Source organism: Podarcis filfolensis (genome assembly GCF_964270895.1).
Source record: "Podarcis filfolensis genome assembly, chromosome: 1".
NCBI classification, from domain to species: domain Eukaryota; kingdom Metazoa; phylum Chordata; class Lepidosauria; order Squamata; family Lacertidae; genus Podarcis; species Podarcis filfolensis.
This window is the reverse complement of record NC_139604.1, coordinates 94,890,781-95,179,138: the sequence shown is the minus strand read 5'-3', so window position 1 is coordinate 95,179,138 and position 288,358 is coordinate 94,890,781. Positions and strand designations below refer to the sequence as shown.

Below are 288,358 nucleotides of genomic sequence, written 5' to 3'. Positions count from 1 at the left end.
TGAATAAGGTCTAGTAGCAAATAGGCAGCCAGTGCAGATTTTGAAGAACCAGTGCTATGTGGTTTCTTCACAGTTTCTGTGTGCTGGGTGTTAATATTTAATCCTCTTTCAACATATTCCTCAACTTTTCCATGAAGCCTTTGGCTACATCTCATCCTCAGTTGAAACGATATCTAAATATGTTTGCACCTGCTCATCTTAATCCCCTGTTACCCTCGCATTTCTTTTTCTTCCCTTCTGTTCTCTGTCGTCTAAATCACTGAGCCTCTTGGGCTTGCCAATCAGAAGTTAAGTGGTTCAAATCTGCACGACGGGGTGAGCTACCGTTACTCTGTCCCTGCTCCTGCCAACCTAGCAGTTCAAAAGCACACCAGTGCAAGTAGATAAATAGGTGGCAGGAAGGTAAACAGCATTTCCATGCGCTCTGGCTTCCGTTATGGTGTTCCGTACGCCAGAAGCGGTTTAATCATGCTGGCCACATGACCCAGAAAGCTGTCTGTGGGGAAACGCCGGCTCCCTTGGCCTGAAAGCGAGATGAGCACCACAATCCCATAGTCGCCTTTGACTGGACTTAACCGCCCAGGGTTCCTTTACCTTTTACCTTACATTTATATTGCAGGCTCCTTGGAACAGGGACTTTTCTCATTTTTGTTGTGGTTCACACTAAAGCACAATATCCAGCAACTGTACTATGTAAAATCACCACTGTTGTCTAGTCTGGTTTGTGATAGCCTATGTAGAAAACAGATGTATATGTATTAGTTACCAAATGACCTTTGGAACTGGGAGGACTTTAGAAGGAAGAGGACTTTAGAAGCTCAGGCTTACATGGGCCATCTGTTCTGAATTCAGCTGGTTATCAGAGGCAGAGGGAAATGCCATTGTCTCCAGTCAGGAGGATAAAGGGGGCACTGGGGTAGCAGAGTTGAAGGAACTGGCAATTCACCAAGTCCCTTATTCTAGAATAGATTTCTAAACTTATTCAGAGCCATACCTGTGGAACAAGCTCGTGCTTGTATTCTCAGAAGCATTTAACGTATTGTGAATGGTATCGACATATGGTACAATAATCCTGCTTTTTAGGCACTGGGCATTTTTAACAGTCCTTAGGACAGAACTTTATCTCTCCATGCCTGGCTTAGCTGTATCTCTGAATAAGATGGTGAAAACATCATTTATTCCCCCCCCCAAAAAAAAATCTGGTATCATGCTGCATCCCACTGCCAGCTTAACCCATGATAAAAACAATGGCAGCCAGAAGGGCTCGCTCCAAGACAACACGATCACGCTGTGTCTGGTATAGTGTAGAAAGATAATAGGGGCAGTCAGGCCCGTCAGAGTCTTCTCCATCTGTTACTATTTAAGCCCAAGGTCCCAGCTTCATTCGAGGTTGATTAGCCAAATATCTCCCCCTATTACGTTGCCTAGAGCAAAGCCTGCACAAAAATCTGATAACCTAATGATATATGCATGGGTTGATTTATTTATCATTTCCATTATGCACATGCACACTGTCAGATATGTTTCCTATAAGGGGCTAACTACACTTCACATGAAAACTCATGTAACAGAACTCGGATGCCATTTGAAAAAGAAAAAGAACAGTCATTTCAGGAAGAGGAGATGTGGAGCACAGAAAAGGCGGGGGGGGGGGTATGTTTAAGCCTTTTCCTGCCCGGTTCTTCTGTATTCCTAATGGCCTCCCCAGTTGAATTTCTTCCTTGGGACCAGTGGCATCGCAATGGGGAGGCGGGGGGGCAGTGCACCCCGGGTTCCACATCTGGGAGGGTGACAAGGTGGCACCCCGCGGGGTGCTTGCCCTGCCGCCCCAGCCCGGACACGGCGGCGCAAGCAGCCATCACGCCGCTGCAGCCGCATGTGGAGGATCCTCCGTTCACGGCTGCAGCCAAGAGCAGAGGATCCCAGCACTGGCAGCAAACCGCTACGTACAGCGCATGTGCAGCGTCACATGCATGAGCTGTACGTAGCGACACCGCACATCCGCTGTACATAGCGATTTGCCGCCGGCGCCGCTCGAGCACTATATGGATGGCGGTGGGATCCCTCTGTCACCGCTACATCTGCGAACGGAGGATCCCGGCATCGTCCGTACAGCACTGGACCGGCGGCACCGGCAAACCACTATGTACAGCGCATGTGCTGCATCGCTACATACAGCACATGCATCGTACGTAGCGATGCAGCACATGCACCCTACGTGGCAACGCCCCACCTCGGGTGTCACGACGCCTTCGTTTGCCCCTGCTTGGGACTCAGTATATAGGGAGGTGATTTAAAACAGAGAAGTGGCAGACAGGGAAAGGATTAAGAACACATACCCCAACCCTTCTCTGTTTCTAACACACAAACAAACAAACAAACAACAGCTGTTTTTCTTTTCTTTTTTAATTGTGCCAATGCTCAGTTTAACACTAATTTATGTAGAATGTATGCTGAAGACACTTGGAATGGTTTGTACAAGGCAATGATTTTTCTGTGTGATGGCAATGTGGTGCTTTCGCCCACTGTGGCTCCTAATACAGTTGGGATGTGTGACACTTGATCACATCATATCATTCACCCAGCGGGCAGGCTGCTTTTCAAAATGATAATCAGATATTGTCAGGGAATCAGGAGCAGGAGCACTGGGGAGAGAGGAATTGGAGAGCGAAGGGGAAGAATCCGAGGGAAGCGTAGGGGACTATGACAGTGACCCGAGAGATTCCATGAGCTTCTCCAGCGAATCAGAAGATTCCCAGAAGGGGGCTCCGATGGTCAGGGCAAGGGGGGTCCCAGGGGGGACGCACCAGAAACAAGGAGCCAGAGGGGAACCCCAAAGCAGAAGTGGAGGATCAGGACCAGTTTCCCCACCAGAGCGTAGTGGGGCGGAAGAGTCACATGTGTCAGGGCCAGCGTCTCCTCCAGCGGGGAGAGAGAGTGAGTCAGGGCTGACCACGCCTCCAACGGAGGGGAGGTCAGTTGCAGCTAGCCCCCCCAGAGGGGGAAGCAGTGACAGCAGCAGTGAAACGGTTAGGAGGAAAACTGCTGGCTGGGCGCGCGTGCCAAGTTCAAATGTACAGGCGCGCGGGACAGCAGGAGACCCGGATGGGGAACCAGCTCCTAAAGCCCGCCAGAGGGAGGGAGAAGGCTCAGGGGAATCAGCGTCAGAAGAGGCTAGGAAGGGCGAGACCCCGGCGGGCAGGCGGACCCAGAGGAGAAAGGAGCAGCGGAAAAGGTGGAGCAAGGCGAGGGTCTTAAATTGGTGTACAGGGGGAGGAGATTCAGAAGGGTCATCAGCGGTCTGACAGTTGAGACGTGGGGCTGCGCGCTGCGGCTCTGGAAGTGAAACTGAACTTCAATAAAGCCTTTTGTATTTAACAACAAAGCAGCGTTGGTCCTTTGTGAGCTGGGACCTTGGGCAGCCTTGACAGTTATACTTACAAAGAAGCTGTTGGAGAAGTTTTCCTGTGGTAAACACAGCAAATGTGAAACTGCTAGAAGAAGATCCCATTGCTGTGCGGTCTGCGTCCTAGCATGTACTGTGTGTTATCTTCTTGTTCAGTAGTCACAGAAGACGTTGGCAGCAGCAGTACATTTCAAAACTCCTCTGAAACCTCGGGTACTTCACATGTTGGGAGATTCGTAGCAGAAATCAGTTCCAGCCAAATCAGATTTGGGTCTGTAGCTTGATTAGCCTGGTAAGAACCAATAATGGGTCATTTAGTTGCTTCCAGCAAAGGATTCCCAAGTGGCATAGGGATGAGAAACTTTAAACACTAGAGGCATGTTAATTCCAATCCTTTCCCAACGACTGGTTTCTTTAAGGATATATGCTTTCCCAAGGTGTCTCAGGATCAATAAAGATAAAGATGAAAGGTTATGTCATTGCTCCTTTGATTAAGCAATGGCTGGATCCTTTTGAATGATATATTGCAATCCAGGGAGAAGCTTCAAGTTCAGCCATAACTTTATCACTGCCAGTTTCAAAAACAAAACATTATCTATGGAAATTTGCCATGGAAACTCAGTGGCCCCAATCCAGAGAGAGTTAGTCATTCTTAGATGCCATTGAAATAATTGCAAGCATTGGGACAAGCTTATCACAGTTAGCTGAGTGATTTCAAAAAATATACACACAAATAACTTTCTCTGTATTGGTGGATGGGATGTGGGGGGAGAGAGAGAGAGACTGTGTTTACAATATTCTGAATTACAGCCTTTGAATGCAAAGCAATGGTGTGTGCAGGAGGACACTGTTTGTATATTTACAAAGAACTTACTTTGCTGTTTCTTTACCAGTATCTTATGCCACTGAGGATGTAAGGCACTTTTTAATCTGAATAGAAATTTGCTCCTTTGGCAGCAGGAATAGCAAATTAAATTCTAGCTGCATCCACCCTATACATTTAATCCACGTTCAAAGAACATTCTTTCCCTCAAAAAATTATGAGAGCTGTAGTTTACCCTCCACAGAGTTAAAATTCCCATCAGCCCTTAACCAACTACAGTGCCTAGAATTCTTTCAGGTAAATAATGTGTTGCGAATGTGCTTTAAAGGTAAAGTGTACACATGTGTCTTCTTCACATACATATCACTTCGAATCTCAGCCAATGAATTGAACGTGGGACATCATTACAGGTAATACAATACACCAAGTGTTGAACTTAAAGACTTGATTTCAAATCTACCTCTGCCATTGTCGCACTGAGTGGCCTTTGAAAAGTACGCAGGGTGGTATGCAGGCTGAGACCCTACCTGCCCACAGACTGTCTCACCAGAGTGGTCCATGCTCTTGGACTCCTGCAATGCACTCTACATGGGACTACCTTTGAAGGTGACCCAACTAATCTACAACTAAACCACAACTAATCCAGAATGTGGCAGCTAGACTAGTGACTGGGAGCAGCTGCCAGGACCATATAACACTGGTCCTATTTTTTATTTTTTTAAAAAAATATATTTATTGAAATTTTACAGACAAAAGAGAGTTACAGAATAAGAAAAGAAAAAGAAAAATAAAAAGATACAAAAATGCAAAGAAAAATACAAAATACATGAGGAAATAAAAAACAATTAAAAAATAAATCAATCTTTTCGTATCTTATATTTCAATTACTTGTTTCCTGACCTCACACCTCCCGTTTTTGTATTCCAATTCACATGGTTAATTCTCATGGAACTTTGAAGTGTCAGGCATAGCTCTAATGGCTTTAGCCCAAACGTAGCAGAGTTTTCCTGCACAGCGAAGAAGCTAGTTGAGGTGGAAATGACTAGTCAGCTAGACTCAGAATAACTATTTACAGGATTTATTAAAAGGAAAAATAAAACCAGCAGAGTTTCTGCATACAAAGCAAAGCAAAATAAATCCTTTCTTTCTCTCTCTCTCTTAACCATACACAGCACTCCTACTCCTAACACACCCCTAACACACCAAACTGTGCTAGCAATCCCTAGATAACAGAGTTGAGTGCTGGTCGTTAACCAATCAGAGTAAGTAGTTTCTAGGTCAAGCTGACCTTGGCTTTCTGCCAAGAGTAAATTGACACGGCCTTGAGTTAATTGTGTGAAGCCAGAATCTGTAAGTTTCCCATGAGAACCAATTAACAGAAACTGAACACCCCCTCACAGATTCTGCTGGACAATTAACATCAAATACACCTATGTAGGAGATTATTTTTCCAGCAAACCTAAACCCTTGCACATTTGCTTGTTCTTTACCTTTGCCAATGGTTTAGTTAACACATCTGCTACATTTTCTTCACTTGATACATAAGTACAGGTGATTACATTGTCTTGTACACAGCAACGCACATTTTGGTATTTTACAGAGATATGTTTGGAACGCGATTTGAAACCCTCTGTTTTACTTAAGGTTATACAAGCTTGATTATCAATGTAAACTTGTACTGGTTCTCCACAATTTACATTTAAATCTGTTAACAAATGCTTGAAATAAATCACCTCGTTGCACAATTCACTCAACGCGGCGTACTCTGATTCCGTTGATGACACACTTACAACGTCTTGCTTGCGTGACCGCCAGCTGATTAAAGCTCCACCGACCATTATGACTAGTCCTGTGACAGATTTTCTATCCGGCAAATTTCCCCAGTCACTATCACAGTAGCAACTCAACATTTCATCCTCTGAAGAATTTAATTGTAACATATAGCCAATTGTCTGTTTGAGGTATCTCAGAACTTGTTTTACCCCTTTCCAGGCATTTAGTGTGGGTTTTGAGACCAATCTACTTAATATGCCTACTGCATAGCTAATATCAGGTCTGGACCACTGTGCTAGATACAATAAACTTCCAATTACAGAATGATATACATCAGGATGTTCAAATTCAGGACTCTCATCTGTATGAAGTGTTTTTATGAAACCTGGATCCATAGGCACCACTGCCCCTTTGCAATCCTGCATCCTGTATGTAGTCAGTAGTTGTTTAACTTTGTTCTGCTGACTAATTAGGCAGCTGCCATCTTGGGCCCAGCACACTTCCAACCCTAGATATGTCCTAACCGGGCCTAAGTCCTTCATTTTGAACTTACTGGACAATTGCTTGGCAAACCTTTTAGTTTGTTTATCTGTTTTGCAAGCATACAATACATCATCTACATAAATCAGACAAAACTCTTGATCACTGCCTGTACCACGTACATAAACACAATTGTCAGCTGTACTCTGCTTGAAACCAAATGACACTAAGGCCTCATGGAAACATCTGTTCCAAGATCTTGCAGCCTGTTTGAGACCATATAGAGCTTTATTTAATTTCAACACTCTATTGGAACCTGTCTCATAACCAGGCGGTTCGGCTAGATACAGGTCTTCTGATATTGATGCATGTAAATATGCAGTCTGGATATCAAAATGGTTTAACAGGAGTTTTCTCTTTGCTCCAAGCGTTAGAATCAGCCTTACACTGTCCCCCTTAGCAGTAGGGGAAAAAATCTCGTCATAATCTTTTCCAGGCCTCTGAGAGTATCCTTGAGCCACTAAACGAGCTTTGTATTTGTACTCTCCTGTCACCAGAGGTTTAAGTTTGTACACCCACCTGCAGCCTACAATCTTTGCCCCCTCAGGCGCTGCTACTGGTGTAAAAACCTTGTGCTCATTCAGAGAGGACATCTCTTCCTCCATTGCCTGCTTCCAGAGCTCTGCCTCCTCTTTTGGTAACTTTAACACCTCCTGAAAACTCTTGGGCTCTGCAATTACACTAAACACATTTGCAGTATCTGGAGAAAAACGCACCGGAGGCACTCCTTTGTTTTGTCTTTTAGATCTTCTGGGAGAAAATTTTTCTTCTGACCCACTTTCCTCCTCAGAACTACGACCTCTCTTTTGTTGCTTAGCAACTGGTCTCTGGCTAATTCCACTTTCTTGAGAGCTCTTATCTGAACTTTCCTCCCCCTCAGACTCTGATTCTCTATGTTTACCTTCAGAGTCATGAAGCTCCTGGGAAGGTTCAAACCAAACCTCAGTATTGGCATGTAGTCTCTCCCAGCCACTATGTTCACAAAAACTGGCATTCCTGGAGATCACAATGCCATTTGTCCCTTCAGCAAAGCGGAAACCTTTTCCCAGCTCCTGGTAACCTACAAACACTAACTGTTTGGTCTTAGGATCTCCCTTCTTTCTCATTTGTTTTGGAATTAATACCCAGGCTTTTGATCCAAACACATGCAAATGGTCAATTTTGGGTTTTTTCTGAAACAATTTAAAGTATGGAGTTGTACCTATTGTTTGATGAAAGAGCCTATTTTGGAGATAACACGCGGTGAGCATGCTCTCCCCCCAATAAGACATGGGCAAATCAGCATCATCAAGCATGGCAAACATCATGTCTTGTAAAGATCTGTTTTTTCGCTCTGCAACGCCATTCTCCTCTGGGGAAAAAGCGTTCGTTTTTCTATGCCCAATGCCACGCTTTTGTAACCAATCTCTAAAAGCATTTGACATAAATTCGCCACCTCTGTCCGTCTGAATCCTTTTGAGTTTAATGGACAGAAATCTTTCCACAGATGCCACCCAGCCTTTAAACTTAGTGAACACGTCACCCTTATTCTTCATGGGAAAAACCCAAGAATAACGCGTGGCGTCATCCACAATTGTTAATGAAAAACGCGATCCACCCCTGCTTACAGCAAACGGACCAATTACGTCCATGTGAACCAGCTGTAGCGGTGACTCACTAACTCTGTCACTTCTGGGGTAAGAGACTCTGTGGGTTTTAACCTTTTTACAAACATTACAATCAAGGTACTTGTTACAACTCTTTAAATTACCCCCATCAGCCAATTCAGACATTTTTAGTACACTTTTCCAGCCAGCATGCCCCATTTTCCTATGCAATAAGTGCACACAGTTGTCATGTATAGCTTTGTTATTCACTGCAGGCTGAGATTTACTGACTACTGCTGCAACTTGAGATCCTGCTTTAAGCCAAAACAAGCCTCCCTCTGACTTAGCAGTGCCTAAAATCTCACCAGCCTTCTTAATAATGCAACTGTCTCCTTCAAAATACACTTTAAACCCAGCTTTTAGCAAACAATCTACAGACATCAGATTGCTCCTTAATGAAGGCACACAAAGTACATTTTGCAGGCATTCATGAAGACAAGGAACAAAAACTGCACCCCCCGAAATCACTTCGGAAGTACTTCCGTCTGCTAGAGCCACCTGGCTGCGCTGTGCTGAGTTCTTGGAAACAAACAATTCATCTGAATTTACGATATGCCGAGACGCTCCCGAATCGACCACCCAGACAGCTTGTTTCTCATCAGCAATCTTGACCTCGGCGGTCACCAGCTGAGCCGACTGTTTTTGTTTGAAGAACTTCTTTTTCCGCTGCTGCTGCTGCTGCTGATCTCGTCTCTGCTCCTGCACCGGCAACTGAGACTTGACCAACTCAGGACATTGTCGTTTTAGATGCGCTGAAGACCCACATCGGAAACAACGCCTAACAGCAAACGCAGACTCCTCACCAGCACGCTGCTCTTGCTTCACCCCTGGCACGGCATGAGAACTCCTTCCAAACCGCCCGCCTGTAGAAGCCTCTGCAGCCAACGACCTTTCTTGCCTCTTCTGCCACTCTTCAATCAAACGCCCAGTAACGTAACTGATTGATAAATCACGCTCCTGTATGCCTTCTAGAGACAAAACTAAATTATCCCAGCTTTCCGGGAGAGAACTCAAAATAATAGCCACCTTCTCCTGTTGGTCTAATGCACAGTCTCTTTCCTGTAGCGCAGCAAACTTTAACTGTAAACTGTGTAGGTGTTCCTGCATTGTAACCCCAGGCTGTAACATTGCCTTGTACAATGCCTTGCGAATGAACAGCTTGGAAACCGCTGTCTCACGCACATGGAGTTCTTTAAGTGCTTGCCACACACCTCTAGCTGTCTTGATTCCCCTCACATACGGCAACTGGGAATCTTCCAGCCCCAAGACAATTGTGGCCCTTGCTCTTTGGTCTTTATCGAGGTCTTCATCATCAGGCTTCACAGGAAACTTACTCACCACTTGCCAGAGACGATCCCTCTGCAGCACTGCCTGCATGCGTTCCGACCACAGCAAGTAATTGGAGTCATTCAGACGCTCAAAAGCCATCTGAACTGGTTGTGAGGCCATCTTGAGAGCGATGTCCCTGGAACCCGGAACCAGCTACTCACGACCACCGAGAGAGAAAACAGGAACCACAGCACCCAGCACTCACACGCTGCAGCTGTTGTCCTTGTGTCCACTGCGTCACCAGCTCACCACAGTCAGGAACCAGCCAGTGTCCATCTGCTGCACCAACAGGAACAACAACTTCTGGAACTACTGGAACCAACGCCGTTGATGCTGACACCACCACAACTCAGGCTGGCAGCACAATGCCCATAACCTCATGGAACTTTGAAGTGTCAGGCATAGCTCTAATGGCTTTAGCCCAAACGTAGCAGAGTTTTCCTGCACAGCGAAGAAGCTAGTTGAGGTGGAAATGACTAGTCAGCTAGACTCAGAATAACTATTTACAGGATTTATTAAAAGGAAAAATAAAACCAGCAGAGTTTCTGCATACAAAGCAAAGCAAAATAAATCCTTTCTTTCTCTCTCTCTCTTAACCATACACAGCACTCCTACTCCTAACACACCCCTAACACACCAAACTGTGCTAGCAATCCCTAGATAACAGAGTTGAGTGCTGGTCGTTAACCAATCAGAGTAAGTAGTTTCTAGGTCAAGCTGACCTTGGCTTTCTGCCAAGAGTAAATTGACACGGCCTTGAGTTAATTGTGTGAAGCCAGAATCTGTAAGTTTCCCATGAGAACCAATTAACAGAAACTGAACAAATTCAGCAAATCCTTTCCCTCTTTGTATTTATCTTAATTCTATATCTTAACATATTATAACTTTATATTTTCATCTAATTATCAGTCCATTTTTACATATTCTTTTTAACCTTATTGCTAAAGCCACTTCATTTCAATCCAACATCATTTTAGCATTCATTAATTTTACAATGTTTCTGCAAATAGTCTTTAAACTTCTTCCAATCTTCTTCCACCAACTCTTCTCCCTGGTCTCGGATTCTGCCAGTCATTTCCGCCAATTCCATATAGTCTATCACTTTCATCTGCCATTCTTCCAAGGTGGGTAGATCTTGTGTCTTCCAATACTTTGCGATGAGAATTCTTGCTGCTGTTGTTGCATACATAAAGAAAGTTCTGTCCTTCTTTGGCACCAATTGGCCGACCATGCCCAGGAGAAAGGCCTCTGGTTTCTTCAGGAAGGTATATTTAAATACCTTTTTCATTTCATTATAGATCATCTCCCAGAAAGCCTTAATCCTTGGGCACGTCCACCAAAGGTGAAAGAATGTACCTTCATTTTCTTTACATTTCCAACACTTATTATCAGGCAAATGATATATTTTTGCAAACTTGACTGGTGTCATGTACCACCTATATATCATTTTCATAATATTTTCTCTTAAGGCATTACATGCCGTAAATTTCATACCGGTGGTCCACAACTGTTCCCAGTCAGCAAACATAATGTTATGACCAATATCTTGTGCCCATTTAATCATTGCAGATTTAACCATTTCATCCTGCGTGTTCCATTTTAACAGCAAGTTATACATTCTTGAAAGTATCTTAGTTTTCATATAACACTGGTCCTAAAGGATCTTCATTGGCTCCCAGTACGTTTCCGAGCACAATTCAAAGTGTTGGTGCTGACCTTTAAAGCCCCAAATGGCCTCGGCCCTGTATACCTGAAGGAGCATCTCCACCCCCATTGTTCAGCCCAGACACTGAGGTCCAGCTCCAAGGGCCTTTGGTGGTTCCCTTACTGTGAGAAGTGAGGTTACAGGGAACCCGGCAGAGGGCCTTATCGGTAGTGGCGCCTGCCCTGTGGAACACCCTCCCATCAGCTGTCAAGGAAATAAACAACTATCTGCCTTTTAGAAGACATTGAAGGCAGCCCTGTTTAGGGAAGTTTTAAATGTTTGATGTTTGATCATGCTTTTAATATTATGTTGGGAGCTGCCCAGAGTGGCTGGGGAAACCCAGCCAGATGAGCAGGGTATAAATAATAAAAAGATGGGTGGTGTATAAATAAAAAAATTGTTGTTGTTGTTGTTGAAAAATAATTACTTCACAGCCTCAGTTTTCCTTCTGTAAAATAGGGTAGGGGGCTGAATAGCGAACTGCCATTTAGAGCTGTTGCAAATACGACCAAAATAAAAAATTGCTGTTACCAGCTGGACAGTTTGAGGGACAAGATTAAGATTCGAAAGTGAAATGTATATGTAATTAGCTTAATCCATAAGATAAAAGGTTGAGGATGGCTAGTTAAACCTAACCCACTTATACAAAATAAACAATGTTCCAGAGAATGTATTCTACTATCCCTGGCATTTTAGCCATTTCTCTGGTATGCCATATATAACTCTATAAAGGTCCGTATTCCTAACCCTTCTCACTTGTAAATGAGGTTTTATGTATGTTTGTGTTGCCATGGGATCAGAATCTCAATATTTGGAGGTGATGTTTACCATGGAATTACGGCTCCGTTTACAAACGTGATGTTGCATGTAATAAAAGAGGCAGTCATGAGCCTCTGCTAAGGGAATTGAATTGACGCATTCAACTGATGCAGGTGTCTGATGGGGGAGAAACTAAAGGAGTGAAAACGAAAGTAGCTTCTGGGAGGGGGGAGCCCCATAATCAAAGGGCTAATGATATGGGAAACTCTGTGAAGGAAAAGTCACCCAACAGAAACATCTCCTGCTGTAGTAACTTTGCCCTACACGTATCACTGAGGATCAGAAAATAAGAGTTATTCGAGTTTGACCTCATCTGTTTTTAACAAACAAACCCTAAAAGCCAGTGGTTGTGCAACATCAGAAGATTGGTAGAGTTTTATTATGATGTTCTTTCTGGCCTGCATTGTTGCAACAGCATGCTTCCACCTGTTTTACAGTCAGAAGGTGCCAGTTTCAATCCCTTGAAATCTGAGGAAGAAGGAACTTAGGTAGATCATTAATTGGCATCTAGTTAGAGTAGATTTCAGGCTAGATGGGTCAAAGATCTGATCCAGCATAAGGCAATTCAGTGTGTGTCTCCTGGAAATCATCTGGGTTAATAGATCAACTGTAGAAATGTAGGTCAATCTGATTCTATTCCTTATTGTGCTTTGCGTGTTTCTGGGCATGCTTGGTGGATCACAAGTTGTACATGGTTCTATTAGAATTGCCTTAGGTTGAAGACCAAGCACTGTGCTTCTGTATGTGTGATAACACAGCAAAACATAGGAAGCTTGGAAGACAGGAGTCAAATCATTGGTCCATCTAGTTCAGTATTGTCTATACTGGCTGACGACAACTCTCCAGGGTGTCAGACAGGAAACAGTCCTAGCCCTACCTGAAAATGCCAGGGATTTGATTTGGGACCTTCTTTGCCACTGAACTTTGGCCCCTCCCCAAAGAGAAAAGTTTTGTACTCTATTTGTCACTGAGAGCCAGTGTGGTGTAGTGGTTAAGAGCGGTAGTCATGTAATCTGGGGAACCGGGTTCGCGTCTCCGCTCCTCCACATGCAGCTGCTGGGTGACCTTGGGCCAGTCACACTTCTTTGAAGTCTCTCAGCCCCACTCACCTCACAGAGTGTTTGTTGTGGGGGAGGAAGGGAAAGGAGAATGTTAGCCGCTTTGAGACTCCTGAAGGGGAGTGAAAGGCGGGATATCAAATCCAAACTCTTCTTCACTTCTTGAGGGATGCAAACTGAAACTCGTGGGTGAAAACTATGAAGAAAGTGCATTTCTGACGCAGCCTGAGAGTGGGGTGTCTAGAATGTCATCAGAAAAAATGTGTGTCTCATCAGAAAAAATGTGTGCTTCTCACATTTTGGTGTTCCATCATTTGGCTTTATTATAGTGGTACACAACTACGGAACTGTCTCTCTCAGAGGTACCAGGTTGCCCCCAAGATTGGGGGGGTTGTCACACACATCACACATGTGTGATGTCTCACAAAATCACACACTATGCACAACATCACACGTGTCTCCTGACACCAGGAGGGGCTGGGCTCCCTTCAAACTAATATTGAGGGGGCTGAAGACACATACACCCCCTACAGTTGGCATGCCTGGTCTCTCTAAACATTCCCCTGGTGCCTTCTTATGTTTTAGACACCAGGAAAACTGCAAGTTTCCTCACCATGCTTTTAATAGAATTTAGGTTCATTGCTATTGTTTTCAGCTGCTGTCCCCCCTGCCCCAACAATTTATTTTCTGCTATTTTTTATGTTCTACCCATATGTGCAACTCTTGAAAGTTAAAGGAAGGCTAATATGATATTCCACTGCAGTCTGCTGTAAGAAATCATTTCCTTTTGGAGAGCTTTAGAATTTAGGACTCGGTCCAGACAGGCTTGTAGCACTACAAAGCAATACTTTATTCTGGTGCATGGATGTATAGAATATACCACTAACTAGGGTCAATAGCGTTCCATATTCAGCATTATTCTTCCAAATTTAAATGCTTCCTGTATTTATTTGTTTTTCAGGTCCATTAATGATTCAAAACACATTTTCTCCCGAGGTGATGATTTAAAAGTACAGAAATTGCAGCAAGCCTAAATGATTGCATAAGGGCTGCCTTCATTTATACCTGATCTGTGCAAAACCAAACCAACAAATAGGAAATAAAGTGATGTAGCTTTTATTAGTCCCAGCTCCATTATCAGCTCTGCATTGTTTCTAAGCTTAGCAACTTAAAACACTTGTCATTTGTAAAACAGCTGTTAGAACAGCATGGCAGTTCAAGTTGGAGATGCACAAAACCATTCACTATTCTTGCTGGAGATGCTGGAGATTGAGTCTGAGACATTCTGCATGCAAACTGAGCTACAGCCCTCCCCCAAATTAATATAATTAAAACACACTATTGCTAAATTTTATCAAGCTGTGTTGTATGAAACTCCGAAGAAGAAGAAATACTCAAACTGCATGTGGAAAGAGATGAAGATATTAATGAAAGTAACATACAGAAATGAATTATATTAGAAGGGATTGCTTTCAAAAATGTGTACCTTAGTCTAAACTGCATATAAAAATGTGTTTATTTGCACAAATATGCTGATCAATTTTCATGTGGATTTTTCTCTATTTGCTGCAAATTGTACAGAACTAAATTTAAAATTACAAACATGAGAAATCTGAGGGGACCGAAACTGGCAGACCCTATTTTTTTCTTGGGTCTGTTAACCTCTGGTCCTATTGCATTTACTTCTGGTCAAGTCACACAGAAAAGAAAGACACAGCAGAGCCCTAATTTTAAAGCACAGTCAGCAGACTGAAATATTGATAACATTTTTCAATGACTAGATGTTATGCATGTTCCAAAGTGAAATGCTAGGCCAGGAGGAGAATCCCTGTTGTCCCAAAGGGTGAGGGATGGAATGGGACACATTGTGTTCATTACACCCAATCTTATGGAAGAGACCCAGAGTTCACGAGACAAAACTAAAAACACAGGCCAGACAACCGTGAGCCAGTTCAGTGGTTAAAACTCGAGACTATTTTGGGATAGAAGAAGAAGGTCTCTGATAAGCAAAGGAAAGTGGGAAAATGGAAGGACAAAGCTGAGAGCAAAGATCTGACACTAGTTGTATGCTTTTCAGTCAAGGTTTTTCTCTCACACACAACGGCAAGGTGGTGCTGAACTGCCAGTCAAAGACTTTTGTGGGAGGGGGGAGCGCTTCTCAGGGCCTCGAGGGATAAAGGAATGCATACCTGCTTCCTAGTGGCCAGTCTCCCTTGACAACCAGCTCCCCCCAGGAGCTAGGATGCCTTAGGATGCCTTTTGGCAGCTGTGCTTTGCTTAGTCACTACTTTGCAGCTAAATTGTTGGCCACTACACAAGGTGACACCTAATTGTCACAGGTTTATTTCTTGTTTTACACCATGAAAAGCACAGAAAACCCACGATCATACTCTCTCTTTCATGTGATTAAAAAACAATACACCGCTGCTTAAGAAGCCACCTTCTGTGCACCCTAAATACAGAACAGATGGTTGGTTTTGTTCTGTTTGCAGTGAATCCTATGTACTGCTGGCATTCTATGGAGGATTTTTGAGTTTGGGTGATTTTATTATTTGAATTTTGAATTTTAAAAATGTTTCGTTTTATCATAATCCTTGTACACTGCCCTAAGCTTTGGTTGAAGGGTAGTCTAAAAATATTTTGTCTTCCTTTTTACCTCCATTCACTGGTTGCTTTGACTATTCTCTTTTGAACTACCTCCCTCCTATTCTCCAGTTATGCCTCTATAACACATGAGTTCCAGGGTCTCCTAGTGGCTTCATATAGATGTTAAAAAGCAGAGGAAAGGCAAGATGTAAACTTGTAGGGTCCCACAACACAAATGCCAACGGGCTGAACTGAATTCCTCCAATGCTGTTTTCTGGTAGCAATCCAGCAGGTATGAGTAAAAACACCGTATTCACTGTGCTTCCTACTACTGTCCCACAGACCCCTCCAAGCATATTACCCACATCATCAGGCCACAAAAAACTGAAACCCATCTTACATAATTTGACCAGATGATGTTCTGAACATTCTTCAGACCTGTATCAACTGTCCATTGAGTTCAGAGTGAATGTGATTGACTTTGCTCTCAAATGTTGCACATTCAGACTAAGAATGGATGTATTGGTCAATCTTAAATTTCAGTTTCTCATTTTCCATACCATAAGTTCAGTTTGCCCCATTTCTGCATCAATTAGTGATTTTCCTCACATTAACAAAGTCTTCATATACATTTTCATGTACATCTCCTAATATATGCATTTTGTACACTATTTCCCTAATATATTATTTCTGTCAGCACTTCCCTGTAATACTATAAATGTAGTTTTGTACATCGTTTTCACTAATATATGCATTTTGAGCACACTGTTTGGCTGGAGAATGGCATCACAAAATCAGGAAAAGTACATTTTTTAATCGCTTATGAGTTCAGAAAGTGTGAATTAGCTAGTTAAGGAGCTGCTCCACATCAATGCTTCAGAAAGCCCAATATGTTTGAATCTCTTTCTGTATGAGGATGGAAGACTCTATTTTTTAGCTCATTCTGTGATAATCTTTTTTTCTATTTACATTGTACCTAATAGCAAAATCTTGTGCCAACCAGCTCAGCAAGTGTTTCCATTTATATCTGCATATTCTCCTGACCTGGATTCATTACCTAGGCTTTACCAACGTGCTTGATGATGGAAAGCCAGCCTTCAAAGCACTTTCTGAAAACAATGAAGATGTAATCAATACATACACACCCACTTCTCACTTGCTGCTTCCCCTTCCCCACTAGGCACTTTTCACCAGCTGGAATTCCCTGACACTTAAAAATCAAACAAATCATACACACACATGTAAGGCGCTAAGGAACGTACACATAGAAACTATCAGAATACCCCAGTGTTCCTTTTGCAGATGTATCCTATTGGCTTTTGATAGATTCCTAGCATCAGAGGATTCCTAACCTATGTTTATAAAAAGCCAAGGAGAGGAGCAAAGAGAAGGGCCCTTCATCAAGAACAGTGAGAGCCTGTAGAAATGTCACAAGTCAGAGGTTATTTATAACAACGTTTTTAAAGATAAAGGCTAGAAATGAGCCACAGTGACACAGCAGGATGGAATTTAGCCCAGCTGTTTGTCCAACGTGACTACCCCAGATAAGCAACAATGGAGAAATAAATTAGAAAATCCAGATGGCAACAAATACCGCTATATCATCTACAAAAGCCAGATCCTGACAGGTTTTTGTGTACTGCCTTCCTTCCCTAGCTGACATAGTAAAGAATGTTTCACGGTGTCTTTTCATGTGATTAATTTTATACTTTGAATAGAAAAACTGGAGCAGGCATGTCTTTCTTGATTGTCCAGGAAGGATTGTTAAGTATAATTGTCTAATTGACACTAGAATGGAAAATGCCTAAATGTGTATTGGTAACTCTGGGGAAATTCCACTGCAGTTTTCTAAGGGACTCAGAGCTTCAAATGAGTTGATAATTAACTATTGTTGTTCTCTGCTAGCTAACACGCGAGTGTTTAACCTTAAATCACATGAGAGGTATTGAACTGGAAATTCCCCATCTTGGAAGGGCAGTGGCTGGAGGTTCTTTGTTCTCAGACTTTGTGAGAGTGAGGATGTAAATGAAGCTCTCCAGGTAAACAGCCTTAGGTTGGAACACAGACTGTGTGGACAGACAGACCTCTGCTTCTAGGTCTGTTTGAATTATTTCATATTTTGTTAGATGCTGAGCCTGTGCCTTGGACTGGCATGTCCCTAATGGAACTGTTTGGATGTATCATTTGATGTTTTTTTGTTTTGTTCTGAAGAAAGTTCTGCAAGTAAAGTTTTCATTAAATTTGAGGGCCTTGACAATGTTTTATTTCCAAAAGGGGTCCATTTCCATGCATCCTGTCTCTTCAAAGCACACAATATTAATATCTGTAATCAGGATGAGGTTTGATTGTGTTTTGCTCTTTCCTAGCTCCTGAATACAATTTAGCTGAAGTGTAACTCTGAAGGTGGAGTGACTTCTGCTAGTGCAATAGCACTTCCCCTCCCTTTCTTCCAACTATGCATCTCCCACAGCCACCTCAAACCTGTTCCAAAGGGTTGGGGGAACACTTAGAACAGATTTAGGGGGCGCAAGGGGAGGAGAAGTGAAGAGCGTGCCATTGTGCAAGGAGAAATCCTTGAGCTGATGGCATGTTTGCCTTTGCATTACTCTGTGTGTGTGCGCGCACGCACACACTGGCAGAGGAAGGGAGTGCGGTGGGTGCGGTCCGCCCCAGGTGTCATCCCTGAGGGGGGTGACATCGCTGCGCCACCCCCCTGGGGTGCTCGCCCCGCCCCCGGGTGCACAGCATGTGTGCCACTCCAGGTGCCGGAGCAGCTAGCTCCGCCTGTGTGTGTGTGTGTGTTATATAATATAACTGTTTTATCACTTGTTTGCTGCCCTGGACTCCTTTGCGAGGAAGGACAGGATATAAATGTTGTTGTTGATAATAACAATAATAATAATTAATAACGCACACTTCAAAATTACAGGGGACATAACTTGGCCTTTTCTTTTTTCCAAAGCTGAGACACACAGTTGGAGATGACCAGCTAATGATGGCAACACCTAGCCTCGCAAGAAGGATTGTAATACGTATAATGTTTGCTGCTACTACATCTGAAAAAGTAATAAATATTTCTTTTTATTAGAAATAGGGAATGTGCTGTGGGTATTAGAAATATAGGAGCCAACTCCTAGGGACTAAGGTCCACCCCAATAAAATATTTGAGGGGGCTGTCCCCCCCCCCGTTAATGGGCATTGCCATCCAAATAGTGTGCATGCACCACATCATGTGCTTGATTTTGCAGGGCAGGGCTTATCTGGGCCCCTCAATATTTTAGTCAAGTTTGCACCCCTGATGTGAGAAACCTTCATAGGCATTCAAATGGTGTGCGTCTATCTCATGAGATGGGTAACAGGGGAATAATAAAGTAATCTGCAGTTTTCTGAAATATAAGGTTGTGAATATGCAACATTTGACAGTTTCTGGCTGCCTGTACAACTCAATAACTACGAAAATAAAAAGCATCTGTGTGCAGCTGGATTCTGAGTGTGGTAGAGTCGATCCAGCTGTAGAATGTGTCATATGTGATCCACTTAGGGCAGAATTTGAAAGAAAGCCTCTTTTCCCAATAAGTAATAAAAAGAAAAAGAGATTAACCAAAGCATTCAAAAGTTGTTTTCTTTCCTTGTTTTGGAACACAGGAAATTCTTATACCAAGTCAGACTACAATGATCGACAGAGGCTCTCCAAGGCTACAGACAAGGGACATTCTCATCTGAATCTGGGACTTGCTGCATCCAAACATATTGACTGCTGCTGATCTACATTTGCCCGTTTGTTTGTTTGCTGGCTGGCTGGCTTAGAATATTTCTGTTCTGTTTCTCTGGTACTTGAGGTGGCTAACCATGTTGAAACCAATCAAACGATCAGTTTTGGGAAGAAAAAGAAACATACATCGGGGGAAATCCAGAATCATTCCATTTTTGAAAAAGGCATATTCTAGAGATTAGTAGGGTTTATGCTCTGGGGCACTTCCTGTGGGAAGTTGTTCTACAACCCTAGGCAGCCACAAATATAGTCCTGCTTGTTACTGAGGTATCTGACCTCACAGTCAACTATTTGCTGAAAATATGTTGAATAACAGAGCTGGGGTATACTTTAAAAGTCCAATGGTTTGGCTGAAATACAGTGGGCAGCAACAAAAGAGGGTGTGAAAATACCTCCGCTAGTAGTTTTTGAAGCTGTAGGTTGATTCCCCTTTTTTACCACAGTTCTTCAACACTCCTTAGAGCTGGTGGCTGCCATTTTAGGTTTCTCAGAATTACACATTCCAAGAGGCACCTGTATGTGTGGCTGCTACACAAAAATGGAGCAGTAAAATTGGAGGAAGGGCCTTTGAGCCAGCCATAATAACTAATACCTGTGTGTGTAAAAAAAAAAAAATCTCCCTTTTTTGGCTCATGGTCTTACTTCACACACACACACCATGCTGTGGAGAACACTCAGCAGAGACCAAAGAAGTCCAGGGATGGATGTAATTTATTTGAGAAATTATTGTAAACAACAAAATTCATTAGCAGGATTAACTTAAAACTCATAGCTGAAATTTTGCATTAAGAAAAACTGGGGGAGTAAATAATAATTGGAATTAAAAAGGAGATGCAGTATGAAAATCATAATATATGGAACCACAAAAGGAGGGGAAGGGAAGTCAAATGGCATATTTGTATTGGACATTTCTATGATGTAAACAGAAAAAACGGGGGAATTTTTTTTAAGGAATGTATGTGTGAAGCATGAGCTGATTCATCATCCTGCCAGAAGAAGATAGCCTTTCATTTGGGAGAGGGGCAGGCAACTTTATGGAGTTCTGACCAGATTTCTCTAGCAATAATTTTACAGGAATAAGTATAGACAGACTGAATCAGAGGTCTGCACTGTACACTTATTGTGGTCACATAACTATCTGGCCCATCTGTCAACAGAGTAATGATGCGCTTTATCTCTGTGTTCATATTTCTTAAGTATGTGTATGTAATTACGTTATGCCTAGAGATTGATTCTAATGTCCTTATTCTCTTTTAACCCTGGGGTGATGTGGGAAATCACCAGGATTACTGTTGAGAGAATAGGACAGGTGGTTCCAGAAAACATCCTTATATGTTATGAGATATACTATGCTACTCAATAGTATTAATTTTCAGAGACAGCAGAAAGCAAAGTTGGGGGGGTGTAATTTGGACATGCTTTCCTTTAAAGATTATAAACGTACTTTAGAATTCTGAAGAAACATTGGGCCCATATTATTATTACCTAGTGCGAATCACTATTCCTGTGCAGATAGGAGATTTGTTTCAATATTTCATGCAGAGGATATTTTGAAACCAGGCAAACAAAAGGTTTGAATACAAGGAGTGCAGAGGATACAACAGCTGACAGTCTCCCAGGCCACTGACAAAAGGAAAACCTTTCAACATTCCTTCCCCTCATAGCTCTAGAACTTTGATGGATTATCCTTTGCTTGTGTTGCTAAGTGACAAATGGTATTCATTCTTCTCAGATTGTGGTGTCACAGAGGGGGTTATGATGTCACACCGTCTTTCTCTATGCATCGCTCCAGTATTCTGACAAGGGCACATGCAAGCTCTCCTCTTGAGAATTCAGAGCAGATTCAGTAATTGGCCTCTCAACCTGGTTTGCAAAAATGATATAAAAGTAGTTTATAAAACAAAAACTATCATTGAGTATCTTTTGTTTCTGAAGACAGAAACATTGAGGCTGTAATCCTATACCCTCTTAGCTTGGAGTAAGTAAGCCTCACTGAATTCAGTTGGACTTGCTTCTGAGTAAGATTGTACTGTTGTACTAATGCGGTTCTTAATAATAAATAATAATAATAATAATAATAATAATAATAATAATAATAATAAATTTTAATTATATCCCGCCCTCCCCAGCCGAAGCCGAGCTCAGGGCGGCTAACAACAATTAAATAATCAAACAATCAAATAATCCAACACTCTAAAAACATTTCATTATAAAAATTAATTAAAATCAAATTAATGGCAACTGTTAAGCAAAATTCTGTGCAGGTTGCCAGAGGAGGGAGTCAGGCTGCGCCCTGACCAAAGGCCTGGTGGAACAACTCTGTCTTGCAGGCCCTGCGGAAAGATGTCAGGTCCCGCAGGGCCCTAGTCTTTTGTGACAGAGAGTTCCACCAGATTGGAGCCGCAGCCGAGAAAGCCCTGTCTCTAGTTGAGGCCAGCCTAACCTCTCTGTGGCCTGGGACCTTCAGGATGTTTTTATTTGCAGACCGTAGGTTCCTCTGTGGGGCATACCAGGAGAGGCGGTCCCATAGGTACGAGGGTCCTAGGCCGTATAGGGCTTTAAAGGTTAAAACCAGCACCTTAAACCTGATCCTGTACTCCACCGGGAGCCAGTGCAGCTGGTATAGTACCGGATGAATGTGATCTCGCAGCGAAGACCCCATAAGGAGTCTCGCCGCAGCATTCTGCACCCGCTGGAGTTTCTGGGTCAGTCTCAAGGGCAGCCCCACGTAGAGCGAGTTACAATAATCCAGTCTGGAGGTGACCGTTGCGTGGATCACAGTGGCTAGGTCAGGGCGAGAGAGATAAGGGGCCAACTGCTTAGCTTGGCAGAGATGAAAAAATGTCGCCTTTGTTATAGCTGTAATCTGCGCCTCCGTAGAGAGGGAGGTATCGAAGATTACACCCAAACTCTTAACGGACGGTGCTGGCACTAATTGCACCCCCGCAAGAGATGGGAGTTGCCCCCTCAATCCCATATCGTCCCGTCCCAGCCAGAGGACCTCTGTCTTCGAAGGATTTAACTTCAACCGGCTCCCACGTAACCATCCAGCCACAGCTTCCAGACATCTGGTCAGTGTGTCTGGGGCCGAGTCAGGATGGCCATCCATCAACAGATAGAGTTGGGTGTCATTGGCATACTGATGGCAACCCAGCCCAAAACTCCGGACAAGCTGGGCGAGGGGGCGCATAAAGATGTTAAAAAGCATCGGGGAGAGTATTGCACCCTGAGGCACTCCACACACCAAGGAGTGGCGCAATGACAATTCCCCCCCAAGCGCCACCCTCTGTCCCCAACCAGAGAGAAACGAGCGCAGCCACTGAAGGACTGTGCCCTGGATCCCCACGTCGGCAAGGCGGTGGTCCAAGAGTTTGTGATCGACCATGTCGAAGGCTGCTGACAGGTCTAGAAGAATCAGCAGCCCCGACCCACCTCAATCCAGCTGCCTGCGGAGATCATCTGTTAGGGCGACCAGAGCCGTCTCGGTCCCATGACCAGCACGGAAGCCGGACTGGAATGGATCCAGAGCCGATGTTTCATCCAGAAATCTACCAAGCTGTTCAGCAACCGCTCTCTCAATCACCTTACCCAGGAATGGAAGATTCGAAACCGGGCGGTAATTGGATAGATCTAAGGGATCTAATGATGTTTTCTTTAAGAGCAGGCACACCACTGCCTCCTTCAGTTCCCCTGGGAATATCCCAGTGCCAAGGGACAAATTGATGATATCCCCCAGGGGCCCCCGCACCTCGTCTGGACACACTCTAATCAGCCAAGACGGGCACGGGTCAAGAGGACAGGTGGTGGGCTTTCCAGCTCGGAGGAGTCTGTCCACATCGGCTGGGAATATCCAGTCAAAGTGGTCCAATACTGGACCCGAGGACAGTCGAGGGGCCTCCAGTTCCTTTATTGTATCCAAATTGGCAGGGAGGTCATGGCGGAGCAACAGGACCTTCTCTGCAAAAAAGCTCACAAATGCCTCACAGCTGTGTGTCAGATTGATATTTAAATTTGGCTCTCCTTCAAGGGACGTTAAATACCTAATTATACTAAATAATTGCGCCGGGCGAGAGCTAGCGGATGCAATGGAGGCCGAGAAGTAAGACTTCTTAGCGGCCTTCACTGCCATCTCATAGGTTTTCATAAAAACCCTATAAGATGTTCTTGAGGCTCCGTCACAGGCACCCCGCCATACTCGCTCTAGCCGTCTGAGGTCCCGCTTCATTTTCCGAAGCTCCTCGGTAAACCAGGGAGCCCGGTTTCTGCGGGGTCGCAGAGGGCGCTTAGGTGCGATCTCATCAATGGCTGCCAGGAGCTGGATATTCCAGCCCTCAACAAGCTCAGTCAATGAGTCGCCAGGGGGAGCAAGGTCCCTCAAGGCTTGACGGAATCTATCAGGGTCCATCAGCCTCTGCGGGCGAGCCCAAATCGGCTTGCCACCTAAGCAGGGTGGGGGTGGAAAGTCAATCCTGGCTTTCAGAGCGTAGTGATCAGACCATGGCACCTTCATCGAAGGAGACATGATCACATCTATACCGGCGCCAAAGATCAAATCCAGCGTGTGGGCTGCTTGATGTGTGGGGCCCAAAACAAACTGGGAGGGCCCTAGTGTCGCCATGGAAGACACCAGGTCCAGAGCCTGTGAGGAGGGAGTGGCATCAGCATGGATGTTGAAGTCCCCAATACCAATAGGTTAGGGAACTCCAAGGCCCAGCCGGCCACCGCCTCCAGCAGGCCTGACAGGGTGGCTGCTGGTGCGCTAGGTGGCTGGTACACCAGCCAGACAGCCAAGCTCACCACAGAGCCCCACGCTAGGCCAACACATTCAATGCCGGAGATCAATGGCGATGGTAGAGCCCTGAAAGAACAATCTTCCCGGATTAATAATGCCACCCCTCCGCCCCCCGGCCCACAGTCCGTGACTGGTGGAGGACGGAGAAACACGGGGGCGCCATCTCTCATAAGGTAACAGTTTCCCCTTCGTGCACACAGGTCTCCATCACACAAGCCAGGTCGACCCCCTGCGAGGTAAAGAAATCTCGCAGGGTGGCAGTTTTGTTGCCTATAGACCTGGCATTGCACAACACCAGTGACGGAGGTGAGTAATCCTTGCTCACCCTACCCTCGTCCCTCGGAATGGGGTGCAGATTGGAAGGGGTACGAGCATATCCGTATCTTGATCCCCTTCGCCTATAACATCTGCCCCCACCGCCATACCTCCCTCGCCCCTCCACGGTAGCAATCCCAAGCATCATACTAGCCTCCATTTACAAAATAGAAAAATAAACCAAACCAAAAACAATTATACCTAAACAAAACCAATCCCCACCCCAAACCACAATAAAACAGAACAAAAAAAATACATAGATAAAAACCACTATTCACGGTGGTACAACAAAGTAAAAAGTAAAAACACCTTTAAAACACTTTAAAATAGGTCGGAGCGAAACAATATAAACTTAAAGCTTTTGCAGATGACCTAGTTCTGACATTACAGGAGCCGGAGTCTAGTTTGAAAAGAGTACTACAACTGATTCAAAACTTTGGTCGAGTGGCAGGATTTAAGTTAAATAAGCAAAAAACTAAAGTTTTGGGGAAAAACGTGACAGATATTGAGTTGGAACAGCTTCAGAAAGAGACAGAACTAAATGTGGTTAAAAAAGTTAAATACCTAGGGGTAAACATAACAGCAAAAAATCTGAGTTTATTTAAAGATAATTATGAAAAATGTTGGTCAGAGATTAAGAGAGACTTGGATAGTTGGTCAAGACTAAAACTTTCTTTGTTAGGCCGAATAGCTGCCATCAAGATGAATGTATTGCCAAAAATGTTATTTTTGTTTCAGACACTGCAGATTGTAGACAAGACAGAGTGCTTCCGGAAGTGGCAGAAAGATATTTCTAAATTTGTCTGGCAGGGCAAAAAGCCCAGAATCAAATTTAAAATATTAACAGATGCGAAAGAAAGAGGGGGCTTTGCCCTGCCAGATTTAAAGTTGTATTATGAAGCTGCAGCTTTCTGCTGGTTAAAAGATTGGTTACTTCTTGAAGATACGGATGTCTTGGATTTGGAAGGTTTTAATAATGCGTTTGGATGGCATGCATATTTATGGTATGATAAAGCTAAGATAAATAAGGCCTTCAAGAACCATATTGTCAGAAAATCAGTCTTTAATGTCTGGACAAAATATAAAGACTTACTGGAGAATAAAACTCCGAGGTGGCTGTCACCCCTGGAGGCTAAGGCTCGGAAAAGAGCCAATATGGAGGCCAACTGGCCAAAATATTGGGAGATAATAGAAAAGGATGGTGACAACTGGAAATTGCAGAGTTTAGAAAAGATGAGAGACAAAGTGCGAGACTGGTTACACTATGCTCAGATTAAAGAAGTGTTTAAAAATGACAAAAAGCTAGGATTCCAAGTGGAAAAGTCAAAGTTAGAAACTGAACTGTTAGAACCTAAGACTAAGGTACTTTCAAGAATGTATAACTTGCTGCTGAAATGGAACACACATGACGAAATGGTAAAATCAACAATGATAAAATGGGCGCAGGATATTGGGTATAATATTATGTTTGAAGATTGGGAAAGGTTGTGGACCTCTGGGCTGAACTTCACTGCATGTAATGCGTTGAAGGAAAATGTGATGAAAATGATGTATAGATGGTACATGACCCCTGTTAAACTGGCTAAAATATACCATTCGTCTGATAGCAAATGTTGGAAATGTAAGGAAAATGAAGGAACATTTTTTCACCTCTGGTGGACCTGCCCTAGAGTGAAGGCCTTTTGGGAGAAGATATATAATGAATTAAAAAAGGTGTTTAAATACACCTTCACTAAGAAATCAGAGGCCTTTCTCCTGGGTATTGTCGGCCAGAGTGTGTTAAAAGAGGACAGAACATTCTTTTTGTACGCAACAACAGCAGCAAGAATATTAATTGCCAAGAATTGGAAAACTCAGGAGCTACCCACTGTGGAAGAATGGCAGATGCAACTGATGGACTATATGCAATTAGCCGAGATGACCGGCAGAATTCGAGACCAGGGAGAAGAAAGGATGGAAGAAGACTGGAGGAAATTTAAGATTTATTTACAAAAATATTGTAATTTGGCTGAGTGCTGAATTGGATGCCAGTGCAGACAATTGTCTACCATTAAATTAGATTTAAGGTTGAATTATATGTCAAACCAAATTAAGATTATTAATTAAGATGAATTAAATGATAATTTGTTTGAAACTAATTTAATAATGATGTAAGTGTATGCGGGAGGTGTGGGGGAGTCCCATGTAACAATTGAGAGATGTTAAATGGACAATGATAAGTGCTTATCTAATATATGCTTTATTTGAAAACTTTAATAAATATATTATAAAAAAAAAAAAAAAAAAAAACACTTTAAAATATATAAAAATATTTTTAACATTTGCTGCAGCAGCACCAGTGTCCTTAAAACTGTAGTGGAGGTAAGTCTGGGCCCCGCCCCCCAGGCCTGGTGGAATTAGCCTGAGGAGGGAGCGGCCTTCCCCCACACTCACGGTAAATAAGATTACCTTATAATATAGGCTGGGGACAATGTTGTTTCTGACAAGCAGAAATCTTGGGATATGGGAGTGCCAGTAAGGAAAGGAAAGATAAGAACAGGCCATTTCAGTCTACACTGTTTCCCCAAATAGGGTATTGCTACAGTTTTGTATATAAGTGTGGTATTCTTTGCTACAGTGTCCACACGCATGAAGAAGCCATATAATTGCTCTCACAGTAAAATGCACAGTTCAATTAGTTCTACACACTGAAGACCACTGTGGTGCAGTAGATAGCAAGTTAGCCTAGGACCAAGGAGATGCAGGTTCTAATCTTCACAGAGCCATGAAGATTACTGAGTGGCTTGTTGGGCCAGTCATTATATTTCACCCTCATCTACCTCATTGTTGTGACAATAAAATGGGAGGGAAAATAACTATGAGTGCCTCAGATAGAGTGAAAAACCAGTGGACAACAAGAGGTTTAAAGACTCTCTCAAGGCAAATCTTTAAAAATGTAGTATAAACACAGACAACTGGGAAACACTGGCCTGAAAGTGCTCCAATTGGAGAGCAGCCTTTTACCAAAGGTGTCATGGACTTTGAAGAAGCACAAACTCGGGGCAAAAAGGAGAAACGAGCTAAGAGGAAGGCACGTTTGGCAAACCCTCACTGTGATCAACTCCCATCCAGAAACCTATGTTCCCACTGTGGAAGGATGTGTGGATCCAGAATTGGCCTCCACAGTCACTTAGGGACTCACTGTTAAGACTGTGTTCATGGAAGACAATCTTACTCGGCTACAAGTCATTGCCAAAGAAGAAGACCAAAATGTAATAAATAAACATTGCATTGCATTGCATTGCATTGCATTTTCTTGACATACTGAGGTTTTAAAATAAAGAAATGAAAGGCGGGGGCGGGGGGAATGCCATGTATCTATAATGAAGAAGAAGAAGAAGAGGAAGAGGAAGAAGAAGATGAAGATGAAGAGGAGGAGTAGGAGTATCCCAGCAAAGAGATGGAATAAATCAATTGTTAATTGAGTTACTTCCAGACATGGTGCTCCCTAAGAAGCTTGTGAAATTGACCCATTATTCTGGATGTTGTTCAGCTCTGATACATATGAAAGTTGCTGCCACTAAAATAGCTGGATGTGTTCCAAAACACAATGGGGGGTGGGGGTTTATTTGTTATATATGGAACACTTGCTAGCAACAATAAAATCCATAAAAAGATAACATAATAAGGAATAATACAATGGTAGATTTGGAAGGGACCATGAGGGTCACCTAGTCCAACCTCCTGCAATGCTGGAATCCTGTGCTCAGTGTGGGGCTTGAGAGTCTCATGCTCTGCCAATTGAGCTACCCCATATCAGAATCAAATAAAGACCTATTGAAATATGATGAATGAGTAGTACAGCCAGGTTTGGTCTGTAGCCCTAATGTAAAAAATTGGCAAACCAAGTTAAAGAGAGAGAAAATAGAAATGTTCGAGACATAGGCTTTGAATGCTGTTTTAGCTTTATTTCATATTTACCTCAGAGAAAACATGACTGGAGTTCACCCTCACCCTCAACACATGGAACTTTATGAAGGGATCTCCTAGGGTAAATTTATACCAATTTTGTTATCTTATGAGCCTATGCCTAACTTATTTATCTTGCAATTGGCATTTTATTTTTATTCTTCTGCATGATTGAATTAACAAAATACGTAGTTGGTATTAATGCAAATTGTACAGCTGCTATGTATCTTACTGTTGATTTTTGTGCCATTATTTAATGCTATTATAAAAACTGAAATAATATTATTATTATTATTTAAACTCAACTATATTAAAAATACAAATTAAAACAGACTAGCTGAGTGTATGCATGAGGAAGGCACCATAGCTGGTATCCCTCAGAGACTAACTTAAGTCTCTGCAGTTCTTCTTCCATATTCAGTTTTTCTTCTATTTCAATAGCATCTCCCCACCCCCTCCTTTCCCCCCACATAATCTTTGTATTTCTGACCTTCAGTGTGTCTTTCCTGACAGTAAAAATTGAGCAAACAACATGGTGAGTCACCGTGGTCATTGACCTTCTCTTGCCATCATCTCTTCACTGTTGGATGATGTTGATTTGTTGTTTTGCTTTTTAGGATGTCTGCAAACCTGGAAGAGAAAAGGACTGTGTCCTGGCCAACAGAATCAGCTACACACAGTGGCCCTTGTAGATTATATAAATATATTTTCAGTAAACCAAAGCAACTAAAAATTACCTCACCTCCCAGTGGGCTGTGGTAAATAGAGCATGCAGAACAATTCTTAGAATAGTAAGAAATTACTACTGTCCCGCTTTTTGTCATATTAGATCTACTTTTCAAATGAAAAATGTTACTGTGAATTTGCAAGGCCGGAACTACCAAGTATATTTCAGCGCTACGTGTGCTTATTGAGAAGTTTCACAGGTGGAACCTCTGAAGAACTTGCTGCAAAAGTTACCACAATATTCTACAGGTTTTTTTAATTAAAAAAAAAATGTGTGGGGGATCTAGTGAGACGTGGGGAAGCAGAATACTGGGCAGTTGCATCTGTGTCAAAAGCATGAATGCAGCACACAAACACATTAACACCAGCAGCAAGTTGTGAGTTGAGGCATCTGAGACGGAGGAGTTGGAAGAGGCACATAGACTGACATGTTGAGGACGAGGTCACCTGCCTCTGTAGTGAATGATGTCTCAGCTGATGCTGCTCCAAGTGAGGCTTTGCACAAAGTGTTTGTGCTTTTGCAGCCTGATGATATGAACAAGCTGCTTACAGGTATGCACCCAACCACATGCCCTCTTGACCCTTGCCCATCATGGCTGATTAAAGCTAGATTCAGGGGCAGGAGCCAGGACATGGTAAATGTGCCTTTGTGCGAGACAGTGAAGCCTGTCCACCACTTTGAGGGAGGCAGTAGTGCATCCACTCCACCTCCCACCCCTGTACCAGATGGTGTTTAATAACTACCACCCAGGCACAAAAACACACTTTTTGGCAAGGTACTCAAGAGGGTCATGGCAGTGCAGTTAGAAGGCGTTCCTGGATGAAACCAATGATCAACTTCCAATACAGTCTGTATTCAGACCTGGATTCAGAACTGGGTTGCCCTTGGTTGCCCTAAAAGGTGGCAACTGGGTTGAGTGAGACTGTTCTAGGTTAAGTGACCACCATTTTGTTTTCACAAAAGGAAGTCCTTTGTTAGGAGTCCCAGTTCCCCACTTGATAACACAGTAAGCGTGGATAATTAAAAGGAGGATTTATTACAAAGACAAACAGATAACTCCGGATGGCTCTAACAAAGTCTCTGGCATCATTACTCAAGATGACCCTTCTGAAGACTTCTTCCGGTGTCTACAGGATATATTGAACTTACGAACCTTACGCCTCTTGTTTTGCTTCCTGTCTAACAGCCCTCCCATTCACCAACTCCATGGACTTATTGGCTCATCCCCAGCCCCTTCTTTTTCCAAGAGACTCTCTGTGTGTCCTTTCGCTTCTGCTTGTGCTCCCTGAGAGCTTTGGCTGTGTTCTAGCCTACTTATCAGCAGGCCCGTGAAGGTCAGGAAGAGTCGAAGTCTGCAGCTGCCAGCTCTCCCCTTCCTGACTCACACCTAAGCCTCTTTGTTCCTGGCTGCTTTCTACCATTGTCTGCAACCCTTTGCTTGGAGCTGGCTCATTCCTGACACCCTTCTTCACTGTAGAATTCACTCCTACAAGATGTAGTGGTGGCCACCAAATTGGATGCCTTTGCAAGAGAATTAGTCATATCCTCCAGGAATTTGGCTACCCACAACAACAAGCCCTGATTTTAACCAAACTGACAAAGGCAGTTTACATTTGAATACTAGCTTCTGGGAATCACAGGTGCTCTTGTGCTCGTTTCCTGCTTGCAGACTTCTCATAGACACCTGGCTGGCAAGGTGCTGGACTTAGATAGGCCTTTGACACTCATGGTTTTAATCCAACATTAACTCCGTGAGGTGAAAAGATAAGACCAGACAGGAAAGTGATAGACTTTCCTTGTAAATAAATGGTCTTTGACTTTTTAATTGCCTTGAAATAATAGAATTACAGTGGTACCTCAAGTTAAGTACTTAATTCGTTCTGGAGGTCCGTTATTAACCTGAAACTGTTCTTAACCTGAAGCACCACTTTAGCTAATGGGGCCTCCCGCTGCTACCACACCACCGGAGCACAATTTCTGTTCTCATCCTGAAGCAAAGTTCTTAACCTGAAGCACTATTTCTGGGTTAGCGGAGTCTGTAACCTGAAGCGTATGTAACCTGAAGCGTATGTAACCCGAGGTACCACTGTACTTTAATTATATAAATAATTATATACTTATATATACTTATACATTGTATATAATTATATAGTTTCCATTTAAAGACTTTTCCAGTTCCAGGGTAATGTGCAGTGTCCTGTACTGGCATTAAAGAAACTCCTGTGAGCTTGGCTGTTAAGTTTATATCAGAGGGACAGGAGTCTGAGTTTACAGCCAACCCAGGAATAACAGCTGAAAAGCCAGCTTTGAATTCCAAGGCCACCAACCCCTTTACAGTAAGTAGCAAAGAGTTAGGTCACAGCTGCCAACAATTCCATATGGTGGTAACTCTTCACAGATGAAAGAATGTGAAAAAAGATAAGCCATTTTCCTTTTCTTGGATTTTGTTCTGTGCACAAGAGAAACAAAAACAAAATTGCCTTATTTAGTTCAAAACAAAGAACGTCTCCAAAAGTACACATCTTGCCAGTTGCAGTAACTCTGCACTAAGTTCAAAACAATTTGATCATAGCTTTTGGAAACCGTTTCTAAAAGAGGACATGTGGGAGGAGTCTTCAGGAACATCTGCTGTTAGTCTTTTTCCAGAAACTAACCTTGACATCATTATATTTACCAATGCATTTGAGGCCCATTTGAATAAAATAAAAGAAGGTTATATATTGGGGCATCTAGTTTCTTTTGAATTTCAAGGTCCTTCATCCCTGAAATCACTTGAATTAAAATCTGTGCAGCTTTAAGATAATTCCACATGCTGAGATTGCAGTTCCATTCATTTTATTTCTGCTCAAGACCATGAAAAATGCCAGATAAGTTCATATAAGTGCATAAGGGTTGCCATATTTTGAAGAGCAAAAAAGAGGACACATTCGCCAACTTCTGCTTTTAACCATTCCCCCCTCCACCTCTTTCCCCCGTTCTTCCTAATGTAACACTAATGTCTCACAACAAATGATACTGATCTGTAGAAAACGCAACTTGAAAAAAGAGACATTGTGCATCCTTTTGCAAACCAATAAATCATATACACACACACACACACACACACACACACACACACACACACACTATGGATCGCTATGACGACTCTACCAATGAAAAAGAGGATATGTCCTGGAAAAAGAGGACATATGGCAAGGAATCCTTCTTCTCCAAATAGCTAAATAAGAATGAAGAGCTATGCTCAGTCTGGTATCAATGGTAAAGCTTCCCCAGCTTTCAATTGTATTGAATTGCACCTGACCTTTGTGTATGGAAAAGCACATGCAATAAGATTTAGGTTAGTTCCAAAGTGGTGAAAGTTTCTATGGTAGACTGAAGGAAACAATAGAGGAGATTATCTTCCCTCCGCTGACCCTCAAAGTCCAGCTGAGTGATAAAAATTTAACTACATATCTACAGCTCATAGATATATGTGGAAAGCAGGTGTGTGGGATATTTATACCCTCCTGGGTGCTCAAGTCAATAGCTGAAGCCCCACTTTAGAGTACCCTGGGCACCATTTTGGAGCCTATCTTTCCTACACTTGTCCCTGCTTTCTATAAACCAATTAGGTAATTTATCACTCGGATTGCAATATCCCTTGCAGGCCACAGTGCCAGTGGCCACACAGGCAGGGAAATGACAGTGTGAAGTAATAAGTTAGACAAGACACCTGCTTGGAACTGAAATGGCCACATCCTTGCAGATTTTGGCATAGGCATTGGGTTTGTGTCCTGAATCAGCTAACCCACTTGCTGGCTGATACCTCCAACAGGGTTGATCCTGGCAAAGGAATAACCCCCATTGATGCAACTCTAATGATGGAATCCCACCAGGATGCTTTATGGTCCATTGGCCTCCATTTTGGACAGAACCCGACCTTTGGACTCCTTTAATAGGATACCCTGAAATTTGTCCCAGATATTGGGATTGGGGTTGGTGCACCTACCCACCCACCCTTGATGTTAGATTGAGGATCCAACCCAACGCCTTTTTCTGCCACACAAGTTGGCCCCTCCCTGCCAACTTGCCGCCAAACCACTCATACCTGCAACCAATCCCACAAATTCCAGTAGAGTTGTCATTTCAATTCCAAGCCGGTGCCCTGTCTTACTGATTACTTCAAACTGTCATTCCCCAGCCTCTGTGGCCTCCAGCCTGCTGCTCTGGGGCCTGAAAAAGGTGTCTATGGTATTGTGGTGGTGTGGCTGTTGGTGTTTTCATCTGGGGTGGTGCGACTGGGGTGCTTTCAGCTCTGCACAGTTGCCTGGTGTCATTTTTGGCCTTGGCCAATCACAGGCTGGCGGGATAGCCCACCAGAGTTTGAATTTAAGTGGGTCAATGGAAGGCACAGTTTCCCATGAGATTCTCCTCTGTTTCCCAGTGTCGCACCAGTCCACCACTGCAATACGGTAGTGAGTCTTTAGCAACCTTCCTTCTGTTAGCTTCCCAGCAAAATGACCTTCTGCACAGAAATCTTTTAATCTCCAACTCTAGCAAAACTACCCGTGTTTTTACACCTATCCTCCCCTCCACCAATACTTGCCAGGAACAAATTTTTTTAGTAGATTTATTGAAATAAGATATAATAGATTAGCTGCCAAGGATAAAAAAATAATACTAATCCCATGCCAGAGATGGGCATTTTTAGCACCAAATAGCCAAGACATGAATCAGGCTAGTTACATATGAGGTCACAAAAGGGCAGGAAAATACAGGATTTTTTTTTATTCTCTTTGGTTAAGCTGCCCCCTCCCCTAAGGGATTAATGTTAAAACCCACGGCTTTAAAATTCCATATTCTGTAACAGTTGCTCAGAAAAGAACTGAAAACTCAACAGTGTAACCCTATAGTCTTTGTAACTTTTCTTGCCTTGGTCTTTTATAAACACTTTGGCTGTGTTCCATTATTTAGAAGCTTGCCAGACGTACAAATCTCCCAGCATGGATTCCCTCACTCTAGGCTTTAAACTTGCTCTCCAATAAATAGTAGGCAGGGGTAAGGAAAAGCATAAAAAACAAGTCAAGCATCAGTAAACAAGCACCCTGCTAAGGTTGTATAAAATCATTGCAAAACAGTAAGATGCTGGTATAAATACAGTTTTTAAAAGGACTGAATGTGAAGTGGTATGAGCACATTTTTTATTTTATTTCAGCACAATGTACTCCTTTGCAATGAACTCTACATATTGCCTATTTTAACATTCCTAGGCTTTGATCCTCTAGCTCGTTACTTTCATAGTAGCCTACAGTGGATCTGTTCCAGAATAAGCAGTTAGCAGTCTTGAATCCATTAGCAAATAAACAGCGGTGATGGTGGTCAACTGAATCTTTTATCCATCTATCCCAGTGGAGTGTGTGACAGCTAAAATGTAGCTTCAAAATTCAGACCTTGAAAATCCACCACCCATTTGCATTGCAGTTTGGATTTCAGTGACCATCTAACAGTCACGGAAATTTGTTTAGATGGAAGAGCTATACTCTGCTAGTATAACACATTTCTGGCTAAAATATCACAAAGGATCTGAGAGTCATTGGAAAGACCCAGATAATCATTAAGTTAATGATTATGAGTGCCATAAAAGATCCAGCAGCAATGACAATTCATTCTGTCCCAAAACATTACGTATCTCAGGAATAAAGACCACTTCGTTCATTTGCTTATCCATTTCCTATCACGATGATTATAACAAATCTTTCAAGTTGCTGGTATGCAATTGTTACATTGGCTGACAGATTGAGGTTGAATCCTGACAAGACAGAAGTACTGTTTTGGGGGGACAGGGGGCGAGCAGGTGTGGGGGACTCCCTGGTCCTGAATGGGGTAACTGTGCCCCTGAAGGACCAGGTGTGCAGCCTGGGAGTCATTTTGAACTCACAGCTGTCCATGGAGGTGCAGGTCAATTCTGTGTCCAGAGCAGCTGTCTACCAGCTCCATCTGGTATGCAGGCTGAGATCCTACCTGCCCGCAGACTGTCTCGCCAGAGTTGTGCATACTCTATTTATCTTCTGCTTGAACTACTGCAATGCGCTCTACATGGGACTACCTTTGAAGGTGACCCAGGAACTACAACTAATCCAGAATGCAGCAGCCAGACTGATGACTGGGAGTGGCCACCGAGACCATATTACTCCGGTCCTGAAAGACATACATTGGCTCCCAGTATGTTTCCGAGCACAATTAAAAGTGTTGGTGCTCACCTTTAAAGCCCTAACAGCCTCAGCCCAGTTTATCTGAAGGAGCATCTCCACCCCAATCGATCAGCCCAGACACTGAGGCCCAGCTCCGAGGCCTTTCTGGTGGTTCCCTCACTATGAGAAGCGAGGTTACAGGGAACCAGGCAGAGGGCCTTCTTGGTAGTAGTGCCCGCCCTGTGGAACATCCTCCCATCAGATGTCAAGGAAATAAACAACTACAGTGGTACCTCTAGTTACGGACTCAGTCCACTCCAGGGTGCCGTTCGCACCCCAAAAAGTCTGCAACTAGAGTGCACTTCTGCGCACTTGCACAGCGCAATAGAGTGCTTGTGCGCACTGTGAAACCTGGAAGTATACACTTCCAGGTTTGCTGCATTCATATCCTGAAAAAACACAACCAGAGACTGATGTAACAAAAGGTATGACTGTATCCGACTTTTAGAAGACATCTGAAGGCAGCACTGTTTGGGGAAGTTTTTAATGTTTGAGGTTTTATTCTGTTTTTAGTGTTCTGATGGGAGCTGCCCAGAGAGGCTGGGGAAACCCAGCCAGATGGGCAGGGTAGAAATAATAAAATTATTATTATTATTATTCAGTGGATTCAGATAATATGACTTAAATACCAGCATAACAAATATGTATATCATATGTATATGAAATCGGGAGGCAGAAGAAACAGTGAAAGGCACCAGATATTTGTCCAGTTATCCAAACACTGAAGAAGATATATGGTCACCACATTTTGTTTATCCATTTTATCAGTGAATGGGATAGCATATCTGTTCCCCATTACCCATAGTGATGCTCACTTGCTCATTTGAACCAGCCATTAGATGTGCAAGTAGATATACAATCGTGACGTTGAGGAAGCAGACAGCTACTCTCTCCTGTATATATATATTTTTTAAATGAATATCTCAGAGAGTGTATAGAAACAATTCATCCTGGGAGCCCTTGGTATAAAGATCAAATTAAGGGAGAGGCCTTTGAAGAACCATATTTTAAACTGCATCAAACAGTGGAGCCTTGGATGCCCCTGGCGCAAAATCTTGGGGGTGGGGCACGAACCAGCCCCCCCGGCCCCTGCAGAGATTCCCCACACCCTGCTCTAGTGAGAGCGGAGGGTGAAGAGTGCCCTGTGCACCCTGCCCCCACCTGGCACATGAGCGCCCACCCAGTGGCAGTGGCAAGGGCTGAGCAAGCATGCTCTGTCCTCACCTGACAGGAGCACTCTGCCTACGCCAGACACGCGCGCACACATGCACATCCATCCCAGGCACCAACGGACAGTGCAACGCCCCTGCTGATGGGTTTCAAACCCTTGGTGAGTTAGGGACTTCCTCTTCATGCAAAGACAGACTCCAGCGGATTGAGCGGATGAGACCAATAGTAGGTCTAAAGGTCAAGAAGGCAGTTTCTGAACATGCTATAGAGCAGGGGTGGCCAGCTCCCAAGAGACTCACAGAGTTAAAAACTGGCAGTGATCTACCCCCTTGAGAGCCAGTGTGGTGTAGTCGTTAAGAGCGATAGATTCGTAATCTGGGGAACTGGGTTCGCGTCCCCGCTCCTCCACATGCAGCTGCTGGGTGACTTTGGGCTAGTCACACTTCTTTGAAGTCTCTCAGCCTCACTCACCTCACAGAGTGTTTGTTGTGGGGGAGGAAGGGAAAGGAGAATGTTAGCTGCTTTGAGACTCCTTCGGGTAGTGATAAAGCGGGATATCAAATCCAAACTACTCCTCCTCCTCCTCCTCCTCCTCCTCCTCCTCTTCTTCTTCTTCTTCTGGGGGGTTCAGGTCAAAGTTGTTGAGCTGTTTTTTAGGGGGGAGGAAAGGCCCAGTTTTTGGATGTGCCTGCTATAGAGGGAAGTGAGAAATAGCTCATCTAGGAGAAGGAAAACTATGATCCTATACCTTCCATGCTTTGTGAGATATATTCATTAGAAGAAAAGGATGTATTAATCTTCTTGTATCTTATAGTGTGGTGGTTTGTTTGATTTTTCTGTTATTTGTTTGTTTGATTGTATGTTTGTTTACTTGTATGTACGTCTGTTTTCTCATAAATGTATTTCTTTTAAATTAATAAAGATATATTTTTAAAAGAAGAAGAAGAAGAAGAAGAAAAGGCTAAGGAGTGAACCCCACACAAATCCAGAGTGAAGTCCCTAAGATGGTTGGATAGTACCTTGTGCACCTCCTTCTGGCAACTCCTACAGCCAAGTTGGTACCAAATGTATTGCTCTGCTTTCCTTTGGACCACATCAGCGAGGTGGGGGGGGCAGGTCTTCCATAAACACCCCAGGTTTGCACCCTGTGGAGGTCACTTTGGTGCTGCTAACACAGCAGTTTGACTTCACCCCCAGAGACTCACTCTATTGTCTCTTAAGACAGATGGATGCCAACAACAAGTCCCATAACACAATTATTACACAACACAACTAGCCCATATCATAGTATAGTATACTGCTGCCTCTGTCACATGCCATGGTTTCACCATGATTCCTTTGAGAGGTCACAAGTCTCTACTACAACAGCTAATAAGGCAGAAATTTTGGAAATTTTGGTAACACTGGTATGTGTTTTCCAATTCTTTGTATGTCCTTTTTACACAATAGTTCTATTTGTTTCATTCCACACACCCCTTGACTTTGTTCCCCTGTTATTTTTTTCATTGTTCACATAGTTTGGGTTTCAATTGCTTCACAGCTTTTCCTTGGAATGGTAAATTGGATTATAAGGCTATTAAAAACAAACCATATTAGTCTTAATAAATTTCATGCTTGAGTGGCTTATTTTAGGGGAAAGAGCAACAGCTTAGGCATCTCAACAAACAGATAATTGTCAGGAAAGTCTAATAGCACCTACAGACTGTGTTATCGTTATCTCTCAAATGCTGAGGGTCTTTAGAAATGAGCTGGTTTGCTGAAGCAAGAGCTAAATGAACATTCTTTTCAGGTGTATGAAGAGCATTGAAATGGCTGTGGGTAAATGGACTTGGTTACACTCAATGTGCACCTATCGCATTTTCAGCCTGTGCCACACTTTAGCCACACTTTGTGGCTTTAGACAGTCAACATGCAGAGCAATGACACTCAACCAGGTCTGTGCAGATCATGTTCTTGCTAATAAACTCCAACTTGAACAGTGTGATTTACTACTGATTTGCTCCTGACACTGTCTGTCTTGACTGTCTTTTTAAAAGTTTTGCTCCTATTTGCTTTGTGCTGCAATATGACCCACAGGACTGAACAGTTTGTTCCAACCAAATGTTTGTCTAGAATGTCCCTTCAGAAAAATCCAGAATGTGTTTTCATAGGTGAAGACGTTCTTGCAAAGTCTCCAACATTACCATAATGGGTCAACTGCCAAATACTAAATATCAAAGTATGAACTGAATAAAACACCCAGACAGATCTATAGAAGACACTGGCAGATGCCTACATGAATGCGCTTTTAATTTCTCTCAAAAAGGCTCACCACAAGATTGTTGGCACTGAAATCCAAATAAACCAACCCTCTATTGGGCTGTGACATTTTCTGTGAACAATTAATTAAACGGAATTTGAGTTCATGAAAGGCATTGCATTGCTGTCCCATTTCGGCTTACATGGCAACATCAGAACAGAAGCACAATTGCCCTTCTGTCTACTTACCTTTAACAGAAACAGGCTGTCGTCTTCGACCTACCATAAAAAATACATTAATTGCAATGAGATTTAATTCCCTGTAGTTTTTGGAGAATCGGCTCATCAGGAAAGAAGGAGAATGTTGACGTCTTATAGGGAACAACCAATGGATAGAGTATCTGTATGTCGGTTCCAGTCATATAAACATCTGTCTTTGCATTTTAAGAATCAGGTGGGAGTACATAGACACCTTCTCTAAAACCCGGCATTATGAAGAAATTAAAGTATGCTTCTGTTTGACACTCAGGAACTGGACAAAGAGATCTCTGTATGCATGAATAGATTTTTTTGGTCCAGCCTGCCATTTCCATTGGTACTTAACTATGATTCAATCGAAGGAAGAAATGGTTCATTGTGTCCAATGTCTTCCATGTTATGTCTTTTAATTAGGTGATATAAAGTAAAGGGATGGTGTTGCTGAAAATAGCCATTCATATCACTAGCAGAATGTAAACAAACCTGAATCAATGATTCAAAATGTGTGTGTTGGGAAAACTTCTATTAGCTCTCTGGTTTTGGCTGACAGTTGGATAGCCTGAAATCTCATGGTTCTTCTACAGCAGTTTAACCAAGGCCATGAGGCTTCATCAGTGCTGCCCTTCTCACTATGGGTTCTCTTCAGAAGGAAAAGCACTGCATGGAAGTACTGTAATACAGTGGCGTAGCGTGGGTTGTCAGAACCCGGGGCAAGGCAAGTAATTTGCACCCCTAACCCGTGGATTTGCGCCCCCTAACCCTAACCCCCAGATGTTGCGCCCGGTGCGGCCGGGCCCCCCTGCACCCCCCACGCTACGCCACTGCTGTAATAGTATCTTCCAGGAGGGCTGGGGTCATTTCCCTTTAAGAGCCATTTGGAGGCCAGCTAACCAAAGCTCAGGGAAGAGGTTGTCCCTGCAGGAGGTCTCCCCTGTGTTAGTTCTATTAATAATCAAGCAGGAGTAATATAAAGCAAAGAACTTCATTTAAACAAGCTTGCATTTGTGGGATAACCAGCTTCATATAAACAACATGCTTAAGTCTAATTAATGCATGAAGGGGTTAATACCACAGAGTAAGATGTCCTGCCAGGTTTAGCTATGTCACTTCCCTTACCTTGGATGGGTATAGGTAATCAAGCCTATTGCCCCCTTCCCCGTCTACCTGAGAAGCTCAGTATGTGAAGAGGTTTGTGCTGGTTGCTCCAGCTCAACTGCACAGCTCTCACAAGTCCCTCTTGAGTTCCTATACCAATAATACAGGAACTTTCAACACTTTGTAGCTAAACTAATGAATGTGCCTAGGTTTGGAATCTCTGCAAGGTAATAATAATAATGATAAACACTGTTTAGAATATGATTTAGAAGAACACTAGTTTGTGGAAAAAACAGAGCTGATAAAGATTTTGCTTTATGTACAAAAAGCAGCCACTTGTTTACGTTAACAAATGCATGGGTTAGAACTACCTGCCTGAGGTGGGAAGGTATGACGTTCATTGCAGCATTCTTTCCATTATCCATCTTTAGATACTGTCACTACAAGTTTCAACAGCTAAGGGAAAGTTTAAGGGCAGGCTCATAATGGCTCAGATTCCAGGTGATTGAAGAGCAGGTGGCTTTTTAATATTTGATTTGTGATGTGCATTAGGCTGAAATGTTATGGTGCCCTAGAAAACAGAATGTATGCTAGAATTATCCCTATTTTTGATGCAAATCCTACCCTGCCTGAAATGCTTACATGATTCTTAGATTATACAAACCAGCCAACAATATCTATTTGACCAGTTGCATTCTGTTTTATAGCTATCCACCCACCCATTTACTCTGAAAAGCAATCCCTCAACTTTGTCCTTGCCCTGGCCTGTTTTATTAAGCAATGCTTTTAACAAAGTAAATTGCCCAAGATAGCTGAGCTAAGTTAAAGCAAGAAAAGAAAAGGTGCATGAGAGGATGCCATGATTATCATTTACAAAGGCCAGTCTGAGGTTTAAATCCCTTGTTTAGTAACACACACACACACACACATTGTTGTTGGCTGATATTTGTGTGTGTGTGTGTGTGTGTGTGTGTGTGTGTGTGTAAGCACATTTCATTAGTCACCCTTCACACCAAGGTTTCAGGGTGGGTTACAATATTAAAACACAATGTTACAACAACACAACATTAAAAACTATTTGAAACAACTTACATTGAATATATGAATATATTTCAAATGCAACTAAATGCATTTATTTTTATTCAAAATACTGAATAGTCCAAACAATGCCTATCCAAGCTGACTTACAGCAATAAAAATTACAAAATATCAGCACATCAAACTTTGTATTGAAGCAGGTCTGGCTGATTAAATATCACTACAGTTCACAACATAGTGTCCTTTCCAGAGCCACTGTTGGGCGGAAGGAGAAATTGAAACCACTGTATTCCTTGCTCCCCCTGCAAAAAAAAAAAAAAAAATGTACTTGGAAATAGCTATATGTAGTGATGTCCCTGTCACAGGGGGCATTGTTGGGGGAAATTGCTGTGCCAGCCCAGTTTAGGTTCTGTTGTCACCTGAGGTGGCAGGAAAATTTCTTCTCTGTGACGCAAATTCTCCTTCATGGACATTTGTCTCTAGCCACTTTAGCAGTCCTAATGCTGTTATATGCTACAAAAAATGATATTGTACCTATACTGCCAAACTAATTATCTACATAATATGCTGCAAGGAAATATTATAGGAAGAGGGGAAAGCTTGGAGCGGATTCTAAAAGATTATATAGGGGAAAGCAGGAAACTGAAAATTTCATCAGGTTTGAAATATAATCTTTGGTGAAAGATTACAATTTTGTGGCATAAATGTGAGGTTGGAAGTTCCATTCTTTAATCATATAAAGATGACAATATAAATACTGTATTATTGCAATGTTTGTGAACTGGGTCCTTCCAAAATTTGTTCAGCTGAGTATTTCATTTTCAAATGCAACACTTTTTTTTTTTTTGCTTGATGGTGTGACTTCAGCAGCCAACCATCACAGCAATAAAATAATAAAATAAAATAAAATAAAATAAAGTAACCCCAAGCCTCTGTGGTTCTGTTTCCTCCCTCAAAGTGAAATAAACATTTGCCTTCTCTGTAAACCTGTCCACATCTGCAACAGTTATTTAGACAGTGTCTTGCTACTGTGTTGAATTGCTCTTAACATAAATTAAGTGAAAATTGCCTGTAGCCAATTATGTTTTCATCTTGATCTGGTGCTCTGCTTGTCAGGCTTTACGTAAAAGATTTCCTTCCTATATTATAAGACCCATAGTTCTAAAACCCCAGCTCTAAAATTATGAGATTCTGTGCAACTGAGGCACTAAACCAGAGTGAGATATTATCAGAACTAATCCTATATATTTTCCTGGGTTAAAATTGACCTCCTCCCCCCAAAAAAGTTATTGTTATAAAACTTCAAAGAGATTGACATTGACTTTGTCAATGGAATGTAGCCTTTTCTTCTTTGTTTTTGTTTCTTTTATAAAATATTTATTGGGGTTTTACAGAAAACAAAGATTTACAGAATAAAAAGAAAGCAAAAAAAAAGGAAATGAATAAAGAAAAATACAAAAAATACAAAAATACATAGAAAAGAAAGAAAATACAAGATACAAAAAACAAATAGATAAGAAAAATTAAAAGCAAATCCTTTTTTTATATCTTTAAACTCATTTGCTTGTTTCCTTGACCTCCTCACACCTCCCCTTTTTGTATTCCCATTTACATAATCAATTCAGCAAATCCTTACCCTCTTTCATTTATCTTAACTCTATATCTTAACATATTATAGCTATATATTTTCATCCATTATCAATCCATTTTTGCATATTCTTATTAACTTTGTTGCTAATGCCCCTTAATTTCAATCCAGCATCATTTTAACATTCATTAATTTTACAATATTTCTGCAAATAGTCTTTAAATTTCTTCCAATCTTCTTCCACCAACTCTTCTCCCTGGTCTCGGATTCTGCCAGTCATTTCCGCCAATTCCATATAGTCCATCACCTTCATCTGCCACTCTTCCAGGGTGGGTAAATCTTGTGTCTTCCAATACTTTGCAATAAGTATTCTTGCTGCTGTTGTTGCATACATAAAGAAAGTTCTATCCTTCTTTGGCACCAATTGGCCGACTATGCCCAGGAGAAAGGCCTCTGGTTTCTTCAGGAAGGTATATTTAAATACCTTTTTCATTTCATTATAGATCATCTCCCAGAAAGCCTTAATCTTTGGGCACATCCACCAAAGGTGAAAGAATGTACCTTCATTTTCTTTACATTTCCAACATTTATTATCAGGCTGCCCAATTTCCCCATTGCTCTTCATTTCGGTCCTGGAGGTTCTGCTAAATATGATTAGAAGGGACCGTCTGATTAAAGGTATACAGGTCGGAGCCAAACAATACAAACTGAAAGCTTTCGCAGATGACTTAGTATTGACGTTACAGGAGCCAGAATCTAGTACTAAAAGAGTATTAGAACTGATTCGAGAATTTGGTCATGTGGCAGGATTTAAGTTGAACAAGTTAAAAACTAAAGTTCTTGAGAAAAATTTAACACCGATTGAGGAAGAGAGGTTTAGAAGGAGACAGGTTTAACATTGGTTAAGAAAGTAAAATACCTGGGGGTTAATATGACTGCTAAGAACTTAAACTTATTCAAAGATAACTATGAGAAAAGTTGGTCAGAAGTGAAAAAGGACTTATAAATATGGTCAAATTTGAAGCTTTCCTTGTTGGGTTGAATTGCTGTTATAAAGATGAATGTATTGCCAATAATGTTATTTTTGTTTCAATCACTGTAAATTTTGGACAAAATGGAATGTTTCAAGAAGTGGCAGAGAGACATTTCTAGATTTGTCTGGCAGGGCAAGAAGCCCAGAATAAAATTTAAAATACTAACTGATGCAAAGGAAAGAGGTGGATTTGCCCTGCCGGACCTTAAACTTTATTATGAATCAGCAGCATTCTGCTGGTTGAAAGAATGGCTGCTTCTTGAGAACACAGACATTTTGGATCTAGAAGGTTTTAATAATGTTTTTGGGTGGCATGCATATTTGTGGTACGACAAGGTTAAAGCACATAAAGCATTTAAAAACCATATTGTCAGGAAAGCATTGTTCAATGTCTGGATAAGATACAAAGACTTACTTGAAAATAAAACCCCAAGGTGGTTGTCACCGATGGAAGCAAAGGCTCAGAAAAAGCTCAATATGGAGGCCAAGTGGCCGAAATATTGGGAAATTTTGGAGCAAGAAGGAGACAAATTGAAATTGCAGAGTTTTGAGAAATTAAAAGACAAAGTGCGAGACTGGCTTCACTATTATCAAATAAGAGAAGATTATAATTTGGACAAAAAAATTGGCTTCCAGGTGGAAAAATCAAAATTGGAAACAGAACTGCTAGATCCCAAAATTAAGATACTTTCAAGAATGTATAACTTGCTGTTCAAATGGAATACGGAGGATGAAACGGTTAAATCTGCTATGATTAAATGGGCACAAGATGTTGGACATAACATTATGTTTGCTGACTGGGAACAGTTGTGGACCACAGGTATGAAATTTACGGCATGTAATGCCTTAAGAGAGAATATTATGAAAATCATATACAGGTGGTACATGACACCAGTCAAGCTTGCAAAAATCTATCATCTGCCCTGTAGCCTTTTCTTCTTTGAAGACCAGGCTCTCATGGGATATCACAAATTATCCTTGAAACTCCCCCCCCCCCATTTCAGAAAGGAGGTGCCACCACACAGAGGAAGCATCTTGTGACAAAGAAGAAAGGGAAATTAATCACCTGTGTGTACAACCAAGTTCTCCTGCAGCTCTGCTTACTCTTTGAACTAAATATACTTAGAAGAGCTTGAAATAATGGCAAACTGTATACAGAAGGAATCTGCATTCTGTTTTGAAAGGGAATCAACTTTGTGAAAACTTTCCACCCCCCAAATGCACAACAACATGAGACTGAAACCAATTATAACAAAGCTTTTAAAATCTCAACAACAAATCTCAAAATCAAGTTGGATAAGTTATGGCAATTGAAGAGAAGATGGTTACAAGCTGCACTGCATTTTTGTTTCAAAGGACTGTCTTACTTTGTTGTTGCTGTTTTAAGATTGATGTCGCAGCTTACAATTCACTCCAAGAAGTAGGCTGTCCTATTATTTTTCATAGGAACACAATGGAGTCAAATAGTTTGTGGTTTGCAAGAATAGCCTTGCTTATGCGTGCTGTAGCATTGGGCACACGGGAAAAAATCTTTTCCATAAATATTTAGGATGAGATCCAGCCTCGCACAAGTGAGTGTCTGTGCAATCTTCCCTTTCCTCTCCTTCCCATCCTGATGTGCAAGTGAATTTTTGTTGCACAAGTGGGTAGACATCATTGGATGCCATATATCATATTTTAAATTGTTGTGCTGCTTCAGTTAGTCCTATGAAAAACAGGGGAGTGGGTGGCGCTGTGGTCTAAACCACTGAGCCTCTTGGGCTTGCTGATCAGAAGGTTGGCGGTTCGAATCCCCGCGATGGGGTGAGCTCCTCTTGTTCTGTCCTAGCTCCTGCCAACCTACAAGTTTGAAAGCATACCAGTGCAATAAATAGGTATAGCTGCAGCAGGAAGGTAAATTGCATTTCCATGCACTCTGGTTTCCTTCATGGTTTCTGTTGTGCCAGAAGCAGTTTAGTTGTGCTGGCCACATGACCTGTGAACAAACGCCGGCTCCTTCAACCTAAGGTGAGATGAGCGCCGCAACCCCATAGTCGCCTTTGAGTGGACTTAACTGTCCAGGGGTCCTTTACCTTTACCTTTTATGAAAAACAAAAGTTTAGCATCAAGAAGAAGAAAAAGCAATTTCCCCAAGGGCAGTAGGAGATATAACTACTGAAATACCAGATATACAGTGGTACTTGTGTGGTACTATTTTCTTGCTTTAAATTACTTGTTATGGGGTACTCTCTTCTTTAAACACGAGTAATGTGAGTCAGGGGTCCCTTTACATTTAATGTGAGTGCTTTATATATTACATTCACTTATTAGATATATTAATTCACTAGCAACTTTAAGTGTTTTACTCCTATTTTAAAGTTCTCTTGCAGGACTATGCAACTTTCTCTGCACTTACGGTAGTAGTCTTGCTTCTTTCCTTATGTGAGGGCCTGTTCTCTCCCCTCCCCTACCTGCATGTAGGCACCCCTAAATCATCATCATGCTCCCACCCCTTGTCCCATCTCCTTGCAGTGCAGTGCAGGGGCAGGGAAATGCTGGATGCACTAGGAGAAACCAGGGAAGATACATGGGTGACATTATTACTGATTGATGGACGGATGGATAGATGGATTGCCTGCCCTTCATAAGGTCCCAAAGCAGGTTGCAGCATTAAAACATAATATGAAAAATGCAACATACATCCTCACTTAATATCTAAATAGGCCCTGGGGAAGTTTGTAAAACACTGCTTTCCTTCTTTTGAATGATCCTTGACTTCTTTGAGGGACGAATATAAACCGAAAATCTTGCATATCTATATTCAGTTCCAAATACAAACTTTGTTGAAAATCTCTTTTTCAAAAGAACAATCCCCTATTTTTGAAAAATTCAAAGTCTTTCCCCTGATTTGCCTTCACTTGCCCTGAAAGCCCTACTGTAATGTGACCTTTGTTTACATTCCAATTAGGGTAATTGACTATTGCATATTTGTTTTGTCGCAATCACTCCATTAACTAATTAAAGCTAACAAGGAAAGCGACACAGAGGAGACCTGTTCCAAAGCTGGCCGGCTTCTTGCTTCTTCTGACTTCCACATAGACAAAATCGTTTACCTCATGGGAAAAGCTTTTGAATGTCCTTCAGAATGCAACAGACATTCCTAGATTATTTACACAAAAGTAACTGGCCATTGGCTCCAGAACCTTTTCACAGCAGAGAGAGCGAGAGAGAGAGCGCTGATTAAAACTCCGCATGTGGGCAGTTTGATTGGTCGCCAGCCATCGATCGATTAATCATTCCGATTAATCAATTGCGCTTTCAGACTGGGTCTCCCAGAGGGTCTGGGAAGGAAGGAAGTCGCAGGCTGGGCTAGATGGCTGGATGCGGGTTTGAGCCCGAGGCGGCGGAGTCGAGAGGGTGGGCGGAAGGCATTCTCCCTTGCGCCCTTGTATGGAGGAGGGTTGCCTGTTTGCTTAGCAGCAGCAGCAACAACAAGGCGGCGGAGCGCAGACGTCGTCAGCCGCCCACCCGGGGCTGCCTCTAGCTCCACGTCAGAGGCGGAGGGCATGAATGGGATTCCAGGCAGCCCGAGTCACGCTGGCAATCCGGCACAGGTTGGCGCTGCCAATGCGCGCGGCGCAGATATGCCAGATCGGGGGGGGGGGGAGGATTCGAGCAACGCCCCGCGGCGCTGAGATCTCACCGACGAGGGCCGGGAGTGCCCGGAGAGGGGGGGGGGGAGGCCGGGAGAAGGGAGAGCAGTCATTCCGCGTGAGCTGCTGGAGAGGCGCGGAGCTTTGGGTGGCATTGTTGTCTGAGCTGATGTCCAAACAGGAGCGAGCGCGCCGCGGAAAAGCACGGGAGGAAAGACGTGCTGGTGTTTGGAAAGGGGGGGGGGGCGATCATCGCCGCTCGGCTTTTCCTGATCTTCTATAAAAGGGAAAAAGGCAACCTCCCTCCCGTCCGAGGTGAGGAATGCCCGGCTCGAAAAGTTGGCTTCCTAGGTCTAACCCGCCTGATAAAGAATACGCATAGCGCCCCCAAGCGGGCGTAGAGGGCGCCATCAGGCGCAAGCCAACAAACGGAAGAGCGCGCGGCTCAGAAAGAGAAGGCGCGCAGTGATGTGTGTGAACTTGAAGGCAAACATTTCACTTCGTGTCTCCCTGCTGCCGCCTTCTCCGGGTTGCCTGAGCTGCCCCTCTGGCCATCGTGGGCCCACTGGGGAGCAGACACAGCAACCGCCCCCGCCTCCCCACCCTAAGATTGTATGTAGCTCAGTGGTAGAGCATGAGCTTCGCCTTTGCCTGCAAAAGGTAGTCCTGGATCAACCCCTGTGTTGTCTCCTGGGGATGTTCCCTGCCTGAACTACCGGAGAGCTGCTGCCAGCCCGTGTAGACAATACTGAACTAGATGGGCCGATGGCCTGGCTCGATATAAGGCTACTTCCTTTGTTCCTATCTATGTTCAAAGGGCGAGTGGGGTGAGCAGCCTCTGTCTCCTCTTGCTCCTTTACCTTCTAGGGTGTGAGAGCATTTGAGGAGCCGGCGCTGCTTGCCTGTCCTCTCCCTCGGGGCGGCCCCATCACCTGCTCACCTGGCCCCTCTCTTGGGCAAAACGGGCACCAGGGAGAGGAGGGCGTACAGTGGGGCCACGGCTGTTCACTACAGGAACCATCTCTGCTGGTTTGCCTTCCCTCGCTAGTGCCCCACCGAGAGGGAACAGTGCAGGTGAACGAGGGAGGGAGGGAGGGAGGATGAGGCCGCAGCTAACTTGTCTGAGCAGCTGCCTCTGCTAACTGGCATGCCTGAAGTCTCCCACTGGGCACCGGCGGGGGTGGGGAGATTGGACCAAGCGGGTGACAAATTCTCCCTGTTCTGCCGTTCAGAGAGAAGGGAGGAAATGAGCAGAGGTGGCCTCTGGTGCTTCCTTAGATACTACCCCTGGGCCCAATCCCCACCCCAAAAGAAGGACCCGATCTGCCCTTCTTGCTCACCCCGCCTTTCGTTGCCCACAAGAAAGAGAGAGATGCCCAACAGCCCGCAGCGAGGATTAGCAGGTCTCTAACTGTGCCTGCGCTCCGCATCTTGCATAAATGTGGGAATCCCCGCTCCAAGGCAATCAGCATCCCATTGATGGCAGGGACAAAACGCCTCATTGATCCGGGCAAGATCTTTCCCACCCACCCACCTTCCTCGCGCGTATCTCCCCCACTTCCTTTTGCATTTTTGCGAGGGGGGAGTGTGTGTGTGTGTGTGTGTCTTGTTGTGAGGTAACTGGATAAACACCAGCCCGCTTCCTGCCCGGCGGCTGCTGATTGGCTCTTGGGATTCTCAGGAATGCGAGCGACCCCTTAAAGGCGAGCGAAGCTCCTGCAGCAGCTCCAGTGCAAGCTGCCAGGAGTGAGAGCCAAGGGGAACCTGCGAGGGCTGCAGGCAACTGATCACCCGTTACAATCCAAGGATCCCTCGTTCTCTCTCGGACTGCTCCAGGGCCGGGGAGAGAGAGACCTGGGCTGAGGGGCATTGCTCGCTTGGGCTCCACACAGCCAGAGGCGCTAACGAAACCCAACTAAGGGCCATATCGGAAAGTCCGAGAGCTTCGCAAGGATATTTATCTCTCTCGGCTGGGTTACTACAAGAGATATTTACTCTTAGGGCTGGTTACTTCTTCGGATTCCTTACTTCTAAAAAGGTAAGTGCTGAAGAGCCAGCTTTCCTCTTGCAAGTTTGCAGTAATATTTCGAATGCGCAAAGGCGAATATTATACTACGGATGATCTTGTTTTGAAGCATGCATCTTTCCCGCTCTCTTTTCCTTCACTTTTCATCCTCCCTTCGTCTCCCCCCCCCCCTGTATTTTTGGTTTCTCTCCCGCCTTTGTATATCGTCTCCATCCCCCTCCCATCTTTTGCACACCTTTCCTCCCAGCCCGATTTCTTTTTGTCTGCCTCTAAGCTAACGCGGGTGTTTGGCCCGAGACCTTTGGAGTGACCAGGCTGCGGTTTCCCTTTCTTGTTTCAAGGTCGCTCCTTTGGGTCCAGATCCGTACCATGGAGTTACCGGGCGGCCTCTTTCTCCTCCTGATGCTGGGGGTCTGCGCAACGAACCGAATCCCAGGTAATCCGAATTTCGGGGTCGCGGAGCGGGAGGGCGGGGGAATGGCAGCCACTTCAGCCTAGATTTGGCGGGGAGAAGTCACTCGTGCCTTGTTAATAATATTTAAAGGTCAGGCTGGGACCGTTATAGTGGCGTTGGTTTTCGAAGAGTAGCCCGGCTACTTCTCTAGGGCGAGCGGGACTTCGGATTGGTGACTGTGGGCAGCGATCCCTTGCGTCCTATTGGGTGGATTCGCGGCTTCTGGGGCGGTTATCGCACTGGAGCAGTTGTGTTGCGAGGATAGCAAGCGTTGGGATTTCACAGAGCTCTTCTCCGGGTAGTAGGCAATGTCCTTGGTAGAGCCTATGCCCTGCACGCAGCAGGTCCCGGGTTTGGTTGCTGACAGGGGTGCCTGAAACTCTGGAGCGTAGAGCCCCTGCCAGTCAGTGTAGACAACGCTGGACTCTTGACTCGATTTAAGGCAGCTTCCTAGGTCCTTAGGCTGCGTTGACTGACGTGACTAAACTTCGGAAGAAACTCCGAAGGAGCCTTGCGCGAGCCCCTCACCTTTCCCCCCTCGGGCGCCCGAAAGGAGGAGTTTTGTTTCCCCTTGCCGCCACTTGTGGCTGCTGGGCGCGGAGTCTCGTGAGGCCGGCCACTAGCGCGGCGGACGTGGCTCCGGAGAGCGCTTGGGTGCCCTCTGCTCCCTCCCCCCGGGCCGCTTCTTCTCTGAGGGCTCGCAGCTTGGCGGGCTCGCTCCTGTGCGTCGAGCAGAGTGAGGCGGTTTGGCGCCCGGAGGGAGGGAGGCGCTTTCCCTCAGCGCTCGCTTTCCTGTAGGTGGCTCACACAAGCCCTTGTGGGACGCTCCAGACCAGACACACGAGCGGGGCTGGGAGGGCTGGGCAGGGGGTGGAAGCCGCAGACGTGCGGAGAGCGGGGTGAATTGATTTCAAAGAAGAGAGGCACCTTCGGCTCCCTGGACGTCTTCTCTCCACGTACATGTGTGTGTTAAGGCAAAGCACGCAGGACTTTTTAATGATTATTACTTCACCTCTTCCAAGGCTTAGTCCTGGCACTGGGCCCGGGTTCTGAGCTGAGCACTGCACTGTTCAAATGCCTTGCCTGAGGGCATGCCCGACCCCTTTCCCCAAGTTGCTTTGTAGCTTCTGTGAGTCAGCCCAACTCAGCTGCCTCTCTGTACCTGGAAGCCTGCACAACTGCCTTCCCACCTCCCAATATAGCCCAGAGCTCATTCCTTCTTCGGTTCTTCCCCTCACACAGTCTCCTGGCATTTGCCCTCTTCTCTCGACAGGCTCCCATTGTATATCTCTTTCCAGTTTGCCTCAGCCAGAGCCCCTTGAGAGGGCAAGGAAGGCAAGGAGAATTCCTGGAACCTACCTCACCAGGAAACTCCTGGTTTTCCAGGGTAGCTGGTCATGGATTGAAAGAGCTCTTTGCTCCCTTAGACCCTGAAGTTCAGCCAGTGAGGCAAAAGTGTGTGAGAAACTGGCTGGAACCATTGCAGCCTCTCCTCCATCACTGCTAACCTCCTGCAGAGCCTGGAGACTGTGACAGGGAGTTGCTCTGAGACTGGGGATGGTATAGATACTGAGAAGCAGATCACAGCTATTTGTTTCCTGGGAGCTGAATATTTTCTCTGGAAAGTCTGGCCATGATAAGTTCCTTTGAGTCACTTCCATACAATCCTGCTCCCGGCTTGTGATATTCAGTCCACGCTTCCACTTTCTCTCTCAACCTTTTGACAGAAGCCGATAATCAGTGTTTTCTGTTTCTTTCTTTCTCCTGCCAGAAAATGGTGATGATGACAGTGTTTTCGATCTCTTTGAGTTGATTGGTTTTACTCGCAAGGGAGCTCGCAAGGCACTAGGGGTGCATCCAGTCAAGGGACCCGAGACATCCAGCCCTGCCTACCGCATTGATGATGCCAACCGTATCCCTGCTGTTCCTGACTACAAATTCCAAGACATTCTTGATGCCATCCAAGCTGAGAAGGGCTTCATCCTGTTAGCAAACCTTCGCCCAATGAAGAAGATCCCTGGCACGCTGCTGGCTGTGGAGCGCAAAGACAGCTCTGGCTATGTCTTCAAGTTGGTGTTGAATGGCAAGGCTAAAACCTTGGACCTGAGTGTCTTCCCCAAGGAGGGCAACCAGAGTCTGGTGTCAGTGGAGGAAGTTGAGTTGCCCAATGCACAGTGGAACAACATCACCCTCCTAGTCCAGGAAGATCAGGCTCAGCTCTACGTGGGGTGTGTGAAGCTGATGAATGTTGAGCTGGAAATCCCTATTCAGAACATCCTCACCAGGGACCTGGCCAGCAGCGCCAGACTCCGCATTGCCAAAGGGGGAGTCAATGACAACTTCCAGGTAAGATGCCTTTATTGTGGTAGCAGGTTTGTGAGTTTATCTCAGGGATCTGACTTTATTCTGCTAGGAAGCAAAAGTGAAGCAACAGGTTTCAAAGACGGAGATATTTCTTTCCCCTGGTTTTTATCTGTCATTAAAAAAGAAGCATCTGCCCTTAGGGTTAGAGAAAAAGAGAGGGTTTTTTAACTTTTTCTGCCCCAGATGCAAAAATATCTACCATTCCTTTCAAATGTGAGGTTTAAATCACCTGCAAGTCTCATATTTACATTAACAATTGATCCTTGTCCATGACAAAGACAATGTGAAGGAGAGGAATTTTATAGTTAGCTACCATTCTGACTATATGGGTGTTTCTTTACATTTGCATTACAAATCTAGCTTCTTTTAGCTTCATGTGCAAAAATCTCCTCATTTTTAGCACATAGAACAAGTCTTTATTCAATAATCACTCCACTTAAATTGGGAAATTTGTATCAAATGTGAATAGAATATTTTGAAAATGTATTTTTTTTGCAATGGTACCCTTTCATTTTTCATCAAAAGCTGACAATAAATGCATTGTTTTTAAGGGAATGCTGCAGAACGTGCGGTTTGTGTTTGGAACCACAGTGGAAGCCATCCTGAGAAACAAAGGCTGCGAAAGCTGTAAGTCTGCAATATGTCTCCATATTTGCTGACTTACTAAAGATATGTATTTGATGTATGTGAAAGAACAGTGAGAGAAGTTTCATCACACAGTAAACTGCAAAGCATTGTAAACTAAGAAACTTCTGTTACAAAGTGCTATGTATTTTTTAGTCTACTCTCTAATTCTGTGAGATTATATATCTCTATAATATGTATGCCCCTTTCCCTTTTGTTTTAGCCACCAGAAGAGTTATTATATTGGACAATCCCATGAATGGCTCCCGTCCAGCCATCCGTACTAACTACATTGGCCATAAAACAAAAGACATCCAGGCAATCTGTGGATTCTCCTGTGATGAACTAAACAATGTGTTTATAGAATTGCAAAGTCTGCGTGCCCTGGTTACAACACTTAAAGATTCAGTCAGCAAAATGGTAAGTGGCTGTTAAATACACAATAATGAAACAGGGACAATGGGTTTCTAAGGGCTCCTTGACACATACAAGCCACCAGCTGCTTATATTCTGCAAACAAACAATTGCATGTAATAGAAGGCAGGCTTGTAAACAGACACTCCCCTGTGGTGATTAAGAATCTCCCTCAGGGGACCAGGCAGGGAACTTCATCACCCAAGCTGTTTGTATGTCACAGACTGACTAACGTAAGTGTGGACCGACATAAGTAGATACTACCGACAGCAATCAGCAGCCATTTCTAGCATGGAGGTGACTGTTTCTACAGTGACCAAAGTCACAGGAATGGCAGATGCAGGCAGCATTCATGAGTAGACTATTTTACCTTGAAAACCTCCCTTATGGTCCCACACATGGGACCCAACTGAGAAAATAAATGGCTAACTTGCATGTATGAACTGATCCATGCAGCATGATCTTGTCCCATGTTTCTTTGAAGCGAGCCATGCACTATTCAAGTGTAAGTGCTTATGGTTTCCACCTAAGTGCCCTTACTTGGAAGCAGGATTCATTAAAATTAATGCGGTTGAGTATAATTTGTTGAAGTAATTTCTTTACTCTTTAAGTGTGAAATTCAGATTGATCTAAATCCACTTTAAAACTTTCTTTTTCAGGATGGTATTTTTCAGGAAGTGGGTGCTACTCGGTATAGGACAAGTCCTGGAGTATGCATCCATAATGATGTTATGTATCAAAACACAGCTGAGTGGACAACAGATAGTTGTACTACATGTACTTGCCAGGTAAAGACTCCTTACTGTTAATATAATTTGTGAGTATTTGATTTGCCATGGAGAAGGCTGCAGTGTGTTTTTGGATGGCTGATATGTGCAAGGACACTCTGAAGGCTGCATCTGCACACACTTTGAGCATTCACGTGTCCAGGTAAACACCTGAACATACCTGGGAACATTAGTCCATTGAATTCTGAGTTAAAAGAACCTCAGGCTGAAAAGGTGCTGATTCTCTGGCAAGAGGAGGGGCTGTTTAATTTTTTCTCTCTCATAGGGATTATTTCTTTAATGTGAATTGAACTGTGGTTCTTTATATATTGCTGGCACCTGATACGATCTTAAGATTTTGTTAGCCTCTAAAATTACTTTAAAGAACAGGGTGGGAAGGTGGGGTTGTGAGTCTGTTTCACAGAATTAGAATTAATATCCAGATTGGTCCAAAATATCTTTGAGAAACATCTCTGATGTAATTCTAGCATTAAGCAATTCTGAGGTGAAAGAGTAAATTTTCATACATGTTTGTCAATATTGTCTTTCCTTATTTAGAACTCCGTTGTTATGTGCCATAAAGTATCTTGCCCTCTCATGCCTTGTTCCAATGCCACCGTTCCTGATGGAGAATGCTGCCCACGATGTTGGCGTAAGTAGTTTAGGCTCCTTAACATTTTCAACTACATGGTTCCACTAGAAGCTGTGTTGTAAAATATACTGCTATGGCAGCAAATATACCATAGTTAAGTTGCTGGGCAGGGTTTGCACATAACACTACACTATGGTTTAATAAACCATAGTTTAATATGTCATTACTTTGGGTTGTGGTGCAGACTAGACCATTGTTTTCATGAAGTTTGATGAACAAGAAATAGAGATAGGTTTGAAGCTATTTGATTAAAAAAATGTTTCAGTGCAGAACAGTGTGTTTTAATGAGATAAATGGAGTGAAAAATTATGAGTCATGGGAGTGTGTAGAGTGTGTGTCTGAACTTAACAATACCTAGCTTATCTTTTGGTTACAATTTTATTAATGTTGTTAATATTGTTTTATAGAATAACAAATCAACCCAGCATTTATAATCATATAATATGACTTTTGCTTCAATGTTGATGTTTATTTTATTTTTTAGTTGTTGCTTTGTTAACGTTTTATAGATTGTAATTGTTTTACTGATGCTCTGTTAATTATTATTTATGATGTATGCTGTATTTGTGGTCTATTATGTTCTATCATGTTATTGTTTTTTATTGTTTGTAAGCTGCTTTGGAATTCATTTGAATGAAAAGCGGCATAGAAATATAATAAATCAAACACATGATAGAAAATTTATTGCATAGGATTTAAATAGGGAATTGCTTCTTTTTACAGCCAGTGACTATGCAGACGACATTTGGTCTCCTTGGTCTGAATGGACTACCTGCTCTGTGACCTGTGGCAATGGCATTCAACAGAGAGGTCGCTCTTGTGATAGAATCAACCATCGCTGTGAAGGCTCTTCTGTACAAACACGAATTTGCAATATGCAGGAATGTGATAAGAGATGTAAGCATTTCATTTCTTTACTTTGAAAACAATGCAACCTGTTCTTGTCCTGAGCTTTCAATATGTTGAGAAATTCTGATTAATACTTCATGCTAGCACTATTAAGTTGCTTGCAAATTGCCAATTGCTGACAAAAGGAGCTGAGATAAGATAGTTGACTACTGTAATTAATTACTGTGTAAATCATTGTTCAATTACTGTGTAAATTATTGCTTATCTTGACATGCACAGCATCAAGTGTAATGACTCTCAGTACCAAGTGTGTACCATTGCCATCTTTCTATTATTGCAATATGTTGGTTTCTTACTTGAATTGAATTTCAGCAATTCTATATTGCCGCTAGTGCCAGAAGAAAGCGACAAATTGCTTAAAAGAGCTTTAATCCTCATAGTTGGTAACAGCTGTGTCTGTTTATAGTCAAACAGGATGGTGCCTGGAGCCACTGGTCCCCTTGGTCTTCCTGCTCTGTTACTTGTGGAACTGGAGTGATCACTAGAATCCGGCTGTGCAACTCTCCACTACCTCAGATGAATGGCAGAGAGTGTGAGGGAGAGGCAAGAGAAAACAAACCATGCCAGAAAGATCCTTGCCCAAGTAAGTTTAGTCTTAAAAGATGAGTGTTCTGTGCAATAATTAATGTTTCCAATACTCCATTGCTTGTTATGTAGGTGAATAGTGTATAGCTAAGGTATGGCATTGGATGCCATAAGATAAGTGGTACCCACCAACCTGGATGGCTTTGGAAGAGTTTAGACTAATTAACAGAGTATAAGGCTTTCAATGACTATTAGTCATGATGCTTGGGTTCTGCTTCCACTGTTGCCGGCAGTATGCCCCTTAATACTAGTTGCTGGGAATCACAAGTGTGGAGGGTGCTGTTGCAGTTAGATCTGGCTCATGGCCTATCTACAGCAATTGGCTGGCCACTGTGAGACCAGGATTCTTAACTACATTGCTTTGGCCTGATCCAGAGATGGCACTTCCCCACCCCACCCCACCTTTTTTTAAAGGAACATCACAGCCTGAATTTTTCAACATCTAGATTTGTTTGTGATTAGGCATATGAAGGTACCAAGGGCAGTTGTGCTCTGTTCCCTGGATGCTAATAGTTGTGGTTTTTTTAAAATCCTTTTTTCTTTAGTAAATGGTAACTGGGGACCATGGTCACCATGGGACACCTGTCCAGTCACCTGCGGAGGGGGCCTTCAGCAGCGCGGTCGTCTCTGCAACAATCCTGCGCCCCAGTATGGAGGGAAGGATTGTATTGGTGATGCTAAGGACACCCAGATCTGCAACAAGCAGGATTGCCCAATTGGTGAGTAATGACCTATTTTGAAGTATAAAATGGTGTTTGGTAGCTCTGCTCTGTCATCTTCAGAAGGATGTAACTATTTGTCTAAGTTTTCCCATTGGAAAAAATATATATCGAGATACAGCCACATCTTGGCTGTATGCTGGACAAAGCTGTTCATATTTCTTAATTGTGTAATTTAGAGTAGAAAATGATAAGAACAACCAGTGCAAAGAAAGTCAAATTAAAACTGAGCTGATTTATAAAAACACAGAAGAGTATTTGTTAAATTTATCTACCTTGCTCGCCACCATTGCCCTGCACGAGGCTAATAACCTTCTGGAATGTCACCTTTATCTTCTCTCAGATGGGTGCCTGTCTAACCCTTGCTTTGCGGGAGCTACATGTACTAGTTTTCCTGATGGTTCCTGGAAATGTGGTGCCTGTCCTGCTGGCTATCGTGGAAATGGAATTAAATGCAAAGATATTGATGAGGTAAGGCGACTGGAATTGCTTATTTATATAAAATGTAGGACTGAACTGTAAGTAAAACTACAGCTAATTTTCCCTCCGTCACCTTCTTTCATACTCCAGTGTCAAGAGGTCCCAGATGCCTGCTTTGTCCTTGGTGGAGTCCACAGGTGTGAGAATACTGAGCCTGGATACCATTGCCTACCTTGCCCACCACGCTTTTCTGGACCACAGCCCTTTGGTCGAGGTGTGGAGAATGCAATAGCAAACAAGCAGGTACTGCCAAAATATGAAAAGGTCCCTGCTCCTAAAACCTCGCCCCTCCCCTTTTTCATTTATGAGACATGCCCAGGAGGGGGAAAAGAACAAGTTCAATACATTATTCTAGAAATTCAAGTTGCTCTGAAAGGAGAGTATGCATATATTTAACATCTGAAAAGAATTCTAGGGTGAATTCACACTATTGCATTCCGCCACATGATTTTGCTCACAGATCTGCATGGATAATGGCTAACGTGAATCAGGGGGGAAACATCATTACCATGATCATAGCTGTACTTTCCTAGCAGCCACAACAATGAAAGAAATGAGGCCTGGCCTGTACAGCCTAGTTCATGCCAGTTTTTATGCATAGCATAGACTGGCTCCAAGGACAACGTATCTATACTATGTGCTTCAATTAAATTAGTTTAGAATGAATGCTTCTAAAATCTTGAAAGCAATAGCATCATGACATGGTAGCTTTAAGCATATTCTTCCACACTTCCATCTTCAGATATTGCTATAATTAAAGGCTTGGATCCTAGCTTTTCCACCTCTTCCCTCTGCAGTCCTCCATAACGCTTGCAAAATTGCTCATGGGGGCAATGGACCTTGGGAATGGTGTGGAATGTGGTCTGGGGCCCTGTAGATGGATGGATTTGAAATAAATAAACATTCTCTGTATGTGAGCACATCCAAGCCTAAGCTAGTAACTAACATATTATATAGGATGCCTTGTTCTTTTAAAACAAAAGCCATACTTGGCTACTGTATTCATGGAGAAGTATTCTCTTTTTTTAAAAGGCTTCCATGTGTTGCTATCTCAAAATAACAAAATGATAGACACATTTCTTGCATGTAATCTTAATTTTCTTGTGTCCATTTGGTCTCTTAGATCTGTAAACCACGTGACCCATGTAAGGATGGAACTCATGACTGCAATAAGAATGCCAAGTGCACTTACCTTGGCCACTTCAGTGACCCTATGTATCGCTGTGAATGTAAGCCAGGCTATGCTGGTAATGGCATTATCTGTGGAGAAGACACAGACTTAGATGGATGGCCAAATACAAACCTGCCCTGCGTTGCCAATGCTACCTACCACTGCAGTAAAGTAAGCCAATTTCTACATATTCATATTCTCTCTCTCTCTCTCTCTCTCTCTCTCTCTCTCTCTCTCTCACACACACACACACACACACACACACACACACACACACACTCACACTCACACTGAATGAATGTACGCACCACGAACATTTGAACAATAATATCCATACCTTAAAAGAAATAAAAAAACTGTCAGTTAGTGTACCTGAGTAAAATGCTTATGCATAAATTTGTTGAAATAACACCTGTGTCAGATTATGGCTCATACATAGCTTTTACAGTTGCCTACTTTGGACAATATTTGAATGGTACTATGGACTGACACCATCAAAAACAAAATCTAGGAAATATAATCTTACAATCTGAGCACCTGGATGTGTGGTATTTAAAGGTGGATAGTAAATAATTGTTTCTTTTTCTGCAGGATAACTGTCCCAACCTTCCCAATTCTGGGCAAGAAGACTATGATAAGGATGGAATTGGTGATGCTTGTGATAATGATGATGACAATGACAACATTGTAGATGACAGAGTAAGTCTCGTGGAAACAGTCCTGTTCTGTCTGTGGTTTAGATAATATACATTTTTGCCCCATACCTGGGGGCTATTTGCAGAACTTCAGCTTGGCAGTCACTGTAGGAAATTGCAGGCACTGATATTTTGGAATGCATTTAAAGAGAAGCACAGTAAAGTATTATCAGAGTTTTGTATTTTCAACAGCTGCAGGGATCCCATGCTTAAAAAGGTTTACTTGGTACTTCAAATTATAGCATCATTCTGCTTCAGCAAGTAGATAGGAAAATTCCAGAGCACAGGGGACTGGCCTTAGCTTCTCTTTCAGCTCCCTCTGTCACACTGTCCATATGGATGTCATCCTATCAATGCCTTTGCTTACTGCCTTTATTCAAATAAATAGTCAACAAATTTCTTATAAATCTAAAAGTGCATGCATGCTTGTATGTTTATGTTTTTTTAACATGGCTTCTTTATTTTCTTTCTTCTACAGGACAACTGCCCATTCATCTACAACCCACAACAATATGACTATGATAGGGATGACGTTGGTGATCGCTGTGATAATTGCCCATACAATCACAACCCAGATCAGATAGACACTGATAACAACGGAGAAGGAGACGCGTGTGCTGTGGATATTGATGGAGATGGTACAGTTTTGTTGTTTTTCTTTTTCTACCCCCCCCCCCAATCACCACACAATTTCTTAGTCATCTACAAGTTGCCCAAATTCAACTGGTTTCCTTTAGTTATTTCCTTTTAGTTACTAGCTTCATTTGGTCCCACTATATGTGTGTACTATTTAGACATGTTACCAAGGTCACTAAAATATCTAAACTATTTGTATTTTTAGGCATTCTTAATGAAAGAGACAACTGCCAGTATGTATATAATGTGGACCAGAAGGATACAGATTTGGATGGTGTTGGAGATCAGTGTGACAACTGTCCTATGGAACACAATCCAGATCAGGTCAGCTTAATTCTTTGGCCTATAAATGTACATGGACATTCAGTTTTTATTAACTCTTTGATATCTGCTATTTATCACACACACCCCTGCAATATATGCCAGTTGGCAGCCTAATGAGGAATACAAAATTGTTTATAACTGGGACGTGTGTGGAAAACCTTGATTTCTTTTTTAAAAAAATGCATGAGGCATCCAAGTGCATAAATCATTTCTGTATGTCATGTTAGATGCAGTATATTCTACTAATAGAAAAACCACATGGATAACCATGAGTAGCTTAAGTTCATTAATTTCAGAGGTTCTACTCTGAGTAGAATACCACCCATTATGGTTTGGAATCACTGTAGAAAGCATACATTCTGTATTGGAGCCACATCAGCTAGTAGCATAACTACCAAATGGGGGAAAAGATCTCTGGTATCATCACAGTGATATTTTATTAAATACAGGCTGGTTAAGATAAAGGAACCTGCACAGTGCTACAGCATGACACTCTCATGTTTCAGATATTTAGCATTAAAGCAGAACATGTGCTGAACAATGAAGGGTGTGTTTGCAAGGAATGTATATCCATGACACAAGATGTCCTGAGGCCAAGAGGGCAGTGAATTTAGATTCACATAAACAATCACACGCAAAATGCTTTGCTAAGGACAAAAGTTAAAGCTATATAGAATGCTAACATCACAAAGTTGTTTTCTCCACTATTAGAAAAGCTGAAAGGCACATCCCACCATAAATATATATAACCTAATTAAACTTTGCCTGTTTAAAGGCTTGGAAATAAGAGGGAAGCCCAACCCATCCCATTTAATTTGCTAGATCTAATGCAGCAATGGGTGAAGCTTGTGCAGTCATGTCATGTACAAGGCAGTAGGATTAATAGCTTCAGGGGCATACCTTGGATGCTTGAGTGGTCTCGGCAAAATTGGAGGAATCTAGATCTGTTTTTCATGTTACCCTGTGGGCAGTGTTGGCTAAAAGGATGCTTACAATAAAAGAATCTGTTTTTAATGCCCCTGTACTTCTGCTAGACTATTTTTTTAATGAAAGGGTTCTCTCCAAAGTAGTGTATAGCAGACCACAGTGACAATGGACTGCAAGTATTCCTGAAGTGCTGAGTGTCTCAGGCGACTCGTTTTAAGTTGCAGAAAATGCCCCTCTTCAGCTAGCAGTTAATGTGATCAGTTGATTTTTGGGTGACTATATTTCTCAATGGACCATCAGCAGTAACACGAAGCTGGATAACTTAGGGCAATCTGATTAATATTGTAGTCTGCATCTAGAGGTCTTAGGGCCATATTTTAGAAAGTAAGCAGCCTGATGTACTATTTGCAGTTTGTATGTACTTTTATATCATGACACTTCTAAAAGAATGTTCTAGCATTTAATCAGTATGTGGCAAAAAACATTATGGTTGGTATTACCTTAAAAGTGGGTCATTACTGTACAGCAGTAGCCTTAACACAGGCATAGCAGTGAGGTAAATAGAAAATATTCATCCAGTTATACAGCATTTGTGCCCAGAAGGTACAAAGTGCACAATAAAGCAGAAAGTGGCGCTTTTATCTCATCTGAAAAAGTAAACAAACAAGAGATTAACACATTCTGGCATGGAAATTACATGGAAATTCCTGCCAAGTAAAGGCAGAAACCACACCATTCTCTCAGGCCCTGGTGCTTTGAGGAATACATTTAAGCAATAAGATGTCTGAAGACAACCCAAAACAAGTTGGGACAGGTGGTTTTCTTTCTTTTTTTGTCTGTGGACATTAACATTAGCAAATTACAAGTGTGCAATAGCTGTCATACCACCATACAAAGAGAACTCCTATGCCTGCCAACCTGTTAGTTCACTTCAATAAAGCTCCATGCATGCGAGGACTGCCTATGCAGAGCTGTTCCCTCAAATGGCATGACCAGCTGGAGTCCTGACCATTGGAACTTCACTAGCAAGAAGCCACTGGATGGGCCAAGACAGTCTAAATTATTAGGAATCTTTTTAAGATAGTTCTAGTTGGTACCCTTTTTAAAATGCTTTACTTGAACATGTTCGTCCATTTTCCTTTCAGACGGATTCTGACTCTGACCGCATAGGAGACAAATGCGATAGCAACCAGGACATTGACGAAGATGGCCATCAAAATAATCTTGATAACTGTCCCTATGTGCCCAATGCAAACCAAGCTGACCATGACAAGGATGGAAAAGGTGACGCCTGTGATCACGATGACGATAATGATGGCATCCCTGATGACAAAGACAATTGCAGACTGGTTGCCAACCCAGACCAACTTGACTCTGATGGTAAGAAAAATTATTCACTGTCAACTTCTCTAACTATACTAGGAGGGATTGTCTAGCATTAAATTAAACACACAGTGTAGTGTTTAATCATCCTTTTAAGGGGGAGAAAATCCTTAATGGCAACAAAACATATTCTGCTTGTTCAGATGGAGCAGCTCCATGTGAATGGGTCTACACATTTCACTGAAATGCTGTAAGAGGGTGTTTATCACGCAGACTGGGGAGCCTTTGGAGATTTGGGCCTGGAACTGTATTTTAAAAGGGATATAGGTGGAGAGAGAAAAGAAGTTTAAGGAAATTATCAAATGTGCACTTTGGATGCTATTTGTTAGTGTAACTAGTATAATAGTTATTGATGTCAAGTAATGGTGGTTTCGGTAGCACAGTTAAATTCTTGGATTAATTACATTAGATATTTTAGTATAACATCATACTGCCAATCTGAAATGCACATTTCCTTTTTAAACTCTCACATATTTTTTATTTCTCTCCCACTCCTCCACCATTTCCTTTCTTTCTCTTGGACTAGGTGATGGACGTGGAGATGCATGCAAAGATGACTTTGACCAAGACAAGGTGCTGGACATTCACGACATCTGCCCCGAGAATGTTGACATCAGTGAGACAGATTTCCGCCGATTTCAGATGGTTCCCCTGGATCCTAAGGGCACATCTCAGAACGATCCTAATTGGGTTGTTCGTCACCAAGGCAAAGAACTGGTTCAGACTGTCAACTGTGATCCTGGACTTGCAGTTGGTGAGCAGGCGATTTGGGGTTTTCCTTTCTGTGTTTATTGTAGAAAGTGTCATTTGTCTCTGGATGATAACTATTCACTTAAAGGCTCGGCTGAAAGTACACACAATACTTGCCTGCATAATATAATTTAGCAAGTGGTTCACTTATATTCAGATTCTAAGGTCTCCATCCCTCCATAGTGGTGTAGCCCTAAGCCAGCCTGTCTGCCTGCCTCTGTGACAGCAGAGCAGCAAAGGCAATAGGTTGTGGTCCTACCTATCTGCTACGTCCACTATGACTTCAAAGCAAATCTTTCCATATCCCAAAGAGTCACATGAAAACCTGTGGCCAAAGGAAAATAAATCAAAGAAGTCTTGTGGTAGAATCTCTAAATACAGTACTTCACACCAGTGAGCCTTTGGAAGAGGCTGAGGCCTTAATTAATCATAAGGGGAACTGACCATTCTTGCAGTTTAAGAAAGACTAAAAATCTCTCCTTTTTTCTCCCTTTCACTCAGGCTACGATGAATTTAATGCTGTTGATTTCAGCGGCACATTCTTCATTAATACAGAAAGGGATGATGATTATGCTGGCTTTGTGTTTGGTTATCAGTCCAGCAGCCGTTTTTACGTAGTCATGTGGAAGCAAATCACCCAGTCTTACTGGGATCCAACACCAACCAAAGCTCAGGGATATTCCGGTCTTGCTATCAAAGTAGTGAACTCCACCACAGGTCCTGGAGAACACCTCCGTAATGCACTGTGGCACACTGGAAATACTCCTGGACAGGTAAGAGATTGTTTCTGTTAATAAATAAAACCTTCCTTTCTGCAATCCTTGGACTATTACTATTGTAGAAAGAAAAATCAGATTTGAAGGATATTAAATAACAATATAAGATAAGAACGCACAAGTCTCTTTCAAAAGTCTTGTGCACAACAGGATTAATGTAAATAACTTTCTGCATTCAATTCAGTAGAGGAGGGTTGTACCCAACTAAGCCATTCTCTGAGCAGGCCCACTAAACTCAATGAACTTTAGTTAGTTATGTCCATTTGTTTCAGTGATATGACTTAATTGGATTCAGACCTTGGTGTTTACATCTGTCACTGCTTATTCACACATTATGTTTGTCCACAAGAGAATGCTCATTTTGACACAAATATGTACCGTATGAATAAGCTCTCAGAATTCCATTTAGTACCGTGCTCGCTTCGGCAGCACATATACTAAAATTGGAACGATACAGAGAAGATTAGCATGGCCCCTGCGCAGAATTCCATTTAGTACCAACGGGATTTTCTTCGAACAATTCAATTAACAGCATCATACATTCACTTAAGGCTATTTCAAATGTGGTAGGTGGGTGGAACAGGAAGAGCAATGTTTGTGTTTCCTGTATCTTTAGCTTCAGGCACCTCCCTCAGAGGACAAAATGCACAACCTGCCCACAGAGAAACAGAAAGAATAGGAAGCCCGAGGCCATTGGGCACGCTGTTCATCCCCTTTTGCCATGTCAATTCAATCTTTATTATGGTCAAAGACCAGACAACAGAAATCACAACACGTACCACTACACCATCCATGTCTGAAATGACATTCCAAGCATAGTTGATTTCAAAGACTTGTACCAGCATAATGTCATGTGTAATTTAACTACGTATTTGCTTTTCAGGTGCGGACTCTGTGGCATGACCCTCATCATATAGGCTGGAAAGATTTCACTGCCTACAGATGGCGTCTGAGTCACAGACCAAAGACTGGTTACATTAGGTAAGCTTTGCAAAGTTTCTAAAGCAACTTTAGAAGGACAAATACAATTTGGCAATAGCTAATTTTATAGTTGCAAAATAAGCATTCTATATCATGGCTGAGGTTAATTACTGTTTCTCTTTACTGCAGAGTTGTAATGTTTGAAGGAAAGAAGATCATGGCTGATTCTGGACCAATCTATGACAAAACCTATGCTGGTGGTCGTTTAGGATTATTTGTCTTCTCTCAAGAAATGGTGTTCTTCTCAGATCTTAAATATGAGTGCAAAGGTAAGAATCCATATTTCCGAAGCTAAGTTTGTTTTCCTGAAATTGTTGGTGAAATATCACCATACTTTAGCTTTACACATTCAAAAGGTTTTGATGAAAAAGTAAAGAAATCTGTAACTCTTTGGCTACAACGCTTGGAAAAGAGGAAAAATTATATTTAATATCAAGAGTGATGTAAAAATATTTACGGCACACAAGGTTTGCCATTGAAAATAGAACTGTTGAATTTGAATCTATATTCAACAGCCTCTAGGTAAAGGTAAAGGTACCCCTGACCATTAGGTCCAGTCGTGGACAGTTCTGGAGTTGCGGGCTCATCTCGCTCTATAGGCCAAGGGAGCCGGCGCTTGTCCATAGACAGCTTCTGGGTCATGTGGCCAATATGACTAAACCGCTTCTGGTGAACCAGAGCAGCGCACGGAAACGCTGTTTACCTTCCCACCGGAGCGGTACCTATTTATCTACTTGCATTTGACGTGCTTTCAAACTGCTAGGTTGTCAGGAGCAGGGACCAAGCAACGGGAGCTCACCCCATCACAGGGATTCGAACCGCCGACCTTCTGATTGGCAAGCCCTAGGCTCAGTGGTTTAGACCACAGCGCCACCTGTGTCCCTTTCAACAGCCTCTAGTGATATGCAAAAATTAAGTCACTCTATCAGAGCTAGATAGCTGTGTTGCATAGGTGGCCACTTCATAAAAAAGCTTGGAGCAATTCAGCTACACATCTGACATTTTGAAAGGGAAACGTGCAATTACTATTTAAGATGCAAAACAGACAATTGAGAAGCTAATTGTAGCTGCTTGATTACTAATGTATCAGTGTAAACAGAGTGACAAATTACTATTTTTCCTTTCTTCTTGCAGATCCGTGATCACAAAGGCAGTTGATACAGAAATTATTTTGAAATGCTGTATTGTACCTTCTGAGAAGTTTAGTTTCTACAAACCCGGGGACCATTTTTTTTAATTGCTCTTCACTTTCTTCTGCCTTTACAAAATAGACTCAAAATACATGATCTGCCTCAAGAGAATGCTTTTGAGAGAGAAAAAACAGCAAAGTACACTTCATTTCTGACCTCTGTTGGCACAGAAGAAAACAAATGTATTTTGTGAATAAGAACATTCCTTGCCTCAGGAGCAAATAGTCACTTCTGTAAGAAAGGCATTTGTGTAGCTGGGCATTGTCACTGCCTCTCTTTAACTGGAGGTCCAACGGAGTAGCACTTTTGTAATAAGACTATCTTTATGCTGTGTTGTGGACTACTTAAAAATGAAATATATACTTCAGCTTGTGGGAGATGAGGGGGACAGGAAAGAGACTAGCAGAAGTTGGAGGCAAATGCCTCACTCTCTGAAAGGGGACTATTCTCCCTGGGGTTTACATCTTAATTGGAGGGACTGTTACATATCTGACTAATAGCCTGATCCTCTGCATGTTTGCTCCTATGCAAGTCCCAATCAGAGTTACTCCCACATAAGAATGCATAGGATTACAGCCTAAATCTCTTTCAATTAATAAGGAACTACTTTGCTTGATTACATCGGAAAACTAGCTGGCTAGCCCCAGGCATCATTAACAAATGTTAAAAATTCAGTTGTGGGGTAAGAGGGGTAACAATATTGGCACACTGGATTACACCAGTTTAGTGAGAAAGGGGATGCAGAGGAACAGAGGGGGAAAGCAAGTTTACATGTGCCAATGCATGATAACAAACATGCACAGGTTTGATACCAGCAACAGGCAGTGCAGATGTAGCAAGAACACTGAAGTGCCAAAGAGCACTTTCAGCTCAACTTAGCACTTGTATTGGCCTTCAAGGAACAATGTTTTTTTCTTATATTATGGTTACAAAGGCACAAAAGATGACAAACACAATTAAAATACAAAATTCTTTTCTACAAAATGCAATGGACTTTTTTTTAAACAAACAAACGTGTTTTTAAAGCATTGATTTTTGTAGAATTGTAGATAAAGAAAATGTAAAATATTTATTTTTACCTATCCTGTCTGTTATGAATAAGAAAGGACTCTAGATTAAAACAGTAAAACAATGCGTCAAGACTATCCACATAATTTTTGCAATGTCTCCATGACTGTAAGATTGTAAATACAGGTTATTTATTGTTCTATAGTGAATCTAGACAGTAGTGTGTGAAGATATTTTAGCTGTAAAGAGCAGGTTTTCCAGAAGCAATGTGGGGCACAGCAAAATAAAAAATAAAAAAAAGCAGTGGGAGAGGGGGAGGTTGGCTTTTTGTTTTGTTATCAGTGTGTTCTTCTTTCTTCCTCTGTACAAGACAACTGGCAAAGTAGCCTAGTAGGGCTACCCTACTGCTGCATTGCCAAACCACAAAAATGTTTAAATATTGATTGCCCAGATCTCTCCTGTCGGAGAGGTAATAGCTTTCTATTAACACTGGCCATAATCCTCTGTCAGTCCGTACTCTTCTCATTTCAGAGGGATTTGCATGAGAGATGCTATCAATGGATTGTTGCCTTTATCACCTTTGTTATACTTGTATGTTGCTAGTGCATTCTATCGGTCCATGTGTCAGACAAAGAAGAAAATCCCTGTCCTAGGGAGGAGGCAGACTAAAGGAAGAAGTGGCATAAGAATGTTTGATTTTGCAGATCGCACACCTCAGATACCAGCGTGTGGTTGCTGGAGCATAAGTGCCTCACTGGTGGGATTTCAGGAGCAATTTTTTAAATTAAGAAAGACTGCTCGTGGTATAAGGGGCAGTAAAACTTTTATCTACGAGCCTCTTCTTACTAAGAAAAAAAAGAATGTCAAAGGTGAAAGTTTATGTACAAATATTACCTCATTGTTGTGTGACTGAGAAAAGGAAGAGAGAGAAAAACCTTTGGATCAAGCAGAGTTTAAATATCTAACGAAATTTAAAGCTACTGTAGTATTAAGGAGAAACAAAAGATTGCAAGCTGTATATAGTCAAGATTGTTTTTTGGTTTTTTTTGCAGAATTACATATTCCCAGTAAGAAAACAGCATTGAAGCAATGCTGAGAACAATTTGTGATACTGTGTTCGATGGTTTCACCCCCTGTCATCTTGCATACCATTCCTTGTATTTGTATAAATTATTGTTTTCATTACTGTTGGAATAGTTAATCTTCTGTTTGTGTAGATATGCTATTTAAATAATTTATCGTGAAATGCTACCTGTAGAGCTAGTGTTTCTATTTTTATAAAACATTTGCACACTGAATTGAAGAATTGTTTGTTTCCCATCCCCAGTGTTGTTGCTCTTAGTATGTTTTTTTTTCTAAAAATGAGCATATTTTGTACACACGTTTAACCATTTTACAACTTAAAAGCTGTGTAAATTGTACAATAATGTTTCTTACATACAAGAAACAATAAACAGATACAAAAATCTATATTTACAACCTCTGGGGTTAGTTTCATATGTTCCTTCCTCCTACTGATGTTATAAAACCTGCCACTCAGTTCTCCCTGCCTTTGATCCATTTCAATCAGCTATCCTCTTGGCAAGAAAGCTGTGTATTTTTTTACCTTCCATTCCAATAAACTGTTAGTGAAAAATGTCATAAAGAAAGCATACCTTTACCTTCTAATACGTAAGGGACTCCACAAAGTTGTACTCATAGCAGTCCCTACCCTTTGCAGAGTTTCATTAACACAATGTTCAATCTTGTCCACCTGTAACTCACCCCCCTTAGCCTTCCCACATGGGCACCACTTTTTTAAAAAGTTATTTCCGAATTCTCACTGCTGCATCCCCCTCTGTTCACAATGCACTTGCATAGCTTTGACTCGAGACTGAGAAGCAAAACCATCTTTTTAGAAACAAACAAAATGGCTGCAACTTACCCTCTTGAGGATGGTTTGTGACACATCAGCAGAAGGCATTTACAGTGGTGCCCCGCAAGACGAATGCCTCGCAAGACGGAAAAATCGCTAGACGAAAGGGTTTTCTGTTTTTTGAGCTGCTTCGCAAGACGAATTTCCCTATGGGCTTGCTTCGCAAGACGAAAACGTCTTGCAAGTTTGTTTCCTTTTTCTTAACACCGTTAATACAGTTGCGACTTGACTTCGAGGAGCAACTCATAGAACGCAGTGTACATAGTAGCCTTTTTTGAGGTTTTTAAAGACTTTGGTGATTTTTGAAGCTTCTCCAAAACTTCTTTTGCAGCCATTTGGTAAGTTAAGCTTTTAAAACTTTTCTGGGGGGTTTTGGATTTTGGGTTGGGGTGTTTGGAATTCAAGGACTTGGTGTTGGGGAGGGGTTTGCAAGAATCTGGAAGCTTGTGTGTGCTTTTTCTGCATTTTTATGATTTTTTGTGACCATTGGGCCACTCTGCTGTTTTTTTAAAAAAATTCTGGGTTTGAATTTTGAAATGCTCTCTACAGTATGTGTGACTTTATTTTTTTTATAAGATATTTATTAAGATTTTATAAACAGACAAAAGTTACAAAATAAAGAATAAAAAAACAAGAAATAAGAAAAATACAAGAATACAAATGAAGAATACAAAATACATAAACAATAAATGATAAATAAAAAAGCACAATTAAAAACAAATCAATCTTTTCATGTCTTAAGTTTCGTTTACATATTTTCCTGACCTCCTCACGCCTCCCTTTTTTGTATTCCATTTTACATAGTTAATTCAGCAAATCCTTACCCTCTTTGTTTTTATCTTAATTATATATCTTAACATATTGAACTTCATATTTTCATCTAATTATCAATCCTTTTTTACATATTCTTTTAACTTTGTTACTAAAGCCATCTCATTTCAATCCTACATCATTTTAACATTCATTAATTTTACAGTGTTTCTGCAAATAGTCTTTAAATTTCTTCCAATCTTCTTCCACCAACTCTTCTCCCTGGTCTCGGATTCTGCCAGTCATTTCCGCCAATTCCATATAGTCTATCACTTTCATCTGCCATTCTTCCTAGGTAGTCAACCATTGTTTCTTGCTCTTTAACTCTGTGTAAATCATGTTCATTTGTGATTGTTTCCAAATAGTGCTAGATATTCTACAAACTTCAAAAAAAAGTCCATTGCTAGCACTATGCAGCTTTTCTGTTGTACCATGGAATTAAATAATTAAATTAAATTAAATTAATCCAATCAAACTAGTTGTCAGAATCTGGCCATTTTAACCATATCCATCGCACGGAATATTGACCCAAGGGAAACTGAACATGGTGTAGCCTGTTTTGTTACCAGTTAAACATCAGTCCTTTGGCAATTGTGTTAATCCTGACTTGTGCAACAGTGACTGGAGTCCTAGACCAGAAAGCTGCTTGCATAAGGAAATGCTCTATGCTGGTGCAGCAGAAGTCGTCAGAACAGTGAGGTCAGTCATAGGCCATAGATACTGTGACACATGCACATGCGGGGCTCTTGCAAGAGTGCACAGAGAGCAGGGCCAGGAAGGAGGGAGGAACTAAGGATAAGCTGAGTGGTTCTAATGCATGTAACCTTATGTCAGCAAAGCACAGCAGCAACACATCTTTTAAAAGCCAAGTGTAGAGCAAAAAAAAAAAGTATTTATTAAGAGTTTCACATTTTTAGATTCAAACTTTTGAATTTGGGCACATGATGGTTGACTACTTTTTCTGCTATCGACTTTGAGGGAAGCTTATCATTTATTTAAACAGTTTATATACTGCTTAACTGCAGTCATTTAATCAGTGCCCAATAAATGCAAAATGGTAAAAATCAGGTAAAACTATAAAATCAGACTCCAGTTTAAATAAATAAATAAATCTTAAATCAGATTGATAATGACCGCTCCCCGCTTAAAACGGGGGGCGCCCTTTGCGTGGACGCGTGCAGCCCCTAGGTCTGGAGCGGCTCCATCAGCATAGGCTTGGCTTTGCCTTCCCTCAGGTGGGATACCTGGAGGTCTCCGCCTACCTCAGTCAGTTGTCCAATCCCACCTGGGGGAAGCGTTGCCAAGGAGACCAGGCCAGGTAGGGGAGGGATTACCTGCCCACACAATAGAGCGTGCTGAAATTCAGTACTATTGCACCTTTCCCTGATTTCTAGAAATCCCCCAAATCCAACAGCATCTATTATTAGGAATGTTGAAACCATACCTTCGAATTGTAGGAATTGAATTTGCTTGAGAATTCCACCCCCACCCCCCGCTCTTGGCTGCCCCAAATACTTGCATAAAGTGCAGCTTTCCTACTTTGACACAAATATGTTCTTGGACCCAATACTTTATGGGCACCATAACCTGGGGCTGCCCGGAGAATCTCATTATTATCCTAATTATAATATTAATTCCCAAACAGCATTTTCAACCTGATCTCTCTTTACCTGCAGACTGTTATTTCTGTTGGTTGACCTACATAAAGGAAACCTGTGTTGAATAGGTAAAGATTTACTCCAAGGGTCCAAATAAATAAATAAAGGATGGCAATGCCAAGAAGAAGCAGCAGAAAGGAATGCTCTTGGAACACAGTTCCTTTCAATGACTTCTTTTTGTTTTAAGCTCATATTGTATTTCTGCCTGGTTTATGTGTTTGGAAAAGTGCTCCCTCTTTGACAAGGATAGATCACTTAAAGCTCTAAGCCACAGTTATCCATTACACTGGGCCACTGGATACAGTCCCGGTGAAGCTGGCCAAATGCCTTGCTGAATTAAATGAGACTCCACAACATGGTTTACAGCTTACAACTGATTCCATTATATATCAGGCAGCTTCTCTGCAATAATATATTAGAGGTATAAAACAATGCTGAATCTTGCACACTGTTTATTAGCAAGGGTGTGTGTGTGTGTGTCTGTGCAGAATGAAAAACATTGGCAGGTACTGGGAATCTTTCATATCTGGAGTGTTATCTTGTGTCACTATTTTGATTTCTTATTCAGAAAGGAATACTATCGTGTCTTGTAGTGCTCATGGCTAGCAGCAGTTAATGGAAGACTGCAGTATGATGGAGCTGCATTTTGTTGGAAGCTGCCCAGAGTGGCTGGGGAAACCCAGCCAGATGGGTGGGATATAAATAATAAATATATTATGATGATGATGATGATGATTACTACTACTACTACTACTCAAATGTTATGGTAGACAGAAGAATAATTCCCCACTTGGATGGTGTGTTTGGCATCGTATCCATGGAATCCTTAATGCGTAGACTGACCTTAAGCTGTCTCAGCTGTCCAACTCTGCATCAGCTAAAGCATCAGAACCATCAGTCTGATTCACAGCGCAATATAGGAGTCTCAAAATTATCTTGCTGCTGGCATCTCTCTGTCTCGAGAGACAATGGAGTGCTCCTCCAGGGGTGAAGTCAAACCACTGGAGAATCGCAGTGCCTGTTGTGGCTGCAGAGACCGTTAACTCATAACTTCTGCCTCCCACGCTGCTTTTGTTGCATTAGCGGCACTGAAGTCTCCTCTCTGGGGTGCAAGCCTGGGTGGTATGTACGGAAGTGCTGAGCTGCCAAGATGACAAGACCCCCCTCTTGGCCTCACTGATTTGGGACAAAGCAAAGAAGAGCAATACATTTGGTACCTGCTTGGTTGCATGCAGGAGTAGCTGGAAGGAGGCATACAAGATGCCATCCAACTACCTTAGGGACTGCACTCTGGATTTATGTAGGGCTTGGTCCTTAGCCTATTCTTCTCCCAAAGGTGTCCCGCAAGGCAGCGGGTATGTATTTTTCCTCAGGGTTTACTCCCGAAGCATTTCTCACAAATGAGTATGGCCGCAAGGCAGCGGAGGTTTAGCATCAGTTTTCCTTCTCCTAGATGGGCTACCTTCCCAGGTTGGCAAGTCCCATCTGCCCCTCACATCCCTCTACAGGACATGCACAAACCACCTTCATGCTCTCATCTGCTCAATCTGCTTGAACCTGTCTTTGCATACAGGGGAAATCCCTAACTCACCAAGGGTTTGAGGCCAATCGGCTACCCTCACCTAGTTTAGCCACACCCCATGAAACAGCTTCAAAGACATTAAAGGTAAAGGTACCCCTGACCATTAGGTCCAGTTGCAGACGACTCTGGGGTTGCGGCACTCATCTCGCTCTATAAGCCGAGGGAGCCGGCGTTTGTCCACAGACAGCTTCCAGGTCATGTGGCCAGCATGACTAAGCCGCTTCTGGTGAAACCAGAGCAGCGCACGGAAACACCATTTTCCTTCCCTCTGGAGTGGTACCTATTTATCTACTTGCACTTTGACGTGCTTTTAAACTGCTAGGTGGGCAGGAGCTGGGACCGAACAACGGGAGCACACTCTGTCGCAGGGATTCGAGCCGCCGACCTTCTGATCGGCAAGCCCTAGGCTCAGTGGTTTAGACTACAATGCCACCTGCGTCCCTCTTCAAAGACATTAGGCCTGCATTTGAGAGAAATCTTCTTCCAGGCTCAACAATTAATCCAGCAGTGCATCTAAGTTACAAGTCAGAGTGATGAGATGAGGTGGATCAGTAATAGAAGGTCGAGTTTCCCCCTTTTTCACTCAAAGGGCCTGCTGATATTTAGCAACTCTACAGAAAATATGCTACACATTTGAAAGCCTTTTTAACTATTCACAGAACCCTTCAGAAGCAAAGAAGCTGATAAAATAGAACCATATTTATCCCTTCCCAAATCTCTGACTAAGCCTTACAAACCATCTAAAGGTAGGTCCTAGTAAAAGTAGCTCACTCCAATGTACATGCAGTTCCCTTGATGCATCCTAGAGATATTAATGAGCTTTTGGGCATTAATGGAGATCACAGAATCCTATTAAGGTACAGTGGTGCCTCGCAAGACGAAATTAATTCGTTCCACGAATTTTTTCGTCTAGCGAATTTTTCGTCTTGCGAAGCACGAAATCCCATAGGAATGCATTGAAAATCAATTAATGCGTTCCTATGGTCAAAAAAAGTCCAAACAAAGCCAAATTTGGTACAACAAGAGTTTATTAAGTGCTCTTTAAAGTCAAGGGTGACAAACGGAAACTGCAGAGTTTTGAGAAACTAAAAGATAAAGTGCGAGATTGGCTTCATTATTATCAAATAAGGGAGGCTTATAACTTGGACAAAAAAATTGGCTTCCAGGTGGAAAAATCAAAATTGGAAACAGAACTGTTAGATCCCAAAACTAAGACATTATCAAGAATGTATAACTTGCTGTTGAAATGGAATACTCAGGATGAAACGGTTAAATCTGCTATGATAAAATGGGCACAAGATGTTGGACATAACATAATGTTTGCTGACTGGGAACAGTTGTGGATCACAGGTATGAAATTCAGGATGTGAACAGAAATCGTGTGGCGGCAGCACAACGGCAGCAGGAGGCCCCATTAGCTAAAGTGGTGCCTCAGGTTAAGAGTGGTTTCAGGTTAAGAAAGGACCTCCAGAACGAATTAAGTTCTTAACCCCAGGTACTCCTGTCATTATTTCGATTCATCAACTCCACATTGGCAAATTCTAACTAGCTATGTATCAGATTTAGGCATACCTGTTAAGCTACTTAGTGAAACACAATGGAAGAGTTGGATCAATGCTTTGAAACCAATGAGATATCATCTTTAATACAGTAGAGATCTCTGATGACACGAGTCTGAGAGGTTTCTTTGGAAATACTTCCCAAACTGATGCTAAGGCCCTTGCTGATGCTGTTTCTAAGTTCAAGCTTGTGGTATTCCTTGCTACATGGTACAACATCATTTTTGAAATCAATCTTACAAGCAATCTACTACAAAATAAGAAAGCTGATTTAAATTGAGCTACAAGCCAATTGCAAGTGACCAAGAAGTACCTTGCGGGCTGCAAGTGTGATGAGGGTTTTCAACATGCTTTGATAGATGCTACTGAGATTGCAAAGGAGCTAGAAATACTGCCACAAAGCAAGTTAGAAAAGGGAGAGAGACATGGCAGCTTGAGATATAGGCTCAAGAAGAAGCCACAAGATTCAAAGCAGAAATCCAAAGTAGCTTTCTACTATGATATCTTAGACATGACCATATAATCTGCTGAAGAGATATTCCAACAGCTACAACAGTATAACTCCCTATTTGGCTTCCTGTATGATATACTGTATCAACAACAAACAAACAAAAAATCTACTGAAGCTGTACTTAAGACCTGTAAGAATTTGGAAAAATCTTTGATGCACAATGGAACGAAAGATAGTGGCTTGGCAACTATATCAGTTGAACATGCCCAAGCATCAGCACTTGACCTGAATTGGTGACAAAATTTGCAAAAGAAAAGGCACACAAAGTGAGATGTTGGTGTGCCTGAAATTGAAACTTTTAGAAGACTTAAATGTTAGCATCACAATGTGTGCTGAAAGATTTCCATTCGTATTTGAAAAAGATTGTTCTTGCAATTTAAAATAAATTTATTTTAGCAGTTTTGTGCTTTTTGTTGTTTTCTACAAGACACCCGTTTTTGAAAATTGAAATTAGCAATTTGGGTTGCGGGTGTGGGTGCAGGTAGTTAGCCTTGCCTAGGGTGCAAGAGAGCCTGGCACCGCTGGCACCAGGCAAAAGCCCTGGTAGGCCTCAAAGCTCTGCCCAGTACAAAGGAAGAATGAGAGAATATTAGAGATTTGAAATCCAGCACGAGCAGTTCAAAAGCAGTAATCTTCTGGTTGCTCAGAGTGGAACTTACAAACTCTGTATAAACATTGAGTTTGAAGCTGTTTTACAAGGTGGTATGAAGTGTCAGGAAGAAATTTCTGACAGTAAGAGCTGTTTGACAGGGGAACAAACTCCCTTTGCAGGTTATGGACTCTCCTTCCTTGGTGGTTTTCCTTGGGTGACTATCTGTCTTGAATGCTTTAGTTGAGATTCCTGAATAGCAAAGAGTTGGACTAGATGACCCTTGTGATCCCTTTTGACTCTACACTTCTACGATTCTATGATTCTAAGCGTGTTTTGCCTACAGCACCTGAAGATAGCCATCCTGGTTCAGGAGGGAAAGGAACGATGGTGACATTAGTTCAAGACCTATAGTGGACACAGAAGAAGCAACTCATAGGGAGGAGAAATATCCATAGTCCAGCTGAAACACACCCAAGTACTATCATACATTTTGTTATTGTACACTAAAAACAATTTACAATAATCTGCTACTCTAAAATAACGCAAGTTCACCTATCATACTGCAGTCTTCTTTATTTGAACAGCCAGATTATAATCCAACCCAGAGTTATGAATATATAAGGCCACTGGTTTCAAAAGGCCTAAGCGTGACTTACGGTATGTTTCATTTATGGAGCAGGCCTAGCTGCAAGTTATCATTTTCGCCTTTGTACAATGTCATTGCTCTGTTTATAAAGCAGCCAGTAATACAAATTGACCATGGTCCATCACTAACATTCAATATCACATCTGAACATTTGCCAGCACAGGAAAAATAATACTCCACACAATCTACCTCACTGAAGAGTTTTCAGTGACAATGGTGGGTTGGATTGCTCATTTCCTGCGCAGAATACAAATAGCTCTGATGCCAAATTGTTTCTTATCAGGTGCTGGAGTGTTGATGTAAAACGCTCTGAAAATTTTCAGCAAATTTTGTTACTTTCTACAAACCACCACAACTTCATCTTTAGATAACAAGAAATAACAAGAAATAGGAGCTAAACAGATGAAACAGAGCTCTTTATAGTTCTTACAGAGCACTTCGAATGTTCATCTGCCCTCTTTTATAAGCAGGACTTTGAATTCTGGGAAGGGCAGAAATACCTGCTTAACCGAATTTTTTGCCATAAATGTAAAAGGTAACTCACTCTGGAAGACAGCTTTCCATATTACACATTCCATTTGTAGGCTTCTCCTCTGATCTATCCTATCACTGTTTCTTCTGTGAGTTCAGGGTGGTATACATTTACTCTCACAATCACCCTGTGATGTAGCTGAAGTGGAGAGACAGTGAAGGACACAAGATCACCCTGTGAGTCCAATAACATGAGTAGAGATTTGCAGCCAGTGTGGTGTAGTGGTTAAGAGCGGTAGACTCGTAATCTGGGGAACCGGGTTCATGTCTCCGCGTCTTCGCGTCTCTGCTCCTCCACATGCAGCTGCTGGGTGACCTTGGGCCAGTCACACTTCTCTGAAGTCTCTCAGCCCCACTCACCTCACAAAGTGTTTGTTGTGGGGGAAGAAGGGAAAGGAGAATATTAGCCGCTTTGAGACTCCTTAAAGGGAGTGAAAGGCAGGGTATCAAATCCAAACTCCTCCTCCTCTTCTTCTTCTTCTTCTTCTTCTTTTGTAATGATAGGGTTTATAATTTAGAGAGACGCCCTTAGAATTGAGAAATTGATAATTTGAGGGTTGCCCTCAGGTCATGTGATCCAGGCAGTTCCAAAGGCTTAGAAGTCTCTGGACAAGTTGGTCTTAGAGGCTCTGAGGAATAACATTGTTTCAAGCCATTCCTCATTCCTCTAGTTTGCCTGTGCACCCAGAATCATTACATCTTTGGGCCACGTCCAGTACCCTCTAACACACCACACTGCCGTAAGCAAATACAGTGGTATCTTGGTTGTTGAACAGCTTGTCTCCTGAACAAATTGGCTCCTGAACGCCACAAACCCAGAAGTATGTGTTCCAGCTTACGAACGTTTTTGGGAAGCTGAACGTCCGACGCAGCTTCCGATTGAGTGCAGGAAGCTCCTGCAGCCAATCGGAAGCCGCGCGGCTTGGTTTTCAAACAGTTCTGGGAGTCAAACAGACTCCCAGAATGGATTGGCAACCAAGGTACCACTGTATAAGAATGCAGACACTTAATAATCTATAAAGAAGCACAGAACACAGTTTTGCTGGAAACATACAGCTTTATAAAAAGGTAAAGGGACCCCTGACCGTCTAAATCAGGTTCAAATATAGGAGACGCAAGAGGTTTCTGGCAAATTATAACAATATACTCAATCTACTGTGCTTCTGGCATATGAAGACCAAGTATATTATTTTCCTACTGTGCTTTTCCAGCTGTCTTCTTGTGTTGCGCTTTTTTAAAGGCACTTTTAGGTTCTTCCTCTGGATTCACTAAGATCATCGCTAGAGGTTATTACAGAAAGCATAGCAATACTTGGCACTCGGTCCCCACTTTCCCATTACTAGCAGTTATTTTAGAAAACCTAACACATACCTTTCAGCTTTCCTCCCCTACAGCAGTTAAAATACACCTTGATGCCAAGTTTATGACAGCAGAGGATTTAGGCTGTTGCTTCAACAGTACTTCAGTTGTTATCTCTGAGTAGTAAAACTGTGTCACCAGTGAGGGGCACGGATGTAATAAACCCAGGTCTACCTCCCATTCAGAGGTGCTTGCATTTTATTAAGCATAGGAGTACATTTTGAGCAGTATGTGTACAATGAACGTAGCCAGAGGTTTTTGCTTTCCTTGAAAGAAAAGGTAGAAGTTAGCTGAACAAACTGATAATCTTTCTTTGGCTGCTTCTGGGCAAAGAATGAAGCCCCAGTATCATAGATGACGAAAAACAGAGCTTCATCCAGGTAAAACATTATGCAACTGAGAATGCCCATTCTCACCTGCATAGTTTTGTGGGTAGAAATGTAGAAGGACTGGATGTCCAAATGTACATCACAATTCAGCAGTGCACCTTGATAAACATCTGCCTCTAATCTGCACCCGCAGTTACCATTCCACGAAGGACATTAGCATATGAAAGTTGCTTTTGCATGCATAACTCCCTTGCAGAATTGGGGCAAAGAACTTCAAGAAGGAGAGAGAAATAACAGTGATATATATGTTTTTATGCTACCTTTCCAGGCACAAATGTCTTTCTCAAGTCGGCTCAAAGAAATAACATAAAAACATTTTTAAAATATAGTGCACACATTTAAAATATTAAAGCGAAAACAGCTAAAGCTCGTATGGTGGCATACAAGTCAAAGCTAGAAGTAGTATCAGCGAACACTTAGTAAAAAAAAAAAAGCCAATCACATTATATTAACTCATACTAAATATTACTACTTGGAAACACTTCTTAAAGTTAGGCTGAGAAAAAATGGCTCTCTCTAGATCTCAACCGGGATTATTTTTTAAAATATAAATTTCCCCTCCATAGCTGTGTCACCCTCTTTAAACTGAGAGATTACCAACAGTAATGTGCCCACAAAGGCCATATCTGAAGAACTGTAATAATATTATACAAAAACTCTGTAAATAAATGAGAAACTTGAAATGTTCAAGAACAAACATGAATGTAACACTCTCACGAGAAAGGAAGGAAGGAAGAAAATACTTTTGAGTACCATAACAATCAGAACTACTTAAAAAAAATTAAGTACACAAAATGAATTAGAACAGAGATTTACAGTTTCAGTTTAAAGAAACCCTTTAAGAATAAGTTTGAATAGATTTTCAGAGCTCAGGGAAATCTGCTTAAAGTAATCCTTTTATCCAGAAAATACGTGTATGGAAGATGTCCAAATCTTTGGGTTATTTCATTCCTAAATGGTTCAAAAATTGGACATTATGGCCACATTCCTACATGTTTTAAGTACAGCAACTTACACTGTGTGCAAATAATCAGTTCAATATATAAATATAAGGAACAAATTTTCCAACCTAGCTTGCCAAAAGCTTCCTGAAGCTTCAGCAGGAACAAATATCAGGCCATGCACAAGCATAACCTGTGCGTTGATCGCCCAACATGCATATGCAAACACAGGCTTGCAAAGCCCAGAGTTTATTAGGCAGGGCTTAGGCGTTCTTACTAGAAATTAGCCACACAATTCCCTTTTGTTAAAAGTACATCCCCTCACATTTCTCAATATTAAGAAGTACTCAGCTATAATCCTTATACAAAAGCTCAACATCATCTACCAAAAATCAACTGGAAATCCTCTAATCCTCTATTTGTTTCCCCTGAATAAAAATGTTTGACATGAAAAAGACAAGCAGTTGAATCTTTTGGTGACATACGATTGGTCCCCTAAAAATGGGAGCCTTCTCTGAGGCTGCAATCTCAAACTTGCTTATTAGTGAGTGATTCCCATTGAATGTGGCGTGACGTACTTTTGAATAAATATCTGCACAGGATGGGGCTGCGCATCTATCTCTCACAGTCTTTCCTGCCAAATCCAAACTGTGATGCACAGAGCTGCCAAGAAATACCATTATACATTGTACAATTCAGATTGTACAATTCAGGGTCTACAGCCAAAGCCATCTTGTAGCACATAGTAGGAACACAGGAAGCTCCCTTAGAGTGAGTCAGACCACAGGTCAATCAAGCTCAGTACTGTCTACACTGACCGACAGTGGCTTTCCAGGCATTCAGACACAGAGTCTCTCCCAGACCTACCTGGGATGCAGGGAACTTAACCCAGGGTCTTCTGCCTTGGCCCAGTATACCTGAAGGAGTGTCTCCACCCCCATCGTTCAGCCTCCCGGACACTGAGGTCCAGCACCGAGGGCCTTCTGGCAGTTCCCTCACTGCAAGAAGTGAGGTTACAGAGAACCAGGCAGAGGGCTCTGTGGAATCCCCTCCCATCAGATGTCAAAGAAAGAAATAATTACCTGACTTTTAGAAAACATATGAAGGCAGCCCTGTTTAGGGAAGTTTTTAATGTTTGAAGTTTTATCGTATTCTAATGCTCTGTATGTTTTAATATCACATATATATTCTATTAATATTTAATTTTCTTTAATGATCGCTCTTTTTCTATGTTTGTTTCCATTTTAGCTGTCAGACACCTTGAGTTCCCATCAGGGAAAAAGGTGTGGTGGTGGTGATGATGATGATGATGATTTCAAGATTGAGACTATTACCCAATTACTTGACTGTATGTCCAGAGGGCTGGATTGAACTCAGATTGAATACCTTTTGCCCAGGTTGGCTACTATTTCTCTGTAGCAAGTAATCCCATGTTTTAAGGTTTGGTGTGACGGTGGCCTCATGTGCTTATAAGAGTAACAGGTTATGGGCAGCGAAGGAGGCAAAAGTGAAGGAAAGGGAAATAATGAAATGCGCTTGACATGCTAAGCTGCTTCCTCCCATGGCCTAGAACAAGACAAGAAAACAGGAACTTGAGGCACTGGTCTGGATTAATGGGAAGATGTTGCCTTGTGGCAGGCTTCTGCGGTTAGACAAAACATATGGCATTTATGAATAACGTCTTACATATAAAAAATGCTGTCGTTGTAAAGTTCTCTTGTGATGGAAGCAATGTGAAGAAAGGTTGCAACATCTGGGATTTTTGAGTTTAATATGAACTGGTGGTGACTGACTAGGAGCGAGACCTTGGGGTCACAGTAGGGGTCATAGGAGAACAGGATGATAGACTAGATAGGCCATTGGCCTGATCCAGCAGGCCCAACTTGAGTTCTTGAGTCCATTTGTTTATTTCTACATGCTTAGCAATTTTGCACACGTGCATATCCAGCTAAAATTCAAGCAATATACCCATGGCACATTCACCCTAGCAAATTTCAATGCCCTGCCTCTCTGTTGACCACCCTGGGACCAAGAACGAGAGGTGCGTGGTTACGGTGCCTTGTGTGCTAAGAGGACCACCATCGTGGTACAAGCAGAGCCAGTCAGTACCATGGTTTGACCCAATGTTATCCAACTACGTTTTTTGCCTGCATCTTGGTGCCTATATCAGGGACAGTGGAAAACACACATTGCCAGAGAGGCTATAGGCTATTCCGGGCAACTCAGTCAAAATAAGAATGGAGATCTCATGTGGTCTGCAGGGGACATTTGTATGTGGAAGGCAGAGTCGTTTCAAGAACAAGAGGACAATGATCGTCTGCAAAGTGTTTCAAACATATTATAGGCAGGGACCATTTCGCAGGGGCCTCTGTTCCCAGTCCCCTGCCCCTATTCTGCCCTCTACTGGGTCAAAAAGGACCTGGGCATTGGAGTTCACATGTCAACTTAATGAGCCTAAAATGGTCAGGTCACTGCCTGTATAACGCTACAAAGTTGAGAAAGTTAGAGTAAGGGCAAATGTTGCTCAGTGGAGACCATGCCCCCATGCTGTAAGCAGAAGGAAAAACAAAGCATGAGCAGAACAGAACCACCATTGGAAGTCCAATGGTGCGAGATTGGGAGAATAAGGGGGATGAGAAAGGATTTCATACCCACAGGACCATGCTTCTGTCTGAGCAACATGCGAGTTGTGATCCGGGGCGTTATCCTACAGGAGGTGGACACCTTTGGCCAGCATACCATGCCTGAAACAGCCAAAGCAGACTGAGGAAGCAGCCAGAGAAATCAGAAAAAGAAATATGCAACAGACAGCAAGGTGCTTCAGGGAAGTACAGGAGCAGAAAGTGAGGGGTGGGGTGGGAATTTTACTCAAAACGTGGTTTTTCTCATGAAAGCATGAAGAGACGTTTCTCAGGGGGGAAACTGAACCCTCTCACTTTCAGTCAGCATTAAAAATGTGCAAACTCACTGGGGAGAAAACAATCAAATTTGCCTATTCATTTCCGGAGGACTTGATCACCCCTACATGAGACACGGCAGCTGAATAGACAAAGAAAAAAGAAAAGTGCAGGCGAGTTGAAAGCAGAGCACACTTGAGAAATCTGATTTTGCGTCTCGCTCTAGAATGGCGTCTGTATGCTTTTGAAAAGTGTGATAAAGGAAATTAGGAAAATTGTGGGGGTGATGGGAAGACTACCCTCCTTACAAAAGAAACTGCGGTCCTGGGCATAATTGCTGGGAATTGGGAGCAACAGACACAAGAGATTGCTTCAGAGTGAATGCCCCTGCTGCCTATAAGTTGGCCTGCACAGAGAGTGTGCTTGTACCATAAAAGAAAAATCAATAGCAATTACCGTAGTGGCCCAAATATAAGCCGCACCCGAATATAAGCTGCGCCTTTAAAATTCAAAGAAAAAAGACAATACCCGAATATAAGCCGCTCCCTTAAAATTTTGCAGGCATTCACACCCATTCCGTTTTACCATATGTCTGTTTCAGCAGCGTAAAAGCCAATTTTTGTAAGGGCACAAATTTAAGCCACACTTTAACTTTTCACGGTCAAAAAACAGTGTTTCCATGTGCTACTCTGGTTTTGCCAGAAGCAGCTTAGTCATGCTGGCCACATGACCCAGAAAAACTGTCTGCGGACAAATGTCGGCTCCCTCGGCCAGTAAAGCAAGATGGGTGCCGCAACCCCAGAGTCGTTCGCAACTGGACTTAACTGTCAGGGGTCCCTTTACCCTTTACCTTTACCTATAATTCTGAACATCAGTTGTCCTTGCTGAGGACCTAGATGCTGAATTTTAGGTCCTTAGTAAGTATGATCATGTCATAAGTAAGTGGTAAAATTCATCAAAGGAGGGATTATATGACAATGCAAAGACATCTGAACAGGTATGGGTAGAAGAAGAGGGGGACGTATTGAAAGGGTATATAGTGATACCTGCTTCACTTGTTTCAGCAGCCTAGTGCTAACCCTAACATCGAGGAATCCAAAACTGGGTCAATAAGATGTTGCTTTGCGGTAGCCTCTTGTAGTTACAGTCAGAACTTCTGACAGTAATGTCACTGTATGCAGAGTTATCTAACCACAGCAAAGTTGTCTTGTCTAACCAGGTGTAATATTAGGCAAATGAATATTGGCATGCAGTGATTTGTGATTTAAGGAAAGGAATGTGTTTATTTTGGCTTGCTTAGCAGCTTTGCAGATGCTCAAAAATGGGACAGTGAAAGAAAAGCCTATGCTGCACATAATCCTATTACAGCTAAAAAGGATATAAAAGACCACCAGAGAAAGAGGAAGTTTGGCAGGATTAGACAGCTACAAAGGTGCCCACATTACTAGAAACCATGGCAAGCTTCTAGGCTCTGCCCCCATGTTGATCGGGCTGCAGCAGGGCCTGAGCGGCACGGGGTTACTGCAAACTGTGGGCTAAGAGATTGTACCAGATGCAACTGACCTCTACCCTCCACTGTCATCTAAACAGAATCAGTCTGTTCAACTAATAGTATTTGGCCACTTCTGGATTTACAGTTGCTGCTGTTTAAACAGACATTAGTTCTGCATAGCAGCTTCTGCAGCCCGCTCTGCTGATTGCCTGCCAGGCTTCTGCTTCTATTATTAAAACGAGACAAGTTGGTGTCTGCTTCTTGCTCTTTTACTTAGTCAGACCGCCACGTGCGCTTCTGCTGATCCGCCAGAACCAATCCCTGCTCTTGGGACATCCTGTACCAACAGGTTTAAACCTGTTCCTTTGCACTTGTGCCCGATGCCTGTTATATCAGCTCCTTCACCTGGCATCTCTCCTCTTTGGTTGTGTTCCTTATGCCAACCTCGCTTGTTAAGCAGAGAGACTTAAGGCCGCCCACCCCTCACCATTCTTAAAATTAAACCTCAGTTGCCTTAATTATCAGTGGTGGTCAAATGCCACCACTTCTGTTGGAAAACCCACAGCAAGGGTCAAGGTTTAGAAAGATGTGCCATGGGAGTGGGCTCGCCTACATATTAGAAGTATGTATAACCAGACTCTCCGATCTCCAGAGCAAATGGCTACAACCATGGCACTGCTGCAGCACTACTGCTCCTCTTTTATCAGGGACATCTTGCTGCTAGGTGGTTCCTTCCAAGGCAATGCCCACTCAGCTGCAGGCGGAGGCACAGATCAGCAAGATAAAGGTAAAGGGACCCCTGACCATTAGGTCCAGTCGTGGACCATTAGGACCAACTCTGGGGTTGTGGCGCTCATCTTGCTTTATTGGCCGAGGGAGCCGGCGTACAGCTTCCGGGTCATGTGGCCAGCATGACTAAGCTGCTTCTGGAGAACCAGAGCAGCGCACGGAAACACCGTTTACCTTCCCGCTGGAGCGGTACCTATTTATCTACTTGCACTTGACATGCTTTCGAACTGCTAGGTGGGCAGGAGGATCATCAAGATATTTCAGTGCAAGTACCCTTCATAGGACGCGGGTGGCGCTGTGGGTAAAACCTCAGCGCCTAGGACTTGCCGATCACATGGTTGGCGGTTCGAATCCCCGCGGCGGGGTGAGCTCCCGTTGCTCGGTCCCAGCGCCTGCCAACCTAGCAGTTCGAAAGCACGTCAAAGTGCAAGTAGATAAATAGGGACCGCTTTATAGCGGGAAGGTAAACAGCGTTCCATGTGCTGCACTGGCTCGCCAGATGCAGCTTGTCACGCTGGCCACGTGACCCGGAAGTGTCTGCGGACAGCGCTGGCTCCCGGCCTCTTGAGCGAGATGAGCGCACAACCCTAGAGTCTGTCAAGACTGGCCCGTACGGGCAGGGGTACCTTTACCTTTACTTTACCCTTCATAGGGGACCCACTGTGCTCTTCTCACACAATCGCCTTTGAGGACGAGGCACAATCTATTATAATCCTATTGCTATTCAACAACCGCTTGCTCATATTCTCCCCTTTACTCCCTTGTTTGTAATTTGCATATTGTAAACCTACAGGCAGGGGGCTCGGGTTACTAATTATTGTTGAACAATGCAGTATGGATGATTAGTAATGATTAATGAATGCTAAATAAATCCCTATCTTCTTTTTTACTCAGTGCTGAAAGGAAAGAGCAATTCCCTACAAGATTTGCCAGACTAACAGGCTTTCACACATTGGTGTCGGCATAAATGGAATGTGCATCTGAGTAGCAGACTATTTTTTTACTTCTAACAGAATGTATGTTACAATGTGCAATTTAATATGACTCCCTGTCCACAGTTTTGCACAGCTGCCTGTACATTGACACTATGCTAATGCATGACTAGAGCTAATCTTTGATGATAAACCTGTGGACAGGGCCCATGCCTTTGTGGTGGTGGTGTAGTTTTGCACAGTGACTAGTCACTGTAGATGTTTTTAAAGTAATAAATAAATAAATAAACCACAAAAGCAAACATAAAAGTAATGGTAGCATTTTGCAGTTCTTCCCCGCTCAGATTTTTTTTATAAATCATCATCACATAACACACAAGAATGAACATGTCCAGATTCATATAAGTAGCAGGGAATCAAGTTTCAAACAGAAAACAGAGCTACATTTGAGCATCCCATTCTCTGCATGCCTCCTGTTTAGATGAATCTGCCAAAGACTTATTCTGTTGATATTTAAATATGGCTCACTGTAAGGAATGCGGACTTATGTCTCAGTTACATAAAAGCTGTTGCTATACTGCACGCATCGTGAGAACCTAGGCATACAGTGTCATGTAGTTTATTTCCTAAGACTCTTCAAGATTTCATAATTAGAAATCAGGTAGAGGAGCCTTAAACTACATCTTTAGGATTATTATTATTATTTAAAACGAACATTAACATGCATGCAAGTTATTGATGCTGTTTCCAGAAATCAAGTAAACAGAGAATTTTTTATTTAGAAGTCCAATTGCCACAGGAAAGTAAGACAAAAAGCATTTACTATGGGAAAAACATTTTCACAGAATAATAAGCTTTTATGGCTCAGATCTGGATGATTTCTGAAATGATCTTAACTAAGTAAATCAATAACCAACGAAATAGACTTTACCAATGCAGTGAAGGTGGCAGCATATTACTCTTCAGTCATGTCTTCGTCTTTCAGTTTATCTGTACAGAAATAAAACCATTCTCGGCTTATTGAAAGGCCTACAGTATTCAGAAGTATAGATGAAAAAAGCAGCTGGATGTTATTGCCGCCATCAGTCCACTCTGGGCATTGCTGGCCACAGACTAGGCCACAGGTAATCAATATGGTGCCCTCCCAATGTTGATAGAATACAACTCCCATCATCCCTGAACACTGAGAATACTGGCTATACTGATGGAAGTTTGAGTCCAACACCTTGAGGACATCGCATTGACTATTCCTGGCCTAGGGTATTTGCCAACCAGATGCCAGTGGGAAACCAGGAAACAAGATCAGAGCACACTTTGGGATTCTAAGCAACAGGTGTCCAAAGGCATCCTGCCTCCAAAAGAGGTGGTAGAACATTGTGGCTAGTGAAAGCCTTGTTTTTTGATAATTGGCCTGATCTTCTTTTAAAGCCATCGAAGTGATCATCACTACTGCCTGGATAAGCAAATAATTTAACTATGCATTCTGTGAAGAAGTGCTTTCTTTTGCCTATCCTCAATCTTCCAACATCCAGCTTCCTTGGATGGCCCCAAGTTCAAGTATTAAGAGAAAGGAAGAAAAACTTATCTCCATCCACTTATTCCATACCATATATTATGCACAATTCATCTGCTTTCTAGCTTGTATGTCTGGGTCGCTGTCACATAATTCCTTACAGTCTACTAAAAATGGCATATCCCAAACATTTAATCATGATGACCACTAGATGGGTACAAAGATACTACACCATGAAAATGTGGCATGCCTAGCTAAGCAATATTGCTGTATTCCAAGTAAATGTTTCATTTGCTAGAATACTGGAGTTTGACCTAGGAAATCCTTGCTCGGCCATATTCTAACTTGGGAAAGTCAACTGCTGCTATATGAATAACCATAGCACAGGAGATGTTTCAGTCATCCTCTCATCATCCCTGACCATTGGTCATGCTGGTCCAACACCATCCCTAGATATACTAGAGACATTAGGGAAGCAGAAGGGGTGCTAGATACTGATTTTTATTTTTATTTTTTATTTTTTATTTTTTTGCAGTAACTACATATTTACTGTAGCATCTAATCTGCCTGTTGCTCTATAGGGGCTTTGCCAAGATCTTGTGAGAATTCTATGTCTTGCATTTATTCTACTTTTCTTTACCTGGATAGTTCAAGGTGGTACATAAAGTTAAAAAGACTCAACAACAAAATATGTTTAAATGCATTCTTCATTCAAGTGTCATTCAGCAGCAGAGGCTTCTGTTAGAAAAGTCAAAATGACTGATGAGTACTTAGAACACTTTGTCACAACTGAAGAGCAGCCTGGCCAATTTATACACATTAATTGACTTCTAAGGACTCCTGTGCATTACAGTGGTATGCTCAGGCAATGTATTCCCACCCTTTGTTAATATTATTGGGCAACACAGGAAAACTTCCAGACACTAAACCAATAAAATTTTAAAATGATCTCTAACTAGAAATATCCATCACCTCTGTATTATTATTGAGCAATGCTACCAGTTCCTTTTTTAAAAAATGCAATCAGCTGACCTTTTCTGCAACCTTTTACACATTTTATCGACACAATGAACAAAAGAAACAGGTTTACATATTATTAAAGAGATAATTCATCTGTGTATATCCAACTTTATTGCCAGCTGACATAATCAATCATTATTTTTAGTGCTTTTCCTGAGAACTAATCTCACAGCTATTTATGTCAGTTCAAGAATGTCAGAAAACATTTTGAAATTTTGTGTTATTTCTGGCATCGTTTTGTGCCTTATGAAAGGGCTTTTTTGCCCTACCAGTGTAATCATAATACATTAGTGCATACCTTCGATGAGAACCTGCTTGGGTTTTTAAAATCACAATCAAAAGCCTATTCCAACGGTTTATTAAGAACCTCACCTCCTCTGGTTTTCAATGGTATGCTAGGAATGTTGACATCTGTGGATGGCTCATTGTTCGTGCTGACACAATAAAAAGGTTCATCAAGAAAAGAAGGTTTTTTCAGCCTCTCTGTGCTAAGGGCTATTGACATGAAGTAGTCCTCAGAGCTACTGGCATGCACAATCTCCTCCTCTTGGCTTTCTTGATTCTCATTTTCTTTTTTCTCTAACAGGTGAGATTCATCCAGTGCTCTGCTGAGATTACAGTCAGAGGTTTCCATCATTTCCTTTGAACATGTATCTTGAGCATCCATCATTTCTGGGTTTGCCAGCTTTTCCACACTTTGGGCATCATCTGATGGAATGATGTCTTTAGCTGTGTTGCAACAGAGACTTGTTCGTTCAAGAAAGGATCCCTGAGATTTTGGCAAGGTAAGACTGTTTACTCTTCTTGGGGTTTGCATACATTCTTCCAGAAGGGCATTAAGCTGCTCTTCTGAGAGACAAGGCAGTACATCTGGCTGGAAAAACAAGGGAAAAATTCTCCCTGTCAAAATATAACTATAAATAATGCCTTCATAAAACAGCATGACGACACACAGAAATAATGGAAGCATTGATCTCTGATGCCAAAGAGCATAAACCAGGCTCCAAAATGAAGGAAAAGTACCAGACAATGAACCAAGAATGTTTTAATATGATCTATAACTGGAAATACACCTCCCACCTGTGGATTAAAAAAATAATAATACCTGCAGCAACTTGCTACCAGCCTGAGCTGAAGAGCTTTTGGGAAGCAACTGGTCACAGAATTAGACACAAATGTCCTATTGATAGTGTGAGGACATGACTGGTCTAATTGTAACAGCATTAATACCTTAGCCACAATGGAGCCAATGTTTCCTAGTCTACCACACTGCAGCACTCACAATAGTCCTTAAGTGACATTTTAGAGGCCTAGTGAGAGCAGTGGCAATGTAAGCTGCTATTCACCCAATCATACACTTGGGTACACGGCCACATGAAGTGAGGTCAATTTTTGATGCTGCTACTTACAAAGGGGCCACCGCAGCCATTTCCAACTGCTACATTGAAAAAGGAAAGTCATGGTAGCAGAAATGGCTGACCCTGTGCACTTGTAGTATGTAGCTCCTTCCTATTAAAGTTTCCAAATGTGGTTGCGAAGGATTGCATGTTTGTGCAAAGATCCTAATATGAATGCTGAACATTGTAAGAATGGCCAGTGCAGAGATGCCTGCATATGTGAGTGGAAAATATAGGGTCAAAACAAATACAATACCTTGTTACGCAGATGCAATAGTCACAACATATAGAGCGCAACAGGCTGAATGGTAATGTTCATAACAAATTTTTTACTGGTTACTTCCTAACATAAGAATCAAGTCCAGGATGTACACCATATACTATCCTTAAGCAAGGTATATAACCTATTTAATTAAATCCAGTGCAGATATATTTCTTCCTTTCATAGTACAATCTTGTTTGAATTCATATATTACACAGTCCTTGAATGTGAAACAAGGAAATATCCGGAAACCTTGTTCTGCCCAACCCAGCTGCCTGAGCCAGCCTGCCTGTGTCTGCCACCAAAGCTAGCCAACCTCATCAGCTGTATCATCCATGACATTCCATGGACCTTTCCTTAATCACATTCGAGGACTGTGTAATAGTCACACATACCATCTTGGGACTATTTAATTGCTCATCGTCTAACACTGTATATGCCATCAAATGCCAACAGTGTCCTTCAGCTCTCTATATTGGACAAACAGGCCAAACCTTACGCCAAAGAATAAACGGACATAAATCGGACATCAAGAATCACAAGACAGAGAAACCAGTAGGAGAACACTTCAATCTCCCAGGACATTCTATACAAGATCTCAAAGTAGCTGTATTACTACAAAGGAATTTCAGAAATAGACTGGAAAGAGAAGCTGCTGAATTGCAACTCATTACCAAACTTAAAACCATGGAGAGACCTGGTCTGAACAAAGACATTGGATTCTTATCTCATTATACATGACAAAGCCATTTTTCACCTTCTCACCCCTTGCTTTTTCCTGTAAGACCTATTGCAGTCGTTAAGAGTCGTCAACAGGCTCATCACAGCTATCTGCCAATCACCCATTCCCACCACCCTTCTGAGTAATACCCCTCCCACCTTCTCACTATATAGAAGGATCTGGCAACTTCTGTTTCAGTGTATCTGAAGAAGTGTGCATGCACACGAAAGCTCATACCAAGAACTAACTTAGTTGGTATTTAAGGTGCTTCTGGAAGAAAAAAATTTTTTTTTTGTTTTGACTATGGCAGACCAACACGGCTACCTATCTGTAACTATGTGTAATATATGAATTCAAACAAGAATGTATAAAGAAAGGAAGAAATATATCTACATTGGCTTTAATTAAATAGGTTATATCCCTTGCTTAAGGATGGTGTACATGCTGCACTTGATTCGTATGTTAGGAAGGAACCAGTAAAAAATTTGTTACAAACATTACCATTCAGCCTGTTGCACTCTATATGTTGTAGAAAATATAGAGGACAATAATGTGACTTTGTCAGGCAGAAAGCATCCGGAAGCCCAACCACAGCTTCAGTCACCCTTTCATATGGTCTACTGAAGAGATGATTAAAGCTATGGTAGATCTATTGGCTGTGCCTTTATCTGCCTAGGTACCCACTTTATTCTTTATGTTCAAAGTGGCTAACAATCTGGCTTAAAAAGGAATAAACGCATATGCTTTAATAAAATCCACGAAGTCTTACAATATAAGCAATATATAAAAGCATCAATAAATCAACTAAACAATCCAACATAGCAATGATCAAAACTCAATGGCTGGTCAATTTACAGGTGGTTAATTTAATCACTGTTTTGGGATCAGCCTGCAACTTGAATTTGTTATCAGATGTAAAGCTTTTAAAAAAGTTAACTAATAACAATAATACAGGCAAATAGGTGGGTTTGAAGTACCTGCTTAAACACCAGAAGATATGGAGTCTGACAGATCTCCCCATTTAGGACATTCCACAAGTCAGGCATCACGCAGAAAAGGCCCTGTTTCTGACTAAGGTACCAAAAGGAGGAAATACGTATTTCATGCGCCAATCAGATATTCCCTCTTGCCAGTGCTAAGAAGCAGCAGTCTGAGTTTTATAGATTTGTAACTAATTCTTACGGCAAGCCAAAAGGGACACAATCCAGCCAAACATTTTAATTTCCTTGGCTTCAATGGAAGACATTTATGCACATAGTGAACCATCACACTGAAATTGAGTCTTAACTTTAAGTTGGGCCATGCTCTCAGTAAGCGATGGACACATTTTAGTATACATTTGACCAATTAACTTATGGATCGACAGAAAGCTCACACAGAAATAATGACTGCTCTTAAAGAGAGCAGAGGGCCTTCTCGGTAGTGGCACCCACCCTGTGGAATGCCCTCCCATCAGATGTCAAGGAAATAAACAACTGTCTGACTTTTAGAAGACATCTGAAGGCAGTCCTGCTTAGGGAAATTTTTAATATTTGATGTTTTATTCTCTTTTTAATCTGTTGGGAGCAGTCCAGAGTAGCTGGGGAAACCCAGTCAGATGGGCGGGGCATGTATGTATGTATAAATAAATTTACTATTATTATTATTATTATTATTATTATTATTATTATTAGTCACAAAAATAAATATGTTAAACAAACAAAAAAGCCACTACTCATTAATATACAGAAGTATTCACTTCTTGAAATACCAGTATAAACATTGACCTCGTGTTTTATTGTGAAAATAATACGATAAATTACTGTACATCTAGGGTTGCGACTTTTGAGTGTGAAGGCCTTCAAAACCTTTGGATGGGCAAAAATTTAACAATATATTTTCCTTTCATGAAAATATTGAACTGCCAAGTACCTGTGAATTCCTTCTAGTAGCGCCAAGTAGGATGGCTTTAAGTTACTGGTTCTTCCCATCATTTGTTCACTTTTCCAATAAAAAATAAAATTCCAGTTTTGCAAGAGTGTAGTGGCAATAGAGTCCATCACCAATTTAAGTTACCATATCCATCTTTACTCCAAGCAAATGTGCTTACGATTCGTATGTAATTCTCCAAAGTATAGTGTGTGGATTTTTTTTTAAAGTAATATTTATTAAAATTTTAAAGGTTACAAAAAGAAAAAAAAGAAAACACCAAATTAAACAAAAACAGTACAATACATCTTAATAAGAAAAAAGAAAAAAAAACAAAAAAGAAAAAAAACAGAAAAATAGAAACAATTAAAAAACACAACGAACCTTCCCATAACTTATCTTTCATTTGCTTGTTTCCTTGACCTCCTCACACCTCCCTTTTTTGTATTCTAGTTCAGTTAGCTATTTCAGCAAATCCTTTCCCTCTTTTCCAATTTTTGTCCTGTAATTTATCTTAATATAATATAACTTAACTTTCCCTCCTTTCACCAATTAACAGTCTGTTTTTTCCTAAACCTTTATAACCTTTCTGCTAAAACCACATAGTTTCATTCCAACATCCTTCTAACATTCATTAATTTTACAATGTTTCTGTAGATAGTCTTTAAATTTCTTCCAATCTTCTTCCACCGACTCTTCTCCCTGGTCTCGGATTCTGCCAGTCATTTCCGCCGGTTCCATCTAGTCCATCACCTTCATCTGCCATTCTTTCCGGGTGGGTAGATGTTGTGTCTTCCAGTACTTTGCAATAAGTATTCTTGCTGCTGTTGTAGCATACATAAAGAAAGTTCTATCCTTCTTTGGCACCAATTGGCCGACCATGCCCAGGAGAAAGGCCTCTGGCTTCTTCAGAAAGGTATATTTAAATACCTTTTTCATTTCATTATAGATCATCTCCCAGAAAGCCTTAATCCTTGGGCATGTCCACCAAAGGTGAAAGAATGTACCTTCAGTCTCTTTGCATTTCCAACATTTATTATCGGGCAAATGATAAATTTTTGCAAGCTTGACTGGTGTCATGTACCACCTGTAGATCATTTTCATTATATTTTCTCTTAAGGCATTACATGCCGTAAACTTCATACCTGTGGTCCATAACTGTTCCCAGTCAGCCATCATAATATTATGTCCAACATCTTGTGCCCATTTAATCATAGCTGATTCACCATTTCATCCTGAGTGTTCCATTTCAACAGCAAGTTATACATTCTTGACAAGTTCTTAATTTTGGGATCTAACAGTTCTGTTTCCAATTTTGATTTTTCCACCTGGAAGCCAATTTTTTTATCCAAATTATATGCTTCCATTATTTGGTAATAATGAAGCCAATCTCACACTCTATTTTTTAGTTTTTCAAAACTCTGCAGTTTTAATCTGTCTCCCTCTTGTTCCAGAATTTCCCAATATTTCGGCCATTTGGCCTCCATATTGAGCTTTTTCTGAGCCTTCGCTTCCATTGGTGACAACCACGTTGGGGTTTTATTTTCAAGCAAATCCTTATATTTTTCTGACAATATGGTTTTTAAACGCTTTATGAGCTTTGACCTTATCATACCACAAATATGCATGCCACCCAAATACATTATTGAAACCTTCCAGGTCCAACACGTCAGTATTTTCAAGAAGCAGCCATTCTCTCAGCCAGCAAAAAGCGGCTGATTCATAATAAAGTTTTAAGTCTGGCAGGGCAAATCCACCTCTTTCTTTAGCATCGGTTAATATCTTAAATTTTATTCAAGGCTTCTTGCCCTGCCAGACAAATCTAGAGATATCTCTCTGCCACTTCTTGAAGCAATCCATTTTATCCAAAATTTGCAATGTTTGGAACAAAAACAGCATCCTTGGCAATACATTCATTTTTATCGCAGCAATTCGGCCTAGCAATGATAACTTCAAATTTGACCATATTTCTAAATCCTTTTTCACTTCCATCCAGCATTTTTCATAATTATCCTTAAATAAATTCACATTCTTGGGAGTCATATTAACCCCTAGATATTTCACTTTCTTAACCAGTGTTAATCCTGTCTCCTTCTGAAACCTCTCTCTCTCAGTCACTGTTAGATTTTTCTCTACCACCTTAGTTTTCATCTTATTCAACTTGAAACCCGCTACCTGACCAAATTCTTGAATCAGTTCCAGTACTCTTTTAGTACTAGATTCTGGCTCCTGTAATGTCAATACCAAATCATCGGCAAATGCTTTCAATTTGTACTGTTTAGCTCCGACTTGTATACCTTTAACCAATTGGTCCCTTCTAATCATGTTTAAAAGAACCTCCAGGACCGATATAAAAAGCAATGGAGAGATTGGGCAACCTTGTCGTGTTCCTTTCTCTATCTTAAATTCTTCCATCACTACATTATTCACAATTAATTTAGCCTTTTGTTCTGAGTAAATTGCACCTATACCGTTTCCAAAACCTTGACCAACCCCCAGCCCCTGTAAATTCTTCTTCATAAAACTCCAAGAAATATTGTCAAAGGCTTTCTCCGCGTCCACATATATCAGAACTGCTTTAGTGTTAATGTTCACTTGTAGTTTTTCTAAGATGTTAATTATGTTCCTCGTATTGTCAGACAAGTGTCTACCCGGGAGAAAGCCCGCTTGATCTTTGTGAATTTCTTCTACTAGTACCTTTTTTAATCTTTTAGCCAAAATATCTGCAAAAATTTTGTAATCCAGTGTGTGGATTTTTCTCCTCTGTGTCCAGCTACAATTGCTTATTCAGTAGATTTAGCCGTAAAAGAACTCTTCAAACCTCCCTAAGGGCTTTCCTTTCTTCTCATATTTCTTGCTGGCGTCCTTATACAAACATTTCTTGTCAAGAAGTAAATCAGCTGAGGCAATCAGCACACAGGCTGACATTTGCACAAATAATTAAAAGATTGAGTTACGCTTGTGAGGGAATCTCTCTTTTTTTCATTTTAAACACTTGATAGTAGAAATGTATTGCAGCTATCCTAATGTTCAAGGGTTTAAGGGATGCTAAGGACCTGCTTAAATAATGTACCTGCTGTAGCATCAATATTGTTACTGAGGTGATGGATTCTTAGGTAAAGGTAAAGGTAAAGGTAAAGGGACCTCTGACCATTAGGTCCAGTCGTGGCCGACTCTGGGGTTGCGGTGCTCATCTCGCTTTATTGGCCGAGGAAGCCGGCCGAGGGAGCTTAGTCATGTGGCCAGCATGACTAAGCCGCTTCTGGCAAACCAGAGCAGCGCACGGAAACACTGTTTACCTTCCTGCCGGAGCAGTACCTATTTATCTACTTGCACTCTGACGTGCTTTCAAACTGGTAGGTTGGCAGGAGCTGGGACCGAGCAACGGGAGCTCACCACTCACTTCTCCTCACTTCTCCTGATGTCTGCCATATATACCTCCTGTGCTGTTCCAAATGGTTCCTCAACCCTCTTGAGCTGACTGGGAAGTAAGAACAAGCTAAAATCACATCTCCTTTTCTTTCCACTCTCAGAAGCCTTGGTTGGGTCTAAGAGCTTTCCTTTTTACTTATTTTATTACATTTTTTCTTATGGCATACATGTTTCTCTGCCACCCATTTAATACTCGTAACAGCCCTTTGAGATAGGTTAGGCTGAGTCACAGTGATGGGCCAATGATCACCCAGCAGCATAGCTTAGAGAACATTTGACCCTGAGTTTCCCTAGTCCTAGTTTGACACTACACAAAACATCTGTCATTTCAGTGCCAAGCACAGGCCTATCTGTTTGCCCATACTTTTTTACAGGGTTAGAGCTGAATGTGTTTGTACATGGCTTGGTTTAAAGCTGTGGCTTTGGCTTTAGTTGTTCCTATTGTTTCAATGAACTTATATTTTATTGTGTTGTTATATGATTAATTATATTTTCTTGTGTGCCCAACTTTGGGAAGAAGCCTTAATAAATAAACTGAAATATTTAGTAAAACATATGTGCCTGCTGTAAACATTACTGTTGCGGGGGGTGGGGGACTTGTTCAGTAGTCTGAGTCCTATTAGAATAATGTGCTCCTTATTCTTCCTAATTTTTAACAGGACAATGTCCCTATGTGTGCTACACTTTTTAATGCTGAGAGTGAGAGAGAGAAAATATCATTCATTGTCAGCTGTGTTGGGTGCTTCCTAATGATCTTTCCGGCAGGGTTCTCTTTATGTAAGTTGCAGCCAACTAGCATGGTATTTCCCTGACCCCAGATGCCTTTTTCTACCTGAGGGTCTTTAAAGCTTAGCTGAATTCCTCAGCTGCATGAGTCTATAGGATAAATCCTGCTGCATGTGGTAGGAATGTGTACTTGTAATTACTTTCTGCACAAACCCTGTTGTGACTCCAAGCTTTCGGGCTCAAACGTTTAGGGATTGTTTTCAGTGTCAGTACTGAAAAAGAGACAGGCAACCAGCAAAAATTAATATTTGTAGCTTTCTCATGGCCCAGAACATTAGTATGATAGTTAGACATGCTCCAAAAACAGATTCTGTCAAAAGTCCAGTCCTCAAAATGTGCCACCAAACTGGTGTCTAATTTTAAAAGTCATATTGATTTACAATATACAGTCAATGAGATATATGTGTATTCTTCACATAAGAAGAAAAATGAACCAGAGGAATAGTTCAGGCATGTTGCTTCTACATTTCACAACTTTGGCTCAGAGAAACATTAATCCACTCTAATTACTCATTCTTTATTCCAGTTCCTTCTCACCCTTAAACTGCTGAGATGTATTAAACATATGTTATGTTATAAATATGGCTTTTAATCTCTTTTGCGGCAACTTGCTCCTTCCTTGCTGAAATAAATCTACTGTGAGCATTCAATAATTTCTTGAAACTGTTTTTAATTTGTTTGATTGTTGTTGCTGTTGTTGTTGTTTTGGGGGAGGGGAGATGGGTCTGGGAAAGGAGCTGGGGAACCAGGAGGGGCCAATCACAGTGGTTGAGGGTAGGGGGTGGTACGGTGTTTAAGGTGGGGCAGGCCAGGTAAGGGGGACACAGCACAGGCAGTTGGGGACTGTGCCACATGCCAGGCCCCACCCCAAACCTGGGGAATTGTGAAACACTACAAAAAAAATCAGAACAATATTTTACAATTTTACAAGTGAAGAGAACTGACACTAATCCATCCTGCAAAGTATAAAGTTATCAAAATCAGATGGCAACTAGGACATTCTGCAGCTCAGACCAGAACTAGATCTCACAAAAGGTACACTTTGAGCAGGCAGTGAGGAGAAGCTAGTCTCTTAGCCTCATCCCCTACTACCTGACATTCTCAGCCAGCTCATTTATATACAAATATATACATAGCCTCCCTTTAATTATTTAGCACTGTAGGCAAACAGATTTTATAAGAGTAAAATATGAATATTGTTTCACCACAGCTATGGCTCCAAACTTCAGTGAAACCAACACAGAGAGCCAAGAATGCTTAGATGTGGTTTTGTCTGCTTTCAATTACAAAAAGCCAATATGCTTATCAAGTTTGCACATGTTTGCTTTCATGTTTCGCAGAGTATGATATGAAGTGGCGTCAGTGCCCACTATCTCAGTGTTTATATTCTGGCACAAACTACTGAAAGATGTTAGGAAAATGCAGGAATAAAACCCACTCCTCTTGTAGCTTTCTTTAAAGTGTTTGTTAATCGATGATGCCGATGATGCCGTGCTTAACAAGGAATTTTGAATAATGCTCACCCAGAGAGGTACTTAAAGTTTAACAAATGCGCATTAAACCTCAGAGTTATTTCATTCATATGCTGGTGGTCACAGTTGGAGAAACTAGAAGAGCAACAGCAGTAGGAGCTTCTCTTTGCAGCGGAAATATATCATAACATTTACAGTGCTCGTGCAGACACTAAAGATATGGGGTCTACTCTTCCCCCTTTTGATTCTAACTGACAACATCCCAAAAGAAAGAGTAAAACTATTTTTCTATGCAGTGACGGTGGCTAGGGTACTAAGAGCAAAGTACAGTGGTACCTCGGGTTAAGTACTTAATTCATTCTGGAGGTCCGTTCTTAACCTGAAACTGTTCTTAACCTGAAGCATCACTTTAGCTAATGGGGCCTCCTGCTGCTGCTGTGCCACTGGAGCACAATTTCTGTTCTCATCCTGAAGCAAAGTTCTTAACTCGAGGTACTATTTCTGGGTTAGCGGAGACTGTAACCTGAAGCGTATGTAATCTGAAGCATCTGTAACGCTTCACTGTACTGGAAGGGTGACCATATACCAACTAGAGAGGAATGGCTACAAAAGCTGAGTGAGTATTTGGAACTCACTAAGTTGACTGAAGCCTTAAGGAACAAGTCAATTAAAATATTCCAGAAGGAATGGGAATGCTTAAATACCTACCTATCGAGTCAAGGTTCAACAACCAAGATTTGCTTGTGTTTAGAATAAAACCGTAAGTAGGAAAATGTCTCCTTATACCAAGATGAGGAATATATTGAAATACAGAGAAATTGCTATAGTTATAAGAAATGAACCACCGTGCGGTCGATGGAAGTCAAAAAACCAAAAGTATATAAAAAAAGAGATTCACCCACAGAAGGGTCAGCATCTCGGTAGAGAAATGACATTCTGGACTGTCTATTATTGCATTATACTTGTATTATACTTATGTTCTTACTTTTTGCGTTTGCTCTGTTTTCTTTTTTGTTTTCTTTTTTGTTTCTTTGTCTTTCTTTCTTTTCTTTTTTCTTTTTTGTATTCAATTGAAATGTTTTTATACTTTGCTTTATTTGTATTTGCATAACAATTCAATAAAAAATATTTTTAAAAAATACTCTTACCCCTTGTAATCCTATACAATATAGTAATTATTATTTATACAGTGCCTTTTAAGAGATGAGTTTCTGCCAACGAGTGTAGCAATACTGAGTTAGACAGACTAATACACTGGCTCACTATAAAGCAGATTTCTATGCTCAAAGCACATTGAAATGAACAAAATAATCCAGGGGTGGGGAATACGGCATAAAAGATGTAGGTTTACGGTACAATCCTCTTTACGTTTGCGTAGAAGTAAATCCCACTGGGTCTTACTCCCAGCTAGGCAACCCTGGCTAAAGATACACATAGGGTTGCAGCCTTAGAAACCACTACATAGAAAAGAGCAATTGCTCAAATATTCGAGTATATGTTGGAGACAAAGAAAAATGAGACTGAACACTGGATCATTGTTTTCCCCTTTCTTAAATTTATGCCAGATGTACAAATAATCACTGTCAGCACCTCTATCATCAGCTGCATAATTAAATTCAAAGTGTCAGCTATCTCCCATCTCCTCAAGAGTACAGGCGCATAATGTATACATCCCGCCAATGTGAACAATTTAGTGTCATCTTGCCAACTTGGAAGATGGGCTCACCATTTCTACACCGTTCACCTTAAGAGGAGGATTGATTGCAAGCCATTAGCATGAGCTTTTGTATGGATTTACAGCCAAACCTGCATCTGAGAAAGGGTTAACCAAGGCACAGCACAGGACTTATTTTCGGGGCTAGGATTTAGCCCTGGGATTTTGTAAAGTAAGAATGAAGAAGATAGTGCCTCAGAGCTTGTACCATACGTAGAGCTTTATCAGGTTGCAACTAGAAATCAAGGGCATTAAGATGAAACAGGAGACACAGAAGTCACAGTTTTTCCTACATGTTTTTCCCGATCTACTGTGTGCAATGCACCTGAAGCCCTGCTTGCTGTAGGAGAGTGATAGGTGACCTGTGGCTCTTCAGACCTCCCATCAGCCTCAGCTACCATGGCCAATGGTCAGGTATGGTGGGGACTATAGCTCAGCAACTTCCAGAAGGCTGTATGTTGCCCACCCACGCCCCACTACAGGAAGTGTGGGAAGAGCACAAACAAAATAGGTGTGTGTGTGTGTGTGTGTGTGTGTGTGTGTAGGGCTAATAACCATGGCTAATGAGCCTTCCACACCATATTGTGATTCACAGCACAATTCTAAACATATCAACTAAGATTTCAATGGAATTGCAGGATCGGCTAAAAATGTGACAACCCTGACTAAAGCATTACCTAACCATACTATTTTTGAGGGTTACTGCTATGCAACGACTACATAGCTTGGTGCTAGTGCAAAGTAAGAAACTAAACTCGATGACCTGGGCCAGAGGAACCCATGATATCTGAAGGAATGATTCAAGTACAACCCATAAACGATGAGGACAGTAAGGATATAATACTGGAGGCTGCAGGTTGTAACCTAAGCTCTTCACCACTCAGGAAGTAACCAAGACACTTTTGTTAATGTTAAACTTCAATCCAATTGATGAAGGGTAGGCAGTGGTGCGGGAGGCAGTGGAAGACAGGAGTGCCTGGCGTGCTCTGGTCCATGGGGTCACGAAGAGTCGGACACAACTAAACGACTAAACAACAACAAGCATTCATTCATTCATTCATTCATTCATTCATTCATTCTGCATACTGCCCTTCATCCAAATATCTCACGGTGGTTCACAGCATAAAAATACAAAATGACTCTACCCTAGCTTTTCAGCTAAAAGCAGCTGTGAGGCGTCTGAGAAGACAAGTCCGCTCACGCCCTTTGGTGCGGTGGCATTGCAGGAAGGCAGAGGCTTCACCAGGGCCCCGACAAGGGAACTTGAACTTGTTCCTTCATCAGGTTTTCCCCCCTACCCACCCTTGGTTTAAGCTGATAGTCAATGACTTTGCTGTGGTTACGGTGGTCGCCATCCTTTATGGGCCGGGTAGGAATTTGCCCACCCGGCTAATTGGCACTGACCCAGTGGTTTTGCCTACCTCATAGCAATCGTCACAACTGGTTGGGCATCGGGGCAATCCTTTGTTTTGGATGGAGGGGAGGTTGTAGTCTTCGCCTGCCCCTCCAAATGCTGGAGTATCCCGTTAAAGGGGTCCGGAGGGAATGGCCATGTCCGTGTGCCCAAGTGGGGGCCAGTGCCAAAGGCACTCCCACAGACCCTATTGGATGTAAGCCTTAGGAACCCCCTGTCTGGATTGACCACGCGTCACTTCCAGCGAGAGGACAGTAAATATTTTGATTGCCCCATGCCAAACCTCTTTCATCTGTATTCAAAAAAGTTGTGGCCTGTTTTGACCCAAAAAAGCAGCCTCATTGATCTCTTATTTGCATGAGTTGGGGGATGGGAACCCGACATCTGGCCCTGCAGGTGCACAGCTCTGGAGCCCTATGTCCTTCTCACTGACCCCATTTGCCTGCCTCTCACGCATTTCACCATGCAGCCGATTACAGCACCTTTCACTAAGCATAATCCCAAATGTCCCGGCTACAGTTCCCACTGCCACAAAGCTCCAATCCGACAAACCATGAGCGCATTCTTGTCTTGACGAGCTCTGTTCCGCAAAGGCACAAAGAAACGCAGCCGCTGTAGCACGGCACTGAAACGCAGGCTTATCTGCATGTATTAAAAGTGTCAAAGAAATATCCAGGCCAAAACTACAGCAGAAGGAATATTATTGCTGAATGTTTCGGTCGGCTCGTAGCTTTTTCTGATGAAGGCATATTGTCTCCCTGCTTTTCAGAGTAGCTCAGAAATGTAAAGGAACAATAAAAGGAAAGTGCCACAGTAAGTCTCCCGGCCCCTGGGATTGCTAAAGGTAAGACTCTCAGGGAGGACGAATCTCAGCATTTCAGAGCAATCCTATGGATGCCTATTTCAGAAGTAAACCCTGCTGAATGCAGCTGCCATCCTATATATACTTGGGTACACATATGGGCAGACCTCTCCATTTAATTTTCCAGTTTCCCAGTCTTAAGTTCATCTCCTGATGAAAATTTATCATTTTAGTGTGAATTTCTCCCAATAAACATATGGCTGTATGCAATTTTACCTAATGAACAATTCTTTGCGCAGCAGTTCCCCTAACATAATGCACTTTGGCATGTTATCTTCAGTAAGATACACATTTATGCACACTCTCCCTCAATGCAGATAAACATTACTTGGCCAGAGACCTACATGACAAAATCTGGAGAATTCTGAATTTCAAAGGACAGCTGTGTTTCAGTTTGGATATTGTTTTGGAAAGTGAGAACTAGGTTGGTTTTCCTTGAAAGGTGAACTGAATCAAATTTCTCCCCCATCCCTACTTAGAAGCAAGTCCCACTAAACTCAGTGAGATTTAATTCTGAGCACGCAGCCATATGATTGTGCTATTAGATATTTAGCATTAAGTGGGTCCTGGTGAAATGAAATATAGAACTCATGAAGGACTTAAAGAAGACAGAGAGAGGAAAAGCAGTAATTTTCCACATAGATAATTCTTTGTTATATGATTGTGTAGGGCACATGTTTTTCATAGGTAAAAGGGTAAAGGTAAAGGACCCCCTGGGCATTTTTTCATGTCCCCGTGTTAAATAGCGAATAATTTTACCGGAAAGGCTGCAAATATTTTTTTTAGACTTAAAATGAGCACAAGCATCTCAAAATCATGATACAATCGAGCATAAAATTCATTTCATACGGATTATACACATACTAAATATTTATTATTTCATACGCATCTTCAAAGCAATTCAGATAACATATTAGTAAAACTTTGAGTGCCCAGATTGCAATGGAACATTTTTGGGGGGTGGGGCTAAAACAGGATTTCAACAGTAGAAATACAACAAGTGCAGCATAACAATGCAATGACGGGGAAACTTTGACTTTAGTCTGTTGATTTTCTGCCAGTTATGTAACTAATAAAGGAACAAGAATTTTTTTCTTTGCCTTTTTAAAGGACAAAATGAACTCAATTACCTTAGTACACTTGCTCTATGGAAGAATGCCAAGAGTCAACTTGCAAGAATCAACTGGCTGCATTTTCATTTAATTGTGTAAATTATTAATAGAACATATGGACAGATAATAATCTACTTAACACAGATTATTATTACCATTATGTTATCATTATTTATTCAGAGCCAAAAATTACAGTCATTTCATATACCTCATGGCAAAAAAACCCAGTTTGCTGCATTCACAATGTATTTTTTAAAAATAATAATAATTAAAAATCCCGTTCTATTATGAAAAAGCCTTTCAGCTTACATAGAACTTTAAAATATATGCATAAACTATGCATAAAAACACAACTAGGAAAAAACAGAGCAGAAAATGAGTCAACTTTAAAACAACAATTAAAAAATCACAGCAACTAAATGGCAAAGGGGCAGGTTATTTGCTTGTTAGTGGTAAGACATCATACAGTGCCTGGCAAGCCTCCCTCAATAAAGAGGTCTGAAATTTGGGGCACAATAGCTGAAAAGACCCTTAATAGTTCCGACTAACCTAACCTCTGGTTGTGGAGAGATCTCAAAACTTAATAAGCTAGGCAGGTTTAGTATGAAGGAAGTGATCTTTAAGGCAGTGTGGTTCCAAACTGCTTAGAGTTTTGAAGGATAAAACCAGCTCTTTAAATGGGAGCCAACAGAGTTCCTTTAAATTGATATGATGTGTTCCTTACGCCTTGTCCCAATTAGTAATCTAGCTGCCGTATTTTGTACGTTTTCTGGGCCCTCAGCAAGGGCAGCCCACAGGCAACAAAACTGCAGTAGACACGGTGTGAATAATTGTAGCCAAACTATCCCTGTCTATATGGCAGGCTGTACAAAAAGCACTGTTCAATGCAGAATTCAATGTGGCCTAGTGCTTAAAGAATACTCACCTTGCTTTCAATTCAAAGATCCTACTCAAACAATTTTAAAAATCCAAAGAGTTTTCCCAAAAGTAAGCACCATTTTCATTACACATCTCTTTCTCTCTTTCTGCCTGATTTTTTGTTGTTGTTTTGTTTTGCAGTGACGTAAGAGATGGCTGTAAAACTCCTATGTTAAAGGTTAAATATGATTTTGGTAAGATAGATATTTGGGGATTTCTATCCTCGTTCTTTCAGTTGGAATTCTGAAAGATTTTACACACCTTGCTGAGCACAACTGCAATCTGACATTCCCCCCAGTAGCTTACCAATACCTTCGCTGGAGCCCTGGAGGAAACATTCTCACGGAGCTTGCAAAAGAATTCGCATTCCTTGTTAACTCTGTCCTTGACCTCTCATAAACTGAGCTCTTCAGTTCTGCCAAACTACACTCACATCTACACACATCCACAAAGCCTTTTGGGAACTGCAACCACATTACGGCTTTCTGCAAAGTAATTCCTGCAGCTGCAGGCTTTGAAACAGCACCTTCTTCCAGATTTAAGGACTAGATGAATTTAATGATCAGCAAATGAAATCCAATCCAGGTTTCCAAAATATTATCAATTTTCTTTTTTTAAAAAAAGTATAAACACAATTATGACACCAGTGAATGTGAATCTTCTTTTTGACTAAATATCCAGAAGTGGGAATAACAAGTGCAAGCTTATTCTGTGAACCGCCTTGAAACCTGAGGGTATAGGGTGGTATATTATTTATTATTATTATATTATATTATTGTTGAAATTAAAAACCAGAGGGTTATAGTCAATGTAGCACTAAGCAAACCATTCCATCAAGTATTTCTGCTTGCCAGCCAGAACAACCTCCCCTCCTTGCACTGTTTTGGAGTTTTTCCTGACCTTCCAGAGCAAATTTGGGGAGATGGGTGTTTGGGCTCCAGTTCTCATCCTCCCCAACCACTGCCCATGTTGGCTGGGGCTGATGGGAGCTGGAAACCAATAGCAGCTGGAGGGCCACAGGTTACTCACCCCGCTACACAGGATTCAGAAATGCCAGAGCTGCCTGTTTCCCAAAGACTCAAAAGGGTGAAGGGCCCTGAACAACCAAAAATGTTAATAGCATTTTGGGGGGGGGGATCTCTTGCACGCTCCCTTCAACTCAGCCTTTTGGACACAGGAATAGCAAATTCAGTTATCATTGCTTCGAACTCTTGCAAGTTTTCTCTGTGCGCAGAAAGTCACCTGTGTAGGTCACTGATAGCTTGATTTGGCTTCTAAGGTCCTCTAAGGACACAGCCATATGGGACTCGCCAGCAGCAAACTGCACAAGCAGTACATCTGCATCAATATTTCCCCCACCCCCCACGTATAAACAAAAGGGAAGTGCTCCAGGCATGATCAATGCAGAACATTAATCAGGGTATGATTCTAAAACCTGTACAAATCTTTTCTCCTCCCCTCCCCTCTCCCCCCATCAACCAAAAAACAACAGGTGGCTGCAACATACACCCAGGAGAAATCCAAGCAACAGGATGGAGTCAGGCAAGGTTTCCCCAGGTAGCCCATGCAGGGGACCACATCCAATTAGCTACACATAAATTTGGGGAGAGTACAGGGGCACGTGGGAGGAGGGGAAGCCCCTTTGCAATTGCAGGACTCATTGCGCAATGTGCTAGCATGACTATTTAGTTTAGGTCCCGCTAGCACCACTGTTTAGTGCAGTTCCATTCTATTTTCAATAGCTCTTATTTATTCCTTCATGGGGGGGGGGTCTTCTGGTTACTCTTGCTTCCCTCCTTATTATATTTGTTTTCACAAAATTTAACAGTATTGTCCAGGTAATTCTGCCAGTTCCTGAAGCTGGGTAAATCAATTGCTCAGTATTTCAAAGGGACCGGGGGGAGGGGCTTTATTTATGTCAACCAATGGTGGTTTAGAACAGATATCCCAGCTGAACTGGAAAGAGGAGCAAATTCCAAGTCACCCTCTCCCTTGCTTTCTGCTGCTCCATGAGGCAGGACTAGAACCAATGGATAGAAACGGTAGAGAAGCAGGTTTTGGCAAAACGTAAGAAAAAACTTCCTAATACTAAGAGGTGGATAATGAAATAGGCTGCCTCAGGAAGGACTGCTCTCTTATTTGCTAGAGGGATTTAAGAAGAGGCTGGATGGCAAACTGTCAATGCCCTCTTTTGGGGGGGGAATGTTGGCACCATTCCAGGGCCCCCCTGAAGTCTGGCCATGGCCCTGTGCTCCACTGTCTCCCATCTCAGCCATGACTGATGGGACATTCTCACAAAATTAGTTATTTTCCATATCCACACTGATCCTTCTGTCCAAGTTCTGATGAAAGAAAGAACTATCAAAGTCCAATTACATTAATGGACACAAAACCTTCATGAAAAGGGACAGCCCAATCAACAAAAAGCCAGCAGGAGCTAGCGGGGGCGGGATTGCTTCTGGATCCTCAGAGGCCGATGCGTTCCTCAGCCCAGTAGGGGCCAGTGCGTAAACTGCACTGCTTCCAACTGGTTGCCCAGGTGGGAAACAGGTTTTTATGAGTCTCACCTCTTGCTCTTGCTCACAACCAGGCAAGACCCTGGGCAAACACAGCCCAAAGTGTCACCTGCTGCCGCTGCCCTCTTCAGCCCCAGCCATCTTCTCCCACAGTTTGCTGCAGCTGTGAGGGACTCTTTTGACAGGTGTACAGTCTGTGCTTTGTTCCACCCGAAGATATCCACAGAATTTATTTTGCCATGCTATGGCATTCAAAACTTGCAGAGTTTTATATTACAAATGACACTTTGATACACTTTGCAGTGTTTTATTTATCCAGCCAGATTGAGGTTCCCTGTTCTTTCATGCCACTGATGTTGCTTTAGTTTTCTTATAATTCTCTGGGCCTTGTTTTTATTAAAGATATTCTGTTCTTCAAGTCCCAGAATAGAAGTCAACTGAAAAAAAAATGGAGAAACAAATTCCTTTAATTCTTACAGTGGCAGTTATCTGCAAACCATTTGGAATTGGTCACCTTGCCCTTAAACCAATGTTTTTATATTGACTGCAACAAAACGAAAGCAAGTGCAAGCATGCCGTTTTGCATCATTTCCATTTGAAAGCAATTTCTAACATAATTGTTTTTCAGCATGAAGGAAGATGCCTGGAAGCCTTGCATAGATAGTCATAGTGTATCACTAGTGCATCTATTTTGGAAGCACGTAGACACAGGCCACAATCCAGCACAGCACATTGTGAACAGAATGTGCAATGGGTTGTAAGAGTTCAATGGGACTTACTTTTGGGCAAGGCTATAAAGGATTGCGTCCTGCAATCTTACGTACGTTCACTAAGCAGTGAGTTCCTTCAGTGTGATTTATTTCCAACTCTACAATTCTATGATTCTACATTGAGATTCTTGCATCACAGGGGTTTCGACTACATGACCCCTAGGGTCCCTTTCAACTCTATAATGCTATGATTCTAAACATCCCATAGTTCTAGAATATCTGCATCACCACATCCATTTGATTTGCCTTCAGTCCAGATTTATTGGATAGACCCAGATTTGAACAATGGGAACACTGGAGAAGTGCATTTTTGTTGTTCCTGCCAGACCTCTTAGTGGCTTTCAGTACCATCAACCCTGATATTCTCCTGGGCTGCTTGGTGGAATTACGTAGTAAGTGTTATTATTATTTGCAGTAGTTCCGGTTCTTCCTGGAGGGATGGTCTAATTCAGATGTAGCCAAAGTGAGTCCCTCCAGAGGTTGCTGGACCATAATTCCCATCAGCCAGCATGGTCAATGCTACCATATTAACACAAACACTGGTGGAGGTTGTCTGGGGTTTTGCACCGCTCTACTGACACCCATCTCTTCCACTATTTTTTTCCGCAGCAGTTGGCTTTTTCTAGGCCACAGGGTTTCAAGCTGTGGAGACTGCTTTGGGGGAAGCTCTTTGAGGCTCTCTGGATCCTTTGAAGAGTCTGTGGATCTAGTTCTTGGAGTCCAGGGGCAGAAGTGTCTCCTTGGAGCTCAGGGGATGAGATGGGTACTCCGATGCTGGTGGATTCACAAGACGGACCAATGACTAGATGCAATTCCTCCTTGGGCTGCTATTGTAGGAGGGCTCTGAATCTAAGGAGTTCTGGTCCAGGGTCATGACAAGGGAATATGTGACTTCCAGGTTACAACAACTAGCTTGGCTACTGATACCTTTCTGGGAATTCTTCAAAGTCCTGGTTATTATCATCATAGCTCTGAAGACATTGGGATCTTCTCTTCTCTGTCCTGCCAAAACCTGATATGCATTTGGCAGAAATCTGAGGGCATGCTTAGTGGCTGCATCCAGATTTTGTAAGTCCCTACCAATAGATGTTGTTCTGCTATTAGGTAAAAGGCTTTTTACTTAAATAGATGTTTGGTCACAGAGCTGCGCTGTACTTCAATATGTAACTTACCCCATTGTCTGACATTTTATTTACTCCCCCCCCCTCTCTCTATATATACATATATATAAACTAGGACACTGGGTAGTATGTTTATTGTATTTTATTATAAAATTTATTGTTAACGACCTTGGGGGTTTTATGTGCAAGTACAGGGTAAACATACATACATACATACATACATACATACATTTGTATGTATGTATGTATGTTAAAGAGATCAGAGAAAATTTACTGTACTTAAGCCCACTGGCTGGGAAATCAAACTGGAAGTTCATTAGTTTAAATGGAAAACAATATGTTTTTCCAAACTCTTGGCAAAACCATCAGTACTTAGTGGAATTTTCTTCTACACTTAGAAGTAATAAGAATCCTTTAACATACACAGCTGGATTTCTGAACTGAATTAACTTTTACATAGCTTGGTCTAGCAAAGAGCTGCACTTCTCTCAAATTCAAGAGGAATTTTTATTATCATGGTTACTTAATCGGCAGGCAATGTAAGTGTCAAATATTTCGGATATGTCTTCCAAGGATTTAACAGAAGGCTGCTTTGTTTCATAACAGAGGGCTCTTATGGAAAAATTATTGGTAATATTTCTCAAACATTATTATAGTAGCTTAAGGGTGGATGAAAGTCATTTAACTGTCATAATTCATTCTGCCAAGAGCACTGATGAATTTAATGAAACTATTTATTGAAGTTGGTTGAGAAAAGATTTTCAAAATTCTCAGGCAAACTATTCAAGATGAATAGGCTGATATATGAGACATTTATTTATTTGGATTTGTAGTGTGCCAATATCCTTGGGGAGCCGGGGGGGGGGGATGTGTATACAAACAATTACAAGAGAAATTATCAAGGACCTCAGTCCTCGAAAGCCTCAAAAACTCTTTGATCACGTGCATGAAGGAACTTTAAGAGTGGAATTTTAAAATTATTCCAAGGACCCATCTGAATGGGCATTGTGTTCATGCTACCCTATTGCCAGTGTGATATAGTAGATGGAAAGGAGTCACGAAGGGTGATGAAATCCTTCTCAGCCATGAAGTTTGGGGGGTTGCATTTGCTCAATCTTTATCTTGAGTAAAAAAGAAACAAAAGCCTGAATTCAATTAACCCAGTGTGCTAGCTAAAGCCGGTGCAAGGGCTTCCACTAGCATAATGCAGCCTTCTCCCCTTCTCCTGACCCTCCAAAATTTGCTCTGAAGGTTCAGGAGAAACCACAGAACCATGCAGGAGGAGGAGAGGGGCTTTGTTCCCTCTAGCAAGGAGAAATGCCCCCACTGATGAAACGATCAAGATAGTAAACACTGAATTCCACCCAAAGATTTGTATACACTGAAAAGTGCCATAGCAGGCCTACACAATTTGTGATTCACTAAAGCAAATTCAGACCACATACCAGGTATTGTGGCCTGTCAAGTGTTTGTGACTCCTCTTATTTCGCTGTTCCAGACACATGCAAAATTAGATTGTTCACAGAGCCTTTTGTGGGCTGCCACACATGCGTGGCGAGTGGCATTCAATTTAGTTGATCACAAGTTGTACAAGCTTGCAGCACTGCAATGCACAGCAATAATAATAATATTGTGACAACTGTGAGTAGAGTCTGCTGAAAAATACTCTGGTATTTTATTAGAAGATTTGTGTGTTTCCAACACAAGAAGCTCTTGGAGAACCTTATGCTTCTCACCCCAATTTATGTAATTCGTGAGCATTCTTTGTTAATTTATGTAGAGTTTAACAGCATTTATTTCTGTTTATGTTTTCTTCTTCAAGCTTTTGCAGAATACAGTGGTACCTCGGGTTAAGTACTTAATTCGTTCCGGAGGTCCGTTCTTAACCTGAAACTATTCTTAACCTGAAGCACCACTTTAGCTAATGGGGCCTCCTGCTGCCGCTGCACCGCTGGAGCATGATTTCTGTTCTCATCCTGAAGCAAAGTTCTTAACCCGAGGTACTATTTCTGGGTTAGCGGAGTCTGTAACCTGAAGCGTATGTAACCTGAAGCGTATGTAACCCAAGGTACCACTGTAACCCTTAACAGTGTTAGTGTACCAATCCTTGTATACAAATGAAAATGTATTTTGAATAGCTGTTTGGCATGTCCTTGTAAAATGGTGTCACACATCGACTAACAAATAGTTTTATTTTTAATTGTACATAAAAGGTTCTAAGTCCAACAAATCCCAAAAACCTGCTTCTCAGAGCTGGGCAGCACTGAAAACACATCTATTTGGAATTCACTGATTCAAACTGTGCCTTTCTTGAAAATTATAAAATACTTTATTAATATTATTACTTTGCAACATTTCTGAAGTAAACAGAATGAATTAATAATTAAGAAACAGTAATTGGTGACACTGGCGGAGGAAGAGGGGGGCGGGGGGAGCGCACCACCCCCGGCACCACGATCCCGGTGGGGTGCCATCACGGCTGTCCCCCCGTGCACTGGGCACCATGCCCCCACAGGCAGTGCGCCGCCCCCCGAATGTGCACCACGCCCCTGCAGGCAGCACGCCACACCCATGCCTGCTCTCCACCCCCATGCTGGAGCATGAAGCTCCGCCACTGATTGGTGATAAAGCATTATGTTATCACCAATTGACTGCAGACTGTGAACATGGAAGGTTCATTTTTCATTCTTTTAGCTTTCAGTCCTATACACACGTTGCTGGAAGTAAGCGCCATTGAACTCATTGGGGCTTGCTTCTGTGCAAACTTGCACAGGTTACTGTCAATTTAATGTAAGAGACAATTAACTCCAAACTTTTCCATTTTTTTCTCTACACTAATATATACCTGACAAGTGAGAACCACACTTCCTGTGCTGATGACATAATAAAAAACTGTTGATCTTTAAGATTCTTCATTGGTTTTGCTGCAACAGACTAACATGGCAACCACTCTGGTAATTTTAAAAAGATTTCCAGAATATAACACAATTTAATTCTATAATAAAAATAGTAAACTTTTGAAGATCCGTATGGCGTGGTCCCAATTTCAAGTAACGTTAGTTATATCAGTCCACAGGAAAGCACTAAGGCTTCAGATGATCATGACTAACTTGTTCTGCCACCTGTCCCCTTTATGTATAATTACATGTTTGTCCACATATGGTTTTGTTTTTATATACAGTGGTACCTCAGGTTAAGTACTTAATTCGTTCCGTAGGTCTGTACTTAACCTGAAACTGTTCTTAACCTGAAGCACCACTTTAGCTAATGGGGCCTCCTGCTGCCGCCATGCCGCCAGAGCATGATTTCTGTTCTCATCCTGAAGCAAAGTTCTTAACCTGAAGCACTATTTCTGGGTTAGCGGAATCTGTAACCTGAAGCGTATGTAACCTGAAGCGTATGTAACCTGAGGTACCATTGTATTTGTCTATTGCAACTGCTCAAAAATAAATAAAAGCCTTTTTTTTAAAATGACTAACTTGTTGCATTCATTTCAACAACACATGGCAATGAGTAACTTTTGCTGAATAGTGCTCTAAAGTACAGCATTTCTGTTTTCCAACACTGCCTAGCCAAATGCTCCTGGGATGCAGGGCATGAAAGCAACAGCTTCTCTACCTGTAGTTTTCCATCCACAATTTAGTATTTACCTCCAGTAGAAGAAGCAGAATGTCTCTAACACATCAGTCCAAATATATGTTGACATCTGTGGCCACACAAAAAAGGTATCTCCTAAAGATGCTCAGGATTTGGCAAGACTGGGAGAAAGAAAATTCTACAGACAGAACACAGTAATGTCTAATCCCACACCAACAGTTTAAAAAGATAGGCTAGGAAAAGCTTGATTCTGCTAGTTGCATAAACTAGCCCTGACAACACCTAGAAATCCTGGTGTTAGTAGGTATCTGTCCTGGTCACTGCAAGCGACTCAGCAGTCCCACGCCTGCATGGGGCTGAAATAGCAGCCCTCAAGCCTTCAGCCCTACCTTACAATAGGCCTTCCAGCAAACTGTATCACGTCACCTGCTATAAATCTTTTTTTAAAAAACACAGAGCACCTGGTAGCTACAGTATATAGCTGGCACATTGGGGCTTCTAAGCTGACTAGGCTATTGAAGTTTGTATAGCTTCAGTTACAGCAATACATCGTAGTAATAACAGCAAAATCAACTTGCATTTACATCAACTAGTGAGAAGAGGCAAAACACTCTGCCAGATACTTGCTTGCAGTCACTGCTTAGCCAGCGGAAAATGTCGGGTTTTGACTCCAAGTCCCTATTGTCTCTGAATAATATACTATCCAGTGCCTTTAGACAGGATTACGAAGAACAGATATTACACATTTGTTTTAGATATCACACATTTGCTTTGAAAGGTAATGTGACTACAGGGATATTGCCCTTTGCTAGAAAGATACTTGACCTCCATTGCACTGCCTTATTTAACACGCAGCAGAAGGAAAATAGAAAGTCTGCTCTGCTTAGCTTTCGGGAAGGTGGGGTAGAAACCTTGGTAGAGACCCCCCCCCTTTTTTTAAGGCATCTGAAAATCACACATAAATTACACGCTTGAATAGAATTAGGTCACAGATAGAGATATTTATGTCTAGACTAGTTTCCACACGTTTAATTTTCTGATCTGCCCCTTAGCCTGACCTTACCTAAATGTGGCAAAAGTCACAGATTGTATTTATCGGGAGTTTGCATGATGTCGTTTGTAAAAATACGATGTGATGAAGTACACTGCCCATGTGCAAATACCTCTGAGAGTCATGCTCTTACTTCACATTTATCAAGATGTATGGAAATACTTTGAGTTTGCTGGCTTTGTCTGTTTTTAATCAGACTGATAAAGCATAGTGTGCCATTCTAAGTGTCAAGAGAGAGACAGAGAGAGAGAGAGAAAGACAGAGAGAGAGAATAAACTGCTTGGCACTTGAAGGGAAAGAAGATAATGGTTATTCTAGATACATTAAAGAAAGACCAAAATTTAAACTTAAAAATATAAATAAATATAGCTTAGCGTTTTCTCTGATTGGGATGGATAAACATAAGTTTTTAATAATACTGTGGAAATGTTAAATATACTGAAATCTATCCCTCAAAATTTGTTGAGATTTTGAAGTTTGTTGGAGAGAGGAACTCAATGGAACTTCCTTCGGAGTAGACTTGCATAGGACTGCACTGTTATTGTGTTACAGAAAGGAAATCTATTTTGATACAATTTTTCTTTCAAAGTGTAATGAGAATTTTTGATCGCACTGCTACATTTTTCTATTTATTTGTTACATTTATGTTTTCTTCTATGGAACTCCAGGCAGCATATTTGATGGGATGTTTCAGGTGGTACCATCCAGACACTTACCAGATCCTGACCTGCTTAACTTCAGTTAAGTTTGCCATATACCATACTAGTGTTCAGAGAACCCTGTGGGTTTTCTTTCCAATATACTGCCAATGTAAATAAAGTAAATTTAAACTGCTTGTCAAAGCTGACAAGCATAATCAGTTCAATATTTTGTCTAGTGTCTCACAAGTTAGAATTGAGAAAGCTGTACTGAGTTATAGATGCATAATCACAGATATGGGGATGCGGGTGGCGCTGTGGGTAAAACCTCAGCACCTAGGACTTGCCAATCGCATGGTCGGCTGTTCGAATCCCTGCAGCGGGGTGAGCTCCCGTCGTTCGGTCCCAGCTCCTGCCCACCTAGCAGTTCGAAAGCACCCTTAAGTGCAAGCAGATAAATAGGTACCGCGGTATAGCGGGGAGGTAAACGGCGTTTCCGTGTGCTGCTCTGGTGCCGGTTCGCCGGAACAGCTTCGTCACGCTGGCCACGTGACCCGGAAGTGTCTGCGGACAGTGCTGGCTCCCGGCCTCTAGAGTGAGATGAGTGCACAACCCTAGAGTCTGTCAAGACTGGCCCGTACGGGCAGGGGTACCTTTACCTTTAATCACAGATATGCTCCAGAGGTTTTTGTGCCTTCCTGTCACAATATGCTTCAACATATACTAGAACCAATTATATATTTCTTAGCCTACTAGTAGGGATGGCTAAACCATGGCACCACAATACCTTTTTTTGCGGGGGGGGGGGCGCAATACCATTCAACATTTGTCAAGGTAGTTAGATTTATTCTTATTTTTTAAAAAATAATTGACTGTTCCTATCAATTGTCCACTATGGTGTCATGGCATGCAAATGGGTGTGGGGTTTTTTTGTCCAATACACAAACAGGTACCTCACTGTAATACTGCAATGCCAAAATATTTTTGTGACCACCCCCTCCCACATGACCACCATGTGGTTTTGTAATTATTATTTTTAAATAGCCACAACCACTTTTATGCTTCTGAACACTTGAAAAACAAAGGTCGCTAACTCCATTAGAATATTCTATGAACTGAATTTTTACTGTAGCATTCATTCTAACATACTATTCGACACCACTACAACTTAAGAAAGTTCATTCCTTGCCCAACTCTTCCATTGTGAATGTATCTGAAAATGTGATTTGTATTTTGGAGTCTTTTTTCTACATGCTAACATTCAAAAGAGAACTGTAAGCAGTCCTGCCGCTCTGATTAGTTTACCTGTATAATTAACATATTCCCAAATGCCAGTTCCCCTAATTCACATATCACAATTTAATGAGTACATATTAACATAATGTTTGAATTGGCTCACACTGCCTTTTCTCTGTTGAAAACAAGGCTTCCTCAGATTCTTTTTGGATAAACACTTTTGTTAAGGAGTTTTCCTTTAAAAAGAATATACAGCTGTCTCCTGCTGTAATCTCAGTGGAGAACTGCAAAAAATGACTGCAAAATAAAAATGATTACAAAATAGAAACGGCCACGTGAAGTTGTTGAAGATGTTTTCTGCGCTCTCTTTAATGATTTCTTTTGCAAAATTGAAAACATTATATTTTGAAAGATTATCTCACAGCTGTCAGTCGCCAACGAACTGGGAGGGGAGGAAGGGACCTTGTTTATTTTCTATGACTGATAATGAAAGCAACCTTGCATTTAATAACCTGCTTGGTAGCGTTATGAGACCATGCAGGTGAATAAGTGTCTATGTGAAGAAGGGATGCTTGCAATCAACAAGAAAGCAGGTGGCTCATAACTCAGGCACAAACGCATCAACACTTAGAAGGCATTGCACACTATCTTTAAATTAGCAAACTGGAGTGGAAGGAGGGTAGGCCACATAACAATTACCCCCTTCTCTTCCCCACCCCCGAAGACCTCAAATAACCCACATGGCTATGTTAGAAAATTGGACTAGACTTGTAACGAAGCCAGTTATAAAGAGATGGGAAAATAAACTTGTGGTTGGGTAGACAGCTGTCTTGAAAACCACCTTCCTACTGAAGCTATTGTTTCTCTTTCAGACACTTCCTAGTCATATATCTCTTAGTTCAGGGCTGTGAAATGGGGTCCAGGATCTTTACCTCCCCAACCCCCCATGGGCCAACTCGGACAGGTACGCAGGGCCGCCCAACTGTCAGTTGAACAGGCAACTTCAAAGGGACTCACTCTCAGCGCCAGTCAGTTGACTGGCACTGAAAGTGAGATCCTTTGAAGGGCAACTGTCAGTCACCCTCTTCTTTTTAGCTGGATGCCTGAACCCATGGACATTATATATAAATAGCCTCAAACAGCCCATGGTGATTTTTCCTCAACTTGGATTGTGACTCCTGCCCTGAAAAAAAGCTGTCACTCATCCAAACCCCTGTTATCATTCTACCATGCTTTGGTTCATTCTATTTCCCTCCCATACACATTCCTTCCCCCCACCCCCACTTTTCTGCTATAAAGCAATATTTTCAGTGCAGGTGTTGAAAGCAATCTAGGTTTAATGATTTGCAAGCTGCATTCATTGAAATAAGCAAAACTACAGGTAAAGATTGCATAACTATTGAGGCAAAAATAATTCATCAACTGTCATCCCAGTTGCATAAGATTTCACTGGAAATGCTTATATTACAGGTTGCAGCATTTGTAGCCTAGATTAACTCCTCGCAGGGGGTATCCATTTATTAAGTTTGTGTTAATGTTTAATTGCACTGTCTTTTAAAATGTGGTGGCTCCTGTAGGCAATTTCTAGCTAATTCACCCTGTTACAATAATTAACTTTTTAAATTCAACAATTTCAACTAGCTACCAAAAAAGGGGGGAAGTGGGGGAGAAGAGAGAGTTTTGCAGTCTACACTCTTTGTTTCTTCTTCATTTTCACTGAAGGATTGTCTAAAGGCTGTTTCTGCTGTTGAATGAGTAGTTGTGCATAATCCGTTCTCCAAGACAGCATAGAAAGTGTAGTCAAAGTAATAGAGAAATTCTACTCATTATATAAAAACAAGCTGAACTAATAAAAGATCACAGAGATCCATTTCCCCACCACAGAACACCCCAAAGACCTCTGAAACTGGGTCACATAGCCCAATGCCAACAGCTGGCAAGGAAAGAGAGGGGCAATGTTCCCTAGAGAAATTGCTCACAGAAAGGACATGGCCCAATGGGTCATTCAACAGGTTGATCCTATTGGTGCGCAGAATTTTCTTATACTCATTTTGTTTTCAAAGTTCTTCCTCAGCAATGTTGATTTAAAAGAACAATTTAGTATAGAATTGTAGGTATGTTCTATAATAGTTAGTCAACTAGCAAATTATAGCTTGAGGGCGTCTTTACTAAAACCACACCAGTTGGAAGGGACACAATGAAATGTGTGAGGATAGAGAATGCTTTGTGTACATTCTGTTCCAGAAGTTATACGATTAGTGAAAATAATAAGATTATGGTAAATTAAAAATCAAAAACAAAACTGCATATTTAGTTTTAACACTATAGGTTCTTCTTGTTAATACTCGTGCTCAAAAATTACGAAGCAAGAATAGCTCAGAAACCATTACCAGAAAGCCTGGTCAAATTATTTCTCTACCTTTTGGAGCAGTATTCCACAGTTTACAAAGGCTGGCTTCCATATTGATTTCAGTTGGAGGAATATCTATGCAGAGGTAACAGGATATGTGCATCTACCCCCCACTATGAGTGTGTGCATGTGCATATGATATATATTACAGAGAGATAAGATTGGATACAGATGTTACTTGAACTTAAAAGTCATTACTAAATGCAACTAATTTGAGTTCAATATATGTCTACTCAGAGAAGTCCTCCTGAGTTCAGTGAACTTACTCCCAAGTAAGTACACACAGGACTGTCTGGGTTTAACCTGAAATAGACCATTTTGTGGCAAACAACACTGAAATACTCAAGAACACAACTGAAAAGCACAACTCTCCCAGTAAACATGAGCATTGATGTTACGTCTTAAAATATTATTTTTATTTATTATATTTATATACCACCTTTCTCTTCACAACAACCCTGTAAGGTAGGTTAGGCTAAAGGATGGTGGCTGGCCAAGGTCACCCAGTAAGCTTCATGGCTGAGTGTGGATTTGAACCTGCTCTCCCAGGTCCAAGTCCCACACTCTAACCATTATGTCACACCCGCATTCAAAACTTCAATAAATACATGGAGCATGCTCTTCCCATGAGCAAAGCCGGTCTTACTAAAAGCCTCCTATAGTAGTTAACAGTACAGCATGGCATATATGTTAAGTCTGGCAGGGAAGATGGGAAGGAGAGAAAAGACCTCAATTGAGCTGCACACAATGGAGGTTGGATTATAATATGTACACTAAACAAAAGCCATGGGCTATGATCATTCTTATGTAACATGGCATTTTTTTAAAAGGCACAAAAGGGATTTCATATCATCAATAGCATGCAGCTGATTAAATCATTCGTAGGGTACACTAGTGTTTTGTATATGGGAGGCCACTGTTTGATGAAACAGAAAAGCAGAAAAAAGGGGCAGCAACAAGGAAACAGGATGCCCTTCAAAAGAAGGCAAAATCTCATCTGAAAACAATACTGAAAAATAGGGGGGAATACCAGTGAACACTGCCCTTGAAATATCACCCACTCAAGTACCATCATGATAAAGAGCCTATTCATATGCCCATCTCAGTACATGGCAACTGTTTTCTGTAATGATGTGCTAAAACCCAAGCCTTGTTTGGTCTTACACCGAGTGGCAGCTTCTCATTACCATCCAACCACAAATCCCTGAAGGCTGGACTCCATCCACCTCTTTCTACAATTTCCAGAATCTTTGTCATTGGGGCAGATATGCCTTTATTGTCACATCCAGTATGGCCCGAAGGATAATCATCTCTGCAGAAATACTTTCAATACACTTTCAAGGGTGAAAGATGAAAAGATGGCAATGTGTGATTATCCCTGCTATGAAATACTTTTTCACTGTGACCATTGCTAACAATTGACATTCCCCACCCCCATAAGACTAATGTTCTGATGAGAGGTCAAGCATGAAAGTACAGCCCTGGTTTCAGAAAAACATTCTGTACCTGGCTAAATGCCAAGTTTCAAGTTGGATGGTATAATGAGCACTGTAACTGTGAGATTAAGATTTTTGTTTTGTTTTGTTTATTTGTATATCAAACTTCAATAGAAATATTTAAATGCCTGACAACCGCTTCCTCATGCACTATTAATACTCATTAAAAGTTCACACTCATTCTCAACATTGGAAAGTCACGCTGCAGTTCAAGCCTTGAGTCTGCTGTTCCAAAATGATTCTAATGATTGCAACAGAACCAACACTGTGCACTTTGGAAATGGCTGAACTACATCTCCCATCAACCCCAGCCAACATGGCCAATGGTCAGGCATGATGATGATGGTTAATTACACTTATTAGTTGCTTACTAAAACAAACATTAAAAACCAAACAAAATACACACCAATAATATGTATAAAAGAACAGATCCAACTGAACCCCACTCCACTGAAAGACTGGGGGGGGGGGAATAAGCTCCAAAGGCCAGGGCAAATAAATATGTTTTTCAGGAAGCCTAAAAACAGATTGTGATGGTGCCAGACATGACTCCCAGGGGAGAGCATTCCACAGCTGAGAAGGCCCATTCTCACATTGCCACCCTCCATCCCTCTCTCAGAGGGGTCACACAGACTAGGGTATCAGATGAACACATTTGCTTCATTTTGGGAAAGGCAGTCCTTGATGTGACTTGCAATGGACCAACACCTGGTGGGCACCATGCAGTCTATCCATGCAATAGGGACTTAATAATTCTACCCACAAAATTGAAGAAAACAACCTCTCTTTCCTTCCCCCATGTTCAAATTTTGGCCGTTCAAGTGATCAGATGTAATCAGACTTGATTAGTGCTCAGATAAATGGACTGACATGCTAAATAGATCCCCTAAGTTTAATTCTGGAAATATGAATGAAGGCACAGAAGTTACATATTGCCTATCAGAAATGAATAATAGACTACCTGGGAAACAATTTTTTTAGAATTAAATTTGGGGTTTGCCAAGAGTGCAGAAACTGGCAGTTATGGTACTAGAACCTTCTTTTAGATGAACTTTACCCTCTTATCATTGAAAAGTAACTACTTTTGTAAAATAATTCAGGAACTTTTTAGCGAAAGGTGTTGTGTTGATCCTAGGCACTAAAGTCGAACATACAACTTTTTTGCTGTAAATTCCTAACGTTTTATGGTTTGAAATACAATACAGTTTATTTATTTTCCTTTACACAAGATAGTATAGCCTAGAAACCTAAAATCCAAAATGTGTTTGATTTGACTCTGGTTTTGCTCAGAATGCTCTAATCAAACTCTGCTGGTGAAGACAAAAATAAGTATCAATTGTGTCTTGAACTACAACAAAAAGCTTAATCCCATCAAATATTACAAAGCCTGTTAAGAATAAAAAGAAGAAAGTCCCCCCTCCCCTCCCCAGTTTAAGAACTAGTTACAATTCACTAAAGTAAAGACATACATAGTTTAAAGCATAAGAATGTATGCTGAAATATAATTAGCAGCTATGAATTAAACCTGGGCGGATTAAACCCATTCTTGGAATGCTATTATGGACAGTGTGTTGTGCAGAAATAATGATCCTTCTGTTTGCACTGCAGCTAAACAGCTTCAATTTACTTTTGACCAGTTTGAATGGAACGAAAGGTCCAGCATTTCAAATTCTGGCCTTCTAAACATAATTAGCCTGAATTATGCCTGTTTCACAGCACCGTATTGGCAATCTGGTTAGTGGCAGAAGGGATAAGGCTGTACCAGCCTCATTTAACTGCTTAATTTATATGGTAATTACAACACTACACCCAGAATAGTGTGCATCTGCCAAAACTGAAGGCCCCACAATAATAAAACTGACATGTGCTGTGATATTGTTGAAGTGCTGACTAAGAAACTTCTTTTATCTCCTCTTGCAGCTATAAAATGGTGTGCATGTTATTACTAGCAGGGTATTTTAACAGCCTTGCATATACAGCAATTATGTAACACATGCACAAAACAACAAGAGTTTCACATCACTTAATAAATCCTTGAGCTCCCCTTAGTTTCAACTCTCTCGCTGGCTGGATTTTATGGTCTGGTAGCTCCATCTGACCATCAGAATACTGGAGTACACACACCACAAAAGCAGTAGAAAAATCGCTAGAAACAATTGATTTGTATTTGCATTCGATCTAGTTGATGAATGGGACATGGTGAATATTTATGGGTTAACAAAAAGAACCTGCTCAGTGACTTTATCCTCTGTGCACCTGTGGCAAGTCACTACTCAAATGCATTAATTTATGTATTTTTAGAGTAGCTTTTAAAGCACCCCCAATCTAATAATTCTTGCAGAAGCCCTGAGATGGAATTAACTGCTGACAGCGAGGCCTTTCTCATTCACTTAAATGAAGGTGAGCTTCTTTGTTGTGCATTGAGTTTTCACTCTACTGAAGTGAACCAGGATGCTCATTTACACATGCATTTAAAAACTGCATCCAAACAGAGTTTCAAATGAGTACTATGTGAAAACATCACAATAAATATTATCAGACTAGAGTAATACAGTGGTACCTCGGGTTACATACGCTTCAGGTTACATACGCTTCAGGTTACACACTCCGCTAACCCAGAAATAGTGCTTCAGGTTAAGAACTTTGCTTCAGGATAAGAACAGAAATCTGGCTCCGGCAGCGCGGCAGCAGCAGGAGGCCCCATTAGCTAAAGTGGTCTTCAGGTTAAGAACAGTTTCAGGTTAAGTATGGACCTCTGGAACGAATTAAGTACTTAACCCAAGGTACCACTGTAAAATGAAATGGGCTAGAGGAAAGTGAAAGGAACTGAGCATCCTCAAAGGGTTTCAGTGTTTGATTGGACCATTCACAAGGTCCAGTTAATTTTCAGGATAAGAAGAAGGCTGCTTGCCCATCCCCAATGCTGAGAGCTTGCATAAGTAAACCTTGTATACTACCACTGAGTTATAAATATGTAGGTAGTTATCATTAACAACCTAATATACTGCATTGTTATATGTGAATTAGTATGGAGAACCCCAGGAGTCTTGGCACAATAAGGGATTACCGTTTGTGTCTGTAAGTTGCTTTGAGTTATTTCCATGAGTAAAGCAACTTAATAATAATAATAATAATAATATTCTGAGAAACCAGAGCTAATAAGTACTAGAGATGATCTGAAGCCTTTACCATATTTACTGATGGCAGGGTCAAAAATTGTGAATTTTACAATGTTAAAAGAATAGCTCAAGTTAGGCCTAATGTGGGAGCTACATGTTTAAAACGTATTTGAAATTAATGCCTGGAATCCCAAGGAATATAATTGTCCCAGCTTTGCATGATAAATTGAGGCTGTTCTAAAATTCTTTTGGGAGCCTGCTTAGGACGCACCAGTTCCAGGCTCAGAACCCAATTAATAAAGGGGAAGTGTGTAAGAGTTCTAGAAATCAATCCAATTTAATTGACCTACCAGGTTGAAAGAACCTGTTTTTATGCACTGCAGCATAAAGGCTCTGTTCAGACATTTACAGAGTATGCATCCCTCCACTGAATAAAAATCTGATTTGCATTCTTCCCTGCCCCGTGCCTTGTGGAGGAGGTGGTAGAGGAAAAATAACAGCATCTTCCTTGTACAACATGACTTAAGGTGCATATTAGAAAAGAGAGACCAGTGCCTCAACTTCCTCTATGTGGAGATTGTTTCTGCCTGTTAAAAAGCCAAAGACAGACTAACATGGACATTGAATGACTTCCTTTCAAGACCAATTTCATTGGGGGGGGGATGTTACTTGCTGAACATCTATTGCATATCTTCATCAATGATACGGAAAGAAAAAAAGTCAACGGCCCAGTTAAACAACAACAAATTATAGCTTTTCCCTCCACTTTACTTGAGAGGAAAAGATTTAAAGCTTCAATTCCTGTTTAGGAACAAACCACAATTGGTTGCACCTAAACTTGACAAACAGTGGTTTGCTCACTAAGTCAGGATATTTCCTGGGTTGATATATTGGGTGTTAAATAATGGATAACTAAATAAATTACTTGCCAAGTTCACACAAATTGCTGTTTACTCCAAACCTAGAATGAAGCCTTTAAATATTGTATCTTCATATACAAAAGTTAGGGTGGAAGCATAAACTTGTGCCTAGTCAATGTACTAAACAAATCATGTTTTAATTTTCATATGTCTGAAGTGGGCCAACATGTAGAATATGATGACTGTAAGTAGCTTCAAAGTATCTGAATAAAATAATTGCTCAGAAGTTAACTTTTCTTTTCCCCTGATGCATATTGTTTGTGGCAAAAAGGTATGTGTGGAATGTTTGGTTTTCATCCTAATAATTACTTCCAGGAGCAATGTGCCACCAATTTTATTCTCACATGGTTCTGGGTTCTACATAAAAAGAAAACACAGTACAGACTTACATAAGCAATTCTTGTTTATCACAGCTTTCTTACTAAAAACACATGGGATGACTCACACAACTCATCCTCCCAGCTCTGGCATATTCATGTTCATCATAAGAAACTCTACAGTGTCTTCACTAAGTCACCAAAAAAATGATTAAATTTGTATTTAATGTTAAGAAAATAGTTGTGAGAAAGGGTTAGGTCCTGGAATGCAGAAATACCAAATAATAAATTTAAAAATTAAAGGTACAAAACATGTTGTGATCTTATGGCCGATGCTACAGAACTGCTACTGCCAAAAATCAGCCAAGAAGAAAAGGTCTGTGCATACCTGCTGATGTGGAACAGGTAAAAGGTAAAGGAGCCCTGGACAGTTCTGTCCAGTCAAAGGCGACAATAGGGTGTAGCCCTAATTTCGCTTCAGACCGAGGGAGCCGACATTTGTCCACAGACAGCTTTCCGGGTTATGTGGCCAGCATGACTAAACTGCTATTGGCGTATGCTACCGTGATGAGTGCCAGAACACACAAAAACGCTGTTTACCTTCCCGCCACAGCGCTACCTATTTATCTACTTGCTTTCAAACTGCTAGGTTGGCTGTGGAACAATGACCACAATTCAGGCATTATGCTATTAGCCTGCATAAGCCAATAACATATGAGGCAAAAGAGATACATTGCATAGTCTATTAGGCTAGCTGGAAAGGAGCAAAATTACAGTTGAAGAATGGTATAATCATTGTTATTATTCCCAACGACATAATGAAGAGCTTCACCAACGGACAGATAGCCTTCTAACTACCACAAAACAACAAATTTACAGGGAGGCTGTTAACTTTCCAAATAAAAGCACCATGTAAAACCCACAATGATGTCTGGAATGCTCAGTGACTGTCAACCGGGTGGTGGGAAACTGCCTCGGCTGTGAGGCACGGCATGTTTGGCAAGGAAGCATCAGCTTCACAAGAGTTATAATTTAAGTAGGCCCAGCTGTGCCTTCTCTCCCTCTCTTTTTCCCTCCCACCGTCCCCAAACTCAGTTGGTAGCAATGGCAGCACAGCTTTCAGGCTGCACTCAGGGCCTGAGGCAGTTGCAGTGCGGTGACAGCAGGGCTTTGGAGCTTGGCTCAGGCCTGAAACTGCTGCGAGTGGCAGACAGCAGGAGAGGCATCTCAGCTTTCCAGGATGGCCTGGGTGTGAACTTGCTACCAGCCTCTTGGTTTTTCGCCTACCTCGTAGCAATTCGTCACAACTTTCCCAGTATTGGTGCTTAGTCATTGGGATATGTGTCGTGTGTTGGTGGGCGGGGTTTGGTCATCACCTACCCCGCCCCTTGTAGGGTATTCCATTAAAGGAATCCAGCAGTCGTGGATCCTGTCCGATGCCCTGCCGGTGGCTAGGGCCATGGCACGATCCCCGGTGACATAAGGGGAAGCTTCCAGTTGTATTTGCATCAACAAGCTCCTCCCACTGTTTGTTAACCTTCAAGGACCCCCGCTGCGCTGGTGGGGTCATGTATAGGTTGTTTTATCCAATGGTGTTATGTACTGAGTTGAATAGGATCCAAACTGCAGCAGTCTGATTGGTCCTAGAACAATAGGATCCAAAATGCAGCAGTCTGATTGGTCCTAGAACAATAGGATTCAGAATGCAGCAGTCTGATTGGTCCTAGAACAATGCAGCAGTATGATTGGTTGGCAGGAACCACCCAGTCATGCTCCAGATAGAAGTGAATCCACAACCTGATTGGCTTACAGTAGAATTCCGGAATTAGCCAATCATGTGCAGCCCATTGTGTAAATAATGTATATAAAGCAGATACTTTGAGGGGACTTTCATTCATTCCTCCTCACCACTATGAGCTGAATAAAGAGCATGAAATCACTTTGCGACTCTGAGTATATTTCAAATGCCTAAGCCAATACTTCTCACATGCTGTAACCAATAAAGTTGTGGCCTTTTCAGCATATTAACCTAATATACTTGTGTCCTTGTCCCATGTGGGTTCAGGTCATCGACTCACAATTAGCAGACTAGCGGGCCACAATGGGGTTGCTTTCAAGCTCTGGGCAGCTGAGGAAGTTGAAGCTGTGCAGAGCTGCTGCTGATGCGGCTGCTTGGTGATGAAAGTTGGCTGCAGCACCGCAGAGGTGATGGTTAGCATTGGTAAGTTACACCAGGATAGGGAAAGGGAGTGTTTGCTACTTACTGTGTGTTTGCTGTCACACATCTATTGTCAGTTGTGGCTGTTACCTGCATGTGCACCAGTATGCACTGCATAGTATGTCCCATTGTATGTCCCACCATGGCTAGACTTCCTTTGAGTTATCTGTTCTGCATTTACTTGAGTATTTCTTGCTTTCTGAATAGCTTGAGGCGTGGTTCGGACTTAAGGAGTCTATGGAGGCTCTGACAGCCTTAGGCAAGTCATCTCACGGGCTTGGTGTTCCTCCCTTACACTTACTTGGGAGTAACCCCCACTGAATATTTATTTCATTTTTTTCAATTTGTACACTGCCCTTCATCTGTAGCTCTCAGGGCAGTTAACAGAATAAAAATACAAATAAACACACGAAAATATAGTTAATATAGTGTAACTTTCTTTTTGATATGAATTCACTGTTAGAATCTTAGTAGCTCCAGTTGTGTAGTAGAATGTGGTAGTATGATTACTGACAGGAGTGAGCTCCTGTCAGCATACTATACCTCCGATTAAATATCAGCACAGGCTGCCTATTTGTTACCGGGCCAAGTTCAGTGTGTTATTATAGTAATATATAAACCCTTAACAGCTTTGCACAAGTTTACTTGAGGGATCGCCTTGCATCAAATGTGCCAATTTGCCGCCTTCAATCTGCCATATAATGTTTGCTTCACATCTGTGAAGAATCGATCTTTGGCAGCAGCTCTGCTTTGGAACTCCCTGTCTTTAACATTAAGCAGGCACCTTTATTATGAAATTTTAGGCACCTGCAAAAGAACTTTATTTTAGCAAGCCTGCCCAGATACATAATTTAGTCATATATACTTGTTTTTAAAACTCTGTTGGTTTCTTCTGTATTTTATTGATAATTATTTTATGTCTGGGTATACCACTTAGGTTTTTTGATGAAGCCATTAATAACATTTCTTAAAATAAATAGTGTAGGGCTGGTTTCAGTTGGTGAACTTAATCTTGCAAGCACAGCCCCATGGACCTAACCCTGCAAGGCAAGGTCAGTTCAGCCATTTCAGTTCAGCTGACCTGAGTGACCCAATTAAAATATTTGCAACAATTTCCATAGTATTTTTGGTATTTAAATTTTTTAGACATTCTTTGTAAGGAAATTCCTTTTCAACCATGTTCACCAACAAGCCCTTAGAAGCCAATTATATTTTAAGCCCCTGACCCACCATCTATTGCCGCATGCGTCCCTCTGGACCAAAGTGCTTGTCCACCCCAGATCTAACCAATGGATTCTGCCAACGTATCCTGCACTTCCATGTATTCTATCTCTGTTTATCAGAGAGAGCCATTTTTTTCTAGTAACTCTCCTTGCTAAATCACTATTCCTATTTTGCTTTATTAAAATGCTGTTGAATTGCTAGGGCTGCCAAACTTCAGGGTTAAACCCCTACATCATTATCTCTAGAAGTTACATATCGGAGTGGATAGTGGATGCATCTTGTTTCTATCTAAGTAACTCTAGATGTATTAACATCAAGGTATGTGAACATTCAAGTTTTGAAATGAATAGCCTTAATGTTTTGGCACACTAGGAAGACTAATTTTGGGGGGAAAGTAAGAAAAATAAAGCCATATCCAATATAAAGAAAAACAAAAAAAGTCAACCCCAAAGGTGCTCTGTTTGAATACTATTAAATAGGTTGCAATATTATAGTAAGATGGGACGTACTTAATCGTATTAGCACACATTTTTGTGCATCCAGCAGGTCATTCTGAACGGTTGATAAGAAGTTTTAGAACAATTATGTTTTTGTAGCACTTATTTAATATAAAGATCAAACACCATATTAGCTATATAAAAGAGCATTAAAGCTAACAATAAATTAATATAGCATGCGGGAAAAGGAATCAAACCTTTAGTAACATGTACAGAGCTGATCAGAAGGTGAAAACCAGGCCAAATGAGAAATGGCTTTTACAAGCATTTTCATCTGTGCAATGTTGGTGGATATGCATTAGAGCCCTACAGGTTGCGACTGACTTTCCATCTGGTTGATCCTGCAATTTATCCCCTTTTCTCACAATACAAACAAATGCCAACCTGACAATGGGTTATGCATTAGTACAGGTGGCTTATTCATTTACCATTTAATAAGTGAAGAATAGTTTCTGCCCCTGTAAGGTCTTGTGGGCATCCTCTTAAGAGAAAAAATGTCTGGTATGCACAAGAGGGGGTATATACCATAGCAGATTCCAAGGAACTGTTTTGTACTAATCAGACCTCGGAACTGACCTGTTAACATTCATTGTATTTTAATGAACCAGTAGCCCAGTGCATTCCAAAGTCATTGCTTATTGTAGACCCAGCCACCAAACTGCAGATCCCCGTCCAGACTTGTATTCCCATAAATAGCAAGGGTCAGTGACCAAAAGGCAAAGGTCAATGGCAGAAAGGGATGTTGTAGACTGAGTTTATTTTCTTGAGCAGCTTACCAACTAACTTATTAAACTGAAGCTATAAAACTGACGTACGTTATTTTAACACCATCATTCCATTGACAAGGACAGTCATTTAAGTGAAGAGGCATCTTAGTCTTGGAGCCTGCAAGTGAAAAGTCTTGTAGCATGTTACAAGTCTATTTTTTATTAAAACCTATGCTTTCATAGATTGAAGCCTATTTCATCAGATACATGGTGGAACTACTGACAAGAAAGCATTTGAAATATGTTCCCATCATATTTACAACATTTCCGGATTAGCTCTTCATGAGAACTCTGTGTGTTGAATCATATATTTTTGGGTATAATATCCACATGGATTTTCAGCTCCAACATATTTTCTGCATCTGTGCCTTCACAGGAATTGTTCTAGGCAAAAGCATGGGTTGTGGGAGGGAAATAGTGCATCAGAAGAGGAACCAGGTTCATATGGATCATAACATGTACTTACTAGGAATATGAAAAGGCAATTTGTCAGAAATTGTTTGAACTAAATTAAAACTGACTATTGGAGTAGTAAAGAAACCAAATTTGCACATATGTATAGGGGAAGGTTTGATTAGCCTCGTCTCTTTTAGTGCTTCAAGAAATGTTTAAATGAAGCACACAATGCAGGTGCAATACTACACTACTGTTAAACTATGGAAGGGAGGCAACGTTTCAGTTCACTGCTTTCTGCTGAGAAGAAAAGGATATTAAAGCATTTAAAACATACTAGTGATACCTTGCTACATAATGTTGGGGCAGGACGAGGTGTTTCTACCAACTGGCTTCTTCTACACTGGAGGAGTGAGGGAGCCCTTGAAGGCTAAGTCTGCAATCATATTCATTCTTACCTGGGACTAAGTCCCTTTGAATTCAGTGGGGCTTACTTCTAAGTAGACGTGTACAGAATTGCATTGTAAACCTCTTTTATTGCTGTGCAGGTTTACACTATGTGGGATTGGTTGGTTTAGTTGCAGTTATTTTTATACAGGGAGCGGAACCATCGGTAGAATGAACATCTTCAGTCTGCATAATGTGCAAACACACAAACCAAAGGCTACTACAGCTCTAAGCTCCATAAAACATCTTCCCTAAGGGAGTATTAACAAAAAAATCCTGTTCCTCTCTTTTAAAGGGTCAATAAGTGATGGGGGCATGGGGGCATTATAAGTGGCCAATTGGTGGTCCTCTGGCCTGCTTTCTCCCTCACAGCCCTTTCCTTGCACAATTGCAAGGCAGCTACTGCATTATTGAAAACTCACATGTTTACAATTGGTGAAGCAGCCAAGAGGAAGCAGTTTGTTTAATTTTTTGACAGCAGGTGGGGACACAGACGAAGTCAAAGCAGCATTTAGAATAGATGCTGCATGTGCTGTTACTCCCCCCCCCCCATGTGCCCTCCAAGAAAAGTAGAAAGTGATCAAGTACAAACATGCGCAGTCTGGTTTCCACTTTTGAGGTGGCTCCACCCCTTTATTTTTCCTTTTATTTGCCCATATTTTGTTTTTATTTGTACTTCTGCATACTTTGGGGTTCCCCTGAGCCTGCCTCTTGTGGGTGGGTGGTGCCATTTTGGCTATGTCAGCATCAGCACACCGTGAACAAGGGAAATAGAGGGAGTGATTTCTCTGTTTATTTGGAAAGCTGTCTTTTAGCATTAGACTTCATGGTATAATATAATTCAACCTGCACTCGTTTTATATTAACATAACGCAAGTTATGTAAAATCCCACCAGTTTATATAAGCAGTGAGAAAGTACTTGATCTTCATACAGATATTGTAATTGAGAAGCATCACTGTAATTTATCTATTTTGTAACACAGAATAATATTACCAAGAACACAAAACAAAACCTTTTGTCATTCTCTTCTTCTTCTTGGTATCTACTGACTTTAGCAAACTAGGGAACTTTAGAAGACTTACAGTCCCTTCCAGGTTTTTCAGCTGCTGGTCAATCTCCTTAAGCCGGTTATGCTGATCTCGTTCTTCTTTCGTGTCTCTTAAAACCTTTTCACCTGGAATTGTTTCCAGCTTTCTATTTGCATAAGCCAAAGAATCCTAACAGAAGCAAATAATAATGGAATCATTGACATGTAAAGCTGAAAAAGAAAGGGAGACCATCTAGACCAATCTACTAGGGCTCCCTCCATGTTAAATGTCGCTTACAGATTAATCTGTATCAAACAGATTATAGGATGTCATCAACAGTAGATTGTAGTAGTGACTGTTGAGCTGAACGATATGCTTAATAAAACATAGGCAGCTGGTCTCAAACAAATGAGTTGTGCTATGTATTCCTGTAAAAAGGAAAATTTACAAAGGTAAATTTGGCCTATGGGGAAACTCCAAATATAGCTATCAATAAGACCTTCAGAAAGATAGGGAATGTGAACCATGTTTTCATCCTCAGATAATAATACCCCACCTGATAGTCCTTCTCTAGTTGTGATTCTTATGTAGAAAAATTTAACATATCTGAAGAAGGGGGTGGGGACTCTATCATACCCCAATAGATCACCAATAGACACTTCTATCTACACCTAGGCTCTTCATAGGCTTTGCATACTGAAAAGCAGAATTAGACAGCCAGAATATAAATTCAGGAACTGTTCCTTTTCACTGTTTTCCAGAGGAGAAATAGAAATGTTATGACATTTCTTAACTGAAAACACTTTAGTAGGGAAACTTTTCTGTAACAAAGGCTCCCTATAGCATGTGTACCCATAATGATATATATGCATGCAGGATTAATCATGCTACAATTGATACACTGTATGTTAAACAGCTAAAATCCCCACATGTAATATATTTAATGTAGCAAATCTCTGACAATTAAAACTGAATGTAGGCATGTTAGATTATCTGGAAGAGTAACAAAAATTATTAATGAAAATAACATCGATAAACTGCTGGTCATTTACTGTAGAATATTGTTTAATATACTATACCAGTGGTTTTCAACCAGTGTGCCTTGAATGATGCTCAGGGGTGCCACAGACAATACTGGCCTCTGTCCCTCTTTCCTTCCCTCCTTCCTCTGATGCCCTATCGTGTCTCAGCCTCCCAAAGGCTTGCACAGCTGTTTGTGTGCGAATGGTTCCTCTGGGGCTGGCCAGGGGGTGCTTCCCAGACCCCTGTGGGCCAGTGTGAGGAGCCATCCCTCTTTGGGGCAGGGGGGCAAGTCAGAAACCGGGGGCGGCAGCTATGGCTGCATAGAGGACTCCCAAGGAGAGGGGAGAGGAGAGGAGGCTGAGGGAACAATCCACAAGGGAGGGTGTTTGAAAAGGGGAATGGGGCTGCCAGCTCTGCAGGCAAGGGGTGACCTAACTGGGCTCCTGAGCCCCACAGGGGTGCAGCAGAAAGAATGTAGTTGGTCAAGGGAGCCATGGACCCAAAATGCTTGAAAACCTCTGCATTAGACCAAGGTTTACTTTTAACAATGGGCTCTCAACTTCTATGAGCATTCCTGCATTTAACATCATCTGTACTGCATGCTGCATACAAACCACCAATTCAATTTAAATCTTTTCAATATATTATATAGCATGAGAAAATCAACTTATTTTTATCTGTTAGATGATCAGGAATGGAAACAGGAAGAAGAGACAAAGGATAGTATTATTCACCACTGGAATGAAAGTTCCTACAAAGTCCAGCTTCTTATTTTCCACCCTGCTCACTTGCTGCTATGACATCACTTACTTACTGAGCCTAAAGCAACTGAGTTAATATTTGGCAAATACGAATGATCAAAAAGTTACATTTGGCTACACATAATAAGAAACGAGATGTCTTTTTAAAAATTGCCAAAATAAAACCGTCCAGGTTTTAATTAAAGCCACATACTTATGACATAAAGCAAACTTCTTCCCCAAAATATAGTGCATGTTAAGCCAAAATATCAACTGGAATTAAAAGTGGCTAGATTTAATGAACAACAGAATAGAAGCCATTGGTAGACTTTTCTCTGTAGCTCAAGTAAAGGCTCTGTCAACAGATATGCCAGTGAGGTCACTGCTTTCCACAAACCTCTGGGGAGCCACCATTCCTTTGACAAAACAAATACTTGCTTATCTAACTAATCAGTCAGCCCTGCAGATGCCTTCTGCTAAAAATAAATGCATATATAATAGCCTACATCCTAAGAACTGCAGATGGCGTTCTCATCATGGAATGAAGCTCTCCTGCTACCACCACTACAACACCTCTGTTCCCCCAAAAGCCAAGCCTAAAGACTGGAGGGCCCTCAGAAATGGAGTGGAATGTAGGATGTCATCTGTAGATGGAGGGAATTGCCAAAAATCACATGTCCCCTTCAGCAAGCAGAAGTGTCTTTCTGTTCAAACTAGACACCTTTGGATCCAAGCAGAATTCTGCCCTCAAAAATACTTCTGCACAACCTGATCCTATGCAAGCCCAGTAAGAATTAAGTCTAATTGGATTCAGTTGAGCTTACTCCCATGGAAATGTGCATAAGGTTGCATGGCTACTCTGTTCGCAGACATCTGGGATTTCGTTTAAGGATACCATACAGTGATGGAAAATAAAACCGGACAGAGAACACACGGAGAGAAAAAACTAAGCTGTTACCCAATATTTTTGAGCTTGCTCTTCTGTTTGATAGATGTCACATTTTCTAAGCTTTGGTTGCACTATATTTTGTTTATCTGGGAAAATGCAACCACTGTTATAGTAATTATGGTGCAAATTGTGGTTACACAAGTGCCATAGGCACCTATGAGATGTAATTAAAGGCTTCCTCACCATGCATCATTGTAGAGTATTAAAACACTTTTTAAGTTCAAAGAGCAGCATGCATTGAACAGCCATTTCAGAAACATTTGCTTAAATATTTATTTTCAGGTTGCGGAGATCCACTATTCATCCAGACCCTATAAAATAAATTGTGGACAGCATTGTCGCTATTCCCACCACCACCAGACTCTCTCCTACCCATTACTCACAGACATGATATCACTCCTCTGGCACAAGATACAAGCCTGTGAGAGTAGCACACTAATCGTTAAATGCAGTCGGGGCACCCATTTTATCATGTGGAAAAGCTCAGACTTACAGATAGCTGTCTGGTTGCGCAGAGCTGGCATTAGCTCTATGTAGTTCCTTTTAAATCCTTATTTTAATCTGCTTGTTAACATCTAACATCTACTACTGTAATGCAAACCATGTGGCAATGCCAGTAATGGCAGTTTTTCTAAGAGCCAAATGTCATGCCAAAAGGTTTAGCTCAACCGCCCTCAAGTCAAATGTAGCATGATGGCATCTGAAAGCACTGATTAATCACACATACAGGTTGTTTTAATGTTGTAAAAAAAAAAAAAAAAGACATTTAGATAAAACCATAATACCAATCAAGAACGTTTCCTGGTGTACCCACTCTCTGTTACAAAGGGATGGGTTTCACAATAGCATTTATCAGTACAGTGGTACCTCAGGTTAAGAACTTAATTCGTTCTGGAGGTCCATTCTTAACCTGAAACTGTTATTAACCTGAGACACCACTTTAGCTAATGGGGCCTCCCGCTGCCACCACACCATTTCTGTTCTCATCCTGAAGCAAAGTTCTTAACCTGAGGTACTATTTCTGGGTTAGCAGAGTCTGTAAGCTGAAGCGTCTGTAACCTGAAGCATCTGTAACCCGAGGTACCACTGTAGTAGTACATGCAGCTTGAAAAGCTGAGCACCAGATTTTTGAATCATATTTTAAGATAAACCCTAAACACTGGCATGCCCATTATAGTACTATAAAACACATGCATTGTAATACATTATTATATATCATCATATATATTAGTAGCAAATTCATTATCTGAGTGTCCTTATGTTGCCAGATCAACACCACCTAGATACAAGAGATAGTATCCGCAAGCTTGGAGAAACACCAATGTTTGCAGAAATACCAAAATTAATAATAATATTAATAATAATAGTAATAGTAATAGTAATAGTAATAATAATAGAGGGAGGGACATAAAATAGGGGACAGGGGTGGAGGACCAAAACAACCCAATGAAAACTGAGCATGTTAATTATTGGAAGAAGGAAATATAAATCGACTATTGGAGGCATCAGGGGATAGAAAAATCAATAACATACATGAGAGGGGAAACCTCCAACCCTCAGACCAAATCTTGGCCTGCCAGGAGGTAAAATTTGGCCTGCAAGGCATTAAAAAAATAAAATAAAATATGGCCACCTGCCAATCAACTGACAGCACTCTGATGGGAGGGTGACATCAGCTAATGGGCAGGGGGCAGGGTTTAATTTTGTGTTGGTAGTGCATGCCAGTTCCCCTGCTGGGAGCTGGTACATGCAGCCAAAGCAGTAGGATTTAACCCCTGTTCATCAGCTGATGAGGGCTTTTAATCCCTCCTCATCAGCTAGGGAGTGGGGGTTAGATCCCACTGCTTTGTCTATGCATGCCTGTTCCCCTGCTGGGAGCAGGTGTGCTCAGCCAAAGCACAATGCAGGGTTTTTGAAAGTCTGGCTTCCACAGGCATCCACAGGAATAGAGAGGCTTAACCTAACCTTCAACTTCCTCCTGTTAAGAATGGAAACCATCTTCATGAAGGGATTCTGCATCACAGATTACTCGTCCTTCCACAGCAGTGCCAGTCATTCACAAAACTCTGCATTGCCAAGTGTTCAGTATAGGGCACTCCTTAGCATTGAAACAGAACTCCTAAGTCTGCAATTCTATCGTGCATAACCTTTCTCCTTAAAAAAGAAAGGAATTCAACTGAGCTAATACTTAAAAGCTCAAACTAAATAAATAATTAAACCAAATTAAGAGACAAGCATAACTATAATGATTTAATTAAATCTGGCATACGGGGGGGGGGGGAATGCTTGAGAGAGAAAGACGGCTTTGATTACGCCAATTTCCTAAATGAAAAACAATACAATCATGGAAAAGAGTTGTGGATCCAACTTTCCTGTAACAGCCAAGATGAAATACTCCTATACAAACTTATTAAAACCATTTGTGAAGGATTAAGGACACACAAATATAGAATTCCTATATTCTTCAAATATAGTAACAAGTGGTAGGAACCAAATCTCTAAGCTGTTGATAATTACATTTTTGCACATAATGAAACATTAGCTTGGGAATTTGCTTTGAAATTATCATTAAACACAGTCCTTGGCAGACAAAAATCTGGAGCAAATAACATGAGAATAAATAACTGAAGTTCATTCCGGCTAAGTGGAAATACAAACAGATGGTTAAGTCTACAACTATTTCAGATTACTCACCAAATCTTTAGGGGGGGCCAACCACAACAAACTAGTTTTGAAGGAAGTCCATTGAAACAATTGGCCCAATTGTGCACTTTATAAGTGTTGCAGCTCAGTCTGATACATGCTAGGTGTAAGCTACCATGCACTCGTTTTGCTTGGTAGGTAACTAGTCACGGGTTTCATATGCAGCATAAATTATATAGAAAATTACATTTTAGGTTTGGACCACAACTGAGCAGAAAATGAGCTTAGTAAACATCAGAAGTATTACTACTTCCTTGTGCCAACCGATATCAGAGCAAAATAGGGCCACTGAAAAACAAGCATGCTTGAGAGATCCCTCAGAATTAAAACAAAAAGGTTGAGGGGCTCACCAAAAGGGGACCCCCCCAAAAAAATACCCATGAGGCTAAATTATACTCAATGAGATGCCCAGAGGTCACACAATGCTCAGCGTTAGCTGGAAGAGAAAGCAAGAAAACAGGGTAGAACGTGAATTGGCCTGCTTTAGTTCCTATGATAGTTATGATAGCACAGTGCTTCAGAATAGATTGGGGGTAGGGGGCTACACTGCACAGCTACAAGTCATGCTAGCATAACTGTTTAGTTGAATACCTCCCAGAAGTAGGTGTGGCTGGCTGACTAGTACTCTGAATAGAATAGCTGCTACTGGGAATGGGGGACCAGGGTATACTGCAACATTTTGTTTTGGGTCCGAAGTTTTTCCACACTACTACTACTAAAATCAATTAAAATTGACTGCTATTTTTAGTAGCATCAGTATATACGGTGGTACCTCGGGTTACATACGCTTCAGGTTACAGACTCCACTAACCTAGAAATATTACCTCGGGTTAAGAACTTTGCTTCTGGATGAGAACAGAAATCGTGCTCCAGCGGCGCGGCAGCAGCAGGAGTCCCCATTAGCTAAAGTGGTTAAGAACAGTTTCAGGTTAAGTACGGACCTCCGGAACGAATTAAGTACTTAACCCGAGGTACCACTGTACAATGCTTTACAGAGTAACATGGAGACAAGTATCTGCCAAGATGCTTAAAATGTTGACAGTAAGCAAGAAAACAGAAGGAAGTGTGGCAACAGAGGTTAAGTGTAATAATTGATTCCTGTGAGAAACTGCAGCACATACGCTTTATTTCAGTGAGGAATAGGCTTCACAGTAAAGGTTGGTTTTGAAGAAGCATTTCAAGAGATAGCGAGAAGTGGCATCATGTAGGCGTTCTCCAAGTTTCAAACTATTAAGGGCAGCAGTAATTGAACAAGGCAGTTGAAGGGAACAGAAGACTTCTGGGAAATAAGGTCAGAAAGACAGAGTAGGGCAAGGCTATGAAGAACTTTGAAAGTAAATGCAACTAGTTTGTGTTAGATGCAAAGGAAAGCATTGCAAGGAAGGATCTGAGAAGATGCATCACATAAACCAGTTAAGAGAGGTAAATATGAATGCAGAGTGCTGCACAGAAATGAGAAAATTCACTGTGAAGAAAAATAATGAAGAAGATATGGGAAAAAATATGAGAGAGCTAAGGAAGAAGTGTGATAACAACCGTGTTTTGCTCAAGGATGATCTTTCTTTTTTTAAAAAAAAACTGCCTGTAGTAGGGTGCTTTAGGTCAGCCTTAATATTACGAAGAAGCAGGTAAAGGAGTACAAGTCACTTGCACCAATTCTTTCTCAATTTATTTTAAATATTTCTTAGCCACTTTCCTGTTAAAACAATATCCAAAATGAGTCTGCATTCCAATTCTTTGGAATGTATGAACTGGCCCTTAGTCATAAGATAGTATTTCTCTCTGCTTCTTGATAAATGCTTGCCAGGAAACAAAACACTGGGAGTATCGCACCATTTCACAAGTTGTCCAGTAACAACAGTTAAGTGGAGGCAGTGCTAGAGCTGCCGATTTTTTCACTCTCATCTTCTTCCTATTCCTCTCTCCATGGTTGAGGAGTTCCATACTTAAGATTCTCCGATTATCCTTGCCAATGCCATCCTGAGATATCAAGGTATTGTGCAAGGTGTTCGTTAAGATTGTTTCCATGATACTTTTAGGCCAATATTCCCAATGCAGCAAAGAAAGGTTTAAAATATGAAGACCAATAAAAGAACACTCTACAACAGTAAAGTATTCTTATTGCAGTTAATTAAGATGGATGAAGGTTTCTACACAAAGTTGGCACAGCTATATAAAAGCTAGTTATCAGAATAAAGATACTATTTCTGACAATTTAAAAAAACCAGACTGTCAGGTGCAAAAGAAAAGAGGGATTCTGCACCTTTCACATTTGTTTAGAAAGACTGGATTTCTAAAAGTTGTCCCATCCTTTTATAAAAAGCTGCACATGCTCTAATTCCCTTTTCTACACAACTCTTGAAAGACAAGGACCCTCTCCTCCTTTGCATTTGGTGGCATATTCCCCAAGCATATGTTCCAGAGTGCCAGCTACATAATCTCTGTTGCAGTAAAAACAAGAGCCTTGTGGCACTTTAAAGGCTAACCAATTTATTATGGCATGAGCTTAAGCTTCTGCGTTCACTTCAACACATGCATGAAATGTTATCTTCAGTTGACAGGGATAACCACAAATACAAAAATAAGTAGAGAGAGAAAATAAGATGGTGAGACTATCATGACAAAGAAAAGTGAAGCTGCATCCAGCCTGTGTGGCTTTTCCTCTGATAATGGCCTTGTCTATACTCCTACAGGAAATGTATTTTCCATCACTAGTTCTGAGCAGCAAAAGCATTCAACACACGCACTCTATGGACTGTAATTTACGCTAAAAAGATCGGCTAAAGTTTACAGATTGCTGGCAAATGTTTACTTCTTCTGCAACCTACCTGTTTCACCAGAAAACATAGTTTGCACTGATGTATCTAATGACAACATTGTATTTCACTGTGCACATAATGATATGAACACACTCATAAGCTATGAAGGACTACAGCTCTGACAATCCTAAACACATTATTGCAAATACCTCCTTTTCTGACATTTGAAACCTACTCTGAACTGCGTTCCTTTAATTAGCCTTCTAAACTAATGTCTCCTGTTTCTCCAAAAATAAGGCATTTTCCCATAAAACTGATCTGGCTCAATGCCCAGGAAGGATAATAATCAGTCCTGGGCCAGTGACAGCTTTGAGGTCCACAGGCTCCCTGGGAGCACAGCAGAATTAGGCTCTTGCTTTCAGGCCTATTCCAAGACATTAGAATAATATGAGGAAACTTCCTTTGATTATTGTTCTGCTGTTTTTCTGCCAAATGATGATAGTGTGTGAAAGTCAAGCACCCTAGAAGTTTGCATTAACCTTTTGTTCATTTTATACTCCCTCAGAAGTCTTACTGACCTTGATGGTTTCACAAAACAGTTTTCTGTTATATTACAAAGAGAACATAATTTTACATAAACATTGCATAGATGCTCCAGAGCTCAATAGCTTGCAGAGAGAAATATAGGCATGGGAGCTAAGCATTGCTTTCCAAATATGACCCAGTGCACTGCTGGTTCACACAAAACGCTAAATCATTGTTTAACACTACATGCACAGCTTCAGGTGAACTAAAACTAACTTACTGGAAGCCTGCAGTTATGCTCATACTAGGTTTGGTACAAGGAACTGAGAATAAATGTCACCAACCGTCACAATTTCTATGATAAGAACACAAACCTCAGCAGCTGTGAGATAAGCATTTCAACCTCTTGAATTCTTCTGCTGCTCAGATTTTAATCTCCTCCCTTTCACTCAATGGTCTGCCTTTACCACTCTCCTGACCTTGCTGTAGTAGTAGCAACAGCAGCAGCAGAACAGAGGTATCTCCCCTCAGTTACAGCAATGACCACGGTGCCAGAAAAACTGAGAAATGTTAAACAACAGCACTGGGGAAGGAGCAGAAAGATCCGTCCTTCACTTCAGCCCAAACAGCAAGGTGAATATGCAGATAGATGGGTGGTAGCAAGAGGAGTTTCAGTACAGTGGGTGGGATGGAATTGGTTTGGGAGTCTCACAAACATTCGGAAAACAGCTGGGTCTGACTGCATGTCCCAATTGGGAATGTAATGGGTTCAATATATCTTAGATTGCCTCAAGAAGGATAAGCTGACAGGGATTCAAGGAAAACAGGAAGCAATTCACTAGAATTAAAGCATCTCCAAATTCCCATGTTAAAAAATGGCTACTGAGCATTTAAAGGTATATTCCAAGTCGCACTGTACCTGATAAATATCTTTAGAGACTATTGAACAGGAATTCTGATCTGCAGATAAATTTCCATCAGAGATTACTAGTTTGAGTTTGGCATTGATTTCAGTGAGGTGATGGTATTCCAATGGCTCAGGTGTGTAACCTTCACCTGGTGCTAGCATTGTAGTTGCTTCTTCCTAGAAAAAGGAATAACGAATTAGTCACACTATCTGAGCATATAAACTAGGACCGAAAAAACCCTGCCATGTTATTTTTAAGAGAAACAGATTCTCCTCAGCACAAATAAATGCAGATCTGATATGAAACCATGTGTGTTAAAATTTTAGTTCATCAAGCAACATCTCATAACTTTTCATAAAAATAGTGATTATACATAACTTGCATAAAGGATGGAGCAGTGCTTTTTTTCTAGGGAAAGAAGGTACTGGTACTGCTCGGCAGCAAGGGGGTTGGAGGGGATGCACTCTGCACCTGTTCAGAGGCACGCTGCATCGCCGCTTAGGTGCCGACAAACAGGCCGACCATAAGAGGTCCACAAGTTTTGAGAACGGTTTTGCAAGGTCACCAGAAGAATGCTGATTACTGGCAGGCTAGAGGCTCTTATTCCTAAGAGTGCTTGGGAAAATACTAATTATTTTAAATTTCATTATAAAGCAAAGAGGAGACAAATCCCAAACTATTAGGTACTTATCTACAAGTAAGATAAAGAAAATTACTTTCTTCTTGTAGCCACTTTTGTAGCAAAAAAACCAAACGAACAAATCACTATTTAACTCTCACTACCCAGTACTCAGAAAATGTCAGTGTACACTCGGGCAAAGCAGTTGTGCTCGCATGTTACCAATAAGCATCCACACAGATGCAAGGTTCCACTCCATGTAAAATTTTATGTCACCACTGAAAACCAAAGAAGATTCCAGCACTGCACTAATCCTCTGAAATGGAGAGTACACACTACTGTTTTGGATCAACCTGGATGAATATCTGTGTACCTGAGTTACTTGAAGTTCACTGCTCTCATCTTCAGTATCTTTCAGCAATTCTGATAGTCTCTTCTTATCTTCCTCTGGCATAACTACTTGGTTAACTGAATCCTTGGCCAGCTGAATAAAGAAAGTAATTTGGAAGCCTGAAGCCATTGAAGACTGATGATGGAATGATGAGATTTTAACCTCCATTATGGTATTATAGTCTTTTATTATGTTTACATATTTTATATTTCCATTTTTATTATTACACTTATGAATGAAAATAAAATAAAATAAAATAAAAATAATTTTAAAAATAAAATAAAGTCCAGCTGCTGCTAGCAAGCCACCCGCTGCAATACTGTATATGATAACAAATGTGGTGGCTTATGGAGAATACTTTGAAATCTTCACATTTTTTTATACAGAAGGATATGTATCAACAAATCCACCTGATAGGACAAATGGGTTTCAGATAATTTTATCAGAAGGTGAAAAATTTTGCACAAATAATGACTGACCTCAATGCTCAAACAACCTATGCCATTCACAGCACAAGCAGAAGAAGAGTTTGGATTTGATATCCTGCTTTATCACTACTCGATGGACTCTCAAAGCAGCTAACATTCTCCTTTCCCTTCCTCCCCCACAACAAACACTCTGTGAGGTGAGTGAAGCTGAGAGACTTCAAGAAGTGTGACTGGCCCAAGGTCACCCAGCAGCTGCATGTGGAGGAGCAGAGACGCGAACTCGATTCCCCAGATTACGAGTCTACCGCTCTTAACCACTACACCACACTGGCAGTAGCCGAGGGCCAGAGTACACATGACTGTAGCAAGCCAGTGACAGATCAAAGGGTTATGTGGGTGGAGACTATTCAACCCAATCCGTATCTGCTGATCTCTTCCCCGCAAACATATGCACAGAGCTGCTTTTGATCCAGGATCATTCCTAGTCCTGCAGTGCAGTTATGGGGGGAAATGTCTCCATGGACACAATAGGACAGGAAAGGGAGAGGTAGGGTAAGGGCTTCAAGGATAAGTCTACTACCATCTCATGTAATTAAGCCCTTAATGACACCACAGATCCACGATGACATAGAATGAAGAAGGTGTAGAGAGAGAGTTTTTTCTCCTTCTCCCATCCAATGAAATGGAAAGGCGGGAGAATCAGAGAGACAAGAAGTACATTTTAACACAGCATATAATTAAACTACAAGCTTCATGTGGAACCACCAACTTAAGACAGCTTGAAAAGGTGATTAGACAAATCGGTGAAAGATAAGGCTATCAATAGCTTCTAGTAACAGTAACCATATGATACTACCAGAATCAAAGGCAATATATCTGATTATCAGTTGCCCTGCTTCTAGGCTTCCTCAATGATCTGGCTGGCCCCTTTGGGAAACAGGAAGCTAGACTAGGCAGGTTTTGGGTTAGATCCAGCAAGGCTCTTTTTAAAACATAACTAGACCATTGGCTCTGCACTGCCCACAATGAAATTTATGTGAAACTGATGTTCCAGGATCTGAACAAATTCCATACAAGTCTTGTGGCAGGGCTATCTTCCACCATACCACTCACAACTTTTAGGTATAAGAATAATCGTAAGTTCTCTTTCCATTTCCTGACAGCAGAAAAAAACCACAGGCATAGCATTAGAAGAGCCTGATAGTACAAAATAAACAACATGGGCTCCATAAATGCCAGTTCAATAGATTCTATTACGTTTTCCCAGCAATACATGATTTAGCTGAAGTGATCAGCAATCTAGTTATCATCCTTTTCCTAAAAACTTCAGACAGGCTATATATAGGATAACCTTTGTAGCAAAGTTAATCATCCATTATTAATTTCTAAATGAGTAGCATGATGAGACTTGACAAAGAGTTCTAATCCTGTACTTTGCCATGCTGACTGTAAACACATACCTCTATGTTCTTTTTAACAAAATCAGTTTTTTTACTGTTTGTTTCACTTTTCTTAGTCATCTTTTCCATTTTCTTTATTGAGCTTCTTGTTTTATCGTCACCTAAACAGCATGCAATTCAGAAAAAAAAAATCTAAAAGTATAACTGGGCAAGTTAATAGTCAAAAAACAATCAATTCATCTAATTTACCATTTCACTATCTACAGTACACAAATATAATTCAGTATTATTCATTTCAGACTATATTCATTTCAGTAACCTCTCAAAAATATCACTAATAAAATTAGATGGATTTCAGTGCAGTCATTTGTTACAGTCATGCACAAATTTTTCAAGCAACTAACTATAGCCTAATCCAGTAGTTCTCAAACTTTTTGGGGCCACCACCTCCTTATCCCCAGTGCCCCCTCCTATCCTACCCTATAAAAAGCATTTCTTAGAATAGTGGTTTGCACGACTTACTAAGGAAGATAACACGATAAAATTCAAAACAGTAACAATTTAATTGCACATTTATGCAAAACCCAATTAAAACTATTTAGTTTAAAATTAATTCAACAAAACGAATGAACTTGATCCAATGATATTTATCTGATAGTCATTTACACCTCCAGTGCCCCCTGCCCCCCCTTGTCTCTTAGTGCCCCCATTGGTAATCCCACCACTTTGGGAACCACTGGTCTCATCCTATCTATGCCTGAAGTTACTCCCATTATTTGAATAGTCCTTCCCTTAGCATAAACCATGCGCTGCTCTGGTTTCACCAGAAGCGGTTTAGTCATGCTGGCCACATGACCTGGAAAAACTGTCTGCAGAAGTGGACAAACGCCGGTTCCCTCGGCCTTCACAACTGGACTTAATTGTCAGGGGTCCCTTTACCTTTAGCATAGATCTGCTAAGGACAATGACTGCCACTATACTTCAAATATACTGTACTTCCCACAACAAGAAAACACTTATGATTATGTAGTAATTCAAACCTGCAAAATTGTATTATGCTACATATTTCTGAATGTGCTATAAACTTATATTTACTTCTTTAAACATTGCCTTTTTGCCAAAGCACTCAATACTCTAATAGCACTGCCTTCCTCATCATTCGGAAGGAAATGTAGTTAAAGGCATTACAAATACGATGTAGTAATTGCCTCAAAACTTTAGGAGATACAAATACAAAACTGCACTACATATCCAGGTAGACTGCTTTCTGCAGCCCAGAGTTCTAACTTGAGTGTCATATCTTCATTTGTTTATAATGGTTTGTTTGTCAACCACAGGTCCCCAAGTTCATCCTAACAGGAAACTGTCTTCTGTTCAAAAGCAAAAGTGACATGTTTAACCTCCTCACACCTACAAAAGAGTAGAGAAGAGATGGAAACACTTGAGTCTAAGATGCATGCAGGATCATTCTTGTAACAGGACAATATGGTTACCCATTATGTCTAAAGCAGTATCCCCAGGCAAAAGGCAGAATTGTCACTGGATCTATGGAACAAAGGTAAATTGATATAACCTGTACCTTGCTTGGTTTGTCTACTATTATTCCCATAGTTTTCTGGATGAATCTGCGTGTGAAATACACTAACAAACATTTCATCTTCTTCAGCAGCAGGCGAGTCTGTTAATAAAATGTGGCATTAAATAACTGATAATCTTTTTGTTTTGAAATGTAAATAATTAACAGTCCCATGTTCACCAGTACCTGTGACAAGTATATCAACTTAATATTTGTAAGAATGGAAGCCTGTAAAGATTCATATTGATGATTGGCATTGTAGTTAGCTTCAACAACCAGACCACTGGTAGTGTGGTGTGGGATCAAGGAGACACCTACACTGAGACTGAGCATCATTTCTTTCTCTCAACAGAATATACAATTATCTAGTTTTCACAGAAAGGAATGCCATTGTGCCACCTCTCCCACTCCATAAAATTACCATTTCAGAACAACCTGGAAATATAATTAAATGACTTCTATCTACTCCTCATTCTCAAAGGCTGGCCATGTGCTTTGAGCTATGCATTACTTTCTGTAAATATGAAGATTTCTACTCCTTCAGCTATGATCTGATATAGTTATCTAGTACATATGGAAATGCCCTAACATCCCATCTGCTCACTGAAGGAAGGGAGCCATATAGATTAAAGATAATAACAGTAACGGCACAGTCAAGCAATGGTTATATTATCCAGATGCTCATAATGGCTGTATTTCCACTTCCAACAATTCAGACACATAGGGTCATACTAGTGCTATATGTCTGCTTTAGTTAGGGAATGTTGCAGTGCTAATTCAGGAGTGTGAGAAGGTACCTTTTGGATGATTCCTGTGGCACGTAAAATTACATTTTCACAAAACTGAGTAGCAATGAATAAGAGATAAGACAATTTTTAGTCTAATTCTTTTAAAAGGAGACAGAGAAATTCAGTGGAAAAAATATAAATAGATTGCAAGTACAAAGAGATAGAAAGACCAATTCCTTTACACAATTGGCATAGGATAAAGAGTCAAGTCACACAATGCAACAGATGTGTCAAGAATGGACCCATAGGCATAGCCGGGGGGGGGCAGGGAAAGGCAGCTGCCCCTCCCAATCAATAAAAATACAGTGGAACCTCTACTCACGTACGGAATCTGTTCTGGAGGTCTGTTCGTGAGTCGGTCTGGGTCGCTGGGAGAAGCGCCATTCTGCGCAAGCACATTTGGTGGCAGCGCTGTTCTGTGCGTGTGCAGACGGTGCAGCCACTTTTGCGCATGTGCAGTCGGCAGAAGCCGCTTCTGCACATGCATGAATCACGGCAAACCCAGTATTTACTACCAGGTTTGCTGTGGTCGCGAGTCGGATTGTTCGCGAATAGGGGCGGTGGTAAGTCAAGGTTGTGCTGTACATTGCTAACTGAGGTTCTGCCCCTCCTAACAAAATACCTGCCCCCCACAACAAAGGCCTGGCTCCCTAACAAAAATCCTGGCTACGCCCATGAATGGACCCATGAACAAACTTGCATTTGGTGAAATGGGTATCCTCACCTACATTTACAGTAGGCTGAGCAGTAGCACACTACAGTGGTACCTTGGTTTATGAGCTTAATCCGTTCCGGAAGTCTGTTCTTAAACCAAAGTGTTCTTAAACCAAGGCATGCTTTCCCTTAGCTGCGGGGGACTCAATTTACAAATGGAACACACTCAACAGGAAGCGAAACATGTTCTTATTCCAAGGCAAAGTTCACAAAGCAAAACACCTACTTCCAGGTTTGCAGCGTTCTTAATCCAAGTTGTTCATAAACTAAGCTGTTCTTAAACCAAGGTACCACTGTATGTGTGTATTAAGGGGACCAGCTGAATAAATGGAGCAGCAGCAACGCAACCATTTCACTATGTCATGCACTTTGCACAGAGCCAGTTTGATTATTTACCCACAAATGCTGTCAGAACAGTTCGGTGAAGAAATTTATCTTTTCATTGTCTGAAACTAGCTAGTGCTCATAAAGCTCTCAAACATCAGCCAAGAATCAGCCAGAAACTATAATGTAAACGTGTTGAAATAACAGCCCTTCTCTGGCAACTCTACAGAACATGCAGAGCAAGAACCACAAGACAGACAATGACATGAATAATACAAGCCAGCTTGAGTAGATAGAGTGCCTTTTAGTCAAGTAGACTACACAATACAGTCTCTTATTCAGGCACTGCAGATGCTCAGGATATTTCAGAAAGACTGAAATATATTTGATTGCCATGTTAGTCTGTTGCAGCAAAAACAACAAAGTCATGTGGCATCTTAAAGACTACTGTTTTGAATTACCACTGTTAATTGGGAAATTATCACTGCCTCTGTACTTTCTGCATTTCCCTATAGTCCCTTTGCCTAGTGGACAGTCAACTGCAAAACTAATTTCAGAAGCTCACCTTTCATAGTGCCAAGACTGATTAAACGCTAACCTCTTCAAGAGCTAATTAGTGTATTACATTCCAACCTTTATTTTCAAGTAAAGTAAGATATTTTGCAAAATTCAGACAGAATGGGCCTGACTGTAGATATGCAGTACAAATGCCTTGGGCAAGGAGGATCCTAAACTATTTAAACTATGCATAGTTCTGTTGGCCAATATCAATGAGAAACATGATCTCTACAGCAAAAGGTACCTTTGTAAAGTAAAAGGGGGGATGGAGTTCTGAGGTTTTAGCACCTGGGCAAACCATCCTTACTTTAAAAAAAAAATTAAAAAATGAAAGATTCAGCAAGCATGTTCCATTGTCAAATACTGCCACCTGATGGTAACTTAGTGGGTTTGCACCAATTTAAAGCACCACACGAGGTCTTAAATGTAATTCAAAAAGTTTACGTACAAGTATGTCACATGTGGATTTGTTAAGCTAGAAGCCTGCAGGCAAAGCCTGTCTAATTTTTATCTACATACGTTGCCTAAACAATAGTGACACTATTAAGGCGGAGAACAACATGGTTAACATTAATGCTGTACTGTTTTTAACACTTGATTGGAAGCCGCCCAGAGTGGCTGGGGAAACTCAGCCAGATGGGCGGGGTATAAATAACATATTATTATTATTATTATTATTATTATTATTATTATTATTATTCTCTGATTTGACACTTACCAGGCATTTCTGGTGACGGTGTGGTCAAAGCTAAAAATCTGCTGGTGTTTTCTGCTTCTTCGGTAACCACGGAAGAACTTCGAGATGTCATAGACTGTATGTGGGCAATAAATAAATATATATTTATATAATACTGCATGGCAGAGAAAAGGTAGACCAGAAGATCCCACAGCTGTGGCAACTTTCTTGCCTATGAACGTGACAGTATAGTGAGGAATAGCCAGCCTCCCAACACTCTCATCTCTGCAGATGACCCTGGTGGGGCTGGGGCAGAGCAGATATGGGATGGGTTGGGGTTGTGCAGATGCACGGGCTAAGTCAAACTGAATGCTCATGTCAGTGCATCCGCACAGCCCTGACCTTACCCCCGACCTGCCCCATCCAGCTGCAGTGACACGAGTGTTGAGAGGGTGGCTCTGCAGCTCCACCTGGTAACCCTGGCCACCCCTGATCTCCGAAATGCATGTTAGTAGCGCTGTTTTAAAGGTATGACTAAGTACTGAGTAGCACAGGGGTCAGCAACCTTTTTCAGCTGTGGGCCAGTCCACCGTCCCTCAGACCATGTGGTGGGCCGGACTATATTTGGGGGGGGGGGAAATGAATGAATTCCTATGCCCCACAAATAACCCAGAGATGCATTTTAAATCAAAGGACACATTCTACTCATGTAAAAACATGCTGATTCCTGGACCACCCGCAGGCTGGATTGAGAAGGCGATTGGGCCGCATCCAGCCCCCGGGCCTTAGGTTGCCTACCCCTGGAGTAGCACATGCTTTTGTGAATACTGCATCAGGGTAGCACTTGTCATAAGATCAATAAAGACTTGATCAGTTCTCCCATATAAGGTCAACATCTGATTTTCTTAAGACATTGAGTAATTTAAATTTGAGTGAAATGCATCGTTTTAAATCATGCTAGTTTACTTAAATGTTTGCTCACAGAAGAATTTTGAACTTAAATTGTATGTTTCTAACCTGAAATATTTTTTTGTAACAGTTTTTATTCATTTTCATCTTTAAACTGCTTAACATGGTTGCTTTGTGATAGATATTTGTTTACATGATTAGGGATACAACGTGCAACAATTACATTAAATTAAATTAAAAATGAAACTATAAACACTCAGATAAACAATTCTGAAAATATTAACAAAGTTATTCAAAGTGCATATATCAAAATTATTACAATTATTTCTAACCTGAAAATCTTCCCACAGTTTAGTTCTCATTTCCCTGCCTTGTTTTTTAATTGCCCTTTCTTGAGATTGTTTGTTGGCCAATATCTGGTCCAACCTTTCCATCTTCTTTATAGCTTTCAGGATGCGAGGATCTACATCTTTCTCCTTGGAGTCTTGCGGGTACGCAGAACTGACTGTCACTTAAAAATTAAACATATTAACAATAATTCTTATAAACTGCATTTCAAACTGCATATTAAAAGCAGAGATCTTTAATAACAGGACAGAAAAAAGATATCTGCCTCATAGTTAGATGGAGGGTGCTATCTTTTTCTCCATACAATTCACCTGTAATATAATGCCATTTCTAGGGGCTCTTAATTCAAACATTTTGAACAAGTGCTTTAAGTACCACATTTTCTTATTTTCTTTTTTTACAATAATTTTTATTAATTTTAATACTAATCCAATAATAGCCACATTATCTCAAACCAAATTACAATCCAATTAAAAAAACACAGAGAGCCAATCATTCATAAACCAAATTAAACAATTTAAGGTGATTTCCCATGCACTGAGTATAAGGATACAAAGTTCTTATTTCTTATTGCTTTTTTGCAACAGTTCAGGTGTTAATCCTTTGTTTAGCAGCCACTGGTTTCCTGACTTTCAAACGTAGTTACAAATTTATTAGCTTTTGTTTCTGCAAAGGGAGTTGGAGTTTGTATCCAATACGTTTCCCGTATGAGATATTAATTTTCCTTCTATTTCTTCATTAAGGACCACATTTTATAAGCTGCTGTTAAACTTTTGTTTTGTTTTTAAAGAAAAAAGAACCATTAGACCATCTCATTTTAAAAAAAGAAGGACTAGCAAATCACACTCAGAAAGGTTTGAAAACCTGAGATCAATCTAATCTGTATGTATACATTCTGATTCAGGCAAGGTCTGTTGCTACAAATTGGGGAGCAACCCAAAATCCTCCCTATCCTTATTTAGAACAGTGAAAACACAGCAACAAGAGTTTTCAATATGTGCTTGATGTAAACAGCTTTAAGGTCTTTACAATTTTGTGCAGAAGCCTCCGGGAATACAGGTTTTGCCATGAAGTCACCCTTGAGGTCATAGAGGGAAATGGAAAAGTATGGTGGAGCTAACAGACTTGTGCCCACTATCTCTCCACACACCCCGCCCCCAATGTTTCTTTAACCATGTACAGGGGTCAACAAACTTTTCCAGTAGGGGGCCGGTCCACTATACCTCAGACCTTGTGGGGGGCTGGACTATATTTGGGGGGGGGGATGAACGAATTCCTATGCCCCACAACTACCCCCGAGATGCATTTTTAATAAAATGCATTCTACTTATGTAAAAACACGCTGATTCCCGGACCGTCTGCAGGCCGGATTTAGAAGGCGATTGGGCCAGATCCAGCCCCCGGGCCTTAGTTTGCCTACCCATGAACTATGATAACAAATGCCTGAACAGAACTAAAATCTAGACTTTAGTCTATGTAGGGTTGCTAACACTTTTGCTAGCCTTGATCTTCTGCCTCTCACAGCAGTTTGACAAGAAGAAATTTTATACTTTCTCCCCACCATCGTATCCCCATTCACTTTCTAAATTCCTGTGCATCCGGTTTCTGAAAGCATAGCAGTAGAGGCTGACAAAGTTGGCAACATTAGATGTTGTTCTACAAAAATAAATCATTATAATAGGGGGTGGGGAACCTGTGGCCCTCCAGATCTTGTTGGACTCCCAACTCCCATCAGCCCTGGCCAATGTGGCCAATGGACAGGGATGAAGGTAGTTGTGTCCCAACCACAGATTCCCCAGAATTACTATTTGCTTGATATGGAAATAAAAAAGTCACCCTAAGTTCTCTTTATCCACTATCTACTTATTTGTGACACTGGATAAACAACGTCATGCACAACAGGATGTCTTCTCCAGGTTCAATTGCAGGCGAAACGTTGGGAATACCTTTTGCTAATCTAGCTGGTTCATTCTGAGGAGCACTGCGGCTACAAGACCATCTGTTTTCAGCCCAGTCATCTTCAGAATCTGCTGAGCTTGAGGAATATTCTGAAAAACAGAAGTCATGCATGAAATTAGCAGCACCTTTAGATTTGAACCAACAGTGAAATCATCATTACTACAAACTAAGAAACAACTTGGAACAGTACACAAGTATATGGAGTTCTGTCAAGTTCTGCCAAATATCTGTGTGGCTTTAAACAACTTTTAACAGTACTACTTACATACTGGTTGTTAACTACCTCACCATATTATATTAATATATTTTGTAGCTCACAGGAAAGTGTTGTTGCCACCCTTTTCTGGCACAACATGTTATCTAAATGGGTGCAGGACAGGCAGAAAATTAACAGGCAAAGCTTCTCCGGCATGAATATACTATGGTGATGACATAATCATTTATTTCATTTCTGTCTGTGATGCAGCAATTAAAGGCCTACTGCACAATCATGTTAGGAAACAAGCAATACATTTCCAGTGAAGAAGAGGCATTAGTTTGACCACCAAACCCTCTGGAGCTTGGTGCACAAATTATTATTAAAATATTCCATTACAGAAACTATCCAAGCTAGGGCTGTACACCAGATCTGGCAGAGTCCCAAGCCAAACTGGACCCATATGGAGGGACTCAGGTATTGGATGAGTCAGGTTCAGACAGCCACAGATAGTTACAGGTCAGGTTGGCTGGCCCAGAGTGATCTATGGCTGTTAGGGGGCTGTGCATCAGGCAGAAGGGAGTGCTAGGCAGGACAGGAAAACCCTCTACACCCTCCGCCCCTTAGGATCACCCCCTCTACGCAGAAACTTTTGAGCAGAGGGCGCAATTTGGGGGAGTGTGCACAAAACTAGTGACTGTATGTCTCAATCAGTTCCAACATTCACTGCACTTTTAACCAGTATTTTGAATTTCACTGATATTCGTGACAAAATTTAATATAAAATAGGGCTCTAATCCCAGGAGCTTATGCTGTAAGACAAATATTTTACACGAAAGGAGATTACAACTAAGCATCTGGAAGAATTTTCTGACAGTAAGAGCTGTTCAACAGTAGAATGGACTTTCTCGGAGGGTTGTGGACTCTCCTTCTTTGGAGGTTTTAAAGCCGAGGTTGGATGGCCATCTGTCATGGATGCTTTAGCTGATATTCCTGCATTGCAGGGGGTTGGACTAGATAACCCTTGGGGATCCCTTCCAACTCTATGATTCTATGAAATAATTTTTTGGGGGGAGGGTCATCCAGCAGTCATTGTTCACCCAGCCTGCTATTTCTCCCTTGCTGTTCACCTGCCTTTTTATATCATCCCTCTTTCTATTATATTTGAAGCTGCAAGATTTCATCACACATCCTCCCTTATGTACTGCTCTAGTTCTGATTGGATCTAGGTTTCATAGACTCATTTAATAGCTGAGCACTTTCTCAGCAAAACTTCCTGTTTCCCCCACCCCAGGGGACCAACTATTACATTAACTTAGATAAACTTTTGTGGAAATCTTTTATCATGTGCAGTATCCATTAAGCTCGAGTGACTTTTCAAGGACAGGACTTTATCACTTAATTAATAACAGTTTATTTGATTGTGTGAATTGGCCCCAAGTCTAAAAGCATACTGAGGGTTTGAAATAGAAGAGCAAGAAAAGGGGAGGTTATTCTGGGTGTCTCTTCATTGTGCAAATAATATGTCTTCCTCTTGTGATTTGATTAATTTGTACAATACTTGAGTCATATTTGAAGCAGCAGAAGCAGGTCAAAGTGCAAAATTCTGCTCTCAAATATATTTAACCCTTCTTTTTTATCCACATTCAGAGAATTTCTCAACTGAGCTTCTAAAAAGCTAAGAGAAGAATATTTACATAGTTCTGTAACTTTAATATTGAGTTTTCCCCTAGAAAACCAAGGTGGCAACCCTAACACACACTCTAAGGAATAGGTCCCACAGAACACCATTTTGTAAACTGCTTTGAGGGTGGCTTTTTCTTTTCTTTTTTACAATCATGCGGTGTATAAATTTTATGAAATAAATAAAATAACAAATGCCATTGAACTTACTTGTATGTAAACAAGCACTGTACACATACTAAATTTCATACCTTTTACCTGATTTGTATTCTGTATTACCAGCTGGTAACTACTATTCATCTTTTCTTCAGATATGACTTCCGAGGTTCTCATTTTTTTGGTTCCATATTCCTCTCTATTTTCATCATAATTTTCTTTTGACTCATGTTCTTTGTGTTCATTATAAAAAGCAACCTAGAATTGATTGCAGAAATAGAAATTTGCTACAAGCACATTGGTCACTATTTCTCCTTATTATCATTTGGAACCATAGATAAAATTTCCTTTTTAATGTAATTTCAGATGAAATCTAAAGCTATGATAATACATTGCAAATATTTATAAACTACTGTATTTTATTTTTTTAAAAAAGTCTTGGGAATAGTCACTTACAGTCATACCTCAAGTTGAAGTTGCTTCAGGCTGAGCACCTTCGAGTTGCGCTCTGCGGCAACCTGGAAGTAAGGAGTGCATTTCTTCCGGGTTTCACTGCTCGCGCATGGGCAGATGTTCAAAATGATGTCACGCGCATGCGCAGAAGCGTCGAAAAGCGACGCGTGCGTGCACAGACGTGCCATTGCTAGTTACGTTTGCTTCTGGATGCAAACAGGGCTCCGGAACGGATCCCGTTCGCATCCCAAGGTACCAGTGTATTTAGTTGCCAGTGCAAAGAATCACCTCCAAGTGACCAAACAAATAAGCTTTACAGTGGTTGGCTCTCTCTTTATTTTATGCCACATATCACAGTATGTATCAGTGGACAGGCAGTCTAGCAAAATGTTTATGGCCTTATTTCCTAGGTTGTTTTAAACAAAGCAAAAAGAAAGGAGGGGGAGAGGGGGACAGGTAGTGAATGAGAGCAAAAAACTAGAAGAGTATCAAGACACATGTCCCTCCTTCAAAGTATGATTTATATACACACACACACACACACAAAATTCATTTAATAAATGAATTGTTTCAAAACATGGGTGGAACCTAATCATTTGTGCAGATGCCTATTTTGAAACAAATATGGGATACACCCACAGGCAGAGGAGGGGGGGACTTTTGCCAATTCCTTCTTCCCCCTGAATAGTTACTCCAGGTGGTTGGGGGGCCCTCCAGAACAGTGTGGGGTGTGGCACTGGAGACTGGGGTGGGGACAGGAATTGGCAAAAATCACCTGTCCCATTCCTCCAACATGATCCTCCGATGGATCAGAGTCTCTACCATGAAAGAGGATTTGAGGAATGGATCCAACCGGAAATACACTTTATTATAAAAACATAAAATATAAGTACAGTGGTACCTCGAGTTACATATGCTTCAGGTTACATATGCTTCAGGTTACAGACTCCGCTAACCCAAAAATAGTACTTTGGGTTAAGAACTTTGCTTCAGGATGAGAACAGAAATCGTGCTCCAGCGGCGCGGCGGCAGCAGGAGGCCCCATTAGCTAAAGTGGTGCTTCAGGTTAAGAACAGTTTCAGGTTAAGAACGGACCTCCGGAATGAATTAAGTACTTAACCCGAGGTAAGTAAAGGTAAAGGTACCCCTGCCCATATGGGCCAGTCATGACCGACTCTAGGGTTGCGCGCTCATCTCACTCAAGAGGCCGGGAGCCGGCGCCGTCCGAAGATACTTCCGGGTCACGTGGCCAGCGTGACAAAGCTGCAACTGGCGAGCCAGCACCAGTGCCGCACACGGAAACGCCGTTTACCTTCCCATTATAAAGCGGTACCTATTTATCTACTTGCACTTAGGGGTGGTTTCAAACTGCTAGGTGGGCAGGAGCTGGGACCGAACGACGGGAGCTCACCCCGCCGCGGGGATTCGAACCGCTGACCTTACGATCAGCAAGTCCTGGGCACTGAGGTTTTACCCACAGCGCCACCCGCGTCCGAGGTACCACTCTACTAAATACAGGTTTCTCAAGGACTGTACCTCACTAATGTTACTATAATTATAAACATTAACAGCATCTCTGACAAAAACTTGAAAACACTGTAGAAGAAAGAGCAAGAAAAACAGTGGACATAATAGTTACCTTAGGCAGGCTTGGCGCTGGTGTTAAAATCTCTAAGGATGTGCTTAAAACTTTGCTCCCATGATTAATTCTTGAGCTAGATGCTGGCCTTGAAATGTCATCCAGGCTTCCCCTTGTAATATCCATTAAAAACTGAAATAAGCAGATAAAGGGAGCGCATTATATGGCATGTATTAAATTAATTTGATATTCATCAACCTACCATTCTCTTCCACATTTTCCACACAGCGTATATTTGATGGAAACAGCACCCCTCTTTGGATATTCTTGATATGACTTAGGTAAAGACATGAGGAAGGCCAGCAAGGATACACAGGCTAGTTCTACCTCCTGTCATTGTTCTTGCCATCCTTCATGAGCAGGAGGGCAAACTTGTGAAGTGGGAAGCCTTTTGTTTTGTTTTTATGTAATTTTTATTAAATTTTCTGTTTTACAATTTAAAGTACTCATTTTTAGATCCATAAGATATCAGTGACTTTCCTTCTCTTTCCATGGTTCATTTTACAGATCATAAATCCCTGCATAGTTTACAGAAACTATACTATTCAGTATTCCATTATTCCATCCATAACTTATTTACACTGCTGAATTTATCCTAATGCTGCCAGCGTCTTCAGCTGTACAGTTATTTCCCATATATTCAATAAACGTTTTTCCAATCTTCTCTCAACATATATTCTTCATGTTTTCTTATTCTGTATGTTAAATCTGGAAGCTGCGCATATTCTGTCAACTCACATTGCCACTCTTCTTTGGTTGGGACCTCGCTCATTTTCCATTTTGGGGCTAACAAAACACGGGCCGTATGTATGCAGTTGTTGCATACAACCGAAATAACTCTGGGTTTTTTGGGAAAGTACTTTTAAATATTTTTTCCCCAATTCATTATGTATCATTTCCCAAGGAAGCCTTTTGTATTCTTGGAGGCTATTCATTTTAATATTCTGGAAAGTTATGGTTCCAAAATGCACAGTAAGTCTCTGCACATACAGGATTCTGACTTTACATGTTCAACCTTCAACTCATAGAGGGGGATCAGCACAGTGACAGGCAGAGCTTGTGCACTTCTCCCCATTGCCCTAAATCTCATTAAGAGAACCCAAAGAGCACTATAGTTCCACGACCATATGGAAACAGTGGGGTGTTAGTTAATGGCATGATCCCATACACAAATTAGTACAGTGATTATAGCCGTAGCCAAAGAGGGCCAGCTCCCCCCAATCAAGTAAAACAATAGAAATACTTAACTGACTGACCAATCACACTAAAATGAGGCTGCATTTTAAGCTGTGTTTTGGGCCGTATTTTGGTTAACTGTTTTTGTTTTTTTTCTATTGCGTTTTGTTGTGGTTTGTGTTTGGTGTTGGTCGCCCTGGGCCCGGCCCTGGCCGGGGAGGGCAGGATATAAATAAAATTAATTAATTAATTAATTAATTAATTTTTTATTCTTATTCTTATTCTTATTCTTATTCTTATTATTATGTTGGTCGGGAAATGTTAACTTGCCCCCTCAAAGTAATAAACAACAACAACAACAACAACAACAACAACAACAACAACAACGGCATAATCTGCAAACTTCGCCCGGCATTAACTCACCCCGCGCAGGTTCTCTGCAGAGCGCTCCAGCGGGCGGAGCGAGCAAAACGCCTCTGTAAACAGACAGCCATGAAGACGATACGCTTCTCAATTGCTATGGCAACCCATTCGAAGAGCAGAACCCGGAAATAAGGTAGACACTAAGGGCGGAAATGAGCCCTGCGCCTTCTCGGAGTGCTGCTGAGCATGCGTACCTGGGAAATGCCCGTTGAAGCCCTTTAGCGACGTTCTAAAACCGTTAAAAGAACGCGTGGCTGCGGAGCCTGGAGATGCGCCTGATCTTAATATTATGAACTAACCTGGATGTCCTCGATTCTGGCTCCTGCACTCAGGCGCGTCCGTATAGCTCACATGTGCTGCCGAAGCATGTTTCAGCAGCCCTTACCTTTAAGTTTGAGGATAATCTTCAGCCAGGATCAGGGTACCTAGCTATTTGCCGAAAACTGCTGCTTCCGTTTAAGACTGCAATCCAATGCACACCAAGCAGTTTCTTTTGTTTACTTTATTCTTGCAGGTGCAATAGGTAGTTCGTGTGGTGTATGCTTGAAATGCTGCAGTCCTGTGCGCACTTATTTGGCAGTAGATACCATTGAGCTCAGCGAGGGTTACTCTTGAGTAGAAAGATCCAGGGCTGCATTGTATTGGACAGTTTTAATTTCCTTACACGTGCGCGCCGTTATTGCTGAGAACAAGACGGGTTCTCTCTCTCCTGTGAACCCCCACAACAACCCTGTGGTGTAAATTAAGCTGAGAGATAGTGATTGGCCCAAGCTCACCACACAAGGAGCTTCATGGCTGAAGTGGGCATTTGAACCCTGGTCCAACACTCTAACCACTACACCACACTGCGGTTGAGGTGGGGAGAGAGAAAAGATTCAGAGGTTGAAATCCACTAGTCTCTCATTCCATGCTGCCGTTACTGTATATTTGTGAGACTAGATCTGGTTCAATAAAGAAATTAAAGAAGAAACAACCCCGTGTTAAAACATGCATTTATGACTATAATGCACGTCAGGGTGATACTGTAATTGCTCTTTCATAAAACTATATATAATATTTCATCCAGAAGATGGCGTCGTCTGACTTTCAGTATATTGCCCATTAAGCTAAAAGGGTCTGAGCAGGCATGCTTCCTGTTTAGGATGTACTAACATGTTTATAGGCTGGGAATTCTAGACTGGTATTCCTCTGGCAAGCATCCCCACCCCTGCTAATAATTTAAACTGTGATTCCCCCTTGAATCTGCCACTTCATTGACAGAGCTGCTGGCAAGCGAAACTGACTACATCATGGAGCCAAAATCAGCATTGAGCTCTACAGTTATTGGGGTGGGGATGTCTGACTGCGTGCAGCCACTGTAGGTGAGGGATCTCTAAACATGAACCAGTGTCTTCAGCCTGAGGATGGAAGCTGGGGGGAGGTTTGATTATTCTCAGCCAAGCAGCTTATCAACAGAATACTGCCCCCACCCTTGACATCGCTGCTCTCCCATGAGCATTGGCAAGCAAGGTATAGCCCCGAGGTGAAGACCCTTCCCAACACTAAATAAGAGGATTTATTATTACATTTATATCACACCTTTCCACCAAGCAGCTCAAGATGATGCACATGGTTTTCCTGCTCCTCATTTTATCATAACAACAACCCTGTCAGGTAGGTTAGAGGTAGTGATTTGCCCAAGGTCACCCAGTGCATTTCATGGTTAAGTGGAAATTTGAAGTCTGGTCTTCCGGGTCCGAGTCTGACTCTAACCACTACACCACGTTGTTCTGATATATCACTGAAGCCACTTGAGCTGTCACTCTGAGCTGCAAGTAGCACCAGCCAGCTGGGAGAGAACCCAAAGAGCTGCATTGATTTTGGCTAGATAGCACCACTCTCAGCCTTCCTTCCCACCACTATCCTTCACATGGCATACTCTTAAATATTTCAGGAGGGACAGCCTGGAGGGTAAGAAGCTGTTCTTTGCAAGCTACAGAGCACCATGTGAGGCTCCATTTCTAACCACCTGCTTGTGAGGTCAAAAACATTATCTTCGCGAGCATTGTTGCATGCCTTGTGGGTCAGCTTACTGACCTGTATGAAATGGGAGGATGGTCCAGAGACCTCTGCAGCTTCTTTCTTTCCACTGTAGCAGGCTGTGAGGTTGGACCACTTCCTGTTGCTCTGCAAGACAGTATTAGGAGTTTAGCCTCGGCTGAAAAGGTAGCCCAAGAGCAGTACTTGCTGGGCTAAAGACAGTTCTGCTATCCATCTTTATCTCTCGGCTGGCCGACATCTCCTTGTGTGGGGGCTGCAGAAAAGTTAGATCAGATGGGACCAAAGGAAGCTTCTGGGCTGCCAATGGACCATTCCATCATTTTCAGGACATTTTTCATATGCTTTCAATCTGGTTCCGTATTAAACACAATCCCTTTTTTTTTTTTTTAAGATCTGCTCCTGCTCCTCAAATTCTTCTTTCTCACAACAGCTTAAACTTGCTTTCCCATAATATTTTCCTCCTTTCTGCTCTCCTCATTTGGGTAAGACTTCCACTTATTTAAAGGAAACCTTCTAGTCTTTTATAGGTTCCTTGATTCTACTGCTTAACCATCCTGACATTCTCTTGGTATGTTTCCTAATTTTAGGTGAACTTCTATTATTGTGGTTTTAAGTAACCCCCCCCCCCAATGTGTTTGATCCTTCTAGCCTTTCCTTTTACTTTAGGAATGGGGAAGCTTTTTGTCCTCTTTGATCTTTTGCTCCCACCACCCTGCAAGCCAACCCTCTGTCATTATGATGATGTCAGGTGACTGATAGGTGGGTAGTTCCATCCAGCTCTCAGAAATGACCCATGGGGGGTGGGGTGGGAAGAGGTCTCTTTTGCCGTGTTTCCTGTAGGGAACATGCTGAGTAGCACCAAGCAGGATTGAACTCTCTGCTCACCAGCTGGTAAATGGAGGGTCCAGTTCTGCTCTCTGCAGGGGTCTGCTCTGCCAGCACATTTTCTCCCAGTGATGTTAGCTAATTGATGGGTAGGCATGGTTTGTGAGAAGTGGCCTTGAAGGACAATTGGACCTCAAGACAGACCAAGACTCACCCATAGGCCAGAGGTTCCCCACCCCTGATTTAACTAATGCCCCCATTTTCTCTCTTTTGAAATGAAATGTAACCATGCTGCACTTTCTGGGCAACTTTACACTTATATGCATTTTTGTTCCCAGTCAGTTTTATTGAATTTGAGAACATCAGTTCCTATAGGCACACCATTCAGGCTCCTATTACTTGGCTCCCACACACTGTTGGGGATCACCATACTGCAATCTGTGTAAGTGGAGCTACTTGTAGTTTCCTAACAAGCTGACATGAAAACCTCTGAGAGCTCTCTGCAACTCATGAGCACATTTATTATTTTTTATTGCTGCTTGTTCCACACAGAGACAGGCAAGAATTGCCACCAGCCAGAGTGCTGTTCTAATAGTTGATGAAATGGGTTTAATAAGGCTGTCTCATATCAGAACAGACCTGCTGGGCTCATCAGTCTCTGGGGATTCTCGACAAGGAGCAAGTGTCTGCCTGCAAAGGTAATCATGCAACCTAGAAGCAAAGATGATCTTGCATATCTGCCAGTGCTCATGCAGAATCCTATAAAGCTGGATAGTGATGCAAACCAAAATATGATGTAAACTTTCTGGACTTGTTGCAGCTTATCTCTCTCCTGCTGGCTCTGTAGTCTGTTCTGGTAAAGCAAGCTAAATTAAAGAGCCCTGCTGGCGTCACAGAGCATGAACTTTTGATGTTGGCTGACAATACTGTTTTTATACAAAATCATGCCTGTTTCTGCTAAACTAAACTAAAGACATTTTTGAGCTAGAACTCTTTGAAGCCATTTCAAAATATGAGGCCAATTAGAGTAAATTGGAAATAATTAATGCTAATCTTCTGCTGATATTAAAAACCAGTTGCAATCCACTCTGCTGTTCTTATGCTCTTTCCTTGGAAACAATTAGACACCAGTTATTCGCCTCTGTTCTATATAGTTGTGAGGGGCACTCAATTCTCACCTCGGGAGAGTGTGGTCATATCGCTTTTATTCCTATGAATATCTTGGCAAGACTTGTATTGTTGTTTCCGGCTCCACTATATATAGGTGCAGATTATATTTGCAACCTTACGGTATGCAGCAAGGAGCTCGGGGCAAACAGCGCCAGGAGCGTAGCGTAGCGATGCCCACCCCACACGCAGTCCCGTCCTCTCACCCAAGGCTGGGAAGGGAGAGCAAGGAAGGGGAAAGGCCGCTGGCAACGCAGCGCAGCTCCCCCCACCCAGTATGCAGCCAGGAGCAGCAAGGAAAGTGAGTGGCTTATAAAGTGGTACCTCAGGTTACAGACGCTTCAGGTTACAGACTCCGCTAACCCAGAAATATTACCTCAGGTTAAGAACTTTGCTTCAGGATGAGAACAGAAATTATGCGGTGGCGGCGCGGTGGCGGCAGGAGGCCCCATTAGCTAAAGTGGTACCTCAGGTTAAGAACAGACCTCCGGAACGAATTAAGTACGTAAACAGAGGTACCACTGTATTTGGGTATTTTTTCTTTTTTTCTCTCCCCCCCCTCCAATTTTAAAGGTGCAGCTTATATTCGGGTGTGGCTTATATTCGGGCCAATTCGGTAGTTTATTCCAAGTTAATTCACCTGGTTTAGCCTTATCAACATTTAGGATTCCATCAGCTTTAAAAGGAACAACCAGTTAAGACCAGTTTTTCTGTCCTTAATTTTAACCATGTTTTGGGTTGTATCCAATTGCACCCTTAGCTTATATGCTGCCCTTTGTAATGTAAAATACTATACTGAATCCAGCTCCTGAAGCTTTAAGCTGCTATTTGAGAGAGGATGTTTCCCTCATAATCCTGGGCTTCGAAAATGAACCTAGGGGAAGTGTTTGATAAACATGACTGGAAAGTAGATTAATATGAAGCAGAAGGAAATTAATGTTCTTGACATTTTGCCACAATGTCTGCTGTAAGGCAGATGTGGTTCACATTGCATTGATACTAGCTATAATTCCTCTCCATTAGTTGAATTTGGAGATCAGTGGAAGAACCAAAGTGGGGTTAATGGGAGCAAGACTTCCAGAGGCACTTCCCTCTTTGTTGGGTTGCTGGTTGATTGAGTTAAGCAAATCATCATGAATTATCCAGAAGATATGGTAAACTGACGCAGTAGCTACAAAAGAGGAATGGCAGATGAAATGGATGGGACATGTTGAATTGGCAAGCTTAACTAGTAAAATTAGAGAGCAAAATGAGACAGCTTTCAAGGAGGACTGGAAATTGTTTGTAGATTTTTTTTTAAATGTAAATATGTTAAAATACAATCAGCTTTGAAGTATAGCAGTAAAAGGTATACTAAGAATAATGTGGCAGAAATAATGTATAGAATAACTATAATATACAGCAGCAATAGATAATATGAGGAAACCATGGAAGGGTGGGGAAAAGTCAAATACCAAATGTAAAGTGGAAAATGTTTTATTATTGGTACTGTGTGTGTGTGTGTGTGTGTGTAAACTGCCTCCAGAGTCTCTATTTGTGCAACTTAGTTTAAAGTATTCACTCACTGTTACATGGTGCACGTATTCGTGTATCCAATAAACAAAGGGTGGAATCCAGCTATGTCCACCCACCAGAAAGATGGACGCCATTTGTGAAAGGGATAAGTCCTCCTCCCCACAGCCCCCCCATGCCTCCAAATCTGCTCTTGAGGATTGGAAGGATGCTGTGAAGCAGATTTGGAAGACGCATGGGGGCCACACGAGAAAGGAAGAGGAAGTCCTGTCACGTGATGGAACCCCACTCAAGTGACATTGGATATTACACAAATAGCGTAGCACGCTATGTTGGAAAGGTTGTGATACGTTGGAATTGCTTTAATGCCCAGTGTGGTGTGCCCCATAATCTCCCCGAATGTCTAGAAATTTAACATCATTGTGGATTTATACTCTGCTGCCCAGTTTGAGAAAGATCCAATAAAGGCAGTGGTAAATTTAATTTATTCAGAGTCCCCTTTATCCTCTTATAAACAGCTCTTGGTTAATTTACAGTTGGTAGTAAACATTTCTTTTTGAAATAACTAGAAATTACCTCTTCCTTGAAGCAGTGGATGGAGAAACTGAGAGATATTACGATTATGCAAGAAGCTAGTTGTCATGCACAAGCCACTAAACAACTCTTAATTCCTTCCTTGTTTCTTGGGTTTTTCACATTTGCCAGCGGTGAATGCTAATGTATTCACTCCTGCTAAATCTAAACATACCTTCCACAGGAATTTAGCTTTTCATTTTGTCATCTATGATTAATATGTTAGTTCTATCTATCAACAGATTGATTTATTAATATGTATTATATACTTGGGATTTGTTTAGTTGTCTGCTTGCTCTTATGTTTTATTTTTCTGTATTTTGTCAGTGGGCTGCCCACACCTCTCTACTATTATCACCGAAAGCTCTCCTCTGTGTCTCCTGACTAGCCCTGACACAGGAGGGAGACAGCCTTTTCCATCCTACCATCCAACTTATGGAATGCCCTCCTTAGAGATGCTCACCTTGCACCAACCTTGATGTCGTTTCAGTGTCAGGCAAATACATTATTTATTTGCCCAGACATTTCACCGGGGAATAGAAATTAGCTTTATGTTAATATTCTGCTTTGCTGAATTATATAGGTTTGTTTTCATTGCTTCCTGTAGTGTTTTATCTATTTACTGGCTTCTATTATCTTCCAGTATGTTGCCCTGAGAGGCTTTGTTGAAGGGAGGCATAGAAATGTTCTAAACAAGTAATGAATTTACCTGGCATTTTCAATTTCAAAATAATAAAATTTTAAAGACTTTATTTTAAGCTCACCCTGACAGACAAAGGGGGAGTAAAGTCTTGCCTCTGAAAGTCTTGCTCCTGTTAATACTGTGTGGGTTCTTCCGCTGAACACAATTTTAACTAACACAAGAACAGCGTTTCAATATTAATGTGGTGTGTACGTCATTGCTTTGATATCTTGGGAATATTAATTTTCTTCTTCGTTTTTGTCTCTCTGTATTGCAGTGGCAAACAGTATAATAGGCTGGAAGCCTCATCTTTTGGCCCACATCGAGATGCTCGGTATAAAACTAATGACTGCATTAAGAATATTGTTATCTAGAGGCCCTGGATAAGAATATTAACTAGAGAACAGGGGGAAAACATTGCTGAAGAATTTATAGTGGAATGAGTACAAGCCCTTAATGGAATAGTTGGAGGAGAGGTGGGGGCTGAGGAAGCCTAATGGAAGGAAAAACAAAGAGAACAAAAAAATTATATATTGGAAGTGAATTCAATATGAAAGTAATGGTTTGGTCCCACCCCCGCAGAAGATCAGATGGTAGCCCTAGGCAGGAGTTCTCCTCACAGATTAGTATTGTATGAGGGAGAGAGCAGACACACACCTTTCATTGTGTTTCTGCTAGGAATAAATGAAGCTGTCCATTTTGGTTTCTCTGCTTCTAATTTTTCTAATCTTCAATTCAGTTCTCCACATTTCCACATCCATTTGTGAGATACGTAATATACACATCTTGGCAGAGCAAATTTCTCTAAAATAATGCAATTCTGTAGACTATTTTCACAAATATGAGCATTTTTATGGACACTTCACCTCAGTCTGTGAGTTTTGGAACACATGATTTAGTATTGCAAAATTCAAAGGAGCTTCAAACGATGGCTGTGTTTTGGTTCTTCCATTGTTCTGGAAAGTGCTGATTAGGTAGGGTCCACCTTTAAATGTGAACTAAACTAAATGGGAGAGCCATTCCTAGTTCTCCCCACCACCACCACAAAAAATTGTGTTCCCATCATTTGTGTCCTACCACTCACCACCCAGTGGAGGGTTAATTTATACAGGGCAAGCCTACTGTACACAATGGAAGCTCCCCATATGTGTCCGTTTCCTATAGCACAGAAAGCCTCTAGAAGTAGAGCAGTCACCTCACCTGCAGAGGTTGCTGACAATATGTCGGTCCTGCACACCTGTCAAATTTGTTATGCCAGAGGTAGGGTGGTAAGAAAAGTTCCCCCACCTCTGTAATAAGATTTCTGCAGGCCCCCTTTCCACCCAGCTGCCTAGCTTCGAAGCCATAGAACTCCTCAAGACAGAACTAGTAAACTAATTGCAGTCACAGTGGGCATGACATCTCCGGACACCTAGACTTGCTGTGATTCTGAGCAGCTCAAACATTGGCATTACTTTTGACAAAGAAGTTGACTTGATTCTAAGAAGAGGATAAAGGGAGTTCAGTATCAGTGAGGTCTGGTGATGCTTGCAGCTTTGGGGCTGTGAACATGGCAATCTGGCCAACTAGGGACCAAATATTGGCAATTATTTTCATTTGTGCTAAGTATGCAATATTATTAGGACGCGGGTGGCGCTGTGGTCTAAACCACCGAGCCTCTTGGGCTTGCTGATCGGAAGGTCAGCGGTTCGAATCCTCGCAACGGGGTGAGCTTCCGTTGCTCCTGCCAACCTAGCAATTTGAAAGCATGCCAGTGCAAGTAGATAAAGAGGTACCACTGCAGTGGGAAGGTAAACAGCATTTCCATGCGCTCTGGCTTCCGTCATGGTGTTCCATTGCACCAGAAGCGGTTTAGTCATGCTGGGCACATGACCCAGAAAGCTGTCTGTGAACAAATGCTGGCTCCCTCAGCCTGAAGTGAGATGAGTGCCGCAACCCCATAGTCACCTTTGACTGGACTTAACCATCCAGGGATTTTACCTTTTACCTGGAGGTAGAAAGATTATTCCACCAAGTCTAGAAACTATCTCTAGTAAAGGATATGAATTCAGAAGTAAGCTTTCTCTAGAATGTTGTCTTCACTTAGCAAAACCATAAAGCAGGTTGGATTCTCAAACACTGAAACTGCAGATAGATCAATCACAACTGAATGAGGCAGTCCAGGTAGTTTGCAGTGTCAGATAATCTACATGATAAAAGGAAAGCATTTACAGGACTGATTTCTTACACTTTATTCAGTCAGGGAAAATCTATTAAAACTCCTAAAAAAATGAAGATAAAGGAGGCAATGATGAAATCAGTGGTCATATTCTGAAGTTGTATGCATTTTCTAGATAGAAAACTGCCTGGGGCAAAACAAAGAGGGAAAGAGCACTGTATTAATAAAGCATTTACATATTTTATTGCAAGTTTGTTATCAGTAACATGTAGAAAAAATTCTTAAGATCCCTTAGAATCTGTAGATCCATTTGAAACTTGAGGAAGAATATCTGTGTGTAGTAAGTAATGCTTATGTAATATTCCCCCCCCCCCCCGCTCTTGCTTTAAGATTGTGCCGCTCAGATATGGTTGTTTTTTGAAACGTGGCAAAGAGATGTTTGTTCTTGTGACAAACCTACCGGTCAAGGAAAACAAGCAGAATCTCGCCCAGTGGCTCAGCATGCACAAAATACTCTAGAGCAGAATGCAAGGGCTTGAAAAACGATGATCAGTGTTGTGCTTTTTGCAGAACCACAGTGGCCACGTTTATGGAAAAGAAAGGGTCTATTTGCAAAGTAAACCATGGAACAGACACAGCGTGGAAGTGAAACAGCCTCCAGTTGTTTCATCTGCATAAGCATTTCAGCTTGCCAGACAACTCATATTAGTTTTCTGACTGAATTAGACGGTGCAGCATCTAATAACCAACGTTCATGATACTGTATACAGGAGACTGCCCTGGACACATAAGTTTCTTCTTGTTATGACAGGTTTTGATCTGTGAAGTGTTTAACATTATGAAGTTTGATCACTGCATTAGTAAGGAATGGTTTACCTATCTATACTTAGATGTATACTCATTTTACAGATTAGTAGGGATTATTTTTTCCCCAGGTATGATGCGGGTGGGAGGAAGGAAGGAGACACCTTGGCATTTGTAAGCTTGTATAATTCACTAACTGCTAATGGAGACCTTTCTCTTTAAATTTTTCAGGAATTCAGGGTGACTTTTCTCACCTGTAGTGGAAATGCAGAATGGTAAAAATAATGATCTTCTAAAGCAAGGGAGGCTAACCTGTGCCAATCTAAATGTTGCTGAACTACAACACCCATCTTCCTGCTCATTGGCAGCTGTAGCCATTGCAGATTTTATTTTGGATAGATTTAGCTTTGAATCCTTAAGCAGGTTTACCAAATTACATTAAAATTGTATTCCTGTGGCTTTTTAGAAGTAGGTGTTATTATTTACATACCCTAGCTAGAATTTTGTTTGCCATATTCTGGAAACTGAGCTAGTTAGATAGGCATGGGAAAAGTTAGATTTTGTTACATTAAATATGATGTTGAGGTCCTAAGAGGAAAAATATGAAGAAACCCTAGGTAATTGGTACTCGGTGATATAGCACATTAAGGGAGAATTCGGATCTGAAGAATTTAGGTTTATATTATGCTGTAGAGTATTTATTGATAGAATTATGATTATATTACTTCATGTATAGCACGTATAGGGGAATATATATGTAGAAATAATATATTTTATAATCTAGTATTCTATATATATATAGTATATATACTATATATAGCATGTTTTGTATTTTGAAAAACGAAATAAAAGAGGTCTTAATGTTTGAAGTCGTTTTTTAAAAAAAGAAAAAAAAGAGGCAAATAAAAGAAAGTGGCCCAGTTTACTTCTGGTCACTTATGGCTTGCCACACATAACAAAAGGTAGCTATAGATACAGATGTGCATCCCCAGACACTTCCAAAGACAGCCAACAACTCCAACATGGCTGAACATCCAGATGTGTAGCCACATCAGCTACACACAGATAAGACTGCTTTGGTGTGCAGATCTATTTTGCTGGATCAAGAAAATTGCTCTTGGAATTCAAAGGAGATAGAATCATGGCATTGTAGAGTTGAAAGGGACCGCAAGGGTCATCTGTCCCAACCCCCCAGGAATCTTACCTAAACAAGAACTTACCCTACCAGTTCAGCTATTTATAGCATGCTATGCTTTTATACTCATGGAATTCAACATTTATTTGTCCTCACAATGGCATGTAAGTTCATAGCCACAAAACTGTTGAAAAATGCACATTTGAGATGAAAATTCTTCTCGTTCTTTCTGCAGGTTCTGCTCAAATATGTAAATATGTTGGTCTTATAAACCTTTGGGTGTGTGCAGTTAATGAGTTGCATCCAATGTTTGTCATATTCAGAGTAAACCACTAAAATTAATGAGTGTGACTAACTGAGGTGAATTCATTGTAATGCATCAACTCTGAGGAAAAACTTCATTGGATACAACCTGATACCTTTCCCTACAGATATTACAATTTTGCAGATATTATTCCAATGGTGCAAATAATTATCCAAGGTCTTCTGCTTTGTATTTGCATATTCTATTTGCATACCTGATTGGTTGAAAGCAAAACTCAGATTGTTAATGAAATCCACTTTGCATTTTCCTTTCCCTACCCAATGAAGGTGGGTGAAATTTCAGATAAATCAAACAAGGAGAATCACATGCAAAATAATCAGTGTGTGCAAATAGTTAGAATTCAAAATGCATCCATTACTTAGCAGATAACTGAACAGCCACATGGCGTGAGGCTCGTAAGCCCAACCAAAGAAGCATTTTCTAGATGGAATCCATGGAGGACCTGCAAGTGTGTTACAGTTGAGAAGTTAAACTTGCACCGTAGAGCCTGTTACTAATGCAGTACATGCCAGACAAATAGCAACCATTACCTATGTGCCAGTTCACCAAAGAAGTGACCATGCTACATTGTGGAGGCACAGAAAATACTCTGTACAAAAAAATCACAGGAATCTTTATAACACAGTGATAAATTTAAATTAAGGGCCACATTGGCCAATACTTCATGAAGAAGAAAAACTCTCAACATTTGCTGTGCCATTTTTCATGTGGTTGAAAGTGCTTAGTATATTTTACCTCTGTTAAGGTATTGCTTCTCCCCGGTCTTTTTTTTTTTTTTTGCTGAAAACCTGCAGTACTCAGCCCACTAAATGTCAGCCCCTGAATGGAAGTGTTTCATAGATAGTAACCAAGATCGTATTTAGCCCACAATTGTCTGAACAACATGAAACAGCTTAAAATACTTTTAAGATAAATGTACAAAAAAACAAGGAGGAAGAAAAATCTTGTTAAATTATAAAATATAATTGAAAGGTCCTTGTTTATTCCTGGCCACTTGAAGCCATGCCAATTGTACAGGCCATGGAATGCTCCTAAAAGATGCTCAGTGCTTCTGTGAAAGAGCAGAAAGAGATATGGACTTCCAGGGAAGGGAGCTTCATATTTAGAATGCTCCCTTCCCCCGAGTTCCATAATCACAGAACTGTGACCCCAATGTCTCTGTGTGTACATTATAAAGACTTGCTGCATTTGGCCAGTCCCGGAGATCACAACAAGGTATAATGTGGAAAGCAGTCTTTGGGGCAGAAAGGGTCCAAAAATGCCTATATGGAAGTTAAACAAGTCTATATAAATTAATATAAAGAAACAGGTAGGTCAAGATATTTGTATCGAAACCCATTCCTAAGGAGCACTTGCTTTCGCTTTGCTTTTACATAAATTGGCACAAAAAATCAGCCTTTATTAAATTTCAACCTAACAAAGATCCATAGGATCACATGTATGCAAGAAGGCAGTCCCGCCTCTCGTCACAGAGCACTCCTGCTTTGACTAGGAATCCACCTTGGGGAAGATGCTGACTTTATTGTTCCTGCTAATTTTTCTTTCTGCTTTACCCTTGGGCTGTTTGTTTGTTTGTTTTTTAAAGATAGTTATTGAGATTTTACAAAAACATAAGTTTACAAAATAGAAAAAAGTCACATAGAAAGAAAAAGATACAAAAAAGAAGACATAGAAAAATACATAAAAGAGAAAAAAGAAGAATAAAAATACCAAATACAAAAACAAATAGATAAAAAAGAATTAAAAAACAAATCCGTTTTTAGTAACTTTAAACTCATTAGCTTGTTTCCTTGGCCTCCTCACACCTCCCCTTTTCGTATTCCCATTTAAATAATCAAATCAGCAAATCCTTACCCTCTTTCGTTTATCTTAACTCTATATCTTAACATATAATAACTCTATATTTTCATCCATTTATCAATTCATTTTTGCATATTCTTATTAACTTTGTTGCTAATGCCACTTATTTTCAGTCCAACATCATTTTAACATTCATTAATTTTACAGTGTTTCTGAAGGTAGTCTTTAAATTTCTTCCAGTCTTCTTCCACCAACTCTTCTCCCAGGTCTCGGATTCTGCCAGTCATTTCCGCCAATTCCATATACTCCATCACCTTCATCTGCCACTCTTCCAGGGTGGGTAACTCTTGTGTCTTCCAATACTTTGCAATAAGTATTCTTGCTGCTGTTGTTGCATACATAAAGAAAGTTCTATCCTTCTTTGGCACCAATTGGCCGACTATGCCCAGGAGAAAGGCCTCTGGTTTCTTCAGGAAGGTATATTTAAATACCTTTTCCATTTCATTATATATCATCTCCCAGAAAGCCTTAATCTTTGGGCACGTCCACCAAAGGTGAAAGAATGTACCTTCATTTTCTTTACATTTCCAACATTTATTATCGGGCAAATGATATATTTTTGCAAGCTTGACTGGTGTCATGTACCACCTGTAAATCATTTTCATAATATTCTCTCTTAAGGCATTACATGCCGTAAATTTCATACCGGTGGTCCACAACTGTTCCCAGTCAGCAAACATAATGTTGTGACCAATATCTTGTGCCCATTTGATCATAGCAGATTTTACCGTTTCATCCTGTGTATTCCATTTTAACAGCAAGTTATACATTCTTGAAAGTATCTTAGTTTTGGGATCTAACAGTTCTGTTTCCAATTTTGATTTTTCCACCTGGAAGCCAATTTTTTTTATCCAAATTATAGGCCTCTCTTATTTGATAATAATGAAGCCAGTCTCGCACTTTATCTTTTAATTTCTCAAAACTCTGCAATTTCAATTTGTCTCCTTCTTGTTCCAATATTTCCCAATATTTCGGCCATTTGGCCTCCATATTGAGCTTTTTCTGAGCCTTCGCTTCCATTGGTGACAACCACCTTGGGGTTTTATTTTCCAGTAAATCTTTGTATCTTATCCAGACATTGAACAATGCTTTCCTGACAATATGGTTTTTAAATGCTTTATGTGCTTTAACCTTGTCATACCACAGATATGCATGCCACCCAAAAACATTGTTAAAACCTTCTAGGTCCAAAATGTCTGTGTTCTCAAGAACCAGCCAGTCTTTCAACTAGCAGAATGCTGCTGATTCATAATAAAGTTTAAGGTCTGGCAGGGCAAATCCACCTCTTTCCTTTGCGTCAGTTAATATTTTAAATTTTATTCTAGGCTTCTTGCCCTGCCAGACAAATCTGGAAATGTGTCTCTGCCACTTCTTGAAACAATCCATCTTGTCCAAAATTTGCAATGATTGAAACAGAAATAACATTTTTGGCAATACATTCATCTTTATAGCTGCAATTCGACCCAACAAGGAAAGCTTCAAATTTGACCATATTTCCAAATCTTTTTTCACTTCTATCCAACATTTCTCATAATTATCTTTAAATAAATTTAAATTCTTAGCAGTCATATTAACCCCCAAATATTTTACTTTCTTAACTAATGTTAAACCTGTCTCCTTCTGAAACCTCTCTTTCTCAATTGGTGTAAAATTTTTCTCAAGCACTTTGGTTTTTGACTTGTTCAACTTAAATCCTGCCACATGACCAAATTCTTGAATCAATTCTAATACTCTTTTCGTACTAGATTCTGGCTCCTGTAACGTCAAAACTAGGTCATCTGCAAAAGCTTTCAATTTATATTGTTTGGCTCCGACCTGAATACCTTTAATTAGACGGTCCCTTCTAATCATATTCAGCAAAACCTCCAGAACCGAAATAAAAAGCAATGGGGAAATTGGGCAGCCTTGTCGTGTCCCTTTCTCTATCTTAAATTCCTCTGTCATCACATTATTAACTATTAACTTAGCCTTTTGTTCTGAGTAAATTGCACTTATACCATTTTCAAACCCTTGGCCCACCCCCATTCCCTGAAGATTTTTCTTCATAAAATTCCAAGAAATATTATCAAAAGCTTTTTCCGCATCTATAAAAATTAAAACTGCTTTGGTATTGATGTTCACTTGCAGCTTCTCCAAAATGTTAATTATATTCCTCCTATTGTCAGACAGATGTCTACCTGGGAGAAAGCCGGCTTGATCTTTATGTATCTCTTCGACTAGTACTTTTTTTAATCTATTAGCCAAGATATCAGCAAAAATTTTGTAATCCACATTAAGCAGGGATATGGGGCGGTAGTTCTTAAGTTGTGTCTTTTCAGACTCAGTTTTCGGTATAAGTGTAATGTAAGCTTCCTTCCACGACTCTGGCGCCTTTTTCCCCTCCAAAATTTCATTACAGACCTCCTTTAGTGGCTGAATTAACCAATCTTTCAAAGATATATAGTATTTGGAGGTTAGACCATCCGGCCCTGGAGATTTACCCAACTGCATGTTCTGAATGGCACCTTCAACCTCCTGTTCTGTAATTTTGTGATTCAACATTATCTTATTTTCTTGAGAGATTTTTTGTAATCCATTTGTTCTTAAAAATTGGTCTAAATCAGTCTCTTTCTGTGGCCCTTGTGTATATAATTGTTTAAAATATCTCTGGAAGCACTTTCTAATCTCCAATGGATTCTGTATGTTCTTTCCTTCCACATCCAAATTTGTGATGGTATTTAATTTTTGTCTTTTTTTCATCTGCCAGGCTATCAGTTTCCCGCATTTATTAGCCGATTCAAATGTCTTTTGTCTCATCTGCTTAATTTTCCATTCTACTTCCTGATTTATCATTTTCATGTATTGTACTTGATATAGCTTTATTTCTCTCAGAATCTCTTGCAACTTTGGTTTCGCTCTTAATTTCTTCTCTCCTTCTTTTATTTTTTCCAAGATTTTATCTTTTTTCTCATTTTGAGTTCTCTTCTTTATTGCGTTCTGTTGAATCAGAAACCCTCTCATGACCGCTTTGCTTGCGTCCCAGATTACTCTTTTTTCAACCGTGGTATTCAAATTTATCTCAAAATAATCTCTCAAGATTTTTTGGGCCTTCTTGGTAACTTCTTGATCTCTAAATAAGGTGTCATTCATCCTCCACCTGAAGGAACCGATTGGTGTTAGTTTCATCTCCATCATCACCGCATTATGGTCGGAGCAAGTTTTTGGGCAAATTTCCATTTTTCGAGTCTTAGGTGCCAGTCCTCTAGTTATCCATATTTGGTCAATTCTTGTCCATGTCTTTTTGGCTTCAGAGAAGAATGTTCCCTCTCTTCCAAGGGGGTTCTTAGTTCTCCAGATGTCAATCAAGTCCATATTGTCAGTCAGTTCAAAAAAGGTTTTTGGTAGTCTGCCATCTTTAGTTACAACCTGTCTCTGCGACTTATCCATATTTGTAGATACCACTCCATTCATATCTCCCATCATAATAATGTTGTAGTCCGTGTAGTCAAGCAATGTCTCATGCAATTTCTTGAAGAATTCAGATTTCCCCTCATTTGGTGCATAAACTCCTACAATCAGAAATTTTTCTCCTTGTGATTGAATCTCAATTGCCACAAATCTTCCTTGTTCATCTTTAAAAACAAATTTCGGTGATAGGCTCTCTTTGGCATAAATAACAACTCCTCTCTTTTTAACCTTGTCCGATGAAATAAACTCTTGACCCTATCTTTTATTAATCAGTACTTTCCTGTGAAGCCTTATCACATGAGTTTCCTGTAAAGAAATTAAGTCCAATTGTTCCTTTTTCAATAAATGAAAGACTTTCTTCCTCTTCTCCGGGGAATTAAATCCATGAATGTTCCAACTTAATAATTGCAGAGACATGGTGTGGTTATTCTATTCTCCTCCAACTGCTCCCAAAAGTTGTTCTTGTTCTGACGGTGGTATCGCTTTTTTAAGTTTGTCCAGTCCCAAAGGTGGTGGTACTATGTCTAGTACTCCTGATCTTAAAGCTCTTAGCTCTTCTAGTACTTCTTTTTGCAGGTCTTCTTCGTGGTCTCTCAAAAATTTTTCCTTATCTTCCACTGATCTTATTTTGAACTTTTCCCCTTTAAAGGTAAAAGATAGTCCCTGGGGGAATTCCCACCTAAAAACAATTCTGTTTCTTCTCAATAGGGCCACCAGATCTCCGTAGTTGGTTCTAAGATCCAATAGATGTTTCGGTATATCCTTAAAAATCTCCACTCTCGAGTCGTTGATCTCCAAAGTCTTCTGGAAGTGCGCACTCAGTATTTTATATCTCTCTTCTTTCGTTCGGAGGGTAACCAAACAGTCTCTCACCCTGTTTTTTCTCCCTCCTCTTCCAAGTCTGAACGCACTTACTATCTTAAAGTCTTTCTCCAGCTCCAAATTCCAAAATTTTCCAAATTCCTGCGTAAGGTAGTCACTTAGGTTATCTTTTTCAAGTTCCGGTACTGCCCTGATCCTCAGATTGGTCTGTTTCTCCCTCAGTTCAATCATAGACAGAAGTGACTGATGATCCCCAATCTGTTTGCGCATAGGTTTTATTTCTTCCTCTACAGCCACTGCTTTTTCTTTTGCTTCCTCAGCTATTTTTCAATTGGATGCAGATTCTTCCAGCAATTTTTCAATAGATTCTGTATTGGAATTCACCTTCTGTCCCAGATTATTAATGCTGGCAGTATTCCTGTCTATTTTAGTTGATTGTTCCGTAACTTGTTTGCTTAGGCCTTCCAATTTTTCATAAATTTTATTTAACACAGAAGTAAAATCCCCTTCTGAAGCCATTCCTTTTGACCCAGCTTGTGCAAAATCTTCCCCCTGTGTCACAGGAGGGCCGGGAACAGATGATCTACGTTGCTGGGAAACTGTGCTGGGCTGCTGCACTCTAGCCTTGCCCGATCTTGTTGTCCTATCAGTCATCACACCTTTGTCTATGAGTCAAGGTCGATCCCACGGTCAAGTCTTACCGTGGAAAATCCCCAAAGTCCAGAATGGAAAAATCCCCCAGCTGGATGTACAGCTTCAATGTTCCTCTAGGGGGACACTGTAGCAGTCATTAAAGTTACAATAAAGAATCTTTTCCAACTTTCCTAAGTCCCCCTCAAGAAAACAAGCAACAGTTTCAAGTCCAGAGAAGACCTTCAACAAGTATCTCCTTTGCAGAGTTGACCATTAAAAAGTTACATTGTCTATAAATAGTGCGACTCTCAGTGCAACAGTTCTAGTGAACCTGGCAGTCCGTTCCCAGGAGTTAAATAATTGTCTCTTTTTTTCCAGAAGTAAAAAAGTCACTTTTCCCTCTTTCCCCCCCCTCTACACTAGCCGGGGGGGGGGGGGTTCTTTCACTTTGATGTTCGGATTTGGAGCTTTTAAAACACCACTCTCCAGGTCTTAGCTTTAAAAGGTCTTTGCTTTGATCTGTGTACAGAAACGGAAGGCGGACTTCCTGTTTACACCTTCCCGCTTCAGTGCCAAATTAATCCATTTTTTCTCCTTTTAGTCCCAATTTCTTAAGCTTCACCTACTCACGGGTAGTTGTTTAGCAGCCGAATTGTCACAGGAAAAAGGTCAGCGCTCTCCGGCAACAGCTGTGCGGCTTCACCCCACGGAAAGAGCAATTGACTCTCAGCACCGCGCCAAGCTCCCGTTACGCTCCGGAGCCCCTTGCGGGGTTCCTTCGCAAATCCAGGGGGTGCTAAGGGTGCCCGCCGAGTCCCACGTTCACAGGCTTCTCCTGCCTGTGATTTTCGAAAGGCTCTCCGCTTCGCCGTAGCGGACAGACCCAATTTCCGCGGAGCTTCTCCCTCCAGACTAGAAGGAGACCGCCATTGCCGTTGGCGCTGCCTCCGGAAGTACCCTTGGGCTGTTTGGTCTGGATTAGCTCCTCGGGCGTATTCCCCAGAGGAGGCAGGAGTCGTTTCTTACTGTTCCGGTTTTCTGACAGCCACTGTGGAGGCAACTCAAAGGGTCCAAAGCCCAGCTGCATGGAATACTTCTCATTGGCCAATTCGGCTTCTGTTGGCATCGCTGGAGCCACTTGCGCGGCTGAGTCTGCAATGGCGTGAGGCATAGGCCTCTGAACCAAAGTCTGCTCCACGTCTAAGCTGGTTGTGGGGATCTCCTTCTGTTGGTAGCCACTGGAGCCAATGGATTTGGTTTCGTTCTCTTCTTCATCCTCTGTGGGCTTGAAAATCTGCTGCTGCCCAATGTGAAACATCTCCAGAAGCTGGCTACCAGAACGAACGTGAGGCTCCAGGCTGATGTCCCCAGCGCCTCCAGAGCTGACTGTGTTCCTCCGACTATACCTTTGGTGTAACTGCATCATTGTCCCTACTAAACATTTCCGTACAGACTTGTTAACAGTCAGGAAGAGCAGAGGGTTGGCTAGCAGTGATATCTTGGGCAGCCAGATGGCAGTGAGAAGCAAGTACACAGAAGCGTCAGAAGCATTGAGCACAGTGCGGTAAATCACCAAAGTCATATAGGGGATACTGCAGAAAATGAAAACCATAACCATGGAGAGCAGCATGGCATGAAGTTCAGATTCTCTCTGAGAGGCGTAAGGGATAGAGATAGTGTTTTGAGGGGTTCTTAAGGCAGCTATGATGACTTTTTTCTTCTGACTGGCACTCAGTGCCCTGCGGATGAGGATCATAAAGAGAAAGACCACAGCCACCGGCACAATCACAGTGGTAATGTTGTAAATAATGACGTATGCTAAACGGCCAATGGAGTAACTCCAAGGCTCAGTACAAGTGGACATAGCATAAATATCCAGTACATTGGTCACAGCAAATACAGGAATGCTGGCTATCACTGCATGAGCCCAGATGTAGATCACCAGGTCTCGAGATTTGGCATCCGATATCTTCCTTTCTAGTGGATACAAAACTGAGTAGTACCTACAAAAAAAAGAAGGAAAGGGGACTGTAAGAGATGAACAAATGCATGTAAAGAGTGAAGTTGCAACTCTTCCTACCTCCCCTCTATCCCTGGGTAGATTAACTTAAATCTGAGTGATCTAAATCACTGATTTGGTCTTCACTAGCCCTGTATTTTAAACTGTTTCTTCCCTTGATATAAAAGTACCATAGATTCTGGCATATTAGGCGATTGGGTGTATAAGACGACCCCCCAAATTGGCAGCTGCCAATTTGGGGGGGGTTGACTTATACGCCCAGTCTTATATGCAGCAGCTTTGCTGGGCACTGGCAGCAGGCGGAGGGCTCCGCTCCGTGCTGGGAGGAAGCCGCCCAGCGAAGCCGGCTTAGCATCGCTGGGCAGCTTCGTCGGGCAGCTTCCTCCCGGTGCAGAGCCTGTCACCCACCGCCACTGCCCAGCGAATCCATACCTGGCATATAAGACGACCGCCTTTTAGAGGATTTTCTGGGGTTAAAAAGTCGTCTTATATGCCAGAATCTACGGTATCATTTATCACCAGATCTTCAACAGCACAGTCTTACACATGTCTATACAGAAGTTAATTAGTCTTTTTCTTTCTTTCTTTCTTTCTTTCTTTCTTTCTTTCTTTCTTTCCCTACAGAAATCAATTGCCCTGGCCATTATTTTGATAAAAATATGTCATCAATAGAAAATGCCAAATTAGATGTGGTACAACTTCTGTCTTCCATGAAAGAATATCTAATCCAAGTAGTATCAAATCTTTTCCTTAAAGCATACTATTTTTTTTAAGGTTCTGTATTCAACGACCACACCATTTGTAAAAAAATTATAAAGCCAATAGGTAGAATTCAGCCTTGCAGTATGATGAATGTTCCATCGGTGCAAGCACTTTAGCTTGCCAGATAGAACAATCCCCCTCTCCCCTGACCCGTGTACTTTTCTGGGAGGGCGGGTTAACCCCATTTAACCAGCGGAGGTCGTTTATATATATATTAGGGAAGCTTTTAATGTTTAATAGGTTATTGTATTTTAGTGTTTTGTTGGAGGCCACCCAGAGTGGCTGGGGAGGCCCAGCCAGATGGGCGGGGTATAAATAGGAAAAATTATTATTATTATTATTATTATTATTATTATTATTATTATTATTTTCATAGCAATAAAATCCCAGATCCTCCACTGAATTGCAGCTAGATTTCTTCCTTTACTACAAAATATCACACTCCATAGGAATAGGCAATTAACCTACCCAATATTAATCTGATCTAATTTATAGTAAGGTCTGTTACTCTCATTAGCATGTTAGATGTAAGTAAAGTCTTCCCTCTCCTCAGATCCTAAGTGAGTTTCTTTTCTATCATAAAACTATAATTTACAAGTCAGCAGGACACTGTTGATACAAATGATGAGCCAGTCAGTGGTCAGCAAAGCTTTTCATTCCAAAGACTTGCTCTTAAACCATGGACAGCAAGGGGAAAATAGGGCAGATCATCTTTGCAGATTAACTTGTTTATAGAATTATTTGCAGAGAAATGAAATGATTCTGGAGAAAATTACATAACTGTAGTATCAATCGTGTGCAGAGCACTACAGAAAGATTGTTGAACTTAAAAGTAGAAATCTACCAAGAACTTCTGCCTAGTAACTAGAAAAACATTTAAAATGGTGGCAGGGAAAGTCAGAATCTGCCATACCTCCCAAAAAGACCTCAAAATGTGTAATCAGCTCCCCTGGCAGGAAGAACACACAAATAAATTTATACATTGGCAATAAGGATACTTGAGAATTGAACTTTTTGGCCTTAAAGCAAATAGCTATTCAGGCTAAGTTGTCCAGACCTTAAAAATCCAGCCAATGTATGTCATTTCTTTCAGAATAACTCAGCTCACAGGTTGGTTGCAAAGTGAAAATGTTGCTCTGAGTGACTTGACCAAAGAGAAAAATAAACGTGTTTAGCGCTGAAGGAAGAAGGCAGTAGAACCATTTCAGCAACCCACAATTAAGCAACAAGCAATGTAGAACCTATATCTGTTGCAAGGGGCAAGTGGTAAATGTCAGTTGACGAGTAACTTCACAGTCTTACCTATCCAGAGCAATGGCAGGAAAGCTAAGGATGGTCACTGAGCAGAAGACTTTGTGCAAGAACTTTATGATCTTACAGAAGACCATGGTGTAGATCCACCAGCAGCAGTGTGGACTGGCACCGAGGACTATGTCAAAAGGCACACATACTAGGCTGGCACAGATCCCAGAGCAGGCCATGTTCTTAATAAACCGGTTGGTTACCGACTTAAAAACTGACATCCTGCATATTGACCACAAGACCATGAAGTTTCCTAGACGAAGGGAAACAAAATTAAACCATGAAAGATTCTCTCTCACGTAATAGGCACACACATATAAACACACACATTTATATATTAAAATATTTGAATAAGATTTGAGCATACAATTTATTCACTTATGCAGGCTCTTTCTTAAACGATCATTGTTTCTAGCTTCCTTACCATTTTTTTATTTTTAATGTAGTTTTAATTGGTCTTAACCACCTTGAGTGGTGCAAAAGCACTAACTAGAAGGGCAGGCTTTAAATTTTTTTCACATAAGCAAATAGATACATTCAGGTGCTCTGTTCTTCCCACAGTTTCCATTTGCAATGTGGAATGGTAGTTTCAGTTGCATGGACTCCATGTGTCTATTCCAGTGAAGTTTGGGACACAGGTCCACTACTCTTGCCATTGACAGCCATCCAGCTACAAGGCAAGAGTGAAGCTGGAGCTAACTATGGGATAGTTTATCACACCATATCAATATTGACTAATTAATGCATCTGTTAAGGGCATGGCCCTCAACAGTTGTAATTTCCAAGCATTTGGGGGCCCGAAAGTTCCTAACATAGCTTGTTAAACTGAATTTATTTTGCTCATTGAATTCTAATGTACATGACCATGATAAATATCAGTATCAGTGCTATTTTTATACAAAATGAGGTGTCGGAACTCATCATGAACACCTCCCTTGTTCTCTTATAATGGCAATGGCAATGGCGCCCACCTGAGAGGTGCTGGAACTGGGTTCTGGTGAGTTCTGGCTGAAAAAAGCTCTGTTCAGTATTAAAGGTGGGGCACAATGAGTCAGGAAGGCTGTCCAATGTTCAAGGTGCCTCAGAATTACTTTGGCTATTCAAATCTTTACTAGGATCTTCATCTGTGTGGGTGGGTATAGAAGTGGTTGGAATGGTGGCAGTAATTATCATCTCTGCGATATTGACACTATCAGATTTCACAGCATCTTAAAAACAAACACTACTTATTTTTCATAGCGCAGAAGGCTTACTATCAATTAGTCAAAACATATTTCAACACAAATAAACTGTGAAAGAAGCTATGGCTGAAAATCAGTTTTAAATAACTGAACAATACTGGTTTTTCCCCCCTAGAGCCAATTCACATAGCCATAAACTGGATTTTTTCCCCCCTAGCACATGCAGCAGAACTGATTGTTGATCACTTTCTGCATACAACAAGAGTAAGCAGGAATCCTATGTGCACAATGGGAACGATGAATTGTAGTAGTAAATTCACACATATTAACTGCACAGAAAAGGTGTGCATTGCAAACATGTGAGAGGAGGTTGTGGGGTCATGATAGCTAGCCCTGACCCCAATACACACAGTCCCATTGGCTGTATGTTCATATTATGGCTCATACTGAAATAAGGCCAATTATGATAATCTGAACCATGTAGTTTTCTGCAGAGGACAGCCACTTTTGTGAGCTGTGGGCCCTCGGTTTTTTCATTATTAACATTTTGTTTCCATGAGATCCTAAGGGATGAAGTGTGGTTTAAAAGCATATTCAATCAATCAGTTGTGATGTTGTAAGCTTAACATTTTACTAAAAGATTTCCGCAAGTAACAATATCTTAATGACTATCTCTCCGATGCTATACAGTGGTACCTCGGGATGCAAACGGGATCCGTTCCGGAGCCCCGTTCGCATCCCAAACGGAACGTAAGACGCGACAGCACATCTGCAAGTGCACGGGTCACGTTTTGCCGCTTCTGCGCATGACATCATTTTGACCGTCTGCGCATGCGCGAGCGGCAAAACCCGGAAGTAACGCGCTCCGAAACAAATATATATATATATACACATATATTAAGATGAAAATAATACTGAAATACAGATAACATATGAAATGTGAAAGGAAGTGTTGTGAGAGTGATGGAAGTCTATTACTATTATTATTTTGTAAAATAGTGTTTATTGTATAGAAATATTATACTTTTCTTTACTCTTTTACTGTACTTTTCTTTGCATATTTTCTTCTTTGTTTTTTTTCTTTTTCTTTATATTATTCTTTATGTATGGCTTGGTAGCGATGTATTTACTTTGCAATAAAAATTATAAAATAAATAAATAATCTGAAATAGAGGGATATGTGCTTCATCAACATTTTTTAATGTTCTTCTAATTTTTCTAAGGGTCAGACTAGCTGTTACTTTCACCTCATGGTTAGGAACCACGCCAGGGTTAGTATATACAGTCATACCTCGGGTTGTGAACGTGATCCGTGCGGGAGGCACATTCACAACCCGCAGCGTTCGCAACATGCAGCGCACAATTCTGCGCTTCTGCGCATGATGTCATTTTGTGCTTCTGTGCATGTGCGAGCGCCGAAACCCAGAAGTAACCAGTTCCAGTACTTCTAGGTTCAGTGCGGTTTGCAACCCGAAAACACGCAACCCGCAGCGTTCAGAACCCGAGGTATGACTGTACTATATATGGCTAGATTTTTACTGGGACTGGAGTGCTGGGTGGGGGTGGGGCAGTTAAACCTTCCGTCACCAGGTCAATTTCTACAAAAAATCCCCGCCCCAAGACAATTACTGGGTAGCTTAGTGAAGGGGGAGTAACAATTGCCACCAATGGCATTTTCCACATGATTCTGGCAGAGGGTTAAACCTTATGTACCTGTATGCTGGGGTCCTGACGAACATCTTGCTCCCCCCGCCGCGTTAAAATGTGCCTAGTATTAACTTTTAAAATCCCAATAAGCTTGCTAATTACACAATAAAATGACGTTGAGTGTAATCTAGAGGCAAATTTGGCATTTCCCCTCAATAACACCTCTGTTCTGGCCCAGATTCTGTTGCCAGTCAACTTAGAATAATGTCGACAATTAACAACTGGCACAGATCTTTTTTTGAAAAGTCTCTACTACCCTGACTCAAAGTGCATTCAATAGGCTCCCCTCTGTGAACCTGGAAAGTTAATTTGTTTTGTACCAACCCTTACAAGAACACCCCAAAGAATGTTCCACATTCCAGCTACTGAATTAGTAGAGGCTTATTAACATCCACTCCAACTTCTGCCAGGTTCCCCTTTTGCTGGCACACAGGATTGTGCTGTGACTCAACGGGGTTCTTGTTTACAATGATGTGGGTCGAGTTCAGCTTGCCTTTTGTCCTATGAGTCACATTAATCCAATATTCTTCCTCTATTTCTGACCCATAGTGGTACAATTTACTTGAGTATGTTTTTCATCTCTTATGTGTACTGCAGCTATATTATTTGTGACTTGTGATACTGAATCGCTGTCTCCTGAAATAATTGGATATGTTTACCAGTCCCTTTACCTTTTTACCTTGTTCCACAGAGTTAAGATACAATGTGCTGTTAAGTTTATTCTGTAACAGATATTATTCACTTAAAGCTGATTCATGTGTTTACATTTGAGTGATAATATCCTTGAATGGTGGTTTTGCCAGATCCTTTTCACGTGAGCAAGCGGTTCATACGTTTCCCTGAAAACTTCCTCCTCTGAAAATTGTTACCATGTCAGATGGGTTTATTTGATGTGATCACTAATGATTTTCATTCTGGAATGTTGTTTCAGAGACATGTCTCTAAATGTGAAAATGAGATGCTGTAATCTCACAACTTTACCATCTCAAATAAGCACACCAAATGTGCAAATGGAGTAATGAAGACACCATAACTTAGTTCACATGTCACATAAGCCAACACATGGCTTACAGCAAACACATGGGCTTTGGGATTTTAGACCACAGCTGATTCGCTTCACCCTGGTCATTTTGCTGCTGCATCAGGTTGAACCAAGCCATTGTTTGGAATACACTTTTGATCTGAACTCAGTTTAAATAGAGATTATTCACATCCTTTTTATAACTGCATAGCACAAATATCTTATTAAGTTTATGCCTTGCTTGTGCTGTTCTGTTTACAAGCTACACTCTCCACAATACTAATAAAGATTTGAAATTACTTGGTACCAATTAACAGCCTACTGGGTGAAATGTTCTTTTAAGCCAAGGCACCTGCCTACAAATTTTCTGCTTCATCACACAAGAGATGATCTATAAAGCAAAGAGTTTTTCTTATGAAATGACCTCTTATCTGCAAAGACCACTATGCTAAAAAGGGGGGGGGGGGCGTTTGGGCAACATCCATCCAAAGTCAAGCACATGCATTTCAATTGTAGATACATGCAGTCCAGTGTATATGTATCCATAGGATCATAGGAAGTTGCCTGATACCAAATCAGACCATTGGTTAGAGGCACCTGACCGGTTCCACCACACTGGGCGCCGAGCCTAGGGGATACCGCAGGACAATGTTACTATGACGTAGTGAATAAAGCAGATCGGAGGTGAGAGGCGGGCACCAAATTTTGGGCTCACACAGGGTGCCACTGACATTTGAAAGACCAAAGTCCGCCCCTGCACTGGTTCATCTAGGTAAAAGGTAAAGGTAAAGGTCCCTGGGTGGTTAAGTCCAGTCAAAGGCAACTATGGGGTTGTGATGCTCATCTCACTTTCAGGCCGAAGGAGCTTTCAGGGTTATGTGGCCAGCATGACAGCTTTCCCGGTCATGTGGCCAGAATGACTTAACCACTTCTGGCGCAACGGAACACCGTGATGGAAACCAGAGCGCACAGAAACGCTGTTTACCTTCCTGCCGCAGCGGTACCTATTTACTGTATCTACTTGCTGGTGTGCTTTCGAACTGCTAGGTTGGCAGGATCTGAGACAGAGCAATGGGAGTTCACCCCGTCACGGGGATTCAAACCGCTGACCTTCTAATCAGCAAGCCCAATAAGCTCAGTGGTTTAGACCACAGCGCCACCTGTGTCCCTATTGGTTCATCTAGCTCAGTATTGTCTGCACTGAGTGGCAGTGGCATACGAAGAATATGAGAATCTGCCATATATGGAGTCATATCATTTTCCAGATAGCTCAGTATTGTCTACACCGAATAACAATTCCTTCTCCAAGGTTTCAGGCAGGGGACCTTCCTAGCCCTATAGGCAGATGTCTGGGATTCAACAGAGACCTTCTGCATGCAAAGCAGTTGCTCTACTAGTAAACTACATCCCTCCCAGATAAGAATAACTGCAGTGTTAAGCATGGGTTTACCTCTCTTGTTGAAAGAAATGGGAATTAAAGTGATTAAGTTTGGCTGGATCAGGTCCATTCTGAATTGTCAAATCAAGCTCCTCCAATATTATTTCCTCTTTTTCTCCAAAACTGTCTAATTTTCACCCATTAGCATCAAGTTTTATTCTCTTTAGGAGCACAAACAACACAGGCTGCTACTCACAGTTTCCATAGCAACAACTACTGCGTGAAAGCAAAAATCATTTTCTTGGTCAGATCACAGACTTCGTGAGTCATTTATTTCTGTTTTACACCTAACTCAGCAAAGGGAAAAACTAGTGCCAATTCTGAAGAAAACTGAGTTGTTTCCAACAGTCCTTCCCCCCCCCCAAAAAATGTCACACTAATTGAACAGCTAAACAAAAGCTGTAAACTTTTGAAGAATATGTGATATCTTGTTTAAAAATACCCTGGCTAGTGTCCTTAAAATTGCTTGATTCCAACCCTCCCCCCCCACACTTATATGAAGGATTATTTAAACTTGAAATATCTATGCATATTGCATTTGTGAGCTCAGCAGAAAGATATCAGACCTGTGTCAATTCTCTGATTTCATGCTGTTTTTGTAACAGGATTATTTTTGCAGTTCCTGAGAACAAAAATGGTTTGCAAAGGATGCTGTTGAATCAAAGAATACATACTGTGAGGTGAAAGACATGCTGAGCTACCATAAGCTGAACATGTGTCAGACATCAATGCACTTGAGGGGGGAAAGATAACTAAATGATATCTATCCTTAACATTAAAAACCACAAAATGGAGAGGAAACCCATCAATTGTAAAATAAATGGGGGGAAATACACTGTATATAAATCTTCCTGAGAGTAATAATACAAAACAATTCAGTAAAAGAACATAATTTATTTTATTTTATGGCATTTGTATCCCACCTTTCCTCCAAGGAACTCAAGGTGGTATACATACTACTGTTCCCCATTTTATCCTCACAACAACCCTGTGAGGTAGGTTAGGCTGAGAGGCACGGACTGGTCCATGGTCCCCCCAGTAAGCTTCATGTTTGAGTGGTGATACAAACCCTGGTCTTGAAGGTCCTAGTGAGGCACTCTGACCACTAAACCACCACTGGTTTACTGTGAAAATATATTTCAAAATAATCATTGGATGCTTTAAAAACACGGGTTGCCAGTCACTCACATATTTCAGCCTGTGTCTTATTCATGGAGTATCACTTAATCTTAAATAATCCAAAATTTACAAATTAGAAAAAAACTATTATCTTTTCTATTTGAAACTATAGCCATGTAATATGATAGCACTATACAGGAAGAATATTGTTTTTATAAGAGCAGTTTCAGGTTCCTTAAGAAATGTTGGCAGAACTGATAAATAGAAAGGACCATAAATTATTTTTATATGCAGTAACAGCAGCAAGAATACTACTGGCCCAAAAATGGAAGCAGGAAGAATTACCATCGATAGAAGAATGGAGAATGAAACTAATGGACTAAGCAGAATTAGATAAATTAACAGGAAGGGTCCGAAACCGACGAGATCACAAGTTTACCAAGGACTGGAGTAAATTTGTGGACTATATGAAAAGCATATGTGATATGCAAATAACGTTTGTGGGTTTACAGGAAGCTTTGTGAATAAATAATATTAGAAACACTGTAAAAAAGGGAACAAGGGAATAGGTTTAAAACAAAAGGCAATATTAAATTCAGAATTGCGGATAGAAGATTAGAAAACGGAAGATTCGCGGATGAGCTGAAGGAAGTCAAAATTATGTATGTGTGACAATATTGAAAATGTATGTTTAAATCTTGTATTGGAAACTGAATAAAAATAATTTAAAAAAAGAAAAGGAAAGAAATGTTGGCAGAACTGAATTCACAGTCACTTCTGCATTCTTCATAATATTTGAAGGGGAACTTCGACATCTCCTTTTGAGGAAGTGAGGAAGATGTTCTGTATCAGACAGGAATGCTGCAAGACAAATGTAGTTGCGTGTCGAAGACCCCCAGGACACCCCCAAATAAAGACACAGTTCACATGGTTTTGGTTTTGGTTTTTTGGCATAATTTTGGCCACAACTTTATTGATTACAGTATGTGAGTAGTTGCTTAGGCATTGGTTAGCGACTATCTGTTTCCACTTAGAGGTAGGAACAGAACTGACAACCGCAAGCCTGCGAAAGTCAGTAAAGGTAAACATTTTTGGGGAGAGAATAGAGCTGGGTGCCAGGCTCTCACATCTTCCCAAATGCTCCCAGGGGCTCTTGCATGGCCCTAGCCCCTTGCCAGGGGTTCTGACAAGAGCATGGCGAACCCCTGGATTCCTTTAACGGAATACCCTTGCAGCAGCAGCATTGGAGGGGCAGGCACAGCCAACCACATCCCCTCCACCAACCAAAATTAACCGATGCCTAACCGCAACCTTACAGGTTGTGACGGTTTGCTACGCAGTAGGCAAAAACCAAATGGCACCAGCCAATCAGCCAAATGGTAAAATTCCTACCAGGCCCCTGCTCCAAAGCAGACGACCCCATGACAGGCATAGCAAGGTCAGCACGAACAACCCTAAATATAGGGAAGGTGGGCGGGTGATCTGATGTGCGCAGGGAAAAGAGGAAGCTCAACGCTGCGCACAGGGAATAAATAGCACCCCAAACTTTGCAACATTAAATTCTCCCCAGCGACAATTGGAGGTGCCCTATCAGATTCGTGGCCATCCATACTAACCCGCCCAGCAACAGGGGATGTCATGGTTGCCCCTGCCACAACACATGCTCTCCATGAAGGAGAACCCGCTTTGTGATACAAGCTGTTGAATCTTCCTTTAATGTCCAAAGCGGCTCTCAGGTATTAATGAAAGCATGAGAAACGTCAAAAATGTTCAAGGGGGAGGCAGGGGAGACTCAAATCCGTAGCTCAAGAGGCAAAGATTTCTGAAGTACTGGGGAAAGTCATGATAAGAAAACACAATTTTTTGCAATGTACAGGTGATTTTTTATCAAAATAACAATAGAGGAAGGCTTAATGAACCCCTTCCCATGTGCTGTGTCCCCATAAAAATTATCCCACCACCTGTAATTAAATAAAGAAAAACCGAGGAGCTGATTGCAAGTGATGAAACTGGTGTTATTGTGTAGGAATAGGTACCTAGGCAGAGAGATGCTGTCCAGATTCTGTGGAAGCAACTAACCATAACACTGTTTGTGTGGCAGCATGATTCATAATGTGACACCACTGGGGGGCTTCCAAGGGGGCTTCAAGGGCATTGGCTGCTATTTGCAACCTCTCCCCCAAAATTCAACAGAGCTTTTCTGTAGGCGCTGCTCCTTGTTCATTTTCACAGCATAATATACTCTTCTGAGAAACTGGTCGTTGCAGTAGATTGCTCCAGAACTACATAATCACTAATTTACTAGTGTGGCAATCATCTTGGCTGTGAGTCTTGGAGGACCTGCTCCCTGCCTTGAATGCTTTTTTCCCCACCTGGCCTGGGAGGGGAGGGCCCTGACTGACTCCAGCTACAAAATCTGAGGCTGCTGAAGAGGCCAGAGACCATTTTGGCTTTTTCTTCATGCGGACACAGGACGTCAAGCCTGAGCTTCCACAGCCACCAGCCACCACAAACCACGATTAACAGGATTAGTAGCAGTTTATGTTCTATGCATATGATATTTTATTCTCCTGCTAATTGTGCTGTTTTAAATGTGCATTCTGTATTTGACTTCCTTTAGTGTGTTTTTTTGAAGATAATTTTTTGGTTAACTTTGCTGCGTTGAATGTGCATTCTGCACTTGACCTCCTTTGTAATGTTTTATTTTGAAATCTTTAAGATAACATTTTAGTTTCCTGTTAATTGTCTTGCTTTGAATGCGTACTTTGTTTTTGACTTTCTTCTGTAATACCTTATTCTGCATTGTTTATTGATGTTTTAATGTAGGCTGTAAACCGATACGAGATTTCACACACCCCCTCCGAAAAATATGAAGCAGTATAGAAATGAAATAAAAAGAAAAAAGAAAGAAAAGAATGAGACAAGTCAATTGTTTCTGTTTTTCCATTTGCACTTTTGTTCGAGAACTGTGGGCGTTGAATAAATAAAGAAAGAAATAGATAAAGAAAGAAAGAATGAAAACACAGAGCACTGCTCGGAGGTCCTATTTCTTCCTCTGAGTTAATGCAGTTATTTTTCATTAGCAATGCAGCATATACTTTGGAAGTGCCCAGAAGCTGTCTATTACATTACTGCTATCAAATGCTACAGGTTATTCTAAGCCAAGCCGTGCAGCTACCATCCCATACCTGCAGCCTAGAGTACAGGAACAGTTTGATCATTTGATAATCTCATTGTACAGATTGGCCTTCAGGTAATGTGTACGAACAATATATTATCTAATAACTATGTAATTACATATCAGGAGAATTGATACTGACACAAGCAAAAATTTCACTGGTGCAAATAATCAAAGATAGCTAGCTGAAAGTAAATGTTTAATTAGGAAATGAGATAGTAAGAGCTTTCCAAATTAATCCAATTAGACAAATCATATACTAAGTCCATTTTCACATGAGACCTAAAATGCACATATGAGCGTCTCTTGTGTGCTGGAGAAACCAAAAGCTAACTTGCAATCATTTTGTTCTGGAAGGAGAGTGTTGCATTGGATTAACTTTAATTAAACTTGCTTGTGTTTCAATTGCTTTCTGCTCTAGTTGTCTGATCTGCTGGATTTGAGAGGGCTGCTTCCTCTGAATTGCTGTGCAGCAAAAAACAATATGATCACTGTAATAGTCATACAGCATATTGAATGATGTTACTGCAATAGTTACTTAAAAGTCCAAGAAATGATTGCGGAAAGTATACTATGTTGATTATTACTGCATATCTTTGATTGACTAAGCGTCTGAGAGTAAAAGCGTGTATTTTTGTTATTGAGCCTCCAGCAGATAATTTTTTGCCTACAAATATCTGAAGATCTACTGCCTTATAGCTGACATTTATTAGTCTTTATGGTAGCTTCCACCAACCTGATACCCTCCAGATGCTATGGACCACATATTGTTATTAAATTTGTGCACTTCCCTTCATCCGAAGATCAAAGGGCGATTCACAACATAAAACTACATGAGAACACAAAATATATAATAAAAGAAACAAACAAAAAATAATCCCCCTCTCACAAACTCATTTAAGAGGCCATAGAATGGTCAATCAGTCAAATGCCTGGTTGTAAAGAAACATTTTTGCCTGGCACCTAAATATAGGTAATGAGAGTGCCAGGCGAGCCTGTGGCCTTCCTATAGCTAATGGGAACTGTAGTCTGAAATATCCAGAAGGCATCAGGTTGCTGAAGTCTGCTTTAAGGCAGCAGACTAATCATGGCTATTCCACTGGAAATACTTAGAAAGAGCTTCAGTTAAAAAGAAATGACATTTTCATTTTTAGCCTTTTTGTAAATATAGAGATGTCAGACTCATGCGCTGTACGCATCAGATTCCAAGTTCAGTCCTCAGCACCCTCAATTAAGAGGATCTCAGGCAGTAAGACTGGGAAATGACCTCAGGGCGCCCCTCAGAACTTTGGGACTACAACTCCCATTACCTCTAACCAGCAACTTGTGCCTTAGGACTATGCACTTGTTTAGGAAAGGTTGTAAAGTCAATGCCCAACATATGCAAGCACCAATGAACACCAACACAAGGTGAGAGAGGGCTGACAAGTGTGACTCTGTTACTGCACCATGCACTCACTTGACAAGATTTATCTAAATCTGAATATAGGCATGGCACATTAGTATCTTTAGCACCCCCACTGAGTTGAATTCTGTTCGAATTTTTCATACTGAGCTTGAGCACCTCCCCTGATCCTTATACAACCAAAATGCCCTCTTTAAAAAACAACAACAACAGAACAAAGGGGATTTTTGTGTCAGATTATTTCTTCCCATTCTGTGTAATCAAATACCCAAGTCTTATCAACTTCTTTTTACTGTATACAGGACTTGACTTTTCCAGATTTCCCTCCTATAAGGAGACATGTTTTAATTGACTGATGCCAATTAAAATCATTCCAGTTTCTTCTGGCACACAAGATTTCAGTGCCTGTGTTCCACTTTGCTTATTAAAAACTGGTGTGAAAAGCGACACACAGACTTCACCTACAAAACTGGCAGCACTGCTGATTACTTCACATAAAAGCATTGCCATTAAAAACAGCCTGCAGATAACAGAACCTGTTAGCGAAATATGTATGCATGTATATCAAGATGAAATCTATTTCAGGGTAAGTTTTGTTTATTTTTCTCCTTTTCACTCTTTACTTTGTTATCTTATTCAAGATGACGAGATACCTTTCATTTAGTTCATGTTGCTAGGAAACAGAACATCATGTTGGAGAACAAATGCCAACAACAGAATCAAATAATTTCCCCCCTCCCGCCCCTATGCACACCTACACACCTGCCCAGAGTTTGCATTACTTCCCAATATTTCTTCTTATCATAAACAAGAGCACATAGATTAAAGCAGAAAAAGACAATGGCCCCAATTCAGTGAACAGTGATCTGTGCATGGTTTTGGCATATGGCTTACTTATGCTGCACTGCACATAAAGGACTACTGCTGTGTGACCCAGAGTCAGACATCCATGAACACAGCAGCATGAACACACCTAATATAGTACTTGGGGTGCCATTCATGTCAGGAGCAACTGCCCTTAGATGCAAACTGGGGCCCCGTAGGCTTGGAGTGTCTCCTTGCCAATTAGGTTTTGCTGCAGCAGTGTAGCGATGAGCAGCTACAGGGTTTTGCATGGAATATGCTAACATCCAAAGAGATTTTAGCATATTCATTTGGACCACAGAATTCTAGCATGGATATCAGGGTGAGGTGTGTTGAAGCCGTAGAATTCTGCAAAAGAAAATAGAGGTAGAAGACTGGATTTCTCACAGTGAAATGCTAAGCATTTACACTCAGAAGTAAATTTGTCTAAATTCAGTGGAACTTACTATTGAGCCTCTTATTATTGTGTTAATGACTGCAGCCTTAAGAACCAAAATCAGATCTACCCCCTTACCCCAATACCCAAGTACCGAAATTTGGTACACATCATAAAGAATATGTGCACATTTTCTAATTCATTCAAGGTGTTATCTCCAGGAAATATTAGCTCTGTCCGTCTCCCCTACGCGTCCTGTCCACAGACATAATTGATTTGATTTGCACTTTAAATGTCTGAATTATATGAACTAGGAAGCTGAATTTCCATGGCTAAGATACATAATTTCTTAGCAATGTTTCATATTTCATCAGACACCATTAAGCAATAACAACACAGCAAAAGTCAACAACAGCCCCACTCAATGTCAAAACTATTGTGCGGCAGTGGTAGGAAGGAGGAAACAAAGGGACATCCACTATGTGTTTTAGAACTGGAAACCACAGAGGGAAATTGGTTTCAGAAGCGTAGAACTCCATGCAAAGTCAAATCAGCCTGAACAGATTGCTTCATTGCCCATTGGTAGAGATAATGGGGAAAAGGCAGTGAAGCACAAAACAGGTAACATAGTTGAACTCATTGTCTCTAATACTGCTATGGGCCAAGTGGAACAGATTGTATAACTGAGGGCATCAGGTGGGATCTGCATGGGGATGTGGCAAAAAAAAGGTCTTTCCATGGCACATGGTCCATGAACCTACTGTAATGTCTGCGAATATGCAGCTGCCCACTTATTAAGCCACGAGTCTTGACATACCTGTCTCCCAGCTGTTCCTGGGAATGCGGATTGGGGACAGAGAAATTCTCAAAGTGACGGAGCAAGTTGTTTTGCAAGTATTTGCGAACGTCATTGCCGAAACAGAGAAAGGCTTGCCACAGGGAAGCCACTTTAGCAGCGCCCCTGCAGCAAATGAAATATGCTCCATGCTGAGACACAAATCACCCCCAAAGCAAGCGTATATTTAGCAATCGTCCTGATTTGTTTTCACAAAATGTGCACGGAGGATAGATGACATCACCATCAAGTGGTGGTTATCCTGCACTTTCCACTGTAGTTTTCTGTTACTTTTCTTACCACAGAAGGATGGGGAGGGTGATACAAGATCACTCTTTAGTTATTTGCTATATACTGCACTATCTCAGCAGCATAGCATCTGCTTTACAACCAGAAGGTCTCAGATTCAATCCATAGCATCACTAGGTAGGAAAAGACTCTCTGTCTAAACATCTGGAAAGCTACTGCTAGTCAGCATGGACAATACTGAGCTAAATGGACTCCGTATAAGGCAGCTTCCTATGTCCCTAAATGCTCACCAATATATGAGACAGTTTGCAAATATCTCATAGCAAATTTCCACCCATAAACCAGTTTTGGCAAGCTTCAGAGCAGATTATTCACATCAATAATTCATGCCAGCATTTAATATCCTTCTAAACAGTGCAGTTTATTATGGCAAAAATGATTCATATGGGCAGCTAATACAAATCCAATTTGCTTTTATCTATATAGTCCTGTTCCCAAATGGGACAAACAATGCCCTATGTGGCAGATTTCTTTTGAGGATAAATGAGGAAGTTGAATATTGTTCTATGCCATCAGTCTGATTTCCATGAAGTTAAGAGAAATTAAATAAAATGTATTTGGAAAATCATAATAGGCAATGCTTTCAGACACAGTGAGATCAATCCATAATCTTTACAATTCTCAATGATGCTTTTTTGATGCTCTGTTTTGAGAAAGCACTCTGCTATCATTTAGAGCTCCCTACTGACTACTAAAATGTGGTATTCGTGACTGCTGCCTGCCATACATTGTCTCTGCAACGATCCTGTATTACACTGTGGTTAAGACTCATTACACATAATTTGCTGCATGCAAAAGGCACAGAAAAAACAAACAAAATGTCCTAAAGGTTAAAGCAGTAGTTTTCAACCAGTGTGCCATGGCACCCTGGGGTGCCTTGAATGATGGCCAGGGGTGCCGCGGGCAACACTGGCCTCCATTTCTCTTTCCTTCCCTCCCTCCTCTGATACCGTTTCATGTCTCTGCCTCCCAAAGGCTTGCATGGCTGTTTGTTGCAGCAGCCCTGGCTACAAGCTCCTTAGGCAAATGGTGCCTCTGGGGCCTGCCAGGGCTGCTGGTTGCCAGGAGCTGAGGCAGCCTCAGAGTAAGCAAGCTAGTGTGTGAGGAAGCCCAGCCAGCCAGTTAGCCAGCCTTTGCTGTTAGGAATGGACAGATAAGTGGGAGGCCAGGCAGACAGACGCTGCATTGGCCTTTCTTGTGCGTAAGGCCTGCCTATGAGCTGAGTGCCCGGTGCTGAAGGAGAGCCTTTCTGCCATGCAGGCCCAGTAGCACCCAGTGCTGCCACCCAGCGTAAGGTTCTAGCCTCACATTCACCTTTGCCCAGTCTCCGTTGGGTAACTAAGGCGGGGAGCTTCCTCTTCCCAGGCCCCAGGCGTGAGGAGGCATCTCTCTTTGGGGCAGGGAAGACAAGGGAGGGTGTTCAAAAAAGGGTGGGAGGCTGCCAGCTCTGTAGGCAAATGGATAAGATAACTGGGCTCCTGAGCCCCACAGGGGTGCCACAGAAAGACTGTAGTTGGTCAAGGGAGCCGTGGACTCAAAAAGGTTGAAAACCTCTGGGTTAAAGGACAACAACGTTAGAAGGTCAGCACGCCATGCCATTTGAAGGAGATTAGTATTTTGCAATATTTTCCACATTTTGCATAGCCTAGTAAGGCTGGACAGTTGCCCAGAGCAGTCCTTGGAAGTTTGATGGGTTGACTGATCTGAGTCCCTGACCTGGCACAATCTGCAATTCCCACTGCTCAGCAAACTAATGGTGAATGAAGGATTGCAGATTCCCACTAGGGGGCACGGTGTGCTATCTGAATGCAATGTTTCACTTCATCCAGGCAGGAGGACCCTGCTCAGGGCTCATCCACACTCAATTTGTCCTGTGATTTCTAGGAGTTCGAGAGGTTTTTCTTTTGTCCCACCACTTTGCCCAGGAAAACCCGCTATCAGGTTTTCTGCGAATTAATTTTTATTCTGATTCAGCAGTAAGCAGTGAATTTTCTCAGGGAAAGGCTTGGGACAAAAGAGAAACCGATAAATCGCAGGACAAATGGACACAACTCCAGTCCCTTGAGCATTTGGGTGGAATTTCTACTAGCCAAACTAAATACAGTGGTACCTTGGTTTGCATATGTTTTGGTTTACAAACATGTCAAACCCGGAAGTGTGTGTCCCGGTTTGCAACCTTTTTTTGGGATTACAACCCATTTTTTGGGGGGGGGATTACGAACAACTTTATTTTGGAGGCCCCATTGGCGAAAGTGCCCCTTGGGTTACAACCTGTTTGGGTTTACAAACGAACCTCCGGAACAGATTATGGTTGTAAACAAAGGTACCACTGTACAACATAGGAGATCCATAATTAGGATCTCACCTTTTAAAAAATAGTTCAGAACTCCCGAGAGACATTAACGGGTTGAGGCAAAAGGTGCTGACCCCACTTCCCAATACCATTTTCCTGATCTAAATCCCCACCCCCGTTGCTGTTTGACCTGCATACTGGTACCATGCAAATACAAACCCAAAGAGTGCTCACCAATGCTTCCTCCTCATCCTGGAAAAAAGTGACAGGGTTTAACCCTGGGCCATTGTTGTTCAATGTCTTTATAAATGGCTTGAACTGAGGAAATGAGGGGACGCTCATCAAATTTGCAGACGACACCAAACTGAGAGGGGTAGCTAATACCTCCAAAGATAGATTCAGGATTCAGACTGGTGAACAGGGTCCAAACTAACAAAATGAATTTCAGCAGAGGCAAATGCAAGGTTCTGCACTTACACAAGTATAATCAGATGCACAAATATAGGATGGGGGACACCAGGCTTGACAGCAGTATATGTAGAAATTATCTAGGAGACTTTGTAAGCTGCATCAACAGAAGTATAATGTAGAAGAGAAGTAATAGTACCTCTCTATTATGCCTTGGTCAGGCCTCACCTGGAGTACTGTGTCCAGTTCTGGACACTGCAGTTTGAGAAAGGATATTGACAATCTGGAACATGAGCAGGAGAGTAACTAAGATGATAAAGGGTCTGGAAACCAAGCCTTATGAGGAACAGTTGAGGGAGCTGAGTATGTTTACCCTGGAGAAAAGAAGACAGAGCAGTCTTCAAATATCTGAAGGGTTGTCACACAATTGACATCCCAATTTTAGTATTTTTTAATTGGAAGCAATTCCCATTGCTTCTGAAATAACTTCCACATAAGTGCTTTGGAAGACAGTTTGTAATTCTCACAAGGAACGCCCAAGCTCTATTTCTATTATCAGAGAAACTAGTTTTCACACAAAAATAGCCTCTGGCAAGAAAAACTATATGGCCTCAGGTATCGCAGCTGTTGGCCGGAAAGTGAAAACCAAAATATGTCAACTGTGGCTTAAGTAAGGTATCTGTCACCAGTTCTTCTTAGCTGAGACAAAATTATGCTGACCTGTATAGATTCTTTTATTCTGGGCCTCTATCTGTATCATGCTCAGTAGAAATCAGTTACACTGGAAACAAGGCTAGGAATACGACTGGAAGAAAAGCTTAAGTTGCCAGATATTAAAAATCACATGGAAGATTCAAAGCCTGTCTTCTTCTTTGGCGATCACTTGTAGCCGAGTAAGACTGTCTTCCATAAACACGGTTTTAAAAGTGAGTCCGTAAGTGACTGTGGAGGCCAATTCTGGATCCACACATCCTTCCACAGTGGGGACATTGGTTTCCAGGCGGGAGTTGATCACGGTGTGGATTTGCCAAGCGTGCCTTCCTCTTAGCACGTTTCTCCCTTGCGTCCTGAGTTCAAATGTCTTCAAAGCCTTTAGTAAAGGCTGTTCTCCAACTGGAGCACTCGCAGGCCAGTGTTTCCCAGTTGTCAGTGCTTATACTACTTTTTTTTTAGATTTGCCTTGAGACAGTCTTTAAACCTCTTTTGTTGACCACCAGCATTGCGCTTTTCATTTTTAAGTTCAGAATAGAGTAGTTGCTTTGGAAGACGATCATCAGGCATCCGCACAACATGACCAGTCCAACGAAGAGGATGTTGAAGAATCATTGCTTCAACACTGGTGATCTTTGCTTCTTCCAGTATACTGATATTAGTTCGCCTGTCTTCCCAAGTGATGTGTAAAAATTTTCAGAGACACCGTTGATGGAATCTTTCGAGGAGCTGGAGATGGCGTTTATAAGTGGTCCATGTTTCAGAGGCATATAGTAAGGTTGGCAGTACAATAGCTTTGTAAACAAGCATTTTGGTTTACCTGTGAATGTTCCAGTCCTGTAGCTGGGTATTCGTATGATTTGATGGACTATTTTTACACTTTTTCTGACTATGAAGTCAAATCAGTATTGTGAAATTCTAGGGGTGAGAAAGAAAACATTGTTTCTTGGCCTTCACTGCCTCTTCAGGGTTGCTAGATCACAACACTGAAGCCTGAATTGACAGAATTCCCACCAGGGTCTGGACTCTAAAGCAGCTGTCCCCAGTCTGATGCCCTCCAGCTGATTTGGACTGCTGGGACCAATAGGTGTTAGAATAAAGAACTGCTGAAGAGCACTAGGTTGGAAAAGGCTCTTGTAGACCTAGCAACCCTATACCCTTCCCTGCCCTCTTCCTTCCTACCAATTGTGTACAGGCCACCCTGTCTATGGGCCCAACATGTAGTTTTGCCCCAGTCACACTTTCTCCTTCCTGTCTCCTTCCTTCAACTTTATGTCCCCATTCCCACCCCAATAAGTCTCTGCTTTTCAGGCCACTGCAAACTTTATCCAGTAACCTAACTTCTCTAGTACTCTGGTGTCACCCATTCCAAAGCATACAACCCCACCTTCATCTTACCCAGGGCTGGCCCTACCATTGGACAGAGTGAGGTTGTCTCAGGCAGCCAGTTTTTAGTGTCATGAAAGGGCAGCAAATGATTTATTTATTTTTTAAAGGTTGTGGGAGTTTCTTCCTTGGGTTCCAAAATAACTTGGCCAACATAGGTATTTTGCATGTCCCTTGACTGGGGGTGAACATGAGTCAGGCAGCAAAGCATTTTGGACCAGCCCTGAGCACTGAGAGCCTCTTCTCTCCTTGGCCTCAGCTGCCTCCTGTCTCCTCTGCCCTTTTCTGCAACCCTCTTCCACCTACCCATCCTTCCTCAGGCATCTAGACAAAGTTAGTTTGCTCAGTTAATATGGGGAATATAGATATAGCAGTTGCATTTTGGTGTTTCCCGTTTATTTGTTTTTGTATTTTTCAATATCCTTTGTGGGGGGAGAAGTCTCACTTTGAAAATACAGTTATAGCACCACTGTTTATATAGACTGACAAAAGGCTTATGAGTTACCTGGTAGGAGGAGGCGGTACCTCTCTGCACTGCTTGCCTTAATTTCAAAGCAGCTCCTGCTTCCCTTGCCTGTTTCCATTAGCTGTTTCCTGGGCAAAGTCTTCAAACATCAATGTTGATTCAAAAGGAAATAGCTGGTGTGGGAGCAACCTAGGTTATTTCTCCCACATATGATTTTTACAGAGTTGGGGCAATATGCAATACATTCGTTCCACTAAGACAAGGATTCCAGGTTCTGCAATAATATCTCGCCCGTCTCCTCCCCGTGTGTGCACCCTGCTCCCCTACCCAAATTTGCTCCAGAGGGTTGAGGGGAAACCCAGAACAGATTTAGGGGACATGTGGGGGGGAGAAGAGAAGATATCCTGTTGCACAGGTGGAGATCCAGGTTACCTAGTACTACTCTGGATATAACCCATAGTATCTAAACAAAAGACATCTCGGCTCCAGGGGCAATAAGAGGGCAGGACAGAAGAGTTATGTAACCTGGGCCTCATCCTCAAGGAGGATTCAAATTGAGACACTTGTTACTTTTTAGGCATTTGATAAGTTTTGCAATTTGTTTTTATGTGCATTTGACCAAAATGTGACTTCAGCTAGAGAAGCAATTCTTAAGTAAATAAGAATTTCAAAATATGTGTTTTTCTGGGTACCTTAGTTGATTTTTGTTTTGTTTTGTTGTCATTTTTATATTAACTGTGGCTGGAGAACTCAAAAGCTGGAAATGGCCCAGACCTTCTCAGCTCATAGCTTAGGTTTTCAGCTACTACACTACTAGAGGTCAACAAACAATATATCTGTGTGGCTGTTTCCTGATATATCAGGGAGAATAATTACATTCCTAGCCATCTTGCCTCCATTCTTCTTTCTTGATAATTCTGTATTTTGGCCAGCTCCATTCCTGGACTTCCAGGAATGTACATAGCGCACACTAAATGCCTACTTCCTTCTCTTTTCCTCTATAAGACAGCAAATTTAATCATATTCCTGCATCCTCATATCCCATGACTGCCCCACAGTGGTGTTAATGATTACCATGCGTAATCCAGAAGCACATAGTTATTACTGCATTAAACACTGACACATAATTCTTATATACATGGCATTAAATTCTGCACATTTTTATTGTCAAAAGGAGGTTCTTTCTTGGCCATCCTTTCATTAATGAGTGAATACAATTCAGAAGTGGCTTTCAACAGAATATTGGACAAGACATCTCTGGTGAAGCACATGAGGAAAGTGTTCCCATAGCAACAGAAAGCCAGGAAAGATCGCAGAATTCCTTTCTTTAATCCCCACTTCCTTTAGATTGTCTTTCACAATAGATGCTTCTAATCTAGAGAATCAAAAGAAGTTTTTTGTTATTCAGGATTTTCTTCAGCAAGACGCTTTGAGAGTGATGGAAACGGATCTTTATCTCAGCCAGTCCCTGATCTTATCTAGGCAATTCCTATGTTCTTAACTAGTTAGTGAGGAAGCTAGCGACAAAGCTCGTTAAAAATCATGTTATAATCTGAATTATGTGGCTATGAAGGGGGTTTGACTAGAAGACCCTTGGGGTACATTCCAACTCCACAATTCTATGATTCTATTAATGTAGTATTCAGTATAGATTAAGCCAGAGAGTTCAGAGAGGAATTCTGTATCAATGTGACTCTCTTGAACAAAGCAAGGGAGAAAATTAGGGTAAAATACATAGCTGGTCTTAAGCATGCTCGGGTCTTGTTCTCGGTACAGGAACCAGAAGTTCAAGAAAAAGGAAACAGAACCAGAACACTCGCTCACATATTGCACTCAGGGCCACATTAATTAGTTAATCATTTGAATAAAAAAAAAAATTAGCAAAATGAATGGAGATTATATGAAACAGCAACATAATAAGTCAACTAAAATGAGAAATTCTAGATGAGTGTTCATAACAGTCTCTTGCAGCAAAACCAGCACTACCTTTTGGCACATGAATGTCTTACAAATTTATTGTGGCGCGACCTTTCGTTGGCAAGAGCCTGCGTCATCAGATGAAGGAAGCTTGCAGGACAACAAATTTGTTTGTCTTTTTAAGATGCCACACGACCTTCTTGTGTGACGTTATGCTCGAAAACCAATATGACCCTTGACCAATGTGAGCCTTGCAATGGTCTCAGAGCAACCAGAATATTTAGCATAGCCTGCAATCATTCACCACCTCAATGTGCCCTTTTACAGATAATGGTACAAAACTCTGATGATGTCTCTTTCTTGCCTGGATCAAGAATAGAGAGGGTTCTGTGAGTATGTGTAAAAACTATCCAAACTACAAGGGTAAAATTTACATTAACTGCACCACTCACTGCCTCCAGCCCTGGCTAGCACTGGCATGTGGCCCCAAAAATATTGTCGAGGGGGCATAGGAAAAGCCTGCTAGATCAGGCCAATGGCCCATCTAGTCCAGCATCCTATCCTCATAGTGGTTAACCAAATGCCTGTGGGAAATCCACAAACACAGTCTCCTCTCCTATAGCTTCCAGCAATGGTTGTTCAGAAGTATTACTGCCTCCCAACATGGAGGCAGAGCATAGCCATCATGGCTAGTAGCCATTTATATCCTTATCCCCCAAGAATCTGTCCAATTCTCTTTTTAAGCCATCCAAATTGGTAGCCATCAATGCCTCCTGTGGCAGCAAGTTCCCCAGTTTAACTATGTGCTACGTGAAAAAGTACTTTTATTTTATCTGTCTTGAATCTTCTAGAATTCAGCTTCATTGGAAGTCCACGAGTTCTAGTGTTATGAAAGAGAGAGAGAGAACTTTTCTTAATCTACTTTCCCCATGCCATGCTAAATTTCTATCATGTCGACTTCCGGGTTGGCGCCATCGCCGAATGGCGGACTCCCTCCGAGCTCCGGAGGGAGCCGGCTCGGCAGGGGCTGGGTTTTACCGCACCGGCGATGCGGGGACCCTTAGAAACCACGGCCACGGGGGCCGTGGACTTGGAGACTCGGCTAGCACCGCTAGCGCCCTCCCGACTCGTGAAGGAGCCTTTTTAAAGGCTACGGATCGGGTGCCGGGGAGAAGCGTGGTGCTTTGAGTCCTCTGCCATCCCTGCCGAGCGAAGCCGCATGCCATCCGGCGGAGAGCGCTGACTTCTTCCATTGAGAATTTGGACTTTTAACAACAACCCGTGAGTAAATTGGAAATCGGGTTTAAAAGAAGAAAAATTTTTGGGATTTGAGACGAGCGGGGGGGGATCTAAAAAGGAAGTCAGTCCCCCTCCCTATTGTAGACATTTTAAAACAAGGATTGGGAAGCCAAGGCCCAAAAAGAACGGTATCTTTGCTAAAATCAAGAATTCCATGATGGGAAAGTACAAGAATTGTGCTGGAGGAAGAATTGAAGGAGAAGGAAAATGCACCCCCCTCCCTGGGAACCGGGGCGATTGAGGAGTGAGCCTGGTGAAAAGAGCCGGTGATTTTGACAGCTGTCAAAGTAGCTGTCAAAGTCGGAATTTTAAAGAGGATTTTATTACAAGGACCTTGCTGGTCAAATTTGTTACAACTTGATATAATTTGTTAAGACTTGAATACAAAATGGCGAAAATACGGAGAACAATCGGATTTTTGGAAACAAAGTTACAACAACCCCCCTAGAGGAGCTTCGGGACATTACAAAGATGGGCGTAAGCCGGGAAAAATACAACACTTCGGAATTTCACAGAACTGGTTATCTCCTGGGAAAGCTGCAAAACTGAAACTGAATCTCGTCTACAGGGTGTTTAGACTAAAAGGAGACAACAGAATACCTTACTGAAGAAGGAAGGGACTGAACGCAAGTTTTTGTTCCTGAATAACAACAACCCATGTAGAGTTACTAAACTTCTGAATAAGAAAGTTTTAGCAGCGGAACAAGAGGAAGCTGGACTATAACCTTGAAAGAACAATGGGGGGAATTTTATAATTTGACATTTTTAAAGATTTAGGAATTAATTTTTAAAAAAAGTAATCCTAAAAATGGGAAATAATTCTGCAAGGAGTTGGGGGAAAAATGGGATTGATGGACTTAAGATTTCCAGGCTGGAAACATAGATTGGAGGATAAGGGAAATTAAACCGGGGAAGGGGAGGGAGAATTAGAATCCAAAGGCTTGCAACTATTTTCTGAATTGGTTTTCTTTTTTCTAATATATTTTTTATTTTTTTATACTTTTATTCTGTGTGCTTTTACTTTAATGGGAAAAAAGGGGGACATTGTGGAAAGAAAAGGGGGTGGGCTATGGGGAGAGATCTTTTGCTTTTTTTTTATCAAGGATGTTGCATAAGGTTTGTATAAATTTAAATTTGAACAATGGGGTATATAAATTGTGCTTTAAATCAGAAATAGAACTTGTGGAAACAACAATATGAAAGGGGAATACGGTAGGGGTGGGGGAAGGGGGGAGTCCCAGAAAGTGGATGTTTGAAAATAAGGTTCTGAATGTATCTTCATAATTTCTTTTCTTCTCTTTCTGTATTTTGGAAACTTCAATAAATATTATTTAAAAAAAAAAAAAAATAAATTTCTATCATGTCACCTTTTCTCTAAACTAAAAAAATCGCAAATGCCATAAGCTTTCCTCACAACGGAGTTGCTCTGACCCCTAGATCATTTTGGTTACTCTTTTCTAAAGCTTTTCCATCTCTACAATTGTCCAAAAGGAAACACAAACCCTGGTAAGCACGCCTGGTACCCCTGGAATCACGCTCAGAGATTGGGGTGGCATGTAACAATATTAAGGAATCCAACTTATACAGTACAGTGGACCCTCGGGTTACATTACCTTCGGGTAACATAACTTTTGGGTTGCGAACACAGCAAACCGGAAGTGTATAATTCTGGGTTGTGAACACACACGCGAAACGCTCTGCGCACCGCGCACATGAGCAGAAACGCTCTATCGCGCCACACGCATGCGCAGACATGGTGCCTATAGGTGTGGACTTTTCGGGGTACATACGGACCCCCAGAATGAATTAAGTTCATACCCAGAGGGTCCACTGTACCAGTCAGTAAAACAGTTTTTAATAAATTCACAATCCACAATATTTATTTTGGTTTGAAAATCTGTGAAAACTCCAAAAAAGTTTTGGATGTTTGCATAAACTTACACCTTAAATAAAAAAGTAAATACAATGGTTTGCTCCAAATATTACCTAAATACGAAGAAACTGTGGCATTCTTCAGGAGCCAGTTCAATTAATCTACAATATCCACAGGATTTTAAAATGTTCATGGGGAGGAGGGAGGTCATTATTCAGCAAGAGATCTCCATATACCAAAATAGGTGTTCCCAAGTGGCTCGCACATATTTAATATTTAATATGCAGAAGGGTGGCGCTGCATGGAGAGAGAAATGGCACTCAATACCTAAGGGTGTGTCTAGGATGCTCCCGCAGAGCGTACACGTTGCTAAACACATTATCAGTACAGTCAATTATAAACACTCATGGGGGCTAGGGGCGGGAGGAAATTCCAGCCACCCACTTTCCCCTGACCTCATAAGAGATAATCAGAGCCACATATATGTTCATTGGGGAAGATCATCTTAACGCAAGAGTCAGTCTGCTGCTGCCCATAAATTTCTCTCTAGTGGAGCTATAGTACATGAGACTGGTGTAGCAGGTTGACTTTGAACAGGGATTCTCCTGTTGAAACCACAGGGGTAGTCTTGAGAAGCCATTATCCCTCAACCTACATCCCTCCAAAAGTACCAAAAAGTACTGGACTTGCAAAGATTTAGGCTGTAATTCTACACAACGTTAGCCTGCTTAAATCCCACTGCCTTTGAGTGAACTTTAAAAGTTGAATTCTGCAACTGTAGGCCTTACCCATTGTTTTACCCAATTATGTTTCTTATTTCAGTGAAAACATTCAAACCCATTTTTGCACAACGCTACAGGGGGAGGGACAGGGTTGAGGTTCAACGAGCTATTTTGTACAACGCAAAGTAGAGCATTTTGTTTAACGTAAAGGTGCACTTATATAATTGTCCCAAACATTATCACAATAAAGTATTCCTTTGTACTGAAGAACCAAGAGCACACAAACATATTTCTTCTTCGGTTTGCGTTCTTAAAAAAATTATTCTCAAAAAAACCCACACACATGTGCTTACGTCAAGGAAAACTGACACATATTCAATCAATACCAACTTGTCACACGCCTAAAGTTTATTACTATTGTTATATATTTCTTATATAACAATAGTCAGCATGGATTTCTGAAAAATAAGTCATGTCAGACTAACCTGATCTCGTTTTTTGACAGAATTACAACCCTTGTAGATGAAGGGAACGCAGTGGATGTAGCCTACCTTGATTTCAGCAAGGCATTTGACAAGGTGCCCCATGATATTCTTGTAAAGAAGCTGGTAAAATGCGGTCTTGACTATGCTACCACTCAGTGGATTTGTAACTGGCTGACTGACCGAACCCAAAGGGTGCTCATCAATGGTTCCTCTTCATCCTGGAGAAGAGTGACTAGTGGGGTGCCACAGGGTTCTGTCTTGGGCCCGGTCTTATTCAACATCTTTATCAACGACTTGGATGATGGACTCCAGGGCATCCTGATCAAATTTGCAGATGACACCAAACTGGGAGGGGTGGCTAACACCCCAGAGGACAGGATCACACTTCAAAACGACCTTGACAGATTAGAGAACTGGGCCAAAACAAACAAGATGAATTTTAACAGGGAGAAATGTAAAGTATTGCACTTGGGCAAAAAAAATGAGAGGCACAAATACAAGATGGGTGACACCTGGCTTGAGAGCAGTACATGTGAAAAGGATCTAGGAGTCTTGGTTGACCACAAACTTGACATGAGCCAACAGTGTGACGCGGCAGCTAAAAAAGGCAATGCAATTCTGGGCTGCATCAATAGGAGTATAGCATCTAGATCAAGGGAAGTAATAGTGCCACTGTATTCTGCTCTGGTCAGACCTCACCTGGAGTACTGTGTCCAGTTCTGGGCACCACAGTTCAAGAAGGACACTGACAAACTGGAACGTGTCCAGAGGAGGGCAACCAAAATGGTCAAAGGCCTGGAAACGATGCCTTATGAGGAACGGCTAAGGGAGCTGGGCATGTTTAGCCTGGAGAAGAGGAGGTTAAGGGGTGATATGATAGCCATGTTCAAATATATAAAAGGATGTCACATAGAGGGAGAAAGGTTGTTTTCTGCTGCTCCAGAGAAGTGGACATGGAGCAATGGATCCAAACTACAAGAAAGAAGATTCCACCTAAACATTAGGAAGAACTTCCTGACAGTAAGAGCTGTTCGACAGTGGAATTTGCTGCCAAGGAGTGTGGTGGAGTCTCCTTCTTTGGAGGTCTTTAAGCAGAGGCTTGACAACCATATGTCAGGAGTGCTCTGATGGTGTTTCCTGCTTGGCAGGGGGTTGGACTCGATGGCCCTTGTGGTCTCTTCCAACTCTATGATTCTATGATTCTATGATTCTACCTCGGCCTTTTTCCCTGAGGGGACACAAGGCGGCTGAAAGTGCAGCACCCAATGTTTTTATCTTAAGAGATAATGCAACAAAGCAGAATTGTCCTTCCTGCTGGTTTGCTAAAGGAAAAGCCCCAGTAATTCTGTTTTGGTTAGCTTTGGTTCTGGCGTCATTCCCTGCGCACCAAGGTAGAAAAGAAGCCCACAGCCAGGAAAAACCAACCACCTGCCTCTGTGGTTTTTGCTTACCTAGCAGAGAGCCTATAAAGATGATAACTTGCACCGCGGTGGTAAAATGTCGGTAGGTTTGCTCGTCCCGATATGCCTCCCCTTGCGAAGTCCCGTTGCCGTGGGCGCTTCTGTCGATCCCCGCTATCTGCGCCCCGGACGCGTTCAAAGCTCTGGCGACGGCGTGGTAGGGCCCGCGCTCGCTCGCGTTGACGGAAGCCCAGCTGGCGTTGGACCCCATGGCGAGGGGTCTCTTTCCTGGGCCGCCTTACCTAGCAAGCCCCCCGCGCGGGTCCAGCGCTCCTCACCGAAGGAAGCACGCGGCCGGCAGGAGCCGCCTCTGTCCGCCCGGCAGGCTGCTCCATTGGATCGCCGCTGGATTGCTGGACCGGGGGAAGAAGCGCGTCTCGCTTTTCATGCCCGGTGTCTTAGCTAGGAGCTGCCTTCACGGCGCAATGGGGGAAGAGGAGAAGCGAAGCCGCTTGTAGCTCTGTGGTTGCCCCATCTGCCTTTGCCCCTGTCCATCCTCAGCGTGTCACAAACATGAGCCCAAGCGACATGCGCGCCATGCTCCTGCTCCGGGGATCGCACCGCGCTTGCATCCAAAAGGGAAACACCAGCTCTAACCCAGTTGGTGCTGCGCCTTCCAGTGCCAAGGTTTTGCTTCGCGTTCACATCTTTGCACAGGGAAGCGGCATCTCTCTGCCTTAGGCATCCTCACAGGCAGGTGCCGTTTGGGTGCTCAGCAAGCCCCAAACTCCCATGTGGGGATGTTGTTTCTCATTTGAATTATGCCACAGTTCTCTTCGGAACGAATAGCGCTTGGGTGAACGCGGCCTCCTTTTGCATTGGCAGAGCTCCCTATCTGCGCCTCTCGACAGGCTGCAGAATGAGCAGCGAGCAACTCTCGCCTGCCTCATTTGCTGTGAGCGCGGCCGCCCGGGCTCCTCGCTGCCGTTTTTCATAGAGAGAGCCAGAAAGAGAGAGCGGGTCATGTGACGCTCAGCTGTGGTAGGGGAGGGGCAGGTTTGTTTTTGTGTGTGTGTGGCAGCCATCTTGCTTTTTGGGAGCTGTCAGGTCAATGTCTGAGGAAGACCCAAGGGTGGGGGGATCGTCTTCAGAATTCAGAAAGTTTATGCAAGTTCCTTAAATAGCAGTGCACGGGAAAAGGGAGGGATATGTAATTCATAACGTTACATTTAGTTGGTTTTTTCAAAAGAAGGGGTTTGTGTGTTTAAATACAATACAGGTGTCTTAGAATACTGCACACTTTCTGAACTAACCCCCCCTTGCAAAAAACGTACACCAAAAGCCTTTTAAATATTGCACTTGCAAAATAGGTCATACGATGTCTAATGTGGATATGGACCTCCACAGTTTTATTTTTGCAGTTGACTACTAGCAGCATGTAGGCAATAACCGCCAACTACAACTAGAAAACTCTCAGACTTTTCCAACAGTATATTGTTCTCCGAGTGAATAGAGGTGCTAGCGATAGCCCTGAAGTTTTCCTTTAGATGAGAGCACTGGATACTTAATATGTCTTGGAAGGTTTGTTTCGTTTCCAGATATGCCTGCATAACATAGTGGAAGCAAACAAGAACCCCTATAACATAGCAGATACCCAGATACCTTGTGCAGCAGCCCTTCTCCAACTGCACCCTAGAATCCAGCTAACTCTAACTAGAAAATTATCGATCGCTGCTGTTTCTCTCCTAGTTTAAAATGTGAACTGCTTTTTGCTGTACTGTATCTTTGTCCCTACTCTAGGGTTCAAGCGCTGATGGGTATTTCATTCTTAAAACTCCATTAGATATATTCTGAGCTATCAGGATTTCATCATCGTGCTATAAGTTCCCAAGCAACCATCTGGCTTTGCAAAAGTGATATGTCAGAACTGAAGAACAATGGCTCCATTCACATCTCAAACAGGCAGCTGAGAAGGAAGCCATGCTTAATGAGGAGGTCTCAGAGAATCAGTAGAGGCGCATTCCTGTTACTCCTGGCCTAGATCATTCAGGAGGATGACTACCAGTTTCTGTCCCAAAGATGGTCAAGAAGCCAAATTTAAATGAACCAAGATGATCAGCACCATCCAAGAATGTCCAGAGCTAAGTCATGCAAAATGTACACTGACCTTTGCTAATTGTCACAAAGTGGGGCAAATCTAATATGAAGGAATTAAAATGGTAGCTCTCTGAAATAATGTGAAACTATCGTGCATCCATAACATTTGTATGGGAATACTGTATATAGAGCAATAATAGTATAATCTAGAAATATTTACACTAGGAAAAATGAAATATCTTAAGTCTTAGAAAATAATTTAAGCCAGGCAACTTTAATTTAGTTTTCTATGGGGCTTTTTTAAAATCAAAAGAAATTTCAGTAGCTGCCATATAATGCCATCATTTATTTTCCCACTTCAGTTACGACATGCTTAGTGGTTGAAAGATCTGCAATGACTATTGCATTAAAATGTTAATTTAATAAAGGGAAATACTTTTTCGTTAGAAATGTGTACTAAATGACAATGAACCCGTATGCTATTCAGAAATGAGGGGGTGGGTTCCTGGGATGATGGGTCCCCAACCCTTCCCTCGAATCAATCAAGAGCTGTCTTCTCCAACCTGGTACCTTCCAAATACTGGACTACCACTCCCCTAATGAACAAGGGCCAGTGGTTAGGGAGGATGGCAGTGTAGTCCAACAAACATCTGGAGGGCACCAGCTTGGAGAAAGGCGATTTCTTTATTTGCATGATTGTTACTGGGCTGTGCAGAGCAGAGACCTGAAGAAGGGCTATGAAGGAAGCCCTTAGTTTCGTTTGCAAACTGCAACGGGAGGTGGGGCCGGCGGGGTAACTCCGGGCCTCGACCCAGCAGCGCCTTCCCCGAGCTTCCTCTCGCGGCGCCGCAACGGGCAGCCGCGGTGTTTGGTGGGGCCTGCAAAGCAGGGCGGGAATAGCAGGCCGCGCGGTTCCGCCCACCGCGGCGGCTGCGGCCTGGCTCGGCGAAGTGCAGCCGGCCTCCGGGGGGGGGGGGTTGGTTTCCGCCTCCCCGAGCGGACATGGCCCAGGTGAGGGGCCTGTGGCAGCCGCGGGGGGAGGCTGCCGAGGCGTCCCCGGAGCAGCCCGAGAGCTACCAGCTTCGCCAGGAGAACGAGCTGCAAGTGCTGGAATCTATCTACGGGCGGGACTTCCAGGACTTGCGCCACGGCAAGCCGTGGAAGGTAAAAGGCAACGACGCGGCTGGGCAGTTTCCTGCAGGGTCGGCTTCTCGTCTCGGGGCTGGGGGCGAGAGGCAGGGCCTTTGCCTGAGCAGCCTCGCGGAACTTGCTGCCTCGTAGCGTTTCCTAAGGTGGTGCACTCGGCATCCGTTCCGTATTTTAAGACCCGAGGCCCTGCTGCTGCCTTCATTTTTCGATGCACGGGGAGGCTTAACATCCGCCTTCCTCGGAATGCAAAAGCAATCAGCGCCTGCAGCGTGCTACGGAAGGCATGCCAAGGGCAGGGCAGAAATTCCTTCTGACTGTGCATCACTCATTTTATTGGTAACGGGTCATAACAGTTGCGTTGGAGGCGACACGTCCTTACCTTTTAATGATTGCAGTGTAAACACAAAGTGTGCGTCATCACGGAAGGCTTACGGTTAGGAACAGAGGAAGTTGGCTTATGTCAAGTTAGATCCTTGGTCCCCCCCTAGCTCAGTGGCGTCTATGCCGGTTGCCAAAAGCTCTCCATCTTTCCCACCTGGGGATACCTGGGAATTGAACCTGGGACCTCTTGGATGCCAAACATGTGATCTGCCAGCAAGCCGCCGCCCTTTCCCAGTTGTTTTCTTGTTTTGTTAGAGGCCTGTTATTCTTTATATTACTTGCAGCTGCAAATTTCAGCTGGCTAACAAATCAGTCACAACTTCTGGACCATTAGTGCTATGCCTTAAATCTTAAGAACATTTTAAATGGTTTAGCAAATAATGTGTGTTAATACTGCAAGCCCTGAGTTTATTGTCTCCTCTTGCCTTATCAATGTTCCATAAGATGACAGTTTTTGACTAATTATGCTTTGGAGGTGTCTGGCCACATCACATAGTCAGTGTATCCACACGTTCAGTATTGGAGTTTTTCTCAGAATCTTCACAGAACTCAGATTATCACATAGTTTCACAATTTGTGATTTACCAAATTTAATGTAGTCTCATCGGTCAGCTCTTGTGCATTAGGAGACATGTCAGTCATCTAGAAAGCATAGTCACTGTCGCAGGCAGCAAAAGCAGAAAATTAATTGAAATCCTGGTTGGCAATCATTCAGGGTTGGTGGGTTGTATCCAGATTTGCACCTCACAAGTTGTGCAGAGAAAAACAGCTTTTGGAACCTGCCTGTTCCTGAAATTCAACCTTGAGTAACTACTCTGGGGCAGGGGGGAACTGCCTTGTGAATGCAGCCTAGGGTTATCATTGTTGGTGTCTCTACACTGATAACGTTAAGCAAACATGTCTAGTGTGCACAGCCTGAGATACCTCAAAATATGGTTATTATTAGCCATCATTTGCTTTCTCCCCAAGTGAGCAGTGATATAATAAGTATCCAAGGGAATTGTCATTTTCTGCTCCTCCCAAGTGCCCCTGTTAAACTGTGAAGCATCTTGTATGTACTAAAGTGAACACTAATAATTTCTCTTGTGTGCTGTTATGTTAGGCATAATTAGAAGGGTTATTATTCATGCTGGTTTCCCCAAAGACTATGTTCCCAACCCCATGACGTTTGTGTGTGACACTTGAAACACGTGTTTTTTAACATAATCTGCTCATGCTTTTCCTTGAATGCAAACACCCAAGTTATTAAACTACTATTACATGTGTATGTCAGGAAACCATATTCCATCCCACAAACGGCATAGTCCCGTCCCCCCCGAAGTTCTCCCAAATTGAAGTTAAACTTTGGGAGTCTTGTTTGAAAACAGTGGTAATCTATTTTAATACATTTTTTACAGGGTTTGTTGCAGTTTAATATATCTAGGAAACAGAATTCAGAGCTTTTCAGATAGGAGCAGAATTAATTCTTGATGACTAGGGATATTGAGGAGAAGGTTTAGCCTGCACCACAGTGTTCTCCTCTTGCTGCTTCCATGCATATCAATGTTTTTCGTTTTTAAGAGTAAAAATAGTGAGGTGTAATTAGGGGCAATGTTGCAGTGAAGGCACCCTCCCCCCCCTAACACTGGGTGACCTGAATCTCTCACTGACTATGGGTTTCTGCAGGAGTGTACTGAGGGAGATGAATTGCTTAGTCTTCCTCTGTCCGCTTCTATATACTGATTGTTATAGTCACAGGCATTTTGCTAGTTAAACATAATTTGCTGCTTTCTTTGGCATTTGACTTTGAGTATATCTGTACCTGTAGTACCCGGCTCAGTCCACAAATTAGTTAAGATACTCAGATTATAGAATTTCCAGAGCGAAAGCTGTGTTAATCTCTTGTAGCAGAAACTATCAAAGAGTCTTGTGGCACCTTAAAATTTATTATGGCATAAACATTTGGATTATGAAGTGTCCCAACCTCTTTTTCTGCTGAAATGACTCCTGTATGAGTACAGGGTGGTTTGTTGGTAAGGAAGCCAGTTGAAAATATTATATCTGAGCTGATGCAGTAGTGGACAGAGAGAATGCAAGACTGGGGAGCGACAGCAGTAAACACAATCCTACACAAGTCAATAATAAGGTCAAGGACTCCCTTGCTCTTCTATAATGTGACCACATAATATCATGAGTACAGTGGTACCTCAGTTTTTGAACGTAACCCGTTCCGGAAGACCATTTGGCTTCCGAAACGTTCGAAAACCGAGGCGCAAAGGGCCATCTGCAGTTTCCATTGAGAAAATTGAAAAACGCGCAGCGGAAGCCGTTCAAAAACAGAGACTCGTTTGAAAATGGACGTGCTCAATTACTTCTGGGTTTCGTACATATATCTGTGGTTGGCAGCTAATTTTAAACTGGCCATAATTTGCATTGAACAAAGGCTGAAGATCTAACAACACAGGCACTGCTTTCTGACCCATCCATCTTGGATAAAAGAGCTATTTAACTCCATCCTTTTTGGAGCGGAGGCATTAGCAGAGCCCTTCCTTTGTTACATACTTTATAAAAGGAGGGCTTTGTCAAATTCTCTGTTGTTGTTCACACTGGGGAAGGAGGAATTAAAGCTCTACCTATGTCTCTGGGTCACACTACACACGAAGGGCAATTGGACAAATGCTGGTAGGAAAATAGTTGAACAGCCTGATCCACTGCCTTTTCCTAATTTCAGCCTCCTGTGGTTGGTTTTCAGGCATATCTGTCTGTCATGCACAGTTTATCTCTCTGCTTGTGTTGAAGCAAGCCATGGAGGTTGCTTAACAAGACAGTATCTCTGCTGGGAGCCAGACACAAAGCCCCTGAAGGCTTCAATGAGCTTCCAGGCTGCCAGCTGCTTTCCTCTAATGTAGTTAATTCTTCTTATATCTTTTAAAATTGTTTCAGGTACAGCAGCCTCCAGAAATCAAACTAGTTTTGCGCCCTCAGGGCTTGACTGGTGACCGTGAAGTCTATGCCAAAGTTGACTTGTGGGTCCAATGTCCCCAAACTTACCCTGATACGTAAGTAAATAGCAAATCTATTCTATACTTCCCTAAGTAAGAATAATAATGCACCTGCCCAGTTTTTGTCATTTAATCAGGCATACTGAAATAAGATGTCTGTGTGAGTTGCATTTCTGTAACTTTATTCAAAACATGTTTCTGATGAAACTAACACCAATTGGCTCCTTCAGATGGAGGATGAATGACACCTTGTTTAGCGACGAAGAGGTTACCAAGAAGGCCCAAAAAACCTTGAGAGACTACTTTGAGATAAATATGAATACTACTATTGAAAAAAGAGTAATCTGGGATGCAAGCAAAGCGGTTATGAGGGGTTTCTGAGTCAACAGAATGCAATAAAGAAGAGAACTCAAAATGAGAAAAAAGACAAAATTCTGGAGAAAATAAAAGAGGATGAGAAGAAATTGAGAGCGAAACCAAAGTCACAAGAGATTCTGAGAGAAATAAAGTTATATCAAGTCCAATATATGAAAATGATGAATCAGGAAATAGAATGGAAAATTAAACAGATGAGACAAAGGACATTTGAATCGGCTAATAAATGTGGGAAATTGTTAGCCTGGCAAATGAAAAAAAGACAAAAACTTAACACCATTACAAATTTGGAAGTGGAAGGAAAGAATATACAGAATCCAGTGGAAATTAGAAAATGTTTCAAGAGGTACTTTAAACAGTTATATACACAAGGGCCACAGAAAGAGATTGATATAGATCAATTTTTAAAAATAAATGGATTACAAATAATCTCTTAAGAAAACAAGTTAACGTTGAACTATAAAATAACAGAACAGGAGGTAGAAGGTGCCATCCAGAATATGCAGCTGGGCAAATCTCCAGGGCCGGATGGGTTAACTTCAAAATACTATAGATCTTTGAAAGATTGGATAATTCAACCACTAAAGGAAGTTTGTAATGAAATTTTGGAGGGGGAAAAAGCACCAGAGTCGTGGAAGGAAGCTTACATTACACTTATACCGAAAACTGAGTCTGAAAAGACACAACTTAAGAACTACCGCCCCATATCCCTGCTTAACGTGGATTACAAAATTTTTGCAGATATTTTGGCTAAAAGATTAAAAAAAGAATTAGTGGAAGAGATACATAAAGACCAAGCTGGCTTTCTCCCGGGTAGACACCTGTCTGACAACACGAGAAATATAATTAACATTTTGGAAAAACTGCAAGTGAACATTAATACTAAAGCAGTTTTAATATTCGTAGATGCGGAGAAAGCTTTTGACAACATTTCTTGGAGTTTTATGAAGAAAAATCTTCAGGGGATGGGGGTTGGTCAAGGTTTCGAAAATGGTATAGGTGCAATTTGTTCAGAACAAAAGGCTAAACTAATTGTTAATAATGTGGTGACAGAGGAATTTAAGATAGAGAAAGGGACACGACAAGGTTGCCCAATTTCCCCATTGCTTTTTATTTCGGTCCTGGAGGTTTTGCTAAATATGATCAGAAGGGACCAACTGGTTAAAGGTACAGTGGTGCCCCGCAAGACGAACGCCTCGCAAGACGAAAAACCCGCTAGACGAAAGGGTTTTCCATTTTTCGATGCGCTTCGCAAGACGAATTTCCCTATGGGCTTCCTTCGCAAGACGAAAGCCCATAGGGAAATCTCCAGGACAGCGGGGAAGCGCAGCGCGTCTTCCCCACTGTCCTCGGACCTCCTCCGAAGGCTGGCGGTGGGGCGGAGAGACCTCCTCCCGCCGCCAGCCTTTGGAAGGCTGCTCCGAAGGCTGGCGGCGGGAGGAGGTCTCTCCGTCCCACCGGCAGCCTTCGGAAGGCTGCTCCGAAGGCTGGCGGCGGGAGGAGGTCTCTCCGCCCCACCGGCAGCCTTCGGAAGGCTGCTCCGAAGGCTGGCGGCGGGAGGAGGTCTCTCCGCCCCACCGGCAGCCTTCGGAAGGCTGTCCTGAAGACTTGCGGTGGGAGGAGGGTTTTCCTTCCCACCACCAACATTCAGAATGCTGTTCTGAATGTTGGCGGTGGGGAGGAAAAACCCTCCTCCCACCGCAAGCCCCGGGAACAGAGAAGTGCTGCGCGCCTTCCCCTCTGTTCCCGTACCTGTCCTGAAGGCTTGCGGTGGGGAGAAAAGCCCTTCTCCGCACCGCCAGCCTGGCAAGCGGTCTCCATAGGAATACATTAATTGATTTTCAATGCATTCCTATGGGAAACCGTGCTTCGCAAGATGAAAAACTCGCAAGAAGAAAAAACTTGCGGAACGAATTAATTTCGTCTTGCGAGGCACCACTGTATACAGGTCGGAGCCAAACAGTACAAATTGAAAGCTTTTGCAGATGATTTAGTACTGACATTACAGGAGCCAGAATCTAGTACTAAAAGAGTATTGGAACTGATTCAAGAATTTGGTCAAGTGGCAGGATTTAAGTTGAACAAGTTAAAAACTAAGGTTCTTGAGAAAAATCTAACACCGATTGAGAAAGAGAGGTTTCAGAAGGAGACAGGCTTAACATTGGTTAAGAAAGTAAAATACCTGGGGGTTAACATGACCGCTAAGAACTTAAATTTATTTAAAGATAATTATGAAAAATGTTGGTCAGAAGTGAAAAAGGATCTAGAAATATGGTCAAATTTGAAGCTTTCCTTGCTAGGCTGTATTGCTGCTATAAAGATGAATGTATTGCCAAGAATGTTGTTTTTGTTTCAATCATTGCAAATTTTGGACAAAATGGACTGCTTCAAGAAGTGGCAGAGAGATGTTTCTAGATTTGTCTGGCAGGGCAAGAAGCCCAGAATAAAATTTAAAATATTAACCGATGCAAAGGAAGGAGGTGGATTTGCCCTGCCAGACCTTAAACTTTATTATGAATCAGCAGCATTTTGCTGGCTGAAAGAATGGCTGCTTCTTGAGAACACAGACATTTTGGATTTAGAAGGTTTTAATAACGTTTTTGGGTGGCATGCATATCTGTCGAATGACAAGGTTAAAGCACATAAAGCATTTAAAAACCATATTGTCAGGAAAGCATTGTTTAATGTCTGGATAAGATATAAAGACTTACTTGAAAATAAAACCCCAAGGTGGTTATCACCGATGGAAGCGAAGGCTCAGAAAAAGCTCAATATGGAGGCCAAATGGCCGAAATATTGGGAGATTTTGGAACAAGAAGGAGAAAAACTGAAACTGCAGAGTTTTGAGAAACTTAAAGATAAAGTGCGAGATTGGCTTCATTATTATCAAATAAGGGAGGCCTACAATCTGGACAAGAAAATTGGCTTCCAGGTGGAAAAATCAAAATTGGAAACAGAACTGTTAGATCCCAAAACTAAGATACTATCAAGAATGTATAACTTGCTGTTGAAATGGAATACGGAGGATGAAACGGTAAAATCTGCTATGATAAAATGGGCACAAGATGTTGGACATAACATTATGTTTGCTGACTGGGAACAGTTGTGGACCACAGGTATGAAATTTACGGCATGTAATGCCTTAAGAGAGAATATTATGAAAATGATTTACAGGTGGTACATGACACCAGTCAAGCTTGCAAAAATCTATCATTTGCCCGACAATAAATGTTGGAAATGTAAAGAAAATGAAGGTACATTCTTTCACCTTTGCTGGACGTGCCCAAGGATTAAGGTTTTCTGGGAGATGATTTATAATGAAATGAAAAAGGTATTTAAATATACCTTCTTGAAGAAACCAGAGGCCTTTCTCCTGGGCATGGTCGGCCAATTGGTGTTAAAGAAGGATAGAACTTTCTTTATGTATGCTACAACAGCAGCAAGAATACTCATTGCAAAGTATTGGAAGACACAAGATCTACCCACCCTGGAAGAATGGCAGATGAAGGTGATGGAGTATATGGAATTGGCGGAAATGACTGGCAGAATCCGAGACCAGGGAGAAGAGTCAGTGGAAGAAGATTGGAAGAAATTTAAAGATTATCTACAGAAACATTGCAAAATTAATGAATGTTAAAATGATGTCGGAATGAAATTAAGTGGTTTTAGCAGCAATGTTAAAAAGGAGTATGTAAAAATGGATTGTTAACAGGTGAAAATGTAAAGCTATAATATATTAAGATAAAGAATTAAGATAAAAACAAAGAGGGAAAGGATTTGCTGAAGTAACCATTTGAACTGGAATACAAAAAAGGGAGGTGTGAGGAGGTCAGGGAAATAAGTGAATGAAAGGCAAGACATGGAAAGATGGATTTACTTTTAATTGTTTTTATTTTTTCTGTATTTTTTATTTTTTGTTTCTTTTTTCTATTTCTATTTCTTTTTTACTTTTGTAACTCTTTTTGAAACTCTAATAAATATCATTTCAAAAAACAAAACAAAACATGTTTCTGAGTGTGTGGAATAACGGAAGTAGTGCTTCATACTGCCGACTCCCAAATGAAAGAGAGTGATATTGATATTACAACATCAAACGGAATAGTTTCTCTTTTATTAGGATTCACAGTTCCTTCTAAAATCCCATCCTGTGTCCTCTCTGAGTTGTTTACTGCCATGCTTGCTGCCGTGCATATTTAGAAATTTAGCATGCACAGGTTATAAACATGATGGAATTCATATTAGTCTTCTTAGAAGACGTGTGTTGTGTGTCTTTACCATAGAATTCTGGTCAGTTTTTGTAATTTGGCAAGATTTCTTGTGAGCCAGCTGCTTATAAAAACAGGGTGAATAAAAACTATACACTTTCAAAGTACAGCTTATTTGGATGATATAAAATCTCAATTCTTGTCTTGGTTACTCTTCCCCCTCCTCTAGAGTTCCAGAAATTGAGCTTCAAAATGCAAAGGGGTTGTCAAATGAAAACATTAACTTGTTAAAATCCAGACTAGAGGAATTGGCAAAAGAACGTTGCGGAGAGGTGAGCGTGTTGATTTTGTCCTTGATACTGAGCGGCATTGTCACTATAGCAAATTTTGTGTGTGTACCTTTAGTGCTATTATGTTTGGTACTGTGTTCTTCTAACCATTCTGACGGTACCCACCGTATTGCAGGGTTTGTGCCTAGCTAGGTGTAGGGGAGGCCATATCAAGACTTGGCCTAGCACAATAAAGCTCATTTGACAATGTCATTTCAGATGGTCATGATTAATAGAAAGTGACCCTATTGAAAGTTGACAGAAATGTCTGTTAGAAGCAAAAGTGAATGACGTCATTCCCAGGCACCCCATGAATTATTTCAGTTCATAAATCACACAATAGCATATTCATAATAACTGGTTTAGAGTCGGGGGATATATCTGTATCGAATGAGGTTAGGTTAATCCCATGACTTAATTTAAAACAAATCGAACCCATTATGTGGAGTTTGTCGTTAGATGGTTAGCCAACAACAGTGGAACTTAATCTCAGTGTGAAAGTAAACGTGCTTAGTTCTCCACTGTTTGTAAAGTTAAGCTTGAGAAAGTTAAGGGACGTGAAGCAGAGCCTTTTCTGGCCATGACAATAATACTGTTGCACTATCTTCCCAGAGGACCTGTTTGTACTGCTTGGCATTTTAACTTTTATATTGCTCTCAATCGGATGCTTTGTAGGTTGGTGGGACTTGTTATATTAGTATTATTATATTAAAGTATTAAAGGTGTTAATGGGAAAAAGGGATATAAATGTATAGTATAAATTGTCGCAAAATATTAAGAGTGTTTGGATATTGTTACTAGAAGTACTTCATAGCTGTATGAAACATACAAATGATACTAGCTTCCCTCATATCAAGACAGGAGAAGAAAAAGTTTTTGGGTTTTTTTGCTACTTCACATAGCATCTCCATCCTACTTTTTTACTACGCAATATAAAAATCAAAAGATTAGCACAAATAGGAATAGATCTGTTTTGCAAGCAACTGCTTTAATATTGCTACAGCTAGCATGTCGGAGGAAGCCTTTCCTGTTAGCAGCCATCTGGATTGTATCTATTTTGATAAATTAGAAAATCCAATTTTATTGCTAGAGGAAATGAGCATTGTACCAGCTGAACGTTACTTTTCAGAACTAAGCAGAAGCCTAGCTAACCGCCCTAGTCCATCCGAATGTTTTCAGCCAGTCAGAACTAGAGTCATATCCATATCATACATTTAAAGCACATGGCTTTCCCCAAAGAATCCTGGGAACTGTAGTTTGTTAAGGAGGCTGGGAATTGTAGTTCTGTGAGAGTGACACTAGAGTTACCTTGGTCCTTTGAGTGTGCCTTGAGTGGTGTGGTTGTGACCAAATGCAATTTCCCACAGTTACAAATACAGATTTGGCCTTGAGAAGGATAATGATATTTTAATTCCTACAGCAGTTGCAATTTAGAGTATATTATCGTTTACAGAAAAGAATGTTGCTAATCACCTGGTACGTGGAAAATCCTGATTATCTATTCAGAATACTTTTAATTCTATACTTAGATGAAGATGAATGCATGTTCAGATCTTATTCAGTAGGTAGACTGCATAATTTTAAAGAATTCAATTAGTATGATTGGGAATTAAATTCTTCTCTTCGCTGATATGATTAGTGTTTATAATGTCATCTTTAATTGTCACCATTCTGACAGAATATCATTAATAATGTTCCACATACATTATCTAATGATTAACATGAATGTCAAATACTGATTGATGATCATATTTAAAAGGGAGGAAAAAATAGATGTGGCTTTCCCCCCTATAACTATGCTCTAAAACACACTGCTGAGAAGTGGTGCTGCTGCTTTTTTACCAGCATCATTTAGGCACATATAAATATAATACTAAATTGGTTTCATGCATGGCTGTTTTTAGTGGCAAGTAATGCATTCAGCAGAAGCAGTTTGGATTTTCATAACTAAAATACATGCAAAGAAATATGAGTGGTTGTGCATTGGCTTTTATTTTGCTATGTTTGGCAGAGATTTACTGGCGCTGGCATTGAGCTCCACTGAAGTCACTGGTACTTGCTCACACGCAAATAGGATTAGAACACGCTGCGAACAGTTTGCTAAAATCAGATTTTGCATTTGCCTTTCCTCTCCAGGTGATGATATTTGAATTAGCAGATTACGTACAATCATTTCTCAGTGAATACAATAAACCACCTTTAAAATCTTTCCATGAAGAAATGCTAAAGAATCAGCAAAAAGAACAAGAAAGGCTCGCTCTGGAAGAAGAGCGGCGAATCCAAGACCTTAGGAGGAAAGAAGAGCAGATGGTGAGAGCATGAAATTTAAGATTTCTGTCCTGCCCCACCCATTTCATATGAGCCCTCAATCAGCTGGAATCTCCGGTTGTGAACTATTAAAATTGTTTTTGTATCTGAAAACAGTGGGATGAAGATTGCACATCACATTTAGTGAGTCCCTTTTTTTAAAAAAAATATGCTTTTGTTGTGTTTCCAGAACAGCAACCCCCTAACTTCATGCTGTTTTTGAATCCACCAAGATTTGAAAATGGGAGAGATAGATGGTAGTGGGCCCTGTTTGTTTTCAAAATAAGTCATGGCCTATTGTGCCTGCAGATCAAGCCCATGTGGTCATCCGCATTCCTCTTTGCTGATGTAAGGAAGTTAAACTTTAGGTGACCTTTTGAACTTCATCAAAGATTTTGACCCAGTACTATTATTTGCACTATTTCTGTAGTAGCCTGTCTTTAACACGTAGACTTGAAACTAAGTTTAGTTAAGAAGCTCTGTTTTGGTGACAAGTTTTTCCTTGCATTCTCTCTTGGCAGAGCAATATTTATACTGTTTAAGGGTGTCTTCTTCAGCAGATAAGTTTTCTCAATAAACTCTTACTGAAGCAAGAGTACAGAAAATTTCATTGCAGTAATGTTTATTTCAGCAACGTGAAATTCTTGATGAGATTCAGAGGAGGGAAGAAGAAAAGAGAGAAGAAAGAAAAAGGAAAGAAATAGCAAAACAGGTATTTTCAACATTCTCCTTTTGTTATGCCAAGTTACTAGAAGTGGTTGTATCATGCTTTTGTAACTATTGGAATTCCTTACAAATTGCTTTGAAACTTCTATGTCTACAATCTCATTTTGGAGCCTGCAAACACAGAAATAAAGATTTCTCCATACCAGAAGCAGGTGGACAGTGAGATTTCAAAGTTATGAAGACATAATTATTCCCTATCCCCATGTGACAGAATCATAGTGTGTATCAGGGTTGAGGCAGAGAAGCAATGCTGTTTGTAGTCCCTATTGGGTTGCCATCTATGGCTTAATATATACTATTTAGTCAAGTAGATTTTGTGCGATGTGGATTCTGTATCCATCTATCCATTGCTTAAAGTCCCCAGATGCTTCTAGCATGGGTTGCTTTCACCCTTGGATGTTACACAGTAGTGTTACTTCTGTTATTCCCTCTGGTGTTGCTGCCGTTGTTGTTTATTTATCACCTTCCACGTATGTCCCAAGGCGGTGTACAAAATATACAGGCATCCCCCTTCTTGTGCATTCAAAGAACACACGACCGTGCATGCGCACATCACTGTGAACCTGGAAGTGCACATTATTGATCATGATGTTGCAAGTAATACTGCAGAAGAAACAATACTGAATCTTTAAGGAGATGCTGACCAACCCCCTCTCCAGAAAACCCAAAGTGGAGGTTCACAGGGGCTTTGCATGTTTATGTATTTAAAGAATTGGGGTGCAATCAAGCTATCCCCTGTGTTTCTGTGTTTCCAGGAGCGTTTGGAAAGTGCTGCTTTGACAAACCAGGAAATATCTGTCGGTAGAGATATCACAGGGAACAAAGTAACGTCCAGTTTAAATGGAGGTGTTACAGAACATGGAGGGAACAATAAATACCGTGCAAATTCCACAGGGCGTTCCAAGTATGTATAGCTGTCCTTCTGAATGGAATGGGAGTGTTTCAGTGAAAATGTATGCACTTGCACCCTATTACACACGATGTACAAGCACACATACAAAGTTATCAGCCTCTAGTTGTGCACATTGATTTGTAGGCAGGCATACTGTACTTATGTGTAGCGCTAATAATCTTACAACTATACGTAGGGGGTGTAAAGTCATTATTTGCTTTACAAATAGAGCAAGTGCATTTGAACTTTTATCGGGTATGTTTCTGTGGAGTACTAGGGGCCATGTCCCTGCTTGCCAGCCCCCCCCCTTTTCCACCTTGTCAAACCCTCCCCATTCCCAACCCACTAACCCTATTCCCACCCCACCTCATGCCACTGCTGCAGCCAAGTGGGATGAATAGTTGGTCTGGCAGGAGGATTAGCATGGGGAAGAGGCCCAGAGAGGTGGCCAGCCTGGAGATCGGCTGCTGCTGCTTCCATATCCAGGCTGACTGCTAATTCTAATAGGCAGTGGTGGATTACTAGGCTAGTTGGTTGTCACGTCTGGGCACCTTCCTCATTTCTGTGCTGTTCTGCCACTTTTCATGGTAGGTTGTGGTGGCCTATCAAACCAGCTGACCACTGCTTCTGGGCATCTTCCTCTCTCATCACACTGTAGTCCACAGTGTCATCTGTCGACCATGCAAACGGCTGTATGGTGACAGATGAATACAAATGGACACACAGCACATCAAGCACATCAATTACCATGCTGTAATTTTTAAAATAAGGTTTTCCTTTTAAGATGGAGATCTCAGGAGTGTAGGTTTATCAAAGAGGTTTGCAGGATTCATGCCCTGCCTGGCAGAGTACAAAATTGGAGTCGCAGTGACTGGCACTCTAACCACAGGCCTTTGCTATGTGTTGCTGTGGCTTTTCTGAACATTTTAAATAGCAACAACTGAAAATGCCACTGAACCTAATGCTATTGAAAATGCATGAACTTGCTGTTAAGACTGTTCACTTGTAGTAGTACTTGGGGCCACTGAATTAAATTGCTTTTCTTGAGCATATATGAGCACCTCAAAACATAATTGTGTTTGGTTGCTTTGTAGGAGAGAGCGTCAGCATTCGGCATGCAGTAGTGAAGAATCTCCGGGAACTTCTGAAATTCTGAATTTCAATGCCAGTAGTATTGGTCTACTCAGGGTACACAAAGGAAAGTGCATAGGTAAATGGAAGAACTGCCATGCATTGAGAACCTTTGGTGCGTTTTTTCTATATAGAAATGAAGGAGCAATGAAAGCTGTATTTGGTTCGTTCCCTGGCAGTACGGAGTCAAAGCTGTTCAACTATGTGAAACAACCTGTTAATATTAGAATGAAATGGTTTTAGTTGATTTTTTGAAAAAACCAGCTAAAACTTTAATTGTGATTTAATTAATAAGGACACATATTTGCTTTACTTTTGAAGTAATTTTGACTCTAGTGAGTTGCTATGGTAGGCAATGAAACAAATACAGTCAAACCTTGGTTGTCGAACGTAACCCGTTCCGGAACTCCATTTGGCTTCCGAAATGTTCGGCAACGGAGGCGTGGCTTCTGATTGGTTGCAGGAGCTTCCTGCACTCAAGCGGAAGCCTCTTTGGACGTTCGGCTTCTGAAAAATGTTCGAAAACTGAAGCATTTACTTCCAGGTTTTCGGTGTTCGGGAGCCTAGGTTTGACTGTACTAAGGTACAATTTAAGAAACTTCCACTTACATTAAAGATCACTTCTCTAGCACACTTGCTCACATGGGGAATAAATGTGCCCAGGATCCAAGGAAAGGAATGAATACAATATGAAATATTTTTAGAATGTTTGATTATTTGATTGTTTGATTATTTGATTGTTGTTAGCCGCCCTGAGCCCGGCTTCGGCTGGGGAGGGCGGGATATAAATAAAATTTATTATTATTATTATTATTATTATTATTATGCAGGAGCAAGCTATATATGTAGCCAGTGCTTTGCACATTTTAAACTGAATAGTGGCTTGTCCCTCTTGCAATTAGAAACATTGGCAGTAATAGCCAGCAAAGCCTAGTGGCAGCTCTCTGCCTTGCCTGGGTGGCCCTCTTTTCCTTTTTTGACAGTGAAGATTTAAGATTTCTCACTGCAAGATTTTTATGAACCTTTGCAGTATCCAGATTATACCAGTTTGGTAGAATTGTTAAAAGCCATACAAATGTTGAACAAACCTCCTTTTGTGTGGCTTTTGACTGTTCGAAGGAATGTTGAAAGGATGTATTGGCCAGCATAGAGGTTTACAGGAGTAGCTCATTATAATGATATTTGTTAATCTGTAAGCATCTGCTTCAAAAGCTGAAGCATCCACACACAAGCCTTTTGTATTTCTCTGTGCAGACAAGGATGAGCAGCTTGGTAAATCAGTCTACAATGGTTTGGAGTTGTACACTGGCAACTTCGTCCTGGTCCATGAGTGGGTACTTCAGTGGCAAAAGAAAATGGGGAAATTCCTCACAAGTCAAGAGCAGGAAAAGGTTGAAAAATGCAAAAAGCAGGTAATCGCCCATTTGTATGTGTTGTTCTGCCTTGTGCTCATGTGGGCACTTCTTAATACTGAAATAGTAGTGGATCATTAAGAAGCTGAAACGACCTCATTGAAAATGATGTTACATTGTTCGGCTTCTTCAGCACTTATGTAGAAGCCTGCATCAATCGTTTTTGAAAAGAATCATAATAAACCACAAGAGGAATGTCTAGGGAGTCAAGAGAGTTTTTTTCTAAGGGCTTTTAAAACCTGGAGGGATGTAGGTGTATATTTTGGCTTTTTGTATTGGCTCAGTTTACCTGTAAGAGGTGCAGCCGTGTATGAAAATCCCCTTCATGATTCAAACTAAAAAGCACACACTTTTGGGGACATTTTACTACTCCAAGCCAAATTTCAACATATCTCTGGGCAGTAAAATGACCCCCAAACAAATCCATGTGTGTGTGGTGCCTGCAGAAGGGCATGTAAATCTACTTCCTGGGATCAGTTTTTGTTTGTAAAACTCCACAAGGCTGCTGCTTATTATTATTATTAATCTGAATACTTGCCATTGGGTAGAACAAAAAAGCACCCCAGTGGCCAGAACCAATAAACTTTTTTGGATATTTTTTTTTTTGGTCCCAGGTTGTGGTTGTGGATTCAGAAAAAAAGACCTTTGTATATGGGTACTTAAAACTGCTGCTCTGGGTCAGTTTTTACTGTAAAACTACTTTCCCTAGCCTGCTAAAATGGCTTAGACAAAAATAAAAATACCCCCGAATGCAAAATAATTTGGGATTTTTAACTTTTATTTTTGCCCCATGTGCTTTTTGTGTACAAGCAGAAAACCATAAATGGTAAGTGGCTGGAATTTGGGGTGTGGCTTATTCCTATATCTATCGGTGCCCTAGATGGACTTCATTGTAGACTACTTCTGTGTAAATTCTGCAGTGAAAAGTGCATCTGGGACAGGATTTTGTCCACCATTGGGCATCAGGGTAAATGAGAGGTGATACAAATGTGAGTCACTGGATTTGTTTCTTTTGAACAGATACAGGGAGCAGAATCGGAGTTCAGTTCTCTGATGAAGTTAAACCACCCCAACATAGTCCGTTACCTGTCGATGGCCTTTAAAGAGCACAGTGACTCAATTGTGGTGGACATTTTGGTGGAACACATTGGTGGAGCCAGCCTTTCTACGTACTTGGACAAAGAGACCCCCCTTCCTATGGATCAGCTGCGTCATTACACAAACCAAGTTTTGTCTGCTCTTGACTACCTACACAGCAATTCAGTGGTGCACAAGGTTCTGAGCGCGTCCAGCATTCTGGTGGATAGTGAAGGAAATATCAAACTGACAGACTACAGTATTTCCAAACGCTTGGCGGATATCTGCAAGGAGGATGTTTTTGAACAACCCAAAGTTCGATTTAGTGAGGATGCCTTGCCGAACAAGCCAGGGAAGAAAGGAGATGTTTGGCGGTTAGGGTTGATGCTGCTTTCCCTCAGCCAGGGACAAATGACTAAGGAATATCCAGTCACAATTCCAAATGATTTGCCTGCTGACTTTCAAGACTTTCTGAAAAAGTATGCGCCTATCTAATTATTATTTTTTACGCTTTCCAATCAAATAAAAGCATATACATTTAACAAGAATGCTTATAATTCAGCATAAATTGGGCTGAGGATTCATGGTACAGTCATGCCTTGGAAGTCAAACTGCTTAGTTCCTGAACGTTTTGGCTCCTGAATGCCGCAAATCTGGAAGTGACTGTTCCTGTTTGCGAACTATTTTGGGAAGCTGAACGTCTGACAGGGCTTCCAGGGCTTCCGATTGGCTGCAGGACCTTCCTGCAGCCAATTAGAAGCCACACTTTGGTTTTGGCAGTCGAATGGACTTCTGGAACGGATTCCATTCGACTTCCAAGGTACGACTGTATTTTAAAGATGGAATCATAGAATTGTGGAGTTGGAAGGACCCCGAATCATAGATGTACTCAAAGATTACAAAGCAAAGGAACTATTTCAGGATCTGGGTTGGCGGTAGGGAACTCTTGCTACAGGCCTAGTTAGGCCTGCCAGGCCCTCATTTGGCCCATGAAATCATTCTCGCCAAGCCATGCCCACCTGCCTTGCACCTGACATTGTTTATGGCATCAGGTGCAGGTGCAGGACCACTAAAATGCATCTTCAAGGCCATGTGCGCAGCGCTTCTTAAGCTCTGGTGGTCAGCTGATTGTTGGCCCTTGCATGCCCAGTGCTCTGCAAAAATGGGTCACCAGTTATCTGACTTGGCATTGAGCAGCTTCCCATGTTCCTAAAACCATCGTTAAACATGCATTATTTTGAATTCCATTCAGGTGTGTTTGTTTGGAAGATAAAGAAAGGTGGAGCCCTCAGCAGCTATTGCAACACAGTTTTATAAACCCACCACAGGTAGTTGTGATGGAAGAAAGCCCAGAAGGTAAATAGTCAACCATAAAAGATTTTTATTATTATTATTATTCCTTGACGGCAACTTTAAAATGTTCCCAGAGGCAGAAAGTAAAGCCCTAGGAGTAAATAACTCATTAAACAAAACATATTGCATACATAGATAAGAATAAAAGCAAAATTGTTGAAGTATATCAACCAACCTCCAACTATAGCCTGCTGTTCCACATTGGCATCTAAGGAAGGAAGAATCCATGAAAGCTCATGCTATTTCAATGCAGTCATAGACAGCCTTAAACTTAAATAAGACGTTTTCTTTAAAAGACACAATAGGCAAGCATTTGAGCGTTGGAAGTAGCCAAAGTATAACACTGAAACAGATTTCAGTCATTTTATGGAATTTGGCTCCTGACTACATTATTTTCTTGAATGGATTGTTATCCCACAGGGCCGCCCCATCCATTAGGCAGGCTGAGGCAGCTGCTTCAGACAGTGGAATCGAAGGGGCACTGCCTCCATGGGTGCCTGCCACCAGAGAAGCAAGGAGAAGTGGTGACGGCTTCTGGGTTCTGACAAGAGCTTGTGGACCTCTCGCAAGATCTTGCCAGAACCCAGAAGCTGCAGGTGTGCAGCTCCACTAAGTGAGGCTGCAGCAGAGCAGATGGCACCTTCCTGTTTTGCCTCAGGTGATGAAACAGAATAGGCTGCTCCTGCTACTACTAGTGCTTTATCTTTTTGCCTGTGGGGATAATTTATTTCCTTCCTTCCGTCCGTCCATCCTTCTATAATCAGCTTGAAAATATTGCCAGTCCATCGTCTTTCTGGGTAACTAAAGAAGGATACCTTGTTTTGAGCCTTGACTGTGGAATGGCTTAGCCAGGTAGTGTTATCTATTGTTGGAGCTTCAATGCTTTTGTGTTCGATCGACAGGTTTAGTAGTGGTGGTTGGCACATGTCTTTTCAACTGAGTTAAATTTAAACTGTAAACACAGCTGGGATGGCTATAAAATATAAATCTCTACATGGTCCTTAGCATTTCCTTTCACGAATTGGCTTCAACTTGCCTCTTGTATTGATTGAAGTGGTTTGAAACATCTGCCAATATGACTTGGCAATGACTGCTGCAGCAAACACAGCACATGGAGAAGAATAGACCCGCATCTCAACAGAGGTTCTTAATGCATCACATTATGCATCATGCACACTCTTGATTGTCATCATTTAACATGGAATTGCTGATTTGTTCTTTCCTTCTCAGTGACTTTTTTTTTTGTTTCAGATTCAACAGGAATAGATGATATTGAAACTGTTATCCCCTGCAGTCAATATGCAAGCGATGTCTTTGTCACAGAAACACAGAAGCAATTTTCTCGTTATTACAATGAGTTTGAAGAGTTACAATTGCTTGGTAAAGGGGCCTTTGGAGCTGTCATCAAGGTATATACAGTATGCTGCGTCAGACAGATTTTGTTCCATGGAGCGTGCAATTGGCTGATAAGGGGATGAGGAGTTTCCCGGAAGGAGCTTCTTTTATGATTTTGATTGAAACATCTGTCATGTAATTTCCATTGGGCAGGTGCAGAACAAACTGGATGGCTGCTGTTACGCGGTAAAGCGAATTCACATCAATCCCACAAGCAAGCAGTTTCGAAGAATTAAAGGAGAAGTGACCTTGTTATCACGCCTGAATCATGAGAACATTGTGCGCTATTACAACGCGTGGATAGAGAAGCACGAGAGGCCTTTGCTCAGTACTCCGACATCGGAAACCACGGAAGGGAAGAAAATGGCTGACAAACTGGCTCAGAATGGAAAGAGTGAAGCGGAGTCCATGGATGACATAGAAGCAAATGCCCCTCCTCCTGTTCTGACCAGTTCAGTGGAGTGGAGCACCTCATGTGAGAGATCATCAAGTGCCAGGTTCAGTGGAGGGGATCAGGAATCCAGTGATGATGACGAGGATGAAGATGGAGGTGTATTTGCACAGTCATTCTTGTGAGTAGGGGCGTAGGTTTCTTTCGTTTCTCCTATAAGGCATTTACTGTCAGTAGATTGGGTCCTGCCCTGCCAGGGATGGAAGAGCTCCTTCTGTTTTGATTGATTGATTGATTCTATTTCTATGCCACTTTTTGTTCAAATAAATCCCAAAGCAGCTTACAAACAAAAGATTAAAATAACTTCACGAATACATCATAAATCATATAGAATACTTAACAAATCATCAGCAAAACAATCCCAAATAAAACAGTTACCATCTATGTAACATTGTTAACAAAACAACTAAATAATAAGCTAAACATCACAGCTACATAAAAAATCATATTATAGGATTCACGAAGTACGACTGCATTCCTGTCTATAAAACATTAGCAATATTAACAAAATAGGGTGAAGGGACAGCAATCCAGTGGAAACTCAGTCGTCCTCCCTCTAGTTAAGGACCAGGGAGACTTTTGCTGATTTCTCCTCAACCCTCTTGAACAGATTTACAGGGGTGTGTGGTGGGAAGAAGGAATCAGTAAAGATTACTTCATGTCTCCATCTCCCACTAGTGGGAGCATCCAGTGAGCAGAGTTCCACTCACAGGAATGCTAGATCCAAGCTAATGTATCTGACTTCATAGGGTTTGGATACTGACTTGCTTTCGATCTATTAGCATATCAGTCTATGAAATGCATTGGAAACCTCCTTAAAGTTAATCTGCACATGCATTTACACATCACGGTACCTAATCGCTCAGTACCTTATCACTTAAATGCTGTGCATCGGAATTCTGAACTGCCCCTCTTATAAAAGGTTGTGTTTTGAGGTGATGTGAAAGTTCTGTCTGTAATTTTTAATCTCTTGATGGGTATTTCTGCACATGCAGTTTTTCATTTGAAGACATTTGAGTGGACATTCCCATGTTAACTGGCTTTGAAGGGGTTGGAATTAAGTGGGTTTCCTCTTATGTTGGAAGGGCACTCTGTTCCTGTGTCCACTTGCCAAAGGCTCCCTCAGGACACATTTGATAAGCTTCTGAAGAAATTCAGGTATCCATAGAACATTGCTTGAAAAACACTGCTTTTCGAGGATTTTGATGTTCTCCTTTTTCATCTGTTGATTTAGGCCAGCAGCGGATTCTGAAAGTGATATCATTTTTGATCATGAAGATGACAACAGCAAAAATCCTATGGTGGTAAATACTGTAACTAAAAGTATCTTTCTGTGTCCTCTTACAAACAATTCTGATCTCTAATGTTATTCATCAGTTGCAGCCGTTCTGATACCATGAACTAATACAGCATCCAGTAATTTGTCATCTGTCACTTTGCATTAAAACCTACATGCTATACAAAATAAGCCAGGTTTAAATAGAGGCAGTCGATAAAGCTGTTGGGATTTTGTTAAGTGAATCCCACCCTTAAAAAACCCACGATCAACATAACTATCTGCATAACTGACACAGGCAGCACAAAATCAGTCCAACACGGCATTAAAACATCCTAAAAATATTTACCCAAGGACTAAAGATACTGAAACATGATTTTTAAAAAACTTTAAATGTTTTCTTATAATGCCCAAAATGCATTAATATACCGTACTTTTCCATGTATAAGACTAGGGTGTGTTTTTTTACTAAAAATAATGTTAAAAGGGGAGGATAGTCTTATACACAGGGGCAATGTCTCCCCATTTTCTAAATTTTGAGTCCTCAAAAATAGGGGGCGTCTTATACACGGAAAAATATGGTAGGTTCCAGGCAAGCCTCACTGGGGAGGGCATTCCATAACCAGTGTGTCACCACTAGTCACTCCCTAGTACCACCTATCCACCTTTTTATGTTGGGAGGACCTAAAGAATGACTTCTGATGAAGATTTTAAAATCTGAGCCAATATATCCTGGAAGAGGGGATCCTTCAGGCAACCTGGCCCCAAGACTGTTAAGACTTTAAAGTTTATTACCACCTCTTTGAATTGAAATGGACTGGAAGCCCATGCAAATGATGAAACGTTGACATGATATGCTGATATCTACTAGTCACCATTAATAATCTCTCCGCCCCATTTTGGCTGAACTGAAGTTTCCAGAATTTTTTTTTAAATGTTCTAATAAAGTCAATGCTTTAGGGATAAAAACTGGCCAGCTTGAGAACTGTCTCAAAACATCCTTGCTTTGCATCCCTATGCAGTTGGGGCCCTACGCAAGAGCATTACTGACACTACTTCTTCTGGAGCGAAGTCAAATTCTTGTTCTGCTGTGAGAGCAGCAGCTGTGCCTTTTGAATTCTGGAATGTAGAGCTTTCCAAAGGGCTGGTATAGAAAACCTCTTCTGCCTGCCATAAAAATATTGATTAGATCTCCAGTTAGATTTCTGGCTGTAGAAAGAACAAAGAACAAAGAATTAAGCATTCTGCCTGGATCCTTGATTGACAGCTCACGTTGCTGTCAATGTATCTTGGATAGTCTGGGCAGGTGGACTAAACCTCCTCCCACGGTGGCCTGCCAGCAAGTCCAGCCAAATCTATTGTAACTACCTAATAATGGTGGCTCTGTGGGTTAAACCACAGAGCCTAGGACTTGCCGATCAGAAGGTCGGCGGTTCGAAGCCCCGTGACGGGGTGAGCTCCCGTTGCTCGGTCCCTGCTCCTGCCAACCTAGCAGTTTGAAAGCACGTCAAAGTGCAATTAGATAAATAGGTACCGCTCTGGTGGGAAGGTAAATGGCGTTTCTGTGCACTGCTCTGGTTCGCCAGAAGCGGTTTAGTCATGCTGGCTACATGACCCGGAAGCTGTACGCCGGCTCCCTCGGCCAGTAAAGCGAGATGAGCGCCGCAACCCCAAAGTCGGTCACGACTAGACCTAATGGTCAGGGGTCCCTTTACCTTTACCTTTAATAATGAGTCCAGCATTTTTGCACCATAGTTTTTATTGGTGTTTAAACTTAAGAGTGTTTCCTTAGTATTGTGTTTTACATGGCAGCATGCTCCAGTTATGAAGGTAAAACATTTGACAGGCTAATGGTCCAGATCTCAGGATGATAGGTTTGCATGGTTGAGGGTAGATTTGTACATACTGTTAATATTATGAATCCAGTGCCCCTGCCCCAGTCTTATGTTAAGTGATCCTACAAGCAGGCATAGGTATTAGCATACAGGCTCATGTGGCCGTACATGCAAGTAAAATGCGGTGATGTGGTGGGGGCTCAAGCCAACGCTTTATGTCAAGAAAAATAAAATTCAATCCAAGTGAAAATGGAAACAGTGCAATTTGATTTGGCACATAAAAACCACTGTGGTTTTAAAAAGTACAAGCATTCACCTGGTTTGTGAATATCGCTAGATATATGGAGAATCTCTGTTTGCTTGCATTCTACTCTTGTGTTTATCTGACACAGGATGAAGGCTACAAAGGGAAAAATAGTCACAGTGAGGAGGATGAAACATCAGCGATTCAGACTGTTCACCATCTGTACATTCAGGTTAGAAACTCTTAGACTATGTTGTAGAAGACTGCATTTTAATGCTGCCTAAGGCAGCATTTGTACATCACAGGTAGATCATAGTTAATGGTTTACTATGAATGTGCAAATGATTCCCACGCCCTACTTCCCCTACTTATCTTAGTTCCTTGGTGAGGAGGGATGAATTCACAGGGGTTGGCTTTTTTTGTATCCAGCATTTATTTGGTGGTGGTGATTTTTGAATGACTCTGAAAAGAAAACTGTTTGGCTTAGATTTCTATTTCACCCTATCACAAAAGCTCGTTGTATTTAGGGTTCAAGCACAGTACATATGAAGTGTAGCCGGTTAGTAGTGTTTATTAAAATCACACATGTTCATCAAAAGGGTAGGCTACAAACTTCAACAGTAAATGTTTATATATGCTAATACCATCACAGTGATATAGTAAGAAATGTGTTCAGTGCTAAGCATAACCATGAAGTGAATGTGGCTTCCTGTTTTTCAACTGTTTCTTCATCTTATATCTGAAGATGGAATATTGTGAAAAGAGCACTTTGCGGGATACCATTGACCAAGGCCTATATGAAGATACCAATCGCCTCTGGAGATTTTTCCGGGAAATTCTGGATGGATTAGCTTATATCCATGAAAAGGTGAGCCACGTTCATGCCAAATTCAATCAGTTAAAATAATTGGGCTTGTATTCCTATTTGTTTTTGTTTAATCCACTTTTACCCTGCCCATTCTCCAGAGTGCTTAGAGCTGCATAGATCTTTATCTTCCACAATAAACTGTAGAGATGGGAGAGAGAGAAGGAATCTCACAACCTTCGCCAACCTGATACCTTCCATATGTTGCTAGACTATAGCTCCAATTATCCCTCACCAGGCAGTCAGGGGCTGCTGGGAGTTGTAGTACAACCCACTGGTCTACCCACTGGTCCACACTGGTTCTTCTACAATACGAACAATTTCAGTGATGTCCAACAGGTAGATCGCGATCTACTGGTAGATTGCAGGGTGTTCCTGATAGATCCTGGTTGATCTCTGGCTGGTCAGTGATCTCCTTACGAAAAAGCAAAAAAAGCAGAAACAACCAAAACAACCCCAACTTTGGCTTACTAAAAAAAGCTCCACAACTTTGGCTTCCTAAAAAAATACTCCACAACTTTGGGAAGATCACTGCCAGTCCTTTTACGACAGTGAGTAGATCATTGCCAGTTTTTTTATACTGTGAATAGATCGCAGTCTATTGGGAGTTGGACGTCCCTGTCCTATTTGATGTGCACATATTTTTCATTAGTTACAAGAGACTTGATTGATTGTTAGGAGTTTTCTAAGTACAGTGGTACCTCTGGATGCGAACGGGATCCGTTCCAGAGCCCCGTTTGCATCCAGAAGCAAACGCTGTCTGCGCTTGCACGGGTCGTGATTCTCTGCTTCCATGCATGTGCATGACGTCATTTTGACCATCTGCGCATGCGCGAGCGGCAAAACCCGGAAGTAACACGCTCCATTACTTCCGGGTCGCTGCAGCGCGCAACCCAAAAATACTTATCCTGAAGCTACTTCAACCCGAGGTATGACTGTAATGAGTACCTCATTCAATTGTGTTTTAATTAGAGCTAAGGGTATCCTTTCAAAAAGAGATGTTTTCAGCAAGGAAAGCCCCTTTAAGTTTGTATGTTTAGCATTGCCTTCTTAGGAGCAATAGCAAATTCTTAGAGAAACTTAAAAAAAACTCCTCCATGAAGTAGGAACATGTAGGATATTTAAAGATTGGATCTGGATTTAAGTTAGTTGCATTTAGTTCCCCTTGAAATCAGTGGAACCTAAACTTAAATTGCAATCCTATACCAGTACAGTGGTACATCGGTTAAGAACTTAATCTGTTCCTGAAGTCCATTCTTAAACCAAATCCATTCTTAAACCGAGGTGCACTTTCCCTAATGAGACCTCCCACCGCCGGTGCCCTTCCACCGTTCAGCTTCCATTCATAGACCAAGGTAAAGTTCGCTAACCGGAACACTACTTCTGGTTTTGCGGAGTTCATAAACTGAATAGTTCGTTAACAGGGCTGTTCGTAAACCGAGGTACCACTGTACTTGGGAAGTAAATCATGACTAACTTTCCTATTGATTTGAGTTGATGCAGCTAACTTAAGCAATGGTCCTATACACACTTACCTGAAAGTAACTCCCACTGAACATAGTGGGAGTTGTTTCTGAATAAACATGCATAAAATTGCATCATTCACTGAGAAGCTCCACTTGGCTTCAGTGGGACATAGCTTTCTCCAACTTCCCAACAAATTGCACTTCCGACCACTGTTGGGATGCAGAGAGAAGTCCCCTCTGCAAATTTTAATCAGCAGGAAGACGTGTATAGAAATATACAGTTTCTTAGGTATCTTGGGCCCGTACCGTATATATTGATATGTGATCCATATATATACCAATTCTCTCATATCAAACTCTGTTTTGTTTTATTAAAAGGGAATGATTCACCGAGATCTGAAACCTGTCAACATTTTTTTAGATTCTGAAGACCATGTGAAAATTGGTGATTTTGGTTTGGCAACAGATCACCCAGCATATGTAGTAGGTGCTTTTTTAAAAGTTGAACTATAAAAATGTATAATATAAGCCATCTTGAAAAATAATTATTGCTACGTAAAAGAGGCTGCATATTAGTTTTTGTTTGTATGCACAGTGTGGAATAGCCTCTTTTTGATAGAAGATAATTGTGGTTTTTCACTGCACTGTCTCTTTGTACTTTGTCACTTCAGTAGTATGTAATACATTTTAATCCTACTGTTCTTTTAAGGCACTCAGAGCTCTGTACATTGTACCTTCACATTATCAATCCTTCTGAGTTAGCGCTATCCTGTACATACTGGCCCTGTGAGTTTTATAACTGAGAAGAGATTTGAATCTAGTACTTGGGTCTGTTGCATAGATTTTGGAATATCTACAGTTCTGAACCATCCAACAATCTGGGGAGGCATACAATTCAGATTTTCTGGGGTTTCTTTTTCAGGCAGACACAAGGCAAGGAGAAGGAGAGGATGGTTTGGCGAAAAGTGATCCTTCTGGTAGGTATAAGCAAATTATTTGTACCAAACATTAATTGCTTGTAATGTACTGTAAGAGAGATGGTAATTACAGGATTGCTAAAAAGTTGGACTAATACCACTATTCGGACAAATAATTTAAAAACAACAACCGACTTCTCCATTTAAAGAAAATACAATGAAATGCCTAGATTTTTCTTGACTTTGACAGTGCTTCTGCAGCGCAGTAGATAACTAAGTGTTGTCCTTAATAGGTAACTTAACAGGAATGGTTGGCACCGCTCTTTATGTGAGCCCGGAGGTCCAAGGAAGTACTAAATCTACTTACAATCAGGTAAAAGTCCCTTTGGAAACTGAGTTAGGTATGAGGGCTTTTTTGATCCCGGTCTCGTGAGTTGAATGTAGAGATCTTACTGTGCGTAGGGTGCCTGTCTGCTGCTGAAAGTTTTCGATGCTGAAATTCCTGTCCTCCCTCCATAAGCACTGAAGTTCCTTTGCCCATTATGACAGGGGAGCCCAGCAAGGAGAGATAGGATTGGCAGTACACACACACACACACACACACAGAGAGAGAGAGAGAGAGAGAGAGAGAGAGAGAGAGAGAGAGACTGAAATAATTTGTAGATGTGCCTTCCTTTAGCACATGGAGATCTTAAGATTCTGCTCTCCTTATCTAAATCAAATTCAGTTACAAAATGTTGCTTGAATGTTACGTCAGAAAACAGTCTCAGTAAGGTCCCCCAAAAGGAATGGGTCTGCAGTAAGGTAAAGCGAGCAGATTGTGGCTCCATGCTTAGCCTTATTAGAATGGTTGTAAACTCAGGGGAATGGGCAGCGATGTATTATTTCCCTCTTTGCAACTACACTTACTTATACTTTCAATCTTTTTCTACTAGAAAGTGGACCTCTTCAGTTTGGGCATAATATTCTTTGAGATGTCTTACCATCCATTGACGACTGCATCAGAAAGGATCTTTGTTCTTAGTCAGCTAAGGCTTGTACGTATGAAAGCTTCATAATAACCTGTCAAACATGACTTGTTGCTTATGTCACGTACAGATTTCTCTCTGGATCCAGCATTAAACCCATTGTAAAACTCTAGTTCCAGAACTTAATGCAAATATATTTTTTAAAATAAATATCTAGACCAGAACTTCCTGTTGACTTTTTCCAGAGATTATTAGTTTTTAATCATGTCCCTCCACCCACTAAGCCTATACAAAGTCTCTATAGAGCATAGATTTTATTTTCTGCTGTGTTAAGTAAAATACATTAGACCTGCTGCAAAAATTGTTTGTGATAAGAAAGGGGGCTGCTACCTTCAACGTTGCCTGGGGTGGGAGGAGAACTCTACTGCTCTTACTTTTACTTGTAAAAAGCATGAAGGGAAAGTATTTGCAGTGGTATTGCACATTAATAGACAAGTACCTGATGCAATGGGGACGCAGGTGGCGCTGTGGGTTAAACCACAGAGCCTAGGACTTGCCGATCAGAAGGTCGGCAGTTCAGATTCCCGCAATGGGGTGAGCTCCCGTTGCTCGGTCCCTGCTCCTGCCAACCTAGCAGTTCAAAAGCACGTCAAAGTGCAAGTAGATAAATAGGTACCGCTCCGGCAGGAAGGTAAATGGCGTTTCTGGGTGCTGCTCTGGTTCGCCAGAAGTGGCTTAGTCATGCTGGCCACATGACCCGGAAGCTGTACGCCGGCTCCCTTGGCCAATAAAGCGAGATGAGCGCCGCAACCCCAGAGTCAGCCACGACTAGACCTAATGGTCAGGGGTCCCCTTTACCTTTACCTTGCCTGATGCAATGCATAATGAGCCAGTGTCTGCCCTGTGGGATCTATGTTTGCTGTCGGATCTATGTTTACATGTGGGATCTATGTTTGCTGTGCAGTGGTACAAATAAATAGCTGTAGAATCTACACCGCCATCTGGCAGAATTGCTGGTGTGACTGGTTTGCCAACAATGAAAACTCAGTTTTGAGTGGCATCCCTCAGCTGTTAAAACCCTGGAAATATGCACTTGGACATTTGACTGAAGTACTTGCAATCTTTAAATTATATTGTTCTGAATGCAAAAAAATTCTGGTTTTGGGGAAGCACATCTTTTGCAACTTTCTTCATGTTTGATTCTACTCTGCTTTATTTCCCAGCCTTCTATTGAATTTCCAGAAGACTTTGATGAAGCGAAGAATGCAAAACAGGTATTCATAAACCTTTTTCAATTGCTGTGTTCTGTGTTCTCAAAGTTTAATCATAATCTTACCCTCTTTGTTTCACACCGGTGCATGCCCAAGCAATTACAATATAGCACTAGAGACAAAGGAAAATAAATTATACAAAGGGGAAGTAAACTACTGACACTGAAGTGTTAAGCCTGCAGAGCTCATTAGAATGGCTCCAAAAGATTAATTTATGTTTTACTCTGGAAGTTATGCCACTTGTGGAATACTGACGTTACAGTTATTTACGTTAAGTGTGGTGTTGGGACGATGCAACTAAAAAGAGCAATAATATTTTTTAAAAACAAACAAAACAGGACTATATATTTTTGCTTCATTTTTTAGAAATTGGTTATTGCTTGGCTGTTGAACCATGATCCTTCCAAAAGACCAACTGCTATGGAGTTGTTAAAAAGTGAACACCTTCCTCCACCTCAGATGGAAGAGTCTGAACTTCACGAAGTGCTTCATCATACTTTAGCAAATGTGGATGGGAAAGCTTACCGGACAATGATGGGTCAGATATTTTCACAGCGCATCTCTCCTGCAATTGATTACACCTATGACAGTGACATTCTCAAGGTTTGCTTTAAATTTAATGACTAGTACCCTGCAGGAGTAATCAATCAATCAATCAATCAATCAATCAATCAAATAAATAAATAAATAAATAAGCCACAGCTGCTGTTGAAATCTGAGGTCTTACAATTTACTCCTTTGTTAGGCTAGGGCCAGGAGATGCTGCAGTCCAGTTTATATGAATGTCTTCAGATGTCACACTCATCCAGAACTGAATACTTTTGCTTGATATCTCACATAAGGTTATGCATGTCCACCTATGCAGATACTAGATGATGATATGGGCAAATAACTGCCCTACTCCTGACTGTGCCCCCAAATGCCTCGCACCAGTGATGGTTGTACGTAGATTTACATTTCTAATGAGCAGATCAACTTATCTGCATAGCAGGTAACAGAGAATTGCTTGGAACTTAAGATCTGAGACTTTCCCAACTTTTCCTTCCCACGGCAGCCTCCTATAAAGATGTTTCTGAAGGTTTAGGAGGGTACCTATGGAACAATAGCAGCTCGGGCAAATTGGTGAAAACGTCATGCTTTCTACTCTTGCTAGGAACAAAGCTTATGGGAATCAAGCATTTTCAACACTTGATAATGTGCCATATAAAACTAAGTTGCAGTAGTAGTGCTTCGAACGTTGGCATTAAAGATGTCACTATGTCCCCTTCTTATGCCGAAAGCACAGAACAAGCAGTTCATGTTCTTTTCCTTTTACCAGGCTACATGGAAAAGGAGGCACAAAACATTTGCAAAAGCTTTTTGTGCCCTGTCTCCAATGCCGCTCTTATTTTTATTTATAGATGTAAAATACTGTTAAGGCATGAGGGCATAAAGACTCCTGCTCCCAATTTAATACCTTTCTACATGACTAGAAATGTGAAAAACAGGTGTTGCAGGGGAGACATTATTTTTAGCAGCGTTTTTAGCAAATGGCACTGTTCTGACACCTCTGTTGCATTTTCCCTTTATGTCCTAGTCCTAGGGCCTGTTTTTGTTTTTTAAACTATCTGGATTCTCTCCTTTTTAATCCTGGAGCCTCACATAGGACAGAAATTCTGAGGCATGTTTCTGAGAGAGCCATCATATTTCCAGGAATACTGTAATGTTTAATCTTTAAATTATTAGTATAAAAAAACACCCAACAGAGTGCAAAGGGGCCAATATTCAATGAAATGATCTGCTAGTTAAAACTAATGTTAGACTCTTTGCTGAGTATAACATCCATATTGCTTTCTCATGGTGTGACAGTATGGCTGTTCTGATTTGAGGTGGCTTGTACTTTGGATGTTTCCAGTGTTCAGAATTCCTTATGCATCATTATCATTCTTGATTCCAGGGCAGTTTTTCAGTGCAGTCAATCAAGATTCAGCAACATGTATGTGAGACAGTCAGCCGAATCTTTAAAAGACATGGTATGTATGTTTACACTATTGGTTCTTGAATTTTTTTATATGTAAATTGGGGTAGGGAACTATTTTTTCTCTCTCAAAAAAAGTGGGGCCGGTGGATTACAGAGACATTGATCAGCTCAAAGATTTTGCCTTTTTAGTTTTTGCTTCTATCTTTAAAAATTGTTTGAGTAATTGAATAAACTGAAGGCAAATAATTGAACATCAAACTGTTCACCTTTCCAGAGCCAGTCCAAAAATACTGTCTGTTGTGGGCTGCTGTGGTAATTTTAATTCCCCTACAACAGAGCACGATTTGGCAGGCTTATTCTGCCAAATAAGATTCGGCACATATTCTAAATTTTCTTACGTCAGGTAGCATTCATGGGCACAATTTTCCAGGATGATCTCTATTGAAATTAATGGACTCTGCCCAGGAACCCATAATGCTCCAGTTTATTCCAGTAAGGTTTTCACAAGAAAAAGTACGTGTGAATTCTATGCAAAGAGAATTTAAGTGGTCACCAAAACTACAGCAGCAATTCAGTCTTTTAGCAATGAGAGAGTCCTCTTTCTTCTCTGCACCTATTACAGGGGTAGGTCCAATATCTCTTACAGAGTCTTGACCAGCCAGTCATGAACATACAGCTTTCTTATTAAGAAAAAAAGGAATGTTACATAGAGTGCATTGGCTTTCTAAAATTGTCTGTTAGTTCCCTGTTTGTGGTGGAGAAATTAGACACTTTCAACCATTTTTGAACAGGAGCTATCAAGCTGCACACCCCCTTGCTTATGCCTAGGAACAGAAAACTGTATGAACACAATGAAGCTTCATATTTAATGGATCACAGTGGGATGCTGGTGATGCTTCCTTATGATCTCAGGGTGAGTATAGTGTGGAGTTAAGTGATCTTATAGAGTTTCTGCCCAGCCTCTTTACCAACTTTCCTTCATTGACGATGAGGGCTGATTCAGACATTGATGTTGGCATTGTAGGGTGGTCTTCCATGCAGCTGAATTCCTATAAGACCTTACTACTTTGCAACCACTCTCCCTTCCCTCTTAAAATATTCTCTCATGCGGAAACCTGACACATTAAGGAAACTATTTCTAGCGTTTATAAAAGGCAGATTAACTCAGAATTGTCTTTACGTAGTCAACAACACATTCCCAGTGTGACAAATTAGCTTTGTTTAGTATTTTTGTCACTACAGTATAGTAAAATAATAGTAAATGATTGTGCAGTCTGATTGGAGGAAGTGTTTTAAAGAATTTTATTAGCTGCAATTGAAAAGGTGCTCTGACGTGCCTGTTCCTTTTTACCTCCTTATTTATTCATGTCATAGTTCCGGCCAATTCTGCTAAAAATAAAATGCTCATTTACAGGATTAAACTAGCAACAATTTCAAAGGGTTATTCTGTTCATTTAGCTATAAAATATTGATTACTGGAAGAATTTCACAAAATCTGAAACCACACAAATTAGAATGATAGATGAACCTACTGGAAATTTTGGTGGCAAACTTGCACTAGCATTGCCTATTTGGAATTAACATGAACTTTTGACAATTAATGGAAATCATTTCTGAAGTCCTATAATGATAAGAAGCCTGATTTTCTCTATTTCATTAAGTACCATGTTCACTGCAAAATCATTTCAACTACTTTCGTTTGATACGATTATTTTTTAATTTACAATCTGCATTTTACATTTTCCCCTCCAGATTCCTTTTGCAAGATATGTAGCTAGAAATAACATTACAAATTTGAAAAGGTAAGGGCATGGCCCAGGAATTATTTCATTCTTTCTTCAAATATAGTACCTGCCTGTCTAATTTTTGTCCCTTTAAAAATAAATCTAACCTATATAGGAGAGGCCATAGTTCACACTTTGCATCTTGTACCATTCCCTGGCATTTCCATTTACAAATGAATCTTGAGTAGCAGCGCTGGAGAAGGCTCAAGTCACAGCCAACTGTTGCAAGCAGAATGGGGGTAGATGAGTCAATAATGTTTAGCACTGTAAAAGGCAGTTTCATATTTATTTGTCCAGACCTTTGGGAATGTCCAGTAATTGTTGATCTCGGCACATGATTTTATTGGCTGTGTTAATTGTTTGCTGTTGATACATTGTACGTTGCTGGTTTTTGTGTGTGTTGTAATTGTCCTTGGAACCTAGGGTTGCTATATTTCAAAAAGTAAAATTCCTGACACCCGCAAAATTGTTGAGCTTTTCCCCTCCCCCCAAAATAGTAATAAGTACGTCAAATAACTAAAAATAAATAAAAATGCTTTAAAATGTAAAATATTCACATTTTCCTCCCGCCCTCCCAGATACTGTATTGAGCGGGTTTTCAGGCCTCGGAAATTAGACCGCTGTCATCCAAGAGAGCTCTTAGAATGTGCTTTGGATATAATCACTCCTGCTGGCAACAGTTTTCTACCTATTGCAGAAGCAATCTACACAATTTCTGAAATAATCCAAGAGTTTCCAGTATTGCAGGTAAGTGTTCCTCTGTTTTCTTTTTTTCCAAAACATACAGTGTTTTAGTTTTTGTTTAGTTTAAAAGAAAGAGTCTCTTTCTCCTCCTGCACTTATCCCCTTAATGTTAGGGCAGAGTAGGAATGAATTTGGTCCATTTTATAGCTTGCCTTACAGAAGTCTTTCAAAGTTTTATGCAGTTTAGTTTTTCTTGCCTCTCTACCCAATTGTAACACATCTTTGCCAGACTTCTCATCATGGAGTGTATGTGTTTAGTATCTGTAAGCAAGACATTAAGGAGAAAATGTTGGATTTTCCCAAAGATTTTGACATACTTTCCTTTGAAAAATCTCAAAACATTTTAAGAAAAAAATTTGCAGAGCAGAAGCAGATGTTATGAAACTGCAGGGAACTTGTACCAGCTAAAATTACTGGAAAATCACGCCGAGAACACAGCCACAATCCAGCATGGCATAAACGTAGCCTTCATTTTTATTTACTGAAGCTTATATGTTAATGATTCTACAAATATTTATAAATTAAATACAAAATTTAAATAACTAGCTAGGATGCCAAGAACTGCTTAGATTTATGCAGTGAAGTTGCATTAGCTGAACAGAGTTTTTGATGTTTTCTGACACACACTCTTCACACCACAATGCTATCTTCCAAGCTGTTTTCCAAACTACTCTATTTCAAAACCACTTTTTGCAGTGCCAGGGTAGAGCGAGAAGGCTTCTGTCACAGATGAATGAATCTAAGCCTGCTTAGACTCAGAGAACAAGTTTCATGGTTCATTGGATCCTGACCACTGTTTTCAAGTTGTACACAGCTAACATGGCTTAAGTGCAGTTTCAAACGAGTTCCTCCAAGTTTGAAGTACAGTTCTGTTCTGCTGTGCAAGACACAATGCTATATACAGTGGTACCTCGGGTTAAGTACTTAATTCGTTCTGGAGGTCCGTTCTTAACCTGAAACTGTTCTTAACCTGAAGCACCACTTTAGCTAATGGGGCCTCCTGCTGCCGCCGTGCCACCAGAGCACAATTTCTGTTCTTATCCTGAAGCAAAGTTCTTAACCCGAGGTACTATTTCTGGGTTAGCGGAGTCTGTAACCTGAAGCGTATGTAACCTGAAGCGTATGTAACCCGAGGTACCACTGTATTAAGAGATTGAATGATTAGTGAACTTGTTTTTGCTGACTTAAGGAAACTCAAATTTGGCTATCATTAAAAAGGTAATGGGCATAAACACCAAACTTTGCTCTTTCTTAGGAAAGAAACTATAGCATCTTCTTGAATCACACTGCCTTACTGAAAGCTATCCTTCTGCATTGTGGGATACCTGAAGATAAACTCAATCAAGTTTACATCATTCTCTATGATGCTGTGGTAAGTCATTTATGCGTTCAGTAACCACAAGACTACTTTACTGGTTGCAGACAAGCTGCATAAATCATTGCAGTAGGTTTTGAAGGAGTTGCCAGTGGGAAAAGGAAGAGTAGGCGTTCACCAGGATCACAGAGAAGAGGAAAAAACAATGGGTTCAAGTAGCAGGGAAGTAACGTTAAGGTGAACATTGGATCAAATGTCCCCAACTGCCTTTAGGCTGTGATGCACCAGCTCTGCTTGCCGTGATTCAGCAAAGGAGATTTGTACACACGTCTTGCTGGTTCAGGAACCCTGGAGATGGTGTGGATGCTTATTCTTCATACAGCATTGGTTCTCCTGTGGGCAGCATTTGTCCACAGCCACATTCTGGCACATGTTGCATGAAAAGGAGTCTCTTGCCAGTTAGAAATTTTAATGCTCATAGCGAGAGAACAAAGAATCCATTTCTAGGAATGAAGGTGCTCCCAATTAAGGGTTCCACCTGCTTCCCCCCTCGTCATCCACGTCACTTCTGCACCTTGCAATGCTGATCTCGCAACCACTTTGCTTTCTGTGCTGCCACCTTCTCTGCTCTCCTTGACCTTGGGCTGAGCAGATGGATGCTTTCCAGCAAAAGAGAGTCTGTTAACTCTCTCTCCCACTTCTCCTCCTCCTGTTCACCACCCACTTCTTCCCAACTTTTGTCTTCTGAACTATGTCCCTCTGCAAACCATCGTTCCAAATCTATACTGTCCCACTGCTCTTGGGAAGATTCGGGCTCCTGGTCAGGAGCAGCAGGAGGGGGAGACTCCCACCAATTCCTCCTCAGTGCAGCCTCCGCAGCACAGTCCCTGACACTAGCTCAGTATAGTCCACACTGACTGGCAGTGGCTTTCCAGGGTTTCAACCCTGATATTTCCAACCCTACCTGGAGATGCTGAGGCTTGAACCCTGGGGCCACCTGAATGCAAAGCAAATACCTCACCACTGAGATACAGTCCTTCACCCAAAGCATAACCAGAGCAGGACTTAAGATCAGTTCAGGTGCAACACCAAATTCCAGGATTTGCATTCAGACCTTCTTCCGAGGGCAGAGACAGAACTGTTGGGTTTCAGAGGGCAAGAAATGTTTAGTTGTGGTGTACCATTGGCGCAGTGGTAATACTTTCCTTTATGCTTGCCTCAAACCTCCTCAGAGACTTTTTTTTAACACACCCAAGCATTTGAATGTTGATGTATGTCTCTCACTCAGTGGATTATTTTTAACTGTTTCTTGTATTTTTTTATTTGCAAATACAACAAAATGTTCTGTCACAGTGATCATTTGTGGGAAATATGTACTTGGGGGATGTTTAGTGTGATCACTAGTTATAATTGATGTATGGTTTTTAATATTTCTTCCTTTTCTATGTAAGTTTCCTTGAGACCTTCCAATATAAGGAGACACGTAGATAAAGTTTAGTAATAATCTGCATATAAATGTTGAACATTTTATGGGTGACAGGACAGAAATTTAAATGTCACATTTATATTTTATTTCATAAAATTTAAGCACTGCTTGGTTTTAAAAAACACAAATTCTCTTTTAAGCCCCCCACCCCCCGCAAACTAGAAATAAGACAATATCAAACAGCTTGTATGTTGATCATTTATTTTGCTGCAGACTGAAAAATTAACTAAAAGAGAAGTAGAAGCCAAGTTCTGCAACATTTCTCTATCATCAAACAGTGTAAGTAATATAAAAAATGCCTTGGTTATGTGTGTGTGTTGTTTTTGATGTATAGATACATTTATACCCCACACTTGAGCCCTGAGAGATTCTCAAGAGTGGTTAAACATTAAAAGCAATATGTTCAGTTTTCTTTCATAGTACTGTGGAGGTTCAAGAGAGTATGCAAATACTTCCATGAGCATTTTACTTAACCTCTATTTTTATATTCTCCTTCTTCCCATTTATAACAGGCAGGGCATAGCTACTCTCTCCCAATACTGTCTTTTACATTGGTTGGCATTGATCCGCATGTATTTTATATTTAAGTTAGCTGAGATTTATCTATTGGAAACAGACAGTATTTAAACATACTGAAACCACTGGGAACTGTTGCCAATATGAAGATCACACCCATTTTTCTATCTAAATCGGGAAAGGGCACTAAAGTGCAAGCTCAGTGCTTGGAGGCAGCAGTGAGCTGGAAGTAGGCCAGTAAATTGGAAGCTGAATCATGAAAAGCAGATATGCTCCAGCATGGTCACTGGAAGCTCAGGAGTGCCTCTTTCCAGCTCAAGCTGATTCACCAGCTTTGGCTACTTTGGGGTGGAGATGACTTGTCCATTGTACTCTATGCTCTGGTAACTCCCAAAATAGGTTGTTGCAACACACTCTCGATGGCGCTGCCCTTGAAGATGATGCAGAAACTTCAACTGGTACAAAATGTTGGTTCAGGATACTGGCTGCGGCTCCATTTAGAACTCACATAGTCCCGGTTTAAAACAGCTGCTTTGTTTGCCAGTTTGTTTTGCTGATAGGGCTTTCTGCTCTTGTGCCTTTAGTTCCAACCAGCACGTAGCAATTCCTACATATGCGATTTATTTATACCCATCTCTTGCCTTTCAGCTTGCTCAGCTGTACAAATTCATTGAACAGAAAGGGGAGTTGCAAGATCTGATGCCATTGTTAAACACAATATTGAAGCAAAAGACGGGGGCCACCTCGCTGGTGAAACTAGGCATGAAAGAGCTTGAGGAAACAGTGGGTCTGCTAAAGAAACTTGGCATAAAAATTCAGGTTTGTAAGAGTTTTTTAAAAGCCAAAATAAATGGGTTAGAACAGTATTTCTTATGTGTCAGGCCACTGATGAATCGCAACAGATCTTCCGGATTTAATTGCCATAAAGAAAGCACCTACTGAAGCTAGTCACCTTAAGTGCGCAACATGTAAAAAAATTACAATATGTAGTATTGGGGGGCTTTTACTTTAAAGGGGGTGGGAGATCTGACCAGTTTACTTAGGTCATTAATTGAAAATGACCAGTCGTACACCAGTGCAGAGAATAAGCTTGAGACAGCTGGATAACAATAGCTCTTGCACACCCCACCCTGTGAAAAGCCAGGCAGGAGGGGATAGATACTGTTTAGGATCACTGCTGCCTTCCTTAGGGAATTTCAATTCTCATTTTAGTACCTGAAATAACTTTACATGCTTGTTAATTTGAACATTTGTACTATTTCTGCTTACTGCAGTTGCCTTAAGTCTAAGATGACAACATAAACTCAACATTTTATCTTGCAGGTATCCATAAATTTGGGGCTGGTTTATAAAATACAGCAACACAATGGAATTATTTTTCAGTTTATTGCATATATTAAACGCAGACACAGGATAGTTACTGACATTCTCGCTGCTGGGGGAAGATATGATCATTTGGTGAGTGCTTATAAATTTGTGCTTATAAGTTTAAGCTGTGATTGATACTTTTCTAGTATACCTCTGCTTTTTCTCTTCTCAGATTCCACAGTTCAGAGGCCCACAAGCAGTTGGTCCAGTTCCTTCAGCAGTTGGAGTCAGCATAGCTATAGACAGAATAAGCTCAGCAGTTTTGAGTATGGAAGAGCCTGTACGTTTGCATTCCGCTTCATTACATTTTTGAAATCATTTAAATGTAAACTCAGCAAAGAATAACAAAGCTGTAAAAGTGTTGATGTCTCTCAAACATTATCAATTACATGAAAATATAGCAAATAGTCTTAAGACTGGTAATGCTTGTTTCATTTAAGTTTTTCATTGCTGTAATTGGGGCCATGCAAATGGTGAGGGTGGAACTACCGTATTTTTCGCCCTATAGGACGCACCAGCCCATAGGACGCACCTACTTTTTTGGGGGGGAATAAAGGAACCCCCCCCCAGCCATGGCTTCAGCGCGCCCCACGCTCCGGGCAGCAGGCTGCTATCCGCAGCCTAGGGAGCCCTGCGGGAACCCCCACGGGCTCCCCAGGCTTGGTGATAGCTTCCTGAAGCCTGGAGAGCGAGAGGGGTCGGTGGGCACCGACCCCTCTCGCTCTCCAAGCTTCAGCGAAAGCCTGCATTCGCCCCATAGGACACACACAGATTTCCCCTTCATTTTTGGAGGGGGAAAAGTGCATCCTATAGGGCGAAAAATACGGTAATACCCGGATGCTTCCAACTGTGTAACGTAGAAATGCATGTAAACTTCTTCTTTTTTTTTTCTTTTTTTTGGAGGAGAAAACAGTTAACTCTCTGTTTCCAAAAAGTCTGTCGGCTTCTCCAAATTGTTGTTTGCCCCCAGCCTGTGCACCTTCCAAGATGTCCAAATAATTATGATTATTAACCAATAATATGGCCATTATTTAGCAGCTTGTACTGCTTTATCTCTATCAAAAGCAAAGTTCACTGCCATTCTGACTTAATTGTTTCAAAAACAGTGGTGGGGCAGTTCCTCAAGGATTCTGATCATTTGGTCCTCCCCCCCCCCTTCCTTTTCTTCCAGATTACAGTGAGCTCTTGCGACCTGTTAGTCGTTAGTGTTGGCCAAACGTCAATGGCAAGAGCTCTCAATATTGTTCAGAAGCTCTGGGCTGCAGGAATTGCAGCTGAAATCATGTACGACTGGTCCCAGGTAAATCGCCTAATATATTCATCATAGCATTCAATAACTTCCAGCTGCACAGCAGGAACCCCCCCCCCCCACCCTTGATTTGTTCTGGCCCCCTGGAACAGATTTGGGGATGGTTGAGGGAGCGACTCCTGTTGTGTAACTTGTTCCACCCGTACAAGGATTTACAGTGGTACCTCAGGTTACATACGCTTCAGGTTACATACTCTGCTAACCCAGAAATATTACCTCGGGTTAAGAACTTTGCTTCAGGATGAGAACAGAAATTGTGCGGTGGCGGCACTGCAGCAGGAGGCCCCATTAGCTAAAGTGGTGCTTCAGGTTAAGAACAGTTTCAGGTTAAGAACGGACCTCCAGAACGAATTAAGTACTTAACCTGAGGTACCACTGTAGTTGAATCCCACCCCTTGGGTCTCACTTTAAAATTGTTGAAAGCTTATAAAGCTCAACAACATATCTTGTATGAGCACTCCTCAAGTTTGCCCAAGCAGAGAAAACTTGATACTTTTGCCTGGTATGGATTATATTTATTACATTTAAAAAAATATTTCCATTCTTCCCTGAGAACTTAGAGGGGTGCAAAATTATCCCTCCTCCCCTCCCCGCCCTTATCCCCACGGCAACTCTGTGAAGTAGATCAAGCTGAATGAGAGTGACTGGCCCAAGCAAGCTTTGTGGGAAGGGAGGGATTTGAACCCTCAGTTCAAGTGCATCATTCTCAGCCACACTGCCTTTCTGTGTGTCTATCCAGAAAACATTCGGTGCTGTGAAATCTAATCTTTATTTTTTGTGTAATTTGTGATCGTTTCAGTCCCAGGAGGAACTGCAGGAATATTGCAGGTGTTCCGGGATCACCTACGTGGCCCTCGTTTCTGATAAAGAAGGAAATCATGTAAAGGTAAAAAGTGCCTGAGTTGCATCTTTCCCCTTCTGCTTTTCTTTGCCTGTTTTTCCTGCCCTGTTTCCTCACACTCCCAAATGTTGCGGCGCTCTTTTGCACAGCGTTGTCTGAGAGCCACTTCGCTGATGATGCTTAAATCTGGTCAGTGTCTGGATGGGAGTAATACAAAGGGGAATCAAACACCTGTTTTGCATTTTTGTAGGTGAAATCGTTTGAGAAGGAAAGGCAGACAGAGAAAAGGATTTTGGAATCTGATCTAGTAGATCATCTGGCTCAGAAACTGAGGACCAAATTCTGTGACGAAAGAAGCAACAGGTAGCTATAATGCATAGTAACTTGGGGAAATAAGACACTAATTGCAGTAGGAGTAGGAGTAAAATTTGTATGCCACTTTTCCATATAAATGTGTTCCAAGGTGGCTCACAACAGAACAAAAACGCAAATCAGTACACTGTTACAATAACAATCAAATGCAAAATCATTTCAAAACACAAGGCCACAAATACCACATTTTGATTATATGTGTTTGTTTGTTTGTTTGTTTTAGACAGTCACAGGCATAACCCTTCCAGCAGTGTTGTTAGGCTCTGGTGCAGCTCATTGAACAGCAGCCTTCCTTGTTGATTTTGCAAACAGCTCAGGATAAATAAGTGCATATTGTTTGGAGTAAAATACAGAAGTTGTCATGTGTTGAACAACATAACAATTTATCACATCACCTTTTGATTTATTACCTAAATTGGCGATCATGTGGAAGGGGCATCTGAACTGCCACTTCCAGAGCAATTCTGGCTCACATTAGCCAGGGCCATACTTTGGTCCCCCTCCAGTTCCTTAGTTTTTCAACCCTGCACGATTGGTTCCTCCCTCTATCCCAGGTGTTGCAAAGCTAGGCAGTCATCAGACATCTCTCATGAATCTAGAGATCCAGTGGATCAAAGACTGCCTGTCACCCCCTTGAATGCCCTATTTGGGGCCTTACCACCACCAAAAGAACTTCCAGTAGCAGATCTTCGTCTGCAGACCTATTCAGAGATGTAGTAGGAGACACCCCCCTCCACCAGTGAAGCTAGTTGCTCCTAACCCTTTCTAGCCAGCAAATCTGAGGAAGGATTGTTCCATTGTTCAAAATGTCTTACTTTTATGTAATGTTGAAGAAAGCAGTTCATAATAGCAAATGTTTTGAGCAACCTGCTTGCTCTGTTTTTGTTTTAGGGAAATTTCTGATAATCTGCCGGCACCAAATCTAAAAGGATCATTTTCTAATACTTCAGGTATGTACTTTATACATAGGTATATACTAACGGTTAGACTATATATTAATTTAGTAGTGTTCATTGCACAGATCATGTACGTTACAGCAGATGCTGCACATTAATTGTATATTGAACACAACTAGTTTTATATTTTAGCAAGTTCTTCTGTGGAAAATGCAGTTCTTTGGCACCTAAATTATATATATTTCAGGACCTACCCTGCTCTTTCAACTGCAATTTGTTTTCACTGATTTTAATATTGTATATATAAATTGTTGTAACCACCCTGGGACCTCTTGCTGAAGGGCAGATATGAAGTCTCATCTAAAAGTGAAACCTAGTTGTTTATGTGTGCATTCACACACACAACTATTCTTGTAGTTGCAAGAAACTACAATAGTTCAGTGCAGGCTAGCATTAAAAATGCTTTCAAGGACATAAAACATGAAGACTTGTTATATAGCTTTTTAGTCTCTTTTAAGTGTGCATGTGTAAGAGAGGTGTTTCTAACTAAATATTTTGAATCATCTTAGGTTTGTCTGAGCCACATGGAACTGTAGTGGTACCAAATGTCTGCATTGTACCATCAGAGAAGTTGTCTGCAAGTGCCAGGCGGCGCTATGAAGTTCAGGTATCATGAATGCAGCTCTCCTTTTAGTAGCTACATCACAATGTTTCCGAAGCAGTGAGGTCTCACCACAAACGTCGTATGTGTCAGGGACACAGAAAAGAAGATAGGAAGCTGACTTGCCCCAAATCAGACCTTCACAAGTCAGACAGGCTCAGTACTGCTTACACCAGGATATGACTTCCAAAAGTTGTTGAGACTCCAGTTCCCATAATTCTTGACAATCGACCATGCTCTGTGGGGCTGAGAGGAGCTGGAGTACAGCAACATCTGAAGGGGCAGAGGTTCCCCATCTCACGTCTACATTTACTAGCAGAGTCTCTCCAGTTTCAGACATGAACATTTCCCAGCCCTGCCTGGAGATGCCAGGGATTAAACCGAAGACCATCTGCATGGAAAGCAAGTGCACATGGCTGAAATTTGCCACATGAAACCTTGCCTGCCAGGCTGCTAGTTGTCTTAAAATGCCTAGCTTCAAACTAATACATAGCCCTTAAGCTTCATCATTTCAGCCGGCTTAAGCATACTGAACTCCATCTTGGATTGTGGTTTCTCTTCAGGGTTCTGTTGCTAAATAGGTTGCCAGCAAGGTGCTTCACGTTATTTCCCAACTTGCGAATGTGATTAAGAAGCAATACTGACAACTTAAGTCTGTTGAATCTTCTTTGCTTTTATATTGTTTTGAAGAATAAATACAGAGGCATGTGTGCATCAAAATATCCATGATTATGAGAGGCGTGCAATTCACATTGCCGCTCACCATCCTAGTGAATGGAGTTGTTTGGAAGGCTTTTTCAGGACAGAGCCAATAATATTTGCACACAAGGGGGAGCTGTTTTTATTTTAAGGATTTATACCCAGCCCTTTGAACACTTTAAACAATCTAATTTGTAGAATGCATTGTGTGGGTGGACGTGCAAGTGGATATGCAGTTAAACCCCCTGCACACCTGGCTGTTGGATGTTTGATATACATGTGGATTTTTATGTTGATGCTTCTGGAAAACACTGTAACATGTAGCACAGTTCAGTGAGAGAGACTTGGCTTGAGAGTACAGTGAACCCTCCAGATACAAGCTTAATTCGTTCCAAGGGTCTGTTCGCACCCCAAAAATTACATAAATATAGGCGTGCTTCTGCACACACACATGGCGCATTTGAGCGCTTCTGCGCATGCGCACGGTGAAACCAGGAAGTATAAAATTCCGGGTTTGCCATGGCTGTAACCCGAAGATTCTGTATCCAGAGGGATACGTAAGTAGAGGTACGACTGTATACAGTTCAACAGGATTGCTTGTTTTTGTTTTGATATGAAAAGGAATCATCAGCTTTGTCTGTATGTGCATCTTTAAAACCAAATGTAATTTCCAGGTACAAACCAAACTCCAGACCTGCATTGCTGCTCTGCAACAGAAAAGTGAAGTTGAAATTTTAGCAGTAAGTAACTTTGTTGTGGAAATTAAATGTATGCCACCTTGAGCTCCTTGGGAGAAAAAGATGAGATATAAATGCAATAAATAAATTTAGGGGAAAACAGAGGAACAAAGTGTTCAAGTTATTATTCCCATTTCCCCTTTCCAATTTAATTTTATTTCCAAGGCCATGCAGTCTTTAGAATTTCAAATTTAGATGAAAGATTTGAGAAGTTCAAAGTGGATTAACTCAAATGCAACTTGCTTTTCATACATATTCCAAACTTACATTGATTTAATTTTTGTTTTTCCTGCAGGTGGATCTGCCAAAGGAATCTATAATGCACTTTTTATCATTAGAGGTAAAAAAAAACTATGACTGTCTAGTTCTTAATGAAAGCCCATGCTAACTTAAATAGGCTTGAAATTCCCACTTGTCAGGTACAGCAAGGAAAGCAATATTTCCCTCTGTAGAATTTATGCCCACTTAGAGCCAAACATCTACAGAAAGGTTATGTATAACTGTCCCCACAACCCAATCTCCCCCTTTCCAAGTTTCCTGTCAAAACAGACCAGGACTTTTATATACACTACACTGCGGGAAGAGCTAATGACAACAATCAAGCTGACATTCTCAACACAGTGCACACTATCATACCAACATATTAGGTGCTCAGCGTATTGCACACCATTCCTACTCCACAATAAAATATTTGCCAGTTAATTACTATTTCCTCTTCTCAGTGTGATGCAGATGAACAAACCTTCTATTCAACTGTCAAACAGCTGATGTCACGATTGCCGAAACAAAGATACATTGAACTAATTTGCGATGAAATCCACAATATTAAAATGAAAAAAAGGTAAGCATACTTGTAAGCATGATTAAATGGCGTGGAATTCTCATATGGAAACCTACAAGTCATTTTGCAAATTTCATTAAGGGTCAGGCAATATGCCACACCGATAGGGATAGTCAGATAAAGGCTCATTCAGTTCACAGGGTCCTCTCCTATTCCTCCCTGCCACAGGACCAGAAAGAGGACTTCTGCAGTTTACTTGTGGCTTCAAAAAATCTCAGCTTACTGTTTTGTGTGAACCAGGAATCCTGGTTTACAACAAACAACAGTTGCTTGGCTTGTTAAACCATTGGGCTGTATCCCAACATTAGCATCAGGACTTCCTCTTCCCTTATACCCAACGCCAGTATGATGATTTGACAGGAAGGAAATAAAAGTGCAGCGTAGAACCTTCATCCATAAGAGTGGCTGCTGTATATGAACATAATTCATTCAATACCCTGTGGTCAGTATTTGAAGGAATAGAGTGTTTGTCAGCCAGTGAAATTAAGGTGTCTACTTTCTCTTGTAAGAGCGGATTATCCAAGCTATTGAATATTCTAAATGACTGGGAGTAATACTTTAAATGTTCTGCCTTTTTCTTTCTTGCAGAGTGCCTGTGCTTATCCTCTACACCTACAGAGATGACTATTACAAAATTATATTTTAGTACTGAATGTTCAAAGAGAATGAACTGGAATACTACTTGGAACCAATACATGCTTCCAATCACGCGAATGTGAAGAAATGTTTTGCGCACATTTCGTACAGGGACTGTGTCGGGACAACTTTTGAAGTATTAAGGATTTAGCTCCTGTGCCATACTTCCTTTACCTCCTTTAAAGCTGTAAATCTTTCCAGAATGTATTGTACAGTAGCCTTTTTTTTTATAAAGTCCTGTTTGATTATCTTGCTGTACTGCTGTCATTGTATCAAGCAAAGCAGTGGGTGGAAGATTCAACTAGTGACTTAAACAAGAGTTTTAGTATCCATAGCACCAAGCCCTAGAATCTCAACAACCCCCCTTCCTTGTCTGAAGGAGTCTTCTCATTCATCACGAGCACATGGCTGCAATCTATAGTGGCAGAAAACCCTCCCCCTTATTAGGATCTAAATTGCTTTCTACTTGCCACTACTGCTGGCCCTGAACTTGAAGGGTGAAGAGAGTGGCCCTCAATTACTGCAGAGAGCAAGCAGCAGAGGCCACAAGTTCCAATTTTGCCAAAAATTTCCTATACAGCCCAGTAAGGAACCTGCCCTCTAAGCACTGTCTATCTCATTCTGTTGGCAAAAATCCGCTACTGTAAATGGGAGTATTCATTGGGGATAGATCAGGGCTAACAAGGTAACATTTAGAGTATCCCTATGAGGTTGGCCATGAGGTTTGGAATCCAACATCTGGAGGACTGCCGGTTAGCTGCCCAATTGACACCATAAGGACTGCTAAGCAATCTAGATCTAGCTTGCTGAGAGAAGAGTCATACTAACAACTGTGACCCAAGTTCATCCATTTTAAATCCAGCAGTCTCAAATACAATGTAGGTTTCCTATTGTGTTTCCTGTACACATCCAACCTATGTGTAAGTACAATTAGAAACCCGTAATACTGACTGTAATGGAATGTACTTTATACAAGGATAGTTCAGTACAGCCTCTCTTGCAATAGGTACATGTTCTTAAGAATGACTCCTGCTAATAGTTTCATCTAATTGAAGGAAGAAAGTTTTACTGTTCCTTAACCGCTCCAGCGGGAAGGTAAACGGCGTTTCCGTGCACTGCTCTGGTTCGCCAGAAGTGGCTTAGTCATGCTGGCCACATGACCCGGAAGCTGTACGCCGGCTCCCTCGGCCAATAAAGCGAGATGAGTGCTGCAACCCCAGAGTCGGTCACAACTGGATCTAATGGTCAGGGGTCCCTTTACCTTTAAGTCATTTATGCATCTTAAATTTGGATTCATTGTTCTTCAAGAAGCTAGCAGCACTGGCTATAGTTAATATTCTACCATTATTACCTGAAGATCATTCCAGCAATGCACAATCTAAATCTTACTTGCCACACCACAATTAAGCAACAAAATAAATTTAACTTAATTGCCTTGCACCATGCTGCACAGGAGTTCTGTCAATGCAAAAGTATCTGTCACTGCAGTACAAATACTGAAAAAGGATGTTAAACACAAGCATACTAAAAGTGATTTAGAACAGGAGTCATAAACTATTTAAAGTCAAGTTTTCAATGCAGATTGCAGCACAATTTCTTGTCAAATTCTTGTGGCTCACAAAGGTGTTGACCTCCAACTTAACTCCAATCATAAAAAAACCTTGAAGCTGTTAATAAGAGAAACACCAAAGCAAATTTTTATCTAGTTTCATTTCTATTGCAACTTTTGTTGTACACTAGGCCTCATTTGATCAGTCTTAAAGACAGACAGAAAGTTTCAGTATAAGATGATTTCAAATATTAATCCTTTATTTTTGTACTATTTCACCCAAAAGATGGGTTCTCCCCAACAACCAACCACTCAGCCCAACACCTCAGAGCAGATACAAAATCCAACAGCATCTACAATATATGTATTGTGGTTCTATCCCACATATCACAATCCAAAGAGTGTTTTCAATTTAAGATGTCTAGATTCTGGCTATCCACCAGAAGTAAGGTCAAAAGTTAAGTAACAACATAAAGAAAAAACTGTTTACATGCTAGAATTCAGATCCACTGTAGGGGTAGAAACATTCTGTATTGTCACTGTGTTGCTTTGCTTTTCTTATTTTTGCTTTTCTTGTCTTTTTTCTTTAAACCGTCCATGTTAGCTCTGAGCAAATTTGAATAAGCCTGCAACCAAAACAATCAAAACATTTCAGAGAATGCATTCAAATTCCATAGAAGGATTACAAACAGTAGCAATTCATTTGCAGAATTAAAATATTGTAGTTAGAAGTGCCCATCTTTCTCAGAGTGCCGCACTTCATTTATTGATTTTGTAATTTGAAGTTAATCCATAAAATGTTCTGAAATGGAAGTGAATCCGGTATACACTTACCATCTGGAATTTGTTGACTTCCTTTGAACTCACCTATAAAAAAATTAGTCATATGTTATTTTAAAAATTACAAGATATAATGTCAACAACCTCTTCAAGAACTAGTCCCAGTGACCACCGCTTTCAGCTGAATAAATCAAATTATAGTCTAATAAGGGTTAGAGCAACTTTGTGGTTTAATGCCATGAATTGAGCTTTGGGGAAACGGGGACAATTGCTTCTCAAAGAGCTTCAGATAGCAACTTGAAAGGTTATGGAACTGAAAAAAAGACTTCCCAAATGAATTTTTAAAGCAAGTCTCAAATTTTAAACTGCCATTGGCTAAATTCTCTCTTTTTGATGATTATATATGCAGTGCCTTGGAAAGAATTGCACTAATCAATGTTGCAAGCAAATGGCATTCCTATTTATTGTGTTTTGCTGCTGTTCTTTTGTTTCCAGGTAACCTAGCAACAAAGGACTCTACCAACTGCTAATTTTGTGACCCTCCTTGCCAATGGAATTAAGATTTTTAGGAACTGCACTTTAATCCTTATGACAGTGGAACCATATAGTCTCAAGGATGAACATACTGAATCTACATATAAACACTTAAAATAAGGTTGATTAAACAAAATTAATTTGTGACAATTGGCAAGTAATTTCTTGCCCACACTAAAAAGAAATTTCCATTTATCTTCAGTCATGTTAGGACCCAACTGAGTGAAGCCTACCTAGTACCTACCACTGTGCTTATCTTTTTCTTCCCATCTGTTGCTCTAAGAAGACATTTGTTGTCTACAGGTTCAAAGCCCTCAATATGGCCCTTTCGTGGGATGGGTCTTGTCCGACCATCATCTATATTAAACAGAAGCATTAAACATGTATACATATACAACATCCAATGGTGGCAAAAGAACGCTGAAATGCAGGTTTGTACTTTTACAGCTTTGAAGTTTGTGTCGAAGATTAGGAGAATTCTGAATGTGGAAGCTGAGAAACAATAGCGTTGCTATGTTTAAATTGGACACAAACGTGTTTGTGGTTTTTTAAAGTGTACAATGGCTACGGTTAGATGCAAACAAACAGTCATCTCATCCCCCAATCCCACTATGAGTCCCTCAAATATCTGGCTTAAAAGCAAACACTGAGGAATAAGGGAAGGTATGGCCAACCTAGCCTAGTTTTTAATGATTCAGGCATGGAGTGGAGGGTAGGAATCAGCTCAGAAGTGGCAGCAACGGACTGCTCAAAAAGATCGCTACTGCCACATTAATTCTTCCAACGACTCCACAGCAACCCCTTAGTTCTTTCTTGGGTACCTCCCCCCCAATATGGTTGCTCAGACCAGAATGGTTTTTTTTCCTAAAAGTCTTTAAAGATTTTATTTGGCTTTGCTTTGGGGCTCCAATGTGCAAACAGCTGCGAGTTGAGGTTTTGTATTTACAGTGGTACCTTGGGTTACATACGCTTCAGGTTACAGACTCCACTAACCCAGAAATATTACCTCAGGTTAAGAACTTTACTTCAGGATGAGAACAGAAATCATGCTCCGGCGGCGTGGCGGCGGTGGGAGGCCCCATTAGCTAAAGTGGTGCTTCAGGTGAAGAACAGTTTCAGGTTAAGAACGGACCTCCAGAATGAATTAAGTTCTTAACCCGAGGTACCACTGTACTGTGCTAAAAGAGGATCTCACCAATTTTATAGCCCCGTCTACTGTTCTCTGCTCCTAACTCTGGGATGGAGCAGGCTATAGAGTAAAAGTGTGGTTGCTTCTTTGTAGACTTGGCTGGCAGAGACCTGCACTTAGGGTGGGAGCTCTACCGTAGTGGATGCCCAAACTACAGGGCACTTCTGCAGGCACTTTTCCTGCTGAGGGCATTCTACAAAAGCTCAGAACAGGTTGTTCTGGATAGGGCACTGGAGACTTTGAATCTATGTTAGGGACCTGATCAGCTGTGCCACCTGCTCCCTCCCTTCTGAGTTGGCAGGACGTAGGATGTGACAGTGTACTCACTGCTCTGCACCTCCCAGTCCCGCATTTAGAATTTCCTCAATCTAGCAAAAATAAAGCATGTATTAAAGAAGCTGAGAGCTACAGATAAGGGTTTTCTCTGACTAACCACACATTTTTCAGTTCTCATACATGCCCATTTCAGCATTACTTCATTTATGCTAACAACTGCAGTACAAACTGGCTCACGTCATGACGCTTTTTTTTTTTTTTTAGGGGCGATATTGAAAAACAAAGTACTGGCATATCCACCATGCACAACTGCTGAAATAGTTAACATAATACTTACATTTCTTTAGCGTGATATAGACGCTGCCTGTGCTCCTACATTTTTGAAACAATCTTGTAAGCTCCGTCAGAAACTGCAAACGAGAAACCCGTTTTCTGATTAAGAACAATCGCGGATGAATGACGTTTATGGAATTCTTAACACAATCAAGAGCTGGGAAACAACCCTTGTTTTCTTTATTTCCTTATTGCAGTTTCCAGTGATGCCATCCTAATGCAATGCCTGAATTTTTGGGTCTCTATCCCCACCTTCACAAAGCAGCAATTTATCAGGGCTGATAAATCCCTCCCCCCCCCAGCCCCCAAAAGGTGGGAATCCTGGCTGGTCTTCGTTTAAGAAACCAGGGGCGATACGCCTGAGAAATGAATGGATCTTGCTTTAACTAAGCGAGGGTAACGCAACTCGGGGGTTCATTAAAGCGAGCCAGGATCTCTGCACCGGAATCCTCACGAGAGGCACTGCCACGTTCAGGAACTGCCATGCCGCCCCCCGTCCCCCCTGAGGCGGCCAAGCACAGAAAACGGGTGGGTGGACCCGCCCCGGCTCTGCCTACCCGGCCCGCGACCCCCAACTCAGGGCCAAGGGACCCAGGAAAACGCGAGGCCGCGGCACCTGCTCGCTCTCCAGCAGCACCATAGCCGGCTCCTTTGCTCGCTCGCTCGGCGCCTGCAAGAGCCCCGTCACAATTCCGCGGAGCGAAGGAGCGGCCCGGAAACGGAAGTGCTTCTCGCCGCCACGGAGGACGCAGCGCTCGGTGCGGCTAGAGGGGAAACCCCGCCCCACTATCTGGCTCGCTGCTGCCCCCGCTCGGCTGCAAGCGGTACTGCTCCGCCGTCCCCTGGATTTATCTCCGGAGGAGCAAGCAGGGGTTTCAAACGGAGCGACCCGCGAACCTGTCAATTATAGGCTCGGTAAGGGAGGGTGAGGGCCGGATTTAGGTTTGATGAGGCCCTAAGCTACTGAAGGTAATGGGGCCCTTTATATGTCCAGCTGTCCTTTGTCAACAACAAATTTTCGCTGTTTTTTGTTTTGAATATATGCTATATGGTAATTTATGAACCTAATAGGTATCTAAAGCCATTTGCCACTGTTGCTGTATGTAGGTTTTATTTTATTTGTTTTTTATCTTATGTTTTGGAAATGTACATCCACTTTTTTCCCCTTTAAATTTTTTTGGGGCCCCCAAGAGAGTGGGGCCCTTAGCTATAGCTTGTTTACCTTATACGTAAATCCGGCACTGAGAAAGCGCAGCATCTTCTCCAAAGGCATCTCTGGATATTAGACTGACGTTCAAGCGCATCTCCTTCGGTTTCAAAAAACTCAGTATGAGAAGCATAATGTTTTCTAGGTCTGTCCTTCGAAATGCTGGACTTTCTTGGAAGGTTTTCCAGCCATTCCCTCCCCTTGTCGAAGGAAATGGATGGAGACGGGGGTGGAACTACACCTGATGGCTGCACATTCGGTGGAATGTCTTATTTAATTTATTATTATTATTATATATGTGGTTTTTTCTACTGTAATGTTATGTTGTGAACCATGGGTATAGGGCGGTATACAAATAAAATAAATACTGCATATCTTAAAATTGCCTAAGATTTCAAAAAGTGAAAACCCAGACACAAAAGTTGTTGAATGGCAAAATTCAAAAAAATTAATAATGGAAATTTCAGCGATTTTCCTCCGGACACTGTCGTATTCCGGCTGTGTCCAGGAAATTTTCAGCTATGGGCTTGGCTTGCAAAAGCTGTTTTAATTTTTCTAAAACATCTTGAGAACTCAAACAACTCCTTTTTGACTGACCCTTGTATCAAAATCTGCTCACATTTTGCTGTCAAAAGCAGTAGGAGGCACTGTGACCGCATAAAATAACTAAAGTTAATCCTCTCTGTCCTGAGGTGTAAGAGCATTTATAACTGGCCTTTAACTTATGTTAAAGTACTTAATGCAACTCTGCCCAGGAGGCAAAATGACAAGCATCCATCATTTTTGAGCATTCAAAGTACAAAGATGTTTTTATCTAAGATCACATTTTATGGAATGTCTTTTCCAATGACACACAAATCCTTCTGGAATTGCAATATAATATTACCTACAGCCATTCTGACAATGTTATGCTAATTATTACCATCACTTCATTGTCCATTTTCTTTCCATGGTGAGTGTGAAGTTGGGCAAAGAGCTGTTGTACGTTATGGTTTCCAAGTGGGGTCTGGGACCCATTCTACTCCTGGTCTTAAAGGAGGAATGCCAGCTCTTTTTCTGGGCAGAGCTCTTGTGCCTTTAACAGCAGGGAGAGTATGTGAAGTTGACTGCAGCAACAAAGCAATTAATTAATAGCTTGTAAGTATGAAGGGAGCAAGGGAAATAACAGAGTTTTAGTAGTGAGTGGAAAGATATTGTCTGGATACCAGGTCTACCAGAGGATGAACATCAGGTCCACACCCTTCTTCTTTAGTGATCACTCGTAGCCAATTGTCTTCCATGAGCACAGTCATAATGTTGTGTCTGTAGGTGACTGTGGAGGCCAATTCTGGATCCACAATGAGGATATATGGGAGTTGATCACAGTGAGGGTTTGCCAAACGTACCTTCCTCTTAGCTCGTTTCTCCCTTTCATCCTGAGTTTGAGTGTCTTCAAAGCCCATGACTCCTTTGGTAAAGGCTGTTCTCCAATTGGAGCACTCGCAGGAAGATGATTTTGTATTTTTCATTATCTGGAAACCTAGAGTGGACCCATTCAATCGGAGACATATCAATAGACTGTTCTTACAACAGGAAGCCCGGTACATCCATTTACTTAAGACCATGACCCCATGGGTCTGAATAGCTATCAGGATTATACATCATTTCTTTAAGACCTCAAATTAAACTGCAGCTGTCCTCTGAACTTTAGAACTCTATGCCTTTAAGAAGATCTAGGGGATCTTATCTACTCCTTTAAGTGCATATAAAAGGTGATAGGCTCACTTCCAAATTGAAAACGCACAGAAAAGCTCAAGATACATGTTGATCTACCCACACGTAGGTGAGGAATCATATGATTATTTGCTGCCTTAGAGTTTTTAATTTGATTCAACACATGTAATTATTAATATTGCTTATTTTCAGTTGTTATCCCTGAGAAACGTAAAAAATAACAGGATATCCAAAAGTCTTTAAACTTACACGACCCTTTAAAAATTAGGTAAGGAACCAAATGTTATATAATACTGTTTTATAATTTATGACTGTTTTATAATTTATGATAATTTAGAATTTAAATGTATTTTCATGTAATATTTGATACTTCCAGCTGATGAAGGTGAATACATCGAAACAGGGCCTGGTTTCTAATCCATAATTGACTTCTGACTTCTGCTCTATGATTGAAACTAAGACCTTCACAAGACCTCCATGTCGAATCTGACTATGGACTAGCATAAACTTATCTCTACTCATAAACTCTTATCTCTAATTCTGTAACGAATTATTGTGTTATACATATCTTTATGTGCTTGAGTTTGCTATCTCTATTTGAATTTGTAATCCTTGTCAGAATACATACTTTTGAATGGATTAGTTTTTGTTACTATTGACAATTGATTTGCGAGTAGGGACCACTCCCACTGTTGAAACTCACATTGGCCTGAGTTCTTGGTGTTCTTTTTTCTTGGTACAATCAATGGAACCGGCCGTGGGCCGTATCCAGCCTATGGGCTTTAGGTTGCCAACCTCTGTGTAAGACCATCGGAAAACACATATTTCTGATGGTCTTAGGAACTGAGATACCGCTCCATTATCCTTCTCCAGGTGGGTCCGCCCACATGCAGATACGCCCACATACGAGTACCCGGCGTGATGACATCATTGTGCCAACCCCATCACATACACCCCTTACAAATACAGGTGTATGTGACAGGGTTGGAGCCGTAATGTACTTATCCGGACCAGTAACGTGTAGAGAGCAGCTACTGTGTTGAAAGCAACAGTATTGGAGATAAAATGACACTTCATGAATTATAATTATTGGGTAAATGTAAAATTGTTACGCATACTGTCGCAAAATGTAGCAATGTAGTTTACTGTTGTTATATTAAGACTGTTACCCATGCTACACCATGTTTCAAGACAAAATTTCATTTCTTTGTAATTAGAAATAAATATTTCACAATATATAATTACATATTGTTTTGTAATTAATCACTATGCTTTAATTATGTTCAATTTGTAACAATGAAAATACATCTTGCATATCAGATATTTACATTACGATTCATAACAGTAGCAAAATTACAGTTATGAAGTAGCAACGAAAATAATTTTATAGTTGGGGGTCACCACAACATGAGGAACTGTATTAAAGGGTCGCGGCATTAGGAATGTTGAGAACCACTGCCTTACCAGCTACTGCTGAGCATATATCTTCAAATATTTACAAAACAGGCACCCAAAAATGTCCGCAGGCTCTTCTTCATCACCTGACCCACAGAGAGAGTGAATCACTTCTACTTAACACAATTAGGTAACCTACAATTAAGTCATTGGAATCTAAAGAAGTGGAACAAAAGGCTGTAAATGTCATTTCATTTTTTTTAAAAAGAAGAAGCAGCTTAAAGAACCCCAACATCATCACAAACAGTCCTGCTGGCTCTTGGCTCCCTTTCAGAAAGCATTATTGTGTTTTATGGAACACCCATCAGAAACTGAGACGGTGTTGCATCATTATGGAATGAGAACATTCAGCTGGGAGGGTGCAGAGAAAATCAAATGTTCCTGGTGCTCTCCGAACTGATTAGGGATCAGGTTAAAGTGACATGAGAAGGGAAGAAAAAGGCCAGGCTGAGGGCAGCGTGACTCACATGCAAGGTTGCTGGCTTTAACTCCATGGCCTTGCCCAGGAATGCCCAAGAACACTTTCTAAGCCCTGTAAACATGAATACGTTCATGTAAACATGAACATTGCAACCTGCTCACTTCCCTTTGCTTACTTTAACTTCCTGTGCAATAAGACAGGTACCTGCATATTGTTTTGATTGGGCCCTGTCCTGAACCAGAGTTTCATCTTGAATTTCGATGCCTGCCTACCACAGAATGCTCTGCAGACCCCCTGATTGGTTGCTGTCTGCAGGCATTTTAGGCTTGAGCCCAACAGGAGGCGCCATCAATTATCCCTATCTGCCCTGTTCATCATGGCTTCCTGTGATCCAGATCTCCATATGGTGCCTCCTTGATATCGTACCTGCATTTCAAAAACAACGCAAGCGTCCTGTGGCACTTTAAAAGGCTGACAAATTCAGTATGCCACAGACCTGTCGTCTACAGGCCACTTCATCCAATGCATCTGGCTCAGCCATCTCAAAACCATTTGTTCCTTTCGTTCTTGATTACAGTTGCCTCTGAATGGCCGCTGTTCTGTGGAAGGAGTTTAAGCCAAGCCAGAACTTTAGATTCGCACAAGTAAAGTGGATTTGTACAGCCTGTTGCCCTAGTTGCTATTAATTCTATTAATTTACCCACCCTAGAAATCAAGGTTTGGTGGTTTGCAATTTCTTGGATCCTTCTGACATTTTTTCCCCTTAATAATTGCTAACCTCTTCACTCTTCTCCAGCTCTTGTGGACTTCACCTGTGTTGCCTGAGGTCTCAAAGGTGCCTCTTAAATGATCTCGGTTCACCATGCCGCCACAAATTGAATCATAGATATTGTTTCCCTGTATATTTGATGGGTACTTCCCCTGTTGGAAATGCCTTACTGTTTTGTTATTAGTGTCAAATATACGGAACAGCTGGTTGTAATTTTGAAACGATCTGGAAGAAAGAAGGCGCCGAGCACTTTCATGCTCTCCCCCCCCCATCAGTTATTAACCTGCCTTTCATGTTGCCTAATGGGCCTGCACATTCCTTTAACTTCTTGTTGCTCGCAGCATATTTATAGGAGAATACAAAGTCTGGCCGGAAGAGCCGTTGTGGCTGAGGCAGTCAAGGAACCTGCCCTAAGGCAGGACATCACTGCTCCCTCCCAGCAGCTCCTTGCACACAAGGGAGGATCTGACTCACTCGCACAGCAAAAACTTCCACATTCACTTCAGTGAGTTCACATGCAAATCCTCACTGGACACATGGCGCATACCCTCAGACATTTCTCCCATGAAAATAGGGACATTTCTCATTTCCTGCCCGACTGATCCTCCTCAACCCCCCATCTGCCCCTCGCAAAGCAGTTCCCAGCAGAAGAAGTTGTGCTGGCCAGCACAACTACACCAATGGGACACAGCACACACTCTCTCCGGTAGCCTGAGAAAACCCCTTAATCCAGATTGGATTGGATGGGGTTGGATTGTACAGTCGTACCTTGGTTGTCGAACGCCTTGCGACTTAAACGTTTTGGCTCCCGAACACCGCAAACCCAGAAGTGCGAACGGTTTCATTGGAACCCGAGCATCCGACGCAGCTTCCAATTGAGTGCAGGAAACTCCTGCAGCCAATCAGAAGCCATGCTTTGGTTTTCGAACGTTTTCAGAACAGATTCCGTTGAGAACCAAGGTACAGCTGTATTGTATTCTTTGGTACATTTACAAAAAGAAAAGCACACACCAATAAATAAATCTTAGAAAGGGGCAAGATTAGACATGGACGCACAAAGCATTTGTAAAAGAAAAAAAACCAAGACTCTTGTACTCTGCTCCCCCTTTCTTCTCACCCAGGGCAGCCCTGCCCAATGCCTGCCCCTCAGAGCCACTATGAGCTGCCCAAGGGAGGAGGCTGGCAGCAATGGCCATGAAGAGGCAATGGGATGCTCCTTCACTCAGAACAAGTGCCGGCTCATCCCCCTCCCTGAGCTCTGTGGCAGCAGCACTGGCAAGGAAAATAGGGAGATTCTGGGATCAAATCAGAAGCCAGGGTGGCTTTCATAATTCTGGGGCTATCCTTGGAAAATCAGGACATGTGGAGGGTCTCCTCCTCCTCCTCCTCCTCTGGCGATCACTCGTAGCCGAGTAATATTGTCCTCCAGAAGCACGGTTTTAACACTGAGTCCGTAGGTGAGTGTGGAGGCCAATTCTGGATCCACACGTCCTTCAACAGTGGGGACATTGGTTTCTGGGTGGGAGTTGATCACGGTGTGGATTTGCCAAGCATGCCTTCCTCCTAGCATGTTTCTCCCCTGTGTCCTGAGTTTGAGTATCTTCAAAGCCCATGACACCTTTGGTAAAGGCTGTTCTCCAATTGGAGCACTCGAAGGCCAGTGTTTCCCAGTTGTCAGTGTTTATACTACATTTTTTTAAGATTTGCCTTGAGACAGTCTTTAAACCTCTTTTGTTGACCACCAGTATTACACTTTCCATTTTTAAGTTCGGAGTAGAGGAGTTGCTTTGGAAGACAATAATCAGGCATCTGCACAACATGACCAGTCCAACAAAGTTGATGTTGAAGAATCAGTGCTTCAACACTGGTGATCTTTGCTTCTTCCAGTACACTGGTATTAGTTCACCTGTCTTCCCAAGTGACGTGTAAAATTTGGAGAGCATGCTGGTGCTGCCCCCACAGTAGAGTAAATAGGAAGCCCAGCCTTGCCTGAAAGCTCCAGATGTCAGCAAGGCAATCTCACAGAGCGCCATCATTTTGGAACACTTGACTTCTTGAACAGGCTATATGCATGCATGGGAGGAAAGCTATAGCTCAGTGGTAGAACAACTGCTTTGCATGCAGAAGGTGCCAGCAGTCAATCCCTGGCATCTCCAGACAGGTTTAGAAAAGACTCCTGCCTAAAGCTCTGGAGAAGAGCTGCCTGTCGGTGTAGACAATACTGAGCTAGATGGACCGATGGTTTTTGGCGCACTTTAAGAAAGCTTCCTATGTCCCTGCTTGAAATTAGCTTTTTAAAAAAGAAAACTTTGCTGTGCAATGCCAGAACTGGAGCATTTGTCCAGGCCCGTTTATACTCCCCTACCTTTGAGTATCGTAAATGAGTCAAGTATATATTTAATGTTTACTTTACAATGCAGCTGCTTATTACTGCAGGGGGGGGGACCATATCCTTTGGGAGATCTGCTTGGTCTCTTTCCCGCTGCTTCTATTGTCATATTGGCAGTAGCACCCAGGCACCTTTGGGTAAAAGTATTTGGCCTCTGTTTTTCTCTATCTGAAAGGACAGCAAAAACAGTTTCCATTATTATTATTATTATTATTATTATTATTATTATTATTATTATTATTAGCTTGTCAGAATAGAGATTTTCATACAAACTCAGGCAGCCAACATTTAAGTATAGCTGAGTGCCTTGTTATCAGGATTGTAAAGTTATCTTTTTGGCAGAGAAGTCCTGGCAGCGCAGAGCCTCTTAAATCTGAAGGAGATTAGCAGATCTAATGCCTGGCCTCTGCCTAAGTGACAAATGATTCCTGCAGCACAGTCTGTGGCTGGAAGCTGCCTGGGACAAGACCCCAACCCCTTACAAAGGTCAAGTGGTTTTCCATTTACAGTGCACAATTTCATGCTTTCCAAATATTGAAGGGACGGGATATTTAGCAGAAATTTAAATCAACTCGCTGTGATGAAAGATGTCAGGGCTGGCCTTGGCCTCTGAAGCAGACAGATTTGGAAACACTGTGGATAAAGTTTCTGCTTCCTGGAAGGCGGGAAGCTTATGGAACCCCACGAGGGAAGACCTGTTGCCTGTGGGATTGTGTCTGTGGAATCGCACTTGTGGTTGAAAGGACAGCGAAAGCGAACCTTCCCCAAATTCCTCCTGCTTTTGCTGCTGCTGGGGGAATGTGACCCAGGAACATCATCTATGAACATTTTCCCCTGCTAGACTTCAATAATCTATTCCTGGCTCCTAAATCTCTCCACCTCTTATGGTGCGAATTATGTATTGAATTTGCCAGAGCTCACCATCACCATTTAGTGTCACATTTGCATAATGCACTTTACAACACACACAAAGCGTTTTATTTGCAGCTGTATAGCTGAGTCCTTGCAACAAATGTCTGTAGATGAAAAATAAAATATTTTCAGTTCTTCCTTTCCCTTTGGCATCCTACCTTTTTATGCTGCTGCTTTGAAGAAATGGCCGCTATTGGGTTTCCATGGCATATGCTGTGAGATGCATGACACAGAGAGGTCCTCTGCCATTGCAGAAAACATGCCTTGTTGCTGATATTGAAAGAGGAGGCATAACTGAGTATTGGGACTTTGGGGGATTTTAAGTCAAATACTGTAGTCATACTCCTATGTTGGGCTCCCTGTTTGTTAACCTGTTTTCTAGCTTTGGGATACTTCCTGCTTTCCCTCCCCCCACCCCCTTTAATATTTGATTTCTTTCTTCTTTCATTTCTGACTGTCTCTCACTTCTTTTCCATTTCTATTTTCGTGCAAACCTTCACGACTCGTCCAGCCCAAGTTGTGCAACTGATCAAGGGAAGTGGGTGATGGAACAGCATAGGAAGACATCAGGAGAAAATATATTGGGGACAAGTAAGAGGCAAAGTGCATTGGCGGGAGGAAAAGCTTTGCCCCCACATTAGAATTCTGAAAGAGAAATAACTGTAGCACAACAATTTTACTGTATTCTTTTATTGCTGCTTTATTTGAGGTCACATCCATGCCATACATTTTAAAAACGCTTATGCCATTTAAGGGGACGTAGGTGGCGCTGTGGGTTAAACCACAGAACCTAGGACTTGCCGATCAGAAGGTCAGCGGTTCGAATCCCCGTGATGGGGTGAGCTCCAGTTGCTCAGTCCCTGCTCCTGCCAACCTAGCAGTTCGAAAGTACCTAAAAGTGCAAGTAGATAAATAGGAACCGCTCCGGCGGGAAGGTAAACGGCGTTTCCGTGCGCTGCTCTGGTTCGCCAGAAACCGGCTTAGTCATTCTAGCCACATGACCCGGAAGCTGTACGCCGGCTCCCTCGGCCGATAAAGCAAGATGAGCACCACAACCCCAGAGTCGGTCACGACTGGACCTCATGGTCAGGGGTCCCTGTACCTTTACCTATGTCATTTAAGCAGTTATGGCTCTTGCTCCCCCCAAAATCCTGGGCATTGTAGTTTGTTAAGGGTTCTGGGAATTGTAGTTCTGTGAGGGGTCTCGTAACAACTCCTAGCAGCCTTAACAAACTACAGTCCCCAAGATTCTTTGGGAGAAGCCATAACTGTTAAAAGTGGCACAATAATGCTTAAATGTATGGTATATATCCAGTTTATGCTTCAGCAATAATAATAACTGTTTGTTGGGGAAGAGTGCTGCTCACCCTCTTCCTGTCTTCTGGTGCTCATTACGGAACAGGATGGAATCAGCGGCGTAAATGAAATATATATTCTATTCATATTCTCTTAATGTCACAGTGGAACTCAGCACGCAGTGTTGTAATGGGATGTGATGGAAAACTGGGAATATAAATCCCCTGACTTATTTGTGTGTGCAACGGAACAACAAATATATTGAATGCGGCAGTCAGAATGATGGCCAGCTATTTCCCCCTGCCCCTAAATTTGCCCATAGCAATTAACACGCCTGAAAAACTAAGCACCACTGAATGGATTGGGAACGGGAGAAACACTTCCTCAGTGTTTCCTTGCTCTCCGCTGATCACCAAATAGGAAATAAGGCTTGCATTTCACAACAGTTCAGACTACAGTTGATCTTACTGAAGAGACTCAGACCTTGGCTGATTCGTTTTCTGCAAAAATAAACAGTTGTGGGAAAGTGAGGCACGCAAGGTGCTGAAAAAAGAGTGGGAGCTGGTGTTTTATTTTCTGACTCTTTTCAAGGGGGTTGTACATTGGGGGGGCACATATGAGTCACGTAGAACAATAATATTTTCCCTCCTTGCTTATCACTGATCTTCAAGCTAGAGTTCTCGTCTTAAGTCTCCGTATCGGAATTCAGAACTGACAACCACCAGGGCCTGATTTCAGAGCCAGCCTGTCTGTAGAAGGCTTGAGTTGTCTGTAGGGCTGCAGCAGTTAGATGGCCCCACACGTCCCTTTCGCAAAGGTTACGTGTCTGGCGGTGGGCAGGGGGTGGCAGGCCAAGTTGACCTGGTTGGTTTTTTGGGGAGGTGTTGCATGTGTTACGTCATGCATGTGCAAGCCCCCCCCCAAAAAATGTTGGGTGCAACTTGGCACCGCTGGCTAGTGGAAACTCTTGTGCTGGCTTCTTCTAGCATGCTGGGTCAAAGTGGACATCACACATGTCTATACAGTGGTACCTCGGGTTACATACGCTTCAGGTTACATATGCTTCAGGTTACAGACTCCACTAACCCAGAAATATTACCTCGGATTAAGAACTTTGCTTCAGGATGAGAACAGAAATCGTGCTCCGGCGGCGGGGCGGCAGCGGGAGGCCCCATTAGCTAAAGTGGTGTTTCAGGTTAAGAACAGTTTCAGGTTAAGAATGGACCTCCAGAACGAATTAAGTTCTTAACCCAAGGTACCACTGTATACATCTCTTAAACTTGTTTACCCAGGCCCAAGCCTCTTTAAATAGATGCTTAAAAGTGTGTTTGTGTGTGTGTGTATCTGTGGCATGTCTACCCTTCATTTGTATGGAGCTAAATCAGTCTTTTAGCCAAGCAGTCAGTGTAGATCTGCATTATTAGCTATAACAATTTCCTTTTGAGTCAAAGCTATGCCAGCCCAACATGCAGGGCAATGATGGCGTGCCACCCCACTCCACCCTAGTAATGAAGCTGGGATATGATCTACAGCAGGGTGGTCCAGCTTTTCATACCAAGTGTACTTTGACACAGAACCCATGGGCGACACACGGCCTTGTCATGCAAGGTGGCAAGAGGAGCCAAGTCAACATTTGATGCCCCTCTTAGCCCTCCCACCTCCTTCCCAAAGCCCAGTGGCTCACTTACCCAGCTTTGGGAAGGCAGCATGAGGGCTTGGGGCTGTCAAATGTTGCAGAGGGCTGCCTCAAAAAGGCCGTGAGGGCCACATGCAAGGCAGCCCTTTCCCCCACTCCCGCCTTTAGTAGGGCTCCTGTGACTTTAACAGCTCTGTGCCAAGCAAACATATTTGCAGGCAATGCTCTTCCTGCCAGGAGAAGCTTGCTGATGCTGTGAAAGTGTCACTTGCTAAATTTCTGCTTGTTGTTCAGCTGCTGAAAGCAAAGAAGCCCTGCCAGAACAAAAGTTGGCAGCCCTGCATTCAAGAGCACATCTCCTCTGCTAGTCAAGCCCACTCACCTTTTCAATAAAGCTTTTGATTAAGTGTTTCAAATTTACTGGAAGCATTTGAAACTTTTTTGCTGGATATGTTTTGATTATTGTTTTAACTTCTGCTTTTTATTTCTTATGGTAAAGTTTTTAATGTATGGTTATTATCTATCTTGAAGTATTTTTGAGAAAAGGCAGGATATTTTTTAAATATATGGTTATTATCTATCTTGAGGTATTTTTGAGAAAAGGCAGGATATTTTTTTTAAAAAAATAAATAAAATGAAACTTCATGCCTAAAGCATCCCTTCTAGTTCTTTTCAGAGGTTTATACCACTTCAAAATTGGTTATAGGTTTGCCACGGGTGAGAGTTGGTTCTGTGATTTCATGTTGTCTAGATGATTCGTCTCTTCACGTCTCTGTTTTCACACATGTGGGTTAGTTCATACATGCATGTTTATAATGCCAACATCAGGTGACAACTTCCATATTTGAATGGGACAGAAGATTGGGAGGAAGGGAATGCTAGGATAAAGGAAAGGTGGAATCCCAAAGGTGAAGAAAAAAGAGGGCCCATTGGCCTAGCGTGCTTCAAAGCGTTCCTCACCGTTGGGGTGTGTAATGTTCTGTCATTGGTGCTATGTAAGAAGGAACAAACACACACTCTGAGGTTGCTGAATAACACATTTGGTGTGTCTTATACCAGAATTTCCCAAACTTGGGTCTCCAGCTCTTTTTTTTAGACTACAAATCCCATCATTCCTAGCTAGCAGGGCCAGTTGTCAGGGATGATGGTAATTATAGTCCGCAAAGAGCTGGATAGCTCTGTTATCACTAGCACCAACTAGTGACACTTACTGTAACTGCACCTACTTTACAACTACACTAGTGGCCAAAATTGTGGAAACCTTTTGGAAAAAGTGTATTTCCGAGGTTTGATGACTCATAACCCTACTTTTTTGGAGTAATACCATAAAATTATATATCAATGGAAAGATAAATTAATGAGGAATGTGATGCAACAAAGTTTGTTCAATTATCTATATTCTATCAAAAGTTATAGCCAAATAACCAGAAAAAGGAAGCATAACTTGCTTAGGCTGATATACAGTAGCTTTCCTTCATTTGAATGTAGCCAATGAGCATGAGTGTTTAGAGAGCCAATCAGGTGTTAGGAGCCCTCAAACCTCAGAAATACACTTTCTCCAAAAGGTTTCCACCATTTTGGCCACGAGTGTACCAGATCCCATATGTTACAACAGGCTCTCCTTTGTAACAGGGTTCTAAGCAAAGACTAGAGACCTACATATTGGGGATGCCGTGGATCTCCTGCACTGAAATGAGGCTGGGCTAGAGGACCTGTGAAATCCCTTCCAACTATATGATGCCTCAGGGGCAGTTGCTTGCACAGCACAACGTCTTCAACCATGCCATCTTGCCAAAAGGCAATGATGGGTAAAATGCCCACACTGAAAGCACTGTCAGTGAGGTAACTCAAAAGTTCTTTTTGTGGCACAGACTCCATTGAGAAGCATTGCCATCTGTGGAACACACAGGATGTTTGTATTTCCTCACAAGCAATGCTTTTGGGTATAGGCAGTCCACACTGTCAATTGCCATATATCAAATATACAGTGAGGAGCAGCCATATAGCAACATAAGAGGCTGCCTTATACTGAGTCAGACCATTGGGCCATCAACCCAGGGGTGGGGAACCATTTTGGCTAAAGGGGACAGATAATAATAATAATAATAATAATCTGTCTCCACTACTCCATTACAAGTTTGTCAGGTGGATGGGACCTTTGGCAGTTGGGTTGTCCCATCGAAGTCCCCTGCACAGCAGTTGCCAAATGTCCAACAGCTTGTTGGATGTTGGGTGCTTGGGAACTGCAGCACAATGGGCTTTGCGGGCCCCATGCCCAACAAAGTGCCAAGCGTTGGGCTGGCAAAGCTGCTTTCTACAGGGATTGGCTGTGTGATCACACAAGTTCCCCGCAAGTCTGCAGCTGATCCAGCTGCTTTTCTACCTGCCCCACACCTGACATCAGAAATGAATGGATGGGGTTTGGCCTCGTAGACCAAATTGGGACCTGTGGCGGGCCAAGTTTGACTGGCAGTGGATCTCCCATCCCTACCTGGAGAGTGAACATGAGATCTTCTGCATGCAAAGCAGATGCTCTACCACTGAGAAATGAACTTTCTCTGTAACTGAGCTATGGCTCTTCCACGTGTATCCCACCCCCTTGCCCAGTGCCCATACCTGTCCTATCCATATATGAAGTGGGAGCTAGGAACACACAGGTGATGGGGCATTCTTCAGCCTTGGGTCCCCAGATGGTGTTGGACTACAACTCCTGTAAGGTAAAGCGGGCTTTCTAAGCGGGCTGGGAATGATGGGTGTTGTAGTCCAACAACGTCTGGGGACCCAAGATGGAAGTGTACTAATCTAGCTCAGGACTGGCAGTGGCTCTTTGCAGTTTTAGATGGGGGCCTACACAGTCCTACCCGGAGATTTTTGAGAGTTGACCCTGTGACCTTTTGCATGGAAAGAGTCTGCTTTGCCACTGAGCTCCCCTTTCTCATGTGATCAGTGCCTTAGTCGTGACCTACTTATACGTAAAGGGAAAGAACCTCTGGACAGTTAAGTCCAGTCAAAAGTGACTATGGGGGTGCAATGCTCATCTCGCTTTTCAGGCCGAGGGAGTTGGCATTTGTCCACAGACAGCTTTCCGGGTCATGTGGCCAACATGACTAAACCGCATCTGGTGCAACAGAACACCGTGACAGAAGCCAGAATGCACAGAAACACCGTTTACCTTCCTACCACAACAGTACCTATTTGTCCACTTGCACTGGTATGCTTTTAACTGCTAGGTTGGCAGAAGCTGGGACAGAGCAACGGGAGCTCACCCCGTCACACAGATTCGAACTGCCAACCTTCTGATCGGCAAGGCCAAGAGGTTCAGTGGTTTAGACCACAGCGCCACCTGCATCCCTTTTACCTTTACCTTACTTATATAACTAGTTAACAAGAGGTGCAAAGAGATGCCTCCGGAAGGAAAACTGCCTCGTGAACTGATGGTGCATGACCAGTCATCTCTCAGTGCCGAACTGAAGAGTCTTTGGCGCTTCGGTCAATGTGGTACACACATTTACAGCTATGCTTGAGGTGCAAGCCCTGATTTATGGGAGGCGAGCTCAGTGTATAAATCCTTTTACGAAGTGCCGTTTGGAGGGCTGCGCAGAATCCTTGCTGCTTGTGTCTGTTCTTTGTATCTCGCAATCTGCACTTGTCTCTCACGGGTGGGGGCGAAGAGCACTGTCAGAGATTGTGTGAATCACGGAACAAGCTGGAGCTGGATTTAGTTTTGCTTTATGGTGATTTACTCCTGCCAAGACAAGTGTGCTGGCAGAACATCGCTGCTCGGAGGAGGAGGAGTAGACAGGACAGAGAGGGACTAATAGAACATAGCTCATTACTGTGTATCCCACTGAACTTAATTGATGGCCTGTGAAGTTTAAGAGGGGTGCATGTCCATCTGCAGAGGTTTATGTGTGCATGCCACAGGCAAACCGTTCTGGACTGCCTGGCAGTGCAGAACTTCAGGGCAGTTTGCATTTCTGGGAGATAACTGCGGTGATGGATGTGCCAGTGTATCTCAGGTTGTTAATTGTGTGTGTGTTTGAGTTTCTTACCAGTTTTGATTAACGGATGCCAAGCTGCCTGCAGACCTGCTCACCCAGCTCAACCTACTAAAATAGCTCAAGAAAGCTATTAAAATAGCTCCAGAAATACAAATCTCTTGATTTGTATTTTGAAATAATAATACCTAGCACTTAGTCCATACAACAACCCTATAAAGTTGGCTAGTGTCATTTTCTCTCTGGGGGCTCAGGCTGAAGGAGTAGTGACTTATCTAAGGCAAACTAGTGAGCTTATGGGTTTGGTAAAGTTTGTACAGAGGATTCATACGCATCTTGCACTCGCAGGTGGACCTATACGCTACCTTGGTAGGTCCATGTTCCAAAATCCATGTTTCCTCAGGTAACATGGGGGCAAGATTTTAAGGGAGAAATGGAGGGGGGCAGAAGGTGGTATTTAAACAATCCCGTGCCCACTGATTTGCCCTGCCCCAAAGCCACTTTCCCCCTAGCTAGGATGACTGGTTTGCTAAAAGTGGCTTGGTGGCATTTGCAGGAGATAATTGGCAGACTGGTGCGGGGGGCAGGGGGGGACCAAGACCAGCAATATCTCCTGCTTGCTTATTCTTCCTGAAAGTGCACTTCCTCCCCCCTCATTAGCTTTGCAAGACAACCTGGGGTTGGACTCATTTTTGTTTCAAAACATATGGTCCTCACCCTTGGCTACTCGAGTCAAGCTAGTCACAGAATCAACTACCAATTTCCATTATCCTCTCCTTTAAGGGAGCAAGGAGGGTGCTGTAATGGGAAACTGGCCCTCTACCTCGCAATTGAGGAACATTTTTTCATCACAAAGGCCACATTGGCTTCAATGCAATTAATGGGCAGGGCCAAAGTGAGCAGGGCATTGAATGTATATTTACCCTTGTGTGCTCACCTAGTTTCTACATACACTTACACCTCCCTCTCCGTCTTCCAACCAGGCAAACAAGCGTTGCTAGAGTTCTAAGACACATTCCAGCCTGGCAAAAACATTCAAGGAGGATGCAGTGCAGGGCCAGTGAGAGGTGTGGCTTGGGAGGATGCAGGGCCCACGGAGAGTCCTGAGGGCCAGATAGGAAGACTTGGAGGACAGCCTCTGGCAGCAGGGGCCTGAGGTTCTCCATCTCTGCTCTATTTTGTTATTTCATGATAACAGCTTTCATGATATTTCATGATAAAGAGCTATTACATGCAATTCTGAAGAGTGTTTCCCATTGAAAGATATTCCCTTCCCCTCCCAAGGTTTTGTTCCATGTGGCCTCCTGGAGAAATGAACAATCCAGGAGCCTTGCTTAAACACCCAGTTTACTAGGGGTTATAAAACCCAGACTGTACAACAAAACAAAAGACATTAACATGTGAGCATAACAGAACAAGAATAGGAATAAGGCCATTTCAGAGACAAGATGTGCTTTCCAAGGTTCCAATAAAGACATGAAGAAAATAATTATACCAACAACTTAAAACAATGGTAAAACGATTTAGGAGGGGAAAAATCAGATTAAGCAGAGATTGGGTTTGGCTGAGAAGCCAGTCAGGTGTTCTCTCAATTGGCTGTCCTGGGAGAAAACCCACAGACACCATCCCACTGAAAATTAGTTCCTTTGTACAATATCCTCTTTAAAGTCTTGAACTGAAGAATGAGCTCATGAGCTACGACCTTGTAGAATTTCCCCGCGGTCCTACTATTTGTACATTTATTTAGCAAAAGCAGTTGCGGAGCTGGTACCAAATCTATGGGGAGGATGTGGGTTAGGCAGCGCTTGATAAGATCAGTTTAACTTTTGTACTTCCAGTACTTCTGGGCCTGTGCAAATTTACTGAAATCAAGCTACAAGAACAAAGCTACACATCGTTTATAACATGTGTATAGATTGTAACCAGTGGCAACCACACTATCACAGTTTCTGCAATCACTGGATGCCAGTAAGTATATCTTGAGCCTTCCTTGATCACGGTCAACGTATGCATATTTTCAACAAAACTGCACATCCTGTAGTATCTTCAGTGCTGACTAATGATAGTATACCTGGGGTGCAACTTAGTGTTGTGCTATGGAAAATGTTCCATCTGCGCAAGCATTTCAGCTTGCCAGACGGAACAACCCCCCTCCCTCCCCCCCACAGGCTCCTCTGGGGGTTCTCCCAACCTTCCCAGAGCCAATTTTGTGAGTGTGGTGGGTCTGCAGGGGGAAGAGAGGGTGGAAAGAGGCTCTGAGCAAGTCGAAGTCCACTGATGGGGTTCACTAGGTGAACCCTGCCCATAGGGCAGTATTCAGGGCTACTCTGATTCAGAGCAGAGTCCATAGCTGTCAAGTGTCCCTTATTTGAAGGGACAGTCCCTTATTCCAGCGCCATGTCCTGCTGCTGTCCCTTATTGATAGATGTCCCTTAAATGTTCCTTAAATGATGTCCCTTAAATTTCAAAGGAAGCAGCTCCTCTCCCCCCCCTCCTTGCCAGCCAGGGAGGAGGGAGGCTTCAACTGTGTTGCTTGGCTGTGTTGCTCACCCAATAAGAAGTCTAAGAACGACTGGGGGGTGGAGCTTGCATGCCTTGTGTGTGGCTAGTTAATGCAAGCTGAGGGGTTTTTTGAATGCTGGACGCCATTTTGTTGCACATGCTGCTGCAAACTTTGCAATGCAAAGCCAGGCCGGGGAGCCATCTTAAGTTAAGGCTGCATAGGCCTTGTGGTGCATGTGATTCAGATTCTATTCAGTTGAACCTCTGGTTACAATGTTGGTTGGACAGTGTTCTTGAAGCTACCAGCATGAGTTTGACCAGACTGCAGGACAGGAAGACTGGAGTGCCTGGAACAGGTGAGGCTGCAGGTCCCTTATTTTGGCTGTTGGTCCCTTATTTTCAAATCTGTAAGTTGACAGCTATGGAGCAGACCCACTGAAGTTAATGGAAATTATTAGATCCACTAATCTCAATGGGTCTACTCTGAGTAGGGCTTAGTTGAATATCACCCATAGTTATGGTGCTAGGCTTGACTAGATCCCCAAGGATGTGCTCTATGAGGAGCTGGCTTCAGGCACCAGGTCTCTTAGCAGACCAACTCTGTGTTATATTGATGTCTGCAAATGAGACATGAAGGCTGGCAACATCAACCCCACCGTGTGGGAATCTCTTATGGTCAACCGCAGTGCCTGGAAATAGTCCAGTTGTGTATCCACAGCCGTGACCACAGAAGGAATGACCGCTGGGAGAAACACAGAGAGAAGACACGCCATGGTACACCTGCATCAGCACAACCGGATGCCTTCATCTGCTCCAGCTGCAACAAAACATGCCTCTCCCCTACAGCCACTGCAGACTCTGTAACTCTCCAAAGGTTTGACTTCACCCCCAAAGGTGTACAACTCCATTGTCTTCCAAGACAGAGGGTGCCAACAATGCTTGGACAGAAGAGGGGTGAAAAAACAAGGTCAACTATGCAAGGAGGGGAGGGATTTTCTGAACCCCGTTGATCAGAATAAGAAAAAAACAAACAATAGAAGTCTTCATGAGCTTTTCCAGCTCTGATTAGAACCCAGTGAGATTCTTTGGTGGCTCCAGGGAGATTCTCTTAAAATTGCTTCATCGTTATCACCACGATCTGCAAATTAAAGCAGTATTTCACGAGCGACTTGAAGCAGGTCATGGAACCACAGCAAACTCTTTGCGAGGGAGGCAGGTCTTCCCTAATCTGGTGGGAGTTCAGTTTTGTGGTTAATGGAAGCAGCAATTACTAAATCAAAAGGCATAATGGGACTTGCCTCTAGACAGCAGCACTAGGCTTTAGATTTCCTACAGGCACTGGGTGAGCACGTGCCTTCAGGCATGTCATGGCTTCAGCTCTCCCCCCCCCCCCACTTTTCTATTAGTGAGGGTTTGCCCCTACCTCCACCTCCCTCCCAAATGAGCTGTGGTGGAGCTGAGAAGCTGTGGGTACTCATTGCTGATTAAATTCTGCTGACTGAGGAAGATGTCAAGCTCTACCCAAAGCAGAGAGCCGCCAAGGAAAAGCTGCTTTTCTTTGCTTTTGACAGCTGGAGCCATGAATTTAAGTAGAGGTCTCACCTTCAGGCAAGTCAACAGCTGGGCAAAGAGTGCAGCCCCTCTTAAGGAGCGAGCGCAGTAAAGTTTTCAGGAGTTTAGTGTTACAAAAAGGTGAAAGAGCAGACAGAACAGGAGAGCACACAGCTGAGAGTCCAAGGTGCAACTTGGGCTTTCTTTCTTTTTTTAAAAAAATGGCTTTATTTGATATAAACAATCTTATTTCGTCCTCTTTCATTGTTTTCAGGATGAACAAATAACAAAGAAGAAACTAAAAGAACAAAACAAATTCCTGCTGACGCTATGTTGGGTTATTCTCTGACAGAAGTAGTCCCTGGCTAGATCAGGGCAAGGGACCATTAAGTCCTGCACTCTGTCTCCCATGGCAGCTGGCCAGGTGCCTCTGGAAACTCTTAAGGCCTCACCTCAGGGCCAGACCAAGACAATTTGCTGCCTGAGGCAGAGCAGCACATTCCACCCTTCCCAAAGTGAGGTGCGCAGTACCCAACATTGGTCAAATTCTATTTCCCTTTTCCTGTCAGTAAAAACAATGACAAATTAAGTCACTAACAATTTGTTGCCATTTCCCGACACTCGAAATCAAATGCCTGAGGCAGCCACTTCACCTTGCCTAATGGTAGGGCTGGCTTGCCAAAGTTGGTGTTTGTCCCCAGCACCTGATATTCAGGGGCATACCCTCCAACATTGATGAAAATCAGGACGTCCTACTCAATAATAATAATAATAATAATAATAATAATAATAATAAATAATAATAATAATAATAATACCCCACCTATATGACTGGGCTGCCCCAGCCACTCTGGGTGGCTTCCAACATACATAAAAGCATAATAAAACATTAAACATTAAAAAACACTTCTCTATAGAGGGGTGCCTTGAGATGTCTTCTAAAGGTTGTATAGTTACGTATCTCCTTGGCTCAGGGCCGCATAACTCCATACCCTCTGACATTTCTCTGATTAAAATAGGGCTGTCCTACCATACCCTCCAACATTTTTCCAATGAAAATAGGGACATTCTAAGGAAAAGCCGGGATCAAATCAGAAATCGGGACAGCTTCTGTAAATCTGGGGCTGTCCCTGGAAAATAGGGACACTTGGAGGATATGATGCTGGTGTCAGCAGCTGAAGCCCTCAAAAATATGGGGGAATCAAGAAAGTTACTTCAGGATGATAGATCAGAAGCTAGAAAAGACAAAGGAGTTCTGGCAGCATTCTCGGAAAATCAGGGGTTGGGGCCTTGAACATTTGTATTGGGATGTCTGCCCCCAATTCCTGGACAAATATTTTCTAGATCAGTCACCCTGAGTGTCCATTTTCTAATCTAGTTCAAAATGTGCCTTGATTGGACTCATTAGACCTGCTGTAGACTGAGTCAACCAGGACATTGTGCATGGCAATGGTATCATGTCTCATGATGATGCAAATGAAACTGATGTGAATATTGCATAACTAAACTTTTTTTTGGGGGGGGAGCAACCAGCTGGTAAGGACCTGCCCAGAAAGCCCTTTTGGAAAGGGAGGCTCATTTATTTTGATATCAGGCAAAGATATTTTAAAATGGCATCTGAACTGATTTTATACTCCTCCTGTGATGTTCTTACACGTCTTCTGCTTCTGCTGTTTGGGGTTTGTTTTTTTTTAAAAAGAAGACGTTTCATCTGAGGTGTTTGTTTTAATGTTGTTTCATTGTTTTAATTGTTCGTGCTTTTCTAAGAGTTCCCAGCCAATATGGTCGAATGTTTTTTGTGATCTTCATCACCCTGGGAAGACTTAAAGCCAGTCCCAACATAGTCATGGAATGGCACTGGGAATAATACCCAAGAAGGCATACATTTTCGTCGGCTTGTATGTATCCTCCACACAACTTGCCAAGCCTGTGAGCCAAAACCAGAATCCTGGATAGTTTCAGTTAACAGAATAGTTTGTCAGCAAAGTCTAAACACAACCGATTTTCATTGAAAATGCTTTCATCTATTATTTACCCACACATCATTTTGTGGTTGCAAGTAATGACTTCAGAGTTTGTCAAAGTTGGGGTTGCCAACTTTTTTATCCTGGTGTGCTCCTGTGCCATTATAGTTGTCTAACAGGCAGAGCATTTAGCAGGTGAAACTTTTAGCACCGTTTTGCCTAGTCACCAAGAAAAGCTTCACCTGCTATATTTCTGCCTCTCATACACTCCCTTAAACAAGCTTCTAATTCCGGCAAGATATTGCAATACAGTATATAAACACCTCTAAAGATCAATGAGGTTAGTATACAGCTGTCAAACTTTTGAGAAAGCCTCTCAGTAAGAACCAGCAAATGGTCTATCAAGACATTGAGATGGTTCTCTTTATGCTTTTTGATGCTCTCTTCCTCCATCACTTTTTGTGATCTTCTCTTGGTGGATAGAAAGAAATGGAGCAAAGGACAATGAAGGAAGAGATACAGAGATAGAACTACCCACTACTCCTTAACTCATTGGCACTCCTTCCTTCCTTCCTTCCTTCCTTCCTTCCTTCCTTCCTTCCTTCCTTTCTCTCTCAACTAGCCTCTCCTGTCCACAGCAGAGGCAGATTTAGGGGAGGGCAGTTGCAGGGGAAACCACAAGCATGATGCAGAATGGAAGGCAAGAGGCAAGGGGGCACATAATTTTGGCATCGCACAGGATGCCACTGAAATTTGAGACCCCAACATTGTCCATAGTTTTATTCATCAGCAAGGAAAGAAAAGGCATGCAGAAAATAGTTCACCCAAAATCCAGTGCAGACTGATCCTTAGGACAAATGGGGCACTACCCCACCCGTTAGGATATTTCCGTTCCACCTTAAAAGGGAGCAGGCTTTGTGAGTCACAGAGTCTGCGTATTTCCTGTTCACAGGAAGTTTATGTTGTGTCTGTGCTTTCGTTTCTCTCTCTGTGCCTGAGCAGACCGAAGCAGGCAGTCATGTTTTTTCTTTGTTCTGACCAACGCTGAATAAACTTCTAAATAATGCTCTCCTGCTGTGCATCTTTCGCTGTGTGAATTCTGCTGATAGAGAGTGCATCAGCTCTGGAATGTGGCAAGCTATTTCTGGAGCTCGTGTCGCTAATTGCTGATACTGCGTGTCTACGGGAGATCGATGGACGTCCGGAGACGACGTGGGGGCCATGATGGGCTTTATCTCCCTGGCAGTATCCCAACACCACCAACCCAGTTCATTCTAAGCCAGGCCCCACCTGCTTGCCTTCTTACTTACAACCTATCAGGGGTGGTTCTGCCTGTCATTGGCTCTGGCTCCACGTACTGACGGTCTACCTGCCTTTCCCCCTACCAGACTCAATCTCTCTGTGCCATTTTTGTGTGATGAACCTGTGTGCTCCATAGATGTGAAGCTCCTACTGCTAGCTATCTCCAAGATTATTACTTGTGAGGGGGTCAGCTTGTGCATTGTCCAGGCTCTCTGTCTGTCTGTCTGGAGGCTTTTGCTAAAGGGCCTTTGAGAATACAGAAGTTGGCCATCCCTGCTCTAGACAACAGTCTCCCGTACGTTCAAACTACAATAGTGCATTGCAGTGCAGCCCCTCAACCTTGTTGTGATTGTTCTGCTCTTATACTGGAGTATCGTGTCTGTGTTCCGTTTAACAGGAAATAGTTAATATTCTTCCCCACAAGGCCTGGGCGCACCTGCAGATCTGTGGTGTGTGGTTTCTCCTGCCAGCTGCATCTGTGATTCTGCAGCAGAGATGGAGGCAGTAAAACTGTAAATGGAGAGTTTGCGGCATGACACTGCAGCGCGAAGACCGCCTAGGGGCCTATTGCTGTGGTAACAAAACCACTGTCATCAGAGAGAAGAGGTTTTGTGGGTTAAGCAGTTTCAATAAAGTGCACTTCTCAGCTCTTATCAAAATATTGTCCGCATTTACAGCATTCCCATCTAAAAAGCCGATAGTGTTTTCCCCTTCAGCCCCATTGCAGAGCCTCTCAGCCCCAAAGGCGGCCCCACAATATTTTGCTAAGATGATTCACCTTCTTAGTCATTTGTCTTTGTTCAGGGCTCAGCTGTTGGTCTGACCCTTTGACCTTGAGGTCTACCATCCATTATCCCTTTACACTAACTATATTGTCTTCAGAACCAAATGCCTATGTCCCTGTACAGCAACAGCAAATGTGTTTGGCACTTGAAAGCTGCTGGACATTTCTGTGCACACCCTGGGTGTCAGTTATAACTTGTAATCATTGTACACTGCAGCTCGGCCTTTGAGTGTATCTCAGGGTTGTTTGCACAGATATTTTAGGGTTAACAGGCCCTTTGCTTGCTTTAGGTTGAAATCCTAGACACTTTTACAAAGGAGTAAGCTCCAGGACTTATTTCTAATGGCAGAGGAGTGTGTCATAGAATCATAGAATCATAGAGTTGGAAGAGACCACAAGGGCCATCGAGTCCAACCCCCTGCCAAGCAGGAAACACCATCAGAGCACTCCTGACATATGGTTGTCAAGCCTCTGCTTAAAGACCTCCAAAGAAGGAGACTCCACCACACTCCTTGGCAGCAAATTCCACTGTCGAACAGCTCTTACTGTCAGGAAGTTCTTCCTAATGTTTAGGTGGAATCTTCTTTCTTGTAGTTTGGATCCATTGCTCCGTGTCCGCTTCTCTGGAGCAGCAGAAAACAACCTTTCTCCCTCCTCTATGTGACATCCTTTTATATATTTGAACATGGCTATCATATCACCCCTTAACCTCCTCTTCTCCAGGCTAAACACGCCCAGCTCCCTTAGCCGTTCCTCATAAGGCATCGTTTCCAGGCCTTTGACCATTTTGGTTGCCCTCCTCTGGACACGTTCCAGTTTGTCAGTGTCCTTCTTGAACTGTGGTGCCCAGAACTGGACACAGTACTCCAGGTGAGGTCTGACCAGAGCAGAATACAGTGGCACTATTACTTCCCTTGATCTAGATGCTATACTCCTATTGATGCAGCCCAGAATTGCATTGGCTTTTTTAGCTGCCGCGTCACACTGTTGGCTCATGTCAAGTTTGTGGTCCACCAAGACTCCTAGATCCTTTTCACATGTAGTGCTCTCAAGCCAGGTGTCACCCATCTTGTATTTGTGCCTCTCATTTTTTTTTGCCCAAGTGCAATACTTTACATTTCTCCCTGTTAAAATTCATCTTGTTTGTTTTGGCCCAGTTCTCTAATCTGTCAAGGTCGTTTTGAAGTGTGATCCTGTCCTCTGGGGTGTTAGCCACCCCTCCCAGTTTGGTGTCATCTGCAAATTTGATCAGGATGCCCTTGAGTCCATCATCCAAGTCGTTGATAAAGATGTTGAATAAGATCGGGCCCAAGACAGAACCCTGTGGCACCCCACTAGTCACTCTTCTCCAGGATGAAGAGGAACCATTGATGAGCACCCTTTGGGTTCGGTCAGTCAGCCAGTTACAAATCCACTGAGTGGTAGCATAGTCAAGACCGCATTTTACCAGCTTCTTTACAAGAATATCATGGGGCACCTTGTCAAATGCCTTGCTGAAATCAAGGTAGGCTACATCCACTGTGTTCCCTTCATCTACCAGGCTTGTAATTCTGTCAAAAAACGAGATCAGGTTAGTCTGACATGACTTATTTTTCAGAAATCCATGCTGACTATTGTGATCACAGCATTCCTTTCTAGGTGCTCACAGACTGTTTGCTTAATGATCTGCTCCAGAATCTTCCCTGGTATTGATGTCAGACTGACTGGGCGGTAATTATTTGGGTCCTCCCTTTCCCCCTTTTTGAAAATAGGGACAGCATTTGCCCTCCTCCAGTCTGCCGGGACTTCGCCTGTTCTCCAGGAATTCTCAAAGATGACTGCCAGTGGTTCTGAGATCACATCTGCCAGTTCTTTTAATACTCTTGGATGCAGTTCATCTGGCCCTGGAGACTTGAATACATCTAAACTAGCCAAGTATTCTTGTACTATCTCCTTAGTTATTCTGGGCTGTGTTTCCTCTGCTGAATCATTTGGTCCAAATTCTTCAGGTCGGGCATTGTTTTCTTTATCGGAGAAGACTGAGGCAAAGAAGGCATTGAGGAGTTCAGCCCTTTCTGTGTCCCCTGTTTGCATTTCACCATCTTCTCCTCTGAGTGACCCAACTGTTTCTTTGTTCTTCCTTTTGCTACGAACATACCCATAAAAGCCTTTTTTGTTGCTTTTAACCTCTCTAGCAAGCCTGAGTTCATTCTGTGCTTTAGCTTTTCTGACTTTGTGTCTACACGTGCTGGCTATTTGTTTGAATTCCTCTTTGGTGGTTTCCCCCCTTTTCCATTTTTTGTACACATCCTTTTTTAATCTTAACTCAGTTAAAAGTTCTTTAGATAGCCACCCTGGCTTCTTTAGGTACCTTCCATGTCTCCGTCTCATTGGTATTGCCTGAAGTTGTGCTTTTACTATCTCCCTCTTAACAAACTCCCAGCCATCATGAACTCCCTTTCCTTTTAGTACTACTGTCCATGGGATCTCACCCAGCACTTCCCTAAGTTTTATGAAGTCGGCTTTCTTAAAGTCAAGAAATTGAGTCCTAGTATGCTTGGCTGCTCCTTTCCGCTGTATAGTAAACTTCAGAAGAGCATGGTCACTCGCGCCTAATGATCCTTCCACTTCTACCCCACTAACCAGGTCATCAACATTGGTTAGGACCAGATCTAAAATGGCTGTTCCTCTTGTTGCTTCTCCCACTTTCTGGACAATGAAGTTGTCTGCAAGGCCAGTGAGGAATCTGTTTGACCTTATGCTCTTGGCTGAGTTTGACATCCAACAAATATCCGGGTAATTGAAGTCCCCCATTACTACTATCTGCCTTCCTTTTGCATGCTTGGCCATCTGTTCTAGGAAGGCATCATCTATGTCATCCGTTTGGCTTGGGGATCTATAGTAAACTCCCACAATGAGGTCACTGTTATTCTTCTCTCCCTTAATTTTGACCCAAATGCTCTCACTTTGGCTTTGGGGTTCTAAATCTTGGATCTCTTCACAGGTATACACATCCCTGACATATAACACCACTCCTCCTCCTTTCTTGTCTGGTCTGTTTCTCTGAAATAGATTGTATCCCTCCATTATTACATTCCAATCATGGGACTTATCCCACCAGGTTTCAGTGATGCCTATTATGTCATATGTAGTTTGCTGTACCAAGAGCTCAAGCTCATCTTGTTTATTTCCCATGCTTTGCGCATTAGTGTACAGACATTGAAGTCCATTAATCATTCCCCCGTGTCTCTTATTTAAGGATTTTTTCCTCCCACCACTAGGTCTGCGTGCTGTTTGCTCCATTTGGTCTATGGAGCATCAGTCATCAGGCTGCAATCTGTACACATTTACCTGGAGTAACTCTCATTGAATACAGTAGAGCTTACCTCTGTGTAAACATGAAAAAGATTGTGCTGCTAATCTCTGATTTCTTTTATAAATGCTTTTAAGGAATTAATCAGAAGATATAGCACGTGAGTGCTGCTGAGAGTAATGTGTAGTTAAATCACAGGGCCTGAATGCAATAATTCTGCAAACAACAAAAAGAGATAGCATATTGCTGGCATATTATAGCCCCTCATTTATTTGGGCTTGAAATGACTCATAACTGGAGTGTACAGGGCTTCTATTTGCATACATCTGTGTAATGGAGATGCTGCTTGTGCTGGTGGGTTATGCTGAGCTCCTTGTTTGACTCAGTGGGAGTTCAGAGCCTTTGTGGGCATCTAACATAGTATAACCAAGTATACCAAGTACAAAGTGTACAAAGTATAGTACCAAGTATAGTATAATCAAGTATAGGTGCTTCTTAAGGGGACACAGTGAATTCATTGGTGGTGGTGTTCAGTTTTTTTTTGGGGGGGGGATATCCCAATTTCTTTAACCATGGAACCCAAGGCAGTGTGTAGGTGGTCCCCATGCAAGCACTGAACACACCCAGAACTTCAGCAGGGTGGTAGACTCATATGCCATCAGATTGTTCTTGAATAAAACACATTTTGGGGATTATGGCATGACTAACCTTCCATGTTTTCACCAATCTGAATCAAAGAACTGAGTTTCGGTTTAAATATTTGTTATTAACAGAGGCATCTTGTTGGCATCCATCTTGGGAGACAATGAAAGAGTGAGCCTTCAGGGGGCAGTCAAGCTGTTGGAGAGTTACAGTGCCTGCTGTGGCTGTAGAGACCAATACAGGAGAGGCATGTTTAGTGTAGCCCAGGAAGATGAAAGCATCTGGTTTTGGTGCTATAGGTGCGCTTCTTTCTGTGTTCCTCACAGCGGTCATTTCTCCTCTGATCACTGCTTAGGATACCCAAGGGACTCCCACATGGTGGGGTTAATGTTGCCAGCCTTCATTTCACGTTTACAGACATCTTTGTTACACAGAGTTGGTCTGCCAACTGGCCTAGTTTGAAGTCAGCTCCCTGTAAATCACATCCTTGGGGATCCTTCCATCTTCCATTCTGTGTATGTGACCAAGGCAGCATAGACGTTGCTGAGACAGAAGTGCAAACAATTCATATATTTATGGGTTTTCTCTCTCTGGTAGGGTTGCCACACATCCAGAATTTCCCGGACATGCCTGGGATTCGGCCATCTGAAACAATGTCCAGGTGACAATAGCTGAAAGCTCAATTTTGCCAAAAGTTCTTTTCACTTTTTGAAATATGGCGACCCTGCTCTATAGCAACTTACAGTATTGAGGCAGAATTCAACATAGTTCTATAGCATGGGTAGGCAAACTAAGGCCCAGGGGCAGGATCCAGCCCAATCGTCTTGTAAATCTGGCCGGCGGACGGTCCAGGAATCAGTGTGTTTTTATATGAGTAGAATGTGTGCTTTTATTTAAAATGCATCTCTGGGTTATTTGTGGGGCCTGCCTGGTGTTTTTTACATGAGTAGAATGTGTGCTTTTATTTAAAATGCATCTCTGGGTTATTTGTGGGGCATAGGAATTCATTCTTTTTTCCCCTGCAAAATATAGTCTGGCCCTGCACAAGGTCTGAGGGACAGTGGACCGGCCTGCTGCTGAAAAAGTTTGCTGACCCCTGTTCTGGGGTTTTCCCTAGCCCCCCCCCCGAGCCATGGGGGGGGGAAGCCCTGTAGTGCTAGCAGAAGTCCTTGCAAGGGCTTCTATTAGCAGGGCTTGTCAGTTGAATCTGGACCCAGGAATAAATTAACAGAATAAAAACAGTAAGACAGAAATAAAATTGTCAACAAGGCAATATTGCATAATATAAAAGAATATGTGCATTAAACTGGATCTCAATTACGTAATTCAGGAGCCTTCTACTTTTATTAGAGATGATGTCAAATTTCATGGGTCCTTTTGGCTGGAGTCAAATTGGTGGTTTCACTCCCCCATCCATCATTTCAGCAATCTAGACAGGGCACCATATTAACATGGATTCTTTCTTGCGAATACCAAAGGGAGAGTTTGTAGCTTTCCTATCTGTTAGTGGCTTTGCTATGCTGGCACCATTTATTTTAGCTAATCATGATGAGACCAACCACAACAAAGGCAATGGGGAAAAAACATTTGTTTTGGACCATTCTCTCCCCTTCCCCTCTCATTTATTTTTGGCCAAATTAATCCTGAGAAACTTGATCTGTGTCCAGAGCCATGATCTGCCCTAGACACCAGCCCGGTTACTAGCGGCCTCCACTTTATGGCCCCTCATAATTGGGAAGGGTGAAAGGTCAAGTTGTGGAGCCATTGTACCAGCCTTACAATTCCTTTAAAACTTGTATGGAAGACAAAGCTCCTTAGAGACCCTGATGGAGCACTGCCCCAGGCAAGGAGGGAGGGAAGGAGGGAGAGAGAGAGAGACAAGTCTGCCCTGGCCTAGGAGATAAAAGCCACATCAAAAGAAGCAGTGGTCAGCTGTCCATCTGGAGTTGCAGCTTGTTTTGAGAAGCGTGAGGGAAAAACTCTCACAGGACAGTCTCTAAGAATATTGCATGTGAAGTTTTTGTGTGTCTTGTTTTGTTTTTTTAAGCCACAAGAAGGAGGGGAGAAAGCTCCGCTGCAAACAGAAGGAGTTGCTGTTTGGCTAGATTCCCAGACTGAATCACTTAAATCATGTTTAGTGCCTCCAATGTGAGTCGCCGCCTGTTTATAACAGTCACCGCGAGAGACCCAACGTGGATGCATTTCCCAAATCAACATCTGAATGCAAGTATGGATCAAAAACTAACATCATAAACTATCAAAAGCCTTTAATTCTGGGAAACTTCTTGAACCTTGTGGCTGGGTCCTTTTAAAAGGATGTTTCCTGACTTTACAAAAAGAAACCTACAAAACAAACAAGACCTGAGCACAAACAGCTTGCTGAGCTTGTAATACCTGTTTAATTATAGCAATTATTCTGGTTCACAATACAGTAATAATAAGGGTTGGAATCTAGAGATCCTTGCATGCACACACATAGATGCTTCAGGGCTTTTGAAATATTTCACTGCAGACTGCAGTCCCTCATACCATACTGGTTGCCTCTGGAGAATTCCCCAACTTGGACTATTGTGGGAACAGAACTGGTGAATATGTAGAAAACAAAATGTGGCCTTTTTATATGGAATAGTTTTCATGAAGGCAGCCTTCTAAAGACATCAAACATATTTAAAATTATATTAAGCCCTGCAAAGTCACCTTTAGCAGGAATAATATTTCTTTATTTTTTATTATTATATCTTAGTCCCTTGGTTAGCACTGGATGAAAGCTTTGCTCTATGTTGTTGTTGTTATTTAGTCGTTTAGTCGTGTCCGACTCTTCGTGACCCCTGGACCAGAGCACGCCAGGCACTCCTGTCTTCCACCGCCTCCCGCAGTTTGGTCAGGCTCATGTTTGTAGCTTCGAGAACACTGTCCAACCATCTCGTCCTCTGTCGTCCCCTTCTCCTTGTGCCCTCAATCTTTCCCAACATCAGGGTCTTTTCCAGGGAGTCTTCTCTTCTCATGAGGTGGCCAAAGTACTGGAGCCTCAATTTCACGATCTGTCCTTCCAGTGAGCACTCAGGGCTGATTTCCTTAAGAATGGATACGTTTGATCTTCTTGCAGTCCATAGGACTCTCAAGAGTCTCCTCCAGCACTATAATTCAAAAGCATCAATTCTTCGGCGATCAGCCTTCTTTATGGTCCAGCTCTCACTTCCATACATCACTACTGGGAAAACCATAGCTTTAACTGTACGGACCTTAGTCAGCAAGGTGATGTCTCTGCTTTTTAAGATGCTGTCTAGGTTTGTCATTGCTTTTCTCCCAAGAAGCAGGCGTCTTTTAATTTCGTGACTGCTGTCACCATCTGCAGTGATCATGGAGCCCAAGAAAGTAAAATCTCTCACTGCCTCCATTTCTTCCCCCTCTATTTGCCAGGAGGTGATGGGCCCAGCGGCCATGATCTTCGTTTTTTTGATGTTGAGCTTCAGACCATAATTTGCGCTCTCCTCTTTCACCCTCATTAAAAGTTTCTTTAGTTCCTCCTTACTTTCTGCCATCAAGGTTGTGTCATCTGCATATCTGAGGTTGTTGATATTTCTTCCGGCAATCTTAATTCCGGCTTGGGATTCATCCAGTCCAGCCTTTCACATGATGAATTCTGCATATAAGTTAAATAACCAGGGAGACAATATACAGCCTTGTCGTACTCCTTTCCCAATTTTGAACCAATCAGTTGTTCCATATCCAGTTCTAACTGTAGCTTCTTGTCCCACATAGAGATTTCTCAGGAGACAGATGAGGTGATCAGGCACTCCCATTTCTTTAAGAACTTGCCATAGTTTGCTGTGGTCAACACAGTCAAAGGCTTTTG

At 41.8% G+C, this 288,358-nt stretch overlaps 5 protein-coding genes and 2 long non-coding RNA genes across 11 annotated transcripts; 3 read left to right on the top strand and 4 right to left on the bottom strand.

Annotated features, from left to right (window-relative positions):
• The first annotated feature begins 48,890 nt into the window (after positions 1 to 48,890).
• Positions 48,891 to 68,835, top strand: THBS1 (thrombospondin 1). Of its 2 annotated transcripts, none has more exons than XM_083611218.1 (22): positions 48,891 to 49,559; positions 49,889 to 49,983; positions 51,773 to 52,347; positions 52,917 to 52,992; positions 53,213 to 53,409; positions 54,063 to 54,191; positions 54,729 to 54,822; positions 55,546 to 55,719; positions 56,138 to 56,314; positions 56,862 to 57,035; positions 57,379 to 57,506; positions 57,606 to 57,758; positions 58,639 to 58,857; positions 59,278 to 59,385; positions 59,860 to 60,019; positions 60,223 to 60,341; positions 62,414 to 62,648; positions 63,178 to 63,405; positions 63,903 to 64,174; positions 65,061 to 65,158; positions 65,288 to 65,427; positions 66,293 to 68,835. In XM_083611218.1, the coding sequence occupies exons 2-22, from the start codon at positions 49,917 to 49,919 to the stop codon at positions 66,298 to 66,300; spliced, it is 3,531 nt and encodes a 1,176-aa protein (XP_083467344.1). In that variant the 5' UTR covers positions 48,891 to 49,559; positions 49,889 to 49,916; the 3' UTR covers positions 66,301 to 68,835. The 2 variants fall into 2 exon arrangements, 1 of the variants encoding a protein (XP_083467344.1); XR_014547480.1 differs by having other exon boundaries at positions 49,243 to 49,559; positions 63,903 to 64,585; positions 64,673 to 65,158.
• Positions 60,760 to 156,421, bottom strand: FSIP1 (fibrous sheath interacting protein 1). Of its 3 annotated transcripts, none has more exons than XM_083614907.1 (14): positions 156,281 to 156,421; positions 154,682 to 154,813; positions 152,685 to 152,847; positions 150,542 to 150,643; positions 148,580 to 148,758; positions 147,381 to 147,474; positions 144,282 to 144,380; positions 142,763 to 142,863; positions 140,857 to 140,967; positions 139,876 to 140,040; positions 130,312 to 130,446; positions 88,865 to 89,366; positions 86,891 to 86,949; positions 60,760 to 61,915 (listed from the first exon to the last, which is right to left on the bottom strand). In XM_083614907.1, the coding sequence occupies exons 2-13, from the start codon at positions 154,805 to 154,807 to the stop codon at positions 86,915 to 86,917; spliced, it is 1,812 nt and encodes a 603-aa protein (XP_083471033.1). In that variant the 5' UTR covers positions 154,808 to 154,813; positions 156,281 to 156,421; the 3' UTR covers positions 60,760 to 61,915; positions 86,891 to 86,914. The 3 variants fall into 3 exon arrangements, with proteins under 3 accessions (XP_083471033.1, XP_083471032.1, XP_083471031.1); XM_083614906.1 differs by lacking the exon at positions 60,760 to 61,915 and adding an exon at positions 77,207 to 77,299; XM_083614905.1 differs by lacking the exon at positions 60,760 to 61,915 and having other exon boundaries at positions 86,714 to 86,949.
• Positions 156,422 to 156,504: 83 nt separating this feature from the next.
• Positions 156,505 to 160,621, top strand: LOC310766552. 2 transcript variants are annotated; one of them, XR_014550244.1, is made up of 3 exons: positions 156,505 to 156,859; positions 158,987 to 159,079; positions 160,410 to 160,621. It is a non-coding gene; the product is annotated as an uncharacterized lncRNA (long non-coding RNA). The 2 variants fall into 2 exon arrangements; XR_014550245.1 differs by lacking the exon at positions 160,410 to 160,621 and adding an exon at positions 159,778 to 160,353.
• A 6,312-nt stretch (positions 160,622 to 166,933) lies between these two features.
• GPR176 (G protein-coupled receptor 176) lies at positions 166,934 to 205,732 on the bottom strand. Its single transcript, XM_083616079.1, has 4 exons — positions 204,792 to 205,732; positions 178,348 to 178,600; positions 175,221 to 176,266; positions 166,934 to 169,055 (listed from the first exon to the last, which is right to left on the bottom strand). The coding sequence occupies exons 1-4, from the start codon at positions 205,009 to 205,011 to the stop codon at positions 169,051 to 169,053; spliced, it is 1,524 nt and encodes a 507-aa protein (XP_083472205.1). The 5' UTR covers positions 205,012 to 205,732; the 3' UTR covers positions 166,934 to 169,050.
• A 62-nt stretch (positions 205,733 to 205,794) lies between these two features.
• On the top strand, positions 205,795 to 252,256 carry EIF2AK4 (eukaryotic translation initiation factor 2 alpha kinase 4). Its single transcript, XM_083609959.1, has 39 exons — positions 205,795 to 208,001; positions 211,290 to 211,405; positions 216,158 to 216,260; positions 218,394 to 218,567; positions 219,196 to 219,276; positions 220,046 to 220,194; positions 221,277 to 221,392; positions 222,568 to 222,725; positions 223,746 to 224,281; positions 225,055 to 225,158; positions 226,407 to 226,564; positions 226,704 to 227,122; positions 228,236 to 228,305; positions 230,505 to 230,588; positions 231,102 to 231,224; positions 233,066 to 233,170; positions 233,610 to 233,664; positions 233,898 to 233,977; positions 234,540 to 234,641; positions 235,796 to 235,846; positions 236,210 to 236,446; positions 237,780 to 237,855; positions 238,595 to 238,716; positions 239,556 to 239,605; positions 240,166 to 240,334; positions 241,587 to 241,703; positions 243,346 to 243,411; positions 244,297 to 244,467; positions 244,972 to 245,106; positions 245,189 to 245,296; positions 246,188 to 246,316; positions 247,125 to 247,211; positions 247,417 to 247,529; positions 248,430 to 248,488; positions 249,004 to 249,101; positions 250,469 to 250,534; positions 250,827 to 250,871; positions 251,254 to 251,372; positions 251,961 to 252,256. The coding sequence occupies exons 1-39, from the start codon at positions 207,840 to 207,842 to the stop codon at positions 252,016 to 252,018; spliced, it is 4,971 nt and encodes a 1,656-aa protein (XP_083466085.1). The 5' UTR covers positions 205,795 to 207,839; the 3' UTR covers positions 252,019 to 252,256.
• LOC310766586 lies at positions 225,166 to 229,645 on the bottom strand. The gene is made up of 2 exons (XR_014550272.1): positions 227,657 to 229,645; positions 225,166 to 227,186 (listed from the first exon to the last, which is right to left on the bottom strand). It is a non-coding gene; the product is annotated as an uncharacterized lncRNA (long non-coding RNA).
• Positions 252,257 to 253,796: 1,540 nt separating the features above from the next.
• On the bottom strand, positions 253,797 to 257,442 carry SRP14 (signal recognition particle 14). Its single transcript, XM_083621921.1, has 5 exons — positions 257,286 to 257,442; positions 256,674 to 256,746; positions 255,116 to 255,228; positions 254,392 to 254,424; positions 253,797 to 254,183 (listed from the first exon to the last, which is right to left on the bottom strand). Exons 1-5 carry the CDS (start codon positions 257,307 to 257,309, stop codon positions 254,094 to 254,096), a joined length of 333 nt encoding a protein of 110 aa, XP_083478047.1. The 5' UTR covers positions 257,310 to 257,442; the 3' UTR covers positions 253,797 to 254,093.
• Positions 257,443 to 288,358: the final 30,916 nt, after the last annotated feature.

What these genes read in the sequence shown, in the direction of transcription:
- FSIP1 (XM_083614907.1), bottom strand. Translation starts at nt 154,807, where the DNA reads ATGGATATTACAAGGGGAAGCCTGGATGACATTTCAAGGCCAGCATCT. An exon ending in ACCGTCACCAGAAATGCCTG is followed by an intron (nt 144,381 to 147,380) that starts GTAAGTGTCAAA and finishes TTTTATTAACAG; the next exon opens with ACTCGCCTGCTGCTGAAGAA. An exon ending in ACCATTGAAAACCAGAGGAG is followed by an intron (nt 86,950 to 88,864) that starts GTGAGGTTCTTA and finishes ATTTCTGTACAG; the next exon opens with ATAAACTGAAAGACGAAGAC.
- THBS1 (XM_083611218.1), top strand. Translation starts at nt 49,917, where the DNA reads ATGGAGTTACCGGGCGGCCTCTTTCTCCTCCTGATGCTGGGGGTCTGC. An exon ending in GCAGGAATGTGATAAGAGAT is followed by an intron (nt 55,720 to 56,137) that starts GTAAGCATTTCA and finishes GTCTGTTTATAG; the next exon opens with TCAAACAGGATGGTGCCTGG. An exon ending in TGGAACACAATCCAGATCAG is followed by an intron (nt 60,342 to 62,413) that starts GTCAGCTTAATT and finishes TTTTCCTTTCAG; the next exon opens with ACGGATTCTGACTCTGACCG.
- SRP14 (XM_083621921.1), bottom strand. Translation starts at nt 257,309, where the DNA reads ATGGTGCTGCTGGAGAGCGAGCAG. An exon ending in TGCTGCTGGAGAGCGAGCAG is followed by an intron (nt 256,747 to 257,285) that starts GTGCCGCGGCCT and finishes TCTCGTTTGCAG; the next exon opens with TTTCTGACGGAGCTTACAAG. An exon ending in AGAAAAAGATAAGCACAGTG is followed by an intron (nt 254,425 to 255,115) that starts GTAGGTACTAGG and finishes ATTTTTTTATAG; the next exon opens with GTGAGTTCAAAGGAAGTCAA.
- EIF2AK4 (XM_083609959.1), top strand. Translation starts at nt 207,840, where the DNA reads ATGGCCCAGGTGAGGGGCCTGTGGCAGCCGCGGGGGGAGGCTGCCGAG. An exon ending in GGGGAAGATATGATCATTTG is followed by an intron (nt 245,107 to 245,188) that starts GTGAGTGCTTAT and finishes TTCTCTTCTCAG; the next exon opens with ATTCCACAGTTCAGAGGCCC. An exon ending in AATATTAAAATGAAAAAAAG is followed by an intron (nt 251,373 to 251,960) that starts GTAAGCATACTT and finishes TCTTTCTTGCAG; the next exon opens with AGTGCCTGTGCTTATCCTCT.
- GPR176 (XM_083616079.1), bottom strand. Translation starts at nt 205,011, where the DNA reads ATGGGGTCCAACGCCAGCTGGGCTTCCGTCAACGCGAGCGAGCGCGGG. An exon ending in CTTTATAGGCTCTCTGCTAG is followed by an intron (nt 178,601 to 204,791) that starts GTAAGCAAAAAC and finishes CCCTTCGTCTAG; the next exon opens with GAAACTTCATGGTCTTGTGG. An exon ending in CCTGCCATTGCTCTGGATAG is followed by an intron (nt 176,267 to 178,347) that starts GTAAGACTGTGA and finishes TTTTTTTTGTAG; the next exon opens with GTACTACTCAGTTTTGTATC.